At 42.5% G+C, this 280,183-nt stretch overlaps 10 protein-coding genes and 1 long non-coding RNA gene across 28 annotated transcripts; 8 read left to right on the forward strand and 3 right to left on the reverse strand.

Annotated features, from left to right (window-relative positions):
• Positions 1 to 15,333: 15,333 nt before the first annotated feature.
• LOC139534329 (NEDD4-binding protein 1-like) lies at positions 15,334 to 35,439 on the forward strand. Its single transcript, XM_071333388.1, has 9 exons — positions 15,334 to 15,528; positions 16,449 to 16,739; positions 24,185 to 24,319; positions 24,581 to 26,829; positions 27,130 to 27,260; positions 27,526 to 27,622; positions 27,924 to 28,031; positions 32,661 to 32,762; positions 33,069 to 35,439. Exons 2-9 carry the CDS (start codon positions 16,476 to 16,478, stop codon positions 33,388 to 33,390), a joined length of 3,408 nt encoding a protein of 1,135 aa, XP_071189489.1. The 5' UTR covers positions 15,334 to 15,528; positions 16,449 to 16,475; the 3' UTR covers positions 33,391 to 35,439.
• Positions 35,440 to 48,179: 12,740 nt separating this feature from the next.
• LOC139534330 (adenylate cyclase type 4-like) lies at positions 48,180 to 80,668 on the forward strand. 2 transcript variants are annotated; one of them, XM_071333390.1, is made up of 27 exons: positions 48,180 to 48,226; positions 51,345 to 52,426; positions 52,807 to 52,909; positions 53,292 to 53,489; positions 53,807 to 53,968; positions 55,617 to 55,766; positions 56,015 to 56,151; positions 56,843 to 56,954; positions 58,082 to 58,209; positions 58,593 to 58,751; positions 59,073 to 59,232; positions 60,878 to 61,054; positions 63,851 to 63,882; positions 63,977 to 64,036; positions 64,132 to 64,195; positions 65,756 to 65,853; positions 66,159 to 66,243; positions 66,356 to 66,493; positions 66,603 to 66,683; positions 67,029 to 67,204; positions 70,580 to 70,664; positions 70,875 to 71,033; positions 71,669 to 71,815; positions 78,562 to 78,669; positions 79,122 to 79,236; positions 79,526 to 79,650; positions 79,779 to 80,668. In XM_071333390.1, the coding sequence occupies exons 2-27, from the start codon at positions 51,525 to 51,527 to the stop codon at positions 79,893 to 79,895; spliced, it is 3,978 nt and encodes a 1,325-aa protein (XP_071189491.1). In that variant the 5' UTR covers positions 48,180 to 48,226; positions 51,345 to 51,524; the 3' UTR covers positions 79,896 to 80,668. The 2 variants fall into 2 exon arrangements, with proteins under 2 accessions (XP_071189491.1, XP_071189492.1); XM_071333391.1 differs by having other exon boundaries at positions 51,478 to 52,426.
• A 3,223-nt stretch (positions 80,669 to 83,891) lies between these two features.
• LOC139533321 (adenylate cyclase type 4-like) lies at positions 83,892 to 105,601 on the reverse strand. The gene is made up of 5 exons (XM_071331378.1): positions 105,584 to 105,601; positions 105,345 to 105,431; positions 90,735 to 90,794; positions 85,741 to 85,848; positions 83,892 to 85,287 (listed from the first exon to the last, which is right to left on the reverse strand). Exons 1-5 carry the CDS (start codon positions 105,599 to 105,601, stop codon positions 85,153 to 85,155), a joined length of 408 nt encoding a protein of 135 aa, XP_071187479.1. The 3' UTR covers positions 83,892 to 85,152.
• On the forward strand, positions 104,363 to 111,149 carry LOC139534331 (ER membrane protein complex subunit 4). The gene is made up of 6 exons (XM_071333392.1): positions 104,363 to 104,717; positions 105,588 to 105,700; positions 106,195 to 106,309; positions 106,474 to 106,627; positions 107,599 to 107,759; positions 110,683 to 111,149. Exons 2-6 carry the CDS (start codon positions 105,600 to 105,602, stop codon positions 110,716 to 110,718), a joined length of 567 nt encoding a protein of 188 aa, XP_071189493.1. The 5' UTR covers positions 104,363 to 104,717; positions 105,588 to 105,599; the 3' UTR covers positions 110,719 to 111,149.
• Positions 111,150 to 124,715: 13,566 nt separating this feature from the next.
• On the reverse strand, positions 124,716 to 129,653 carry LOC139534886 (uncharacterized). The gene is made up of 2 exons (XR_011667023.1): positions 129,510 to 129,653; positions 124,716 to 125,481 (listed from the first exon to the last, which is right to left on the reverse strand). It is a non-coding gene; the product is annotated as an uncharacterized lncRNA (long non-coding RNA).
• A 1,487-nt stretch (positions 129,654 to 131,140) lies between these two features.
• Positions 131,141 to 148,393, forward strand: LOC139534884 (lysophospholipid acyltransferase LPCAT4-like). Its single transcript, XM_071334411.1, has 13 exons — positions 131,141 to 131,797; positions 132,104 to 132,467; positions 133,161 to 133,273; positions 133,788 to 133,848; positions 134,155 to 134,213; positions 136,137 to 136,171; positions 136,296 to 136,350; positions 136,542 to 136,624; positions 139,837 to 139,962; positions 143,424 to 143,577; positions 145,731 to 145,823; positions 146,401 to 146,536; positions 147,640 to 148,393. Exons 1-13 carry the CDS (start codon positions 131,708 to 131,710, stop codon positions 147,855 to 147,857), a joined length of 1,587 nt encoding a protein of 528 aa, XP_071190512.1. The 5' UTR covers positions 131,141 to 131,707; the 3' UTR covers positions 147,858 to 148,393.
• A 321-nt stretch (positions 148,394 to 148,714) lies between these two features.
• LOC139534885 (H/ACA ribonucleoprotein complex subunit 3) lies at positions 148,715 to 163,926 on the forward strand. Of its 2 annotated transcripts, none has more exons than XM_071334413.1 (2): positions 148,715 to 148,878; positions 163,268 to 163,926. In XM_071334413.1, exons 1-2 carry the CDS (start codon positions 148,774 to 148,776, stop codon positions 163,406 to 163,408), a joined length of 246 nt encoding a protein of 81 aa, XP_071190514.1. In that variant the 5' UTR covers positions 148,715 to 148,773; the 3' UTR covers positions 163,409 to 163,926. The 2 variants fall into 2 exon arrangements, with proteins under 2 accessions (XP_071190514.1, XP_071190515.1); XM_071334414.1 differs by lacking the exon at positions 148,715 to 148,878 and adding an exon at positions 160,786 to 161,065.
• A 3,565-nt stretch (positions 163,927 to 167,491) lies between these two features.
• Positions 167,492 to 177,774, forward strand: LOC139534332 (TOX high mobility group box family member 4-B-like). The gene is made up of 9 exons (XM_071333393.1): positions 167,492 to 168,167; positions 170,962 to 171,030; positions 171,320 to 171,616; positions 174,223 to 174,483; positions 174,682 to 174,999; positions 175,207 to 175,287; positions 175,452 to 176,096; positions 176,271 to 176,425; positions 177,042 to 177,774. Exons 1-9 carry the CDS (start codon positions 168,069 to 168,071, stop codon positions 177,094 to 177,096), a joined length of 1,980 nt encoding a protein of 659 aa, XP_071189494.1. The 5' UTR covers positions 167,492 to 168,068; the 3' UTR covers positions 177,097 to 177,774.
• A 6,822-nt stretch (positions 177,775 to 184,596) lies between these two features.
• On the forward strand, positions 184,597 to 205,635 carry LOC139534333 (FACT complex subunit SPT16). 3 transcript variants are annotated; one of them, XM_071333394.1, is made up of 24 exons: positions 184,597 to 185,079; positions 188,863 to 188,955; positions 192,887 to 193,057; positions 193,357 to 193,509; positions 193,697 to 193,843; positions 194,179 to 194,330; positions 194,516 to 194,688; positions 194,873 to 194,963; positions 195,124 to 195,197; positions 195,357 to 195,469; positions 196,222 to 196,287; positions 196,496 to 196,594; positions 196,723 to 196,838; positions 197,252 to 197,405; positions 197,588 to 197,715; positions 197,888 to 198,150; positions 198,371 to 198,489; positions 198,641 to 198,879; positions 201,636 to 201,711; positions 202,030 to 202,199; positions 202,547 to 202,676; positions 204,042 to 204,171; positions 204,302 to 204,376; positions 204,680 to 205,635. In XM_071333394.1, exons 1-24 carry the CDS (start codon positions 185,014 to 185,016, stop codon positions 204,790 to 204,792), a joined length of 3,111 nt encoding a protein of 1,036 aa, XP_071189495.1. In that variant the 5' UTR covers positions 184,597 to 185,013; the 3' UTR covers positions 204,793 to 205,635. The 3 variants fall into 3 exon arrangements, with proteins under 3 accessions (XP_071189495.1, XP_071189496.1, XP_071189497.1); XM_071333395.1 differs by having other exon boundaries at positions 204,042 to 204,165; XM_071333396.1 differs by lacking the exon at positions 184,597 to 185,079 and adding an exon at positions 185,213 to 185,295.
• A 9,648-nt stretch (positions 205,636 to 215,283) lies between these two features.
• LOC139534334 (E3 ubiquitin/ISG15 ligase TRIM25-like) lies at positions 215,284 to 239,852 on the forward strand. Of its 11 annotated transcripts, XM_071333398.1 has the most exons (11): positions 215,401 to 215,518; positions 217,919 to 218,201; positions 223,645 to 223,842; positions 225,023 to 225,241; positions 228,155 to 228,250; positions 228,554 to 228,787; positions 230,424 to 230,446; positions 231,462 to 231,607; positions 233,189 to 233,356; positions 238,925 to 239,017; positions 239,411 to 239,852. In XM_071333398.1, exons 1-10 carry the CDS (start codon positions 215,487 to 215,489, stop codon positions 238,972 to 238,974), a joined length of 1,449 nt encoding a protein of 482 aa, XP_071189499.1. In that variant the 5' UTR covers positions 215,401 to 215,486; the 3' UTR covers positions 238,975 to 239,017; positions 239,411 to 239,852. The 11 variants fall into 11 exon arrangements, with proteins under 11 accessions (XP_071189500.1, XP_071189508.1, XP_071189506.1 ...); XM_071333399.1 differs by lacking the exons at positions 215,401 to 215,518; positions 239,411 to 239,852 and adding an exon at positions 215,284 to 215,371 and having other exon boundaries at positions 238,925 to 239,386; XM_071333407.1 differs by lacking the exons at positions 215,401 to 215,518; positions 239,411 to 239,852 and adding an exon at positions 215,290 to 215,348 and having other exon boundaries at positions 238,925 to 239,386.
• A 14,016-nt stretch (positions 239,853 to 253,868) lies between these two features.
• Positions 253,869 to 258,297, reverse strand: LOC139534336 (NACHT, LRR and PYD domains-containing protein 1 homolog). 4 transcript variants are annotated; one of them, XM_071333409.1, is made up of 9 exons: positions 258,200 to 258,297; positions 257,925 to 258,007; positions 256,310 to 256,347; positions 256,104 to 256,168; positions 255,748 to 255,968; positions 255,379 to 255,638; positions 254,877 to 255,002; positions 254,609 to 254,741; positions 253,869 to 254,338 (listed from the first exon to the last, which is right to left on the reverse strand). In XM_071333409.1, the coding sequence occupies exons 2-9, from the start codon at positions 257,944 to 257,946 to the stop codon at positions 254,046 to 254,048; spliced, it is 1,158 nt and encodes a 385-aa protein (XP_071189510.1). In that variant the 5' UTR covers positions 257,947 to 258,007; positions 258,200 to 258,297; the 3' UTR covers positions 253,869 to 254,045. The 4 variants fall into 4 exon arrangements, with proteins under 4 accessions (XP_071189510.1, XP_071189512.1, XP_071189509.1 ...); XM_071333411.1 differs by lacking the exon at positions 257,925 to 258,007 and having other exon boundaries at positions 258,200 to 258,229; XM_071333408.1 differs by lacking the exon at positions 258,200 to 258,297 and having other exon boundaries at positions 257,925 to 258,193.
• Between the last annotated feature and the right edge of the window lie 21,886 nt (positions 258,298 to 280,183).

Consider the following 280,183-nt stretch of genomic DNA (forward strand, 5'->3'; position numbering starts at 1 on the left):
ACAGCAGTACAGCTTCACACCAGTGTGTCTTTTCTCATGGGTTCATAGTGTCGATTTGTCTGTGGATCTGTAATCACTTGGAACACGCAAATGGTTTCTCTCCCGTATGTGTCCGAACATGTCTTCACAAACTCAACGGTTGACTGAACCGTTTACCACAGTTGGGGACACTGCAAGCGTACGGTTTCTCCTTGGTGTGAGTTAACTGGTGCAACTTCAGGGTGAAAAGAGAGTTGAACCTCAGCCCGCAGTCTGAGCACTCCTCCGGCTTGTTGCCCATGTGGATCTTTGTTTCTGTTCTAGGTGGTATGGTCAGAGAATTTGCTGCCACATACTTTGAGCAGGTTTACGTTTATTGTTGACGTTTAATTCATCCTAGAGGCAGAACTGAGCGATTTCCCCAGCTGGAATGTACAAATTGGCTATATTGTAAAAATGTATGAAAACAGACATTATCTTTTTGTTCTTAATTTAAGGTTAGTGTTAGGCATTAGGGTTAGCTGTACGGATAAGGTTAGGTTTAAAATCCGATTTTATGGCGTTGTGTCTGTGCCAGCTAGTGACCACTCTGCAGAGCTGTCTCCAGAACAAGATTCATTATGACAAATGTTAACCTGCATACATCGCAGCAGAAGGGTTTGGCACCCGTGTGAACCCATCGGTGAACTTTCAGATGCTGTCGAAGTCGGAAGATTTTCCCACACTCGGGAGCAGCAGTGCTGTTTCAGTCCGAAATGAAGGAGCTGGTGAACGTTTAATTCCGCAAGACTCATGAAGCCTCAGTCGCACATGGTGAGGTTGCATTGGTGAGTTGCATTGGTGAGGTTTCTGTCAACTGTGGGACCTTATATAGACAGGTGTGTGCTTTTCCAAATCATGTCCAATCAATTGAATTTACCACAGGTGTATTCCAATCAAGTTGTAGAAACATTTCAAGGATGATCAATGGAAACATAGACAAGTGAGCTGCCCAGTGACACGAGCCTACCAGACGAGCTAAACTACTTCTATGCTCGCTTCGGGGCAAATAACACTGAACATGCATGAGAGCACCAGCTGTTCTGGAAGACTGTATGATCACGCTCTCTGCAGCCAATGTGAGTAAGACCTTTAAACAGGTCAACATTCACAAGGTTTCAGGGCCAGATGGATTGCCAGGACGAGTACTGCGAGCATGCGCTAACCAATTGGCAAGTGTCTTCACTGACATTTTCAACCTTTCCCTGTCCGAGTCTGTAATACCAACATGTTTAAGCAGAACACCATAGTACCTGTGCCCAAGAACACTAAGGTAACCTACCTAAATGACTACCGACCTGTAGCACTCAAGTCTGTAGCAATGAAGTGCTTCGAAAGGCTGGTCATGGCTCACATCAACACCATTATCTCAGAAGCCCAAGACCCACTCCAATTTGCATACCGCCCCAACAGATCTACAGATGATGCAATCTCTATTGCACTCCACACTGCCCTTTCCCACCTGGACAAAAGGAGCAACTATGTGAGAATGCTATTCATTGACTACAGCTCAGCGTTCAACACCATAGTGCCCTCAAAGCTCATCACTAAGCTATGGACCCTGGGACTAAACACCTCCCTCTGCAACTGGATCCTGGACTTCCTGACGGGCTGCCCCCAGGTGGTAAGGGTAGGTAACAACACATCCACCACGCTGATCCTCAACACAGGGGCCCCTCAGGGGTGCATGCTCAGTCCCCTCCTGTACTCCCTGTTCACTCATGACTGCACGGCCAGGCATGACTCCAACACCATCATTAAGTTTGCCGATGACACAACAGTGGTAGGCCTGATCACCGACAACGACGAGACAGCCTACAGGGAGGAGGTCAGAGACCTGGCTGTGTGGTGCCAGGACAACAACCTCTCCCTCAACGTGATCAAGACAAAATAGATGATTGTGGACTACAGGAAAAAAAGGACAGAGCACGCCCCCATTCTCATCAACAGGGCTGCAATGGAGTAGGTTGAAAGCTTCAAGTTCCTTGGTGTCCACATCACCAACAAACTAACATGGTCCAAGCACACCAAGACAGTCGTGAAGAGGGCACGACAAAACCTATTCTCCCTCAGGAGACTGAAGAGAATTGGCATGGGTCCTCAGATCATCAAAAGATTCTACAGCTGCACCATCGAGAGAATCCTGACTGGTTTCAACACTGCCTGGTATGGCAACTGCTCGGCCTCCGACCGCAAGGCACTACAGGGTGTAGTGCGAACGGCCCAGTACATCACTAGGGCCAAGCTTCCTGCCATCCAGGACCTCTATACCAGGCGGTGTCAGAGGAAGGCCCTAAAAATTGTCAAAGACTCCAGCCACCCTAGTCATAGACTGTTCTCTCTGCTACCGCACGGCGAGCGGTACCGGAGCGCCAAGTCTAGGTCCAAGAGGCTTCTAAACAGCTTCTACCCCCAAGCCATAAGACTCCTGAACGCCTAATCAAATGGCTACCCAGACTATTTGTACCCCCCCCCCTCTTTTACACCGCTGCTACTCTCTGTTGTTATCATGTTATCATCATGCATAGTCACTTTATTAACTCTACCTACATGTATATATTACCTCAACTAACCAATGCAACCGCACATTGACTCTGTACCAGCACCCCCCTGTATATAGTCTCGCTATTGTTATTTTACTGCTGCTCTTAAATTACTTGTTACTTTTATTTCTTATTCTTATCCGTATTTTTTTAAACTGCATTGTTAGTTAGGGGCTCATAAGTAAGCATTTCACTGTAATGTCTACACCGGTTGTATTCGGCGCATGTGACTAATACAATTTGATTTGATTTAAAACAGGATGCCCCTGAGCTTAATTTCGAGTCTCATAGTAAAGGGTCTGAATACTTATGTAAATAAGGTATTTCAATTTTTATTTTATTTTATAAATTTGCAAAAATATCTAAAAACCTGCTTTTGCTTTGTCATTATGGGGTATTGTGTGTAGATTGATGAGTATTATTATTTTTTTAATCCAATTTAGAATAAGGCTTTCCGGTCACAACTTGCAGACTTGTTTACGTGCTGCTGTGCGTTTTGTTGCTAACCTTACTTTGCTACCTGACAACTTTACGGTTTTTACCTTTTAATTACCGTTTATATTTTTAGTTTTTCCCTCACTCAACTTTTTTTTCATTCAACTTTTTCACTCCGGATGCTTTATCTAGACATGGTTCGTCAGGACCTCCAACAGCCGAAGCTAAGTAGTAACATTAACATGATGCCTTCTAATTGCAGTCGCTGTACTCAAAATATACAGGAGAACGATCGCCTTACGGCGAGGACAGCTGTGCTGCAAAAGCCCAGCTTCAGACGCAATCGTTAGGCAAGTGTAATTTCAGTGTAGGATAGGATGAAACAGCGTCTGTTCCACCAGTAAGTACAGATAGTAGTATAAATCCCCTCGCATGGTCCCCGCAGCCGGACAACTTTCTCATGGCTTCTGGAGGGAAATGCTGTAGGAATGCTCAACCGGTGTCGCTCATTCAGCCGACAGAAACTTTCAACCGTTTCTCCCCATTAAGCAGCGAGTCGGAGTCAGAGGCCGAGCCTTCTCTGGTCTCTACTCCTCCCGTTACGGGGTCTGAGACGCCGAAGCCTCCCACCATTATCTCTGACAAATTGAAAACCCTAGTCATTGGCGACTCCATTACCCGCAGTATTAGACTTAAAACAAATCATCCAGCGATCATACACTGTTTCCTGGGGGGCAGGGCTACCGACGTTAAGGCTAATCTGAAGATGGTGCTGGCTAAAGCTAAAACTGGCAAGTGTAGAGAGTATAGGGATATTGCTATCCACGTCGGCACCAACGATGTTAGGATGAAACAGTCAGAGGTCACCAAGCGCAACATAGCTTCAGCGTGTAAATCAGCTAGAAAGATGTGTCGGCATCGAGTAATTGTCTCTGGCACCCTCCCAGTTAGGGGGAGTAATGAGCTCTACAGCAGAGTCTCACAACTCAATCGCTGGTTGAAAACAGTTTTCTGCCCCTCCCAAAAGATAGAATTTGTAGATAATTGGCCTGTTGAGGAGTGACAGACTCCATCCTAGCTGGAGGGGTGCTCTCATCTTATCTACGAACATAGACAGAGCTCTAACTCCCCTAGCTCCACAATGAAATAGGGTGCAGGCCAGGCAGCAGGCTGTTAGCAGCCTGCCAGCTTAGTGGAGTCTGCCACTAGCTCAGTCAGTGTAGTCAGCTCAGCTATCCCCATTGAGACCGTGTCTGTGCCTCGACCTAGGTTTGGCAAAACTAAACATGGCGGTGTTCGCTTTAGCAATCTCACTAGAATAAAGACCTCCTCTATTCCTGCCATTATTGAAAGAGATCGTGATACCTCACATCTCAAAATAGGGCTACTTAATGTTAGATCCCTCACTTCAAAGGCAGTTATAGTCAATGAACTAATCACTGATCATAATCTTGATGTGATTGGCCTGACTGAAACATGGCTTAAGCCTGATGAATTTACTGTGTTAAATGAGGCCTCACCTCCTGGTTACACTAGTCACCATATCCCCCCCCCATCCCGCAAAGGCGAAGGTGTTGCTAACATTTACGATAGCAAATTTCAATTTACAAAAAAAACAACAACGTTTTCGTCTTTTGAGCTTCTAGTCATGAAATCTATGCAGCCTACTCAATCACGTTTTATAGCTACTGTTTACAGGCCTCCTGGGCCATATACAGCGTTCCTCACTGAGTTTCCTGAATTCCTATCAGACCTTGTAGTCATAGCAGATAATATTCTAATCTTTGGTGATTTTAATATTCACATGGAAAAGTCCACAGTTTTGTCCAACATGTCTCCCGACCTACTCACTGCCACAGTCATACTCTGGACCTAGTTTTGTCCCATGGAATAAATGTTGTCGATCTTAATGTTTTTCCTCATAATCCTGGACTATCGGACCACCATTTTATTACGTTTGCAATCGCAACAAATAATCTGCTCAGACCCCAACCAAGGAGCATCAAAAGTCGTGCTATAAATTCTAAGACAACCCAAAGATTCCTTGATCCCCTTCCAGACTCCCTCTGCCTACCCAAGGACGTCAGAGGACAAAAATCAGTTAACCACCTAACTGAGGAACTCAATTTAACCTTGCGCAATACCATAGATGCAGTTGCACCCCTAAAAACTAAAAACATTTGTCATAAGAAACTAGCTCCCTGGTATACAGAAAATACCCAAGCTCCTAAGCAAGCTTCCAGAAAATTGGAACGGAAATGGCGCCATACCACACTGGAAGTCTTCCGACTAGCTTGGAAAGACAGTACCGTGCAGTATCAAAGAGCCCTCCCTGCTGCTCGATCATCCTATTTTTCCAACTTAATTGAGGAAAATAAGAACAATCCGAAATTTCTTTTTGATACTGTCGCAAAGCTAACTAAAAAGCAGTATTCCCGAAGAGAGGATGGCTTTCACTTCAGCAGTAATAAATTCATGAACTTCTTTGAGGAAAAGATCATGATCATTAGAAAGCAAATTACGGACTCCTCTTTAAATCTGCGAAGCTCAGTTGTGCGAAACTCCAAAGCTCAGTTGTCCTGAGTCTGCACAACTCTGCCAGGACCTAGGATCAAGGGAGACACTCAAGTGTTTTAGTACTATTTCTCTTGACACAATGATGAAAATAATCATGGTCTCTAAACCTTCAAGCTGCATACTGGACCCTATTCCAACTTAACTACTGAAAGAGCTGCTTCCTGTGCTTGGCCCTCCTATGTTGAACATAATAAATGGCTCTCTATCCACCGGATGTGTACCAAACTCACTAAAAGTGGCAGTAATAAAGCCTCTCTTGAAAAAGCCAAACCTTGACCCAGAAAATATAAAAAACTATCGGCCTATATCGAATCTCCCATTCCTCTCAAAAATTTTAGAAAAAGCTGTTGCGTAGCAACTCACTGCCTTCCTGAAGATAAACAATGTATACGAAATGCTTCAGTCTGGTTTAAGACCCCATCATAGCACTGAGACTGCACTTGTGAAGGTGGTAAATTACCTTTTAATGGCGTCAGACCGAGGCTCTGCATCTGTCCTCGTGCTCCTAGACCTTAGTGCTGCTTTTGATACCATCGATCACCACATTCTTTTGGAGAGATTGGAAACCCAAATTGGTCTACACGGACAAGTTCTGGCCTGGTTGAGATCTTATCTGTCGGAAAGATACCAGTTTGTCTCTGTGAATGGTTTGTCCTCTCACAAATCAACTGTAAATTTCGGTGTACCTCAAGGTTCCGTTTTAGGACCACTATTGTTTTCACTATATATTTTACCTCTTGGGGATGTCATTCGAAAACATAATGTTAACTTTCACTGCTATGCGGATGAAACACAGCTGTACATTTCAATGAAACATGGTGAAGCCCCAAAATTGCCCTCGCTGGAAGCCTGTGTTTCAGCCATAAGGAAGTGGATGGCTGCAAATGTTCTACTTTTAAACTCGGACAAAACAGAGATGCTTGTTCTAGGTCCCAAGAAACAAAGAGATCTTCTGTTGAATCTGACAATTAATCTTGATGGTTGTAAAGTCGTCTCAAATAAAACTGTGAAGGACCTCGGCGTTACTCTGGACCCTGATCTCTCTTTTGACGAACATATCAAGACTGTTTCAAGGACAGCTGTTTTCCATTTACGTAACATTGCAAAAATCTGAAATTTTCTGTCCATAAATTATGCAGAAAAATTTATCCATGCTTTTGTTACTTCTAGGTTAGACTACTGCAATGCTCTACTTTCCGGTTAAATAAACTTCAGTTAGTGCTAAATACGGCTGCTAGAATCCTGACTAGAACCCAAAAATTTGATCATATTACTCCAGTGCTAGCCTCCCTACACTGGCTTCCTGTTAAGGCAAGGGCTGATTTCAAGGTTTTACTGCTAACCTACAAAGCATTACATGGGCTTGCTCCTACCTATCTTTCCGATTTGGTCCTGCCATACATACCTACACGTACGCTACGGTCACAAGACGCAGGCCTCCTAATTGTCCCTAGAATTTCTAAGCAAACAGCTGGAGGCAGGGCTTTCTCTTTTAGAGCTCCATTTTTATGGAATGGTCTGCCTACCCATGTGAGAGATGCAGACTCGGTCTCAACCTTTAAGTCTTTATTGAAGACTCATCTCTTCAGTAGGTCCTATGATTGAGTGTAGTCTGGCCCAGGAGTGTGAAGGTGAATGGAAAGGCACTGGAGCAACGAACCGCCCTTGCTGTCTCTGCCTGGCCGGTTCCCCTCTCTCCACTGGGATTCTCTAACCCTATTACAGGGCCTGAGTCACTGGCTTACTGGTGCTCTTCCATGCCGTCCCTAGGAGGGGTGCGTCACTTGAGTGGGTTGAGTCACTGACGTGGTCTTCCTGTCTGGGTTGGCGCCCCCCATGGGTTGTGCCGTGGCGGAGATCTTTGTGGGCTATACTCGGCCTTGTCTCAGGATGGTAAGTTGGTGGTTGAAGTTATCCCTCTAGTGGTGTGGGGCCTGTGCTTTGGCAAAGTGGGTGGGGTTATATCCTGCCTGTTTGGCCCTATCCGGGGGTATCATCGGATGGGGCCACAGTGTCTCCTGACCCCTCCTGTCTCAGCCTCCAGTATTTATGCTGCAGTAGTTTATGTGTCGGGGGGCTAGGGTCAGTCTGTTATATCTGGAGTATTTCTCCTGTCTTATCTGGTGTCCAGTGTGAATTTAGGTATATTCTCTCTAATTCTCTCTTTCTCTCTCTCGGAGGGCCTGAGCCCTAGGACCATGCCTCAGGACTACCTGGCATGATGACTCCTTGTTGTCCCCAGTCCACCTGGCCGTGCTGCTGCTCCAGTTTCAACTGTTCTGCCTGCGGCTATGGAACCCTGACCTGTTCACTGTGATTACTATTATTTGACCATGCTGGTCATTTATGAACATTTGAACATCTTGGCCATGTTCTGTTATAATCTCCACCCGGCACAGCCAGAAGAGGACTGGCCACCCCTCATAGCCTGGTTTCTCTCTAGGTTTCTTCCTAGGTTTTGGCCTTTCTTGGGAGTTTTTCCTAGCCACCGTGCTTCTACACCTAAATTGCTTGCTGTTTGGGGTTTTAGGCTGGGTTTCTGTACAGCACTTTGATATATCATCTGATGTAAGAAGGGCTATATAAATACATTTGATTTGATTTTGATTTGGCTGTAACGTAACAAAATGTGGAAAAAGTAAAGGGTTCTGAATACTTCCGAATGCACTGTAAGCAGAATTCTATATAAATATGATGCAAGAGCCCCCCAAAACTGTGCCCCCTCATCAATTTCAACTGCCCCCTTATTCATAGCTGCGGGAAGAGCATGACTTAGCCACTGAGGATCATTTGCTTCTTTTAAAGCTGTGGATTGTTTCAAATCACAAATGTGTAGGCTTATATGTCTTGTTAGGAAGCCCGCAATTTGGGCATCGCATGTAGCTGATTGAGATGCTGCTCTCCAGAATGCACTGAGCTGTCTCCCGACAATTTTTGCGCATTCATTGTTTTATTGTGCTAGTTTGCCATTTGATTGTCTATTTTTTAGCAATTCCCAGTATCTAGTATATAGTATATAGTAAATTTACCTTTAATCCCTGTCATTTGGTAACATTAGTTTCTGTTAATACATGGATTAATTAGGCCTACAGTAATTTACTGTGACGTTTACTGTGAAGCCGGAGTGGAAACGTTGTTGAATTTAATTTAATCTATTTGGGTAATAGACATAAACAACAAAATGTACAATGTGGACCCAGAGGATAGCACTTAAAGGTATTAACAAAGTATTGATTAATTGTTTCCAAAGTGGTCCTCGATGGCAAAAGTAATACCCCATATAATGATTAAAAGGCAAAACGAAATTACAAACAGCCATAAATACATTAATTTATATTGAAATCCTTGAAACTGGCACTATTCATTGCACTTTTCCCTAACCTTAAAAAACAACCTATTCATTGCACATCATCCCTAAACTAGGAAACAATCTATTTATTGAACATCATCCCTGTCTTTCAAATAAATGCTAAATGCATGCTCTTCAACCGATCGCTGCCCGCACCTGCCCGCCCGTCCAGCATCACTACTCTGGACGGTTCTGACTTAGAATATGTGGACAACTACAAATACCTAGGTGTCTGGTTAGACTGTAAACTCTCCTTCCTTCACATTAAGCATCTCCAATACAAAATGAAATCTAGAATCGGCTTCCTATTTCGCAACAAAGCATCCTTCACTCATGCTGCCAAACATACCCTCGTAAAACTGACTATCCTACCGATCCTCGACTTCGGCGATGTCATTTACAAAATAGCCTCCAACACTCTACTCAGCAAATTGGATGCAGTCTATCACAGTGCCATCCGTTTTGTCACCAAAGCCCCATATACAACCCACCACTGCGACCTGTATGCTCTTGTTGGCTGGCCTTCGCTTCATATTCGTCGCCAAACTCACTGGCTCCAGGTCATCTATAAGTCTTTGCTAGGTAAAGCCCCGCCTTATCTCAGCTCACTGGTCACCATAGCAGCACCCACCCGTTAGCACACGCTCCAGCAGGTATATTTCACTAGTCACCCCCAAAGCCAATTCCTAATCGGGCCGCCTTTCCTTCCAGTTCTCTGCTGCCACTAGAATGAATTGCAAAAATCACTGAAGCTGGAGACTCATATCTCCCTCACTAAATTTAAGCATCAGCTGTCGGAGCAGCTCACAGATCATTGCACCTGTACATAGCCCATCTGTAAATAGCCCGTCCAACTACCTCATCCCCATATTGTTATTTTTTTTTTTGCTCCTTTGCACCTCTCTACCTGCACATTCATCTTCTGCACATCTATCACTCCAGTGTTTAATTGCTAAATTGTAATTACTTCGCCACTACGGCCTATTTATTGCCTTACCTTCCTAATCTTACCTCATTTGCACACTCTGTATATAGATTTTTTTATATTGTGTTATTGACTGTACGTTTGTTTATTCCATGTGTAATTCTGTGTTGTTGTTTGTGTCGCACTGCTTTGCTTTATCTTGGCCAGGTCGCAGTTGTAAATGAGAACTTGTTCTCAACTGGCCTACCTGGTTAAATAAAGGTGAAATAAAATAAAAATTTAGGGGCCACAAGGGGGCAACCTCCAAATGAAAACCTTTGCCTGCTATTAAAGCTATTTCTACTATTTCTTTCCTTTATCTCCAAGGGGAGACAAATGCCTGTAAAGAAAAACGTGCACCTAGTAGTACTGTTTACTCTTGGGATTTTACAAGACATAACACTATCTTTGGTATTGTAACTGTGCTGGTTATACCATATCAATGTGGTATTTCATATAACCTGGGGCACGATCATTTAAGATGTCAAACATTTGATGCACTCTGGACTCCAAAGGCAACAAGACCACCTTCCGGAACTCCTGTTCCCCTGTGGGTCCTAGGGGGGACATTTAGCATGTACTGTAACTGATAACATTATTTTGTGTGACCTGCATTCTCTTGTTCAGCTTTTTTGATAGCCCACTATAGCAGAGCAGGCATAATCACCAAGCAGAGCAGGCATAATCATAATGACACTGAAGGTTGAGACAAGCAGTTTCTTGACTTTGATGTTAAGGTATCTAGTGTTATGATATAGAAATGTCAGTTAGCAATCTTGTTTCCAGAAAGGGATTGATCTATGGACACACTAAGATAAGTTACACGTTTTTGGCTCCCGAGTGGCGCATTGGTCGAAGGCACTGTAGTCCCTGGTTCAAATCCAGACTGCATCACATCTGGCCGTGATTGGGAGTCCCACAATTGGCCCAGCGTCCTCTGGGTTTGGCTGGGGTAGGCTGTCATTGTAAATAAGAATTTGTTCTTAACTGACTTGTGTGTGACCTTTATTTAACTAGGCAAGTCCGTTAAGAATTTTATTTTATTTTACAATGATGGCCAACCAGGAAACAGCAGGTCACCTGCTTTGTTCAGGGGCAGAACGACAGATTTTTACCTTGTCAGCTCAGGGATTCAATCCAGCAACCTTTCAGTTACTGGCCCAACACTCTAACCACCACTAGGCTACCTGCCACCCCCATTCATTACAAATTTCCCTGATCTTAAAAAACAACCTAGTCATATAAAGGTTAAATAAAAAATGATAAAAATCCTACACAGTTTACCTTCATCTTGTTAGCCCTAAACAATCTAAGTTTTGTTACAAACAAAATTGATTAAGTTATTCCCACATGTAGCGACAATGTGTTCAGTCAACCAATCTCTTACATAAGGCAATTCCTTACTCAAGGTCTCCTCTAAGCCGTATCCTTCCCTGATACCAGTATCGCTGAGTCATCAGCGTAAAGCAGGAGTCTAGCATATCATTGACATATATAAGAAATAATAGAGACCCTAAAATTGATCCCTGCAGTATTCTACAGGATATTTCTTTGGGCTCTGACAGAACATCACCAACATTACAAACTTGTAATAGGCCTGATTACCAGCAATGACGAGACAGCATACAGGGAGGAGGTGAGGGACCTTGCGGAGTGGTTCCAGGAAAATAACCTCTCCCTCAACGACTGACTGGGCTGATCAAGGAACTTCAAGAAACAGCAGAGGGACCACACCCCTATCCACATCGACGGGACCGCAGTGGAGAAGGTGAAAAGCTTCAAGTTCCTCGGCGTACACATTACTGACCATCTGAAATAGTCTACCCACACAGACAGCATGGTGAAGAAGGCGCAACAGTGCCTATTCACTTCAGGATGTTGAAGAAATTAACCTTGGCCCCTAAGACCCTCACAAACTTTTACAGATGCACAATTGAGAGCATATTGTCGGGCTGTATCACTGCCTGGTACGGCAACAGCTCCACCCGCAACCACAGGGCTCTCCAGAGGTTGGTGTGGTCTGCCAACACATCACCGGGGGCACACTGCCTGCCCTCCAGCACACCTACAGCACCCGATGTCACAAGAAGGCCAAAAAGATCATCAAGGACATCAATCACCCGAGCCAAGGCCGGTTCACCCTGCTACCATCCAGAAGGCGAGCTCAGCACAGGCGCATCAAAGCTGGGACCGAGAGACTGAAAAACAGCTTCTATCTCAAGGCCACCAGACTGTTAAATAGCCATCACTAGCCGGCTACCACCCGGTTACTCAACCCAGCACCTTAGAGAATGCTGCCTATATACATAGACATGGAATCACTGGTCACTTTAAAAAATGGATCACTAGTCACTTTAATAATGTTACATACTGCTTTACTCATTTCATATGTATATACTGTATTCTATTCTACAGTTTTTTAGTCAATGCCACTCCGACATTGCACATCCTAATATTTATATATTTCTTAATTCCATTATTTTACTTTTAGATGTGTGTATTGTTGTGAATTATTAGACACTACTGCACTGTTGGAGCTAGGAACAAAAGCATTTCGTTACATTTCTGTTGGTCAGATAAGACCTAAACCAATTCACTGCTACAGTACATCATTTAGACCCATGCATTTCCGTTTCATCAGGAGAATATCATTGTCCAGTGTCAAAATCTTTTTGCAAGTCTAACATGGCCCTACTTGTATACTGTACTTCCCATTCTCACTTTCCTGCTTGATGTGGTTAAAAAGGTGGATAAGGACAGTATCAGTGGAATGAGCTGTTCTAAAACCATATTGGAGTTTTTTTTTTAAAGTTTGTGCTGAGGATTGATACAGGCCTTTAGTTTCCTACATCTGTTTTACTGCTTTTCTTGTGGACCGGATCCACCCTGGCTGTTTTGAGAACATTGGGGGAATTTACCACTACTAATACCTAGGTTAGGGGTTAGGGTTAAGGTTAGGCTTAAGTTTAGGAGTTAGGTTTAAGGTTAGGGTTAGGGGAAGGGTTAGCTAAAAGGGTTAAGGTCAGGGTTAGCTAACATGCTAAGTAGTTGCAAAGTAGTAAGTAGTTGAAAAGCCGCTAATTAGCTAAAATTGTCTGTGATGAGATTCGAACTCGCAAGCTTTGGGTTCATAGACATTTGCGTTATATGCCTACTCACCCATCCCGACCAACTACACTACTTTAATTTTAACCATACAAAACTTAACATATTATACTAATTTGGGTGTGTCGTTTACGTTTACTATGTTACATCTAGTCTATGAGAGCAGGCTGCCACTGGTCGGGGGAGAGTGTTGGAGAGATTTTTCAAATACTGTGAGGTAATATCATCAGTTTTTTTTAAACGGACTTTGTTGACTTACTGTGTGAGGTGAAGAAAAAATGACTGAGAAACTCAGCTTATTAGTGGTGGTGATTTAAGACAATAATAAATCAGACATCCAGTTAGCATATTTGTGCTCAGGATCGCGCATTCCATCAACATTACGAGTACAGAGAAACCAGACACATTGTCACGCCCTGGCCTTAGTTATCTTTGTTTTCTTTATTATTTTAGTTAGGTCAGGGTGTGACATGGGGGATGTATGTGTTTTGTATTGTCTAGGGGGTTTTGTATGTTTACGGGGCAGTGTCTAGTCTAGGTGTATGTATGTCTATGGTTGCCTAGATTGGTTCTCAATTAGAGACAGCTGTCTATCGTTGTCTCTGATTGGGAACCATATTTAGGCAAACATATTCATTAGGTAGTTCGTGGGTGATTATCTATGTGTAGTGTTTAGTGTCAGCACTATTTGTTCTATAGCTTCACGGTCGTCGTTTTATTGTTTTGTATAGTGTTCTTCATTTTTCGTCTTCAATAAAATAAGATGTATTGTTATCACGCTGTGCCTTGGTCCTCCTCTCTTCCACAATACGACGATCGTGACACACATGCTCATTGATCACATGGAGCGCTCCTTACAAAATACAATGAAAAAATTGTCAACATTAGTAAATGATGGTAAGAAATAAACCAAAACTTGTTTCCCAGAAATGTAGCAGGTTGTGAACTCCGCAAACAAGTAAAGGACATATCCAGTGCTTGACTTGAACTGAAATAGGTGCCTGTACTCATTTTGGGTGCTGGTACTGTTCATATTTATGTGAAGGAGCTCCACAATAGGTTTGAGCTAATATTCTGTAAGAGGAACAGGAACTCAAGCAGTAGAAAATTGAATGTGCCGGCACTCAGCTCTGGTGAGCTCATGCCCAAGTCAAGCACTTTGATTGAAAACTTTTACCATAGCAAAGGTATCACAAATGACTTGTTTTAGCTGGGTATGGTAACAGAGAACAAAGTTTCCAATCTGCTATGCTTAATGAGCACAAACAAAGCAACTGGGTTGGTTAATCTTCCTGCAAGATTCATAAAGTATAATGCCTGTGTCACTGCTAAAACAATAACGCATAATATTGTAAACCTTTCTAACGTTAGTCACCTAGCCACCTAGCTAGAAATTATAACATATTGTACGTTTTACAAATTTGTAACATATAATATAAATTGTAAATCGTAGCATATCATACGAAATGGGGGATGGACATCCACAAATGAATACATACCATACAAACGTAACATATCATACTAAATGGAGTGTCTCGGATTTACGTACAAAATAATAAAATGCTCTGAGGCCAGAACTGAACAATTAATTGCGAGCACTGCTCCAGATCACTTGATATCCACCACGACTGGTAGAGAGGAACAGAGAGGGAGAGAACCCCGACTTAACTCAAACGATACTGTATGTTGTACAGCAGAGCGTGTGTCTGACTCCAAACCCCCACAACTAAATAAATAAGAGCATATCATGAGGGAACCGCTTACAAAGCAGCGCTGGTAGCTCTCCACGCAGAATGGTCCTCATATATAAATATCCAATGTTTTTTTCACACCCCTACCCCTACCCCAATCCCATTATAATTTATATAAGTAATGCAACAGAGGGGTTATGGTTAATATGATGGTTTTAGGCTTGGATTCTTCAACTGACAATTACTGTCACGAAATGCTAGATTCGATTATTTGTTGCAAAGAATTACAGGGTGAAGTTAATTCTAGTTTACAGCGGAACCACCTACTTATCTATGGAAAGGGAAGTGTTCTATGTCGGGCATGACGTAAATGGAATTTCCCTTATCTCTTGATTTACTCTCTGTGTTTTGATCGTACACCCTGGTGTATCTGCGCATATTTGTTTCCTGGTGTCACCATTCACCGAGAGGTCGGGTTTAATGTGCTTGTTTTACAAGTATTCAGTAACTTTGAATGTCATATTTCTGTAAAACTGTTAGTCCTAATTCTAAAGCACCAACGATATTTAATAAATAATGAATACGCAACTTAACTTAGCTGTCGGTTTACGGTATTACCGATAATAACCAATTGAAGTCGTGCATGTGACTGGCAAGAGATAGGAGTTGAGTTGACTTTATGAATGTCGCAGATACTCTAGGAATTACGTTGTTGTGTCTATTGTTTCGTTTTTGAAGACCACACAAGTTCAGACAGAAACTCAAATGTTGCTCAATTGACACTTTATCTCGTTTTATTTTACCAACGGCTACTGTCGGTCTGGCACATCGTTTTTTGATCTTACGGTATTTATGAATTTTGTACTGTATTATTTTAAGTTCGCAGAAGGCAGCATCAAATTATTCCAATAGCCTATTAGAAATCTACATTTTGAGCCACAGTGAAAGAGAGCGACTTTGGGAGAAGGAGGAATGCGTTTAGATAATTGTTGCGTTCATAATATTATTTAAATGTAAAGTCTACATTTAACTTTGTAAATTAAATAAAACGATTGTTAGCTGTGGACGAGATTGGGTTTAGAGAATGTTTGTCAATTCCTGTTTTTATTCCTACCAAGAAGTCTCGCGAGGCAAACCTTCCAAATCTCGCTCGACCCATAGAGTTCGCCAGCTTGTTGTCCTAAAACCCGGAAATTGGTTACCTCGTTCGTTCAACCATCTCTATGATAGAAATGAACGGGGACAGAGTTTTGGAATAAACGCCGACAAGAAGGTTAACACAGGCGTAGGAGATCTTATACGTTTTGTTCTATGAAATAATAGCAGTCAGCTAACATGACCTTTGAATTATTAAGCCTTTATGTGCTTATTTTTATTACATACATTCTTCAGAATTCACAAAAAGGGACGTTAGCTGATGAAGATTATCTCCTAGAACAAAACGTATAAGATCTCCAAAGCCTGTGTTTACCACAGACCTTATTTTCAGCGTTTATCCAAAAACGCCATTCATTTTCCCCATAGACTTTGTCCAACGAGCCATGGCGGAGTTAGTGCCTACAAAAAAAACATTACTATTTATCTCTATAGATCTATGGCAGATCATTGCCTGACATGGGCACATTAAGTTATTAATATTTTATTGGAAATAGAATATGGAAATAGAATAAATTGACAGACCATTTATTTCTCTGTGTGTCTCGCTCTCTCTCTTTCCATATCCCTCTGTCTCTCTTTGTCTCTATCTCTCTCTCCCACCCTCTCAGTGAGTTCTGACACAACCCCCCATTCCCATGGCCTCTGCCCTGAGCCATCTCTCTCCAATGTCTGGAAGAGAGAGAGAAGGATGGAGTGATGGAGGAGGAGAGGACCAGGTGGAGGATGAGTTTGCATGTTCCGGCGCGCTACGCGGAGCCCTACTGTCCTTCCACCACTCCCTGGAGAGGATATTTGGGGTGTCCTTTATGATCGGGAGAGAGGAGGATGCTGTGTTGCCACATGATGGACAGATCTGGCTTAAACTAACAGGAGGAAGGAACGACGTTGTGGCTGCCAAAGTAAGAAATTACTCGTATTATTATTATTATTATTCTGAACTCTTTAGTTTTAATGTTATGTGCAATTTCATGGTAACAGAATTACGCTTTGACTCGGATTTTCACTTTAAAATGTATGCTAAACAAAAACAATTGATTTGAAAGCTTAACAAACCATACAACTCTATTCACAAGGACTACTTCGACCAATTTACACAGATATTTAAAAAACAAACATTTACTGGAAGAACCGTGCTGATACCAAAGTTTGGTAACTGAGTTACGGTCAAATCTCCCTCAGTTTTTTATGCGACCACGTTTCCCCCCCCCCCAAAAAAAAATATTGTTATTGAACTACAGTAGGTGAAGTGGATTTACATCTGGTAACGGAATTACGGTAATGGAATTACATTATGGGTCCCTGATCTGTACTATACAGAAATGCATAATTATGGATATGAATATCATTCTCTTCATGGTGATGTATCCTGAATAGGTAAACAAAGGTAGAAATATGCAATATCCTTCTTTTGCATATATGGGTATTATTCTACACATCTGGCTATTATTGTAATGAGCTCCACCCCCAAACAATACCACATTTGGTTGGTCCGGACTGGATCAAATCTGAACCAATCATAGACGTCTATGTTTCACAACTTTGTACAGCACAGTACAGCACAGTAGAGTACAGTACAATACAGTAGAGCACAGTACAGTAAAGCACAGTAAAGTAGATATGTTCAGTACAGTATATTATACTGTGCTCTACTTTAGTGTGCCCTACTGTACTGTACTGAACTCTACTTTACAGTACTGTACTTTACTCTACTATGCGTGTCTTTACTGTACTGTTCTCTACTGAGATCTACTGTACTGTGCTGTCCAAACTTGTGCAACATAGTCGTCTATGAGTGGTTCAGATTTGTTCCGGCCAGGACCAAATTTCAACTACTTTTTAACATACATTGACGTCCAGTGTTGGTCGGTGCTCAGTGGGTGAGGATGTTTGTTACAGTAAATCGAAATAGTGTAGGTGGTAGGTGTCATGGTAGGTGTCAGTAAGAGCCGGTAGAGGTGACATTAACTGGAGAGAGAGAGAAGAGAGTGAGTGAGAGGGAGAGGTTGTCAAGACAGTCACAGTCTTGCTTTGACCACCAAACGACAGAAAGAGAATAAAACTGTTATGAGCTGAACATAACAGTATGCCAGTGGAAGGGAGGACAGTAGCAAGTGACCCAACTGTGGTTTTTGACTACTATTGTAGCCAATTCAATTGCAGTAATTCTGTTACTGATTTTTTGGTAAGTCCTAACATAATTATGAGTTTTATTCACTTAATAATTCATAAACAAACGTATTATCAGTAAAAACACTATAACTATTTTGTAGTTCAACCTTTACTTGTTACTTCTGTGAACATACATTTTCCTCCCTCCACATGAGGGAGAGAAATGAGAAAATATCTTCAAGATATGTGGGTTTTTGGTAACGGAATTACAAGGAAATGTTTCTTAAACTTACAGAAGGCAAATCATTTCTCCAAAACCAAATGTAAGTGTAGATATTAGTTGGCAGGGGTCATTACTTCAACAATATTGTGTTTTGATGTATTTCTAATAGCTTTTAAGACATTTGTTGTCTAAGACTTCTTTTCCATGTTTGACCAGAAATCAAAGCCTTTGGTTATTCCACATTTTCAGTATGGAAAATGCTTGAAAAAAGTTTTTAAATAATATATAGACTCTTAGCTTTCATTTGACACCCAATTTGACATGCTCCTATGAACTTCAGATGTTGGTGCTCATGGGTCCTTTTAGATGGAAATGCCCTTATGTTAACATGTTTTACAGTTGAGATGAACCTTTTAGTCTTTTGCATTAACACTAGGTGGTAATTTCACTATATGTGTCATAAGGACCCTGGGGTTTTTCTGATCACGTGATCTGACTGGGGAAAACTCCAAACATTATATAGGACCCAAGTACCTGTCATCTGTATTTAACATGTCTCTCTGTCTCTGTCTCTCTCTGTCTCTCACCCCTCTCTCTCTGTCTCTCACGCTCTGTCTCTCACGCTCTGTCTTTCTCTCGCTCTCTCTCTCGCTCTTTCTCGCTCTCTCTCTCTCTGTGTCTCTCACTCTTTCTCTCTCTCTCAATCTTCCCCCCACCATTATCCCAACCCATCTCTCTCGCTCTATCTCTCTCGCTTTCAATTTCAATACAATTTAAGGGGCTTTATTGGCATGGGAAACATACGTTTTCATTGCCAAAGCAAGTGAAATAGATAATAAACAAAAGTGAAATATACTATATATATTTTTACAGAAAACATTACACTCACAAAAGTTCCAAAAGAATAAAGACATTACAAATGTCATATTATGTTCAAATAGTTAAAGTACAAAAGGGAAAATAAATAAACATACATATGGGTTTTATTTACAATGGTGTTTGTTCTTCACTGGTTGCCCTTTTCTTGTGGCAACAGGTCACAAATCTTGCTGCTGTGATGGCACACTGGTATTTCACCCAATAAAAATGGGAGTTTATCAAAATTGGGTTTGTTTTCGAATTCTTTGTGGGTCTGTGTAATCTGAGGGAAATGTGTCTCTAATATAGTCATACATTTGGCATGAGGTTAGGAAGTGCAGCTCAGATTCCACCTCATTTTGTGGGCAGTGTGCACATAGCCTGTCTTCTCTTGAGAGCCAGGTCTGCCTATGGCAGCCTTTCTCAATAGCAAGGCTGTGGTCACTGAGTCTGTACATAGTCAAAGCTTTCCTTAAGTTTGGGTCAGTCACAGTGGTCAGGTATTCTGCCACTGCGTACTCTCTGTTAAGGGCCAAATAGCATTCTAGTTTGCTCTGTTTTTTGGTAATTCTTTCTAATGTGTCAAGTAATTATATTTTTGTTTTCTCATGATTTGGTTCGGTCTAATTGTGTTGCTGTCCTGGGGCTCTGTGGGGTCTGTTTGTGTTTGACCAGAGCCCCAGGACCAGCTTGCTTAGGGGACTCTTCTCCTGGTTAATCTCTCTGTAGGTGATGGCTTTGTTATGGAAGGTTTGGGAATCGCTTCCTTTTAGGTGGTTGTAGAATTTAGATTAGATAAAAAAAATTGCGGGTATCGAGCTAATTCTGCTCTGCATGCATTATTTTGTGTTTTATGTTGTACACTTGTAATGTCTGCTTCCGACACACCTGTATGTCATTGTCACACACTATTTAGTTCAGTTCTATGCACCCCATCATTGTGAGCTATTGTTTGTTTTGTGACACACTTCTATTTGGGGCTCGGGTTTCCCGTAATTTAATCCTCCCGTGTATGATAGTTTTTGCCTGCCTCACTAACGACGCGTTTTGCCTATTCCCTGCCTGTACCGTAGCTTATCGGATTTCCTGTTATCAACCTATTACCTGATCTCCCGGACGACGTTACTAGCTTTTTCCCTGCCTGTACTATTGCCTATTTGGACCCCCTGGGTATGACCTTCTGCCTGCCCCTGGACCCAGCTACCTGCCTCCTCCTGTGGTCCTTTACAATAAACACCTGCTGCGTCCTGTGCTTGAAACCAGATCTCTGTCTCCCATCGTATTCATTACAACACTGAGGATATTTTAGCAGAATCCTGCACGCAGAGTCTCAATTTGGTGGTTGTCCTATTTTGTGAATTCTTGGTTGGTGAGCGGACCCCAGACCTCACAACCATAAAGGGCAATGGGTTCTTTAACTGATTCAAGTATTTTTAGCCAGATCCTAATTGCTATGTTAAATTTGATGTTCCTTTTGATGGCATAGAATGCCTTTCTTGCCTTGTCTCTCAGATCGTTCACAGTTTTTTGGAAGTTACCTGTGGCGGTGATGTTTAGGCCAAGGTATATTGTCTAGTTTTTTATGTCCTCTAGGGCAACGGCGTCTAGATGGAATGTGTATTTGTGGTCCTGGCATCTGGACCTTTTTTGGAACACCATTATTTTTGTCTTACTGAGATTTACGGTCAGGGCCCAGGTCTGACAATCTGTGCAGAAGATCTAGGTGCTGCTGTAGACCCTCCTTGGTTGGGGACAGAAGCACCAGATCATCAGCAAACATTAGACATTTGACTTCAGATTCTAGTAGGGTGAGGCTGGGTGCTGCAGACTTATCTAGTGACCTCGCCAATTCGTTGATATATATGTTGAAGAGGGTGGGGCTTAAGCTGCATCCCTGTCTCACCCCACGGCCCTGTGGAAAGAAATGTGTTTTTTACCAACTTCAATCACACGCATGTTGTTTGTGTACATGGATTTTATAATGTCATGTTGTCAATGTCTTTCCATCAATTTGTATAGCAGACCCTCATGCCAAATTGAGTAGAAAGCTTTTTTGAAATCAACAAAGCATGAGAAGCCTTTGCCTTTGTTTTGGTTTGTTTGTTTGTCAATTAGGGTGTGCTGGGTGAATATGTGGTCTGTCGTACGGTCATTTGGTAAAAAGACAATTTGACATTTTCTCAGTACTTTGTTTTCACTGAGGAAATGTACGAGTCTGCTGTTAATGATAATGCAGAGGATTTTCCCAAGGTTGCTGTTGACGCATATCCCACTGTAGTTACTGGGGTCAAATTGGTCTCCACTTTTGTGGATTGGGGTGATCAGTCCTTGGTTCCAAATATTAGGGAAGATGCCAGAGCTAAGGATGATCTTAAAGAGTTTAAGTATAGCCAATTGGAATTTGTGGTCTGTATATTTTATCATTTCATTTAGGGTACCATCAACACTACAGGCCTTTTTGGGTTGGAGGGTTTGTATTTTGTCCTGTAGTTCATTCAGTGTAAATGGAGAATCCAGTGTGTTCTGGTAGTCTTTAATAGTTGATTTTAAGACTTGTATTTGATCATGTTTGTTCTTTGATATTGGGCCAATAAGATTGGAGAAGTGGTTCATCCATACCACTCCATTTTGGATAGATAACTCTTCGTGTTGTTGTTTGTTTAGTGTTTTCCCAGAAGTGGTTAGAGTCTATGTATTTTTCAATTACCTTGAGCTGATTTCTGATGTGCTGTTCCTTCTTTTTCCGTAGTGTATTTCTGTATTTATTTTGTGATTCACCGTAGTGAAGGCATAGGCACAGGTTTTCTGGGTCTTTGTTTTTAGTTGACAGTTTCAATTTCTTTCTTATGTTTTTACATTCTTCATCAAACCATTTGTCATTATTGTTAATTTTCTTAGGTTTTCTGCTTGACATTTTTTTGATTTTATGGGGAAGCTGAGTGGTCAAATAAACTGTTTAGGTTTTCTACTGCCAAGGTTACACCTTCACTATTACAGTACAAGGTTTTGTCCAGGAAGTTGTCTAAAAGGGATTGAATTTGTTGTTGCCTAATTGTTTTTTGATAGGTTTCCACACTCCTTCCATCTATATCATTTCTTAATATTATTCAGTTCCTTTGGCTTTGATGCCTCATGATTGAGTATTGCTCTGTTCAAGTAGACTTGTGATTTTGCTGTGATCTGATAGGGGTGTCAGTGGGTTGAGAGTGTATGCTCTGAGAGACTCTGGGTTGAGGTGAGTGATAAAGTAGTCTACAGTACTACTGCCAAGCGATGAGCTATAGGTGTACCTACCGTAGGAGTCCCCTTGAACCCTACCATTGACTATGTGCAGACCCAGAGTTCAACAGAGCTGTAGGAGTTGTGACCCGTTTTTCTTGGTTATGTTGTCGTAGTTGTGCCTAGGGGGGTATATGGGGGAGGGAATGCTGTCACCTCCAGGTAGGTGTTGGTTCCCCTGTGTACTGAGGGTGTCCGGTTCCTGTCCAGTTCTGGCATTTAGGTAGCCACAGACTAGTACATGTCTCTGGGCCTGGAAATGATTGATTTCCCCCTCCAGGATGGAGAAGCTGTTTTCATTCAAGTATGGGGATTCTAGTGGGGGGATATAGGTAGCACACAGGAGGACATTTTTCTCTGATGAGATCATTTCCTTTTTAAATTTCGAGCAAAATGTTGCTGTTTTGTTGAATTTAATAGTGACTTAGGTTTGCTCTATACCAAATAAGAATACCCCCTGAGTCCCTTCCCTGTTTTACTCCTGGTTGTTTGGTGGATGGGACTACCAGCTCTCTGTAACCTAGACGGCAACCAGGATGACAGTGTCTGTATTTCTGATTTCTTTGGTGAAGTCCAGGTTCCTGGTCTTTAGGCTAAAGGCAGATGACCTCAGGCCTTGGATAGTCCATGATTAGATAGTGAAGGCTTTGTGTTCCATAAAGTGTCCAGTGTTGTTAGTCGTGTGGTTTGGCCTAGACCAGTAAGTGTGAGCAGAGCCTGCTTATTATCTGGTACATGCCATTGGCTTGAGCTTGTGTAAGAGTGGGGGTTGGGCCTGTTTACCTGCTCACGGCCTGGGCATATGTGTGACTTTCATGTTGAGGCCCTCTTTGCGAGAGTGGGGGCCATGGGGTAGGCAGGAGGGCCATAGGTCTGATCTGAAAGGGCCTATATGGGATGTGGGCATGGGGGGAGGGGGGGGGGGGGTTTGGACAACAGAGTTTAGAGACTGTGTTTGGGAAAAAGTAGATTTTCTTCTATATATTTCCTGTTTGAGTCCATAAGAAGTACAATCTGTGGCTTACGTATGTGCTCAGTGGGTGTAGGGGGGGTTTCAGTAGGGCTATGGGGGGGGGGGGGGTGCTCAGACAGGGTGGGATCCCCTGGGCTTGGGGTTCTTCATTTATCTGTCCTGCTGTGATGTCGAGGCTATGGTTAGGATCTGAGGTGGGCTGTTCTGCTCGCTTCTCTTTGGGGGAGGCTAGCTCTCTAATGGGTTGTTCCCTCTCACACGTCATCTCTCTCACCTTCTCCCTCCACCTTCTCCTCTCGTGCTCTGTTCTTCTCCTGCCGCTGGGCCTTCTTCTTCCGCTCCTGCTCTTTCTCCTGTTGAAGTTGTCACAGCACAATCCAGGGTTCTGATATGTCTCTCTCCCCCTCCAGCTCTTCGGGTCTGGTTGGGGGGGGGTTGTTGTGCTGGACTGTTGTCTGTGTTGACTGGAGTGTGTTCACTTGCTGTTCCCAGCTCCACCTGCCTCACCTCCAGCTGGGTGAATTTATCCTTCATTTTAGTGAGGGTGTAGTGCTCTGTGCTGGGAGGTTGACTTTCTGCTTGGGGTGCTCGTCTATGGGGTTGTATAATGAAGAGGTCTGACTCGCTCGGGGTGGGGGAGTCTTTCTCAAGAGAGAGCTTGTCCTGCTGCGCTCCCTCTTTGATTCGGTGTAGGTCCAGCTGAACTGTTTGGGGTTGCCCTGTACCAATACTGTTCCAGACTTAACATTGGCTTACTCAGAGTCCTTGTTGTCTAGTGTCCTGAGTTTCCACCCATCGCTAACACCCCCCCACTTGACAGAGGGTTAGTGTGTTAATATAGCACTGCGCCATGCCAGCGGATGGTCTGTGTGGAAGTTGCTTACGTTCCCTCTCTCCTCCAGTTGTTTGTTAAGGGAGTTGTGAACCAGGAGGCCCCGCAGGAGGTTCCGTATCCAGGGGTCCTTCACTGTGTCTTCTGTGGAGCACGGGGGCTGTTCATGGACTGCCTGATCAGAAACACCTCTGCTCGCATAGTGGTAAGCATACACATGCTCGCTCCCAGGCGCATACTCAAATGCAGGCACACAGACAAGTGTATTCTCACACTCACTCACTCACTCACTCACTCACTCACTCACTCACTCACTCACTCACTCACTCACTCACATGGATAGATGGATAATGAAAGAAGGAAATGCACATTAGAGGAGAGGAAGAAGGTTGTGGGTTTGAGTCTCTTTAGTCCTTGAGAGACTAAAGTTGATCTTCTCCCTTTTTTCAAATGTTCCTTCCTCCAGGTGGTTTCCCCAGGTTTCCTGCTCATCTCAGGTCTGGCAGAACCAGTGGTCAGGGCCTACTCCCTGATCACAGACCTTGTGGAGCGGTCCAAGGGCACCCAAGGACAACTCAGCGAGCCTAGTGACAGGACAGCAGGCGAGACCCTGGATTCTCGTCGGGCCTTCAAGTCCCTGGTGGAGAGATGGGATGACAGGCACACTCTGGACCTGCTAGTGCTACCGGGAGCAGTGAAGGAGACTTTACTGGATCTGGTGAGGGAATCTGGGCTGGGATCTAACACTGGTCCCGGGGGCTTGAACCCGGGTCATGGGGGTTCAAACCCAGGTCATGGGTATTTAAATCCCGGTCCAGAGCTGGGCTTGAACCTTGGTCTTGGGGGGTCTAGAGACGGAGTGGGTCTAATGGACACTGATACACAGAGACTATGGGACAGCCAATACGAATTAGAGGCACTAACACTTATGGATACCAGAATAGGGACCAGAGCTAGAGAGGCAAGGGACATACAGGAAGTGCAGGGGATTTCAATGACCAAATCAACGACCAAACCTTCCGAACATTCCTACCACAACCAAGACCCTGGTCTACGGAATATTGAACAGTTTTCTCAACAGACGTTCACTACCGCACCTGTAAAAGGTAGAGAGGGAAGCAGATATGGGACACACGGAGGGATAGGGATTGGGAACGAAGCAGCCCCCCGAGATCCCATCTTCCACTCTTTCCCCCAAAACGAAGACATTCGTGGTCGAGCCGAGGGGTCGGAGGGGGCAAAAGAGGTACAAGGGCATTCCCCACAGGAGGTAAAGGAGGAGGGACACCTGGAAGAGGAGGAGGAGATGGAGACAGAGGAGGGAGAAGAGAACATGATGTCAGTAGGGAGCAAGGAGGAGTTTGGCCTGCTTCTGAAGTTCTTCACGGCTATGGGCTATGCGGAAGACGTGGTACTGAGGGTCCTAGCCCAGACCAGACCCAGAGAAGCTTCCCAGATCCTGGACCTGGTGCAACAAGAGCAGAACCGGACCAGACTGGCCATGAACGGCCTTGTGGAGCTAGCGCATAGAGAGGTGGAGGAGAGGGGAAGAGAGGGGGAGGAGTGCGGAGGTGAAGAAGTGAGAGGAAAGAGAAGCGGTATAGATAAAAGAGTGGAGATGGAGGGAGGCGTGGGAGAAGGGGTGAGGGCTAGAGAAGAGCAAAGAGAGGAGAAGGGAAGAGGGGGGGAGAGTGCAGGATTGTCTGAAGAGGTAGACAGAGGGAGAGGTGAGGGGGGCAGGGAGAGCGATGAAGGGAACAGTAAGGGAGGAGAGGTGGGGAACGAGGAGGATTTTGTACTGGGGGTGCTGAAGAGGGCTGCGGCCAACTGTGGGTACACAGAGGAGAAGGTAACAGAAGTATACAGTACGTTACCTGAACTGTCCATACGTCAGCTACTCCTGGAGCTACAGAGAGAAGGCACCAGAGAGACAGAAGCCAAATCCCAGGACAGGGTACGTGACGAACCAAGAGAGGTGAATGAGGTTGACTCCGAGGTACGGAAAAAGAAGTGCAGAAAAGAGGAAACGGAGAAGGAGAGGGGTGAAGAGAGGAAGGCACCGGCACAAACATTCACAACTACTGAAAACCGAGGAGTAGAAAGGAAGAATGCCAAAGGTGAAAGGAAGACGGATGAGGTAGGAGGAGTGAAAGTGCCAAACCAAACCGTTGATGGCCCAGTTAGGGTTGAACCGGATCTGGCTCAGTGGAATGCTGTGATGAACCAGGTTCCGTTCCCGACCCATGGTCTCCAGAAGAACCCCACACAGACACGACAGCTGCCCGCCCAGACACACACCCCCCGTCGAGCCAGCCCCCCTTTAGTCAGAGGGCCTCCCCAGCCCACCTACCCCATCATACTACCTCCACAACCCACCAACCTTCCCTTATTTCCCCATCAACTCGTTTACCCTCTCACCCAGCCACACCAGACCACCTTAGACTCCGCCCTCACCGTGAATAACTCCTCAGCAACCAGAGTGAAGGAGAAACGGGGTTTCCTTACCCTAGCAACAGAGGTTGCAGAAAGAAAGGGTCTACCTGCCCCGGCTGTTGAAAGATGGGGTCTCCCGCCCATGGCAGCAGGGTCTTTAGTGACGGGGCAGCAGCGCTTCCTGGAAGGACTACAGACGCCCTTTGACCTCAAGCTGACTGACCAACCAGGAGACCCAGGGCTCAGGATGGTGGTCATCGACGGGAGCAATGTTGCCATGAGGTGAGAACGAGGGAATGAGAGAAGTGAGAGGACGAAAATATAAAAAATAAGATGGAAAATGTAAAAGAGCAGGCAAAATGTTGAGATTATTCATTCAATCATTAAGTTATTTAGTAAACGCTTTCACTGAAAGCAGTGTAGAAACAACAAAGTGACATACTTGTGTGGCCCTTGGATTACATGAATCCACAACTGTTTAGTTGTAATGCTATGCTCCAACTAACAGCTATTGTTTTCATGATTCAAATAACAAGTATACTACACAGCCGTGTTTAATGTTTTTATCTCACTCCTCTGTAGTCACGGTCTGGGTCATTTCTTCTCGTGTCGAGGAATCGCCCTGGCCGTGCAACACTTCTGGAACCGCGGCCATCGCAGAGTCAGCACCTTCCTGCCCCAGTGGAGGCAGAAGAGAGACTCCCGGATCAAAGGTAACACTTCCTGTCCGTCTGGAAGGCCAGACTTCACATCCATCCAGCTCTTTCATTTCACCAGTTTTGTCAAGTCACTTCAGGAAGTGAAGTTTTTTTTGTATGGATTTGGCATTAATGTATTTGTCCATGAATTAATTCCCTTCCTGAATTGACACCAAGCCTGTATAGTATTATCCCTAAGGAATTGATTCATGGTGGCAAATGTGTTTGACTGTGTATACTGTGTTGTAAATGAGCAGTTTTTGGTCTGTGTTGTTTTCAGAGCAGCACTACCTTACTGACCTCCAGAACCTGGGTCTGCTCTCCTACACCCCCTCCAGAGAGATCGAGGGGAAGAGGATAAACTCATACGATGACAGGTTGGATCCTCGCTTCTGTCATACTATAGATCTGTTGGAAACAGCTTTTAAACTATATACATGGCTTATAAACAGCTTACAATCTTTATATTAACAGCTGCTTATTAACGGCTTCTAAACTTTGCATGAATATATTTTATAAACTCCCTTAAAACTGCTTATAAACAGCTTTGTTACAGTTTAAGTTCATATATGCACATTATAAGGCTTGTTCGTGCTTAATAGGGAATATTCTCTAAATGGATGAATTGACGTCCCCATTGCACTCTTCCCTCGTCCTTCAACCCTCTCTTCTCTGCAGGTTCATGCTGCAGCTGGCCCAGGAGACGGATGGAGTGATCGTGACAAATGACAACCTTAGAGACCTGCTGGATGAGTCCCAAAAATGGAGAGACATCATCAAGGAAAGGTAGAGAAAGAAAGGAATGGAGGAGAGGAAACAGTTCAGACAATGGGCATGAAATATTTTTGGTCAATAAGTTGACTGTATATTAGCAACTGTCCAATGCAATCAGAAACATTTTCAGAAATAGATTTTGGATAGATGTGTGCCTTGCACCGGACAGCAACAATATCATTTTCATTCTCCCTTAGTGGATTTGACAACTAAAGTCAGCCTTTTGTATAAACCAACACCCTTTTGATTTGAAAGGGATATTTTGGGCTCATATCTCCATAACACCAGACCCTATTTACATCTTGTTTTAAAAATGCTGACTGTGTGCACATTTGTATTCACATATCAAGAAACGCATCTTCATGCCAGGTCTAAATGCAGATTTTCTCTGTGCAAATGCAATTAGGCCAGCCGGGACCACATTCAGTGGGCAACATCATCCAGTGCTCCGTCTAAAATAAAGCGTTATTCAAGTGTTCCACCTATTGAATGTAAAAAGAGCAAGGGGAGAGCGGACTACTGCACACAAAATTCAAAATGTGGTGTCGGCATTTAACCGCCTGTTTTACTAAAACGTGCCAACGGCGGACCGTTATTTAGGACAGGTGCGTATCATTTTTGTTTGGAGTTTTCAATTTCGTCTTCGTCATCACTATCGCACTATAACCGTCTCTCTCTCCCCTTCAGACTTTCCCCATCGAGTTTCATACATTATGTCTTTGCATTATCCGGTAAGCTATAGGCTAATTTATTTCTGATATTTTGCTTTAGGTAGGTCTTTTTGAAACAGTAGGCGTAGGCCTACAAATAGACTAGGCCTAGTCAGTGGCGATTTTAGCATGTAGATCTTGGTGGGGCAAACTCCTCCCAAAAAGTTTTGCTGCATACCAGCAAAGCATCCACACAACACTAAACAATACATTAATTGCGCTATAAACGGTGACAAAAGGTGTCCACAAACTGTTAGGGCCTACATAAATCTGTCCCAACAGCAGAGCTTTCTTTTCAGCACCATGGAGTGAATCCTTACCACCGCTACACCTGGCTATCAGCGGAGCCTTGTCTGGCAGCGAAACAGTTCATTCAGCCTCATTTACTGCCTTTAAAAAAAAAACATAGCTGATATGGCTGACTTGCTTAAACAAATGTGGTTTCTACTGACAATTCAGATGTACAAACTATGGCATAAGGGAATGATGAGCGGATAAGAGGCAATCCGTCATTTCTATTAAGACATTAATGACCGAGCTAAGACGGACTTAGTGAATATAACTATTTGTTCTCAAATATACAGTGACATAATTCAGAACATGGGCCACTCTTACAGTATTCTCCCTGTACACCAAGTCAGAACCATAGGATAAATAAAGCGGGCATATAAGCAGACAATGAAAGCTCTAACAATATTCGATGATGACATTTATCTAAAACAGGCTATAGGCTACATGTGTACCACCAAGTCAGAACAGTAGGCTACGTTATGAGGGGTAAAGGGACCAAATTATTAGGGTGAGGCACATGGGCTACTAACAGATTACTACACAACATACACTTAGTATTACTTTCTTAGCTACAGTATATGTATCTCCCTGGCATATTACATCCTTTATGCAGCAGCATACAATACATTTTTGGACTTTGTTTTGCTGTGCTCACTTGAACAGGAAGGTGGCGCGGCAGTCCTTCTTGTGGGCAAATTTTGTCATAAAACTTTGTCTTCAGTCTGGCATTCTCTGGATTTATGGTGCTTTCAAGACAACTGGGAACTCTGAAAAAAACACGGTTGAATCATGATGTAAGTGATCTTCAGGTTGGAGCTCTTTCTAGAGGCCAGAGTTCCCGACTAGGAATTCCGAGTTGGATGACCACTCAAAGGGTATAATCCGAGTTCCCAGTTGTCTTGAACTCACTGAAGTCTAAGATTTCCTAGTTCCAATTTTCCAGTTGTTTTGAATGCGGCAGAAGTCATGCTGGATTGACAGCATGACCAATATATTCAACCTTTTCTGGCCCATGGTGTTGCATGTGAATGTTTATCCTTTTAAGCTTGTAAAAGAGACCCTTAAACCCAAACACCCTCTCCACTGAATAGCAGGCTAGTGATTGCTTTGCAACTCGTGCAGTTAGCCACTGATTCCTTCCAAACCACTCATTGTTGAATTTGCGATTTCTAACTGTGTAGTGTTTATGTTCAATGGCCGATGAGCATCGATACGTTTTATCTACAATTTCTCTTCAAATGGCAAGGATTGAAAAGGATTTGCCAGTAGATTGTCAACTTGATTCATGATGATGACTGCTTGCTAGCTAAGATTCTGAAAGTATGATGTTGACATGATCAGTCCAATCAAAGCTATGGTAGATAACGTGATTTGATGTCATTTATCGTCCACTTATGTTGTAATAATTGCATTGTTTGCTCTATAACCTGTTCCACATTCTCACTCATCATAATATGCAATAAAACCTGTGCAGAATAGTCCGGAATATGTAAATAGTTTAGTCCGGAATAGGTAAATAGTTATTGCAGTGAAGATGTCAGCAAATATTGGCATGTTCATTCCGGAATAGCCTAAGATGACGCTCAAAGGGAACGATGGAAAACAGTTAACGTGAAAAAGTTGAATAGCACTCCATTGACATAATGACGTAATGTAGCTGTCACGGATTCCCCCGGTACTGCTGCTCATTCCGTGCACCAGCTCCGGAGGTCTACGTCCCCGGCCTCTAGGTGTCACTGAACTGTCATTATCAATTCCCTTGATTAGTAATTATATATATACTATATGTGCCCTCTGTTCACCATTGTCTTGTCGGTTATTGTTCCCATGTCCGTTGGTCTTGTGAGTACCTGTGCATAGTTGTTTCGACTTTCGTGCTGCGTGTATTGTGTACTCGTTATTACGGGTCTCGTCCCGTGTATTGTTGTGGACTTGTTATTATGGGTCCCGTGTATTGTTGTACACTTGTTATTACGGGTCTTGTTTACGGGTATTTATTAGAGGTTTAACCTCACTCTTTTGTTTGGGTTACATCCCTGTGTTTTTGTATATGTGTATGTTTTGGGCTTCGTCCTCGTGCCTTTTCATGGCATGTTGTATTTTTGGGTGGAGTATTCCTGCGCAACGTTGGCAGCTGGCCAACGACAGGCCTATAGCTGCCAAAGTTGTGTCGGTCAGGGCCAGTTGCAGCAGTCGAAGTTGCGGCGTGGGACGCGCCAGTTGCAGCTACCCGAAGCTGCAGCGGACAGGCCAATTGCGGCGGTGGACAGGCCAGTTACAGCGGAGCTGGACAGGTTGGTTGCAGCTGCCCGAAGTTGTCGGACGGGTCAGTTGCAGCTGCCCAAAGTTGCGGTGGCGGACAGGCCAGTTTTAAATTTTGTTTTACCTTTATTTAACTAGGCAAGTCAGTTAAGAACAAATTCTTATTTTCTATTACGGCCTAGGAAGAGTGGGTTAACGACCTTGTTCAGGGGCAGAACGACAGATTTTTACCTTGTCAGCTCGGAGATTCGATCTTGCAACCTTTCGGTTACTAGTCCAACGCTCTAACCACTAGGCTACCCTGCCGCCCCAGTTGCAGCTGCCCGAAGTTGCGGCGGCAGACGGGCCAGTTGCAGCTGCCATAGTTGTGGCAGACGGCCCAGTTGCGGCGGCGTGCGGGCCAGTTGCGGCTGCCGAAGTTGCGGCGGTGTCGGACGGGCCATTCCCGCTGTCTCCATTTAGGGTTGGTTATTCTGTCACATTGTATGAATAAAAGCTATTTTTCTCAGTTCCACGCTATGAGCTTTTTACTCAACTTTTATAAGCCATAAAATGTGTGTCCTACTCGCGCTACAACCAGCACTGCAGAAGTGTGAATGAGTAAAAGGGAAGTGTATCTATAGGCTTGTGTTGTTATTATTAGCGGCTTGGGTCTTTTAATATCGAGAAATATTTAACTTTCTCTGTTCATAGGAGTAACAACATTAATTTGTGCATTATGCAGAAATAATGCGGTGCGACTTGAGTTTCGGTATTATCTGGATGACTGTGCCGCTTTTTGGTCAGTGTTAGTGGAGGGATGTTGAGAGGCAGACCCTTTGTCTGCTGCTCTCTCCCTCCACTGAGACTGACCATCAGATGCTGGCCCAGTAAAATAGCCCAGTATAATAAAAAGCTTATTATTTAAATGTATGCTCCCTCAGCTGTGCTTCACAAGTAATACAACAATATTACCGGTGTGATCATATGGCCTACCTCAAATGTTTTTATGTTTTGGGCTTATAGCCTACTGCACAAACCTCATTGCTACAGTACTGTTTTTAATAGGTTAATGTTGCGTAGGCTTACGTTTTTTAATTAATGTTAAAAAAAATCTGAGTGGTAGATCTCACTCATTAAAGGTTGGTGACCGCTTATGTAGGCCCATAGGCTATACACTGTATATAATTGAATTGTGAGCACAAATTATCTGCATAAATGAGAGGGAAAGTTAGATCCGAACACAATGCGGCCAGAGTGCACGCATTTTATGTACAAGGTAATTGCAAGTAAATGGGAGGCCCATGTTCGGCATGTCATCCTAATCACAGCTGTTCAGAAAGGAATAATACAAGCTGTAAATTAGGTCTCAGTATCATATTGATTTTGTATTACCCAGACTCCTCCAGTACACGTTTGTAGGTGATCACTTCATGGTGCCTGATGACCCGCTGGGCCGAGAAGGACCCCATCTGGATGACTTCCTACGCTCACTGCACAGGTAACACATACACATTTCCTCTTACTCTTTGACTAGATTTCTCCCACATAAACATGTACGCATTGCTCATACTCTTTCTCTCCCTACTTCCCTTTCTTTCTCTGTCTCTCTCTGTCTCTCTCTGTCTCTCTCTCGCTCTCTGTCTCTCTCTGTCTCTCTCTCGCTCTCTCTCTGTCTCTGTCTCTCTCTGTCTCTGTCTCTCGCTCTCTCTCTGTCTCTCTCTGTCTCTGTCTCTGTCTCTCGCTCTGTCTCTCTCTCTGTCTCTCTCTCTGTCTCTCTCTCTGTCTCTCTCTCTCTCTCTCTCAGGACTCCTGTCCCAGGCAGTCACTCATTTGCGGGCATTGCCTCCACCCCCTTCCCCCAAGCTCCCAGGGCCCAGACAGAGGTCCTGAAGTCCAGCCAGGCCCGTGGCAGAGGGAAAAGGAAGGGGCAGGCTAAGGCTGGACACGGTAGCCCTGGAATGGACCTTGGCCTGGATATGGAGAGGAGTGCAGCAGAGACCTCCAGACTTAGGGAGAGCTTATCCCAGGTGTTCCCAGGACAAGACAGCATTGTTACTCTGGTGCTGCAGTGTAACCCTACAGTGACTGACATCAATTCACTGTCAGACTTTATGCTGCAGCAATAGATGGAGTGAGCAGGGGGGTGTAGACTGAGTAATGGGGGGAGGATGCTTGTTTGTGTGTGTGTGTGTGTGTGTGTTTGAGGTGTTATTCCAGAAAAATAAGACTACTATTCGAATACCAATAACTTTCACTTTCTTTCTTCCTTTCTTCCTTTCTATTCAGTCGAGTCCATCGTGTGTGTATATTGATGTATTAATGTATATTATTTAAGTGTTTGAATGATAGGTTTAGTTAAAAGACAGACAGATCTTCAAATTATGTTTCTTAATAGATTTTTTATCCAATTAATGTTGGAAACAGGATTTAAATACTGCAACACAATTTTTAAAACATATTTCTTACCCTTACATTTTTATTTTATTTATTGTAACACTTCTGGCCACTGTTGGATCTAGTGTTAGGGATGAGTAGTGTTGCTGAATTCAGTGTACAATGTTATCTATTAAACATGACATTACATCATGAAATTAATAAGTTGATGATGCTCAACTTCCAATTAATAATTTTAAACTCAGAGGTGTCGTACTTCAATAGTGTAACTTTGTTAATGTTATTGCATGAACTGTAGTTTAAAGAGTAAGACAATGATTTGTTTATTTTTATACTGTATATTCATACTATAAATGCAGTTTGAAATAGGAATAATATTATTGTAAGAAGAGTTAGAAAATGCATATAAACCATAGTAAGAATGAACAAATTGAACAATCATTAATTGGTAATATTGAAAAAAATATCATAATCAATCAAATCTCATTAATCAATCAATGAATTAACCAATTACACATGTTCTCCTTGTGGGGACTGTTACATTGAATGTAACCCACAGAATGTAAATTCAAACACACGTTTGTCATGTTAAGACAGTTGTTTACACTTAGAAATAACAAGAAAAGTAAATACATCGAATCAAAAACATGGAAGGTGTCCTGCAGGGTTTGATTCTGGGTCCTGTCCTTTTTACTGTTTACATTAACAAAATCGACTTGTCTGTAAAAAATTGTAACCTGCACTTGTATGCCTAAAGTACTGTTGTTTATGCTATCGTTGACCAAGCACGGTTGACCAAGCTCTGTCTGAACTACATTGTATTACAGAAACACTTTATTGACCTGAAATTAGTATTGAATACAGGTAAAAGTATATGTAGTTCTCTAGAGCGCATAAACATAACTCTGTGTTAAGCATATGTACTTTGGATGGTGTCAATATTGATCGTGTCCCTGCTTACAAATATCTGTATAGATGAAAAGCTATGTACTTTGGATGGTGTCAATATTGATCGTGTCCCTGCTTACAAATATCTGTATAGATGAAAAGCTGTCTTTTAAAAAGCATATTCATGAGTTAGTTAAGAAGCTGAGAATAAAAATGGGCTTCTTCTATAGAAATAGGTCCTGTCTCTCGCTAAATAGTAGAAAGCAGATTATTCAGTCAACATTCCTATAGGTCCTAGACGACGGCGACATCATCTATATGAAAGCAGCTGCTACTTCATTAAAGCCGTTAGATGCAGTTTATCATAGCTCATTGCGCTTTGTTTACGTGTGACAATTTTAATGCTCATCACTCTGCATTCTCTACCAGAAAGTTGGTTGGCCCGTTTTGATGTCACGTAGGTTGATACATTGCTATGTTTTCATTTATAAAAAGCCCTTTTACAAAAAGTCCCACTCTACCTAACATCCTTACTAAACTTTAGACATTTGAGTTACCACACCTGGTCTTAGGGATGGTTAACTCTGGAAATGCCTTGGTCTCTACTGAGTTAGGTAAATCAGCTTTTAGTTTTCATGCACCTTATTTGTGGAACGATCTTCAAGATGTTCTTAAATTTGTTGTTTTGGTGCCTCTGTGGCAATTCAGAAAGCTGATTTTAGGACCTTATTACTGATGAATGTGTTATTTTTTTATGGCCGTGTATTTTCTTTCTTTCTGCTTGCATTTTGTATTTATATTGATGTGTGTATTTTCTGTAATTTATGTAATTCAGGGCTCATCTGTAAAAGAGACCTTGGACCCCTGGATAAAATAAAGGTTAAATTAATTAATTAATGGTGAAACATTGACATTTCTTGGAATTATTGTTTGAACAATTCATAACCAACAAAATCCAAATGCAATTTGACATAATGTAGCAGTAGTAATAATATTTAACTATTGTTGGCTAGAGATTATAAAGAATCAGATTTTTTTAAATAATAGTTGGGGAAACTAAGTGGACCTGACTGACTTGCGAGCCAATATTTCATTTTCAAATTGTTTTAAATTAGGTTAGGGTTAAGGGGTTGGTTATGGTAAGGCCAGTTTTAGGTTTTGGCTAATTGGGATGTTTGTCAGAAATGTCCCAAATAGCCTCCTGTAACAATATTTACAGTTCCAACTTCATACTCGGTTCACTTTTTACTCCTTTCTTCTTGCTCTATTCTTCCTTGTCGAAGATCTTTCCATCGGGCTGCTCCTTCCATCTCAGTGTGACATCAGACATCCACTTCTTCCTCAGCTCTTTCTTCATCTGAGGAATAAAACAGCATTTTGTGTACTGACTACCGACTATGCAGCCTTTACTAACCCTTTACTGTTCGCCCCCTTATGCATTCATAAAGCTACATAACACATTATAGCATCAGCGATAGGCAGTCATAAACATGACCAAGGGCCTAAGATGCTTTGAAAGGTACTTTTAATGGTTGCTGCAGAAGACAGGCAAATCTGTAGTAAATGATAGCTGAGAGGAAGAGCAGGTGAGACTCAAGTAAGATGGCCTCCTGAACGGCAGGATCAGTCAGGTCCGTGTTCTAGTCTCACTCTTCACTGGGACTAACAGATACCGACATACTGTTGGGTTCGAAATCATTGACACCCTCGATAAAGATGAGCAACAATGATTGTATAAAATAAATAATTAAAATACAGAGCTATATTGTATGGAAATAATATTTTATACAAATACAGTTTTGTCATCTTTTTTTTCTCAAAAAGGTAGGGGTCAAAATTGACACCGCCGTTTTCAATACCTTTCAATACCTCACCTTGTGAGGATAACGACACTGAGCCTTTTTCAAAAATATTTTATGAGTTGGAGAACACATTAGGAGGGATCTTAAACCATTCCTTCATACAGAATCCTTCCAGATCCTTGATAGCCATCAGACTGCCCTCTTCAATCAAAACCACAGGTGTTTCAAATATCCTGGTACGGGTAAAGTTTGTGATGCAATTGACCTTACCAAGGGCCCCAAGACCAGTGGAAGCAAAATAGCCCCATAACATAAAAAATCCACCACCATATTTTACAGATCTGTGGAAGTGTACCAAAACATTTCTGCAGCATTGAAGGTCCCCAAGAACACAGTGGCCTCCATCATTCTTAAATGGAAGCAGTTTGGAACCACAAAGACTCTTCCTAGAGCTGGCCGCACAGCCAAACTGAGCAACTGGGGGAGAAGGGCCTTGGTCAGGGAGGTGACCAAGAACCCGACAGTCACTCTGACAGAGCTCCAGAGTTCCTCTGTGGAGGTGGGAGAACCTTCCAGAAGACAACCGTATCTGCAGCACTCCACTAATCAGGCCTTTATGGTAGAGTGGCCAGATGGAAGCCACTCCCCAGTAAAAGGCCCACTTGGAGTTTGCCAAAATGGACTCTCAGACCATGAGAAACAAGATTCTCTGGTCTGATGAAACCAAGATTGGACTCTTTGGCCTGAATGCCAAGCGTCACATCTGGAGGAAACCTGGCACCATACCTTTGGAGAAGAATGGTGGTGGCAGCATCATGCTATGGGGATGTTTTCGGTGGCAGGGACTGGGAGACTAGTCAGGATCGAGGGAAAGATGAACGGAGCAAAGTACCGAGAGATCCTTGATGAAAACCTGCTCCAGACTACTTAGGACCAAAGACTGGGGTGAAGGTTCACCTTCCAACAGGACAACGACCCTAAGCACACAGTCAAGAATGTCATTGAGTGGCCCAGCCAGAGCCCGGACTTGAACCCGATCGAACATCTCTGGAGAGACCTGAAAATAGCTGTATAGTGACACTCGCATCCAATTTGACAGAGCTTGAGAAGATCTGCAGAGAAGAATGGGAGAAACTCCCCAAATACAGGTGTGCCAAGCTTGTAGCATCATACCCAAGAAGACTCAAGGCTGTAATCTCTGCCAAAGGTGCTTAAACAAGGTACTGAGTAAAGGGTCTGAATACTTATGTAAATGTGATATTTCCGGGTGTTTTTATATACATTTACAAAATTTTCCAAAAACCTGTTTTTGCTTTGTCATTATGGGGTATTGTGTGTAGATTGATGAAGGAAAAAATTATTTAATCAATTTTAGAATAAGGATGTAACGTAACAAAATTTGGAAAAAGTCAAGGGTGTATGTGTCAAGACAGTGTTATGACCATATTGTAACAGGTAATGACAGGTCATGTCAGCTGTTATGACATATTATGACATGGTTATGACCGTGTCATAACGTGTTTTGACGCTGGGTGTCAAGCGTTATCCATTTTTGCTCATCAGATAGACCCTGTCGACACCACACACATACACACACTATAACATATAACTCACCACAGTAGCAACAGAAGGGAAGTTTCATCTCACATGTGTAGTCTTCCCATTTGCCTTACCAGACACCAACACACAGCTCCCGTAGAGATTATTGGGTTTTCCTGACCACCAGTATCTGAAAGGAAACAGTTACTCTGGTCCGACCAGCCCTTGTCTCTGAACAGGCCGATCCATGCATACAGGTAGCCTTTTGGTACCATCTTCCCTATCTTCTTGCTCTCATTCAGGTTCCTCACACTGGCCAGGTCTGTGTAGTGCTCTTTGCTGTAGCTCTGTGCCACATCCCAGGTCAGAGTTTCATTTGACAAGATGAATCTCTCAGAAATGTTGTTGTCTCTCTTGCAAATATCGAATGCTTCTTGAAATCCCAGTAATATTTCCCCCAAAATCTTTACTTGTTTTAATTGATGTTTGTGTCTTAATAACTTGATATAGTGTGTCACTTTCAGTGCATATGCATGTTAAAGTATGTGTCTGCAAACATGACGCGTTAAAGGTCCAATGCAGCCATTTTGTATCTCAATATCAAATCATTTCTGGATAACAATTAAGTACCTTTCAATGAAAATGGTCAAAAGAAATAGAAAATGCTTCTTAGCAAAGGGCAAACTGAAAATTACCTGTTATTGGCAGAGAGGTTTGGAACACTCTTTCTTATTGGTCTAATAACTAATTTACCGCATGGTGATGTCACCGTGGAAGGCCAAAACTCCATCCCAGCAAAACAGGCTGAAATTTCAGGTGGTCTTTTCAAACAGCTCTCCTGGGCTTTTCACACACAACAGTGTCTAGAATGGTGTGACAAACAAAAAACATCCAGTCAGCAGAAGTCCTGTGGGCAAAAACAGCTTGTTCATGATAGAGGCCGAAGGAGAATGGCAAGAATCCTGCAAGCTAACACGCTGGCCATAAACAGACAAATAATGGTGCAGTACAACCATCCTTGTCACGGATGGGCTATTGCAGCAGACGACCACACCCGGTTCCACTCTTATCAGCTAAAAACAAGAAGAAGTGGCTCCAGTGGGCACTCGATCACCAACACTAGACAATTGAAGAATAGAAAAACATTGCCTGGAACATGACAGCGAGTTCAGTTTACTTGAGTGGCCTGCACAGTCCTCAGACCTAAACCCAATAGAGCATCTCTTGGATGAGTTGTAACGGGCTGTTCGCAGCATGAATGTACCGCCGTCCAATCTGCAGCAACTGGATGATGCCATCGCGTCAGCCTTGACCAACATCCCTGTTGAACGTTTCGACACCTTGTAGAATGCCCCGGAGAATTCAGTCCGTTCTGGATGTAAATGGGGGGTACGAGATGGGTGTACCTAATAAATTGGCCGGTGACTATATAAAGCACAGGAAAATCACGTTTTACCTGCACTGGGCTCTTAAAAAGAGAGTCTATTTCCCGCACCCGTGCATCAATCTAAGTAACATGGGCTACGTCTAAACCCACTGCATCCACCTATATATCGGCCTTCGCATCTGCGGTGGAAGGTGGCCGAGCTATAGCAGTGTTTGAGATTCTCCCGAACAAGATGGGGGTCTCTTTTATGCTCTACAATCCCCACAAGTGTCCTAGGACTCGTCTGAAGGTAACCAGTACTGGTTTACCTACAGTATTGTGGACATTGCCACTGGATGTGCCGAGTCGCATTGGAAGATATTCCATGCAGCAGCATTACAAGTTCAAACACTAGAATGTGTGATGTTGTAGTCGTCTAACACGGGTGGGATACAGTATACAAGGAAGTGTATGGTTTTGTGACATTGAGCCGCTCACCGTTTTGACAGGTCTAACCTAGTTCCACCTCTGACACCATCTCAACAAGACCAATGCGTTTGTCAGCAATCCTGGTCTAAATGTTCTGATAGTACAAACACAGAGCTGTAAATACACCAAGGACTAACATGTTCTCAACATTGTATCAGATAGAGAAGTATTTTTCAACCTTTCAATTGTGCTTGCTGCTATGGTGCTCTCAATGCAGTGATGTAAGCAAAAAAAAACATTTTATGGGTAACTTTCAACCAGCTTACCTGAACATATAAATGTTATTAGCAAACAAATGTGAAAATACTTGTAAATGGACAATTCTGCCAGATACATTTTCTTACCTTAAAATCTAAAATACAGATGAAAAACAAAACCAGATCAGAGAGAAACAGGACCGGGGGCTGGATTCACAAAACCTTTTTAAGAAGAAATGTCTTCTTAACTGCAATTTTTTCCTTAACTATGGACTTAAGAAGAAAGTTAAGCAAAGTTGATATTCCTCAAAAAGGTTATTGGAAATGTTCTTGTGCTATTTGTTATGTTTCTCCTTAAGCAAAAAGTTAAGAATAAATTAGATTCTTGAAAATGAAGTTATTGGAAATGTTCTTAATTCCAACATAGCTAAACCCCTGTCTTAAACTCAGAGCAGTGAGAGAGAAAAGCTCATGAAAGCAATTGAACATGTTTAATTTACTCACAAACTTCACATGAAAGTTTCAGAATTGCTTATTTTAAACCCAAGAACATGTTTTAGAACAGTAATCTCAGTACGAAGTATGCTAACATGATTGCCATTGCTAGCTAGATATCTAGCTATATTGGTTGCCTAGCAACAAACATCTTAAGAAGATTCGCAAGAAGATTGTTGGGGGTTACACTGGGGGTCAGATGTGGGTCTACACCAATGCCATGATTACTGTATATATGTGATAACCTTTGTATGCTTGCAATGCGCAATGATGGAAAAGTACTGGGTAATGGAGATGTACTGCTTTAGTTCTCGGGCTGAGAACTGCCTGCACCTGCTGATAGTCATGCAGCCTCAAGGCCGAGATGTTCCGAAAGTAGCAAAGCGCCTGACACTACACAGGTGTGGTTGATGGCTTACAGTAGAGTGAGAAACCACTGTCTAGACATGTTTTTCACATCTTAGACACTTTGTATCTAATCCAATGCAACAATGTTAAGGTATGATTGACGGTCGTTTGTCCACACCAACTAAACTCAGCAAAAAAAGAAACGTCCCTTTTCAGGACCCTGTCTTTCAAAGATGGTTCGTAAAAATCCAAATAACTTCACAGATCTTCATTGTAAAGGGTTTAAACACTGTTTCCCATGCTTGAAGCGTTCAGAGCAGACACTGGACACTCTGGCCTAGGAGTATGGTTGATCCAAGCGTTCTGCTCTCCCAACTGCAGTCAAGCACCCAAGCTAACTGGCTAATGTTAGCTAGCTTACTAGCTACTTCCAGACACAAACCTCACGCTAACCATTTTACTCGCCCTAACGGAACTGGTTTGGCTGGTTTAATGTTATCCAGAGCATTGGTGACTGTAACTGCTGCTGGCAACAATATAATCATGCTTTTTTTGCCAACGTTTACTGACACAGGCCACATTCAACGGGTGTTGAGCGTTGTCAATTTGTCAGTTATTCTGCGCTCTGGCACACTCAGATGAGAGTGCTCTGAAATCGGAGTAGATAGCCACAGTGAATTTACGAACGCACCCTTAGACATAACACTGGAATTGTCTTTATTGTCATAATCAACATGATAATCAGTGGTAGCATCATCGTCATTATGATCATCATCATCCTTTGCAACATAATTAATCAAATGTCTAATATTTGATCACTTTTGTCGAGAAAACCAGCTATACTCAGTAATGGTGAAATGTTCTTACCTGATGTACTACTGTAGAGTCTTTCTGTTAATCTGAACCGATCTCTGTAGGGAAGAACTGCCTATAGTCCCTGTTCGGGAATAATGGGGTTTACAATACACCTATTAATCTCTGTGTTTATTATTGTATATATTCTGAAACCATGTCACCGAAAACATGTCACATTCTCTCTACCACTAGTTTACAATGGAGTAGAATAAATAGTGTAGAGTAGAATAGAGTAAAACATGGCAGCCATGGTCAACAAATGACTGGTCCTTCCTTAGTCAACAACAGAGCCAGTCAAATGAATAGCGACTGTTAGGGCTCTATTCAGTCTGTGTGGCTGAATCATTCCAGTTTGCACACTAGAAATCTAAAGGTAATTTCCGATTGAGCCAACATATGCAGGGTTTACCATGAATGCAGTCTTCGCTAACGTGGAACGTTGCCTTGATCCTCTTGTATATTTATGATTACAATCATAAAAACCTGCAGTAGTAGTTGTCTGCAGTAGGTCTATGTAAAAGATGGCAGCCATGGTCAACAAATGGCCAAAATAAAAATGCCAAATTTCCAAATTTTTTAAATGTCAAAAGTCACCCTTGATCCAGCAATGCATGTGGGGAGGCTATGCGTGCTGTGCGTGCTATCCATCCTGTACTTTACTGAATTATTTATATTTTTGACAACTTTTACTTTTACTTCACTACATTCCTAAGGAAAATGATGTACTTTTTACTCCGTACATTTTCCCTGACACCCAAAGTAGTTGTTACATTTTGAATGCTTAGCAGGACAAAAAATGGTCTAATCCACACTTATATCTGGTCATCCCTACTGCTTCTGATCTGGTGGACTCACTAAACACATGCTTCATTTGTAAATGATGCCCCTGGCTATCCGTAAATAAAAAACAAGAAAATGGTGCTGTCTGGTTTGCTTAATATAAGGAATTTGAAATTATTTATATTTTTACTTTTACTTTTTACTTTGATACTCAAGTATATTTTAGCAATAACATTTACTTTGATACTTAAATATATTTAAAACCAAATACTTTTAGACTTTTACTTAAGTAGGATTTTACTGGGTGACTTTCACTTTTACTTGAGTCATTTTCTATTAAGGTATCTTTACTTTTACTCAAGTATGACAATTGGGTACTTTTTCTACCACTGAACCTAAGTAATTCACTTTTACGTGATATGATATCACATTTTGTTACTTTGTATTGTTTTTTTTTAAAGCATTCGGACATGAGATGAAGGTTACAAATTGTATGAATTAATGGTAGCCTGAACACTTTAGGGTGGCTGTCAGTCAAGAGCTGTCCGTCAAGGCAAGCTCATGAATATCAGCTCCCCGCCCACTCAGCCTGTTCTTTCAGGCTTCTTGGTAGTTAGAGATGAGAGAAAGGGTACTAGGGAAATATTAAGGGTGATTCAGAGACTATTTTTACTTGGGAAATAGGATGACTCTGCGGGACCTTTAACAAGTAATATTTTTCCCCTCAAAAAGATATGGGTCAAAATTATTGGCACCACTGTTTTCAGTACCTTTCAATACCTCACATTGCAAGGATAATGACAATGAAACTTTCTCTAAAATGTTTTATGAGATTGGAGAACACATTTGGAGGGATCTTAAACCATTCCTTCATACATAATCTTTCCAGATCTTTCCAGATCCTTGATATTTCGTCAACTGCGCTTATGGACTGCCCTCTTCAATTCAAACCACAGGTTTTTAATGGGGTTCTAGTCCAGGAAACTGAGATGGACATTGCAAAACTTAGATTTTGTGGTCAATTAACAATTTTGGGGGGGACTTTGATGTGTGCTTGGGGTTATTGTCTTGCTGGAAGATCCACTTGCGGCCAAGTTTCAGCCTCCTGGCAGAGGCAACCAGGTTTTTGACTAAAATGTCCTGTTACTGGGTAAAGTTCAACATCTGTGGTTTGAAAATCTCTTTCTTAGAGCAGTTGTATTAGTATAAAAGGATACATTTTTCATAAAAGTAGCTCAGTATTTGTATTATTTATTTTATACAGTCTTTTTTTGCTAATCTTTATCAAGGGTGCCAATAATTATGGACCTGACTGTATATTCTATTCTCGTCTCCAGGTTACCTGTGTGTTTCTGCTTCATAAAAGGACTCAGGGGAGATGGTCCGACGAGAACTGCTGCCTGGTTTAACCAGACTGAATGTCTCGCTCAGTGTAGGGTTGCAAAGTTCCGAAAATTTTCCGAAAATTCCCAGGTTTTCCAGAAATTCTGTCTGGAGGATTCCAGACTTCCTGCTTATTAAAACTTCTTGTCAATAGGGGGGCGCTGTTATCACTTTGGAAAAAATCGTGCCCAAATTAAACTGCCTCGTACTCTATTCTAGATCGTACAATATGCATATTATTATTACTATTGGATAGAAAACACTCTCAAGTTTCTAAAACTGTTTGAATTATATCTGTGAGTAAAACAGAACTCATTTTGCAGCAAACTTCCATACAGGAAGTGAAAAATCTGAAAACAATGCTCTGTTCCAGGGCCTGCCTATTCAATTGCCTTATATTTATCGATATGCATACACTTCATACGCCTTCCACTAGATGTCAACAGGCAGTGGAAGGTGGAATGGGGTGTCTAGCTTGATCTGAGGCCGAACAAGAGCTTTTGGAGTGACAGGTCTGGAAATTTCTTTGTCTTCTCTGGCGCGCGAAGTATGTCGACATTGGCTTCTGAAAAGCGTTCGGTATACACGGCGGATATCTCCGGCTCTGATTTTATTTGATACATGTGATAATAACATCATAAAGTAGTTTTTTTCAACCGAGTTGTATCAGTTTATTCAACGTTTATTGGGACTTTTGGAATTATCCGTTCTTTGCGTCAAGAGAAGATGGGCATGTTCGCGCCACATGGCTAGCTAAGGTTGCTAATTCGACAGGAGAAAAGGACATTCTAAAACCAAACAACGATTTATTCTGGACCTAGGACTCCTTGTACAAGATTCTGATGGAAGCTCAGCAAAAGTAAGAACAATTTATGATGTTATTTCGTATTTCTGTGGAAAATGTTGATTCCTATTCTCTGCCGTTTTGGCGGGCGCTGTCTCGCAATAACGCAAGCTGTTTGTTATGGTAAAGTTATTTTTTTAAATCTAACACGGCGGTTGCATTAAGAACCAGTGTATCTTTCATTTGCCATACAACAAGTATTTTTATGTAAAGTTTATGATGAGTTCTTTGGTCAGATTAGGTGAGTGTCCAAAATAGCTCCGGACATTCTGGTGAATCTATGCTACATATTCACAATGTATAACCACGGTTTGCAGCTCTAAATATGCACATTTTCGAACAAAACATAAGTGTATTGTATAACCTGATGTTATAAGACTGTCATCTGATGAAGTTGGTCAAGGTTAGTGATTAATTTTATATATTTTGCTGGTTTTTGCGAATGCTATCTATGCGGTGAATAAATGCGGTTGTGTGTTTGGCTATTGTGGTAAGCTAATATAATGCTATATTGTGTTTTCGCTGTAAAACAAATATTGGCTGGATTCACAAGATGTTTATCTTTCATTTGCTGTACACCATGTATTTTTCATAAATGTTTTATGATGAGTATTTAGGTATTTCACGTTGCTCTCTGTAATTATTCTGGCTGCTTTGGTGATATTTTTGATGGTAGCTGCAATGTAAAACTATGATTTATACCTCAAATATGCACATTTTCGAACAAAACATAAATGTATTGTATAACATGTTATAAGACTGTCATCTGATGAAGTTGTTTCTTGGTTAGTGACTAATTATATCTCTATTTGGTCGGTTTTGTGATAGCTACCTATGCGGTAGAAACATGGTGAAAATATGCGGTTGAGTCTTTGGCTATTGTGGTTAGCTAATAGAAATACATATTGTGTTTTCGCTGTAAAACATTTTAAAAATCGGAAATGATGGCTGGATTCACAAGATGTTTATCTTTCATTTGCTGTATTGGACTTGTGATTTCATGATATTTATATGCTATTATTTACTTGTGGCGCTATGCTAGGCCATGCTAGTCAGCTTTTACTGATGAGGATGCTCCCGGATCCGGGATGGGTGTTAAGTAAAGGTTAACTCATGATTCAGACGTACACAACAACCAAAACAGCTTCAGCGGCTAGTACGACAACCACAACTGCAGCTCTTACTACGACAACCACAACTGCAGTTCCTACAACCACAAATGCAGCTTCTACTACGACAATAACAACTACTACAACAACCACAGCTCCTACTACAACAACCACAGCTCTTGCTACGACAACCACAACTGTAGCTCCTACTATGACAATCACAACTACTCCTCGGTGGTCCTTTGTAGCTCAGTTGGTAGAGCAGGGCAATTGTAACGCCAGGGTAGTGGGTTTGATTCCCAGGACTACCCATACGTAAACTGTATGACTGTATGTTGCTTTGGATAAAAGTGTCTGCCAAATGGCATATGTTAAAACTGCAGATCCTACTGTGACAACAACTACACAAGCAACTACTGGGCTACCAACAACTACACAACCAAGATACAGCAGACGGCGAGAGAGGACTAGAACATGGACCTGACTGATCCTGCCGTGCAGGAGGCCATCGTACAGCAGGTGAATCTCTACCTCTTTGAGAAATTAGAGCCACGTTAGTGTAATCAAGGGTACCTGCTCTGGCCATCTAGTACAGATGTGCCTGTCATCTATAATAGCATTACAAGTACCTTTACTGATGTTATGTCTTATGTAGCTGTTATAAAGGCTGTATGAATGCATGCATAAGGGGGCGAACAGTAAAGTGTTAGCCAGTGCTGGCTGCATAGTCAATAGTCAGTAAGCAAAATGCTGTTTAAGTTCCTCAGATGAAGAAAGAGCTGAGGGACAAGGGGATGTCTGATGACGTCAAACTGAGATGGAAGGAGCAGCTCGATAGAAAGATCTTGCACAAGGAAGAAAAGGAGAAAAAGAGAGAAGAAACTGATCAGAGTATAAAGGAAGAACTGTAAATACTATACTGAACAAAAATATAAACGCAACATGCAATAATTTCAAGAATGTTACAGTTCATATGAGGAAATCAGTCAATTTAAATCAATTAATTAGGCCCTAATCTATGGATTTCACATGACTGGGCAGGGGTGCAGCCATGGGTGGACCTGAGAGGGCATACCCAGCCACTTGGCAGCCAGGCCCAGCCAATCAGAATTAGTTTTTCCCCACAAAAGGGCTTTATTACAGACAGAAATACTATTGTTCCCAGCACAAGTGTAATGATCAGGATCAGGACAGAAAGAAAGATCAGAACTGGGAAGACAAAAACTAGAGCACAGGGAACACACTGGTAGGACTCGATGGTACAAGACGAACTGGCAACAGACAAACAGAAAATGCAGGTATAAATACACAAGGTAATGGGAGACACCTGGTGGGGGTTGGAGACAATCACAAGACAGGTGAAAGATCATTTTTTTAACCAGGCAGGTTAAAGTCATTTTAACCTGCCTTTTTCAGAGGTAGAACGACAGATTTTTACATTGTCAGCTCGGGGATTTGATCTTGCAACCTTTCGGTTACAAGTCCAACGCTCTCACCACCTGCCGCCCCAAAAAATCACAGTGTGAAACAATTAAATGTACATTTAAGGAGAATTCACCTGACAATACATTTGTTTCTGACATGCAAGAAAACAAGTCTCTTGGGCATAAATTCTATTCTAGACATTTTATTACGTAGTTCCTGATATCAAACAATCGAAACATCAATGGAATCCGTAGCTGTATGATATTGCATCCATGATTGAAAGCCCCACTCTGTTTTTTCAACCGTAATTTCAAGTCTAGGACAAACAAGTCTCTTTAAGCATTAGATTCTAGTCTATTCTCTCTAATCTAGTCTATTCTACTCTACTCTATTCTAGTCTATTCTACTCTAATCTAGTCTATTCTACTCTACTCTATTCTAGTCTATTCTACTCTACTCTATTCTACTCTATTCTAGTCTATTCTACTCTACTCTATTCTAGTCTATTCTAGTCTATTCTAGTCTATTCTGTACATTTCATTATATACTGAAGCTTGTGGTGATCTAGGACTGGTTTGTCAAGTTCAGGTGAGGAAAAAGAGAACCCGCCAACTATTTTTGGAACATTCCTAAAGAATAGGCAACACACACACACACACACACACACACACACACACACACACACACACACACACACACACACACACACACACACACACACACACACACACACACACACACACACACACACACACACACACACACACACACACACACACGCAGAGACTCTCGACAGACAGAGGGAGAGAAAGAGAGCGAGGTGAGGGTATCATGGTTTCTGGCTTTAATAATGTACCGATGTTGAGAAACTGCTGGCATATTTATAACAGTGGATTATTTCAAGAGATATACTTACTTTATAACTTTAGCTATACTTACTATTATTTATGGGTTCAATCTGATTGGAGAATAACCTAATTTCATCTCTTTGTGATTGCATAAGCTAGACAAGAGACCAGATAAGGATCCTCTCCATCAAGATATAGAGGTAACACTTTATTATAACTGTCATGTGTATGACTTTATACATGCAGCTGTTTTTTTTAATATCATATCACTTTTGGGTACCGTACTGTAACAGATTTCCATTCAAATGGCCAAAAATAGCTCTTTAGCTATTTCTAAAGCAATAATTTGCTTGGACTGTCTGGGAGGTGAAAACTGAAAACGAGCTTTTATTGGCAGATAGGTTTGGAACTCTCTTTGTTATTGGTCTGTTAACCAATTTACTGCTTAATGATGTCACAATGGAAAGCCGAAACTCCTCTCTTCCTTTGCCATCACTCTCTCCTCTTTCTCCCTCCTTCTCTTCCCTTCCTTTCTCCCTCCTCTCTCTCCTCTCCCTTTGCACTCCCTCTCCCCATGCCCTCTTATCCCCGCGTTCTCTCCTTCCTCTCTCACGTCTCTCCCCTTGCCCTCCCTCTCTCCCTTCCGTCTCTTTCGTTCATCTATGTTTACCTCAGTGTATTTGCATAGCTGGCGCAGGGACTTTTCATTGTAACACACATGCGCACTTGTCTGTGCACACATAAGTTGCGTCCTAAATGGTAACCTATTCCCTTTATAGTACACTAGTTTTGACCAGGGCCTATTTGGGATGCAACCATACACACACACACACACACACACACACTTATTTTCCTAAAGCCCCACTCTGCAATTTTTTGAGCAGTATATCTCATTGAATATCATTTATAAATTCCTCATGCGTTATAGCTCAATTGAATTTGAGAGTGATTACATTTCCCTAGTGTCATACCTCAGTTTTATAGCAAACCAAGAGCAGGCTGCTGTTTTGTTCTTGTTCAAATGACATATTGTGGCTTTAAATCATGGATGTGATATTATACAGCTGTGAATTCAATTGATGTTAAAATGATCATAGTTTCAGTTCAGATGTGTTGATGTATGTTGGGTTTCAAATCACTCGAACAGATAGAAAGAGAAGGAAAGAGCGAAAGGGTAGAGGAGGTGGAGGAGGAAAACAGAAAAAGGTCATAAAAAAAGGAGGATAGGAAAATGAGAGATGGACCTGTGAGCGATACAGAGAGCAACAGAGAAGAAGAAGGAGGGAGAGAGAGAAAAAGAGAGGGGGAGAGCAAGCAACAGTCAGCCAGACTAACATAAAACAACTTGAAAAACAAGGTAGGTTACTGGTTTCGACTTTAACTTTTTGTTTTGTTACTGATAGCTGTGATTTTTGTATCAAAGTAATTCAACCGTGTGTGCTATCTTCCTACACTCTTAGAAAAAAGGGTTCCGAAAGGGTTCTTCAGCTGTCCCCATAGAAGAACCTTGGAAATTGTTTCCTCTGTGAAAAGGGTTCTTCATGGAACCTTAAAGGGTTCTACCTGGAACAAAAAGGGGTTATTCAAAGGGATCTCGTATGGGGACAGCCAAAGAACCATTTTAGGTTCTAGATAGCACCTTTTTTTCTAAGAATGTAGTGTAGCCTAGTGTCACAACACTAATAACTGAGACTGGGAGATTCAGATAAACGATCTTAATTTGAGCCAGTTTGCAACAGCAGGAAAAATAATCCTGCAGAAACAGGAAATGTGAATATTTATGTGGATTATAATTAATGAGCATTTTTTGTAGGGGTTGATGTATCTTTCGTAAATTCAGGGTGATCAAATTAATAAGATCCTTCATCTGTACCCATTTGTAAACAGTTATGTAGACCTAAATATTATTTGAAATGTGGAAATGCAGTTTTATTCATTTGTGTTTGTCACGATCGTCAACGGGACTGAGAGAGGACCAAGGCGCAGCGCGTGGAAAGTACATCTTCTTTTATTTTAAAGAAGGAAAAAACAAAACAACAAACAGAACAGACGACCGTGAAGCTATACAAAAATCAGTGCTGACACAAAACACTTCGACATAGACAATTCCCCACAAACAGCTAAAGCCTATGGTTGCCTTAAATATGGCTCCCAATCAGAGACAACAATAACCAGCTGTCTCTAATTGAGACCCAATTCAGGCAACCATAGACTTTCCTAGATACCTACACTCAACCATAGACACAGCTAGACTACTATACTAAACATAAACCCAACTACTCTAATAAACCCCCTAAACCTTACAACCACCCTAGACACTACAAAAAACACATACATTCCCCATGTTACACCCTGACCTAACTAAAATAATTAAGAAAACAAAGAATACTAAGGCCAGGGCGTGACAGTGTTACATATCATTTGAAATGCAGTTGAATATAGTTTTTGTTCATTTGTTTAGAATTCTCCTCATTCACATATTGCTCTTTGAGATAGAGAGAGAGAAGGAAGACATGAATGACTGTCATGATAATTGCTAGGGGTGCGTCACTATCATGTCACAGACCAACAGGGAGGAGGACAGGGAGCGTCAGAACAGACATGGATTCAAATGCTATTTGAAATCTTTCACATACTTCAAGCATTTGCTCTAGCCTGCCTAGAGTGCAAGATGGGTGGGGTTTACAGATTTGGGACTAGTCTATTGGTCCAATACGGCTGGAAAGGTCAATCAAGCATGATTTAAAATGCTACTTGAACCCAGGTCTGCATTAGTGGAGTCATCAGTGGGTGTAGCAGGGTGGAGTTGCCCATAAACACTGATCTTGTGTCAGTTTTGCATTTCTGTACCTTATGAAAACTTCACCCCTGTCATCAGAGTGAATGAGGAAACACCTTCATCTAGCAGAACTTGTTTAACACAATAGGGAAATGACTGACTGGGAAACGTGTAATCTAACTGGCATTAAAAACCTGACTGACAGCAGTCAACCAAACAGCCTCATTTTTTACTTGATTGAAGAAGAGAAAGGCTGTGTTTAGGACAGTAGTTGTTATGTCCTGGTTTAGCATAAGGGGTTAGTCTAACATTTTAGAAAATGTAAGCTTTCCAGTACAATTCTTTATTGGAGAAGAGAAAGGATTGTATTTAGGAAAGTGGTGGTTAGCATTATGGCTTGGTTAGCATAAATAACAGGTGGTTAGCTTTAGCATATGTGGGTAGCATAAGTGGTAATAGAATTATGGTCTGGTTAGCAGTAGTGGTTAGCATGACTTAACACTTTTGGAGTTACTTTTCATCTTTATCTGTTTTGACAGTGAAACATTCCTCCATTTCCATATGGACTTACAGTCTTCCAAGGAAACGACATTGTGCTTCTAGCATGTCTTAGATCTATCCAGAGGACCTGAAGGGACTATACAGTGACTTTGTCTTTTGTTTGTCCTTCAGTCGCCTTTCCCTGACAACAAGGACATAGAGATAAGCACTAAAGTACCATGCAGGACGACCCTGAGGGATACTTGGTGATTGGGGGAAACAGAACGGGAGACATCCACAGGACTGGTAGTGGGTTTGCTGGTGGGGGAGATGGGGGAGACAGGGGAGATGGGCAAGACACAAGCATGGAGCTGAAGGATTTGACCAGCAGCACAACAGACAATGAACATCCGATTGCAGAAGAAGATGAGGGCGGTGACATCATAACGCAAAGGAAGGACATCACAGCAAAAATGAATGACATCAGGACTCAATGTGATGACTTCGGAGATGAGGTCAACGGTGATTCCGAGAGCCAATCAGCGAACAGTGAGCCTCGGGTCTACATAGAGGTGGGCGTGGCTAAGGTGGAGCTAGCCTCGGAACCACTCAAGGCCCAATCGTCTTTCCAAGAATCTCCGGAGTTCCCGTCCACTGCGAGCACTGGTAACCATGGCACTGACATTAAAACAGACACTTTGATGAATGACAGCACAAAATCCAGCAATGACTCTGATAATGATAGCGCTAAAACGACCACTGACACTTATGATAACTTAGATGATAGCGACAAAGTCAACGGTGAAGATTCTTCGGACAAAAAGAGTACTGATGCCTTTAAATTAAAAACAAACCCACACAATCACAACTCTGATCTGGCCATGATGGACTCCACAACAACCCTCTGCAGACGTAACCACGACAACTACACAACCCCCGACATCCCGTCCGACGACACTTCCACTTCCAGATCGGAAACTTCAGTCCCTCTCAACCAATCGGCCCCTGCGCCCGACATCACATGGGACGACACCCCGAACGTCAGGGAGGGGGGTGAAGGCGACGGTAGACCGCCCTCACAGAGGAGTGTAGCAGAGGGGGTGTGCTGCTGCTACAGAGCAGTACACAAGGCCTTCATAAGGTCTGTATGATTTTTACCTTTTAAAACTGTATTTTAATTATTTTAATTTATTTTGTAGGTATTTTTTACACTTTATTTTATTCAAACAGTAAAAAATCAAGGAGGGAGACGGACAAGTGGGAGAAACAGTGGACACAGGGATTGAACCCCTGTCTCCGGTGGAGAGTAGTACATGTGACTTAAGCCGTGGAATGTTACCACGACACCACGGCTCTGCACTAAACATGCATTTTAAATGTGTATTGTTTGTTGCATAATTCCAGCGTGTGCTTATTCTTCACATTTGTGGAAACCGTCAATTGTATCAAATCATTTAGCCTTCAATGCTATTGATACCAATGTTATGTTGCCTTTATTGAAATAAACCCTTCTCTCATAAGGTGCCTAGAGGAGACACCAGCCATGCTCCCTGGACTGTTGCTGGCCATGGGCTTCTGTGTGGCTATCATCATCCTTATACCAACTACCGGAAGGCTGAAAGAGGTGGGGGGGGATGTAGGGGATAGAGGGGGAGATGGAGGGGGAGATGGAAGGGTAGGGGGGAGGTAGAGGGGAAGGAGTATGGAGTATGGACTCTGGGGCTATAATCAATCTCATCCCAGCCACAAGCAGGGTGAGAGAGCTGGGGGGAAGGAGGATGTGTGGATGGTGTACCGTAGCCAGGGGTAAGAGCTAGGAGGATGGGGAGGTAAATTAAGGGTTGAGGTGCTGTTTTGGATTCTAGATATATTTATAATTGAATTAACAAACTATTAACCATTTTTTATCTCTCTCCCTTTCACACTCCCTCTCCAGAGTATCAGTGTGGTGTATGTTGCGGTGTTTAACTCCCTCTCGCTCTCGCTCTCTCTCTCCCACTCTCCAGAACATCAGTGTCCATGTAGGGGCCCTGTCCGTGGTCTGTGTGGTGCTGTGTTTGAGCACAGCCCTGCTGGTGGCCCTGCCCTGGCTGGCCGTGGTGAGGCGGTGTGGGGGAGCGCTGTCACTTTGCCTCTGGGGGGCCCTGTATGTCACAGCTATAGTCTTCACCTTCACCGGAGGGCCCGTCACCGCATGGGAACAGGTCAGACAGGAGAAGGGGCCGGGTTGAGGGAAGGGTTGGAAGGGTAGGGGGTGGGGTGAGGAGCAGGTCAAAGATAGGGATGGGGGGTGGAGAATTAATGAGGGGGGAGGAGCAGGTCAAGGCCTGTATTCACAAAGCGTCTTAGTGTGCGTGTGCTGATCTCTGATCAGGTCCTCCCTGTCCATGTGATCTTATTGATTATGATCTAAAAGGGAAAACTGATCCTAGATCAGCACTTATTCTGAGACGTGGCTAGCTGTTAGCGAGATCTTTCTTTCACTGTCTCTCTCTCTTTCCCTCCCTTCCTCCCTTTACAGGTAGCGTTCTTCCTCTTCCTGTCTCTGTGTGTGTACACGGTGCTGCCCCTGTCCCTAGCCTGGGCTCTGATGGTGGGCATAGGGACCAGTGTGTCACACATCATCATCATCAGTGTCTACGTTCCCGTCACCAGGCCTAACACACCAGACCTGGCAGTGCAGGTAAAAGAAACATAGTAGCACGCACGCACACACGCACACACACACACACACACACACACACACACACACACACACACACACACACACACACACACACACACACACACACACACACACACACACACACACACACACACACACACACACACACACACACACACACACATAGATAGATAGAAACACCCACATAGACATGGATAGACACACGTAGACATACACTACCGTTCAAAAGTTTGGGATCACTTAGAAATGTCCTTGTTTATGAAAGAAAATAACATTTTTTGACCATTAAAATAACATCAAATTGATCAGAAATACAGTGTAGACATTGTTAATGTTGTAAATGACTATTGTAGCTGGAAACGGCAGATTTTTTATGGAATATCTACATAGGAGTACAGAGGCCCATTATCAGCAACCATCACTCCTGTGTTCCAATGGCACGTTGTGTTAGCTAATCCAAGTTTATCATTTTAAAAGGCTAAACGATCATTAGAAAACCCTTTTGCAATTATGTTAGCACAGCTGAAAACTGTTGATCTGATTAAAGAAGCAATAAAACTGGCCTTCTTTAGACTAGTTGAGTATCTGGAGCATCAGTATTTGTGGGTTCAATTACAGGCTCAAAATGGCCAGAAACAAATAACTTTCTTCTGAAACTCGTCAGTCTATTCTTGTTCTGAGAAGTGAAGACTATTCCATGCGAGAAATTGCCAATGGACAAAAAATGTGCTTTTCTTTCAAAAACAAGGACATTTCCTTAGTGACCCCAAACTTTTGAACGGTAGTGTAGATAGACACACACATAAACATAGATAGACACATACATAGACATAGATAGACACACAAACACACACATAGATAGACACGCACACACACATAGATAGACACAGACACACAGACACCCTATTCACACTATTGTGCCGACGCAAATCAGATATTTTCTTTATTATATTGTCATTGTGGATTTGGTTCCGGCAACTTTAAGGGTTGTGTACCCATGAAGTCCAGCACAGTAGAACTTGGTTTGTCTCAGCTCGGTGCCGTGGTATGAAAGAAACACCCACACTTAATGTGCTGCAAATGGAAAGGTCACAGGCAAACTCTTGCAAATGAGTTGCAGAGAACGAAATAATGAGTTACAGTAAGCACACAGACACACTCACACACACATTTGCATCGTCTGATAGCATCCCTATTCAAATTCGCCAGGACACTGTGTACGCTAGCACAGTCCACAACACACTGTTTCCTATATTGTTTGTGTGTCTAAGTTCAGCTTGGTACGACATGGCGGTTCTGTCGTTTTACTGAACAATGATAAGTAAGAACCCCACCTGCTATGCTGCTGTGCCCGTTCTCCCTTTGTTTCCCCCATCCCTCTATCTCTCTCTCCTTATCCTCTCTCCCTGTCGACCTGCCCGCTCTATCTTTCTCACTCTCCCTCCCTCCATTTCCTACTCTCTCATCTACTCACCCAACCCCTCCCCCCTCTAACCCCACCCCCCCCCCCCCTTTTCCTCCCTCTCGCCACTCCCTCATTGAAAATAAGAATTTGATCTTAATTGACTTGCCTTGGTTAAATGTTTTTTTTTTTATATAAAAACGTCTCTCTCTCCCCCTCCTCCCCGCTCTCCCTCCCTGACAGCTGGTGGCCAATGCTGTGTTGTTTTTGTGTGTGAACTGTGTGGGAGTGTTTCACCTGTGGCTGACTGAGCATGCCCACAGGAAGTCCAGTAAGAAGAAAGAGAGGTTCAGCGCCATGCGCTCCCAGAGGGACATGCAGAAACACCAGCAGGTAGCTGAATCAATTCAACTTGTTCAGTTCAATTCGGTTCAGTTCAACTCGACTCAATAAGATTCTATAGTCCTATTAATCAATCCCCTCAGAGCCCATCAAAGGGTATCCTCTTCCAAGAGAGCTTTCAGTCATAGATGCCCACCTTTATGACCTGCATGCAAACAGTCCGCTACTGTAAGTCAATAGTTTGATCATTTAATCAATGAACACACAAACCCTCCTCATGCCCCTCCCCTTGACAACAGGAGCACCTCCTCCTGTCTGTGTTGCCACGATATATCGCCATGGAGCTGAAGACGGAGATCATCAAACGACTGTCGGAGAATAAAGAGAAAGGACAGAACTTTCACAGTCTGTACATCCGGCAACACAAAGATGTCAGGTGAGGAAACGTGCGCTTATACACACAACACAATGGATAACATGACTGTTAAATAGCCATCACTAGCTGGCTTCCACCCAGTTACGCAACCCTGCACCTTAGAGGCTGCTGCCCTAAATATAGACTTGGAATAAATGGCCACTTTAAGAATTGAACACTCGTCACTTTAGTAATGTTTAAATAACGTTTACATATTGCTTTACTCATCTCATATGTATATACTGTGTTCTATTCTACTGTATTTTAGTCAATGCCACTCCGACATTGCTCAATGTAATATTTATATATTTCTTAATTCCATTCTTTTACTTTTAGATGTGTGTGTATCGTTGTGAATTGTTAGATACTACTGCATTGTTGGAGCTGGGAACGCAAGCATTTCGCTACATCTGCAATAACATCTGCTAAATATGTGTTTGTGGCCAATCAAATTTGATTTGATGTGATGAATATAACCTCGTCTGAGACCTGGGCCAGGATTCATAAAGTGTCTCAGAGTCAGAATGCTGCTCTGGGAACAGTTTTGTCTTATATAATCATAATAAATAAGATTACACGGAAAGAGGGGGCCTGATCCTAGAGCCTGAGGACTTTTGTTAACTTCCAGGTTTTATCTGATAGGGCTAAAGCAGACCTAGTCCAGGGTCTATACCTGGTCACTACCATCCCTGTTGTGTCCTTCACTCTCTAGTATTCTGTATGCTGACATTGTGGGGTTTACTAAGCTGGCCAGTACCTGTTCTCCTGAGGAGCTGGTGGGAGTCCTCAATAAGCTCTTCGGCAGGTTCGATGACATTGCCAAGGTAAGAGCTTCCCTTAACCAATCAGTCAGTCACCTTTCCCCTCACCTTGCCCTGGGCTGGATGTATAGGTATAGAAATGTTTTGGCTAGCTAGAGATTCTCTCAACACAATATCTCAACTACAGGTCAATGGATCCTTATGATGTAGTGCAAATTTACTGAGGCAACTTGACTATTATTGTCTCTCGCTCTCCTCCCTCCTCTCTCCCTATACCCATCCACCCTTCTCCCCCTCTCTCTCTCTCCTCCCCCCTCTCTCCCTATACCCATCCACCCTTCTCCCCCTCTCTCTCTCTCCTCCCCCCTCTCTCCCTATACCCATCCACCCTTCTCCCCCTCTCTCTCTCTCCTCCCCCCTCTCTCCCTATACCCATCCACCCTTCTCCCCCTCTCTCTCTCTCCTCCCTCCTCTCTCCCTATACCCATCCACCATTCTCCCCCTCTCTCTCTCTCTCTCCTCCCTCCTCTCTCCCTATACCCATCCACCCTTCTCCCCCTCGCTCTCTCTCCTCCCTCCTCTCTCCCTATACCCATCCACCATTCTCCCCCTCTCTCTCTCTCCTCCCTCCTCTCTCCCTATACCCATCCACCCTTCTCCCCCCTCTCTCTCTCTCCTCCCTCCTCTCTCCCTATACCCATCCACCCTTCTCCCCCTCTCTCTCTCTCTCCGCCCTCCTCTCTCCCTATACCCATCCACCCTTCTCCCCCTCTCTCTCTCTCCTCCCCCCTCTCTCCCTATACCCATCCACCCTTCTCCCCCTCTCTCTCTCCTCCCTCCTCATACCCATCCACCCTTCTCCCCCTCTCTCTCTCTCCTCCCTCCTCTCTCCCTATACCCATCCATCCTTCTCCCCCTCTCTCTCTCTCTCCTCCCTCCTCTCTCCCTATACCCATCCACCCTTCTCCCCCTCTCTCTCTCTCCTCCCCCCTCTCTCCCTATACCCATCCACCCTTCTCCCCCTCTCTCTCTCCTCCCTCCTCTCTCCCTATACCCATCCACCCTTCTCCCCCTCTCTCTCTCCTCCCTCCTCTCTCCCTATACCCATCCACCCTTCTCCCCCTCTCTCTCTCTCCTCCCTCCTCTCTCCCTATACCCATCCATCCTTCTCCCCCCCTCTCTCTCTCCAGAAGAACGAGTGTTTGCGCATAAAGATCCTGGGTGATTGTTACTATTGTGTGTCGGGTCTGCCAGACCCCATCCCAGCCCACGCCAGGAACTGTGTTCAGATGGGACTCGACATGTGCACGGCTATCAAGTCAGTCTGCCAATCAATCAATCGATAATTCAATCACTGCTCTCCATCACCACTCATATATAGTTCTCTCCTTTATCTGTATCTAATTGTCATCCAATATGTGTCAATCAACTCCATGTGTATCACCTCTGAGAATCACTTTAGTGAATTGCTTATACAGATTGTTATAGAAAGGTATATCATTTTATGATAACATGTAAATATTTAAATTATTAATCTCAATCAAATGTGCTTATCTACTTTATTAAATTTAGACATATTTCTGACATATCACCTTATGATGCTGCCATAAATATGATTTAATGCAAAAATAGTTGAACATAATCTGTATGACATTGGTTTGAGGTCCTGTCTGATTGTAATAACCATGTCATGTCCTGTAGTAAACTACGGGAGGCTACTGGTGTGGAGATCAGTATGAGAGTGGGTGTGCACTCCGGCAACGTTCTCTGTGGCGTGATTGGTCTACAGAAGTGGCAGTACGACGTCTGGTCACATGACGTGACCCTGGCCAACCATATGGAGTCTGGGGGCATGCCAGGGTAAGGAACCAGGAAATGCATGTGCTTGTGTTATAATCGGTGTTATAAACTGTTATAAATGTGTAATAAGATGACATACATGTGTTATAAACTATTGTAAATGTGTAATAGACGTGTTATACATGTGTTATTATGTTTGTGTGTGATATCTTTACGCAAATATGGTTTCTGCAAGTGTGTGTTCAGGAGGCAGGGCACAATTTAACAGTTCATTCAGATAGAAACACCTTACGTAAAACAAATATGATTGTTTGCCATGCAGAAAAGGAATTGTGCCTGTTCTATTCATTACATTTCTACTTGCAATGTTTCCCACCCAAGGCGTGTCCACATCACAGAGGAGACACTGGGACACTTAGCTGGGGTGTACCAAATGGAGGACACTGACGGGGGAAGCCGGGATGCTCTGCTAAAGGGGAGGAAAACCTACCTGGTGATCGACCCCCATAAGGAAGACACCACCTCTAAGAGGAAGGAAAAGGTGTGTGCAATGTGCATGTTTTAGAAAGCCTGTCCTTGTATCTCTGTGTGTGTGTGTGTGTATGTCCGCGTTTAAATTCTCTTAGATGCCTGCACCTGTACAAAAATGATGTGTGTGTACATGTTTCAGCATGTGTGTGTGTGCATGCATCACTGATGTGTGTGCGTGCCTGTGTGTGTGTGTGTGTTTGTGTGTGCGTGCGTGCGTGCATACCTGACGTTTGTGTGTGTGTGTGTGTGCAGTGTGATTAAATCATTAAGACACACAAATGACTGGAGGGAGCCAGAGATCAAGCCTAACCAGAAGAAAAAATACCTGTTCCCGACTCTCTTCCACCTGTTGCTGCGGGGCTTCGCGGATTCTGCTGTTACGTTCCTAATTGGCTACACCAGGGGTCGGCAACCTTTTCCATTTGGAGTGGCAATTTATCTTACCATTTCTACCAATCTGTGTGCCAGTTATGATTTTTATATGCACATTTTCATTGAACAGTTCAATTTAATTTATAACAAAGTCTTCATATCTCAAAATCTAAATTCTGAAAGTAACTTCAATTGCCATTTCCAACTATGTAAAATAGTCTACATAAAGCCAACAAATAAAAACATTGCCACCTGCAGGTAGAAAATATCCTGATAAAAATAAATATCCTATAAATCACATTGGCTCAGCCTGGCCTGCCTGCAAGGAACTTGAAACGTTGTATCAACAACTAACTTGAAGCTCTGCTAGCAAACTTGCAACATTGTATTAAATATTCTGGGTTCTCAGAGTTTCCGCTCCAGTGAGCTCCAGAAAGACATAGCTGTAGGGTATTTGCGCAAGAGAGAAGTAATCAGCCAGGCCTATTTTATGAGGTTTCCACCGGATCAGAGCATTACATTTTTTCTCCCCATTTCACTCTATCGAAAGAGAGCTGGAAAGATTTTTTCAAATAGGCTTCATTGATGAACTATTGTCATTCTCAATGGATGTAAAAACAGACTTTGTTGACTTGCTGTTTGAGGTGAAGAAAAAATTACTTTGAGAAGTTCCACAGTGGTGGTGAGATAAGACAATCAGAAATACTATCAGATCCCCAAATGGGCACATTTATAGGCCTACATTTGTGCGCAGGCCAGGTAGCCTAGCCTATAATCAGGTGTGTGTCCTTACTCGACATTGACAGGAGGGCTACAAACAAACGACAATGAATAAATTGTCAATTCCTAAATGGATGAATTAAACAAAAACATGTTCCTCACAAGTGTAGCCTAAAGGTTGTGCAGTCCGCAAACAACGTGTCCACTCCGACAATGAGAACGGTAAAAGACTAATAATAATATACTGAATGCATTAACAGAAATTACCATAACCAAACAAACATTGTACTTTAGAAATTATGAGAATTAATGGTAAATGTACTACTGGTGATACTGGTGTGCCATCCCCGCGGCCTCCAATGGATTAGTCCATTGAGACAGGCGTGAATCAGACCGGTGCCTCATGTGCCAAAAAAAAAATATAAACTGTATATATTTTAGACTGTTTGGCTAATAACATTTCTGTCGACGAACAGCCTATCGACCAAACAATCAACCAGTGGACTAAATGGGGTCAGCCCTAGTGTGCATGCCTGCATCCCTGATGTTTGCATGTGTTCCAGACAAACATCCTGACGGTCAGTGGTCATAAGCAGCGAGCCTCAGTGAGGATGTCTCAGTACCTGCAGTCCTGGCAGACCATCTGTCCATTCTCTGACCTCAGCAACCCTGAGGCCACACCCACCCAGCTGCCAATCAACCCGACCTGCGCCAGCACGAACCAATCACAGCCATCCGCAGTGAGTAATGTACCTGTTGAACCCGCCTACCTTCTCTGTTCACTCAGACACGTATACACACACACTCAACGCTGATCCACACTCATGCCATTCACACACAATCATGCCAACATGCATGACAAACTTTCACAAACACACACCCCATATCCCATCCCACCCACTCATATTCCTAAGTAAGTAACATACCAGGGTCATAAGGCACCAAGTGGAAGTAAACTTACCTGGACTTGTCCAACAAGAAACACAAATTTTAAACGTTTACCATTGTGTGCCCTACTGAACATGACCCTGTTAGTCTCTTCTACCTTCTCCTATTACACACACATGCATGACATACTTTCACAAATACAGACACCCTAAATCTTTCTCCCACTCATTCTTATGCCTTTCATGAACATATTGCCTTAGCAATCCTAACAATGTTCACAAAATTATTTTTTCTCTCTTTTTTCTCTTCTGTCAATCTTTCAATATTGGCAGAGTTAATCTTATATATTCAGAGTGAACTCGAACATTGTGTGTGTGTGTGTGTGTGTGTTACATTTGTGTTACAATCAGAGGGGAAAAAAACTCTAGACCACCTTTACGAAACACACAGAGACACGTACAAAGCTCTCCCTCGCCCTCCATTTGGCAAATCTGACCATAACTCTATCCTCCTGATTCCTGCTTACACGAAAAAACTAAAGCAGGAAGTACCAGTTACTTGCACAATACGGAAGTGGTCAGATGATGCAGATGCTAAGCTACAGGACTGGTTTGCTAGCACACACTGGAATATGTTCCGGGATTCTTCCGATGGCATTGAGGAGTATACCACATCAGTCACTGGCTTCATCAATAAGTGCATTGATGACATCATCCCCACAGTGACCGTACGACATACCCCAACCAGAAGCCATGGATTACAGGCAACATCCGCACTGAGCTAAAGGGTAGAGCTGCCACTTTCAAGGAGCGGGACTCTAACCCGGACGCTTATAAGAAATCCCGCTATGCCCTCCGACGAACCATCAAACAGGTAAAGTGTCAATACAGGACTAAGATTGAATCACCGGCTTCGACACTCGTCAGTTGTGGCAGGGCTTGCAAACTATTACGGACTGCAAAGGAAAGCACAGCCGCGAGCTGCCCAGTGACACGTGCCTACCAGACGAGCTAAATAACTTCTATGCTCGCTTCGAGGCAAGCAACACTGAAGCATGCATGTGAGCACCAGGTGTTCCGGACGACTGTGAGATCACGCTCTCCATAGCCGATGTGAGTAAGACCTTTAAACAGGTCAACATTCACAAGGCCGCAGGGCCAGATGGATTACCAGGACGTGTACTGCGAGCATGCGCTGACCAACTGGCAAGTGTCTTCACTGACATTTTCAACCTGTCCCTGACCGAGTCTGTAATATCAACATCTTTCAAGCAGACCACCATAGTCCCTGTGCCCAAGAACACCAAAGTTACCTGCTGAAATGACTACCGACCTGTAGCACTCACGTCTGTAGCCATGAAGTGCTTTGAAAGGCTGGTTATGGCTCACGTCAACAACATTCCCAGAAACCCTAGACCCACTCCAATTTGCATAGCTCCCCAACAGATCCACAGATGACGCAATCTCTATTGCACTCCACACTGCCCTTTCCCACCTGGACAAAAGGAACACCTACGAGAGAATGCTATTCATTGACTACAGCTCAGCGTTCAACACCATAGTGCCCTCAAAGTTCATCACTAAGCAAAGGACCCTGGGGCTCCCTGTTCACCCATGACTGCATGGCCAAGCATGACCAACACTATCATTAAGTTTAACGACGACACAACAGTGGTAGGCCTCATCACCGACAACGATGAGACAGCCTATAGGGAGAAGGTCAGAGGCCTGGTAGTGTGGTGCCAAGATAACAACCTCTCCCTCGACGTGATCAATACAAAGGAGATGATCGTAGACTACAGGTAAAGGAGGACCAAGCACGCCCCCATTCTCATCGACGGGGCTGTAGTGGAGCAGGTTGAGAGCTTCAAGTTCCTTAGTGTCCACATCACCAACAAACTATCATGGTCCAAACACACAAAGATAGTCCTGAAGAGGGTACAACAACACCTTTCCCCCCTCAGGAGACTGAAAAGATTTGGTATAGGTCCTCAGATCCTCAAAAAGTTTGACAGCTGCACCATCGAGAGAATCCTGACTGGTTGCATCACCACCTGGTATGGGAACTGCTCGGTCTCCGACCACAAGGCACTAGGGAGGGTAGTGCGTACGGCCCAGTACATCACTGGGGCCAAGCTTCCTGCCATCCAGGACCTCTATACTAGGTGCTGTCAGAGGAAGGCCCTAAAAAATGTGAAAGACTCCAGCCACCCAAGTTATAGACTGTTCTCTCTGCTACCGCACGGCAAGCGGTACCGAAGCGCCAAGTCTAGGTTCAAAAGGCTTCTTAACAGCTTCTACCCCAAGCCATAAGACTCCTGAACAGCTAATCAAATGGCTACCCGGACTTCTTGCATTGACCAACCCCCCCCCCCCCCCCCCCAACCTGTGCCCCCTCACATTGACTCTGTACCGGTACCCCCTGTATATAGCCTCGCTACTGTTATTAAATTGTCTATTTTCTTATTTTTAGTGTATTTTACTTCAGTTTATTTTAGTTAATAATTTCTTAACAGTTATTTTTCTTAAAACTTCATTGTTGGTTAAAGGCTAGTAAGTAAGCATTTCACTGTAAGGTCTACACCTGTTGTATTCGGCACATGTGACAAATAATATTTGATTTGTGTGTGTGTGTGTGTTTGTTTGTAGGATAGACCACCTACTCAGACCGATTCCAGCAGGTTATTAACCAGCTTTTCTATTTTACTTTGAATTATTTTTCAATTGTTGTATAAGTGTCATTTTAAATAATTAATCAAAATAACCCCCCCTTAGTACCAGTCCGGTCCTGGACGATGGCATAAAAGGGTCGTTAGATACTATTGACGCTGCAGGGTAAGTGTTTTTCCATAGCTGTAAGATCTTTCTGTTGTTTTCTGTTATTTTCTCTACTATCTGTCTCCTCTCTTCTCCTATTCTATCTATCACAGGCGGAGAGAAAAGAAGCTGAACTGCATCACGCTGTTATTCAATGACCTAAAGCTGGAGAAACAGGTGGGAGTTTTTATGCTGCCGTTTTTCATTTGCTCTGTAATAGTTATGTTTTGTGACATGTCTGTGTGTTCGATTTGTCTTTTGAAGTGTGGTGTTAATGTCTGTGTTGTATGTTGTGATCGGTCTGGTATAACAGTACACTCCTAAAAATAAGGCTGCTTTGCAGTTCTATATAGAACCCACAAATGATTTGTTTATCCAATCGTTTGGTTATTGTATGAGGATCAATTTAGACAAAATGCTGACTGTACAATTTAGCTATCTGACAAAAATGATATTGCCAGAGCTGTTTTATCAAGCTAGCGAGCAACGAGCTAACCAAGCTAGCAACGAACTAAGCTAGCAAGTACAGTTCATAATGAACAATCTCAGTTGAAACTGGTTAAGGAGAGGTCTAATTAATTAGCTACCTAACGTTAGCCTGCTTAGCTAGAACTTTTGAAGAAGGAAAATGTTTGATTTCTACAATTTCCAAACGCTAACCAAACAAAAACATCATTACTTTTATGAGACGTGTTTGTGCATTAGTAGCACAATTTGTAACTTATTTACATTACTTGTTACTTACACTTGTATGTTGACTCCATATTGATGTTGAGGTTTTAAGTTTTGGCAGACTTTTCTTAGCGGATGTACAATCATCACGAATTGAATTATGGGGCGTTTCCAGCCCCGAAGTGAACATAATTGTACACTCGCAAACTCCATTAATAAAAACGAGGGCTGAGGGGCTTATGTTGCAAACTTCCCTTGCTTGGCTAATCATTTGGACCGACGACAAATATGGCCACGGGGATTCCCCCAAGGTCATAAAGCGAGGATAAGTGGACGAGGGTGTGTCTTTTCTGAATTTAAAACGCAGCCCATGTCTGTTCCCTCAGCCCTATGTTTCCTCAGCCCCATGTTCCCTCAGTTCTAACTTCTAAACCAGGGGTTGTCAAACCAAATGAGAGGAAGAGCCATTTTCCAACTTCATGTCGTCACCAGTGATTCAATATTTCAGTGGGTCCTAGGCCATATGAGTTGACACATTTGATCCAATCATTATATAAATGTATTGAGCAGATGCTGAGATCCATTTTTTTCTTCTTCAGGAAATGCAACGCGGGCAGCTGTAATATTGACAAAAGGTCAAGGTCATAGTGATTGAACATGTTCAGTAGGTCCCATATCCTTACATGAAATAAACAGCATTTTCTACATTATCACAATAAGCATTTGAGCCAATTTTGATTGGAATTGGTTCATTGGATCCTGAGGGAACATAGGGCTGAGGGAACATAGGGCTGAGGGAACATAGGGCTGAGAGAACATAGGGCTTCTGTCAAACTTGATTGCAGTTTCGGCAGCACTGACAGCTATATTAATGACATTTCCAAACCTATTATGACTGACTGTTGTATTAGTTCGGTGTATCTGATGTAATGCTGGTGTACCTGGTGTTGTGCCTAATTTATTAGTGGGGGTTATATCTGAGTTGTGTTTGGTATTATAGGGTTGTGTGTTGTCTGTGTAATGATATAGGCTAATGGCGTTGTCTGTTGTGTGTGTGTGTTGCAGTTTCGTCTCTCAGAGGTCAAAGGTCTACACCAGTCAGTAGGCTGCATGGCTCTCATCTTCGTGTCTCTGTTTACTGTCCAAATGCTCGTCTCCCAGAAGTGAGTATCCCGTGTGCGTGAGGTACAAAAACCTTTCAGCGCACATCATGCACACACAAAAACACAAACACATACTACTGTTTTAATGCAAATGCCAACGTCACAATGCAAACTCATGCAAATGGAGCAGAGAACGGAAGAAAAAAGGAATTTGGGTTTTGCACTTACTGTGAGCATCGACCACAAACAACATCCAGATAAAAGGAGAGAGGGGGGAAGAGGTGTAGAGGGCCTGAGGATCGAAATGGAGAGAAATTGAAAATTAATTTTATTGCTCTCGCTCTTTCTCTCATTCTCTCTCTCAGAAACTTTCACATGGCTGTGTCGTATGGTGTCACCTTCCCTGTTCTAGTGTTGCTTCTCTCTGTGGTCTGCACTGGATACCTCAAGGTAACACTAAACCTAACCCTAACGACGGCTCAACCCCAGCTGCATGTTTCTCTTGAACATTTCCACTGTTTGAGTGTTCTAACCAGGTATTTTTTTGTGTGGGTGTTTTTAGGTATGGCGCTCTAAAATCCCTCTCAGTCTACAGTGGGTGACGTCGCTGTCGCAAGGAGTGGCCACAAGGCCGGCGGCACGTTTACTGCTGGTCTGCCTTTGTCTACTCATCACCTTGCTTATGGCCATACTGAACTTTGTGAGTCAGCACACACACACATACACACAAATATAGAAATCCACGTACACGGGCACAAACTGGGACAGATACACACACACTTTGACCCCTTGTGTTTTTCACCCCCCAGTTCTTTCTACCTGGAAACGACTGTACCTCCAACTCGTACAACACATCGCAACTACAGAACCTCAACCTGTACACCGTCCCTGTAAGTACCAATCAACCAATCAATCAAACTGCATTTGCATGTAGTGTAATGGATACACTTGTCACACAGTGCATAAAACTACACTTGGGCCTATTATCGGTAATTAGTCATATAAATAAAATGTTCTCTTTCTCTTCTCTCCCATCTGTCTGTCTGTCTGTCTGTCTGTCTGTCTGTCTGTCTGTCTGTCTGTCTGTCTGTCTGTCTGTCTGTCTGTCTGTCTGTCTGTCTGTCTGTCTGTCTGTCTGTCTGTCTGTCTGTCTGTCTGTCTGTCTGTCTGTCTGTCTGTCTGTCTGTCTGTCTGTCTGTCTGTCTGTCCATATTCCCCCTCCCCTCTCCCTACAGTATTACCTGTACTGCTGCCTGCTGGCTATGCTAAGTGTAGTGGTGTTTGTGAGGACATGCATGTCCATCAAGGTGTTGCTCCTCACACTGGCTGTAGTAGTCTACCTGTCTCTCTTCCTCTACGTCTACGCACCTCGCTCAGACTGTTACATGGCCCTGCTCTACAACGATACAAAGTGAGACTAACACACACACACACACACACACGTTGCTCTACGACGATACCAAGTTAGACTGGATAATAGATAGTAACATGTACAGTTGAAGTCGGACGTTTACATACACTTAGGTTGGAGTCATTAAATGTTGTTTTTCAACCACTCCACAGATTTCTTCTTAACAAACTATAGTTTACTTCGTGCATGACACAAGTAATTTTTCCAACAATTGTTTACAGACAGATTATTTCACTTATAATTCACTGTATCACAATTCCAGTGGGTCAGAAGTTTACATACACTAAATTGACTGTGCCTTTAAACAGCTTGGAAAATTCCAGAAAATTATGTTATGGCTTCAGAAGTTTCTGATAGGCTAATTGACATCATTTGAGTGTCACGAGCGTCGTAGTGAGGAGACCAAGGCGCAGCGTGATTATAATACATCTTCCTTTTTAATAAAGACGAATACTGAACAAACTATACAAAATAACAAAAACGAACGCTATAAGAAACGAGTGCAGACATGCAACATCACATCGACAATAACCCACAAACCAAACTGGAAAATGGCAACCTAAATAGGATCCCCAATCAGAGCCAACGATAAACAGCTACATATGCCTAGACTGCCCAGCGCTGCCTGCACTGCCCGTCTGCCCAGCGCCGCCTGCACTGCCCGTCTGCCCAGCGCCGTCTGCCCAGCGCCGCCTGAGCTGCCCGTCTGCCCAGCGCCGTCTGAGCTGTCCGTCTGCCCAGCGCCGCCTGCGCTGCCCGTCTGCCCAGCGCCGTCTGAGCCGCCCGTCTGTCCTGAGCCTTCAAAGCCGCCCGTCTGTCCTGAGCCTTCAGAGCCGCCCGTCTGTCCTGAGCCTTCAGAGCCGTCCGTCAGTCAGGAGCCGCTAGAGCCGTCCGTCAGTCAGGAGCCGCTAGAGCCGTCCGTCAGTCAGGAGCCGCCAGAGCCGCCCGCCAGTCAGGAGCCGCTAGAGCCGTCCGTCAGTCAGGAGCCGCCAGAACCGCCCGCCAGACAGGAGCCGCCAGAGCCGCCCGCCAGTCAGGACCTGCCAGAGCCGCCAGCCAGCCAGGAGCTGCCAGAGCCGCCAGCCAGCCAGGAGCTGCCAGAGCCGCCAGCCAGCCAGGAGCTGCCAGAGCCGCCAGCCAGCAAGGACCTGCCAGAGCCGTCAGTCAGCCAGGAGCTGCCAGAGCTGCCTGGCACGCCGGCGATGCCGGAATTACTCCTCAGTCCGGAGCTGCCCCTCAGTCTGGAGCTGCCCCTCAGTCCGGAGCTGCCCCTCAGTCCGGAGCTGCCCCTCAGTCCAGAGCTGCCCCTCTGTCCAGAGGCGTCCATCAGTACAGTGGGGTTATTTTGGAGGGTCGCCATTCTGAGGAGGCCACGGAAGCGGGGATTAACTATAGTGGGGTGGGGGCCACATCCAGCGCCAGAGCCGCCACCATGGACAGATGCCCACCCCTCCCCTATAGGTTCAGGTTTTGCGGCCGGAGTCCGCACCTTGGGGGGGGGGGGGGGGGGGGGGGTACTGTCACGTTCCTGACCTTATTTCCTTTGTTTAGTCTTTGTTTAGTTGGTCAGGACGTGAGCTGGGTGGGTATATTCTATGTTATGTGTTTCATTAGTTTAGTGTTGTCTAATTGGCCTGATATGGTTCTCAATCAGAGGCAGGTGTTTTACGTTGTCTCTGATTGGGAACCATATTAAGGTAGGCTGTTCTCACTGTTTGTTTGTGGGTGATTGTTCCTGTTCGTGCGTTATTTGTGTTTTATATATTCTCAAGTTCAGGACTGTAGCGTCGTTGGGTTTCGTTTTGTTTATTGTTTTGTTCGTCTTTAAAAAAAATATTCAAATAAATATGGATACATACCACGCTGCGATTTGGTCCTCCTCTCCTTCAACCAACGACGAGAGTCGTTACAAAATATAAACACCATGGGACATCGCAGCCGTCATACCGCTCAGGGAGGAGACACGTTCTGTCACCTAGAGATGAACGTACTTTGGTGCGAAAAGTGCAAATGAATCCCAGAACAACAGCAAAGTACCATGTGAAGATTCTGGAGGAAACAGTAAAACAAGTCCTATATCGACATAACCTGAAAGGCCGCTCAGCAAGGAAGAAGCCACTGCTCCAAAACCGCCATAAAAAAGCCAGACTACGGTTTGCAACTGCACATGGGGACAAAGATTGTACTTTTTGGAGAAATGTCCTCTGGTCTGATGAAACAGAAATAGAACTGTTTGGCCATAATGACCATCGTTTTGTTTGGAGGAGAAAGGGGGAGCCTTGCAAGCCGAAGAACACCATCCCAACTGTGAAGCATGGGGGTGGCAGCATCATGTTGTGGGGGTGCTTTGCTGCAGGAGGGACTGGTGCACTTCACAAAATAGATGGCATCATGAGGCAGGAAAATGATGTGGATATATTGAAGCAGCATCTCAAGACATCAGTAAAGAAGTTAAAGCTTGGGCGCAAATGGGTCTTCCAAATGGACAATGACCTCAAGCATACTTCCAAAGTTGTGGCAAAATGGCTTAAGTACAACAAAGTCAAGGTATTGGAGTGGCCATCACAAAGCCCTGACCTTAATCCCATAAAACATTTGTGGGCAGAACTGAAAAAGCGTGTGTGAGCAAGGAGGCCTACAAACCTGACTCAGTTACACCAGCTCTGTCAGAAAGAATGGGCCAAAATTCACCCAACTTATTGTGGGAAGCTTGTGGAAGGCTACCTGAAATGTTTGACCCAAGTTAAACAATTTTTAGGCAATGCTACCAAATACTAATTGAGTGTATGTAAACTTCTGACCCACTGGGAATGTGATGAAAGAAATAAAAGCTGAAATAAATCATTCTCTATACTATTATTCTGACATTTCACATTCTTAAAATAAAGTGGTGATCCTAACTGACCTAAGACAGGGAATTTTAACTATTCCTAATGTCAGGAATTGTGAAAAACTGAGTTTAAATGTATTTGGCTAAGGTGTATGTAAACTTTCGACTTCAACTGTACGCTTGCACTTACACACACACTTTTAGTAACGACCTGATACACTTTGGTGTTATGGAACCTAACACAGAGAGTATCTCAAAACATTAGTCAATGAAGCCTGAGGCGGTGTTATCTCCTTGGACCTTTGTATGAGCTGCTTGAATAAATAAATGTAAAATGCTACTATCGTCTGGGATTCACATTCTGGACTCAGAAAAAAGGTACTGTATGAAACTCTCATAACCTGGGCTGAGTCAGACCAGTATATGCGTGTGTGTTTGAGTACGTTTTAAGAAAGACTGTGGCATGACAGAGAGAACAAAGGAGAGAGGGATGATTACATAGTGTCTCAAAGTGTGCGTGTGCATGTGTGTGTGTGTTCCCACAGACCTGGAGTCCTAAAGGAGCCTAAGATCATGGCTGGAGTTTGGCTGTTCGTCTTCTATTTTACATGCCTGATACTGGCACGACAGGTAAGGGGACGTGTCTGTGTTCATACGTGCGTGCTTGCTTTCAGCGTGTGTACGTGCTTTCGGCGTCCATGCCTTTCTGCTTGTATGTGTGTTTGTGTATATTTACTCTATACGTGTGTGTTTAAATTGTGTGCGCGTGTGTGTGTGTTTTCAAAGTGTGCGTGTGTTTGAGTGTGTGTATGTGTGTTTAACGATGTGTGTTTTCGTCAGGACGAGTTGGGCTGTCGCGTGGAGTTCCTACTGCAGCAGTGTTTCAGAACTGAGAGGGTTGAGATGGAGACCATGGAGAATGTTAACAAACTACTACTGAAGAATGTCCTACCTCTTCATGTAGCATCTAAATTCATGGGCAAGACCATACGCAACCAGGTAAGTCAACTTGTGTGTGTCAGTGTCAGACCTGGGTTCAAGTACTATTTGCAATCATTTGAAATACTTTAGCTGTGTTTGATTAAGCTTGCTTGTTGCAATGGAACCAATAGGAAAAAGACACTTACCTGGCACTCCAGGCAGGCTAAAGCAAGTATTTGAACGATATAAAATAGTATTTGAACCTAGGTCTGGAGAGTACAGTGGGTAGTGTGGTCAGTGAGGCAAATGTGCTCCACCACCAGCAACAATGCTGTAACTGTGTTAGGGACACATCATGCTAAAAAAAACATGTAAATGACCATGCAAATACCAAGGCCTTGGGTAGGACGAAGTGAGGCGTCATTATTGTGTGTGTGTGTGTACATGCATATAATATGTTTGTGTATGTATATAACGTGTATGTGTTGGGATATGACGTGTGTGCTTGTGAAATGTGTGTGGGTTGTGATATGACGTTATAACGTGTTTTGTGTGTGTGTGTATATAACGTGTTTGTGTTGGGATATGACGTGTGTGCTTGTGAAATGTGTGTGGGTTGTGATATGACGTTATAACGTGTTTTGTGTGTGTGTGTATATAACGTGTTTGTGTCAGTGTTGTGATATAATGTGTGTCATGCGGGTGTGTTGCAGGACCTGTACAGCCAGTCATGTGACTGTGTGTGTGTGATGTTCGCCTCGGTACCCCAGTTTAAGGAGTTCTACAGCGAGAGCAGTGTGAACCGAGATGGACTGGAGTGTTTACGTTTCCTCAATGAGATCATCTCAGACTTTGACGAGGTACAAAAATGCCACGTTATTCCCTATATCAGTGGTTCCCAAACTTTTTATAGTCCCGTACCCCTTCAAACATCCAACCTCCAGCTGCGTACCCCCTCTAGCACCAGGACAGCGCACTCTCAAATGTTGTTTTTGACATCATTGTAAGCCTGCCACACACACACACACTATACAATACATTTATTACACATAAGAATGAGTGTGAGTTTTTGTCACAACCTGGCTCGTGGGAAGTGGCAAAGAGCTCTTATAGGACCAGGGCACAAATAATAATATAATAATAATCAATAATTTTGCTCTTTATTTAGCCATCTTACATATAAAACCTTATTTGTTCAGCAAAAATTGTGAATAACTCACCACAGGTTAATGAGAAGGGTGTGCTTGAAAGGATGCACATAACTCTGCAATGTTGGGTTGTATTGGAGAGAGTCTCAGTCTTAAATCATTTTCCACACAGTGTCTGTGCCTGTATTTAGTATTCATGCTAGTGAGGGCCGAGAATCCACTCTCACATAGGTACGTGGTTGCAAAGGGCATCGGTGTCTTAACAGCACGATTTTCCAAGGCAGGATACTCTGAGCGCAGCCTTATGCAGAAATCTGGCAATGGCTTTTGATTCAATTCAATCGCTTGTTGCAATTTCGATGAGGCTCTCTTGTTCAGATATCTGTAAGTGGACTGGAGGCAGGGCATGAAAGGGATAACAAATCCAGTTGTTTGTGTCATCCAATTCGGGAAGGTAACTGCATAATTGCACACCCAGCTCACTCAGGTGCTTCGCTATATCACATTTGACATTGTCCGTAAGCTTGAGTTCATTTGCACACAAAAAATCATACAATGATGGAAAGACCTGTGTGTTGTCCTTGTTAATGCAGACAGAGAAGAGCTCCAACTTCTTAATCATAGCCTCAATTTTGTCCCGCACATTGAATATACAGTTGTTGCTCCTTTAAAAGTTGTGTCATACTGCAGCACACCTTGCGGGCTGCTGCAGCATTCTGTGGCACATTATTTAATTGTCAGCCATTTTTTCTGTTAATGCAAGTTACTGCTAGTTTGACCACCAGAGGAAATCTTTGAGAAGCATTTGATAGTCTTCTATATTGGCATTATCAGAGAATGTAAAACCTTTTTTGTAATAACATAGTATATGGCATTGATTTTAAGAAATTTGGCTTAATTAATTTGATTAATATTATGGTGTTTCTATTCCGAGAAAAACTAAAAACAAAACCCTCAGGGTTTCCGTTAAGATGGAATGGAAAATGTGGGGCTGTACAACGTGACGGTCGGGAGTACAGTACTGGGCTATTTAGCTAAAGAATCCCTGTGTCGTGCGGGCAGGGCATGTGGGTATATTCCCCGATGGGGAGGAAGGAGTAGGCTGTCCTTGTAAATAAGAATTTGTTCTTAACTGACTTGCCTAGTTAAATAAAGGTTACACCAAGAGCATAACATTTCTGCAACCTAATTTTCTAATTCTAGTCTAACCAATACCCAAACGGAGATTAAGTGAAAATAAAAATCTCATTGATTTATCAAGACCAGTCCCCATGCTTGTCTCAGAGCAGCGCGAAACGATGCTGAAATAGTTATGCTTTTGCTTCAAATCCTATTGCTTCCAACTTCAATATGCTCTTTAAATAAATAAGATCTACATCACTTTTAGCAGTACATTACTCAACACTAGTGAGACTAATTTGCCTATGGTAGGCCTACAGTATATCTAAAAATATTTATTTCAATGACGTGACACCAGTAATTACATTTAGAGGATTGGAGGATTCTAAATTAATATCTAAGGGGCATTTTCTGTTAGGATCTGTGAGAATATCTGAGAATATCTTAAGTGGATTTTATATCATTCTAAATTAATTAATAAAAGTAACGATATTTTGGAGATTTCGTTTTCATTTAACCTAGAGTGAGCGAGAAAAAGGCAATTATTGAACATGGGGTGAGACATTCTCACTAATTCGTAAATAAAGCCAGTTTGTTATTTAGAATTATTTATTTCTGGAGATACATAACTTGATTATTTAGCAGACATCACTTGCTTATATGCAGTCAACACATATATCTTAAGAATATCTTGGACTATAATTGAACAATTTCGTTTCTCCTTAACTGTGTCAGAGCAGCACAAAATGGTGCTGAAATAGACGTCCATAGCAGGAAGGCTATATATAACAATATTTTGGAGACAATTTTTTTTTTTTTTAAACGACAGTGAGCGATTGTAATCTGAATAAAGGCCCAAATAATATTTATAAAGGCCAAAATATAGCCCTGCTAATGGCCATAATGGCACTGTACAACGTGACCCTGTGTTTGAAAGAGTATTTTCCAGTAGGCAACAATTTGTTTCCCTTCATTGGCCAACTTTATTCCAATATTTCTGTAATTCAGGGATATTTATTCCCATAGTAATTCGGTCTGGATCCATAACTAAATAAACATCAGCATTTTGAAAGAGTATTTTTATCATTATTTTATTAACGAAAGCATAAAGATGCCGATGAAGAAATACAGTACTGTAAAGTATATGCTTTTCCATTTGGATAATAAATCTATAAAAAGTCTATTGTCCTGCTAATAGGAAACATTTGCATGATGGGCTACACCTGTTACAGTACTACAGTACACCTGTTACAGTACTACAGTACACCTGTTACAGTACTACAGTACACCTGTGAAAAACAAGTGTTTGAAAAACTGTTTTCAAAATGACTCCAGTTGTCCATCACTACTGTAAATAAAAACACAGCATCTTGTTTATATTCTTTATTGTAACCACAATGTCATAAATAATTTGTATTTCTACCTTTCCGACTACTTTTAGAGTTTGGGATTTACAAATGTGCGCTTTTCATTATTATTTATATTGTTTTAGTTGGAACGTGCAGACTTTTTTCTTTAAATGATTGTTTTATGTAGGATGCTACATTTTTGACCAGTTGCAATTGTAAGCAGGCCTAATAAAAAAATCCTACTTTTATTAGGCTGTTAAGCCTCATAGCCTACCTTAGCCAGTAAAGTTATTTTATATACGTCTAGGCTCCGAAGAAATAGACTCCAATTAAGCCCTCTTGTTGTTTGTAAAGAAGATTATTGTTGAAATTAATTGCTCGACTGGTGTAGGTTTTCTCCATCTGTTGGTGTGCAACACTTGCATAACAAGTTAGCTATATTTTCAGCACCAGCCACTGTTTCCCTCCTATTGATTGCGCTGTGGTTGCAGCCAGTTGTTTTTAAAATGTAACCCTTATTTGACTAGGCAAGTCAGAACAAATTCTTAATTACATTGACGGCCTACCCCGGATGACGCTGGGCCAATTGTGCACCTCCCTATGGCACTCCCAATCATGGTCGTGTGTGATACAGTCTGTATTCAAACCAGGGACTGTAGTAATGCCTCTTGCACTGAGATGCAGTGCCTTAGACCACTGCGCCACTCGGGAGCCATGACCAATATATATATACAGTATATATTTTTTTTTTCAGGAACATTAACCGTGTGTAGGTAGATACTGTATGTGTGTAGGTAGATGTGGAAAGGTAGATACAAATTATTTGTTGCAAGTTGGGGTGGGGTGGGGGGGGGGGGTTCACACCTAGCTCGGCTATTAGACAATTCTTTATTAAAGGATGAATAGTCTATTGTTCAGCTAATAGCCCATCCTAGAAACGTAGTTAGCAGAATTCACAGCCTGCTACGCTTGTGAAAAACGAATAATTTCCAATTGTTAAAGATTCCAAATGATAAAGTGATTTTAGCCATAATCCGCCCCAACCCCAATTAATACATTTGGGTACAGTCGATAGCGTGCTGGACTTCGGGCTAGAGTGTTGAGGGTTCGATACCTGCTCCCTTCTTGTTTTGTTACATTATTATGCCTGGTCTCAGAGCAAATAGCCTAGATTGTTACTCCCATCCCGTTCCTCGCCCTCTTCCATGCGCCATTCTCCGCCTGAGTGGCTTGTGGGCGTGCTGGCAGGATATAGCAGCACCTTCAGTTGTGCGTCAAGAATTCAGCATAGCAAGTTTGTATGGTCTGGTTATTCACAGGCAAATAGTAATCTGCTCTAAACCGCTCTGGTGACAAACAAACTTTGCTGCCCTGTTTTCAATCGTCCACATGGCTGGGAGAACCTCCTCAGATTAATGCCGATGAAGGGAGTTAGATATGCATAGGAAGTGTAGTGTACTGTTTTTTTCTGTATATATGAATTACAAATCAGCCTTTACTTAAATCATGTTTCTAGTCTACTGCAGAGTTACAATGTGTAATCATTGATGTCCCAGGCGCAGGAGTGGTAAACACAAGTGTATATTTGTAATACGTAGATGCAGACACAGCATCATTCAAAGAATGGAGTTTGATACACCTGGTATTGGATATGACTGGAAAAAACAACGCTAAACAGCGATTTTCGTGAATTTACTTAATAACAAAAAAATATGCACAATCGTTTGTTTCTACATTAACTAGCATATTCCTCTCAATTGTACATGTTTTGCTTGACTCATTATGACGTTATAATTACTTACATTTGCATCCACCATAATGTTTTTGTCAGACAGCTTTGCTGAAGAAAGTCATCAGCGACGGGTGGCATTACGTGAAATTTGTCATTGGACCCACTCGATTTTGATTGGTCATATAAAAACCTTGGGACCCAAATGCATAATGAGTGCTCTAACTCCCCCCTGCGGTAGTCTGGAGCAATGAAGGCGTGACGCTGGGTACCGCTAAGTCCCGCGGCGTAAGCTCGCAACTTTTAAAGGAGGAACCATTGTAGTTGCGGAGAGTCCCTGTAATCCTAGATTCAGGTCATTCAGGCCAGAAAAAACATCACCCAGATAGGCCAGTCGTGTGAGAACCTCGTCATCATGCAAGCGAACAGACAAGTGAAAATGATGGTCAGTAAAGAAAACTTCAAGCTCGTCTCTCAATTTTTTTTAAACGTGTCAATACTTTGCCCCTTGATAACCAGCGCACTTCTGTATGTTGTAAAAGCGTTACATGGTCCCTACCCATATCATTGCATAATGCAGAAAATACACGAGAGTTCAGGGGCCTTGCTTTAACAAAGTTAACCATTTTCACTGTATTGTACAAAAAGTATTTCATGCTGTCAGGCATCACCTTGGCAGCAAGAGCCTCTCGGTAGATGCTGCAGTGTACCCAAGTGGCGTCGGGAGCAACAGCTTACATGCGCGTTACCACTCCACTATGTCTCCCTGTCATGGCTTTTGCGCCATCAGTACAGATGTCAACACATCTTGACCACCAAAGTCCATTTGATGTCACAAAGTTATCCAGTACTTTAAAAATATCCTCTACTGTTGTCTTGGTTTCCAGTGGTTTGCAGAAGAGAATGTCTTCCTTAATTGACCTCCCATAAACGTAACGGACATATACCAGGAGCTGTGCTTGGCCGGTTACGTCTGTTGACTCATCCAGCTGTAACGCATAGAATTCACTGGCTTGTATGCGAAGCAGTAATTGTTTCAAAACATTTCCTGCCATGTCACTGATGCGTTGTGAAACAGTGTTGTTTGATGAAGGCATTGTCTGTATAGTTTTTTGGGCCTTTTCCCCCAGCATTGTCCCAGCCATATCTGCGGCAGCAGGAAGAATGAAGTCCTCCACAATAGTAAGGGGCCTGCCTGTCCTAGCCACTCGGTAGCTCACCATATAAGACGCTTCTAGCCCCTTCTTATTAATGGTATCTGTTGCTTTTATATATGTCTTACTACTCGAAAGTCGTCTTAATTCTCACTCCAAAAACTCCTGTGGCAATTTTTCAAATTGGCATGTTTAGTTTCTAAAAGTCTACGCAAGAGTGAAGGTTTCATCGAGTTGTGAGATAGTACTTTGGCACATATAACACACCGTGGCTGAGGAAAGGCACCACTCCCAGTATAAGTGAACCCCAAATCAATGTAGATATCATCATATTTGGGCCTCTTCGATAGTCCAATGTCCCTATCTGTTGTTCGGTGCTTTCCCGGGTAAAGGGGCAGTAGCTCTTCGGCTGCATCAGATTCACAACTGTCAGTGTCCATGCTAGCTGGGCTAGCAACACATGTATAATTACTGATGCTAGCATTGGATGTGCTCGTGGAAGCAGAACAACTTGTGTTGTCGACAGGTGCAGGTCTAATACTGCTGGTATGTATCTCTGTGGACGCGGGCCTTACTCTTTTTAACCATTTATTCATTTTCGAGCAAACGGAATGAGCAGCAGCTACGGTTGGCTAAATACAGACCGTTAGTGGAATTCCCACGAGAGAAACGATTAATGTGATTGGATGTTAATTATTTGACTAGGATGCCTGTATTTGACATTGTGTTGTTACTTCGCTGAACACTAGATGGTTTCATTTTATTTTTGGCAGTGAAATGAGGCTACTCAGGCGAGAAAAAAACATCACCCAAATGTATAGCCTTGTTGGAAAATCGAAATGGACTATTTGAAAATGTGAATAATATTTTTATTTGATGAACCGCCAACGGCATTGTGCGTACCCCTGGGGGTAGCCGCCCTATATAATGCACAAATTTTGAATTGGGGGCCATTTCAGAGCTTGGTCTGGAACTACTCAGAAGGGAAGAAGGGACAGGAATCTTTCCTCAACTGGTAATCTAACAATGAACTGACCATTAGTCTTGTCACCAAACCTTACCCTTTTTCTCTTTCTATGCCCCCCCTCTATTCTCTCTCTCTAACAGCTTCTCTCTAAGCCAAAGTTCTGTTCTGTGGAGAAGATTAAGACTATTGGCAGCACCTACATGGCAGCTGCTGGTCTGACCAATCCTGCTATAGGGGACGAGCGAAAGGTTGGTAGTAGCTTATTGTATACAGCTCTGTTCTGCCTCACTGGGTCCTGTTCAAATACTGGTAAAAACACAACCTTACTTACTTCCTTCTCTAAGGTAGTCAGGGATCTCTACATGATTGGATAAGCAAAAGAAAGGTTACTTATTATCTTATTGCTTTCCACAATCAAATATCGTCACATCAATGAAGTGAAAGCTCTTAACTCTTGGAAGTTAGGAAGGAGGAAATCCATGTCTGAAGTATTTATTCAAACACGGTCTCTAGTCTGTCTGCCTGTATGGATTCTAACTGAGTGTTCTGATTCAGTGTATTCTCATAGCCTGGTTAAACCTAGACTGAAGGCTGCATTCACCATTGATTCTTACTGAGTGTTCTCTTAGCCTGGTTAAACCAGACTGAATTCTGAGCTCACAATTGATTCTGACTGAGTGTTCTCTGTCTCCACCAACAGGACTGTGATGTGTCCTACAGCCATGTACGCAGCATGGTAGAGTTTGCCATCGCTCTGAAGAACAACTTGGAGTCCATCAACCAACACTCCTTCAACAGCTTTAAGCTACGCATCGGTGAGTCTGTCTGTATGGCCAGAGGGACAAGAAAGAATATAGACTCAATTAATCTTTCCTCAATTACGTGCATCCTCTCTCCTTGCCTGCTTCTCAAAATGTATTGGAGAAGAAGGTCAGACAGGAGGGACCTTGGACTTTCTCTTTCAATACGGTTGAGAAAGGATGCACGGAATCAACGGACGACAAAAAGAGATTGAGACTTTTACAACAAAACTCCCTTGATTTGATAACCATCTCCCCCTCCCAACTAACTTTTTCATCACTTCATCTCCTTTACTTTATATAGGGATAAACCATGGTCCAGTGATTGCGGGGGTGATCGGAGCCCACAAACCACAGTATGATATCTGGGGGAACTCTGTGAACGTGGCCAGTAGGATGGACAGCACCGGAGTACTAGACAAGATCCAGGTGAGAGAGAGATGGAGAGAGATGGAGAGGGGAGGGAGAGACAGCGAGAGTGAAGGGTTGGAGAGAGGGGAGAAACATTTTGAATGAAAGAGAGAGCGCTTGTTAAATGGTTCTGTCTCCCTCTACAGGTGACCGAGGAAACAGCGCAGGTGGTAAAGACCTTTGGCTTCAGTGTGACCAAGAGAGGAGTCATCACCGTCAAGGGCAAGGGAGAACTTACGACCTACTTCATCAACACCGACTGACCAATCATCTTCTCTGTTCTGACCTCTCCAACCAATCATCATCACTCATTTAGCCACACATCAAACTCTGACCTATCTCAATCGTCCTTATTTATTCGCATGCAGTAATGCTGTGAACGGGGACACTGCATTAGGAGGAAGGAGGTGTTGTCTTTGGATGAATATGTTAAACCAAATACAGAATGTCAAAAAAGAAATACTTGATTGGTAGGCAATTTGTGATAATTTATTACTTGTGTTTTGAATGAATCTGTCACTACTCATGAACTACTGTATCTATCTGTGTGTGATCTTTGATGACAGACAACAAAGCAAAGCCATTTAGGAATATGCTCTTACTAATGACAGTGACACAGAGTGGGTTTCAATGCAAGCAATGACAGTGAATGTTCCTTATTAGGAAATTATAGGCTACATGGAAACACAAGATTGTGTACTTTTCAATGGTTTCCTAAAAGGGATGTTATATATAATAAGAATATGTATGGGCTGTTATGTTATTTAAATGGATGAGGAAGTAGTTGACAGTAGGCTATCACTGCCAAAGGTACTGCTGCATTCACACTTTTGAATCCATCTGCCACCACTTTAATACCATGAAAATGCAATATAACTTACTGTATTTAACTTTTGGTAATGTAATTTCAGATAAATGTTTTTTATTTTGTTTTTAAAGAGATTGATATATTTTGTCTATTCTGAACGACTTTATAAGCACGCCTGGGCATACAGTATATGAATGTGCACACAAATAAACTAAGATGTGGAAGGTTGCGCAATCGCTTCTGTAAGCTACCAAATACCAAATTGCATTGATGTTTTTGTAAGCTCATGAAGATATGTGCATTTCCTTTTACTCATAATGTTTCAGGAACATGTGAAGCACTGGACATGTAGAAATATATCATATTTAAACAATTATTTAGACGTATGATAGTTTGGTGAAGCAAGATAACGTGAATTCAATATTAAACTATATTTTGAATTTTGAATTGACTTCCCAAAAATGCTAAAATAGACTTTTCAGGGCATCTCTAGACCTCAAAGAACCGATCATCACTTGCCTCTTTGGCCCGTGTACGTTTCAATATTTTGAGTCAAAACAAAAAGAGTGGAAAAACAGAAAACAGCTGAATTTGAAAATTAAACAAAATCGGAAATAGACTAGTTTTCTTATTTATTGTGCCAAAATTGGATATGGAATAACAGAAAACAAATAACAACAACATTTATTCAACGTATTATTATTTATTGTTTGTTTTGTTCCTACTCAGAAGTACACACCACCTACAGTAAGTTAAAATAAGTATTTTTATTGGCATTGGTATATTTCACCAACATCCTTTCCCGCTCATTGAAAGGCAGACAAAGGCTATGCTCTTCTGTTGCGACAATTGTCTACTCTGAATGTATACAGGTGTAGGATCTTAATTTGATCACCCTGTTGTTGCAGGGAATTTCCTACACAACAGGATAAGCACTTTAAAATGTGAGACTTTCCCTAACCAAATATTGATCAACCCTTACAAAAGTATCAAGTAATTATAATCCACACAATAATTCACATTTCCTGTTGCTGCAGGATTATTTTCCTGCTGTGAAAAAATCATCAAACTAAGATTCTACATCAGCACATACCCACTGTGGGGGTGTTGATGATCAATGATATGGAACCAGTGTAATATTACTTGGTCCCCCCCTCCTCGACACACACTCTCTCTCTTCTCTCCCTTTCTTCTCTCTCTCTCTTTCCCTTTCTTCTCTCTCTCTCTCTCTCTCTCTCTCTCTCTCGCTCGCTCGCTCGCTCGCTCTCTCTCTCTCTCTCTCTCTCTCTCTCTCTCTCTCTCTCTCTCTCTCTCTCTCTCTCTCTCTCTCTCTCTCTCTCTCTCTCTCTCTCTCTCTCTCTCTCTCTCTCTCTCTCTCTCTCTCTCTCTCTCTCTCTCTCTCTCTCTCTCTCTCTCTCTCTCTCTCTCTCTCTCTCTCTCTCTCTCTCTCTCTCTCTCTCTCTCTCTCTCTCTCTCTCTCTCTCTCTCTCTCTCTCTCTCTCTCTCTCTCTCTCTCTCTCTCTCTCTCTCTCTCTCTCTCTCTCTCTCTCTCTCTCTCTCTCTCTCTCTCTCTCTCTCTCTCTCTCTCTCTCTCTCTCTCTCTCTCTCTCTCTCTCTCTCTCTCTCTCTCTCTCTCTCTCTCTCTCTCTCTCTCTCTCTCTCTCTCTCTCTCTCTCTCTCTCTCTCTCTCTCTCTCTCTCTCTCTCTCTCTCTCTCTCTCTCTCTCTCTCTCTCTCTCTCTCTCTCTCTCTCTCTCTCTCTCTCTCTCTCATATATATACACACACAAATACCGACAGGACCATTCACACAGTTCAGCCACTCAGCCCTATCCAGTGGACATGATGCTCTCAAGGTCCTACCGCCTCCTACAACACCCTGCTGAGAAGCAATAATCCTGTCCCAATGAACCTATGTCTGCATATCTCTCTAACCCTGCTGTACCCTACTGTGCTGAGACAATATGACTCTAGCAAAGTTTTTACACCATTTTAAATGGAATGCTCAACAGTGATTATATCTATCTCTCTTAAAATGGGCTTTATTTGGGAAAGGAAAGGGAAAGGGGGGATACCTAGTCAGTTGTACAACTGAATGCATTTAACCCAACCCCTCTTAATCATTTGCATGGGATATGGGATATTTGCATGGGATATGTTAACATTGCCAAATCAAGTGGAATATACAATCACAAATTAACACTGAAAGGGTTACTTCTCCACTAGACACTGTTTTTCCAGTCTCCCTGCATAATTATTAGTGATGAGAGGTGTTTCAGACATAATTATGCACCATAGCTGTATTTTTAAAATTTTCACGCCAGGAAAGTTCAGCCAATCAGGTCATTGGTTGATTGAGCCTGCTGTCTTATAAAACAATTAATGGAGTAATGTTTTGTAGCAATTATTGTGGCCTTTGTGTTTTGCCGATTGCATGATCATGCTAGCAGCGAATAAATATGGTTGTTCCTGTCTGCCACGATATAGCAGGTCATGTAACTTGACTCATATTCCCTGGCTTTGTAAAGACTACAGGCTGACGGGAGTCCTGCTTCCTTCTTCCGACCCTCGAAGGCAGGCTTTTCAAAATGGGGGCGGTACTAGTATCTACAGGTACACGGGAGGCTATGTTACTGATGGCTATCAAATTGATTACAATGGCTGCTTCTGACGATTCCTCTTTTCAAGAAGACCTGGATGACGAAACAGGTTTTGAAGTTTTTTTTACATACAAACATATGACAAACAAGTAAGTTGTTTTGTTTTCGGTAGCTAGCTAGCAATATAGCTACGCTTTCTTTTCACACGAGAAAGTGTTGTTAAGTACAGCATAATTTTGTGATCGATCCAGCCATAATGGGGCTTGGTAGTACCACTACAACTTGAAGTTGCCTACGTGTGTTGTTCGGGTCTTTAAGCAATTCAAAAAGGGGTGTGAAAGGGCCATAACAACAATCTCCTCTTGTATCAAAGTGACTCAGAACCCTCACTGCATCTTGGGTCAGCAGCATACCACCCTGCATCCCACTGCTGGCTTTCTTCTGAAACTAAGCAGGGTTGGTCCTGGTCAGTTCCTGGATGGGAGACCAGATGCTGCTGGAACTGGTATTGGAGGGCCAGTAGGAGTTTATCTAGGGTAAAAAATATATCCCAATACCCCTGGCCAGTGATTGGGGACATTTCCCTGTGTAGTGTGCTGTCTTTTGGATGGGACTTTAAACAGGTGTCCTACACTCTCTGTGGTCACTAAAGATCCCATGGCACTTATTGTAAGAGTAGGGGTGTTAACCCCGGTGTCCTGGCTAAATTCCCAATCTGGCCCTCATACTGTCATGGTCACCTAATCCTCCCCAGCTTCCAATTGGCTCATTTATTCCCCAGGTCATTGTTCTCAGTCAACTTACCTGGTAAAATAAGGGTAACAACAACAAAACAACACACCATATGCAAGTATTCCCTTTGTAGTATTTATTATAGGCGTTAGTAGTATATTTTCCTTCCGCTGTATGCACTGAGTGTACAAAACATTATGAACACCTGCTCTTTCCATGACAAACTAACTGTCCAGGTGACTTCAGGTGAAAGCTATGATCCACATGCTCTGTCTATGACAGACTGACTGACCAGGTGACTTCAGGTGAAAGCTATGATCCCTCAGTGATGTCACTGGTTAAATCCACTTCAATCACTGTAGATGAAAGGGAGGGGACAGATTAAAGAAGGATTTTTAAGCCGGGAGACAACTGAGACATGGAACATGTATTAGTGCCATTTGGGTCATTGTGTGTAGATTGACGAGGGGGGGAAAAAACAATTGAATCATTTTTAGAATATGCTGTAACGTAACAAATTGTGGTACAAATTCAAGGTGTCTGAATACTTTCCGAATTCACTGTATATGCCGTACATTGCCAGAACTGTTCCTGCATACTGTTGTGTAAACTCACCTCGGTCTCCAGAGTAAATAAACATAGTCTTGAATACAAGCCGTCTACTTATTTGCTACAATGACAGACTAATCTACTGTTATATTGAAGCATGTTTGCTTGCCAACAAATTCAAGTTGAAATGATACATCTGCTCCCTGCATCATTTATTTTATGTACAAGAGCTTTCTATACCAAAGGGAAAGGGGAATACCTAGTCAGTTGTCCAACTGAATGTATTCAACTGAAATGTGTCTTCCGCACAATGCAGTTGTGAGCATACTAGGCATTCTATATTATGCTACACATCAGTCTAAGTGAATATGGATGTTGTGTTGGCTGAATGTTAAAGGTCGGGCTCCTGAGTGTTCTTCAGCTGGTGAACGTCGTCTTGTGTCGGGCAACGGCAGCTGGTCATGATCTTGGACATAGACTATACACTTTGGCTTTGCCAGGCCTACGCAGTCTTTTCCTCTTCAGAGTCAGGTGATGTTGAGCTTGTTCCCGGCTGAAAGCTTTCATCCAATGGGTCTACAGCAGCTATTCTCAAACGTGCAATGCCGTCGGGGGTACGCCAAATCATTTTCTTTTTTTTCTTCTTCACATTTTCAAACAGTACATTACTATTTTCCGACGGGGCTATAACATTTGGGCGATGTTTTTTCTCTCTCCTGAGTAGCCTCGTTTCACTGCCAAAAATAAAATGGTTATCAAATCAAGGGAGTTTAGTTGTAAAAGTCTCAATCTCTTTTTGTCGTGATGATCGTGATGATGATTGGTTGGAGAGGTCAGAACGATAGAACGCTACCGATGCGTAGCTTAAAGCTGTTGACGGAGTGTTGGTTGATGGACTCCAAGTTGTTCTTCAGAGCGACGGCAAACTCTACCATGCTGCGTACATGGCTGTAGGACACATCACAGTCCTGTTGGTGGAGACAGAGAACACTCAGTCAGAATCAATTGTGAGCTCAGAATTCAGTCTGGTTTAACCAGGCTAAGAGAACACTCAGTAAGAATCAATGGTGAGTGCAGCCTTCAGTCTAGGTTTAACCAGGCTATGAGAATACACTGAATCAGAACACTCAGTTAGAATCCATACAGGCAGACAGACTAGAGACCGTGTTCGAATAAATACTTCAGACATGGATTTCCTCCTTCCTAACTTCCAAGAGTTAAGAGCTTTCACTTCATTGATGTGACGATATTTGATTGTGGAAAGCAATAGGATAATAAGTAACCTTTATTTTGCTTATCCAATCATGTAGAGATCCCTGACTACCTTAGAGAGGGAAGTAAGTAAGGTTGTGTTTTTACAAGTATTTGAACAGGACCCAGTGAGGCAGAACAGAGCTTTATTTTAATAGGCCACTACCAACCTTTCGCTCGTCCCCTATAGCAGGATTGGTCAGACCAGCAGCTGCCATGTAGGTGCTGCCAATAGTCTTAATCTTCTCCACAGAACAGAACTTTGGCTTAGAGAGAAGCTGTTAGAGAGAGAGAATAGAGGGGGGGGGGGGGCATAGAAAGAGAAAAAGGGTCAAGTTTGGTGACAGACTGATGGTCAGTTCATGGTCAGATTACCAGTTGAGGAAAAACTCCTGTCCCTTCTTCCCTTCTGAGTAGTTCCAGACAAAGCTCTGAAATGGCCCCCAATTCAAAAGTAGTGCATTATATAGGGCGGCTACCCCCAGGGGTACGCACAATGCCGTTGGCGGTACATCAAATAAAAATGTTATACACATTTTCGAACAGTCCATTTCGATTTTCCAACAAAGCTATACATTTCTCTCGTGGGAATTCCACTAACGGTCTGTATGTAGCCAAACGTAGCGGCTGCTCATTCCGTTTGCTCGAAAATGAATAAATGGTTAAAAAAAAGTAAGGCCCATAGAGATACATACCAGCTCTACTGGTAGTATTGCTACTTCCAGCAGTATTACACCTGCACCTGTCGACGACACAAGTTGTTCTGCTTCCACGAGCACATCCAATGCTAGCATCAGTAATTATACATGTGTTGCTAGCCCAGCTAGCATGGACACTGACAGTTGTAAATCTGATGTAGCCGAAGAGCTACTGCCACCTTACCCGGGAAAGCACCGAACAACAGACAGGGACGTTGGATAATCGAAGAGGCCCAAATATAATGAGATCTACATTGATTTTTGGGGTTCACTTATACTAGGAGTAGTGCCTTTCCTCAGCCACAGTGTGTTATGTGCCAAAGTACTATCTCACAACTCAATGAAACCTTCACTCTTGCGCAGACTTTTAGAAACTAAACATGCCAATTTGAAAAATAAGCCACGGGAGTTTTTTGAGCGAGAATTAAGACGACTTTCGAGTAGTAAGACATATAAACTCCCCATACTATTGTGGAGGACTTCATTCTTCCTGCTGCCACGGATATGGCTGGGACAATGCTGGGGGAAAAGGCCCAAAAAACTATACAGTCAATGCCTTCATCAAACAACACTGTTTCACAACGCATCAGTGACATGGCAGGAGATGTTTTGAAACAGTTACTGCTTCGCATACAAGCCAGTGAATTCTATGCGTTACAGCTGGATGAGTCAACAGACGTGGCGGGCCTGGCACAGCTCCTGGTATATGTCTGTTACGTTTATGGGGGGTCAATTAAGGAAGACATCCTCTTCTGAAAACCACTTGAAACCAGGACAACAGGAGAGGATATTTTTGATGTACTGGATAGCTTTGTGACATCAAATGGACTTTGATGGTCAAGATGTGTTGGTATCTGTACTGATGGCGCAAAAGCCATGACAGGGAGACATAGTGGAGTGGTAACGCGCGTGCAAGCTGTTGTTCTCGACGCCACTTAGGTACACTGCAGCATCTACCGAGAGGCTCTTGCTGCCAAGGAAATGCCTTACAACTTGAAATACTTTTTGGACACTACAGTGAAAATGGTTAACTTTGTTAAAGCAAGGACCCTCAACTCTCGTGTATTTTCTGCATTATGCAATGATATGGGCAGCGACCATGTAACGCTTTTACAACATACAGAAGTGCGCTGGTTATCAAGGGGCAAAGTATTGGCATGTTTAAAAAAAATTCAGATAGGAGCTCAAAGTTTTCTTTACTGACCATCATTTTCTTGTCTGTTCACTTGCATGATGATGAGTTTCTCACACGACTGGCCTATCTGGGTGATGTTTTTTCTCACCTGAATGATCTGAATCTAGGATTACAGGGACTCTCCGCAACTATATTCAATGTGCGGACAAAATTGAGGCTATGATTAAGAAGTTGGAGCTCTTTTATGTCTGCATTAACAAGGACAATACACAGGTCTTTCCATCATTGTATGATTTTTTGCGTGCAAATGAACTCAAGCTTACGGACAATGTCAAATGTGATATAGCGATGCACCTGAGTGAGCTGGGTGCGCAATTACGCAGGTACTTTCCCGAAATGGACGACACAAACAACTGGATTCGTTATCCCTTTCATGCGCTGCCTCCAGTCCACTTACTGATATCTTAACAAGAGAGCCTCATCGAAATTGCAACAAGAGGTTCTGTGAAAATTGAATTGAATCAGAAGGCACTGCCAGATTTCTGGATAGGGCTGCGCTCAGAGTTTCTTGCCTTGGCAAATCGCGCTGTTAAGACACTGATGGCCTTTGCAACCACGTACCTATGTGAGAGTGGATTCTTGACCCTCACTAGCATGAAAACTAAATACAGGCACAGACACTGTGTGGAAAATTATTTAAGACTGAGACTCTCTCCAATACAACCCAACATTGCAGAGTTATGTGCATCCTTTCAAGCATACCCTTCTCATTAACCTGTGGTGAGTTATTCACAATTTTTCATGAACAAATAAGGTTTTATATGGAAGATGGATCAATAAAGAGCAAAATGATTGATTATTATTATATTATTATTTGTGCCCTGGTCCTATAAGAGCTTTTTGTCACTTCCCACAAGCCAGGTTGTGACAAAAACTCACACTCATTCTTATGTTTAATAAATGTATCATATAGTGTGTGTGTGGCAGGCTTACAATGATGGCAAAAAACAACATTTGAGAGTGCGCTGACCCTGGTGCTAGATGGGGTACACAGCTGGAGGTTGAATGTTTGAAGGGGTACAGGACTATAAAAAGTTTGGGAACCACTGGTCCACAGTGGTTCTCTGTATTTCTCCACAACTTTGTCCCTGACCTGTTTGGAGAGCTCCTTGGTCTTCATGGTGCCGCTTGCTTGGTGGTGCCCCTTGCTTAGTGCTCTGCACTACTAAAGCTATTGTCAAGGTAGTCATACAGTGGCTTGCGAAAGTATTCACCCCCTTGGCATTTTTCCTATTTTGTTGCCTTACAACCTGGAATTAAAATATATTTTGGGGGGGTTTGTATCATTTGATTTACACAACATGCCTACCACTTTGAAGATGCAAAATATTTTTATTGTGAAATAAACAAGAAATAAGACAAAAAAACAGAACTTGAGCGTGCATAACTATTCACCACCCCAAAGTCAATACTTTGTAGAGCCACCTTTTGCAGCAATTACAGATGCAAGTCTCTTGGGGTATGTCTCTATAAGCTTGGCACATCTAATCACTGGGATTTTTGCCCATTCTTCAAGGCAAAACTGCTCCAGCTCCTTCAAGTTGGATGGGTTCCGCTGGTGTACAGCAATCTTTAAGTCATACCACAGATTCTCAATTGGATTGAGGTCTGGGCTTTGACTAGGCCATTCCAAGACATTTAAATGTTTCCCCTTAAATCACTCAAGTGTTGCTTTAGCAGTATGCTTAGGGTCATTGTCCTGCTGGAAGGTGAACCTCCGTCCCAGTCTCAAATCTCTGGAAGACTGAAACAGGTTTCCCTCAAGAATTTCGCTATATTTAACGCCATCCATCATTCCTTTAATTCTGACAAGTTTCCCAGTCCCTGCCGATGAAAAACATCCCCACAGCATGATGCTGCCACCACCATGCTTCACTGTGGGGATGGTATTCTCAGGGTGATGAGAGGTGTTGGGTTTGTGCCAGACATAGCGTTTTCCTTGATGGTCAAAAGGCTCAATCTTAGTCTCATCTGACCAGAGTACCGTATTCCATATGTTTGGGGAGTCTCCCACATGCCTTTTGACAGACACCAAACGTGTTTGCTAATTTTTTTCTTGAAGAAATTGCTTTTTTCTGGCCACTCTTCCGTAAAGCCCAGCTCTGTGGAGTGTATGGCTTAAAGTGATCCTATGGACAGATACTCCAATCTCCACTGTGGAGCTTTTTCAGCTCCTTCAGGGTTATCTTTGATCTCTTTGTTGCCTCTCTGATTAATGCCCTCCTTGCCTGGTCCATGAGTTTTGGAGGCCGGCCCTCTCTTGACAGGTTTGTTGTGGTGCAATATTCTTTCCATTTTTTAATAATGGATTTAATGGTGCTCCGTCGGATGTTCAAAGTTTCTGATATTTTTTTATAACCCAACCCTGATCTGTATTTCTCCACAACTTTGTCCCTGACCTGTTTGGAGAGCTCCTTGGTCTTCATGGTGCCGCTTGCTTGGTGGTGCCCCTTGCTTAGTGGTTTTGCAGACTCTGGGGCCTTTCAGAACAGGTGTATTTATACTGAGATCATGTGACAGATCATGTGACACTTAGATTGCACACAGGTGGACTTTATTTAACTAATTATGTGACTTTTGAAGGAAATTGGTTGCACCAGACCTTATTTAGGGGCTTCATAGCAAAGGGGGTGAATACATATGCACGCACCACTTTTCCGTTTTCTTTTATTTTTTAGAATTTTTGAAATACGTTTTTTTTTCATTTCACTTCACCAATTTGGACTATTTTGTGTATGTCCATTACATGAAATCCAAATAAAAATCTATTTAAATTACAGGTTGTAATGCAACAAAATAGGAAAAACACCAAGGGGGGTGAATACTTTTGCAAGGCACTGTAAGCAGAAGCAGCAGGATTAGTCTGTAGGACATACAGTACACTAATAAGTGATTAGCAAACATTTTACTACTTTGAACCCATCAATACACACTCAAACAAGGTACTATATACACCCATCCCCCTTGTGTCGATGCGGACTAACCTTCACACACACACACAATACTCACCCCCAACAGACACCAGTCAGTCACCCACACCATCCCCTCCTTACTAATAACTCTGTTTTTCTCCAATTTAGGCTTCAAGTTTTGCATAAACAATCAACTAAGCCTCCATAATACAGAGAAAACTACAGTAGAAGTTGTAGCCTACTTATAAACACACCAACTATGACAACAAAACACGGATCATGTTTATGCCTAGCTCCAGTATATTTATATTTATTTTCTCATCATGGAGTCATGGAAAGATTTAGCAAAGGTGACTTACATTAGTTCCTGATGCTGAGCTTGATGTTGATGCCGCTGCAGATGTTGATGGGATCGGACTCTGTAAATAAAACACATAGGCCAGTCACGTTAGCCACTACGAAGCTAGCTAGTTAGCTGGCTAATGGTTAGATACGGTATGGTAGGCTGTAGCTAACGTAACCTAACGTAGCTAAAGATAGCTTACAAAGTTACAAATCACATTGCCAGATAGCAGCTGGCTAATTACATTGATTTGCTTTGAAATATCTAGCCAATGTATTATGAAGATAAACAAATGTAGTTCGCTAGCTAGCTAGCTAGCTAAGTTAGCTATGTTACCTCTGTCCGACATCTTATTAAGGTAACTGATTAAATGTTACCCCAGCAGCCTGTGCTTGCTTGTAGTTTGCACATCCAGGTACTGAGCACCACACTATGACAAAACGTTTTATTTTTGTACAATTTTATTTCATATTTTATAAACAATACAAAACATACAAATGGCAACATCATACAAACATCAACTACATCACACCTGCCCAAACCCACTAACACACACCCCCATCTCCAGCGCCTGCATCAATATCCGCCACATGGCCTGAAACTGCACCATTTTGTTTCTCTCTGTAGCCCACAGACTTTCAATATTTAAATAATAAATCATCAGATTTTTTTCGTTGTGTTATTGATTTCCAAGTTTTTAGTATACATTTTTTCAAGATGAGAAGAGAATCGTCCAGCCCTTTGGGTATCTCACTACACCCCCATATGTCATGTCTTGCAATATGCAGACAGATGGATTAAAAGTACGTTTACATTGTAATACTTCTGACATCCAACTTTCTAGCTCCGCCCACAACTTCCGGACTTTATAGGATTCACAGAAAGCATGGATTATTGAGTCATATTATTAGTTTAAGACATGACTCTGCTTTTGTTCTGTAGAATTGGTGAATTTTGTCACTTGTATAATTAATTCTATTCTATACATTAGTTTATACTGGATTAAGTGTACATTTTCGCTAACTGTAATTTGGTTAGTTATGCTCCAACTTTCCCTCCATCTTGTGCCAACATCAGTTCGTTTTAAGTCTTGGTTCTAACAGTTTATATTTTTTTCTAAGAGCATGTCAGTTGGATATGCTCTCTGCAAATTTTGTATATCTTCCCTATCATATGAACATCCAATTCTGACTCAGATGAGATTCCCTCATGGTTGCTCTGATGTCTTGGTAGACTCTGGAGCCGCAGGTAACTTCATGGATGGTGTCTGGGCGAAGGAGAATGGCGTTCCCTCTGGACCTCTAAGTGACCCCATGAGGGTTACTACGTTGGATGGAAGCCCTTTGGGATCTGGACTTGTCACTCGTGTCACTACCCCCTTGCGACTTTCAGTTTCCCAACACCAGGAAGTGATGAACTTTCATCTGATCTCCTGTTCCGAGTTCCCTCTCGTCCTTGGAGACCCCTGGCTTCACAGCCATAACCCTCACATCGACTGGTCTGTGGGCACTATCAAGCAGTGGGGTCCTACGTGCCAAGCCACTTGTATCTTCCCGAGTTCCCCGAGTTCTCCTCCCGAGTCTCTAGAATCCATCGACCTGTCCCGAGTTCCCGAGTGTTACCATGACCTCAAACTGGTATTTAGCAAACAGAGGGCCACCATGCTACCACCCCATAGACCTTACGATTGCCCCATCGACCTGTTTCCGGGCACCTGCCCCCCCAGGGGTCGGATCTTTTCCCTATCTCCTCCCGAACGAGCTGCTATACCTACATCAAGGACACTCTGGCAGCAGGCCTCATGCGTCCATCCACCTCGCCGGCGGGAGCAGGGTTTTTCTTTGTGGCCAAAAAAGACGGTGGATTACGTCCTTGCATCGACTACCGGGGACTCAATGCCATAACCGTTCGTAACTGCTACCCGCTACCCCTTATGGCCACAGCCTTTGACCTGCTCCAGGAAGCGGTTGTCTTCACTAAGCTTGACCTGCGGAACGCATACCATCTTGTGCGGATCAGACCCGGTGACGAGTGGAAGACCGCTTTCAACACGCCTACTGGTCACTACGAATACTTAGTGATGCCCTTCGGCCTGACCAACGCCCCAGCTGTGTTCCAAGCGCTCATAAACGATGTGCTTAGGGATATGCTTAACATCTTCATGTTCGTTTACTTGGATGACATCCTCATCTTTTCGAGCTCCCTTCAAGAACATGGCATGTCAGACTAGTACTCAAACGCCTCCTAGACAGCCATTTGTACGTTAAGCCGGAAAAATGTGAATTCCATTCCCCCCCGAGTACAATTCCTGGGATTTGTAGTGGAACCCGGTCGAGTCCAGATGGACCCCAGGAAGGTAGGGGCGGTAGCGGATTGGCCCACCCCCAAGTCCGTTAAGGAAGTTCAGCGTTTCCTGGGCTTCACTAACTTTTACCGCAAGTTCATCAAGAACTTCAGCTTGGTGGCAGCCCCTCTCTCAGCTTTAACCAAAGGTGGCAACGGAAGGTTTCTGTGGGGAAAAGAAGCTGAGACGGCTTTCCAAGGACTCATGCAGCGCATCCTCTCAGCTCCAATCCTGACACTACCGACTGCGGATGAACCTTTTGTGGTGGAGGTAGACGCATCAGAGGTTGGTGTTGGTGCTGTCCTGTCTCAGAGGGGTGAAGACAAGAAGCTTCGGTTGAGCGGTTGAACTCCAGACAAGCTCAATGGTCTCTTTTCTTCAATCGATTCCAGTTTATCCTCACCTATAGACCCGGGTCGAAGAATCTCAAACCGGACGCCTTGTCACGAGTCTACGCTCCTGCCATTCGAGAAGATACTGACATGCCTGTCCTTCCTGCCGCTAAGATCGTGGCTCCGATCTCGTGGCAAGTTGAGGATACCGTGAAACGAGCTCAAGCCATCGAACCGGGTCCTAAAGGAGGTCCTGCCAATCGGTTGTTTGTTCCCAAGGCAGCGAGGACCCAGGTCCTTCTGTAGGGGCACTCCTCTCGCCTCACCTGTCACCCGGGCGTAGGTCGCACCTTGGAGTTCATCCAGCGAAAGTTCTGGTGGCCCACCATAAAAGAAGACGTTGCCACTTTCGTCAAGGCCTGTCCCGTGTGCTGCCAGGGCAAATCTTCTCACCTCCGCCTTCAAGGACTCCTTCACCCTTTTATCTATTCCCCACCGACCCTGGTCCCATATCTCGTTGGACTTTATTACTGGCCTTCCTCCGTCCTATGGTAATACTACTATCCTAGTCATCATCGACAGGTTTTCTAAGGCGGCCAGGTTCGTCCCCTTGACTAAGTTACCTTCTGCCAAGGAAACGGCTGAGTTGGTGATTAACCATGTGTTCCGAGTCTTCGGCATTCCTCAAGATATGGTTTCCGACAGAGGTCCCCAGTTCGCCTCAAGGTTTTGGAAGGCCTTCTGCCAACTCATAGGGGCCACTGCCAGTCTATCTTCAGGGTACCACCCGGAGTCCAACGGCCAAACCGAGAGGATGAATCAAGAGCTGGAAACCACCCTCAGATGTATGGTCTCCACCAACCGTCCACATGGTCGTCCTTCATTGTCTGGGCCGAGTACGCGCACAACACCTTGCACTCCTCCTCCACTGGTATGTCCCCGCACGAGTGTCAGTTTGGCTATGCCCCTCCATTGTTCCCGGACCAGGAGGCAGAAGTCAGAGTGCCTTCAGCCTTGAGGTTCATCAGACGCTGTCGGCTTACGTGGAAGAAGACCCATCTTAATCTTCTGCGTTCCTCACAGCGGTACCAACGACAAGCCAACAGACGTCGCCGTCCCGGGCCTACCCTGCGCCTCGGCCAGAGAGTCTGGCTCTCAACTAAGAACTTACCGCTACGGGTGGAGTCTCGCAAGCTGTCCCAGAAATACATCGGTCCCTTTAAGGTTGCCAGGAGAGTGAATCCCGTTACTTATCGCCTGCACTTATCCAGAACCCTTAAGATTAATCTCACGTTTCACATTTCTTTATTAAAACCTGTTGTTTTTTCTCCCCCTATCCCGGGCAGGCAGACCTCCCCCTCCGCCCCGTGTCATCGTAGGCCAGTCGGCTTATACCGTCCATCGGATACTGGATTCCCGCCGGGTGCAGCGGTCCTGGCAGTATCTGGTGGACTGGGAAGGCTACGGTCCCGAGGAGCGCTCCTGGGTTCCTGCCAAAGACATACTGGACCCTGACCTCATTCGTCAGTTCAGGGTCCTCCAACCTGAGAAGGCTGGTAGGAACGTCAGGAGCCGTTCCTAGGGGGGGGATTCTGTCAGGATTTGGCCAGGATTGTTCAGGTTTTGGTCACTAGATGCCCCCATTGTGCTTTTTTGACCCTTTTGTTTTTTCCCTTGTTCCAGTTATTATTTGCACCTGTGCCTCATTTCCCTTGAAAGTATTTAAACCCTTAGTGTTCCTCAGTTCTTTGCTCTGTGTTTGTATGTTAGCACCCAGCCCCAGCCATGCTGTGAACATTTGTTTCTCTAGTTGGATTTTCTTGAGGTACTCTGGTTTTGTTCTTGTTTATTTTTTTGATTATTCTTTTGAGGTTTGTTTTTTCCCTGCTTTTCTTACCACTTTGTGGATTTTTCCTTGTGTCTTGGAGGATATACATTTTTTCTCTTGGAATTACTTTTGACGTGTGGATTTATATTTTTTGCCTGAAGATCTTTTCCTTTTTACTTTATTAAACCACCGTCTCTAGTACTGCTGTGTCTGCCTCATCTTCTGGGTTCTGCCGACTATTAGTGGCTCAGTTTACTAAGTGACTGTTTCTCACACCGGAGACCCGAGTTTGTAACCGGGTCCTGACAGGATCATCATCTAATTGGCATTCACATAACTCTTATAGATTTTCCACGGGGATATTGGAAATTTAATCAAAGTTTACTGGAGGACAACTTATTTTTAACTAAGACAAAATAATTTATAACTGAATTTTTCCAGTATAATATAGGTTCAGCAAATCCCCTTATTGTTTGGGATACCTTTGTTCATCAATAATAAAAAAGCAATTTCTGGCTAAAGAGACAAGACTAACAAGGGAAATCCATGAACTAATAGTACAGGTAGATAGCAATAAACGATACTACAGAGATACAAAATAAGTTAGAGGAAAAACAAAAGGAACTCGAGGAACTTATTGTACAAATGTACAGAAAGATCAGTGCGAAGGCCAAATTACAGAGGAAGAAATTGAGGCTAAAAACCCCAGGGCTTGATGGCATACCTGTAGAGGTATATCAAGTATTTTTTTATATAGTTAAAGCTCCATTGTTCGATTGTTTTAACTACTCCTATAGAAATGGTAGTCTGTCAGGTACTCAGCAGGAAGGTCTGATTTCTCTATTATTAAAACAAGACCCAGATGGCAAATATAAAGACCCAGTCTATCTAAAAAACTGGAGGCCCCTTACACTTTAATGTTGTGATGCAAAAATACTAGCAAAATGCATAGCACTCAGAATTTAAAAGGTTTTACCAGGTATTGTTCATCCTGATCAGACAGGTTTTTTACATGGACGATACATTGGAGATAATATACGACAACTACTAGAAATAATAGAACATCATGAAACATATAAGAAGCCAGGAATGGTATTTATAGCGGATTTTGAAAAGGCATTTGATAAAGTAAGACTGGATTTTATTTATAAATGCCTGGATTTTTTCAATTTCGGTAATTCTCTTATAAAATGGGTAAAGATAATGTATAGCAACCCCAGGTGTAAAATAGTAAATAACGGCTACTTCTCAGAGAGTTTTGAATTGTCGAGGAGTTAAACAAGGGTGTCCGCTGTCATATCTATTTGTTATTCGTCGCATCGAAATGCTAGCTATTAAAATCAGATCCAATAACAACATTAGAGGATTAAAAATCCAAGGCTTAAAAACAAAGGTGTCCATGTACAGTGGGGAGAACAAGTATTTGATACACTGCCGATTTTGCAGGTTTTCCTACTTACAAAGCATGTAGAGGTCTGTAATTTTTATCATAGGTACACTTCAACTGTGAGAGACGGAATTTAAAACAAAAATCCAGAAAATCACATTGTATGATTTTTAAGTAATTAATTCGCATTTTATTGCATGACATAAGTATTTGATACATCAGAAAAGCAGAACTTAATATTTGGTACAGAAACCTTTGTTTGCAATTACAGAGATCATACGTTTCCTGTAGTTCTTGACCAGGTTTGCACACACTGCAGCAGGGATTTTGGCCCACTCCTCCATACAGACCTTCTCCAGATCCTTCAGGTTTCGGGGCTGTCGCTGGGCAATACGGACTTTCAGCTCCCTCCAAAGATTTTCTATTGGGTTCAGGTCTGGAGACTGGCTAGGCCACTCCAGGACCTTGAGATGCTTCTTACGGAGCCACTCCTTAGTTGCCCTGGCTGCGTGTTTCGGGTCGTTGTCATGCTGGAAGACCCAGCCACGACCTATCTTCAATGCTCTTACTGAGGGAAGGAGGTTGTTGGCCAAGATCTCGCAATGCATGGCCCCATCCATCCTCCCCTCAATACGGTGCAGTCATCCTGTCCCCTTTGCAGAAAAGCATCCCCAAAGAATGATGTTTCCACCTCCAAGCTTCACGGTTAGGATGGTGTTCTTGGGGTTGTACTAATCCTTCTTCTTCCTCCAAACACGGCGAGTGGAGTTTAGACCAAAAAGCTCTATTTTTGTCTCATCAGTCCACATGACCTTCTCCAATTCCTCCTCTGGATCATCCAGATGGTCATTGGCAAACTTCAGACGGGCCTGGACATGCGCTGGCTTGAGCAGGGGGACCTTGCGTGCGCTGCAGGATTTTAATCCATGACGGCGTAGTGTGTTACTAATGGTTTTCTTTGAGACTGTGGTCCCAGCTCTCTTCAGGTCATTAACCAGGTCCTGCCGTGTAGTTCTGGGCTGATCCCTCACCTTCCTCATGATCATTGATGCCCCACGAGGTGAGATCTTGCATGGAGCCCCAGACCGAGGGTGATTGACCGTCATCTTGAACTTCTTCCATTTTCTAATAATTGCGCCAACAGTTGTTGCCTTCTCACCAAGCTGCTTACCTATTGTCCTGTAGCCCATCCCAGCCTTGTGCAGGTCTACAATTTTATCCCTGATGTCCTTCCACAGCTCTCTGGTCTTGGCCATTGTGGAGAGGTTGGAGTCTGTTTGATTGAGTGGGTGGACAGGTGTCTTTTATACAGGTAACGAGTTCAAACAGGTGCAGTTAATACAGGTAATGAGTGGAGAACAGGAGGGCTTCTTAAAGAAAAACTAACAGGTCTGTGAGAGCCGGAATTCTTACTGGTTGGTAGGTGATCAAATACTTATGTCATGCAATAAAATGCGAATTAATTACTTAAAAATCATACAATGTGATTTTCTGGATTTTTGTTTTAAATTCCGTCTCTCACAGTTGAAGTGTACCTATGATAAAAATTACAGACCTCTACATGCTTTGTAAGTAGGAAAACCTACAAAATCGGCAGTGTATCAAATACTTGTTCTCCCCACTGTATGCCGATGACTCAAGTTTTATATTAAGTCCGCAAGCTAGATCCCTGCAATGTCTCATTGAAGAACTTTTCTGTACTCTCTGGACTAAAACCTAATTATGATAAGTGTACAATATTACATATTGGATCCTTAAAAAATACAACTTTTACATTACCCTGCAGTTTACCTATAAAATGGGCTGATGGTGAAGTAGACATACTCAGTATTCATATCACAAAATATATAAATAAGCTCTCCACAATGAATTTCAATAGAAAGTTGTAAAAATAGACAAGATCCTGCAACCATGGAGAGGTAAATACCTGTCTATTTATGGAAAAATTGCCCTGATTAACTCCTTAGTCATATCTCAGTTTACTCACTTACTTATGGCGCTGCCTACTCCTGATTATTCGTTTTCCAAATCATATGAGCAAAAAATATTTCACTTTATCTGGGACGCTAAACCAGACAAAATTAAATGTGCCTATCTATATAATGAATATGAATTGGGTGGGTTGAGATTATTAAATATAAAAGCACTAAATCTCTCTCTAAAAGCTTCACTCATTCAAAAGTTGTATTTGAACCCTAAATGGATCTCAAGTAGATTACTAAGAAAAACGAATCCGTTGTTTAAAAATGGCCTTTTTGCCTTTGTGCAGATTGCCATGTCTCATTTTCGATTAATAAAAAATTATACTTTTTTCAAAGTATCTCTCTTTTTCAAACAAGCATTGCAGAGCTGGCTACAATTTTAATTTCATCCCCCTGAAAAGATAGAACAAATATTATGGCTAAACTCAAATGTGCTAATTGATAAAATAACTGTATTTATGGGAAATATGTTTGAAAAGGGTATTTTGTTTTGAAATTATATTGTAAATTGGAATGGTAGAGTTATGTCCTTCATGGAGGTATCAGAATTGTACGGAAAGGTCTGCTCAATCCAAGAGTACAACCAATTGATTACAGCTTTTTACTTTAAAATTGGCGGAAGAATAAAAATAGCATAAATAGGAAAGTATACCAATTTCTTTTGAGAACCAGGATGTTGACAACTGTGCAATACAGATTGCAAAATAGTTGGGAGGAGATTTTTGATGTACCGATTCCATGGTACAGGGTGTATGAGTTGATATATAAAACAACGCAAGATTCAAGACTTCGTGCTTTTCAGCAAAAATTATTATATAGAATTCTTGCCACCAACAAAATGTGGAATATTTGACGCATAAAATCATCGAAGCTCTGCAGATTTTGTTGTGAGGATACAGAATCAATAGACCATGTATTTTGGTATTGCCCTCAGGTAGACTGTTTCTGGTCTCAGGTTCAGGAATGGCTGAAAATGCATAGCATTGATCTAAAATTGACCCTATAAATAGAACTGTTAGGAGATCTGTAGAGACCGGGTCAGTCAATTACTAATATACTAATACTCTTAGTAAAAGTATTTATCTTCAACTCGCAATCTGTGGATTCTATTCGATTAGATAGATTGCAATTGTACGTTAAACATCACAGCATAGTTGAAAGATATGTGTTGAGTGGCAAGCAGAGATAGATGGGATTGGCTGAGGTAAGCTTAGTGTTGGTATGTGGAATTGGAGATAAGTGGGAGTGGAGTTGCTGTGTGGGAGATAGAATTATGGTCAAAGATAAAATAAAAAATACAAATAAAAGTCAAAATAAAACATAATAAAAAGTACATTTGAATGACACTAAGTGGCAGTGTTTTTACAACTAATACCGGTTTGCCTGAGGCTGATGCCGTGCAGGTGTTTGTACACATGCATATACACACACTCTCATTCAAATAAACACAAGAACACACATATACATGTAATAGTGCCAGACATGCACACAAACATATACAGTTGGCATTGCTGTTATGATTTTAGTTTCCTTGATGTTCTTTGTTTTTTTTTTAATTTGCATTGTTGTTTGCTGTTTTCTTCGGTCTTTTCCTTTTTTCTCTTTAGTTAATTTTCTTGGTTTTTAGTGCATTGGGGTGTTCTTGGGGATGGGGAATGGAATTAATTGTATTTTTTATTTTTCTTCCTGGGGGGGACTGTGGGAGGGGTCTCGAATGGTTGAGGGACAGCTATTGGGGAACTGTGGGGGGATCTTGGAGGGTTCGGTTTCATGTTTTTTGGCCTGGTGGTAGATCGGTCAACATGCCCTTGAGCAGGGCATTGACCCTGGATGCTTCTTTCTGTGTGTTGCTCTGAATGGGAATCTGTTGGATGATTGGTATGATGTAGTTGTTGAGCGGCTTCACTGCAAGTATATTGTATGTTTTGAATATTCAATTTAAAAAAATTATAATACAAATAAAAAATAAATAAATAAAAGCTAAGGATCACGGTCGATGTAGTGGTTTTCATCCTGCCTGAGAGAGTCAACCGGGAGCCTCCTTGTAGCCTGTCGGCCAGTGATTGGTCTGTGTCAGCACGTGGTCCGGCGTGACAACAAATGTAGTAGTCAGAATGGACCACTATTTAATTAAAAATCTCAATTTGTAGCGAACTGTAAAATAATTCACCATCAGGATCAAACTTGACCATAATAAACACATTTTAGAGGCCAAAGCCGCCATTCTGTCGATTGTAATTTACATAGGCTTTCTAAGGCAGACCAGGGCTTTTGGCACCGCTAGGTTGCTACACAGTAGTTGACCAGCAGAGCTAGTGGTTTCACGCTCCAGACCAGATACTTGGGGCCTGGTTACCGTGGTCCATGAAAACATGTGTCAAGGGCCCTCAGATCCTCAAAAAGTTATACAACTGCACCACTGAGAGCATCTTGACTTGATGCATCACCGCTTGGTATGGGAACTGCCTTAATATAACTTCTAAATGCCTCATGAGCTTAGTTCAACTTTTGTTCCCCATCAGAACCTAAAATATATGTTTGTTTTTTATCCAATGTTTGTAAACAACGTAAATGTAAACAGACACTGTATAGAATAACACATTGGTTTCATTACACTGTAAACAGTCTATGACAGCAATCCTTGCTTTGGTTTAGTTTCCCTGGCACCGTTTCCAAATGCTAATGTTTTAGCATTTGTGGCACAAATCCCATTCAAGTCATGGGACTGATATCAGCATTTTTCGCGCATGTCCAAATCATCCAGAAGTATCTCAAATTGATTATGAAGGTAAATAAAGTAATGTATAGATGATTTGAACATGATGCGCAAAAAATGCTAATATTGGTCACATTACTTGAATAGAATTTGTGCCACAAATGCTAAAATGTTAGCATGTGGAAACAGTCCCAGGGAAACCAAACCAAAACATGGATTGCTGTCACAGCTTGTCTATAGACTGACTGCTTACCGGGTAAGGATACCAATATGTAATTTTGTAATTTGGGTGAACTATCCCATTTTGATATCATGGATGGTCAGTCCTTGCATGCATAGCTCTGTCTATGAGTTTGAGAGTGGTTGCATTTCTCCAGGCCCATTCCTCAGCTTTTTACAAAAGCAGAAGCTGGGTGACAGCTTTGTTATTGCTTCAAATGCATACTGCGGATTCTAGCTTTAAGGGTAGGATTGGTGGAGGTGACGCTGATGCTAGATCCGCCTCATGGGACAATTTCACTGCTATAGCTACATACAACTCTACCCAATCGGAATTCAGTACCATTGTATTGTTACTTTTTTATTATGACTTTTTATTTTAGCCTACTTGGTAAATATTTTCTTCTTCTTGAACTGCACTGTTGGTTAAGGGCTTGTAAGTAAGCATTTCACGGTAAAGTCTACAATTGCTGTAGCGGCGCATGTGGCAAATAAAGTTTGATTTGTATAAGTCCCTTTTGCGTGACCAACTCAATCCTCTCCACCTTCTCTATCTCTGTTTGTTTGTTTCTCTCCCTCCCCCCTCTCTTCCTCCCTCCATCAGGTACACACCCACAGGAAGCGTCAGTCCCACAATTCATGTCAGATGGATGTGGCTGGGGGTCCGTGCACGGCCCACTGCATGGAACTTGTCAGCGATTGTCTCTCTTTGCTGTGACGTGCTTCGAGACCAGTCACTAGGTGAGCTTCATCAAGCACGGGCCCCGCCCTGACAACTGGCTTTTCTTTGACAGTATGACCGACAGGGAAGGTGAGAGACGTCAACTATGATATAGCAGGGGTATTGAAATTGGGAGATTGAGGGCTGCAGAGTCTACTTACCTGGTGTTCAGATCTGAATAACCCCATGATTACAGGGCAAAGGAAAGTCTGCAGTACTGCATATCTCAAAAAGTTCTTGCCCCTTGAATATCCCTGAAAGCAGAAGCATTCTATGAAAAACTAAGGCTAGACCCCGCCTCCTTAAGAGAGCCTGCCCGCCGGCCGTTTTGTGACTCCTACATGTGTCTCGACAAACATTTTTGGTTGTAATAAGGGTTTTAGATCAATGTTGTTACCTGGGAGATCCGATTGGCGTCTCAATTAAAACTGTGGATGCGTTGGATGAGATGGCGTAGATGAGAATAATGAGAGCTGGGCTTATTTTATTTTTTTGTGTTTCTATGGAACAGAAGGAGCGTGCTCTGCGCCTCAAGAATATGTCGGATTGAAATGTGTCATGTATGGATCTTCGAAGCAGGGCGCCTATCAAGAGTGTTATCTCTGGGGTGGCACTAGAAGTAAATACAAAGCAATATACAGCATTCGAAAAGTATTCAGACCCCTTCACTTTTTCCACATTTTGATATTTTATTCTAAAATGGATTAAATAAAAAAACATCCTCATCAATCTACACACAATACCCCATAATGACAAAGCGAAAACAGGTTTCTAGAATTTTTAGCAAATTTATAAAAAATTAAAAACAGATACCTTGTTTACATAAGTATTAAGACCCTTTGCTATGAGACTCAAAATTGACCTCAGGTGCATCCTGTTTCCATTGATCATCCTTGAGATGTTTCTACAACTTGATTGGAGTCCACTAAATTCAATTGATTGGACATGATTTGGAAAGGCACACACCTGTCTATGTAAGGTCCCACAGTTGACAGTGCATGTCAGAGCAAAAACCAAGCCGTGAGGTTGAAGGAATTATCCATAGAGCTCTGAGACAGGATTGTGTCGAGGAACAGATCTGAGGAAGGGTACAAAAAAATGTCTGCAGCATTGAAGGTCCCCAAGAACACAGTTGCCTCCATCATTCTTAAATGGAAGAAGTATGGAAACACCAAGACACTTCCTAGAACTGGCCGCCTGCCAAACTGAGCAATCAAGGGGAGAAGGACCTTGGTCAGGGACCTGACCAAGAACCCATGGTCACTTTGACAGAGCTCCAGAGTTCCTCTGTGGAAATGGGAGAACCTTCCAGAAGGACAACCGTCTCTGCAGCACTCCACCAATCAGGCCTTTATGGTATAGTGGCCAGACAGAAGCCACTCCCCAGTAAAAGGCATATGACAGCCTGCTTGGAGTTTGCCAAAAGGACTCTCAGACCATGAGAAACAAGATTCTCTGGTCTGATGAAACCAAGATTGAACTCTTTGGCCTGAATGCCAAGCATCATGTCTGGAGGAAACCAGGCACCGCTCATCACCTGGCCAATACCATCCCAACGGTGAAGCATGGTGGTGGCAGCATCATGCTGTGGAGATGTTTTTCAGCAGCAGGGAATGGGAGACTAGTCAGGATAGAGGGAAAGATGAACGGAGTAAAGTACAGAGAGATCCTTGATGAAAACCTGCTCAAGAGCGCTCAGGACCTCAGACTGTGGGTGTAGGTTCACCTTCCAACAGGACAATTACCCTAAGCTCACAGCAGAGACAATGGCTTCGGGACAAGTCTCTGAATGTTCTTGAGTGGCCCAACCAGAGCCCGGACTTGAACCCGATTGAACATCTCTGGAAAAACCTGAAAATAGCTGTGCAGCAACACATGTGGAAAAAGTGAAGAGGTCTGAATACTTTCCGAATACACTGTACGTGAAAAATTGGATCAAGTGGTTGGTGCACAATGACTGACCGCATGGTAGATGGAGTGCAGAAGCACACTAACATCCACTCTATTGTTTTTTTGATGAGTCTCCCTTCTCATTATGTTGGTTATCAACTGCAAAGCGCAAACAGAGAAAATCTGAGAAAATAGGCATCATTGTAAGTGCAGCTGACTCTTTTTCTGCAGAGGCATTACAAGGAATCCTGTCGATTGATGCACCTGAGCCTGTGTAGGGATGTGATTTGAATGTGACTGAACGAGTTGGATTGTTGTTTGATTTATTTTGGTTTCAATACCCCGTACAGTAGGTGGCGGAAATACACCAATAGGTATAGTCTGACATAACATTTTAAGAAGAAGTGAAGCGCGACGCCAATACTAAAACGTCACTATTGTGTGCCCGGCCATCGTATGTCGTCGATTTAAGCTGAATTAACTGCTTGTGAATAATTAGACGAATATTCACGTACAGTTGGCTAATTCTGCTCGAGAGTAACATAAAAGTAAAGTAAACACTAGTTGGAACGTCTCTAAGGTGAGGAGTGTTGTCATTTTATCTCTTAAGCCTCTTTCTCTGGCTAGATGTGTGAGCTAACACGCTAGCTAGCTGCTTCGGTTAACCTAGCAGTAGCTAACTATGCATGTTTATACGTTGTTAGCAGTAGTACCAGTTTTCATGAATGCAATACTGGACAGCATCATAATTGTGTGTCATTTAGCGTAGCGTTAGTCCATAAACCTATAGTCTAACCCTAGTGCATATGTAATACAAGTATTTGTATGACCAGCAATGATGGCCTAGCTGCTAACTTAGATAGGTAACGTTAAACTAAGAAACCTGAACATTTCACCCCCATCTTGCTTTATGTCAAGCCAATGCCTCACTTCGTAGCTAGTCAGGGGTTGTCTTGGAATAGCCTAGTTTAAGAAATACTATCCGTAACTGTCCATTCCGACGCTGTGTTTTAACGTTTAGAAACGTCAAACATCGCTTGCGAAACGTTTTTCGGGGGCACGCTACATAGCTAATTAACACAGTGGGCCTCCCCTGTCTTTCCGTAAACAACACTATCAGCCATATAACGTGTGTTAATTTAACATGTTTTATTATTATTCCTCGCAGATATGAAAGATACGCTCCTTGTGTTAACCAAAACCTTACCGTAAGCGATGCATTTAAACGTTCAGAACGATTGCCGGGGCTCTTAACAGAACACCCCCAGCCAGAAGATACTGTCGTCAATAGGCGCTGAATGGGTTAGGAATAACCTAGTCGCTGACACTAGCAAGATCTTCTATGAAGCGCAGCAAAAATAAAATATCTATGTTTTGGTCATTGTCAAATGTCACTCAGTCATGTTCCTTTCATGTTATAATATTGTGTTCTTCTTGTGGTTCAACATAGTTATACATTGCCATGGCGTCTCCAGGGGGACAGGGAGGAGGGGCAGTGTCTACAAGAGGAGCAGGAGCTAGGAGGATGAAATGGGCTCTGGAGTTGAGCTTGGGCAATGCTAGGTAAGACTGCATTTTACTGCTCACGTCTTCAGTGCTCCTGAGTGGCGCAGCGGTGTAAGGCACTGCATCTTAGTGCAAGAGGCATCACTACAGTCCCTGGTTCGAATCCAGGCTGTATCACATCCGGCCGTGATTGGGAGTCCCATATCACAGGTTTGGCTGGGATAGGCCGCCATTGTAAATAAGAATTTGTTCTTAACTGACTTGCCTAGTTAATAAAGGTTACATTTTAAATAAATAAAAAATGTCAGTGTCTGCATTTGTTTGAATCCGGCCTGCCCTTTGACACAACCTCTATCTTTCCCCACTGTCATCCTGTCTGATACACTTGATATTGTGCTGACATTTCAAATGAGTCCAGATCAACAGTTACACAGATAAACAGGCATGAAATGCTTCAAGATCCACCTTGTTATAACTAATCTATAACCTAAAGCTTCTGTTCCGACCTCTTCCCCATGGATCGCCCTCTAACTGTCCTCTTTGTCTTCCAGGGGTCGTGGAGACAGACAGAGTAACCAGGGAGATGTGATGTACCCCATTGGATACTCAGACAAACCAGTCCCAGACACCAGCATCCAGGAAACAGACAAAAACCTGGTGGAAAAGGTAGGTCACCAGAAGAGGGTGATTTCACAACATCATGATGTATTGTTCACAAAGTTTGCGTTTTCTACTTTTTCATCTTACTTTATTAATATATTGTTGTTAACTTGCTCTCCCTTCCTTACCCCATCACCCTTTCTCTCTACCTCCTCCCTCCTCTATAACAGCGTTGTTGGGACGTGGCCCTGGGCCCTCTGAAGCAGATTCCCATGAACCTGTTCATCATGTACATGTCTGGGAACACCATCTCAATCTTCCCTATCATGATGGTCTGTATGATGGCCTGGAGGCCCATCCAGGCTCTCATGTCCATGTCTGCCAGTGAGTATTTATTGTATATATATTTTTACCTTTCTTTTAGCAGGGAGTCCCATTGAGACCAATGTCTCTTTTGCAAGGGTGCCCTGCATCTCACAATATGAAAGAAATGTGTTTCAACAGGTACAGACAGTGCACCTCAATCAACATTTGTTTCCACATCAGTCAATGTATGAGTCAGTTATCAAAAGTGCACATTTTCATCCATAGTCTCTGGGCAGGTTGAACCAGATATAGGAGATCCATAATACAATACAATCGTCACTACAGCTGTACAAATACGCCAAAGAGTAGCTCTGCCAGTGCCTAGCTCTTTGAGACTACAGCAGTGTTCACCAACCTTTGTCATTGAGCTCTCCAGAACTTCCTTTTGATTTATTTTTGGACTATCTGTTTTTCCATGTATGGGGTGAGTGCCTGGACACAGCCCTTAGCCGTGGTACAATTAGCCATATATCACAGACCAACAGCTATGGGTTGTTTTGTACGACGCAACGCGGAGTGCCTGGACACAGACCTTAGCCGTGGTATGTTGGCCATATATCACAAACCCCAGAGGTGCCTTATTGCTATTAGAAACTGGTTACTAACGTAAAAATAAATGTGTTGTCATACCCGTGGTATACGGTCTGATTCACCACGGCTTTCAGCCAATCCGCATTAAGCGCTCGAACCACCCAGTTTATAGTGGCCAATCAAACGCGGCTAAGGACTGTTCTTAGGCACAACGCAAAGCGGAGTATATTGGCCATATCACAAACCCCTGAGGTGCCTTAATGCTATTATAAACTGGTTAACAACATAAGTAGAACAGTAAATAAGTATTTGTGTCATATCTGTGGTATATTGTCTGATCTACACAAAGCTGAAATAACGTTTCAGCCAATCAGCATCTGGGACCCTAACTACCCGGTTTGTATAATGTCGTTTATAAGCGTGTTATCACTGCTCACTCTTGCCCTTTCTCTCTTCAGCATTCAAGCTGTTGGAGAACTCTAACCAGCAGTGGCTCCAGGGGCTGGTCTATTCTGTAGGGAACCTGTTGGGCTCGGCATTGGCTATCTACAAGTGTCAGTCAATGGGTCTTCTCCCAACTCACTCTTCTGATTGGCTCGCTTTCATAGAACCGCCTCAGGTGATATTTTTTTCTATGCTGTTATCCGTCCAATTTCCTGTTCTCTTATGTGTTATAGGATGATTATTAACTTCTTTTTCAGGTTTGTCATGTGTAATGAATACATTACATTGCTGTTGTGATTAAAAAAATACGAAAAACAGCAAAAATCATAGTTTCTAGCAGCAATGAACAGGGTTCACAGGATGACAGAAAATACATGATCAGTTGGATAACAAAGCATGCATTATCATGTAGGAATTGTCTTTACGTGCAGTTTTTGAAAGCATTACCACTTAGAATTGAAATCTGTTGGAACACTCCACATTAGCGTTCCAAAATACTTCGATACACTCTCACAGCTGTAATACGCTGGCTGAAAGTGGCAGGACATGCCATTTTAAATTTGACCTAATAAAATATCCACTTTTCACTGCGTTCAGACCACATAAGGGGCGGCAGGTAGCCTAGTGGTTAGAGCGTTGGGCCAGTAACCGAAAGGTTGCTAGATCGAATCCCCGAGCTGACAAGGTAAAAATCTGTCATTCTGCCCCAGAACAAGGCAGTTAACCCACTGTTCCTAGGCCGTCCTTGTAAATAAGAATTTGTTCTTAACTGACTTGCCTAGTTAAATAAAGGTTAAATAAAAAATGAGGGCAACTATGTGATTATACGAATCACGAAAATCCACAATGTCCACCTTCATAATCTTACATTTGCATCAGACAAAGTCCACTTGATCAATAATTATTGCTCTAGTATCCTCTGGTGCCAATAATATATACTGCCACCAACTGGTCTGGTGACTTTATATTCAAAGATTCTAAGGACGTAAACTCAGCGTAAAGTCAGCTGCATTTATTTTCAGCAAACTTAACATGTGTAAATATTTGTATGAACATAACAAGATTCAACAACTGAGACATAAACTGAACAAGTTCCACAGACATGTGACTAACAGAAATGGAATAATGTGTCCCTGAACAAAAGGGGGGGTCAAAATCAAAAGTAACAGTCAGTATCTGGTGTGGCCACCAGCTGCATTAAGTACTGCAGCATGCCTAAGGCACGTTCACGCAGATGAGCAGGGCATCTTTCTTTTGGTGTTTTTCAGAGTCAGTAGAAAGGCCTCTTTAGTGTCCTAAGTTTTCATAACTGTGGCCTTAATTGCCTACCGTCTGTAAGCTGTTTAGTGTCTTATCGACCGTTCCACAGGTGCATGTTCATTAATTGTTTATGGTTCATTGAACAAGCATGGGAAACAGTGTTTAAACCCTTTACAATGAAGATCGTGAAGTTATTCGGATTTTTACGAATAATCTTTGAAAGACAGGGTCCTGAAAAAGGGACGTTTCTTTTTTTGCTGAGTTTATAAGGTTCACATACCAAATTTCATTGCCCCATGTACATCAGTTCAGTTCTAGTAGCCATTTGTTGCCCATGGTGGAATCATCTAACCTGCTGGCTCCTGAAGCCCCCATGAGCTCCCAAGTCTAGAAGCAGTCTAGCTAACACGTTATCTAGCTAACGTTAGCATTGTGAATTAGCATTTCGCTAGCTAGCTGAGCTGTTTTACAAGAAAATGGCTGAGATGACTCATGCTAGCTAACAAGCCCTTATTTCTTTAAGATATCAATGCCAAAATTAACATGGTTCATCATGGTAATGTCTTTGATGACCCTAAAAAGTCTAAAGTTGATAGGCCATTGTGGAGTGGATTTAAATGGACACATCAAGTCTGATTTCCTGATTTTATCAGTAACTCAGCCATCTCTTAACCAATCCCTTAGCTTTTCTCAAACAGAGATAAGAGATGTACCATGGGCCTACATGCCACATTGTGGTCTTTGGACTTATGGTTCATGACTATAATATTTTTAAGGTTTTCCAAAATGTCAAGATGGAGGAAAACACATTAAATTCTTCCGTTGCTTTGTCGTTCGTTACATGCATTAGTCTGAGACTGCCGTCATTTAAGTTGTTTCTGGTGACAAGGGGCAGGAGGGGTGTTCCACAAAACAAAGTCAGTGATTGGATTTATTTATTTTTCCCATATCAGCTTTGTTGTGAACCCCTAAATATACTCATACATACACTGAACAAAAATATAAAGCAACATGTAAAGTGTTTGTCTCATTTTTCATGAGCTGAAATAAAAGATCCCAGAAATTTTGCACGAAAAGCTTATTTTTCTAGAATTTTGTACACATTCGTTTACATCCCTGTTAGTGAGCGTTTCTCCTTTGCCATGATAATCCATCCTCCTGGCAGGTGTGGCATGTCAAAGAGCTGATTAAACAGCATGATCATTACACAGGTGCACCTGGTACAGGGGACAATAAAAGACCACTCTGAAATTTGCAGTTTTGTCCCACAACACAATGCCACAGACGTCTCAAGTTTTGAGGGAGCGTGCACTTGGAATGTCCACCAGAGCTGTTGCCTAATAATTTAATGTTAATTTCTCTACCATAAGCTGCCTCCAACGTCATTTTAGAGAATTTGGCAGTACGTCCAACCGGCCTCATAACCGCAGACCACATGCCCCATGGTGGCGGTGGGGTTATGGGCAGGCATAAACTACGAATAACGAACACCATTGCATTTTATCAATGGCATTTTGAATGCACAAAAATACAGTGATGAGATCCTGAGACCCATTTTTATTAACCAACAGTAACCAACAGTAACCAACAGATGCATGTCTGTATTCCCAGTGATGTGAAATTCATAGATTAGGGCCTAATGAATTCATTTCAATTGACTGATATCCTCATATGAACTGTAACTCAGTAAAATCAATGAAATTGTTGCATGTTGCGTTTTTGTTCAGTATACATACAACAACCCATAAGCCTAATATGCATAAAATTGTACAATGTCTGTTCCTGTTGTAATGGGTAGTACAAATATATAAACTGTGATCTTTTTCTGTTCTCTGCAGAGGATGGAGATCATGGGTGGAGGGATGGTATTGTGAAGAGGACAGAAGGCACACATACTGAAATATGCTGAACTGTTCTATTAATACATTAAATCTCTTCCAAGTCTTTTCAATTCTCTGGCTTTTAGGTTTTTGTAGAATCCTCAAGCTTTTTATGTATCTACATTTTGTTTGTCATTTGAGATTTAATTTGTCACAGGTTATAAAATGTTACAGAACACATTCAACATCTGATAATAGGAAAATGTCATGTTTGTAAAACCGTTCATCATTCTACTAAATCCACGCGGTCAACTTAAGGTGTCACCATAATATATTTTTCATTTATCTTTTTGTCAAATAAAAGGGTTAACTAGTTCATTTGTTTGTTAAATATAATGATGACAGTCATTAGAAATGTGTGGAACTAAGTTTACTGTCAAATGTGGAAATGTCGTTCTGGAATAAACACTTTTTAGGAATTTTAATTTTGCGTTTAACCTTGGACACCCTTTACAAACATTTTCCCTGTGCCGAAAACAGGGAGGGCAGGCCATAGGGTCAGACCGGCAGTGAAGGAAAGGGAAAGTTGGGCACATTGGTGAAGGCTATGGGGACACATTTGGAGAGGTACATGTAGGTTACTTTTGCATTGAATTACAAAGGCAATTCATTAGTGTCCTGGCGAAATCCGGAATGTTAGTCAGTTAACTCATGCCATCATTTTTGGAAATATTGTTTCTTATACATTTTGTACATTGTGAAGTCTTAAGTCATTTGAAAAACAACTCCCATTCTCTTGCATGTACACTTGCAAGTTGGAAGCTACAAATCGACAACTTTGTAAGTAAAATTAAGAAAACAAATGAGACGGCTGACTGAAAATACACAATTGCTGAGCAGCACTCGCTCTTGTTAAACCAACGAATGCCATTCATTTGTATTTGGTCCCCTTCTTCGAACGCCTTGCCGCACCCCCACATGACTCGCTTCTTCACTAGAAAATACAAAACCACTTCAAAATGTGGTTGAAATAGGTGGTAGTAGCCCATCCTGCACTGAATAACACAGGTAATTAAATCGCATTAGACTGCAGGTTAGACTTGCATCACCATTTGCTGTCATCAATATGTAACTGTTTAACGAGTGACAGGATGCAGTGGCGACCCGTCATTCAGGGCTCTGCCCCACCTGTTAAGATAAACACTTTTGTGTAGTTATTTGGCATTAATACGTTTCACATAGCAGTTTGCAAACAAACATGGTCTCTTTTTTTGCTTTCTTGAGTAAGGCAGTTCCAAAATGCAGGTGTTTCAGCCTAGCTCAGTGCTTACTGTGGTGGAGAGGCAGCCAGCGGTTAATTGACTCAATGTTCTGTGACTCATGGTGTACTGTCCTCCTTAATTAAGGTGTATGCAACCATAATTTGACAGCTCACATCGGTAGCCATGAAGTGCTTTGAAAGGCTGGTCATGGCTCACATCAACATCATCATCCCAGAAACCCAAGACCCACTCCAATTCGCATACCGCCCCAACAGATCCACAGATGACGCGATCTCAATCGGGGCGGCAGGTAGCCTAGTGGTTTGAGCGTTGGACTAGCAACCCGAAGGTTGCAAGATCGAATCCCCGAGCTGACAAGGTAAAAATCTGTCGTTCTGCCCCTGAACAGGGCACAAATACTGTTCCTAGGCCGTCATTGTAAATAAGAATTTGTTCTTAACTGACTTGCCTAGTTAAATAAAGGTCAAATAAAATCGCACCCCACACTGCCCTTTCCCACCTGGACAAAAGGAACAACTATGTGAGAATGCTGTTCATTGACTACAGCTCAGCGTTCAACACCATAGTATCCACAAAACTCATCACTAATCTAAAGATCCTGGGACTAAACACGTCCCTCTGCAACTGGATCCTGGACTTCCTGACAGGCCGCCCCCAGGGTAGGGAACAAAACATCTGCCACGCTGATCCTCAACACTTAGGGGTGCATGCTTAGTCCCCTCCTGTACTCCCGGTTCATCCATTACCGCGTGCCAAGCACAACTCCAACACCATCAAGTTTGCTGACGACACAACGGTGGTAGGTCGGATCACCAACAACGATAAGCCAGCCTATAGGGAGGAGGTCAGAGACCTGGCAGTGTGGTGCCAGGACAACAACCTCTCCCTCAATGTGAGAAAGACAAAGGAGATGATCATGGACTACAGGAAAAGGTGAACCGAACACGCCCCAATTAACATCAACAGGGCTGTAGTGGAGCGGGTCGAGAGTTTCAAGTTCCTTGGTGTCCACCTCACCAGCAAACTATCATCGTCCAAACACACCAATAATGTCGTAAAGAGGGCACGACAACCCCTTTCCCCCCTCAGGAGACTGAAAAGATTTGGCATGGGTCCCCAGATCCTCAAAAAGTTCTACAGCTGCACCATCAAGAGCATCCTGACCAGTTGCATCACCACCTGGTATGGCAACTGCTCGACATCCGGCCGTAAGGCGCTACAGAGGACAGTGCGTACGGCCCAGTACATCACTGGGGCCAAGCTTCCTGCCATCCAAGACCTATATACTAGGCGGTGTCAGAGGAAGGCCCAAAAAATTGTCAAAGACTCCAGTCACCCAAGTTATAGACTATTCTCTCTGCTACTGCACGGCAAGCGGTACCGGAGCTCCAAGTGTAGGTCCAAAAGGCTCCTTAACAGCTTCTACCCCCAAGCCATAAGACTTCTGAACAATTCATAAAATGGCCAACCGGACTATTTGCATTGAACTCCCCCCCCCCCCCCTTTGTTTTTACACTGCTGCTACTCGCTGTTTATTATCTATACATAGTCACTCTACCCCTACCTACAGTGGGGCAAAAAAGTATTTAGTCAGCCACCAATTGTGCAAGTTCTCCCACTTAAAAAGATGAGAGAGGCCTGTAATTTTCATCATAGGTACACTTCAACTATGACAGACAAAATGAGAAAAAAAATCCAGAAAATCACATTGTAGGATTTCTTATGAATTTATTTGCAAATTATGGTGGAAAATAAGTATTTGGTCCCCTACAAACAAGCAAGATTTCTGGCTCTCACAGACATGTAACTTCTTCTTTAAGAGGCTCCTCTGTCCTCCACTCGTTACCTGTATTAATGGCACCTGTTTGAACTTGTTATCAGTATAAAAGACACCTGTCCACAACCTCAAACAGTCACACTCCAAACTCCACTATGGCCAAGACCAAAGAGCTGTCAAAGGACACCAGAAACAAAATTGTAGCCCTGCACCAGGCTGGAAAGACTGAATCTGCAATAGGTAAGCAGCTTGGTTTGAAGAAATCAACTGTGGGAGCAATTATCAGGAAATGGAAGACATACAAGACCACTGATAATCTCCCTCGATCTGGGGCTCCACGCAAGATCTCACCCCGTGGGGTCAAAATAATTACAAGAACGGTGAGCAAAAATCCCAGAACCACACGGGGGGACCTAGTGAATGACCTGCAGAGAGCTGGGACCAAAGTAACAAAGCCTACCATCAGTAACACACTACGCCGCCAGGGACTCAAATCCTGCAGTGCCAGACGTGTCCCCCTGCTTAAGCCAGTACATGTCCAGGCCCATCTGAAGTTTGCTAGAGAGCATTTGGATGATCCAGAAGAAGATTGGGAGAATGTCATATGGTCAGATGAAACCAAAATATAACTTTTTGGTAAAAACTCAACTCGTCGTGTTTGGAGGACAAAGAATGCTGAGTTGCATCCAAAGAACACCATACCTACTGTGAAGCATGGGGGTGGAAACATTATGCTTTGGGGCTGTTTTTCTGCAAAGGGACCAGGACGACTGATCCGTGTAAAGGAAAGAATGAATGGGGCCATGTATCGTGAGATTTTGAGTGAAAACCTCCTTCCATCAGCAAGGGCATTGAAGATGAAACGTGGCTGGGTCTTTCAGCATAACAATGATCCCAAACACACCGCCCGGGCAACGAAGGAGTGGCTTCGTAAGAAGCATTTCAAGGTCCTGGAGTGGCCTAGCCAGTCTCCAGATCTCAACCCCATAGAAAATCTTTGGAGGGAGTTGAAAGTCCGTGTTGCCCAGCAACAGCCCCAAAACATCACTGCTCTAGAGGAGATCTGCATGGAGGAATTGGCCAAAATACCAGCAACAGTGTGTGAAAACCTTGTGAAGACTTACAGAAAACGTTTGACCTCTGTCATTGCCAACAAAGGGTATATAACAAAGTATTGAGAAACTTTTGTTATTGACCAAATACTTATTTTTCACCATAATTTGCAAATAAATTCATTAAAAATCCTACAATGTGATTTTCTGGATTTCTTTTTCTAATTTTGTCTGTCATAGTTGAAGTGTACCTATGATGAAAATTACAGGCCTCTCTCATCTTTTTAAGTGGGAGAACTTGCACAATTGGTGGCTGACTAAATACTTTTTCCCCCCACTGTATATGTACAAAATACCTCGACTAAGCTGTACCCCGCACATTGACTCCGTACCGGTACCCCCTGTATATAGCCTCATTATTGTTATTTTGTGTTACTTAACTTTTTTTTTTTTTACTTAATTTAGTAAATATCTTATCTCTATTTTGTTAAAATTGCTTTCTTGGTTAAGTAAGCATTCCACAGTAAGGCCCACACCTGTTGTATTCAGTGCATGTGACAAATAAAATGTTATTTGATTGTGTGAAAGACATTTTAGGACACACCTGAGGATGTTAACAACATGACCATCGAGAGAACACATCGGACAGCGACGACACTACCCCAACCTGGTGAAAATCTTACAATACACCGACAGGGAGAAGGTCTGGCTCAGAGCAAAAGCTCTTAGAAATTCTCACTGGAAAGGGGCAAAGGTGGAGTTTTTCCCTGACTTTTCCAAGGATGTTCAGGACAAGAGAAATGTGTTCACGGAGGTGACACACACACTGAATTTATACCAGACATTAGGAACACCTTCCAAATATTGAGTTGCACCCCCAATTTTGCCCTCAGAATAGCCTCCATTTGTCAGGGCATTGACTTTGCAAGGTGTCAAAAGCGCTCCACAGAGATGCTGGTCCTTGTTGACTCCAATGCTTCCCACAGATGTGTCAAGTTGCCTGGATGTCCGTTGGATGGTGGACTATTCTTGATACACACAGGAAACTGTTGAGCATAAAAAACCCAGCAGCGTTGCAGTTCTTGACACAAACCGGTGCACCTGGCACCTACTACCATACCCCGTTCAAAGGCACATAAATCTTTTGTCTTGCCCATTCACCCTCTGAATAGCACACATACACAATCCATGTCTCAAGGCTTAAAAATCCTTCCTTAACCTGCCTCCTTCCCTTCATCTATACTGATTGAAGTGGATTTAACAAGTGACATCAATTATTTTGCAAAATAATACTGGATTTAGATGATTTTCCTCTGGTACTGGGGAGGGATTATAATCAGGTCCCTGATGCATTTTAGATTAATCTAAAACTGGTCGATCCAGGCTGTATCACATCCAGCCGTGATTGGGAGTCCCATACGGCGGTGCACAATTGGCCCAGAGTTGGCCGGGGTAGGCCGTCATTGTAAATAATAATACATTTAAAAAACAGGACCTCAAACTCAAGAAGCAATTCCAACACTGTGTAAAGATGCTGGTCTTTATGATATATGGAGACTGATCAATCAAACCGCTCATGATTACACATTCTTTTCGAATAAGCATACTGTTTATTCCCGCATAGACTACTGTTTGATCTCACTCTCTCATAGATAAAGTGGGTGCTTGCAGTGTGGGCACAATAACTATGACAGATCATGCACCCATTGATCTGACGTTTGGAATAGAAGAAGAAAGAGAAACATTGAAGTGTTGGCGAATGAACACCAGCCTCTTACAGGACAAGGTGTTTTGTGAATTCCTTAAAGCAAACATTACAATATTCTTTGAAACAAACAATGACAGTGCGAAACAGATACTTGTTTGGGAGGCTTTTAAAGCTTACATACGCGAAGTAATGACACAACGATAAGATACTATAAAAAATTTGTATAAATAGAACGTTTATAAATTTGAAACGGAGCTCAAAACGCTGGAGAGGGATATTGTTTGCAATTACAGAGATCATACGTTTCCTGTAGTTCTTGACCAGGTTTGCACACACTGCAGCAGGGATTTTGGCCCACTCCTCCATACATACCTTCTCCAGATCCTTCAGGTTTCGGGGCTGTCGCTGGGCAATACGGATTTTCTATTGGGTTCAGGTCTGGAGACTGGCTAGGCCACTCCAGGACCTTGAGATGCTTCTTACGGAGCCACTCCTCCAAAGATTTTCTATTGGGTTCAGGTCTGGAGACTGGCTAGGCCACTCCAGGACCTTGAGATGCTTCTTACGGAGCCACTCCTTAGTTGCCCTGGCTGTGTGTTTCGGGTCGTTGTCATGCTGGAAGACCCAGCCACAACCCATCTTCAATGCTCTTACTGAGGGAAGGAGGTTGTTGGCCAAGATCTACGAGCGGAATACTTTATTCAGTAAAAAAGCTGAATATTCCCTGTACAGGTTGAAGCAGATGGTACGAATCAGGTGAAAAGGCAGGAAAACTGTTGGCCAGTCAATTGAAACAATTCAGCAAATAGGTGGAATCAGAAATAAGACAGGCATGCTGATTACCAATCATAAAGAAAACAATATATTTAGAGACTTCAATCAGAAACGTTATACTTCAGATGGTCCTTTAGATATGCAGAAAGCAGAGACGTTCTTTCAGAATTTGAACCTGCATAAATCTAACAGCGGAAGACAGGAATTGACAGGAATTGATTAGATTGCCCCATTACTTTGGAGGAATTGACCGAAACCATAAGACAAGCACCATTGGTAAAACTCCAGGCTTGGATGGGCTACCCAGTGATTTCGATAAAAGTTTTGAGGAGCAGCTTAGCCCAGAGATATTGAAAAATTTAACACATACGATTAACACAGGTAAGCTCCTACCTTCCATGAGTAAGACAGTAATCGCCCTAATCCTTAAAAAAGGAAAGAATCCCCATGAGTGTGGGAGCTACTGTCCAATTTCTTTGATAAATTGTGATGGAAAATCATTTACCAAACTTTTGTCTATGATGGTGAATCATATAATTAAGAAAATCATAAATTCAGACCAGGTGGAGAACTGATCTGATAATCTTAGATGCCTATTGCATGTAATCTGGAAGGCAAAAAATGTGGATACTTCAGTGGCAGCTTTATCCCTAGATGCAGAGAAATCCTTTGATAGAGTGGGTTGGGATTACCTGCATTATACTCTAAATACATTTGGATTTGGACAGGGCTTTCAGAATATTATTACACTTATGTACAACGACTCCAAATCCATAGTAGTCACTAACAGATTACGGTCATCTCCATTTAAAGTAGGGCGAGGCACAAAACAAGGTGACTGTCTCTCACCTTTCCTATTTATTATAGCACTAGAACCATTAGCCAAAGCCATTAGGCTGCATCAGTCAGTCAAAGGGGTTACTGTGGGAGGTAGATAGAATAAACTACTGCTTTATGCAGACTACATATTACTATTAACATCAGACCCCTCAACTCTCCATATCTCCTTTACTCAACCTAGTAAATTAATTTTCAGAGATATTGAGGTATAAAGTAAATTTGACCAAGTCCGAGGTAATGCCCCTATCAAAACATGACTTCCTTAACTGGAGGTATCAATGGGTCCCTAAAAACTTGAAGTGCCTGGGGATTGCTTTAAATCCTAGTCAAGAGAATGTGATTTCTGAAAACCAACTATTCAACAAAATTCAACTCCAGTTTAAGAACTGGGATAAGCTACCAATCGCATTATGGGGTAGGAAACAGTTTATAATTGTTTATATTATTCTTTATTTAACCTTTATTTAACTAGGCATATAAAGATTGGTCATAGCTCCCAAAACTGAATTACATCATCAGCATGTTACCACTATCCATACCTGTCGGTACCTTTTAAATCTAGGGACAAAATTAATACTCCCTTTATTTGGGCCGGTAAAAGGGCCAGGATGAAACTGGCGAGATTACAGGCAAAGACTGAGAAGGGAGGATTAAAGCTCCCTGACATGCAATTATGTCAAGAAGACTTTATAACTGCCCAAGTAGGCTCTCTCTTCATTGAGAACTCCAATAGGCCAATTTTGGTGGACATCGAAGAAGAACTTAATGCCCCATTTGGAGCATCAGATTATCTGAGTCAACAAAAGGTGGGATGGCAGAATCCAATAATGTCCCATTCAAAAGATATGTGGAGTGAGATTCATAAGAGAGAGAAATCTTCACCTTTCTTGAAAGCTCTGCTTTGTTATGGAACAACCATAAATTGAAAATAGGAGGACAGGGGATAAAGAACATTGGGTGTCTAAATCAAGAAAACACATTTACCTCTTTTGAAGAACTAAGGTCCAAGTATAATTTACAGGAACAAGACTTTTGGAGATACATTATCTCCAGTTTAGAGATTGTATGTTTACGGTGGGACTGAAAAACAACAAATTCCCTGTATATTCTGATGTAAATGTTAAGATAGAAATCCTCTGCAAATGACCACATACCGCAGGGCTTATATATCGCCACCTTATAGGTGGATTTAATGAAACTTGTAAGGGCCTAAAGGCTGTATGGTGAAAAAGACCTAGAGGTAACATTTGTAGAGGAGGAATGGTACAAAATAGTACAACAGATGCAGATGCAGATCCCTATGAGGGATGCTGATTCAATTTAAAGTGTTCAATGGGATTTATTGGACTCCTCTGAGGCTGAACAGAATAGGTTTGATAGAATCCAACCTATGCTGGAGATGTCAATCAAGTACAGCTGACATAGACCTCCCGAGTGGCGCAGCGGTCTTGGGCACTGCATCGCAGTGCTAGCTGCGTTACTACAGATCCTGGTTCGATACTGGGCTGTGTTGCAGCCGGCATTAGGTGACGTTAAATTGGCCAAGCATCGTCCAGGTCAGGGGAGGGTTTGTCCGGCCGAGATGTCCCTGTCCCATCGCGCTCTAGCGACTCCCGTGGCAGGCCGGGCACAAGGACGCTGACACTGGTCGCTAGGTGTACGGTGTTTCTTCCCGACACATTGGTGCGGCCGGCTTCCAACTTAAGCGTGCATTGTGTTAAGAAGCAGTGCGGCTTGACGGGGTTGTGTTTCGGAGTACGCATGGCTCTCGACCTTCGCCTCTTCCGAGTCCGTACGGGAGTTGCAGCGATGGGAAAAGACTGTAACTACCATTTGGGGAGAAAAAGGGGGTAAAAAAAACAGTAAATTATATTTTAAAAAATTCATAAACAAAATAAAAAAACATATATAAAAAAGTACAAGTGAAATTATCCATATGTTCTGCAAATGTCCAAGTTTGGGAAGCTTTTGGCATAGGGTAACGGAATAGACTGGGGAATAAATGGGTACCACAATACTTGCAAATCCTGCTATGCTATTACTGAATATCACTAAGGATATTGATAGACTGAGAAGCTCATGTTTAAACGGGCTAAAATATTTGTTTCCTTTAATATATTCTCTATTGTATATATATTCATGCCTGTCTGTCTATTGTTTAGTGTTAAATGTGATTAAATTGCATTGTTATATTGTGAAAGGAAACAATAAACTGTAATTGCAAAGAGTTAGCGGTTAAGGTTGGGGAAAAGAGGATTTTGAATGGGAATAAATGGTTTGGTCCCCACAAGGATAGTAAAACAAACGTCCATCCTCCTCAGTGAATTTCATAAAAATAGTGAAACAATATCAGTTATCCTTTTTAGATAAAACTATACTAAATATACTCACGTCGCCAAATAACTGATTAAAAAATAATGTATTAATAATAAGGTCTACAATAGCATAAAAGGTATTCTGTAGGGTAGCACCATGGTGTAGCCAGAGTCAGCTAGTTTCCGTCCTCTGTGTACATTGACTTCAGTACAAAACCTAGGAGGCTCATGGTTCTCACCCCATTCCATAGACTTACACAGTAATTATGACAACTTCCGGAGAACGTCCTCTAACCTATCAGAGCTCTTGCAGCATGAACTGACATGTTGTTGACCCAATCAAAGGATCAGAGAATATATCTAGTACTGAAAGCAAGAGAGTGCGAGAGAGAGCTAGCTAAATTTCATATTTCTTTCACTTTCACTTACTTAGCTAGCAAATGCAGCTAGCTAGTTTAGCCTATTCAAACACTGGTACTCTTCCAAGTCAAGGTAAGCTTTTATCAATTTAATGCCACCGGGGTCCACTGGTGTAACTGCTAAACTGCTTGGAGACTGTACACTGTATGTGTCACGTCTACTCCCTCTCCTCCCCTCCCCTCTGGCGTTCAATGTCGCCTGTATACTAACCACTGTTCCTGGGATCCCTCATTACACACACCTAGTATCAATCATTACACGCACCTGGTATCAATCATTACACGCACCTGTACGTCATCATAAGGCACACCTGGACTCCATTACCTTACTCATTACCTCCCATATATCTGGCACTCCCTTAGGTTCCTTCCCCAGTCAGTATTGATCCTGTGTTTATGCAAAGATGCTACTGTTATATTGTCTCGTTCCATGTTTGTTGTTTTATTAAATGTTTCAGCTGCACCTGCTTCTCGACTCACAGCGTCTTCGTTATGGAATACTGACTCAAACAATGGAAGCAGCAGGAGAACAAAATATCTCCCAGACGGTCCACAAGCAGGGATACCTTCTATGTCAACACCAGGACCAGCTCGCACAACTGGGGACGGCTATGGGAGAGGTTCTTCGCAGTGTGCAACATCTCGAACATACCCAGGAGGTGTTGCCGTCAACTAGCGGAGGATACTCTATAACCAGTCGACCCAGCGATCCAGCACAACATCCTATTCAGCAACCCGCTCAGGTCAGCGATGCCCGTTTGTCCCTACCGGATAAATATGATGGTACCCCATCTAAATGCCGTGGCTTCCTACTTCAGTGCTCGCTCTACTTTACACAGCAGAGGGAAGCCCCCATCACCGAGAGGTCCAAGGTTGCCATGGTTATTTCTCTGCTGACTAGGAGGGCTTTGGAATGGGCCACGGCCGTCTGGGAGAGAGGAAGAGCTAGATTCATATGAGGGGTTCATGTCTCTGTTCAAATGCATCTTTGATCATCCCCGGAGGGCAGAGAGGGAGGTGAGCGCTTACTCTAATTACGGCAGAATACGTGCTCTTCCACCTCATAGGGCAGGAGTGAGTATTCCATCTTCATCACTTTCTGCTAAACTCTTTTTGGTGTCCATCACACTAGTTGACTGTCCCTCATGTACTGTGTCTACAGCGTTAGTGGATTCCGGGAGCCACGGGTAACTTTATAGACCAGACCCTTATCTCCTCTCTTAACATCTCATACCCGCTCTCCTTTCCCGGTTCAAGCCCTTGATAATCGGCCACTAGGATCCGGAACCATCACCCAACCACTCATCCTCACCGCAGAGTCCATTCATCAGGAGAACATCTCCTTCTTCATCACCAGTGCACCAGGTCACAAGATCACCCTCGGCCTCCCTTGGCTTCAACGCCATAACCCCACCATCTCATAGTCGAGGATGAGAATCAGACTGGTCACCCAAATGCCGGAGGACCTGCTTCCCCATCCCCTGTGGTTCCACGTCGGTTGAGAGTCCTGTGGTTGGCCTTCAGCCCAACATCCCGGAGGTATACCAGGACTTGCGGGAGGTATTCTCCAAGACCCACGCCACCAGTCTTCCCCCTCATCGCCCCTGGGAATGTGCCATCGACCTGCTGGCAGGGTCTGTGCCTCCGCGCAGACGCATCTACCCTCTGTCGGTGGTTGAGACCCAGGCAATGGAGGATTACATCCAAGAGGCACTCCAAGGTTTCATCCGCACGTCCAATTCTCCTGCGTCGGCTGGTTTCGTCATCATGGCCAAGAAGGATGGAGGGTCATGTCCATGTATTGATTACAAAGGACTCAATGAAATTACCACAAAGTACCGTTACCCTCTCCCGTTGGTGCCGGCAGCCATCCAACAGCTCTGCGGGGCCAGGTTCCTTACCAAACTGGACCTGCGGAGTGTAAACAATCTCATCTGGGGATGAGTGGAAGACTGCGTTTAGCATGATGTCTGGTCACTGCGAGTACTTGGTGATGCCATTTGGTTGAGCCAATGCTTCGTCAGTGTTCCAGACATTCATTAACGAGGTGTTCAGGGACATGCTCAGACGCCAGGTGGTCGTGTATATCGATGACATCCTGGTCTACTCGGCTACCCTGGAGGATCACATCACTCACGTTCGAGCAGTCATGGAACGCCTCCTGGCTAACCACCAATTTCATCAGAAGACTGTCTCCTACTTAGGCTACCAAATCAGCCACAAATTGTATCCTTGTGCATATTATTCTAAGAAACTGTCCCCTGCAGAGAGGAATTACGACGTTGGCGATCAAGAGCACCTGGCTGTGAAGTTGGCATTAGAGGAGTGAAGACACTGGCTGGAGGGCGCCAAGGAACCATTCGTCACCCTCACCGACCATCAGAACCTGGAGTACATATGGACAGCGGGGAGGCTGAATCCGCGCCAAGCAAGGTGGGCCCTTTTATTCACAAGGTTCGACTTCATGCTGACCTATCGCCCAGGTTCAAAGAACACAAAGGCCGATGTCCCGTCTCTGCGATTCGGGAGAGGGTCCTGTCCAGAGTGCACCTATAATCCCTTCCTGAGACATAGCTCCAGTGGTCTGGGACGTAGATGTGGACATTCGCTAGGCTTTGGAGAGGGAGCCCGGACCCCCTTACTGTCCTCCCGAGCGCATCTATGTTCCCATGGGGATAAGGGATCGGCTGCTGACCTGGGCACAAACAGCTGTCTCTGCTGGACATCCAGGTATTTCTCACACTAATCAATCCATCTCTGAGAAGTACTGGTGGCCCACCTTGGCGCAGGACGTCACTCGCTACATCAACTCCATTTTCGTATGTGCCTAAACCAAATCCCCCTGGAACACTCCAGCAGGGAAACTCCTTTCCCTTCCTGTGCCTCAGCTTCCCTGGTCCCATCTATCCATTGACTTTGTTACTGATCTCCCCTCCTCTGACGGTTTCACCACCATTTTGGTGGTTGTGGATAGATTTTCAAAATCCTGTCCTTTAATCCATCTTTCTTGTCTCCCTACTGCTCTCCAGGTCGCTGAAGCACTATTCCAGCAGGTCTTCCGGCATTATGGTCTTCCGGAGGACATCGTCTCTGACCGTGGCCCCCAGTTCACATCATGGGTATGGAGAGCCTATATGGAGAAGCTCGGGGTCACAGTCAGCCTCACTTCCGGGTATAGGCCTCAGTCCAACGGGCAGGTGGAGAGGATAAACCAGGAGCTGGGAAGGTTCCTGAGGAGTCAGGGCTCGATTCCTTCCATGGACGATCCCTGGGGATCGTGTCTGGCTCTCTACCAGGAACCTCCCACTCCGCCTGCCCTGTAAAAAGCTGAGCCCCCAGTTTGTGGGACCGTTCAAGGTTCTCCGGAGGATCAGCGAGGTGACGTGTAGGTTACAGCTTCCCAGTGACTACCATATCTCACCTTCTTTTTATGTCTCCCTTCTCAGGCCGGTGGTTCCTGGTCCCCTAGCTGATGCTGTCCCCCACGACACCCCTCCGCCCCCCCTGGTCTGGCCTATGCCGTCAGATCTCTACTGGACTCCCAACGTCATGGGGGTCGGCTTCAGTACCTGGTGGACTGGGAGGGGTATGGCCCAGAGGAGCGGTGTTGGGTTCCAGTGGGAGACATTCTGGACCCCAACATCATCCGTGATTTCCACCTTTGCCGCTCGGACTGGCCCGCTCCTCATCCTCAGGGTCCGTCCCTCTGGTCGGCATCATCCTGAGGTTGGAGATGCGCGTCAGGGGGGGGGTTCTGTCATGTCTACTCCCGCTCCTACCCTCCGGGGTTCAACGTCGACTGTATACTAACCACCGGTCCTGGGGTCCATCATTACGCACACCTGGCATCAATCATTACACGCACCTGTACGTCATCATTCAATTCAATTCAATTCAATTTTATTTTATATAGCCCTTCGTACATCAGCTAATATCTCGAAGTGCTGTACAGACACCCAGCCTAAAACCCCAAACAGCTAGTAATGCAGGTGTAGAAGCACGGTGGCTAGGAAAAACTCCCTAGAAAGGCCAAAACCTAGGAAGAAACCTAGAGAGGAACCAGGCTATGAGGGGTGGCCAGTCCTCTTCTGGCTGTGCCGGGTGGAGATTATAACAGAACTATGCCAAGATGTTCAAAAATGTTCATAAGTGACAAGCATGGTCAAATAATAATCATGAATAATTTTCAGTTGGCTTTTCATAGCCGATCATCAAGAGTTGAAAAACAACAGGTCTGGGACAGGTGGCGGTTCCATAACCGCAGGCAGAACAGCTGAAACTGGAATAGCAGCAAGGCCAGGCGGACTGGGGACAGCAAGGAGTCACCACGGGCGGCAGTCCCGACGCATGGTCCTAGGGCCCAGGTCCTCCGAGAGAAAGAAAGAGAGAAGGAGAAAATTAGAGAGAGCCAAGATTTTCAAAATGTTCATAAATGACAAGCATGGTCAAATAATAATCAGGAATAAATCTCAGTTGGCTTTTCATAGCCGATCATTAAGAGTTGAAAACAGCAGGTCTGGGACAGGTAGGGGTTCCGTAACCGCAGGCAGAACAGTTGAAACTGGAATAGCAGCAAGGCCAGGCGGACTGGGGACAGCAAGGTGTCATCATGCCCGGTAGTCCTGACATATGGTCCTAGGGCTCAGGTTCTCAGAGAGAAAGAGAGAACGAAAGAATTAGAGAGAGCATACTTAAATTCACACAGGACACTGGATAAGACAGGAGAAGTACTCCAGGTAACCAACTGACCCTAGCCCCCCGACACATAAACTACTGCAGCATAAATACTGGAGGCTGAGACAGGAGCGGTCAGGAGACACTGTGGCCCCATCCGAAGAAACCCCCGGACAGGGCCAAACAGGAAGGATATATGAGGAACACCTGGGCTCCATTACCTCACACATTACCACCCCTATAATCGGCCACTTATTTCTATTACAGCATATTAGATGACTGTCATTCATATTCCATTCACTCATCTCAATGTAACATCGATAGATTTAGGCTACTACTTCCTTATACCCATGATGAGGTTGCTACAACCTAGCCTATGAATAAAAGTTTACAACAGGTGCACAGGTCGAGAAATTTGAGTAATCAAGGTGACAGAAAGTGACACATTCAATACCGCCTTGCACACTCTTGCCTGCATCTAGCTGATCTAGGGTGTAATCATTAGTCCAACAGTTGCAAACAAGAGTTTATATTGGACAAATTCAGGTATGTTTATTCCTGTTTTGTTCTGTTTAAGAAATGTTTTTCAACAGAATCGGCAGAATTAATACACAACTAATCACACGCAAACACAGTTCACCTTCATAGCAACCACATGCAAATAGCATGTAAACTTTGATCTTTGTATAATTCCTTTTCGCATCTACGTGCTCTCCTCCTCTCACCTTTTCCCTTCGCTTGTGAACTTCAGTGAACAACACATCGACTGTCTGTGACCAGGTGAAAAAACCTTTCCAAGCCAAACCATCTCATAACCACTAACTGCTGCACACAGCCTGTATGTGCCATTAGGTACCCCTCCATGTGTAGGCTATTGTACTGGCCTGTGGAGTACATTCTTTCATATGTGTAGTAGTTTGTTGCATCGTATTGCTTAGTTTATCATTTGTGTCAACACTTTGGAACTCTCCTTCTTATCTCTGTAATCCCACCCTACCTTCACCCATTTTCCCTATGCTGCTTCCTTTGCCTTTTCTTCTCCTGATTTGATAACATGTTTAAACGTGTTGTGATGTACTGTTTTTACTACCTTTCTGTCACCTGTGTAATGCGGTCCTGCTTATTCTGGGGTTCAGACTGAATGCAGTGGTAAATGTACTGCTTACAATTGACAGCAACATGGACCTGTTAAATTTACAAGGGTGTTGATATACAGTAGCTGCGTTTAGGCATGGCTTCCTTGTTTTGAGTCTAAGTGTTTCTCATTCTGCTGGAGTTGACCTAGTATCTTATATAAAACCTACCTTAAGCAGCCTGTATCCATTTGTAACTCACCCTAAAAAGCACAATATGCTGTTTTACATTTTGTGTTATTTTTACTGGTCTAATTCCTAAAAGGGAAAAGCAGAAGAATCTGTGCTCTCTTGGATAGTAACAATAGTTCATACGTTGCTCTTCGATGTCCAAGGTTTGTGGCATTGATGAATAAATAATTTAATGTTTACTTAAATTCAGATGTTTATATGTTATCTTGCGTATAAAAGGCATATGTATGCATTGTTTACTATTTTGATTTCTTTAAAACAATGTGATTGATGGGTGATTAGGTGTATTGTCAAATAAATATGCGTATTCATTCATCCTTATGGATACATGAGTTATGATGTTGTCAAATAAATATGCGTATTCATTCATCCTTATGGATACATGAACAATGAGTTAATCAGGCTTTCGAGTCTGCAACATAACAAGTTAGTTCTGAATTGCTTTAATAAAGCAGTGCATTCTGACACCATCAATTGAAATAGATTTCACCTTGTTCATATAATTGTCAGAAATAAGAAAAGATCTCCACCGGCTGAAGCAGAAGAGGATCTGGTAAAATAAATGTATGTTGCTAATATCTAGGTAGGTAGATAGCTGCAGTGCATTCGTAAAGTATTCAGATCCTTGACTTTTTTCACATTTTGTTAGGTTACAGCCTTAGTCTAAAATGTATTCAATTGTTTATTTTCCTCATCAATCTACACACAATACCCCATAATGACAAAGCAAAAACAGGTTTTTAGAAATAAAATAAAATACCACATTAACATAAGTATTCTGACCCCTTACTTTGTTGAAGCACCTTTGGCAGTGATTACAGCCTCGAGTCTTCTTGGGTATGATGCTATGAGCTTGGTACACCTGTATTTGGGGTGTTTCTCCCATTCTTCTCTGCAGATCCTCTCAAGCTCTGTCAGGTTGGATGGGGAGCATCGCTGCACAGCTATTTTCCTATCTCTCCAGAGATGTTCGATAAAGGTTCAAGTCCGGGCTCTGGCTGGGCCACTCAAGGCCATTCAGAGACTTGTCCCGAAGCTACTTCTGCGTTGTCTTGGCTGTGTGCTTAGAGTCGTTGTCCTGTTGGAAGATGAACCTTCACCCCAGTCTGAGGTCCTGAGCAGGTTTTCATTAAGGATCTCTCTGAACTTTGCTCCGTTCATCTTTCCCTCAATCCTGACTAGTCTCCCAGTCCCTGTCGCTGAAAAACATCCCCACAGCATGATGTTGCCACCACCATGCTTCACCGTAGGAATGGTGCCAGGTTTTCTCCAGACGTGACGCTTGGCATTCAGGCCAAAGAGTTCAATCTTGGTTTCATCAGACCAGAGAATCTTGTTTCTCATGGTCTGAGTCCTTTAGATGCCTTTTGGCAAACTCCAAGTGGGCTGCCATGTGCCTTTTACTGAGAAGTGGCTTCCGTATGACCACTCTACCATAAAAGCCTGATTGGTTGAGTGCTAGAGATGTTTATCCTTCTGGAAGGTTCTCCCATCTCCACAGAGGAACTCTGGAGCTCTGTCAAAGTGACCATCAGGTTCTTGGTCACCTCCCTGAACAAGGCCCTTCTCCCCCGATTGCTTAGTTTGGCCGGGCGGCCAGCTCAAGGAAGTCTTGGTGGTTCCAAACTTCTTCAATTTAAGAATGGTGGAGGCCACTGTGTTCTTGGGGACCTTCAATGCTGCAGACATTTTTTTGGTACACTTCCCCAGATCTGTGCCTCGACACAATCCTGTCTTGGAGCTCTAAGACAATTCCTTCGACCTCGTGGCTTGGTTTTTACTCTGACATGAACTGTCAACTGTGGGACCTTATAGACAGATGTGCGCCTTTCCAATTCATGTCCAATCAATTGAATTTACCACAGGTGGACTCCAATCAAGTTGTAGAAACTCAAGGATGGCCAATGGAAACAGGATGCACCTGAGCTCAATTTCAAGTCTCATAGCAAAGGGTCTGAATAGTTATGTAAATAAGGTATTTCTGTTTCTTATTTTTATTACATTTTCTAACATTTCAAAAAACTTGTTTTCACTTTTGTCATTATTGGGTATTGTGTGTAGATAGATTATTATTTATTTTTTAGCTAGGCAAGTCAGTTAAGAATAAATTCATATTTACAATTACGGCCTACGAACAGTGGGTTAACTGCCTTGTTTAGGGGCAGAACGACAGATTTTTACCTTGTCAGCTCAGGGATTCGATCTAGCAACCTTTCGGTTACTGGCCTAACGCTCTAACCACTAGGCTACCTGCCGCCCCATTTATGAAGAAAATTTTGAATTTAATAAATGTTATAATATGGCTGTAACGTAACAAAATGTGGAAAGGGGGAAGGGGTCTGAATACTTCTGAATGCACTGTAGCTTCTTTGCAAAAAACAAAAAACGTCTAGTATTCATGGCACATTAAAAATATCTGACTGCTACTAGTATAGAATCATGTGCAAGACACAAGACCAAATGTATAAATAAGACAACAAATATTAGTTAAATAACATATGGAACAGTAAATTTAAATATATTTTAGTTTTGGATCAAGGTAACTAGTAGCTAGCTTGCTGACAGCAAAGGTGATGATGATGCAGAAGCTTGCAAGGATGTGTAGTCTTGCATGATGTTTGCTTTGATGCTAATTAGTATTTTTGAATCTGAGCGCCAAATATAGTAATAAAAGTCACCTTGTCCGAGAGAGATTTATACTGTTATCAAAACGTCACGCCAGGGTAAGCCTACACAAAACACTTATTTGAAGTGTTTCTAAAAAATCCACAATGAATAAACTATATGCTGAAAAAAGGTTGGAACCATTTCCGTGTTTTACTGCTAGTTTTTATGGGTATTATGAGGTCATCCACTGTGGGGCTCATTTGGGCAACGATTGGAGAAACGTACTGTATAACGCCCCACACGCAGACTGTCGACCAATCGCGTTCACCTTGTCATTCTGCATCACGTTGTTGCAAATGCCGAGTTCAAAACAACTGGGAAATCTCAGATTTCCGACTTCACTGCGTTAAAGACAACTGGGAACTCTGAAAAAAACGAGCTCAGACTGGGAAAATCTTTTGAACGCTCATCCACCTCGGAACTCCAAGAATAGCCCAGAATGCATCGTGCGGCCCATTGACGTAGCATGTGCAATGTACACAATAGGCCTTAATACGTTTCCCATCTCTTCTAAAGTATCTCTGTCAACAATGCATCTCAACTCCTCCTCCACATTTACTTGATTGTTCCAGCCTGGTCTCATAGACTATACGTAATATAGTACAGTCAATCTGGGATACTCAAATTAGTATGGTATTTTCCCAGCTAGCACAGTAGATCTGGGCCGATTCCGGATGCGAGTCGGGGCACTCGGCTTAGTCAGACTCTGCCGACGTCATGTGGCCCGAGTCTGGGCCGCCTTCGTCAGTATTACTTATGGCTAGGATGCGGGGATTGAGCTCGGGCCGATTCCGGTGTGAGGTATCTGGCCCAAATGTATTACTTGGCGCTTGGCCCGATTCCCGTGTGAGTTATCTGGCCCAAATGTATTACATGTATTATAATGCGAATTGTAATGTGTAACATATCTTACGAAATGGGTGATGGACATCCACAAATTAATAAATACCATACAAAACGTAACATGTCATACCAAATTTATTGTTTAGGATTTACTACAGAATAATACGAAATGCTTAGAAATCAGGTTACATCCAAAACTCGTGTACCGTGGTACTATCTCTGCTGATCACCTCTGCCAATGAATTTATCCGTATCTAAAGGTAGTAGACAGCTGGTGACATCTTGAGACTAATATAACATAGCAGGCGCTTGACGACAATTTAAAAAAACTGTCGGGGGAGGTTTTCTGCACTGTTCAACAAATCTGATCAGTGCAGAAGAAAAACTCCCCCAATATTAAAAAAAAAATGTACATATTATCAAGCGCCTGCTACGTTAGTTTGCTCTCAAGATGTCTCCAATTGTCTACTACCTCAGAGACGTATAACGTGATTGGCAGACGTGAACAGCAGAGATACTGCCATGGTAGACCAGTTTTGATTGGTGTACAGTTTAGTACTCGGTGGCGTTTGCCTGTCTATTTAGCGAATATGAAAGTAAGTATTTTGAAAACATTTCCGAGAATTGACATTGCCAACAAACGGAAATGTTTTCAGAATAAATAGCTCCTCCCTCGACAGATCGATCATCTCGAAAACGAAAGCAGATAGCCCACCACCTTACATGATTAGATTGTGATTGAAGGAGTGGGACGGGTTTCGAGTTATTTATATATTATTTTCTCCCCCCCTCCTTTCCCACAATGGAATATTTTATTTTCAAGAGGAAGGAGAAGAAAAAGTGGGCGGGAATATAACTTTTCAGGATGTAGTCCGCCCTAAAACCCCACCGAAGAAGATCACCAATGCGAGTTGTTGTTCTTCGTTTTTACGCCATATGCATTGACACGAGCGCACCTTTCGTATAAAGTTCCTTGTATTAGAGTACAATAAATCAACGTATTGGAATTTTTAAATTCGGATTCGTATTCACATCTTCGATTTCACTTGGATCGTTTTCACTTTTGAACTTGTTTCTTTGTTTCTTTTGATCCAACCAACTGTCGCACTCCTATCCCTCGGACTGGTTTTGGCTCTCTGCATCTTGATAACGTTACATTTTGAGAGGCACTTTTATAACTTTTATATCACAACTTTTTACGCAACGCCAAATAGTTGCGGCGGAATTAAACTGTCGACGCACGGGGATATTCATCGCCATTCAGTGAAATCCTCGCACATCAAACCTCAAAGGGTTAGTTTGAAATCTGGTTGGGTCTGACCTACTTTTTACAGATATTGAGTCTGTCAAGGCTTGCCTAGTCGCCATGGAGAGGCGGGACAGTCGCCAAGCAACATCCGATTACCCTCACCCATTTATACACAAACTGAAACTGACCAGGGCTCAGAGAATACGGGTGAGTTGTCTTATTATGCTTGAGGAAATGTGGTAAGAGTTTAAGTTGAAAAGAGGACACATTTGAATGGTTTGTGTGTCTGCATGCATGTGCCTATTGTTGTTGATCAACTGTGCACGCATCTGTTTTCTGGATTCATTGTAGCATGTAGCAGCTTGTTTAGGAACTATATGATACAATCTGATACATTGTAGCCTGTGCCAGAATGTGTGCATCTGTGTGTGTGATGAATATTATACATTGCAGGCTACCTACCCTATTTAACTTACTATTCTCCATATATTAACATGTCCCTCCAATCCACAGGGCATGGTGTTGGGCACCATCCTCTTCCCCATACGAATCTTCCTGGTCGCCCTCTGCTTCCTGTTGATGTGGCCTATTGCCCGGCTGCGTTTGGCCGGCTTGTCAGAGGAGGAACGCTCCCGGCCAGTAGTGGCGGGGTGGCGTTGGTGGCTGCTACATTCCATCATCCGGTTCCTGAGCCGGGCAGCGTTTTTCTTCCTGGGGTTCTGGGTCCAGGTTAAAGGTCGTAGGGCGGGGTGTAAGGAGGCTCCCGTGCTGGCGGTGGCGCCTCACAGTAGCTTCCTGGACATGTTGGTGCTGCCGGAAACCCAGCTAGCTACAGTGGTGTCCCGATCGGAAAACCAAAAAATCCCTGTTATAGGGGGTGAGTGTGGGGGTAACTGGGAGTGGGACACATGCGCGTGTGCACACACACACACACACACACACACAGTTGACTAAGGTGGTGTCCAGATTGGAGAACCAGAGCCTGCCAGTAATAGGGGGTGGGTGTTATGCGGGATACTTGGAGTGACTGGGTCAAAGTTTACCTTTAAAAGAAACAGATCTAGTATTTGATTACTGTCCTCAAATGGTAACCTTAATCACTGGGGATAGAATACCACACTGGGGGCAACATCATTCTACTCTGTTGGGGTGAGATGGAGAATGAGAGGGGGGGTCGAGGTTGGGAAAGGAGGGAGAGATGGGGGAGGGATTGGAGAATAGGGAGCATTGAGAAATGTTGACAAACTTCTAAAACAAACTATTGCCTCATCACTTCTCTTGTTTGTGTTCTCCCGCTATCTTTTCCTGTCCTTCCCGCTTTCTTTTTCTCTTACCTTTTCCCTTCGTATTCCCTTTCCTATCTCTTCAGTAGCACAGGCCTTCAGTGGCTTTTGTGTCCTAAACAATATAATAATCATGTTATTATGGTTGTCACCCTACCCTGATGAAGCCTGTCGAAACGTTGGATATTACATTTTTGCATCTGAGCTCCTAGAGTGTGCGGCCCTCCTTTATTTTCATGTCACATTATAACAGCCTTGTGTATGGTTTCTTTTTTCTCTCCCTTTAGCCCTCCTGGCGTTTAACCAGTCAGTGATGGTAAATAGGAAGAATCCAGAGTCCAGGAAACAAGCTATTGCGCAGATCATAGAGAGGCTCACCTCCAACGGCTACTGGCCACAGGTAAGCAGTGTTCAAAGGTCATATTAGGCCAATGGAGGTAACGGGTGAAACGGAGTAGTCTTGTCCGAGACATGTAAACCCAATTGTTCAAGGATTTCCTATGGTTGATACATTGGGTTACCACATAGGCGACGTGGGCTCACATCCAACCAGTTACACACATGTAACATCACTGCATCAGTCTTGTGTCATGTAGCGCAATGACTCTTGAGTTAACGGGCACGATAGAATGATGTAAATATAGGACAATTAACATTACTGATGAATGGACGACTGTTATAGAACTGGTTTAACGCCTTCTTTCTCTGTATATACATCAATCACTGTCTCAATCTCTATCCCTCCCTCCATCTTTTTCTCTCTCTCTCCCTCTTTCTCCTCCTAATGAACCTTGCTGATGGACTGGTTTTACTAACTCCCTTGCTTTCTCACTCCCCATCTCTGTCATTGTCTCTATTCATCAATCACGGTCTTTCTCTCCCTCTCCCTCCCCACTATCCCCTCCCTCTCTCAGATGCTGATGTTCCCAGAAGGCACCACTACGAACGGCACCATTCTCATCAAGTTTAAGCGTGGTGAGAACCAGACCTTGGTTCAAATACTATTTGAAATCTTTCAAATGCTTTTAGCCTTTGCTTTAGCCTGCCTAGGGTGGCAGATTGGCGGTGTTTGCACTTTTGCTTCTATTCTAATAGTTTAAATAATTTCTAATAGTATATGAACCTGGTATTGGTGAGCACACAAAAAATATCTTGGCTAAAATCAACAAACTGTCACTTATGCTGAACCTGAAGAAATGGATGGCATGTTGTGTTACGTAGGGAGGGGAGAAAGAAAGGTGTGAGCTGACTGGTTTACTGTTCTCTCTCTCTCCCTTCGAGGTGCCTTCCTGGCTGGAGTCCCAGTCCAACCAGTTCTGCTGCACTACCCCAACAAACTGGTGAGTAGAGAGGGAAATGAAATAGAAAGTGAGTGGTGGAACGAAGCGCTGCCTCCGGGAGCATATATGGTCTGGGATGACAACACTACCACTAGACCAGCTCCAGACAGAGTAGTTAACTTGCTGATGGATTGGAATTGGGCCTGAGCGCACCCTTCCTATTAAGGACTACAGTGTGTTCTGGTCGTGGGAAAATACCATGTTGTTTGCTTTCTAATCATAGATACAGTGCCCTCCACTAATATTGGCACCCTTGGTAAATATGAGCAAAACTGTCTGTGGGGAAGAAGAAAAACATCTTTATATTCACAAAAATCAAACCTTTAATTAAAGTAAAAAATAATTGAAAGAAAAAATATATTATCATAAAATAAATACATGTTTGTTCTCAAATATATTTGTGCCACAATTATTGGCAGCCCTTCATTCAATACTTTGTGCAACCTCCTTTTGCCAAGATAACAGCTCTGAGTCTTCTCCTATAATGTGTAATGAGTTTGGGGAACACATGACAAAGGATCTGAGACAATTCCTCCATATACTGTAGTATCTCTCCAGATCCTTCAGATTCTCCAAGGTCCACGCTTGTGGACTCTCCTCTTCGGCTCATCCCACAGGTTTTCCATGTGGTTTAGGTCAGGGGACTGGGATGGCCATGGCAAAGCCTTGTTTCTGTGGTCATTGAACCATGTTTGTGTTGATTTTGAGATGTGCTTTGGATCGTTGTCCTGCTGGAAGATCCAACCAAGGCCCAGTTTAAGCTTCCTAGCAGAGGCAGTCAGGTTTTGATTTAATATCTGCTGATACATGATGTATCCTAACAAGTTGTCCAGTGCCTTTGGAAGAAAAACAGCCCCACAACATCAAAGATCCGCCACCATACTTCACAGTGGGGATGAGATACTTTTCTGCGTGGCTGTCTTTATGTCTACGCCAAATCCACCTCTGGTATTTGTTTCGAAAAAAGCTCTATTTTGGTCTCATCTGACCATAGAACCCAGTCCCATTGAAAGTTCCAGTAACATTTGGCAAAATGTAGGCGCTTGAGTTTGTTGTTTGACAGCAAAGGCTTTTTTTTATGGCAACCCTCCCAAACAACTTGTGGTGGTCGTAGTTTTGGAGACTTTCTGACCCAAGACCCAACTAACGTCTGCAATTCTCCAGCTGTGATCCTTGGAGATTTTTTGGCCACTCGAACCATCCTCCTCACTGTGCGTGGGGTCAATATAGACACACGTCCTCTTTCAGGCCGATTGTTAACATCTCCAGTTGCTTTAAATTATTGCCCTGAGAGTAGAAATGGTCATTTTCAACCGTTGAGCTTTTTTCTTATAGCCATTTTCTGGTTTGTGCAGCTCAACAACCCTTTGTCACACATCATTACTGTATTCTCGGGTCTTTCCCATAGTAATGGATGACTATGGGAACTTGGCCTGTGTGTCACCTAATATTTATACCCCAGTGAAACAGGAAAGTCATGGCTTACCACTTAAGTGTTCCTAATCACTCAAGTGAACTTAAAAATGTAAAATATGAATGGGTATATACTTCAGTTATATTTTACTCATAAGAATTTCTAGGGGTGCCAATAATTGTTTCGGATAAAAAATATTTGTCATTTATTTCACATTTTATTTTTTTCAATAATTGTACTTCAATTAAAGGTTTGATTTTTGTGAATATTTTGAATGAAAGACCAAGAGGATAAATAGCAGAGATGTTTTGCTCATATTTACCAAGGGTGCCAATATTAGTGGAGGGCACTGTTGTTAATCTTTGTGCATGTTTGAACTCCAATGGTGCAACAGCATGCCTGTACAGGGTGTGCTTTGAACTGGGTGACCTGTGCAATGATCTGAACATAATCAGGTGACGTACTGTCTGCACATGTGAGTTTAAAAGAAAACTTGCTTATTTTTCTAGGATACTGTGCGCTGGACCCACAAGGGCACAACCTGGTAAGGCATCATCTAAATTATATATATAATTTTAAATATGATAATCATTCAACTTTGTTATCTATAATATTGGAAATAAGCTATTTCTAAATGTTATTTCACTGATGGGTTTTGTTCCCTCCAGGATTGAGACACTGTGGCACACCTGCTCTCAGCTCTACACTAACGTTACCATTGAGGTATGATAGTGTTCTGTTTTCAGATTGGCTGTCAGTGTAAATGTCCTCTTCTCTTATTGGCGATATTACCTGTCGGTATTAATATCCTGTTCTGATTGCCTGTATTACCTGTCACTATAAATTATAAATCTAATGTTCTCTTATTGGCTACGGTACTTGTATTAATATCCTGTACTCTGATTTGGTTACAGTATCTGCCAGTATACACCCCCTCTCAGGAAGAGAAGGATGACCCTAACCTGTATGCAGACAACGTCCAGAAACTCATGGCCAAGTAAGTTTACACAGAATTTCTGCTTGTAATGTATGTGTATCTCATCTTTGGGCTCCGTCTTCTTGAGATGTGTGTTTGTTGTTGCTGTATGTGTGTTACTTTCTTTCATGATGCATTTTCTTCTTTGATGCACCTTTATGTCTAAACTTCTTTACAGTGAAATTATCTTGATTGGTGATCTCAACTGGTGTTGGTTAAAGCCGGTGTCTGATGATTTAAAAATGTTTTGTAATTCTATGAATCTTACCCAGTTGATTAACTCACCCACTCGCCCAAATCTTAAATGCCCAGATAAATCTACCCTGATTGATTTGATATTGACAAATGTTCCACATAAATATTCTGCGGTTGGTGTTTTTTGTAATGATTTAGGTGACCATTGTGCTGTTGTTGCTGTTAGAAATACAAAGGTTCCAAAGACAAATCCACGTTTTATTCGTAAGAGAAATTTGAAGTGTTTTAATGAGCAGGCTTTCTTTCATGATTTGTTTTATTTTGACTGGAGCAAGATTGAGCTTATCCCTGATGTGGAAACTGCCTGGATATTCTTTTATGATGGTTTTTTCCAAATAGTAAACAAACATGCCCCATTCCGCAGGTTCAGGGTTAAAGGGCGAGATAATCCATGGTTTTCTTCTGAGCTGTCTTGTATTATTCACGAACGTAATCTAGCCTGGGCTAAAGCAAGGAAATCTTGTTCTGATGCTGATTGGCTTATTTTTGGCAGTTAAGAAACAAGTGTTCTTTTCTTCTCAGGAAGGCCAAGTCTGAATATTTTATGTCTGTTACCACTGATAACCTGAATGACCCTAGAACGTTTTGGTATGCTATTAAGTCTATGTCTGGTAACAGTAATGTTAATGAATTACCGTCATGTGTTATGAAGGACTCTGTTGCTATATATGACAAAACTGAAATGCTGAATTGTTTCAATGAGCACTTTGTATCATCTGGTAGGCTGTTTGATTCAGTGTCCTCTGTCTCTGTACAACCCTGTGTGGATGAACCAGTGTCCTCTGTCTCTGTACAACCCTGTGTGGATGAACCAGTGAGAGCTGGTCAAACTTTTAGCTTTTTGCCATTCTCAGTGCAGGTGGTACATAAAGCCCTGAAATCCTTAGATCAAAGAAAGCCTGCAGGTCCTGATCTTTTGGATCCCTGCTTTTTAAATCTGGCAGCTGATTTCATAGCTGAACCACTTACATATCTGTTCAATCTAACCCTGGAATGTAATGAAATTCCAAATATCTGGAAATCAGCATTTGTCCTACCACTTTTAAAAGGGGGAGATCCAACTGTTTTAAATAATTATAGGCCAATCTCAAAGCTGTCACCCCTGGTGAAAATACTTGAAACCCTTGTAAGTGAACAGCTAAAAGAGTTTTTATTTACTAACTCTATTTTATCTATGTACCAATCGGGCTTCAGGAAGAAGCATAGCACAATTACAGCAGCCATGAAGGTTTTAAATGATATCACTGAAGCCCTTGACAAAAAACAGCACTGTCTCACTTTTTATTGATCTCTCTAAGGCTTTTGATACAGTTGATCATGCTATACTAAGGCAGAGATTGTTGAGTGTAGGTCTTTCGGAGCATGCAGTTGCATGGTTTGCTAACTATCTGTCTGATAGAACTCAGTGCATTCAATTTGATGGGCTTATGTCTGTTAAATTGTCTGTCCTGAATGGTGTGCCCCAAGGCTCTGTACTTGGTCCTCTCTTATTCACTATTTATATAAATGATTTAGACAAAATTGTCCAAAATGCACAACTTCATTTTTATGCTGATGATACTGTTATTTACTGTTGTGCCTCATCTCTTACAAAAGCTTTCCAGAACTTGCAAACTGCTTTTTATACTGTTCAACATACCTTGTCAATTGAAGCTTATCCTCAATACTGACAACTAAACTAATGGTGTTTTGTAATGCAAGAAATAGACCTCTGAACCTTTCACCTATTACTACCTGTCAGGGCAAGGAGATTGAGGTTGTAACCTCATATAAATATCTTGGAATTCTAATTGATGACGGCCTCTCTTTTAAATTGCATATTCAACAACTTACAATAAAATTGAAGCTGAAATTGGGTTTTTATTTTAGGAATAAGGCCTGTTTTTCTTTTGAAGCCAGAAGGAGGCTAGTATCAGCTACATTTATGCCTTTACTAGACTATGGGGATATTTTATATATGAATGCTTCCGCTCAGTGTTTGAGATCAATTGACACTCTTTACCATGGCACTTTGAGATTTATTTTAAACTGCAAAACCATTACGCACCACTGCACTTTGTATACCAGGGTTGGCTGGCCTTCTCTAGTCACTCGTAGGCTCAGTCACTGGTATACTTTTATTTACAAAGCCATTTTGGGTTTACTACCTTTTTATTTGGGCATTTTTATTGTTCAGAAATGTGGTGGGTACTCTCTTCGTTCGCTAGACTTTATCCTGCTAACTGTTCCAAATGTCCGAACTGAATTTGGTAAAAGGTCTTTTATGTACTCTGCGCCATCGTCTTGGAACACCTTACAAAATAATTTTAAACTGGAAGAACTTGTCCCGATTGGTGTTTTTAAATCACTGATGAGGGATTTTGAGGCTGATTCCCTGACCTGTCAATGTTTTTAATTTGCTGTTTTTGATATTGTTATACTCTTGTGAATTCAATGGTTTTTACTAGATTACTTGTAGTTTTTCATGTCTGTCTGTAATTTTTGTAATGACTTGGTGCTGCCTATCTTGGCCAGGACACTCTTGAAAAATAGATTTTAAATCTCAATGAGCCCTTCCTGGTTAAATAAAGGTTAAATAAAAAATAAAACATTTAAATAAAACATTTCTAACAGTATTGAGTTTACCTCTTTGAGCTTGTCAGGGCTCTGGGTATCACAGCTAAAGACTATGGCTGTGTACGAATACCTGTACTTGCGTTTTAAATTGTAGGCTTTTTGAGAAGAAAAGAATGAGTATGGTTTAAATGCCAGGATGTCATGCTCATTTACGCTTTTCATCTAGTAGAATTGCGCATTAGATGATGCATTCTCAGTAGGCTCAGCCTAGTATGGTGATATTTGTTGCTTACTGCGTTAGTTTTGACTAAATATGTAGTACGATTAGTAAACAATATGCAGTTTAAGTAAGTAGTAGGCACTGCTTATGTGAACGAGAGGTGTGTGTGTGGTCTAAAAGTATCATCTCCTATGTGTTTCAGGACTCTGGGTATCCCAGCTACAGACCATGTGATGGAGGGGCGTGTTCCTACCAGAATGCTAGGGGGGCTCTCCCTCCCCCTAGAACCCCCAGCCAGAGAAACCCTCTCACTGCTGCACAAAGACGGGTAAGAGACGTGTGTGTCACTGGAGGCTGGTGATGGGAGGACGGCTCATATTAATGGCTGGAATGGAGTAAATTAATTGGTATCAATCTGTTTGATTTGTTTTTATACCGTTAAGTACACTCGGTTCCAGCCATTACTATGAGCCAGTCCTCCCCAATTAAAGTGCCACCAGTCACCTGTGGTTTGTGTGCCTGTGTGGAGTCATACATATGTGCTCTATCAATTGTGTGTGTGTGTGCAGAGTCATATAACAATAACCATTTTGTATTAGAAAAGAAAATGTATAGAACTTGTTTGTTACTGTGTATAGAATGTATGAAAACTTCTGTATATGGTAACTTCCTATTTTGTTAGTTACACCTGGTGGTCACCTGTGTGGCTTACCTGTAGGAGTAGAATAAAGGGATTATGGGGAGATGCTGTTAGTGTTGAGTTGGAACAGGTGTGACGGGCCTTGGAAGATGCTACAGAAAAACAGTTTACGAATGTCTTATCACATTTTTATATTTACAAAAATATATTTAACTGTGACAACCCGTACATTGTGAGTAATACATATCTATCAACTCTCTCAAGTCATTAATGCGAATTCACGTTGGAAATGTGCCTGCAAAGCTTCTATAGAAATGGCTACTTTAGAATCTAGGAACTGAAGCCATGACAATATACACATACAAGTAACTGCCAAAATTAAGAAAACGCCAACGTAAAGGGCGTTAGGCCACCGTGAGCCAGAACAGCTTCAATTAAACTTCGCATAGAGTTCCAGACACGTGTAGAATCTATCAGAGGGTTGCGACACCATTCTTCCACGAGAAATGTCATAATTTGGTGTTTTGTTAATGGTGGTGGAAAACCCTGTCTCAGACACCACTCCAGAATCTCTCTCTCATAAGTGTTCAATTGGGTTGACATCTGGCGACTGAGACGGCATCGTTTTCATGCTCATCAAACCTTTCAGTGACTTCTTGTGCTCTGTGGATGGAGGCATAGCCATCCAATGGGGGCATAGCCATGGTAGATAAAATAATGGCCTGCCCAGCATTTTTATACATGTCCCTAAGCATGATGGGATGTTAATTAACTCAGGAACCACACCTGTGTAGAAGCACTTGCTTTCAAAATACATTGTTCCCCTCATTGACTCAGGTGTCTCATTGACTCAAATGTTGTGAGTTGCCTGTATACAGGACATTCGGAAAGTATTTTCCACATTTTTGTTACTTTACAGCTTTATTCTAAAATTGATTAAATATTTTTTTCCCTCAACACACATAATGACAAAGTGAGAACAGGTTTTGCAAATGTATTACAAAAACATATTTACATAACTATTCAGAACCTTTGCTATGAGACTTGAAATTGAGCTCAGGTGCATCCTGTTTCCATTGATCATCTTAAAGATGTTTCTAAAACTTCATTAGAGTGCACCTGTGGTAAATTCAATTAATTGGACATGATTTGGAAAGGCGCATACCTGTCAATAAAAGGTCCCACAGATGACAGTGCATGTCAGAACAAAAACCAAGCCATGAGGTCAATGTAATTGTCCGTAGAGCTCCGAGACAGGATTGTGTCGAGGCACAGATCTGGGGAAGTGTACCAAAACATTTCTGCAGCATTGAAGGTCCCCGAGAACACAGTGGCCTGGAAGAAGTTTGGAGCCACCAAGACTCTTCCTAGAGCTGGCTGCCCAGCCTAACTGAGCAATCGGGGGAGAAAGGCCTTGGTCAGGGAGGTGACCAAAAACCTGATGGTCACTCTGACAGAGTTCCTCTGTGGAGATGGGAGAACCATTCAGAAGTACAACCATCTCTGCAGCACTCCACCAATCAGGCCAGACAGCCAGAGTGGCCAGGCGGCAGCCACTCCTCAGTAAAAGGCACATGACGGCCTGCTTGGAGTTTGCCAAAAGGCACCTAAGACCATGAGAAACAAGATTCTCTGGTCTGATGAAACCAAGATTGAACTCTTTGGCATAAATGCCAAGCATTACGTCTAGAGGAAACCTGGCACCATTTCTACGGTGAAGCATGGTGGTGGCAGCATCATGCTGTGAGGATTTTTCTCAGGGGCAGGGACTGGGAGACTAATCAGGATCGAGGGAAAGATGAACAGAGCAAAGTACAGAGATGGTTAACCTTCTACCAGGACAACGACTCTAAGCACACAGCCAAGACAACGCAGGAGTGGCTTTGGGACAAACGTATCTGGAGAGACCTGAAAAATAGCTGTGCAGTGACGCACCCCATCCAACCTGACAGAGCTTGAGAAGATCTGCAGAGAAGAATGGGAGAATCTCCCCAAATACAGGTGTGCCAAGCTTGAAGCTTCATACCCAAGAAGACACAGCTGTGTGCTGTGATCGCTGCCAAAGGTGCTTCGACAAAGTACTGAGTGAAGAGTCTGAATACTTATGTAAATGTGATATTTCAGATTTTTTTTTGTGAAATTTGCAAACATTTCTAAAAACCTGTATTTGCTTTGTCATTATGGGGTGCTGTGTGTAGATTGATGAGAACAACAATTTAATAAATTTTACAGTAACACTGAACCTAAACCGGCTGCGTGCGTGCGCCATCGTACATACATTTATTTTGTCCCCCTACACCAAACGCGATCACGACACACAGGTTAAAATAGCAAAACAAACTCTGAACCAATGACATTTATCTGGGGACAGGTCGAAAAGCATTAAACATGTATGGCAATTTAGCTAGTTAGCTTGCACTTGCTAGCTAATTTGTCCTATTTAGCTAGCTTGCTGTTGCTAGCTAATTTGTCCTGGGATATAAACATCGAGTTGTTATTTTACCTGAAATGCACAAGCTCCTCTACTCCGCCAATTAATCCACACATAAAATGGCCAACCGAATCGTTTATAGTCATCTCTCCTCCTTCCAGGCTTTTTCATCTTTGAACTTATATGGTGATTGGCATCAAAACTTTCATAGTATTACCACGACTACCGGCAAAACATTTCGTCTTTCAATCACCCACGTGGGTATAACCAATGAGGAGATGGAACGTGGGTATCTGCTTCTATAAACCAATGAGGAGATGGGAGAGGCAGGACTTGCAGCGCGATCTGCGTCAGAAATAGAAAGGAGTTCTATTTTAGCCCTTGGCATCGCAGACTCTCATTGGCGCGCGCAATAATTGAAAAACATGGATTTCTAAATATATTTTGCGACGCTCGCGCACGCAACGTTTCCGGTCTGGTCAGCATGTAAGACTGTAACGTAACAAAATGTGGAAAAAGTCCAGTTGTCTGAATACTTTTTCAGAATGCACTATATGTAGGCTATTTTATCTATGGCTTTGTGTTTGATCGTAACTAGGCAGGTGCTCTCCATTCTTGTGTGCAGTGCTTCTTAAATTGTCATTTAGAAACCTCCCTTTCTCATTTCTCACCCCTTCAATCTGTTTCTCTCCTTCCATCTCCCCCTCTCCATCCTCAGTCTCAGAAAGTCAGAGGTTGAGGCGGCACTAACTCAGATGATTGACCGGTGTCAGTCAGAACAGGGTTGGAGGGCTGTTGTGGATGAGCTGGTCCCTCTTATGGGACTGACTGACAGACAGACTGCTGCTAAGATCTGTGGTCTCTATTCAAAGGTAAAGTACTCTGAGGTAAAATTGTCCTCCAGCGTCAAGCGTGTGTGTGCAGTACATCTGAGTATTTCTTGGTGTTGTGTGTACTTTGTTTCTGTGTTTGTGTAACAGTGACAACGTTTGCATGCACAAAGTATTCCGGCTACTAACTCATATTCCGCTTAAGGTCTTATTCGGGATAAGCTGTTTACATGTACCTTTTGATATCCTGTTCACGAGTATCCATGGAATCTGTGAATATACCGAATATTCCTAATTGACTTTCATATTGGTTAAATGTAATAGTACAGTGCATTAGGAAAGTATCAAATCAAACTTTATTTGTCACATGCGCCGAATACAACAAGTGTAGACTTTACCGTGAAATGCTTACTTACAACCCCTTAACCAACAGTGCAGTTCAAGAAGAAGAACATATTTACCAAGTAGACTATAATAAAAAGTAACACAATAACAAGGCTGTTGTACAGGGGGCACCGGTACCGAGTCAGTGTGCGGGGGTAGAGGTTAGTTGAGGTAATCTGTACATGTAGGTGGGGGTGTTGTGACTATGCATAGATAATAAACAGTGAGTAGCAGCAGTGTACAAAAGGAGGGGGGGGTGTCGATGTAAATTGTCCGGTGGCGATTTTATGAATTGTCCAGCAGTCTTATGGCTTTGGGGTAGAAGCTGTTGAGGAGCCTTTTGGTCCTAGACTTGGCGCTCCGGTACCACTTGCTGTTCGGTAGCAGAGAAAACAGTCTAGGGTGACTGGAGTCTCTGACAATTTTATGGGCTTTCCTCTGACACCGCCTATTATATAGGTCCTGGATGGCAAGAAGCTTGGCCCAAGTGATGTACTGGGCCGTTCGCACTACCCTCTGTAGCGCCTTACGGATGTCGAGCAGTTGCCGTACCAGGCGGTGATGCAATCGGTCAGGATGCTCTCAATGGTGCAGCTATAGAACCTTTTGAGGATCTGGGGACCCATGCCAAATCTTTTCAGTCTCCTGAGGGGGAAAAGGTTTTGTCGTGCCCTCTTCACGACTGTCTTGGTATGTTTGGACTATGATAGTTCGTTGGTGATGTGGACACCAAGGAACTTGAAACTCTCGACCCGCTCCACTACAGCCCCGTCGATGTTAATTGGGGCCTGTTCGGCCCGCCTTTTCCTGTAGTCCACAATCATCTCCTTTGTCTTGCTCACATTGAGGGAGAGGTTGTTGTCCTGGCACCACACTGCATGTTGTCGGTGATCAGGCCTACCACTGTGTCATCGGCAAACTTGATGATGGTGTTCTGGCCGTGCAGTCATGAGTGAACAGAGAGTACAGGAGGGGACTGAGCATGTACCCCTGAGGTGCCCCTCTGTTGAGGATCAGCGTGGCGGATGTGTTTTTACCTACCCTTACCACATGGGGACGGCCCGTCAGGAAGTCCAGGATTCAGTTGCAGAGGAAGGTGTTTAGTCCCAGTTGTTCTTAGCTTAGTGTTGAGCTTTGAGGCCACTGTGGTTTTGAACGCTGAGCTGTAGTCAATGAATATCATTCTCACATAGGTGTTCCTTTTGTCCAGGTGGGAAAGGGCAGTGTGGAGTGCAATAGAGATTGCATCATCTGTGGATCTGTTGGGACAGTATGCAAATTGGAGTGGGTCTAGTGTTTCTGGGATAATGGTGTTGATGTGAGCCACACCAGCCTTTCAAAGCACTTCATAGCTACAGATGTGAGTTCTACGGGTCGGTAGTTATTTAGGCAGGTTATCTTCGTGTTCTTGGGCACAGGGACTATGGTGGTCAGTTTGAAACATGTTGGTGTTACAGACCCAGTCAGGGGCAGGTTGAAAATGTCAGTGAAGACACTTGCCAGTTGGTCAGCGCATGCTCGGAGTACACGTCCTGGTAATCCGTCTGGCCCTGCGACCTTGTGAATGTTGACCTGTTTAAAGGTCTTACTCACATTTACTACGGCGAACGTGCCACACTATTCCGTCTAAGATCAACATATTCCAGGCATCTTATCCTGGTTTCACATAACCGGGATACAAGCTTTTTCGGGTTATTGTAAACAGGATTTGATGTTTTATATGCGTCAACTCAAAAACAGTGTACTTGAATATCCCAAGTAATAAAGGGATATTGGTGTGCATGTAAATGTGTGTGTGTGTTGCGTTGCAGGATGACAAGGTGGATCTCAGACAGATCTATCTAAGTGTGGCTGCTGTCTCCAGCTTTATGGACTTCAAGTCTCTCCTTCACATCGCCTTCACTGTAAGTACCTCTCCCAGTGTTTGTGTGTGTACGTGTAGAATGGATTCATAACCCCTGTGTTAATGTTTAGAGTACATGTTAAACCTGGTAGGAAGTTATGCATTTCAACCTATAAAGTGTGTGTACGTAGCCTGGGTCCCAGATCTGTTTGTGCGGTTGTCAACTCCAACATGTTTGGCAAGCGAGCAGGAGTTGGCAAGAGAGCAGAAACAGACTGGCATCCAGGTTAAGAACAGAGGAACAAACCCAGGCGGTATATACAGTATAAAGAGGGCGCTTTAACCTATAAACTGTACATATATAGTATATTTTACATGTGTTTGTATGCAGTGTATTTGTACAGTGCATTCGGAAAGTATTCAGACCCCTTCACTTTTTCCGCATTTTGTTACGTTACAGCCGTATTCTGAAATGGATTAAATACAGGGGTCTGAATACTTTTCGAATGCACTGTAAATGTATGTATGTACTGTATTTTCTAAATGGAATATTTTACAAACTGTATATTAACTTTATATACTTACATAAACTGTATATTTTTAACCCAATATAAACTCTGCTGTGTGTGTGTCTGCAGCTGTATGACAGAGAGGGTAGTGGCAGTCTGACTGCAGTGGATGTGTCTGACCTGATGGGGGCGCTAGTGGGGAGTCCTCAATACCACACAGAGGAGCTGTACTCAGAACTGTCCCGGAGAGGCGCGCCCACTGAACGCAAGACACCAATCTATATTAACATAATTTACATTTAAATGAATGAACAACATTTTTTTCATTTTTTTAAACATTTTTTTTTCTCCCCCAATTTCGTGGTATCCAATTGTTAGTAGTTACTATCTTGTCTCATCGCTACAACTCCCGTACGGGCTCGGGAGAGACGAAGGTCGAAAGCCATGCGTCCTCCGAAACACAACCCAACCTAGCCGCACTGCTTCTTAACACAGCGCGCATCCAACCCGGAAGCCAGCCGCACCAATGTGTCGGAAGAAACACCGTGCACCTGGCGATCTTGGTTAGCGTGCACTGCGCCCGGCCCGCCACAGGAGTCGCTGGTGCGCGATGAGACAAGGATATCCCTACCGGCCAAACCCGGACGACGCTAGGCCAATTGTGCATCGCCCCACGGACCTCCCGGTCGTGGCCGGCTGCGACAGAGCCTGGGCGCGAACCCAGAGTCTCTGGTGGTACAGCTAGCGCTGCGATGCAGTGCCCTAGCATGAATGAACAACTTGATTAATAAAATAAACGTATCTTTATTTTTTGGGGGACCCATCCTTTTTGTTACATGTATATTCTACACATTATTTACATGGTAGTTTTTTTTTTACACCGTAATTACATAACTATATTTTTGCTATTTGAGTCCATCTGGATAGATGGTACTTAAACACATCCGGTATACATTATATAAAGTGTTTTCAGTCAGAACTATTATAGATCATGGGTTTTTAAATTCACCCCTCAGCTACTTTCAGCCCATTCCAACTTACCTTGATTATTAGTGTTGTATTATTAAACTTGTTGTGGCTGTTGAGCAGAAACCAAGTCTGTGATCAGCTGTTTCAAAGAAGAGCGATCGTTCGACTGCCCCTAACTACTGGCTCTTTCTCAATTAATCTTTCCTCGATTCCCCCGCATCCTCTCTCCTTGCCTCCTTCTCAAAACCCATTAGAGAAGGTCTTACGGGAGGGACCGTGGACCTTCTCCAATACAGTTGAGGCGCCAAGGAGATAGGTAGCGAGAACTGAAGGAAAGACAAGTTGAGAGATGCACATCCTTGTCAACAACCCTAATGTTACATTGTTGTATCTCTACAGAGGAGCTGTTCAGAGTGCTGACCACCCATCCCACCTATCAGAAGCTGATCAGCGAGTACCTCACATCTGAGGGGGCAGAGTCTCCAACGCCATCGACTCCTCTGATCAATGGGAAGGTTGGAAACAATAATGAAGGATTGCCTAACGACAACAGATCGGCTTTGCTTTATAAAACCGCTGATAACAGCTCAGCTCTATCCCAGAAGAAGGATGACTAAGTGAAGGAACTCTGAAGCATAGTAATTGAATTCCTGACTGGGCAGTCTAATTGCTGTGGTCTGAAGGGCTATGTCCCTTCTAGAAATTATATTTATGTACTCTGAAGGCTAGTCTGTTGCTGGCTACGTCTCCAATGACACCCAATTGACTTTGATGGCAAATTCCCTTCTAGGAATTATATTTCTATGGTGCTTACACTGTTTTGAGAAATGGAGAAAACCTGCACGAAGCAGCGCCACAGTATCTACTGTAAGCCCCATAGATGTCAAAGGGAATATGTCATGACTAGTTTGTGTGAGTCTCAGATTAGTTATATATTGTTTACAATGTACATAGCTAGCTATGATTATGTCACGCAGTTCTGAGTCTGTTCATCAACAAGATGCTGTGAAAATAGTATCACAATAGTTATTTATAAATGTAATGTTTTAATAAAATTACGAGTTCTTGTATTTTGTACTGCTTGAAAGAGATGTGGTATGTGAATAATTTGTATTGTTTAAAGAACAAAATATATAAATCAAATGGAAATGACTATTCTCAAGATTTTTTATTGTATTATACATACAAATACACCTGTAGAAATCCACTTTTTAGAGCCGAGACACAATGGCCAGAGTTTACTGGAAAGTTTACATATGGTGTTGCACAACAATTTAAGTCAATAAAAGTCGTTGATTTAGTCAAAAGTATGATATATTTCGGCTAGAAGTGACAAATCCGAACTACCCACTTTGTGAAAATGTGCGTGAATGCGGTGTCTTTCTATGATATTACGTAATAATTATTTTAAGCCTACATTTCGTTTCAGGGCTGGATTTTATTTGAATGTCACCACCCACTAGCATGGCATTGTTTATTAATCACAAACTGCTGCAGTCTTCGTGACCAGATACTCAAGTGGCCGCTCTAACAATGGAAGGCTGTCAGGATGTGGCAAGATCAGGTGGGACCATTCCAGCCAATGAGAGGGCAGATACGCATGTGAACAACAAGCACAACGGTTACCACAGCCACAAAGTCAGTTCTCTAAACCGTTACCCTTCTTTCTCTGACTTGTAATATAACTAGCCTTTTCTGTCCTCTGCTTCATCCCCTTTCTCGTTTTTGGCAATTGTTGCTGTTTTCGTCAATTCCTTTCCCCTATTCTCTGCAGTTTTGCTTTTCCTCTTCTCTCATCATGGGACTTGGCTTTTCTGTCGTCTTTGCCTCGACTCGTTGTTTCACCGTCTCACTGTTTTCTTTGTCCTTGTTGAGGCTCTTTCAGTATCGCCTTCAGTTTATCAGTGTTAATATTAGGAACAGTAGTCGCCTTGGACTCACACTTTCTCTTCCTCACTGTATGTCTGTTTCCCTTCAGCTTGTTTGTTTTCTAATTTTCGTTGCTTGTCTCCTCCTTTTGACTCTGTTTCTTTTCTGTTCCGTCTTGTATTTGGTTGCTATCACTTTCTCCACCTCTTCTCCTATAACTAGCTACTTCACTTTTTTTCCTTTTTTAAATCTTTTTCCTTTACTCGCTATTTTGAATTTTCTATCCCTGCTCTTCTGTCACCTCAAACTTCAAGAATCTAGGGTTGAACACACACACACACGGTACATTTCAAATGGCGCCCTGTTTCCCGGCCACATAGTATGTTTGTGACTAAAAACGCAACCATACTGACCATCAATGAAGGTAGACCTACCAATTAGTTGTTTTTACTGATATCAAGTTTGTTTATGAATTAAGTGATTAAAATTCGTAATTCTGTTACCAAATCGAATTACTGCAATTGAATTACCAGTTTGTCCCATTCTCACTTTTCACACTAGAAAATTCCTCATATAGTACACTACTTTTGACCTGAGCCATATGGGCCTCAAGTCGAATGTAGTGCAGAATATAGGGATTCGGGAATAGGGTGCCATTTGTGATGCAGCATTACTTTTTTAACTACTAATAACATCACTGTTTTGACAAGCTATGTGTAAAGTGTGTAATCTCATTTTATTCAGAGTCACTGAAGTCATGTAAATGGGAATTTCCATGTAAAAGGACCCATGAGCACAAACGTGATGTTCATAGGAGCGTCAAATTGGATTACAAATGAAATCTAAGAGTCTATAATTTTGAGAAATTAAGGCATATACAAATTTGATTTATAGGCTTTGATTTCTTGTCAAACAGATGGAAATACGAGTCTTTGACAACATTTACCAGAAAAAGTCTTAAAGGGTATTAGAAATACAGGAAAACACAATATTGTTTAAGTAATGACCCCTGCCAACTAATATCTACACTTATATTTAGTTTTGGAGAAATTATTTGCCTTGTGCCTTGTAATTCTGTTACCAAAACCCCACATATGTATCTCCCTCATGGGGAGGGAGGATAATGAAAGTTCATAGAAGTAACAAGTAAAGGTAGACCTACCAATTAGTTGTAAACTCAGCAAAAAAAGAAATGTCCTCTCACTGTCAACTGCATTTATTTTCCGCAAACTTAGCATGTGTAAATATTTGTATGAACATAAGATTCAACAACTCAGACATAAACTGAACAAGTTCCACAGACAGAAATGGAATAATGTGTCCCTGAACAAAGGGGGGGTCAAAATCAAAAGTAACAGTCAGTAGCTGGTGTGGCCACCAGCTGCATTAAGTACTGCAGTGCATCTCCTCCTCATGGACTGCACCAGATTTGCCAGTTCTTGCTGTGAGATGTTACCCCACTCTTCCACCAAGGCAAGTTCCCAGACATTTCTGGGGGGAATGACCCTAGCCCTCACCCTTTGATCCAACAGGTCCCAGATGTGTTCAATGGGATTGAGATCTGGGCTCTTCGCTGGCCATGGCAGAACACTGACATTCCTGTCTTGCAGGAAATCACGCACAGAACGAGAAGTATGGCTGGTGTCATTGTGATGCTGGAGGGTCATGTCAGGATGAGCCTACAGGAAGGGTACCACATGAGGGAGGAGGATGTCTTCCCTGTAATGCACAGCATTGAGATTGCCTGCAATGACAACAAGCTCAGTTCAATGAGCCCCAGACCATGACGGACCCTCCACCTCCAAATCGATCCCGCTCCAGAGTACAGGCCTCGGTGTAACGCTCATTCCTTCGACAGTAAACGCGAATCTGACCATCACCCCTGATGAGACAAAACCGCGACTCGTCAGTGAAGAGCACTTTTTGCCAGTCCTGTCTGGTCCAGCGACAGTGGGTTTGTGCCCATAGGCGACGTTGTTGCCGGTGATGTCTGGTGAGGACCTGCCTTACACCAGGCCTACAAGCCCTCAGTCCAGCCTCTCACAGCCTATTGCGGACAGTCTGAGCACTGGTGGAGGGATTGTGCGTTACTGGTGTAACTCGGGCAGTTGTTGTTACCATCCTGTACCTGTCCCGCAGGTATGATGTTCGGATGTACCGATCCTGTGCAGGTGTTGTTACACGTGGTCTGCCACTGCAAGGACGATCAGTTGTCCGTCCTGTCTCCCTGTAGCGCTGTCTTAGGCGTCTCACAGTACGGACATTGCAATTTATTGCCCTGGCCACATCTGCAGTCCTCATGCCTCCTTGCAGCATGCCTAAGGCAAGTTCACGCAGATGAGTAGGGACCCTAAGCATCTTTCTTTTGGTGTTTTTCAGAGTCAGTAGAAAGGCCTCTTTAGTGTCCTAAGTTTTCATAACTGTGACCTTAATTGCCTACCGTCTGTAAGCTGTTAGTGTCTTAACAACTGTTCCACAGGTGCATGTTCATTAATTGTTTATGGTTCATTGAACAAGCATGGGAAACAGTGTTTAAACCCTTTACAATGAAGATCTGTGAAGTTATTTGGATTTTTATGAATTGTCTTTGAAAGACAGGGTCCTGATAAAGGGCCGTTTCTTTTTTTGCTGAGTTTATTTTACTGAGTTTATGAATTATTAAGTGATTAAAATGTGTAATTCTGTTACCAAATCAAATTACTGCAATTGAAATGGCTACAATGGGGAATCATAGTAGTCACAAACCACAGTTGGGTCAGACACCTGCTACTGTCTGTCCTCCCTTCTACTAGCATACTGTTATGTTCAGGTCATAACTGTTTTCTTTCTCTTTCTGTCGTCTGGGGGTCAAAGCAAGAGTGTAAAACAGTCTGGACAACCCCTCCCTCTCACTCTCTCTCCAGTTAATGACACCTCTCATGGCTCTTACAGGCGACTACCATGACACGTAACACTTACCCTCTTTCCATTTACTGTAACACGCATCCTCACCAACTGAGCACCGACCAACCGACACGGCATCCTTAGACATTGAAAAGTAGTTGAAATTTGGTCCGTTCGCCCTGGCCGGACCAAATCTGAACCAATCATAGACGTCTGTGTTTCAGAAGTTTGGACAGCACAGTAAACTAGAGAACAGTACAGTAAAGAAAAGTTGACCATAGTTCAGTACTGTACAGTCGAGTTAAGTACAGTAGAGCACACTACACTAGAGTATAGTATAATGTACTGTATCTACTTTACTGAACTACTGTACTGAACTCTACTGAGCTTTACTGTGATGTACTGTCCAAACTTGTGAAACATAGATGTCTATGATTGGTTCAGATTTGGTCTGGTCCAGACCAACCAAATGTGGTCTTGTTTGGGTGCGTAGCTCATTAGAATAATAGCCAAATATGCAAAGGAGCATATTTTATTTCTTATTATTGAGTATTAAAACGTACAATCTACTTGCAGTGAAGCCGCTCAACATTTACATTAGATTCAGTAATCTAACAGACTCCCATCCAGAGCGACCCACAGGAGCAACCAGGGTCAGCGCCCTGCTCAACGGCACGTCGACAGATCTCCCACAAGGTCAAAAAACATGTCGCTGGTTAGGGTCCCCATCAGCCACCGGCCCAAGCTCCCCCCACCTTCCCCAACAACCAACAAAATGAACAAAATAAAAAAAAAGACAAAGGAAAACAACAATACAAAAGACATCAAGGACAACAAAAATCATAACAGCAGGGCCAACTGAATATGTTTGAGTACATGTATGGCACTATTTACATGTGTGTGTGTCCGTGTATGTGCACGGTTGTGCGTTTGAATGAGTGTGTGTGTATATGCATGTGTACAAACACCTGCGCGGCATCAGCCTCAGGCAAACAGGCATTAGTTGTAACAACGTTGCCCCTCGGTGTCATTCAAACATACTTTTTGTTTTATTTTGGCCTTATTTTTTTTCTTTTATCTTTGACTGTCATTATATCCCCCGCCCGGCAACTCCACCCCCACTTGTCTCCAATTACACATCGCAACCCTCAGCTTCCCCCAGCCAATCCCACCTTTCTCTGCTGGCCACCCTCTGCTGATTTTTACGCACCATATATCTTTAAAGTATGCTGTGATGTTTAAAGGAGGATATTGAATATTTCTACTTTTGGGTACCCATTTAGGATACATGAAGAGAATGACATTCATATGCATAATAATGCATTTTTGTATGGTACAGATCAAGGACCCATAATGTAATTCCGTTACTGTAATTCTGTTACCGGATGTAAATCCACCTCACTTACTGTAGTTCAATAACCAAAAGAGATGTTTTCAAAGTTGAGGTGTCATGACAAAGCTAAAAACCCAATTCTTAATGCAGACATATTTGAATTCAGAGCAAATATTGAAGTGTTTGGAAAACATAATCACATAAACTGAGAGATTTGACAGAAATTCTGTTACCATACTTTGCATCTGAACAGTTCTTCCTGTAAATGCGTTTTTGTAAAATGTTCAGTGGGAGTTGTTTAAAATGTCTCCTTGTGCATAGAGCTGTAAGGTTTTGTTAAAGCTGGAATCCTTAATGAAACAATAACAAAGCGGTCATCCCGCCTCGGTTTTGGTAAAAAGCTGAAGGATGTGCCTGGAGAAATGTAACCACTCAAATTCATAGACAGAGCTATGGATGCAAGGACTTACCATCCATGATATCAACATTATCGTTTTAACCATGTTTTGAGGCTGTACATTGTTTGTTTACATTTACATTGTTTACAAACATTGGAGTAAAACAATATTTTTAGGTTCTGATCGGGTACGACAGTTGAACTAAGCTCATGAGGCATTTCTAAGTTATACTCTTCAAAAATCAATGGCTAAATATCATTAATTTGCAAGCCCAAAAATGGAGCGACTTAGGATTCTAACTTTAAACTTTGAAATCAATATTTTTTTTGGTCTGGGGGGAGAGCTATATCCAGAAGTGGGCAGCTTGGGATAAGGGTTGAGTGACAGATTATCTTTGAAGGGCCATTAGATATGGGTGGAGGCTGCTGAGGCTGTATGGGTGAGAGGTTTGGGACAGGGTGATGTTGAAGGCGTCGCAAGTGGGAGCCTTCAATGACTCTGTCCCTGTCCTTGAGTCAGACTGCAGAGTCACTGCACCTGGTTCTGGTCCGAAGTAAAACACCAGATATGATATAGCCGGAGAAGACAGATCGGTCTCAGTCTTGAATGTAAGGTCTGTGGCTGGGACTGGCTGTTCTAGCTGTAACAGGACTGGGTCGGATTACCCTTGTGAATGAGGTGGCACAGACTCAAATCCATGATAATCTAAGTGAGGGAGAGGAGCACTAGCCTGTATCTGGACTTGGTTAGACTCTTCGTTTATCTGAATCAGAGGTGGATCTGATACAGACACGGGATTGATCTGACAGTATCTGTGCTAGGTCGGCGTCTGCCTCCCTTGTATCTGACATCATTCTAATGCAGCCTCTGGGGTTTCATACCGTATATCCAACATACTGTAACTTTGAAGTTTTTATTTAGTGGGATTTGAGTCAGTGAACATCTCAATCTCTCCCTGCAATAGTACTATTAGAACTAGCCTAGCTGCATAAAAAAAACAACTATGTAAGCTATGTAATAAAGCCAACTTTGGTTGGAGACTGGAAAATATGGTGTATTTTTAGCCAGAACGGAACATTTGGACAACTTGAATAGGCTAAAAATAGACTACCATGGCTCCTTCTGTCACTGACGATGATCCAACGTTCTGAGGACAAAAAAAAAACATTCTAACAAGAGAACATTACATGTGATTTAATGATTGACTGAAATAATATTATCCTATGAAAACTCTTTCAAGTATGAGAACTGCAAATTAAACTCAATTTAGGAGATTGTGACAGCCGGTTAAACGGCATCCCTTGACAAGGCAAGAACAAGATGTATGTCAGGAGAAGTGCAGTATTATTGGTATTTTGGACAAAACTACATACATTTTTAAAAAGGCACACGTAGCCCACATATCAATGCATACATACAAATATCTAGGTCAAATAGGGGAGAGGCGTTGTGCCGCGAGGTATTGCTTCATCTGAATTTTTGAAACCAGGTTTGCTGTTTATTTGAGCAATATGAGATGGAAGTTCCATGCAGTAAGAGCTCTATAAAATACTGTACGTTTTCTTGAATTTGTTCTGGATTTGGGGACTATGAAAAGACCCCTGGTGGCATAAGTGTGTGTCAGAGCTGTGTGTAAGTTGACTATGCAAACAATTTGGGATTTTCAACACAATGTTTCTCTTGAAAAGAAGTGATGCAGTCAGTCTACCCTCTGTAAGGAAACTTATACATGGAATACGGAGGAGGAATGGAGGGAAAAAGAGAGGCAGAGGAGGTCTAAGAGAGAGAGAGAGGAAGGAAGAGGGTGAGCTTGAGTTGGTTAAAAATGGTGGGAAAAGGGGAGATGGTTTGTTAAAGAAGAATGGTAGAAAGTGTAAGCGGAGTGAGTTGAAGACAGGAAAGGAATTGGAAGTGAATGAGGGCGAAGTATTGGAGGTCAAATTGTATTTGTCACATTTACATTTAAGTCATTTAGCAGACGCTCTTATCCAGAGCGACTTACAAGTTGGTGCATTCACCTTATGATGTCCAGTGGAACAACCACTTTACAATAGTGCATCTAACTCTAAGGGGGGGGGGGGGGGATGGGGGAAGGATTACTTTATCCTATCCTAGGTATTCCTTAAAGAGGTGGGGTTTCAGGTGTCTCCGGAAGGTGGTGATTGATTCCGCTGACCTGGCGTCGTGGGGGAGTTTGTTCCACCATTGGGGTGCCAGAGCAGCGAACAGTTTTGACTGGGCTGAGCGGGAGCTGTACTTCCTCAGAGGTAGGGAGGCGAGCAGGCCAGAGGTGGATGAACGCAGTGCCCTTGTTTGGGTGTAGGGCCTGATCAGAGCCTGAAGGTACGGAGGTGCCGTTCCCCTCACAGCTCCGTAGGCAAGCACCATGGTCTTGTAGCGGATGCGAGCTTCAACTGGAAGCCAGTGGAGAGAGCGGAGGAGCGGGGTGACGTGAGAGAACTTGGGAAGGTTGAACACCAGACGGGCTGCGGCGTTCTGGATGAGTTGTAGGGGTTTAATCGCACAGGCAGGGAGCCCAGCCAACAGCGAGTTGCAGTAATCCAGACGGGAGATGACAAGTGCCTGGATTAGGACCTGCGCCGCTTCCTGTGTGAGGCAGGGTCGTACTCTGCGAATGTTGTAGAGCATGAACCTACAAGAACGGGTCACCGCCTTGATGTTGGTTGAGAACGACAGGGTGTTGTCCAGGATCACGCCAAGGTTCTTAGCGCTCTGGGAGGAGGACACAATGGAGTTGTCAACCGTGATGGCAAGATCATGGAACGGGCAGTCCTTCCCCGGGAGGAAGAGCAGCTCCGTCTTGCCGAGGTTCAGCTTGAGGTGGTGATCCGTCATCCACACTGATATGTCTGCCAGACATGCAGAGATGCGATTCGCCACCTGGTTATCAGAAGGGGGAAAGGAGAAGATTAATTGTGTGTCGTCTGCATAGCAATGATAGGAGAGACCATGTGAGGATATGACAGAGCCAAGTGACTTGGTGTATAGCGAGAATAGGAGAGGGCCTAGAACAGAGCCCTGGGGGACACCAGTGGTGAGAGCACGTGGTGCGGAGACAGATTCTCGCCACGCCACCTGGTAGGAGCGACCTGTCAGGTAGGACGCAATCCAAGCGTGGGCCGCGCCGGAGATGCCCAACTCGGAGAGGGTGGAGAGGAGGATCTGATGGTTCACAGTATCAAAGGCAGCCGATAGGTCTAGAAGGATGAGCATGCACCAAATACAACCTTACAGTGAAATGCTTACTTACAAGCCCTTAACCAACAATGCAGTAAAAAAAAAAGTGTTAAGGAAAAAATAGATGAGGAAAAATAAAAGTAACTAAAAATTAAAGAGCAGCAGTAAAATAACAGTATCGAGGCTATATACAGGGGGTACCGGTACAGAGTCAATGTGCGGGGACACCGGTTAGTCAAGGTAATTGAGGTAATATGTAAATGTGGGTACAGTTAAAGTGACTGCATAGATAATAAACAGAGAGTAGCAGCAGCGTAAAAGAGGGAGAGGGGCAATGCAAATAGTCTGATAAGCTATTTGATTAGCTGTTCAGGAGTCTTATGGTTTTGGGGTAGAAGCTGTTAAGAAGCATTTTGGACCTAGACTTGGCACTCCGGTACCGCTTGCTGTGCGGTAGCAGAGAGAACAGTCTATGACTAGGGGGGCTGGAGTCTTTGACATTTTTTAGGGCCTTTCTCTTACACTGCCTGGTTTAGAGGTCCTGGATGGCAGGAAGCTTGGCCCCAGTGATGTACTGGGCCGTACGCACTACCCTCTGTAGTGCCTTGCAGTCGGCGGCCAAGCAGTTGCCATACCAGGCAGTGATGCAACTAGTCAGGATGCTCTTGATGGTGCAGCTGTAGATCTTTTTGAGGATCTGAGGACCCATGCCAAATCTTTTTAGGCTTTGTCGTGCCCTCTTCACGACTGTCTTGGTGTGTTTGGACCATGATAGTTTGTTGGTGATGTGGACACCAAGGAACTTGAAGCTTTCAACCTGCTCCACTACGTTGATGAGAATGGGGTCGTGTTCTGTCTTCCTTTTCCTGTTGTCCACAATCGTCTCCTTTGTCTTGATCACGTTGAGGGAGAGGTTGTTGTCCTGGCACCTCACGGCCAGGTCTCTGACCTCCTCCCTATAGGCTGTCTCATCGTTGTCGGTGATCAGGCCTACCACGGTGGGGTTGGAGTTGTGCCTGGCCATGCAGTCATGAGTGAACAGGGAGTACAGGAGGGGACTGAGCACACACCCCTGAGGGGCCCCCATGTTGAGGATCAGCGTGGCGGATGTTTTGTTACCTACCCTTACCACCTGGGGGCGGACTGTCAGGAAGTCCAGGATCCAGTTGCAGAAGGAGGTGTTTAGTCCCAAGGTCCTTAGCTTAATGATGAGCTTTGAGGGCACTATGGTGTTGAACGCTAAGCTGTAGTCAATGAATAGCATTCTCACATAGGTGTTCCTTTTGTCCAGGTGGGAAAGGGCACTGTGGAGTGCAATAAAGATTGCATCCTCTGTGGATCTGTTGGGGCGGTATGCAAATTGGAGTGGGTCTAGGGTTTCTGGGATAATGGTGTTGATGTTGATGTGAGCCAAGACCGGCCTTTCAAAGCACTTGGCTATACATGGCTACAGACATGAGTGCTACGGGTCGGTAGTCATTTAGGCAGGTTTCCTTAGTGTTCTTGGGCATAGGGACTATGGTGGTCTGCTTGAAACATGATTGTATTACAGACTCAGTCAGGGACAGGTTGAAAATGTCGGTGAAGACACTTGCCAGTTGGTCAGCGCATGCTTGGAGTACACGTCCTGGTAATCCGTCTGGCCCTGCGGCCTTGTGAATGTTGACCTGTTTAAAGGTCTTACTCACATTGGCTACGGAGACCGTGATCACACAGTCGTCCGGAACAGCGGATGCTCTCATGCATGTTTCAGTGTTACTTGCCTCGAAGCGAGCATAGAGGTAATTTAGCTCGTGTCACTGGGCAGCTTGCGGCTGTACTTCCCTTTGTTGTCAGTAATAGTTTGCAAGCCCTGCCACATTTGACGAGCGTTGTAGCCGGTGTAGTATGATTCAATATTAGTCCTGTATTTACGCTTTGCCTGTTTGATGGTTCGTTGGAGGGCATAGCGGTATTTCTTATAATCTTCCTGCTCTTTGAAAGCGGCAGCTCTACTCTTTAGCTCAGTGCAAATGTTGCCTGTAATCCATGGCTTCTGGTAGCGGAATGTAAGTACGGTCACTGTGGGGATGACATCATCAATGCACTTATTGATGAAGCCAGTGACTGATGTGATGTACTCCTCAATGCCCTTGGAAGAATCCCGGAACATATTCCAATCTGTGCTAACAAAACAGTCCTGTAGCTTAGCATCTGCTTCATCTGACCACTCTTTTATTGACCAAGTCACTGGTATTTCCTGCTTTAGTTTTTGCTTGTAAGCAGGAATCAGGAGGATAGATTTATGGTCAGATTTGCCAAATGGAGGGCTTTGTACGGTTCTCTGTGTGTGGAGTAAAGGTGGTCTTGAGTTTTTTTTTTCTACATTTAATGTGCTGATAGAAATGAGGTAAAAGGGATTTAAGTTTCCCTGCATTTAAGTCCCCGGCCACTAGGAGCGCCGCCTCTTAATGAGCCTTTTCCTGGTCGCTTATGGCCGTATACAGCTCATTGAGTGCGGTCCTAGTGCCAGCATCGGTTTGTGGTGGTAAATAGCCAGCTATGAAGAATATAGATGAAAACTCTCTTGGTAAATAGTGTGGTCTACAGACCGCCACCCCTTGTCTTACCAGAGGCAGCTGTTCTATCCTGACGAAAAAGTGTAAAAACCGCCAGCTGTATGTTATTAATTTCGTTGTTCAGCCACGACTCAGTGAAACATAAGATATTACAGTTTTTAATGTCCCGTTGGTTGGATATACGTGCTCGTAGTTCGTCTATTTTATGATGCAATTATTGTATGTTGGCCAATAGGACCGATGGTAAAGGCATATTACCCACTCGCCGTCGGATCCTTACAAGGGACCCAGATCTATGTCCCCGATATGTCTCCGTCTCTTTCTCCTGCGAATGACGGGTATGAGGGCCTTGTCGGGCGTCTGAAGTAAATCCTTTGCGTCCGACTCGTTTAAGAAAACATTTTCTTCCATTACGGGGTGAGTAATCGGTGTCCTGATATCTAGAAGCTCTTTTCGGTCATATGAGACGGTGGCAGAAGCATTATGTACAAAATAAGTTACAAATAACACGAGAAAACAGACACAATGGCACAATTGGTTATGAGACCGTAAACGGCAGCCGTCTCCTCCGGCGCCATTATTTTAGAGGTGTGGTGTAGTTCTTGGAGCCCGGGGCTTGTACGGAGGGTCAGGATCAAGATGAGTCTGTGACAGTAGGAGTGAAGTTTTGGAAAAAGTGGACCCTTGCTTTTTTGTTGATCCATTTGTGGTTTCAGGGTGGGTGAAAACAGAGTTGGGTGCTGTGGAATCGGTGAGGGTAACCAGAAGTGGTCTTGTGATAATTGTTCGTGTTTCTGCTGGTTAGAGTAGTGCAGAAGTCATATGCTGAGGCAGTGAAGAAAATAGAGAAAGATGGGTCAAGGTGGAGGGATCCTGAGAGGAGTGGTATGAGTAGGGATAAACCAACAAGTGATATGTTTCAGTAAGATTGGATTTTTGGCATTTATAGCAATGGTTATCAACTGTACTGCAAGGATCCGTAAGTGGCAGAAAATAGAGGTTGTGGTGGTAGCTGCAGAGAGGTATTTGGGTGTCTCGAGACTTGACATCAGATGAGTTACATTTTTTGTTATTTTTTTACCTATCTATTTTTTACTTGACACCTATTTTCCTTAAAACTGTGCTGTTGGTTAAGGGCTTGTAAGTAAGCATTTCACTGTAAAGTCTAAACCTGTTGTATTCGGCGCATGTGACAAAGTATGGTATTGTTTTTATTATTATAAATAAAGTGGTGTTAGATGGTAGGGTATTTGTTGTATTTTTTTTTCAAGCAAAGGAGTTATACTCCAGTCTAGTAGGTGGCGGTAATGCAACATTTATTGGATGCCAACTAAACCTCATCCAATAAGAAAAAAAAATATTAGGTTTGTGCAAGAGGCACTTTTTTTCCCTCACGTATATCCGCTTTCAACACTCGGAGGAAAAATAGCACGTGGAGCGCTGAACGCAACAATTAGAGGCACATTTTCTGTAAAATAAAAGTTAACAAGTCCACTTATTTATAACTTACAAAGCACAAGTTATTCGACACGATGTTTCTGCAGTTCTACTTGAACGAGAATGGGGAGAGAGTTTACACTCTGAAGGTAGGTTTAGCTAGCTAACAACTAATTAACTAGCAAGCAAACCCGTTAACAATATTCAATGATGTGGTAACGTTATAGAATCGTGTCCACTCTATGCACATAAATATTACGTCTGTCTTCTGCGTTGTAAGAAAAGTTTAGCGGAGTGCGTTAATGCATTGTGTTTTTTAGGGAGGTAGGCTAGTTGTGTATCGAAAATAACGCTACCACAATATATCTTAGGGCTTCACCCTAAGAAAAAACGTTCCATTTAACAAAGCCATGTATTTACTATATAGAAACTCTACTTGACATATGTGAAATGTGTCCCTCGCTATCAAATAAACGTCTGAATCCAACTTTTGTCAGAAAAGCACCATATTCATGTCGAGTTAAACAGCGGGCTGCCATTAGACCATGCACTTCACGTGACAAATCCTACCATGAAATCTACCACCGTCAACACAGCAGGAATATGGTGCGGTTCGGACAGAAGTTGGATTCAGCTGTTTATTTGATAGCGAAGCACACATTTCACTGTACGTCTGGTAGAGAGTTGCAAGATATTATATATATATGCCCTTTTTTGCCTGGAAACTTTTTGGGAGTGAAGCTGGCTATATTGTGGTATGGGTTATTTGTAGAGGGAGTCCAACCAATACAAAGACTCCCGATGTTGTCTCCAACGCTAAGCGGTAGGCAGTCAAGTAGGGCGACAGGTGAACCACTATCCGGGTTAGAGACCACTAACGCTCAGATTCAATCTCCTATTCACCAGCTCTGCAAGCATTGTCAAAATACGTTCGTTGATCATATGGAGTTTTGCTGAGAAACTATGCTCATGTACTCATGTTAAGGCCAATATGTACTGCCCAAAACATATACAAGCAACCCAAAAAAAATCCTATTCAGCATCTCCTACAAGCCACGCACAGGTCGAAAACAGCTCCGGTACATACTGGCCGTAACAGGAGTAAATTTAAGCTAGTATTTGGTGACAAGCAAACATATTTTGAAATTAACGTTACAACGCTTTGCAGAGCTGGTGAATGGGAGTTTCAATCGGAGTTTTCTGGGCATTAGAGGTCTCTAATGCACAGATTAGCCTAGCGTTAAGACCATTGGGCCCATAGAAATATAATTCATTCTATTTCTCTGGTTGGGCAAGTAACTAAAAGGTCACTAGTTCAAATCCCAGAGGTGGTAAGGTGAAAAATGTGTTTCTGTGCCCTTGAGTAAGGCACTTAACCCCTAAGTGCTCCAGGGTCGCCATTGATAATGTCAGACGCTGGCTGTGAACTGAACCAGTACCTGGGCATGAGGAGACTGACGCCCAGTACCCTTAAATTCAAAGTCCCATTAACTAGCTCTGCAAATGTTTTAATGTCCACATATGTTCGGGCTTTAACCAAAATATGGAGTTCCGCAGAGCCGCTATCGTCATTACTGCGGTTACGCAGGGTATGTACTTTCAAAACATGTCTCAATAAAATCAATGATACTTTCAGGATACAGTACTGTAGCTGGATCAGCTGACTTGTGTGTGGTAGTAATGAGTGATTTTATTGCCAGTGCCGAAGGTAGATAATTTGCATCCGCACTTGGCCATAAACAATACATTTTTATTTAGACCATTTTTGGAAGCACATACCATGCGTAACTGCAGTAATTATGATAGTTGCTGTGCGAAGCTCCATATTTTGGTGAGTGCCGAACATATTTTGACGTTATATGTTTACGGAGCTGGTTAATGGGACTTTGAATTGAAGGATCCTGTGCATCAGAGGAGATCTCGTCTCCTCAAGCACAGGTACTGGTTCAGCTGTGAACCCACTCTCCGAAAGGTCTCTGAGTTGGGATATGCAAAAAACACGTTAATACAAACTTGTACATGTGTGAAATAGGACAAATATAAACACCCACCTAATTATTACTTGTATATGGTGTTATTCTTATTGTAGCTAGTTCCTGATTGTAACTGTGTTCTTAGGTCCTGCTTAGATGGCATCTCTAAACATCAACAAATGATGCAATTCATAACCTTCTCAGAGGTGGTCCACCTATTCAAACTTTACATCAAAAAAAAAATCTGGCCCTACAGCTTCTGTAGAAAATGGGCCTGTCCAACCCTGTAACGTTGTGACAAGCTATACTCGGCTACTTGTTCATGCTATCTCTTTTCTTGTCATACGTTTCTCCTCTCGTCACCCTGTGACCAAACAGAAGGTGGATCTATTGGGCCAGCCCACCAGCTCTGCCCATCCCGCCCGCTTCTCGCCCGACGACAAGTTCTCCCGGCACCGGGTAACCCTGAAGAAACGCTTCGGCCTCCTCCTCACCCAGCAGCCCAGACCAGTTCTGTGATTGAAGCATGGATGACAACTATTGTGCCTGATTCACCCTCCAGGTCCGACCCGAACCGTAGATCTACTGCGTTGGCTTGGATATTTTCTTTGTACGTTGTCCTTTCTAGCATGTTTACAGCTAAACAGTACAGCTCAGCATGGCCCTAAAGTGTGATTCAGGCTTTGATTTATCATCAATTGATTTAAGAGGCTCGCTGCACAATTGTTTGAGACGTATGGGCCCAGAGGATGTATGTCTAGGGGCTAGCCTGAGAAATCTGCTTATGAAAATCTCAGGCTGGCTCCTATATAGGCTATTTGCCCTGCCAGAATGTAATTTTTAAATTGAGTTTTTATTTCTGTGTATACAGAACACATCATTTTGGACATGAAGTGCTTTATGTGATTCTCCTAATCCATATGAATGTGGTTTCAGAGCTGACAAAATCAACTGTTCAATTAACATGTGTACTAGTGTCAATATTTTTCTGAAAATATTTGTTTTGGAGATGGAGAATAAATTAAATGTGAGAACTACTCTTGTACGTGTACTGAAATGTAGTTGGATAAATGTATAGGACAGAGAGGTGCCATGGGGCTGTGAGGTTGCTTAGACAGAGTTTTGTAGATATTGAATATATTTTTACCATATTTTTCAATCAACTTTTTGTTAGCTAATTACGTTTTGATTGTGTATATATTATAATCTCCAGCAGATCCGCTTGCTTACAGCTGCACTAGGGTCGGACAGGCTTCCTGTGTAGATTAAGACACCTCGGAGCTGGTGCCAGACTCAGAATTGTACCTCAATCCTAGGGTGAGAAACGCATTGTACTCCTAATTGTTCCATCATCCCAACTGTTACACAGAAAAGATTGAACGACTGCTATTAATTAAACTAGCAGTTGTTCAATCTTCTCGTTGTAAAATGTGGGATAATTAGGATTACAATGCATTTCTCAGCCCTGGATTGAGGCATGTTTTCCCGAGACATATCTCACGCCGGCTCCATTGTGTCTTAAAGGCACGGCATGGTCAATCCAACCGTCAGCGTTTGCTGCAGCATTTCCGGTGATACAGCCTCTGTGGAAGTCAGGGCGTTCATACTTCTTGCGCTTCGGAGAGCTGTTGTAAAATAAGAGAGTTTGTGTTTATACAGGACTTCCCGCCCCCACCTGTAGCCAACCAATCATGTTAATGCGGAGCTCTACAGAGACCTCCACATTGTTACCAGATTTGGGATTACACCCTTCATACGGAGCCACGGACCACATTTTCGGATCAAGCACGAATTGGCTTTTAATCTACACAGGAAGCCTATCTGACCCTAGTGCAGCTGTAAGTAAGCAGGTCAGATCTGCTAGCTAGTATTTACAGTGCATTCGGAAAGTATCAGACCCCTTTTTCCACATTTTGTTACGTCACATCTTTATTCAAACATTTCTTAAATTGTTTTTTCCCCCCTAATTACACACAATACTGATGACAAAGCAAAAACAGGTTTTTAGAAGAAAGAAAAAAATACCTTATTACATAAGTATTCAGACCCTTTGCTATGAGGCTCGAAATTGAGCTCAGGTGCATCCTGTTTCTATTGATCATCCTTGAGCCACCTGTGATTCAATTGATTTGACATGATTTGGATGTGCAAGGCACACATCTGTCTATATAAGGTCCCACAGTTGACAGTGCACATCAGAGCAAAAACCAAGCCATGAGGTCAAAAGAATTGTCCAAAAACACAGTGGCTTCATTCTTAATTGGATGAAGTTGGGAACCACCAAGACACTTCCTAGAGCTGGCCAAACTGAGCAATCGGGGGAGAAGGGCCTTGGTCAGGGAGGTGACCGAGAACCCAATGGTCACTGACCGAATTCCTCTATGGAGATGGGAGAACCTTCCAGTAGGACAACCATCTCTGCAGCATTCCACCAATCAGGCCTTTAGGGTAGAGTGGTCAGACAGAAGCCTTTCCTCAGTAAAGGGCACATTATAGCCTACTTGGAGTTTGCCAAAAGGCACCTAAAGACACTCAGATCATGAGAAACAAGATTCTCTGGTCTGATGAAACCAAGATTGAACTCTGGTGTGAATGCCAAGTGTCACATCTGGAAGGAACCTGGCACCATCACAACGGTGAGGCATGGTGGTGCAGCATCATGCCGTGGGGATGTTTTTCAGTGGCAGGGACTGGAAGCCTAGTCAGGATCGAGGGAAAGATGAACGGCCAAGTACAGAGAGATCCTTGATGATAACCTGCTCCAGCGCACACCGGACCTCAAACTGGGGTGACGGTTCACCTTCCAACAGGACAGCACACAGCCAAGACAATGCAGTACTGACTTAGGGACAAGTCTCTGAATGTCCTTGAGTGGCCCAGCCAGCCCGATCGAACATATCTGGAGAGACCTGAAAATAGCTGTGCAGTAACACTCCCCATCCAACCTGACAGAGTTTGAGAGGATCTGCAGAGAAAAATGGGAGAAACTCCCCAAATACAGGTAGCTAAACTTGTAGTGTCATACCCAAGAACACTTGAGGCTGTAATTGCTGCCAAAGGTGCTTCAACAAAGTACTGCTTAAAGTCTGAATAATTATGTAAATGTTATATTTTTGAATAGTGCAGGATGTAGGTAATTGGGTGCAATTTCTATCACATTGTCTCCTGCTTTTGTCTCTGTCTTGGGCCTGTGTGCATGATACCTGCCTCTTGCAATGCTTGTGAACTCATGAAAATAGGAGAGGTGAAAGTGGGACCTGGTCAAAAGTAGTACACTAATAAAGGGAATGGGGTGCCATTTGGGACACCAAAGGTATTTTATTCTGCTAAATGCTTGTCTTTGATCTTAATGTATTGACTTTATTGTGCAGGGATAGATTCTACAGTGTGATATTGTTTTTCCTCCAATATTTTGCTTGTACATAAACAACGTCCCAATTTGTATCTTTTCATTACATTAATATGAAAATGTGAGGTAAACAAATGTTTTAAGTTGTGATGACTTATCGTTTTCTGTGTATTCTGACATAATGGTATAGGAAAGGATACAGTAGAAATTGAGTTATATTTATTCAAGAACATTCAAATGATTGTTAAACTGTAGTTCACAAAAAATTGCTTTTCCACTTGGCTAACTCATTTGTAACTCGAGCTCGCGGAACTTCAACTTGTTTGTCGCTCTGTGGAAATGATGTCACTTCCTCTTCTCGAGACAATCACGGAAGCCGGTGAAATGTAAATTTTTTGGTGGAAAATAATCACGGACGAAATTCAGAAAAGTGGGACAGAGCAGATTTCGGGGTAATAATGGACGTAAGAAGCGTAGAAAGTTTCGTAGTGGGGAATCAGGCGTGGTCGGCATTTTCAAACGTGTACAGATTGGATCGCACAAGTGTCCACAATCTTTGGTTTTCCAACACACAATGAACACTTCACGCTCAGCCCAACATCAATTCAGATTTAACGTTAGCTAGCGAGCATAGCTTACAATTTCCTAGTTTGTCACTAGAGCTGCAGTTAGCTTCTGATTCTTTAAAAGTCCTTGAAGCCTTAGATGAACTAGTTAGTGAGCTTCACGTGGCCTTGTTTCAAAAGCTGAGAATGCTTGCTAGTAAAACCAAGATCTCAACACAGGAAAAGGGCGGTCACGATCCCTTTCGTACCATATTCCGGGTGTTCAAATAAAACTGCGACAATGGCTATTTACCTAAATTAATGTTGACAATTGGCTTAACCAAATATTTGAAAGTGAGTTAGTGGTCTGGGATATTCTGTCTCCAGAGAATAAACGGTTACATTTATTTCATTTGGTTTACTAGGCCATTGGGATGAACCATTTGTGAAAAATGGGGGCCTGGGGGGAGAGAAATCTGTGCGATTTGTTGTTTACTCAAGTTGTTTACTTATCTCAATTAGCGATTGGTTGTATACTGACTTGAGCCAGCCATATGAGTATCTACACAAGAACGTTGATTGTTACATGTTGACAAATCTTTGAATTTAAGCAACTGTGAAAGCATTTGTCCGAAATCCCAGACACCCTCTATTCCCAACCATTCCCCACACTGGAACCCGACCCATGGTGATTGATTCCAATCCAAATCCACAGTTCGGGATCCATTGAGCAGCCTTGTTCGAGCGCAGAGCAGAGCAGCTTTGAGAAAGAACTAGACGAGCTCAATTCTGAAATGACTCAAGACACATCAAAATACGGTTATTTGCGGGACTCCATATAACTTGTACTATTACCCATCTGTTAACATGAGTTTGTCTGTTTTTTTTTCGGGTGTAGTGGCTGTAGAATTTTAACCAGACATACCACTAGCACATGATTCGGTACCACACAGCCTTGCGTCAGCTAGGATAGCCACGCTAATTAGTAAAGAGACAGGTTATTTTTGGTGTGAGTGAGAGCGCTGGCGTGCACTACAATAGTTATTTGGCCATATGAGCATGGCTAACAACTGCTTCGTTTCATACCATCAAGTCGCTAAATCCTGCATATTTCATGACAGAAATCTGAATTCGTTGTGTGTAGCCTCGAGTCTTGATTTCTTTTTTGGTTATACATTTTGTGGTACTAAAACAAAGTCAGTGGTACAGACGTTTTAGATTATAGATTTATTCAGCATATCAACCAATTGCATTGATTTAATGTCATACGAGGCGCCATTAGATAATGGACCTGCATTTTTATTCCGATCTAACGGATGGGACTGGGCCACACGGAGATCCAGAATTCCTGGACCCTGGGTCTTTCAATGGATATGACGATAAGGTGACTGACAGCGAGATTGATTTGACAAGCGACCTGTGTGTCTGTCTGTGTGTTGTGCTCTATGGAAAACTCACTGACTCTCACATGCACTCAGAATCCTGGACAATAACTATTTTACAACAGCATATAAGGGCTTGGTTGAATATGTAATATATATCCAGTACATGTGTGTGGGGAGGTGATGTGAGCTCAGCTGTTATTGGGATTTTCCTTTTCAATGTTTTGATGAATGGTAAAGTTTGTGTGAACATTATATCTAGGTGTTGGTTATTATGGTCTGATGAGGTGCTGATGAGGTCATCCCAATTATTATTATTTTTCAACTTTATTTAACTAGACAAGTAAGTATTTGTATTTATTATGGATCACCATCAGGTTCTGCCAAGGCAGCAGCTACTCTTCCTGGGGTCCAGCAAATTTAAGGCAGTTTATACAATTTAAAAAACATTACAATACATTCAGACTGTGTGCCATCGGGCCCCTACTCTACCACTACAACATATATACAGTACAAAATCCGTGTGTATAGTGCGTATGCTATCGTGTGTGTGTGTGTGTATGCGCCTATGTTTGTGTTGCTTCACAGTCCCTGCTGTTCCATAAGGTGTTTTTTCAAATCTGTTTATTAAATCAAAATGTTCTGCTAGCATATGTTACTTGATGTGGTATAGAGTTCCATGTAGTCATGGCTCTATTTAGTACTGTGCGCCTTCCATCGTCTGCATGGGTGTCCGAGCTGTGTGCCAGTAATTCAAACAGACAGCTCGACATGTCAATACATCTCATAAATACAAGCAGTAATGAAGTCAATTTCTCCTCCACTTTGAGCCAGAAGAGATTGACATGCATATTATTAATATTAGCTCTCTGTGTACATCCAATGGCCAGCCGTGCTGCCCAGTTCTGAACCAATTGCAATTTTCCTAAGTCCTTTTTTTGTGGCACCTGACCACACGACTGAACAGTAGTCCAGGTGCGACAAAACTAGGACCTGTAGGACCTGCCTTGTTGACAGTGCTGTCAAGAAGGTAGAGCAGTGCCTTATCATAGACATACTTCTTCCCATCTTAGCTACTGTATCAATATGTTTTGACCATGACAGTTTACAATCCAGGGTAACTCCAAGCAGTTTAGTCACCTCAACTTGCTCAATTTCCACATTATTTATTTGACGTTTAGGGTTTAGTGAATGATTTGTCCCAAATACAATGATTTTAGTTTTATAAATATTTAGGACTAACTTATTCCTTGCCACCCACTCTAAAACTAACTGCAACTCTTTGGTAAGTGTTGCAGTAATTTCAGTCGCTGTAGTAGCTGACATGTATATTGTTGAGTCATCCGCATACATAGACACTCTGGCTTTCCTCAAGGCCAGTGGCAATTCATTAGTAAAGAATGAAAAAAGTAATGGGCCAAGACAACTGCCTTGGGGAATTTCTGATTCTACCTGGATTATGTTGGAGAGGCTTCCATTTAAGAACACCCTCTGTGTTCTGCTAAACAGGTAACTCTTTATCCACAATATAGCAGGGGGTGTAAAGCCATAACACATACGTTTTGCCAGCAGCAGACTATGATTGATTAATGTCAAAGGCCGCACTGAAGTCTAACAAAACAGCCCCCACAATCTTTTTATCATCAATTTCTCTCAGCCAATCATCAGTTATTTGTGTAAGTGCTGTGCGTGTTGAATGTCCTTCTCTATAAGCATGCTGAAAGTCTGTTGTCAATTTGTTTACTGTAAAATAGCATTGTATCTGGTCAAACAATTTTTTCCAAAAGTTTATTACGGGTTGGTAATAGGCTGATTGGTCGGCTATTTGAGCCAGTAAAGGGGGCTTTACTATTCTTAGGTAGCGGAATGACTTTTGCTTCCCTCCAAGCCTGAGGGCACACACTTTCTAGTAGGCTTAAATTGAAGATGTGGCAAATAGGAGCGGCAATATCATCCACTATTATCCTCAGTCATTTTCCATCCAAGTTGTCAGACCCCAGTGGCTTGTCATTGTTGATAAACAACAATAATTTCCCCACCTCTTCCTCACTAACTTTACGGAATTTAAAATTACAATGCTTGTTCTGTCATAATTCGGTCCGTTTTCGATGTGTAGTGTCAGCATTTGTTGCTGGTATGTTATGCCTAAATTTGCTAATCTTGCCAAGGAAAAAATCATTAAAGTAGTTGGCAATATCAGTTGGTTTTGTGATGAATGAGCCATCTGATTCAATGAATGATGGAGCTGAGTTTGCCTTTTTCCCCAGAATTTCATTTAAGGTGCTCCAAAGCTTTTTACTATCAATTGTTATTTCATTTATCTTGGTTTCGTGGTGTAGTATCTTCTTCTTTTTATTCAGTTTAGTCACATGATTTCTCAATTTGCAATAAGTTTGCCAATTGGTTGTGCAGCCAGACTTATTTGCCATTCCTTTTGCCTCATCCCTCTCAACCATACAATTTTTCAATTCCTCATCAATCCACGGGGATTTAGCACTTTTTAGCCATTTTCTTAATGGGTGCATACTTATTAGCAACTGGAGTAAGCAATTTCATAAATGTTTCAAGTGCAGTGTCTGTTTGCTCCTCATTACACACCACGGACCAACAAATATTATTTACATCAATAACATAGGAATCACTACAAAACTTCTTGTATGACCTCTTATACACTATGTTAGGCCCAGCCGTTGGAACTTTGGTTTTCCTAGACATGGCTACTATGTTGTGATCACTACATCTGATGGATCTGGATACTGCTTTCAAGCTCATTTCTGCAGCATTTGTGTGTTTCAGTTCCCGGAAGGCAGTGATAACTACCTGACCATCAGCGGGGCGGGCCATCCGTTCCTCTCATCCTCTGAGGTAGCTACTCATTCCTTCCTTCCACTTCTCTCGCTTCTAAACTCTCATTCACTATCTTTTTCTCTCCACTATCCTGTCTCTCTCTCTCTCTCTCTCTTTACAACACACACAATCTGCAGTTACTCACATCACACCCAATATAGCAGGGGAGGAAGTCTCAATCAATAATAATAATAACCTTTGCTCTTCCCACCCTCTTTCCCCTCTTCTCTCTCTTCTCCTCTTCCTCTTTTCTCCATACCCCCTTTCCTTCTTACCATCTCTTCTCCCTCTCGCTCTTCCCCAATAGACGTTCCACACCCCCAGTCTGGGAGATGAGGAGTTCGAGATCCCCCCCATCTCCCTGGATCCAGACCAGGCGCTCATCGCGTCCGATGTGGTGGCCCACTTCGGAGAGCTGTCGGATGGAGAGCGAGGTGGCTTGTCCACCCCCGGGAACGTTGTGGTCGGGGGAGACAACCCGTCCTTCGCCTCCACCTTTGTGAATCCCCACCAGGGGTCTCAGGGACTGGACCACCACCTGAGTCTGGGGGTCATCAGTCAGCCCGGTGGAGGAGGAGCTATTCTGGGGTCTGCTCTGGGCATGGTGAGGACTGCAAGGGTTGAGGATGCTTTCAAAATGGCACCCTATTCTCTATGTAGTGCACTGCTTTTGAAACGGGCCTGCATATGAATCTGGTCAAATGTAGTACACTATATACAGTACCAGTCAAACGTTTGGACACACCTACTCATTCCAGGGTTTTTCTTTATTTTTACTATTTTCTACATTGTAGAATAATAGTGAAGATATCTTCACCTGGAATGCTTTTCCAACAGTCTTGAAGGAGTTCCCACATATGCGAAGCACTTGGCTGCTTTTCCTTCACTCAATTGGGTTGAGGTCAGGTGATATTAGAGGCCAGGTCATCTGATCCAGCCCTCCACTCCTTGGTCAAATATCCCTTACACAACTCTAATGAACTTATCCTCTGCAGCAGAGGTAACTCCTTTCCTGTGGCGGTCCTCATGAGAGCCAGTTTCATCATAGCGTTTGATGGTTTTTGCGACTGCGGTTAAAGAAACGTTCAAAGTTCTTGAAATGTTCTGTAGTGACTGACCATATCTTCAAGTAATGGACTGTTGCTTCTCTTTGTTTATTTTAGCTGTTTTGCCATAATATGGACTCGGTCTTTTACCAAATAGGGCTATCTTCTGTATACCACCCCTACCTTGTCACAACACAGCTGATTGGCTCAAAGGAAAGACATTTCACAAATGAACTTTTAACAAGGCACACCTGTTAATTGAAATGCATTCCAGGTGACTACCTAATGAAGCTGTTTTAGAGAATGTCAAGAGTGTGCGAAGGTGTCATCAAGGCAAAGGGTGGCTACTTTGAAAAATATCAAATATATTTTGATTTGTTTAAAACTTTTTTTGTTTACTAGATGATTCCATATGTGTTATTTCATAGTTTTGATGTCTTCACTATTATTCTACAATGTAGAAAATAGTAAAAATAAAGAAAAACCCTGGAATGAGTAGGTGTGTCCAAACATTTGACTGGTACTCTAGGTAATAGCCTATTAGGGTGCCATTTCCGACACAATTAGTTCTTGACAGAAATATGAAATTATATGAATTGGGCCCTTTTCACACCACAGTCCATTATTTGATAACAAGATGGTTGCTGCCTGTAATCAGGCCCGGTCCTGGCCCTTCTGCCGCCCTAGACGAGACAATATTTTGGGGTTCATTTTCAGTTCTGAATAAAAGTTGAAAATATGTCTTGAGTAGGACCGGACCGGACCAAATCTGAACCAAACATAGACATCTATGTTTGGGCCAAATCAAGGCCGGTCCAGACCGAACCAAATCTCAATTTAACATAGACGTCTATGATTGGTTCAGATTAGATCCAGTCCATAGATGTTGAAATCAAGTCCGGATGACACCAAATCAATACAAAAAAAAGACGTCCGGACAGGACCAAAAAAAAAAAGTCCAAAAGACGTCCTCGTTGGTCGGTGCTTACTGGGGTGTAGTGGAGGCTGGTGGGACGAGCTATAGGAAGACGGGCTCATTGTAATGGCTGGACTGGAATAAATGGAACGGTATCAAACATATGGAAACCAGATGTTTGACTCCTTTCCTTCTATTCCATTCCAGCTATTACAATGGGCCTGATCCTCCTATACCTCCTCCCACCAGCCTCCAATGCTGGGGTGTAGCCTACAGTGTCAGCCCACAATGACATTTTATGAATGCTCATCCATGTGGTAGACCTACCATTTGTAAAATAGGCAGTTGCATTGGCTTTATTAGTCCTGATTCCTGTTACTAATCATTTTGGCTGTTTTAAGCTCTGAATATCAGCTACCCAACTTTATCAGGAGTTATCCTGAGCCTATTTGCAATGAGAATCAATGTGTTTACATAGCGGGAAATGCAGAAGCATTTTATTTTTCACTATGATCATCTTGTAAAAACAATTATGGATACAAACTTGAAACCACTGATTATCATGACAATTTAGCCCGCGGTGTGAAACTCCTCGACAGCAGTTGTGAATAGCCTGATTTTTCCATTCCATATTATCCATTTTACTTTGAGCTGTCCTGTTTTAAAGAATATGATGTTTGTTAACATGCCATATTCACATCGAAGCACATTTTTGATTTGATTGGGTGCCATTTAGGTTAGGCTATTTGATCGGAGAAGCGTGCATGATGTTGAAAGTGTCTCTTGACATACATTTTACCTGTAGGCTACAGCAAAGGCCATATACTCTTTCTACCATAGGCTAAATTATTTATGTTAGATGATTTTTTTGAAGTAATGTTGGTGGAGCGCCGCAGCGGTGTGTCTCGCCAACAGCACACTGGAGAGGCGCATTCGGCATGGACGAGCAAAATATTTTGCGCCCCTGCTTTTGACAAAGTGGGCTCTGCTTATCACAGGAGGGCATCAGCGCTCACCTAAATAATCCATATGCCACTAGGTGAGAGGAATTGTAGTTCTTTTTGTGCAAAATTATGTGAGGTTTTATGTGTTGTTGATGGTGTGTCTTGGTCAGTTTAGCTCGGAAAATGCCGCCCTCTTCAATCTGCTGCTGTCGACGGTCGCCTAATCCTGCCTAATGGGCGGGCCCCTGCCTGTAATACATTGTCTTTGGCTTTTTCTATGTATGAATCCTGCCTCATTTTCCAGGATCTGGGCCACCCCGTTGGCTCCCAGTTCAGCAGCTCCTCCCCCATGACCATAGACGCCCCGCTGAGTGACATGGACCACGGCCTGTTGGGCCACAACCAGCTGACCACCATCGACCAATCGGAGCTCAGCGCCCAGCTGGGGCTCAGCCTAGGGGGCGGGGCCATCCTGGCGAGGTCGCAGTCACCTGACCAACCACTGTCGGCCGCTGCTTCGCCGGCCGGCTCGCTACAGGACGACGACATGGACGACTTCAGACAGGTCAGTCCTATTGGTCGGTCTGTCTACTAGTCAGTCTGTCTGTTTATTGGTTCGTCTGTCTGCCTCAGTCTCTTCATTGATTACAGTCACACACAAATTTGTATTCAAACTTCACTTTATATGAAACTGATATCCTTGTTTTTGCTATTCCTCCCTTTCTCCCATCCCACCCCTCCTCCTTCCATTCTAACTCAGCAGAGTGTGTTGGTGGAGTCCCCTATCTCTCTCGGCGTCATCTCCCTAGAGCCCCCAGTCTCCGACTCCCCTATTCCTTCCTTCGCTCCGTCCTCCAGCACCCCTCCTACTCTCGTCCGGAGAGGGGCAGCGGCCGGAGGAGGGAAGAAAGGGAAGAAAAGGAAAGAATCTAACGAGCCCCAGAAGCCTGTGTCGGCCTACGCTCTGTTCTTCAGGGACACACAGGCAGCCATTAAGGGCCAGAACCCCAGCGCCACCTTCGGAGAGGTGTCCAAGATAGTGGCCTCCATGTGGGATAGCCTGGGGGAGGAGCAGAAGCAGGTACACACACACACACACACACACACACACACACACACACACACACACACACACACACACACACATTCACATGTGCAAACACGCATGTTCACAATCACATTCACTACACAAGGACATGTAAAGCACACTCACTACACAAGCACACGCAGATATGAATAATGTAATGGTATCGGGTTCATGATATCCCTGTATGTGTATTCCTCTCAGGTGTACAAGAGGAAGACGGAAGCAGCTAAGAAGGAGTATCTCAAGGCTCTGGCAGCCTACAGAGATAATCAGCTTTCTCAGGTGAGGCAAGACGAGTATTCCTAGAGAGCACTTCAGTTATGTGTGTGAGTAGGTTTATTATGATGGCCACCCTTTGTCAGTGTGTAAACTACATCTCCTCTTTTCCCTCTCAACTCCTCTCTCTTGTAACCCCTCTACCTTTCTCCTCCTCTTCTCTCTCCCAGCCAAACATTGAGGTTCTGGACACTTCCCCGTCGCCTCCCTCTCCTCCTCCCGTCGCCCCACTCCCCGCCCCTGCTCCCCGTTCCACCCGTTCCTCCGTCCCCCACCTCGCCCCTGAAGAGAACACCATCACCAACATCTGCACCTCCAACATCATCCTAGCAGGTGGAGACCTCCCTCAGGTCACCACCCGCTCCCGTACAGGGGCGCACAAACCCCCCACTCCTACGCCCGCCCTGGCCCCAAGCCCCCCCACCGTTACTAAAATCATCATCAAGCAACAGACGTCGCCATCAGGGGTAATGGTGGTGTCAAGTAGTACGGTATTGTCTACTCGGCAGCCGCCACCACTCCAACAGATGCAGAACACCCCTCCTCCGCCCCGTCTCCAGCAGATGGTACATGCCCAGGCCCCACCGCCACTGCAGGCCAAACCAAGAGGCGGGGGTGCCATGGCACCACCCCCTCTGCAGATCAAGATCGTCCCTCCCGCCTCAGATTTGGACTCTCCTGTTATCGGCACGGCGGCAGGGGGGTTAGCCGCGTTGGGGGGGGCCACTCTGACCTCGGGGGAGGTGGTACAGTCCGCTGCCTTAGTAACAGCCTGTTCGATGGAAGCCGAGGACGGGGCTGAAGGAGAGGATGGGGTAAGAGAAGTATAGAATAGAAAAACTTTAGCATATATTTTCATAATTTTCTCTGAAAACTCAGGGCCCTGGTCATCTAATGATTGGTATCCTTCACACTACTGTATATCAACCACTGTCTTTCTCTCTCCTCTACCTCTCTCTCCCTCCGGTCTTTCACCTCTCCCTTCCCAGATGCAGGTGGAGTTGAATGTGTCTCCGGGGCCAGATGTGACCCAGACCTGCAGCCCTAACCTGTGTGTCCGAGCCGGCTGCACCAACCCAGCTGTAGAGAACAAGGACTGGGACAGGGAATACTGCAGCAACGAGTGTGTGGCCACACACTGCAGGTACAGACAGATACATGGCTGGACATAGGCTACGTTTAGACAGGCAGCCCAATTCTGTGCTTTTTTCACTTTTTTTCACTTTTGATCAATCAGATAAGTGCTGAAAAAAATCTGATGTGAAAATATCTGATGATTGGTCAAAATACCAATTTGTGGAAAAAATATCAGAATTGGGCTGCCTGTCTAAATGCAGCCATACAGACACGTATACAGAACACACTGACATTACCACCTGAAACACTTAGGAGTCAAGATGTTCTTCCCAAAGAATGGTCTCGAGGCGAAAGAACCGCACACCTGCGGTTGAGGTGCTGGCTAGCGGAGTAGAACACTTGGAAAAGAAAAGGAGAGCCGCACACTCTAGGAGCTCCGATGCAATAGATTTATAACCTAATAACCAACGTTTCGACAGCTCAGATCCAGACTCATTGTGGAGAAGAAACGAATGTCCGTGGGTGTGGCGTAGCGTTTGGCAGTAGCAGTTTGGGTAGCCAGGAAAGAAAATGTCGACAAAGCAACATTTCTGCTCTAATTGTGATTTTATTTATTATTGATTAGTTGATCGATTTTTTTTTTTTTTTTGATTTTTTTCTTCTCCAATTTATTGTCTTTATAGGGATGTGTTCATGGCCTGGTGTGCGATCCGAGGGCAGGACTCCACTGTCACGTAAGGAATGGACAGAAGAGAGGAGTGATAGATGGACAAAGACTTCAAAGAGGAGTGAGAGGAGAGAAGAGTGATATATATGGACATGATAGGGATTAGCCAGGACTAAAGAGAAAGGAGAGGGGAGTGAAGAATGGAGAAGAGAAGAGAGGGACTTGGCTTTTTTCCACAACCAGACTTTGTCCTCATAGAATAATCAAGCAGAAGACCAATACTCCTGTGCTGATACATTATGAAGTTTAAATAATATCATTTTATATGAAATGTTTTTAAGGTGATATGTAATATAACGCTACAGGCGCCACTGGTATGTCTCTTGCATTTCATAGCTCGTGCCATAGAGTTGGACAAAGGGCACATATTTGCAAATGGTGCTGTCCATGCAAAAATAGACTGTGTTAATCTATCCAACTCTACGGCTAATGACGTTTTTTCTCCTGACCATGGTATCAGTGTTGTCGTATCCAAGTGATTTCAAGGTATGTACAGTGCATTCGGAAAGTATTCAGACCCCTTGACTTTTTCCACATTTTGCTACGTTACAGCCTTATTCTGAAATGGATTAAATGAAGAAAAAAAAAATCATCAATTTCCACACAATACCCCATAATGACGAAGCAAAAACAGTTTAAAAAAAAACATTTTTGCAAATGTATGAAAAATAAACAACAGAAATACCTTATTTACACAAGTATTCAGACCCTTTGCTATGAGACTCGAAATTGTTTCCACTGATCATCCTTAAGATCTTTATACTGATTAGACACGATTTGAAAAGGCACACACCTGTCTATATAAGGTCCCACAGTTGACAGTGCATGTCAGAGCAAAAACCAAGCCATGAGTAGGGCTGTTGCGGTGACCATATTACTGCCACACCGGCAGTCACGAGTCATGAAGGCAGTCAAATTCCACATGACCGTTTAGTCACGGTAATTAAGCTTCTCTAAGCTCTGATGCTGCTGCTGGTCATTGGTAGCCTACCAAACATGCTACCTGCCTGGTACTCAGCAATCTATTGTCCCTCTAATCACTCTGACATCAATGCAAATGTATTCTAAAATCGAATCAAACTTCATGAGAGCCCATCAGCTCATGTTGCGCAACATTTCTATAGACTATGCAATTGTGGGAGAAAACAGAGTGATGGTCACTAACAAAAAGAGGAGGATCCCATCAGCTTTCTAAAGGCTAGGCCTACTATATTTAGTCATTTCTCAACTTTCCTAATGTTAAGCACATTGCTTATATTTACAACAGGAGTATAGCCTACCTGGCTGGCATGAAAATAAACCACTGGGAAAAGCGTCCTCCATTCGCTATTTAAGTGCATAGATGACTTATTTTTTCCCACTGCCCTGTTTCGATACAGGTGCATGATAATGGTCCATTCTAAATCAAAACAAATGTCACACATATATTATTTAGTATATGTAAAGACAAAATTAAATCAAGAATAGTCTGATAGGTGACAATATTAGCCTGTCACTTGTGAATGATGCATAAGCATAAGAAACAATGCCTTTTTTTTGCGACTTGTTCGAATCATAGTCGCACACCTCATGTAGCCTAGGCCATAGGCCTCTTTTTTAATAAGATTTGTATCACTAAAGTGGCCAAATAACTTCTTAAAATGAAGCACATTAATCTGCTTTACAAGGGGTGTAGAGCCTAACTGGCATATACACTGCTCAAAAAAATAAAGGGAACACTTAAACAACACAATGTAACTCCAAGTCAATCACACTTCTATGAAATCAAACTGTCCACTTAGGAAGCAACACTGATTGACAATAAATTTCACATGCTGTTGTGCAAATGGAATAGACAAAAGGTGGAAATTATAGGCAATTAGCAAGACACCCCCAAAAAAGGAGTGATTCTGCAGGTGGTGACCACAGACCACTTCTCAGTTCCTATGCTTCCTGGCTGATGTTTTGGTCACTTTTGAATGCTGGCGGTGCTCTCACTCTAGTGGTAGCATGAGACGGAGTCTACAACCCACACAAGTGGCTCAGGTAGTGCAGTTCATCCAGGATGGCACATCAATGCGAGCTGTGGCAAAAAGGTTTGCTGTGTCTGTCAGCGTAGTGTCCAGAGCATGGAGGCGCTACCAGGAGACAGGCCAGTACATCAGGAGACGTGGAGGAGGCCGTAGGGGGGCAACAACCCAGCAGCAGGACCGCTACCTCCGCCTTTGTGCAAGGAGGTGCACTGCCAGAGCCCTGCAAAATGACCTCCAGCAGGCCACAAATGTGCATGTGTCAGCATATGGTCTCACAAGGGGTCTGAGGATCTCATCTCGGTACCTAATGGCAGTCAGGCTACCTCTGGAGAACACATGGAGGGCTGTGCGGCCCCACAAAGAAATGCCACCCCACACCATGACTGACCCACCGCCAAACCGGTCATGCTGGAGGATGTTGCAGGCAGCAGAACGTTCTCCACGGCGTCTCCAGACTCTGTCACGTCTGTCACATGTGCTCATGTGCTCAGTGTGAACCTGCTTTCATCTGTGAAGAGCACAGGGCGCCAGTGGCGAATTTGCCAATCTTGGTGTTCTCTGGTAAATGCCAAACGTCCTGCACGGTGCTGGGCTGTAAGCACAACCCCCACCTGTGGATGTCGGGCCCTCATACCACCCTCATGGAGTCTGTTTCTGACCGTTTGAGCAGACACATGCACATTTGTGGCCTGCTGGAGGTCATTTTGCAGGGCTCTGGCAGTGCACCTCCTTGCACAAAGGCGGAGGTAGCGGTCCTGCTGCTGGGTTGTTGCCCTCCTATGGCCTCCTCCACGTCTCCTGATGTACTGGCCTGTCTCCTGGTAGCGCCTCCATGCTCTGGACACTACACTGACAGACACAGCAAACCTTTTTGCCACAGCTTGCATTGATGTGCCATCCTGGATGAACTGCACTACCTGAGCCACTTGTGTGGGTTGTAGACTCCGTCTCATGCTACCACTAGAGTGAGAGCACCGCCAGCATTCAAAAGTGACCAAAACATCAGCCAGGAAGCATAGGAACTGAGAAGTTGTCTGTGGTCACCACCTGCAGAATCACTCCTTTTTTGGGGGTGTCTTGCTAATTGCCTATAATTTCCACCTTTTGTCTATTCCATTTGCACAACAGCATGTGAAATTTATTGTCAATCAGTGTTGCTTCCTAATTGGACAGTTTGATTTCACAGAAGTGTGATTGACTTGGAGTTACATTGTGTTGTATAAGTGTTCCCTTTATTTTTTTGAGCAGTGTATAAGCAGCATGTGAGTTTCAAGTTTGGGGAAGATCATTTTCACCATAAAAATGCACCTTTATAATAAAAGCATTACATGCATAATTGTCTTTGCGGTCACTTTTGATAATGGTGTTTTCCTCTAATTGAACATTTGCGCTTATAGCCTACTACTATGTCCACATTGCTGCGCTTATAATGTGAAGAAATAGCCTAATAGTTTATCAACATTTTAAGCTAAACATTCTGATCTGTTGCGTCAGTCATATTGCATTAAAAAGGTTTTTTTGATGCTAGTGGCTGTATTAATTTGGGCTCTATAGCATCCCACAACTGTCCCAGACTGTTTGGAATATTTATTTATCGCACAGAATAGAATAGGTTGACTTTTGTACTACGGGGGATAGTAGCTTGACATAGACTAGTGCTTTTGCTGTTCGTTAGGCCTTCTCATCTTGTTGGCTGACAAAGTAAATGTGGACAGTTTTTACAATATCTTCAATATGTACCTCGGAATTGGATAAGAACTTGCGCAGCTGCGTCCTCGATATGTCTGTCTTCACTTGTAGCCTGTGAGAAAGACGCGATCACGTGACAGATTGCGCAGCACACTCAGGGAGAAGGGCACAACGCAGCACTCCGGGCCGCAAAAGGCATGGATTTTTTTTAGGATGCATTACAGCCACAAGGGGATGCCACCGTGAAATTCGAGGCATTATCAAGTGCTTGTTAAATTGTGAATGATACTATTGGAGTGTGTACAGCCTGCACAAAAAATAAAGCAGAGCTCATGCCATTCAAGCAACTTTTTTCAAATCACCATTAGTCTCATCATGCAGCCTTACAAAGTTTGTAGAACAACTAAAGTTACATTGATAACTCTAAATTAAGCATATAGGAGTACCTATTTCTTTGTTAACCGCTCAACACAGAATAGCCGCATGTGCTCACTCCCTCAAATCGAGAGAATATTTATATTTATTCTGCTTTGTTCAATTGTATTCTTCATACTATAAAATAATGCCACGGAATTATAAGCAAATCTTGTCTGCTGAATGAAGTAGTGTAGCCCACAGCCATTTGACATAGCCACATCAGGACCTAACACAAGGACAACTCAGAGTATGCTATTCTTTTCTTCTGAAATAGACTACATTTTCTTCTTATCATGCTTCTTTAGACCTGTCTAAAATAAATAATGGATTTATTGTGAAGGTGTAGGCTATATTACATGGATTTATTCAACTTTTTAAAATGGCTTGTGGGCTGTGTGTGGAAACCAAGAGATGCTAAATGTGCTTATGTTAATTAACGGTCAATTACCGTGAGCCTGACAGTTATTTGCTTGACAATCACTGGCTGACAAAATTTCATGAACACCACAGCCCTAGCCATAAGGTCGGAAGAATTATTCGTAGAGCTCTGAGATAGGATTGTGTTGAGGCACAGATCTGGGGAATGGTACCAAAAAATGTCTGCAGCATTGAAGGTCCCCAAGAACACAGTGGCCTCCATCATTCTTAAATGGAAGAAGTTTGGAACCACAAAGACACTTCCTAGAGCTGGCTGCCCGGCCAAACTGAGCAATCGGGGGAGAAGGGCCTTGGTCAGGGAGGTGACCAAGAACCCGATGGTCAGTGACAGAGATCCAGAATTCCTCTGTGGAGATGGGAGAACCTTCCAGAAGGACAACCATCTCTGCAGCACTCCAGCAATCAGGCCTTTATGGTAGAGTGGCCAGACGGAAGCCACTCCTCAGTAAAAGGCATATGACAGCCTGCTTGGAGTTTGCCAAAAGGCACCTAAGGACTTTCAGACCATGAGAAACAAGATTCTCTGGTCTGATGAAACCAAGATTGAACTCTTTGGCCTGAATGCCAAGCGTCACGTCTGGAGGAAACCTGGCATCATCCCTACGGTGAAGCATGGTGGTGGCAGCATCATGCTGTGGAGATGTTTTTCAGCGGTAGGGACTGGGAGACTAGTCAGGATCGAGGGAAAGATAAACGGAGCAAAGTACAGAGAGATCCGCAATAAAAACCTGCTCGCTCAGGGCCTCAGACTGGGGGGGCGAAGGTTCACTGTTGAACAGGACAACGACTCTAAACACACAGCCAAGACAACGCAGGAGTGGCTTCGGGGCAAGTCTCTGAATGTCATTGAGTGGCCCAGCCAGAGCCCGGACTTGAACCCGATCGAACATCTCTGGACAGACCTGAAATTAGCTGTGCAGCAACGCTCCCCGTCCAACCTGACAGAGCTCGAGAGGCTCTGCAGAGAAGAATGGGAGAAACTCTCCAAATACAGGTGTGCCAAGCTTGTAGCATCATACCCAAGAATAATCAAGGCTGTAATCGCTGCCAAAGGTGCTTCAACAAAGTACTGAGTAAAGGGTTTGAATACCTTTGCAAATTTGATATTTCTGTTTTTTATTTTTAATAAATTTGCAAAAATGTCGAAACCTAATTTTGCTTTCTCATTATCAGGTATTGTGTGTAGATTGATGGGGGAGGGGAACAATTGAATACATTTTAGAAGAAGGCTGTAACGTAACAAAATGTGGAAAACGTCAAGGGGTCTGAATACTTTTCGAATGCACTGTAAATCATGCATTGTGATTTGATAGCCCTGCCTGCAACTTAAAATCAGTGTCACCCTCAGCCCTAGTAGGAATTTCCTCTCGGTCTAATGGTTAAGACAGTTGGTTTCCGGAGCAGGGGACCGGGTTTGACTTAAAATAAACCTCTGGGCTGTGTTCAGGAGTGTGCAACATTATGAACGTTGCAGATAGCAATGCTATGTATTGAACTGACATGATTCCTTTCTCTAGTACCTGACAAAAGCATGTCTGTACTACATATATTTCATATAATATATTTCTATCTGTCGGTTGTTCTATACTGAAAATGATTCCCGTTGAATGGGAAGGCTTCTCTCCTTTAAAGTATGCATATTAGGAACATTCAGGTTTACAGTTTGTTTTTGAAAAACCGTTATGTGGTGAAATAAGATTTGGAAAAATTTATTTGAAAGAAAATACATAAAATCATTTAAACAATGCACACAGTAACACTTAACCAGTTTGTACTTTTATTTCAGTAGGGGAAAGGATTTTCTTTTGTTGATTTCGCAACCTCATAATTTTTTTCCTGTTTAATCTCAATCTGGGCCCATATTCATAAAGCGTCTCTAAGTAGGGGTGCTGATCTAGGATCATGTCCCCTGCTGACATATGTAATCTTATTCATTTTTTATCTAAAAGACAACTGTTCCTAGATCAGCACTTCTACTCTGAGATGCTTTATGAAAATGGCAGTGACGTGTAAATAAGCAATATCAGTCTTTTACCCATAGAGATAATATAATTATTTCATTAAATCGTAATTCTGTACAATAGTAATTATTTTTTATATGGTTTCACCACGTGCATCAATAGATTTGCTTGGCATTGGATTAGTGAAAGAGAAATGATGGGTTCTGATTTCTAATCTCTTACCAGTTGTCATCGTCAGTATATTATGGGTGCAGAACAAAAATTGCACAAACATGTTCATAAATAATAAAAAAAAAGCAAAAACAAATGAATGAAAAGGTTGTTCTCCTAATGGTGATTAAAATGTTTTATGGAAAAATTTAATGTTTTATGTATCAGAACGTAATATTTTTGGTTTGAATTTTGGTTTATATCCCTAAAATGTAAAAAATAATCTAATCTATTAAAGATTATGATTTTATCACCATGATAAATAACTATTTGCAAGAGCCTTCCATGCACATCTCATTCCAACCGTAAGAAGATGTTTTAAATGTTTGTGCAATGAAACGTTTGTTTCCAGCGTGACGTGTTTAGGAATTTCGAATTCTGGAGGTGGCGGGAAAATATACAGTAGTGGGGGGGCGCATGGTCTCTGGCACAATCCGACTGGAGGTGGGAATTCAGATGTAGTTCTGGAGGCGCTGTCGAGTAATGTAAAACAATGAAATGATACACTGTAACAATCTAACAATATACATGAAATGCCCCAAATTGAAAACCCCATCCAACTATTTAATACACCGATATTATTTTTTATACATCGAATAAAGATAGAAATCCAGGCGGTCCAGAGGAAAACGGGAGCAAACCAAGAATGCGTGTGTGTCATATAAACTAGTGCACCATTATATAATAAACATGTCGCATTATTTTATCCAAATAATGTGCTTGCGAGATATAGGCTGAGTATTGGAATTGACCTATCTGACACGTAAAGTGCTCGACAGACTGCAAGAAGAGGGAGGGAGAGAGAAGGAGGAGAAAACGGAGAAGGTGGGGGGTATTAATTATAATCGAGTCGTTTATGCGTGGCACCAGTGTGGATAACAAACAGCTAGATGTTATGCAATTATTCATCTCAAGAAAAATTATGAATTTGACATTTTTACTTAAAATATCGATTTTTAACAAAACGTGTATCTAATGTAAACATTTGTTGGCGATTTTTTTAATTGAGCAACATAGCCATAGAGGCACATCTTGGGAAGAATTGAACGTAACCATCGTCCATACATCGAGGAGGAAGGAAGAGTGTCTTTTGATAGAGAGGTTTCAAGGCGTGGAAAGTGCGTGAAACAGCAAACACTCATCCGGCCTGTGCTACTCTGAGAAGCCAGGAGCTGAAGTTTGAAGGTGCAGAAGACTCGCTATGGCGGTAAACTTGGACAAGGAAGCGTACTACCGCCGAATCAAGCGCTTATATGGCAATTGGAAGGTAAACGGCACGTTTGAAACGATAATTTTTTTTGTATAGGTGTGGGTAAAACTCGTAAAATCATCCTCCAGCCTAGATGCTGATACTGGCTGATAGCCGCGTTTTTGAAGTGCGTGGTTGACTTTGTTTTCGGCATGAGTGAGTGCCATGGTGGTGTTGCACAGAAGCGCAAAAAGCCCCCAACAATGAGCGGAAGGCCTCACTTTGATGATATAGGTAGACTTACATGCATGAAACACTATTGTGGATTTAATACATTCAGGAGATCTTAAACATCCTAAAAATGATATCTACAACATTGCCACTTATTCTGCATTGTATATTATTCACCAAGTCAGGCAGTTATCTATTAATTAGCGTAGCTAGCTAGCTAGCCAGCCAGTCAGTTCCCAGTATCTGGCACTGTGTGTGGCACAACCACTTTAGCTCGTTGCCAGTCTAGCCAGCGTTAGCTAGCTAGCAAATTTTGAATTAATATTCTGGGTTGCACATCTAAAATTGGCACCAAAATACAATGCCAAAGTACCATGGGCTTTTTTGACTGGTTATCTTCACTAACTAGTTGCTTCTTGTTCACATGGCTAACTAGCATCAGTAAACATGCTAGCTAGCTAGCCAGACAGCAACTATCCAGGGCGGGCCTTAGGGTGCATGGCCCGCCCTACCGTAGCTCCTTGCCCGCCCTACCGTAGCTCCTTGCCCATCCAAATAAAATATATTTCTTTGACTGAGACACTCCCTGAAAGAAAGACACATCAATCCCAGATAAAGCATCTGAGAAGGCAGGGCAAAACCGTTTTGGAGATGTCTGGTATATCAAAAAATAATAAATCTCATTCAGCAGCTGTTACCTGATTTTTAAGTATAATACCCCATTGGAAATTAATGTTGAAAGCCCCATTTTATATTCCTAATACCAAATATGCAGAAACAGTTTGATATATTAAAAACGTAAATATAAACTACAGTTCAAAAGTTTGGGGTCACTTAAAAATGTCCTTGTTTTTGAAAGAAAAACACTTTTTTTTGTCCATGAAAATAACATAAAATTGATCAAAAATACAGTGTAGACATTGTTAATGTTGTAAATGACTGTTGTAGCTGGAAAAAAATGGAATATCTACATAGGCGTACAGAGGCCCATAATCAGCAACCTTCACTCCTGCGTTCCAATGGCACGTTGTGTTATACGTTGTGTTATCTAATCCAAGTTTATTCTTTTAAAAGGCTAATTGATAATTAGAAAAACCTTTTGCAATTATGTTAGCACAGCTGAAAACTGTTCTGATTAAAGAAGCAATAAACCTTGCCTTCAAATAGACTAGTTGAGTATCTGGAGCATCAGCATTTGTGGGTTCGATTACAGGCTCAAAATGGCCAGAAACAAAGAACTTTCTTCAGAAACTTGTCAGTCTATTCTTGTTCTGAGAAATGAAGGCTATTCCATGTGAGAAATTGCCAAGAAACTGAAGGTCTCGTACAACGCTGTATACTACGCCCTTCACAGAACAGCGCAAACTGGCTCTAACCAGAATAGAAAGAGTGGGAGGCCCCGGTGCACCACTGAGCAAGAGGACAAGTACATTAGAGTGTCTAGTTTGAGAAACAGACGCCTCAAGTCCTCAACTGGCAGTTTCATTAAATAGTACCCGCAAAACACCAGTCTCAACGTCAACAGTGAAGAGGCGACTCCGGGATGCTGGCCTTCTAGGCAGAGTTGCAACGAAAAAGCCATATCTCAGACTGGCCAATCAAAAATAAAATATTAAAAGGGGCAAAAGAACAGACACTGGACAGAGGAACTCTCGATATCACGCTGAAATAGAACAAGGTGTTGTAGAAGGCTTATATCTATATTTTGTAATGGCGGATGTTGATTTCAGGAGGCTGGCATCACAGAAAAGGGAACAAACCACTTTTTCTGTTAACTTCAATGAATCACGACCCGCCATAGGATATCAACAGAGACAACAGTTGGCTTCTATTTAAGTGATAGTTTGACTGGTGTGTGGCCAGAAGTGGAGGCTGCTGAGAGGAGAATGGCTCATAATAATGGCCTCAGAGCCATGTGTTTTGATGTATTTGATACCATTCCACCTATTCCGCTTGAGCCATTACCATGAGCCCGTCCTCCCCAATTAAGGGGCCACCAACCTCCTGTGGTGGCCTGCGACTTTTTAGAGAGACCGCCCGAATGATCAGTGCCATTTGAGGTAAAAAGAATGTGTAATAACCCCCATAATTCGAAGTGGTCAAAACGTCATCTTGTGTAATGTAGTAACACGTACTGTCGACATGGAAAGTAGCATAATATAAATGAATTACATATGGCAAAAAAACAATTATTTTCTTTTTATTTATTTAATAATAATAAATGTCCCCCTTTTTCTCCCCAATTCTGTGATAGCCAATTGGTAGTTACAATCTTGTCCTATCGCTGCAACTCCCGTACGGACTCAGGAGAGGCAAAGGTCAAGAGCCGTGCGTCCTCAAACAAGACCCCGTCAAGCTGCACTGCTCCTTGAGACAGTGCTCGTTTAACCCGGAAGCCAGCCGCACCAATGTGTCGGAAGAAACACCGTATACCTGTCGACTGTCAGCGTGCATTGTGCCCGGCCCGCCACAGGAGTCCCTAGAGCGCGATGGGACAAGGACGACCAAACCCGGACGACGCTGGGCCAATTGTGCGCCACCTCATGGTTCTCCCGGTCGCGGCCGGCTGCAACACAGCCTGGGATTGAACCAGGGTCTGTAGTGACGCAGCTAGTACTGTGATGCAGTGCCTTAGATCACTAGGGAGGCCCATGGCGAAATAATTATCTTGATTTTGGATGATAGTAAACATTTCTCACTAGTTTAACCATTTTAGAGATGCTCTTATGCACAATTTTAACCAGGGGCTCTAGAAAGAGCTCCCATAGTGACTGTGCAGCAGCCCATTCATTCGACTTCCCTAATCTGAGCGAGCGAAACAGCGGCCCTCTGTCTCAATGTGTAGCCTGATGCTGTGTGGACAAAAAGAGTGACATGTCGTACTCTTTTTGACCAGACAGCATCAGATACATGGGCTATTTATAGTAAAACAGAGGGGCGTGTTTCGCTCCCTTGGATGCTTTCTCCGGTGAGATAGTTTCAGCCACTTCGGATGCTGGAATTATTTTTGACGAACGTGCGAAGGTAACCTGCTTTTTAAAGTGATTTGTTTGACAATCAGGTGAAAACGTCATGACTAGTTGTGTTCATGCCATATTAAAACATAATACATTTTTACAGTTAAACTATGTCTTTACTATAAAACCCATTTAAAAAATGTGAATGCCCATCCAACTGATTCGTTCTGGTGCCGGCCCTATAACTATCAAACATCAACATGTTCAAGCTAGCGCAATAGCTAGCTTTTTTTTTTATCGCGCCACGGCATTGATTTGTTACGTGCACAGTGCACTTTTATTATTTTTGGGGCATGCAATGATTAAGCTCAACCCCTGCATTTGAAGCTAGCTAGCAACTTGCTCTCTAGCAACATTGAGATACTACTGTATCTATAGCAATAGATGGCTATAAACTTCAGTTTGTTCTTAACTGGTTAGCTAGCTAGGTTGTAGCTTGCTAGCAATTTTTCCGTACTTAACACCTGCACTCAAAAAGAACAACCAGCAACTTGTCATCCAAAACTCACAACTGTGGCTAGCTGTACCTTTTTGCTCATTGGTTAACTTAGAACTATGTAAAACATTCCTGTATTAATAATCAATGATGTATTTTGTTATTTTTCTCTATCAGAAAGGAGAAGATGAGTTTGGCAAAGTGGATGCCATGGTGGTCTCTGTTGGTGTGGACGAGGAGATTGTATACGCCAAATCCACTGCCCTGCAGGTAAAACTCATGAACCTTACCCCTATCCTGGAGTTATTCCTAACTGTGTGAGCTGATCAGGGAAAACTCTGGACCCCAATTGTAGGCTGTAGCTGGGGCCTGGAGTCATTTGGGTCCGGTCAGGAAAATATGGCTCCTTGACAACTTGTTGCATAGTCTGACTTTAAATCGTGTGTGCGTGCGCGCGCATGTGTGTTATGACTTGTCTAATGACGAAACATAGCTAGTTTACACTCAAGCATAAGGCTGGGTGATATATATATATAACTTGATTAATTCTACTTGATCTTTTTCTGCAATACTTTTGTTTTAATGAGCGTTTGAGCTCTTGTCGTCTTCTTGGTCTCGTCTCCTTCGCTCCTTGTGTGCTTTTTGCACATTCCCATTTACACCAGATATCTGTATATAACGATGAGATGCTCACGTCTCTGCCCTAACAATTGGAGTCGTTGTCCCGACGGCGGCAAGGCAGGCAACAAGCTTAGATCCAAAATAAACCCATTAATGCGTAGGGCTTATTTTTGACAGATTTTGGCAAGCGTGAAACCTCTCACTTCGGCTCTTCCTCTCTGTTTACACACACATACACACCAAGCCCCTCCCCCTGGCACTCACAACAACAAAGATGGAGAGATCACTTCTTCCTCTCTGACAAGCGGTTTCAACTCACTATTTACATTTGAGATTTAGTCCAACAGAATGGGTCATATTATGGACACCGAAACACATTGAGACATCATTTGACTGTAATGGAGAAGTTAACCTTTATAATGATACCCTTTGTCTCAACTCATCAAATTGCGCGCAGAGCCGACACCACGAAAATGGGAGTATCACTGAACATTGATTCTGGAAAATGTATGCTCAGTTTGTGGCATTGCGGTACCACGTACGGCTAGCAGCATTTTAGCCAAAGACTGTTATACTAGCTGTCAAGTCTGTGTTTTATAAATGTGCAATAACTATTAAAAACAATTTATAGAAGGAATTGTCAACTCATTCTAAAAAATAAAGCAGGCCATTTGATTTCAGTATCTGAACGAGGCTTGGGTGGAATCCAGATTCTCATACCTTCATACAAACTTTGTGCCATACAGGGATGTACTGTAATAACGGCACTGAACACAATGGGTGTTGTTTTTTTGGTCTTTTTCCCCCAACCCCTGCTGAGCCTTTATAATCCGAAGGGTAGCAATGCTTACGTGTAAAATCCCATAGAGAATGCTAACTAAATGCTAACGATGTGTACATGCGCCAAATACAACGAGTGTAGACATTACCGTGAAATGCTTACTTACAAGCCTTTAACCAACAGTGCAGTTCAAGAAGAAGAACATATTTACCTATATTATTATTTATATTTATATTTATTATATTTATATATATTTATTTATTTAAATAAAAAGTAATAATAGAAGTAACACAATAAGAATAACAATAACGAGGCTTTATACAGGGGGCACCGGTACCGAGTCAGTGTGCGGGGGTACAGGCTAGTTGAGGTAATCTGTACATGTAGGTGGGGGCGAAGTGACTATGCATAGGTAACAAACAAACGCGAGTGTATAAAAGGGAGGGGAGGGGGGGTCAATGTAAATTGTCAGGTGGCGATTTTATGAATTGTTGAGCAGTCTTATGGCTTGGGGGTAGAAGCTGTTGAGGAGCCTTTTGGTCCCAGACTTGGCACTCCGGTACCACTTGTCGTGCGGTAGTAGAGAAAACAGTCTATAACTGTGGTGACTGGAGTCCCTGACAATTTTATGGGCTTTCCTCTGACACCGCCTATTATATAGGTCCTGGATGGCAGGAAGCTTGGCCCAAGTGATGTATTGGGCCGTTCGCACTACCCTCTGTAGTGCCTTATGGTCAGATGCTGAGCAGTTGCCATACCAGGCGAAGATGCAACCGGTCAGGATGCTCTCGATGGTGCAGCTGTAGAACCTTTTGAGGATCTGGGGACCAATGCCAAATCTTTTCAGTCTCCTGAGGGGGAATAGGTTTTGTCGTGCCCTCTTCACAACTGTCTTGGTATGTCTGGACCATGATAGTTCGTTGGTGATGTGGACACCAAGGAACTTGAAACTCTCGACTAGAGGTCGACTGATTAATCGGAATGGATTAATCGGATTATTTTTATAAATGTTTAAAGAAAAAACTTTTTTTTGTATGTCCTGCGTTGCATATAATCTGACTGAGTATACAAGTATCTAAGTATCTGACTGAGCGGTGGTAGGCAGAAGCAGGCGCGTAAACATTCATTCAAACAGCACTTTCGTGCGTTTTGCCAGCAGCTCTTCGTTGTGCGCCAAGCATTGCGCTGTTTATGACTTCAAGCCTATCAACTCCCGAGATGAGGCTGGTGTAACCGAAGTGAAATGGCTAGCTAGTTAGCGCGCGCTAATACCGTTTCAAACGTCACTCGCTCTGAGCCTTCTAGTAATTGTTCCCCTTGCTCTGCATGGGTAACGCTGCTTCGATGGTGGCTGTTGTCGTTGTGTTGCTGGTTCGAGCCCAGGGAGGAGCGAGGAGAGGGACGGAAGCTATACTGTTACACTTGCAATACTAAAGTGCCTATAAGAACATCCAATAGTCAAAGGTTAATGAAATACAAATGGTATAGAGAGAAATAGTCCTATAATTCCTATAATAACTACAACCTAAAACTTCTTACCTGGGAATATTGAAGACTCATGTTAAAAGGAACCACCAGCTTTCATATGTTCTCATGTTCTGAGCAAGGAACTGAAACGTTAGCTTTCTTACATAGCACATATTGCACTTTTACTTTCTTCTCCAACACTTTTGTTTTTGCATTATTTAAACCAAATTGAACATGTTTCATTATTTACTTGAGGCTAAATTGATTTTATTGATGTATTATATTAAGTTAAAATAAGTGTTCATTCAGTATTGTTGAAATTGTCATTATTACAACAACAAACAAAAAATCGTCCGATTAATCGGTATCGGCTTTTTTGGTCCTCCAATAATCGGTATCGGCGTTGAAAAATCATAATCGGTCGACCTCTACTCTCGACCCGCTCCACTACAGCCCCGTCGATGTTAATGGGGGCCTGTTCGGCCCGCCTTTTCCTGTAGTCCACGATCAGCTCCTTTGTCTTGCTCACATTGAGGGAGAGGTTGTTGCATTTCACCTGTCTCTGACCTAAAGTATTTGCAGGACAGACATCCCAGCTCAAAGTTATACAAGTAAATAAAAAAAGCACAGTTTGCTGCACACACACAAAACAAATATTAGACAGCAAGGATCTTGATCCAGTAGGGGATTCTCTCCTGATACCAAACAAAGCTTGATTTTGGAAGAAGCTAAGCACTTAGTTAGATAATTCATGTTGGCTATCAATCCAAATGCACAAATGCGGAGCATTTCGCACATTTTAGACTTAACTTAATAGTTCTAGGGTATCTAGCTGGCAAACATTTATTTGTGAATTTCAAACTGTAACTAGATCATCTGGCGCGTGCTACACAACATCGGGGATTCGAACCAGCAACCTTTCGGTTACTGGCCCAACGGTCTTAACCACTAGGCTACCTGTTTGAAAGCTGTGTTCATTGTCTAAAATGCCTGCTACAAGAAGTTAAGTCATTATTAGTGAATGTCATGGTTCTGGTAAAATTTTTACAAAAAGTGGGTCTTATGGTTGTGGAAGGCTTATATTTAGCCTAGGTAGAATTTTTGCAAGCCCTGAATTCATTAGGTTATTCCTGACTGTTTGAGATGCAGTGTATTTGACCTTTAATTGTACGACAAAGCTTATTTCGAGAGAACATTAAACCATAAGTTTGAAAAAAAATCTATATATGATTTTTAGGCCATATCGCCCAGCCCTACTCCAGCATAAGCAATCGTTTCAGAGAATAACATGTATGCTCTTCTCCTCCTCTCTTCCCTTCCTCTTTTCTGAAGACATGGCTGTTTGGCTATGAGCTAACTGACACCATCATGGTGTTCTGTGAGTCTAAGATCATCTTCCTGGCCAGCAAGAAGAAGGTGGAGTTTCTTAAACAGGTGGCTGTCACCAAGGGCAACGAGAACGCCAATGGGGTTCCACCAATCACACTGCTCGTCAGGGAAAAGGTAAGCACCGCTTGGTAGACTCGGCATGGTCTATCACTGATTGGCTGTCAGTGTTGATGCATCTTTCCCCGACATGCCTGTCCTTTGTAATATGTGACACATCAAGTCCGTGTGGTTGTTCTAAGTCTCATAGCCATTTGTAATTGCTACGTTGTGTGAGAGAGAGCCCTTGTCAGCTCATGTTTGTGAGCGCTTGTGTTTTTGTGTGAGAGGAAAGCCTGTGTGTGTGTGCTCACATGAATGTATTCAAGCTTGTTGGTATAACACTCAAACACCTCTGTCTCTCTCCCGCCCCTCAGAACGAAAGCAACAAGGCTAACTTTGAGAAGATGATGGAGGCGATCAGGGCCAGTAAGGAGGGCAAGACTGTAGGTGTGTTCAGCAAGGACAAGTTCCCCGGAGAGTACATGAAGAGCTGGAATGACATGATCACTGCTGAGGGCCTGGAGAAGGTGAGAGAAAGGAGGGAGGGAGGGAGGATAGAGGGAAGGGGGGATGATGGTGTGTGTTAGCAGGCCGAAAATCCGACCCGTGGATATGTCTGTGATGTGCTTGTATGCATGTAATGCACAAGTAGCTACTCATTGGTTTGTGGATCCTCATATAGTTTAACCCCTTCCTCCCCCTCTTTTTTCCCAGGTGGACATCAGTGCGGTAGTGGCCTACACCATGGCCGTGAAGGAGGATGGGGAGCTGGCTTTGATGAAGAAAGCTGCAGCCGTCACCAGCGAGGTCTACTCTAAGTTCTTCAAGGAGAGGGTCATGGAGATCGTAGACGCGGATGAGGTAAGGAAGGGCACGAGAGAAGATCTAGGTCCTGTTTGAGTACTTTTAAAATCCTTCCTTTCTTCTTTCCTTTCTCCCTACCTTCCTTTCTCCCTTGGAGTAATCACTGGCCCAACACCAGCTTTCACCAATCGAGTCATGTCAGATCAGTGCTATCTTTCAAATTAGGAAGAAAGGATGCATTTTCAAAGTATTGGAACCGGGCTAGACTGGCCTGAAAGAACATCATACAGCAAACATAGATGTAAGCTTAACAGTTTACGTCCAAATTGTTTTGAATCCATTCTATTCCTTTCCTTTCTTAACAGTGTGTCCCCATCTGTCTGCCCTAACAGAAGGTGCGCCACAGTAAGCTGGCTGAGTCTGTGGAGAAGGCCATCGAGGAGAAGAAGTACCTCGGGGGAGCAGACCCCTCGACAGTGGAGATGTGTTACCCCCCTATTATACAGAGCGGGGGCAACTACAGCCTCAAGTTCAGCGTCGTCAGGTAATAGGTCAATCGGCAATTTGCCGCTTAACTGACTTGTGACTGCAAAGTCGTCAATCTTTCATTTTATCCCCTTTTCCTGACCAGAAAGACACAAGGACCTGTATCAAATAGTACATAACCTGTCACAGCAGACTTTGTCTAAAACAGTATGACCTCTTATCTGTTCTAACTCCCTATGACAGTGACAAGAACCACATGCACTTCGGGGCTATCACGTGTGCCATGGGCATCCGCTACAAGTCCTACTGCTCCAACCTGGTCCGGACCCTAATGGTGGACCCCCCACAGGAGATGCAGGACAACTACAGCTTCCTGCTACAGGTGGAGGAGGAGCTGCTCAAAGAGCTCAAACATGGTGGGTGAAGGGTGGAGGGAGAGTGTGTGTGTGATGGGGGAGATGCAAGGACATCCGCTTGGAGCTGCTCAAACACCTCGAGAGGAGAGAGGGCTGTAGATGAGAGGGAGTGTGTTTGCGGGATAGGGTACACGTGGTTGCCGTAACCTAACCTTTTCTTTATTCTTACCTTTGTTCTTTCTAGGTGTGAAAATCTGTGACGCGTACAGTGCCGTGCTGAACTACGTTAAGAAGGAGAAACCAGACCTGGCGGCCAAACTCACCAAGAACCTCGGGTAGGACGCGCCGCGACACGCACCCGTTCGTTCTCGCATGCGCGCACACTCTTTCACTCCCTTGTCTCTCTTTGTCTCTCACACACGTTCTTAACTTCTGACACAGGCTCCCCATGTGCCCATATGTTTATTGTGCGGCCCCTCTCTCTCCCTGTTGTAGATTTGCCATGGGGATAGAGTTCAGAGAGGGCTCCCTGGTCCTGAACAGCAAGAACCAGTACAAACTGAAGAAAGGTGAGAAATCAAGTCACTGTACTGTCTTACTGAGTAGGAGTAGGTTACTTTGTAGGCATGGTAGTGTGTCTCAGAGAGAGGCAATTTTAAGTGGTGTGTGTGTGTGTGTGTAGAGCGGACGCTTTCATAACTGTGTGCGTTACGTGTGTGTGTTTTTAGGTATGGTACTGAGCATCAGCCTGGGTTTCGCTGACCTGGTGAATAAGGAGGGGAAGAAGGAGGAGCAGAAGAAATACGCCCTGTTCATAGGAGATTCTGTACAGATCAACGAGGTAGAAGAGAGAGAGGGGGGTGGATGGGGGGGAGCAGATGAAATACGCCCTGTTCATAGGAGATTCTGTACAGATCAACGAGGTAGAAGAGAGAGAGTGGGGTGGATGGGGGGGAGCAGATGAAATACGCCCTGTTCATAGGAGATTCTGTACAGATCAACGAGGTAGAAGAGAGAGAGTGGGGTGGATGGGGGGGAGCAGATGAAATACACCCTGTTCATAGGAGACTGAAGCTCAACGAGGAAGGAGAGGGGATAAGGGTGGGTGGGTGGGTGGCGGAATGAGAGGGAAAAGGAGCAGACATATGCCCTGTTCATAGGACTCTGTACAACTCAACAAAGTAGGGGTCACACACACGTTTGTAAGGACTATTTGTGGACCAACAATTGATTCCCATTCAAAATCCTATTTTCCTTAACTCCTAACCCCAACCCCTAAACCTAACCCCAATTCTAACCCTAACCTCTAATCTTAAAATAGCCGTTTTTGTGAGGACCGGCAACATATCCTCACTTGTTATAATTTTCCTTGGTTTACTATTCTTGTGAGGACCTCTGGTATTCAGAAGTATAGTGGAACCGGTACACACACACACACTTTTGTTTAATTTTTACAAAGTCTTTACAGAGTCAAACGTGTAGTTCTGTTAATATAATTTTTTATATCTGATATAAGCACATTTACAGTAGTAAAAAAAAAAACACTCCAAACATTCAGCGTGTGTGCCTTTAAAATGTCTGCGTATCTTGTAGGATGATCCAGCCACAGTTCTCACACCGGTCAAGAAGAAGTTAAAGAACGTTGGAATTTTCCTAAAGGTACGAAAGATGACCACCGTCTCTCTCTGATTCTTGTTTCACTCTGTCCCTCTCCAACCCTGAAAGATGCACATCTATTTCATATATTAGAATGTTTCTTTTAGGGCTCTTTGCCCTCTTAAACTGTTGCGTTGACATGTTATGTTACTCATTGTTTGATAAAGGAAAATAAAAAGTGTATCTATAAAACACTGTTTGTTCTCTTCAGAACGATGAGGAAGAGGATGAGGAGGAAGATGCAGACGATGCAGAGGAGCTACTGGGGAAGGGAGCGCGTGGACAAGCTTTACTTCAGGACAGGACTAGGGTGTGTGTGTGTTTGTCTGTGTTCTTGAGAGAAATTCACTGTACTTAAACCATCTCAGGTTTGTGTGTATGAGATAAAGGCTGTTTGATTGGTCAGACTGTGAGGAACACTGTTATTTGATTGGTCAGAACGAGATGACGGCGGAGGAGAAGAGGCGGGCTCACCAGAAGGAGCTGGCAAATCAGGTGAACGAGGAGGCCAAGCGACGTCTGACGGAACAGAAAGGAGAGCAACAGGTGCAGAAGTGAGTGAACAAGGGGAAAGTGGAGTGGAGGTGATGGAATGATGTTTGGAAGGAGGGAGCTGGGAGGATGCTGGTTAGAGTTAATAAAGGAGTGGAATGGAGGGATGAGGAGAGGTGGTAGAATGTGTGTAATTGGGGAGAGATTGAAAAATGGGGATGGGAATTATGTTATGGGGATTTATGGTGTTTTGTTTGTCTAAATGGCTTATGGTAGAACATTTGTATTTGAGTTTTCTGAACAATGTCTGTGTGCTTCAGACTGTCTAAAAGCATTTTAAATTAATGATTTATATTAAATTATTAATTATTTCACTTTCTCTGTTTTTATGTAAATGCACTTTCCAAAAATGTGTGGTGGTCCCAAATGAATTGAATGATTAAATTAAGTATTTCCCTGTGTCTTTATCCTCTAGGTCCAGAAAGTCCAATGTCTCCTACAAGAACGGCTCTCAGATGCCTCGAGAGAAAGACATTCGAGATATGAAGATCTTCATCGATAAGAAATACGAGACTGTCGTCATGCCTGTCTTCGGCATCGCCACCCCTTTCCATATCGCTACCATCAAGGTACCTGACACACACTCTAATATTGTGCACTCACTCGTTCACTCACAAAATGCACATTTGGATTTCTGTGACCTCTTTTCACACACAATTCGACCGAATTTGAGACACCACCTATCTGAGGAAAAACTTGGCATTTCTGTGTCCATCTCTCCACGTTTGTGTGTCTGTCTGTTTGTGTGTAGAACATCAGTTCGTCGGTGGAAGGAGACTGGACCTACTTGAGGATAAACTTCTACGTTCCCGGCAGCTCTCTGGGACGCAACGAGGGCAACATTTTCCCCAACCCTGACGCCACCTTCGTCAAAGAAATGTAAGGAGGAAATTAAACATATGTGTGCGCACCCATTTACTGTAGTAGGTTTCACTGTTGTCAAATATAAAGCAGGTGGTTGGGTAGACCCTGTGTGTACATATGTGTATTTGATGTATTCATCTTTGTGTCCAACTGCTGCTATGTCTAACCGTTTCCCCCCCCCCCGCAGTACGTACCGGGCGTCGAACCTCAAGGCGCCAGGCGACCCAACGGTCCCGTCCACCAACCTCCAGAATGCCTTCCGCATCATCAAGGAGGTGCAGAAGCGCTACAAGACCCGGGAGGCTGAGGAGAAGGAGAAGGAGGGCATCGTCAAGCAGGACTCGCTGGTAATCAACCTGAACCGCTCCAACCCCAAACTCAAAGACCTCTACATCAGGCCCAACATCGCCCAGAAGAGGATGCAGGGGTCGCTGGAGGCCCATACCAATGGTGAGGAAAGGAGCAGAGTTCAAATTACAATGTAATTGTGAGTCCCTCCAAGAGACTTTGAGCAAGAGTTTATGTATAATTGGAACTCTGGGATCGAGGGAGTGGAGGAGAGTAGTAAGGGAAAGTTTTTTTTCCCCAGATCAGATTGTTGCTGTAAAAGACTACAAGAATGTATTATCTATCAATGCACCTGGTTAATAACGTGTGTATGTCTGTCCAGGTTTCCGCTTCACGTCCGTCCGTGGGGACAAAGTGGACATCCTCTACAACAACATCAAACACTCCCTCTTCCAGCCCTGTGACGGAGAGATGATCATCGTGTTGCACTTCCACCTCAAGGTACCTAGCTGTGTTTGTGTGTTGTGATAAACTTAGGCTTAGTTCATGTCTGATCCTGTAAAAGCCGGTGGCACTTGGAGGGGTCTTGATTTTGGCGTGTGTGTGTGTATTTGTGCGTCCATTTTGACTTATCCCCCTCGTCCACCTTCAGAACGCCATCATGTTTGGTAAGAAGCGTCACACGGATGTACAGTTCTACACAGAGGTGGGTGAGATCACCACAGACCTGGGCAAGCACCAGCACATGCACGACCGCGACGACCTGTACGCCGAGCAGATGGAGAGGGAGATGAGACACAAGCTTAAGTCTGCCTTCAAGAACTTCATCGAGAAGGTGGAGACCCTTACCAAGGAGGAGCTCGAGTTCGAAGTGCCCTTCCGGGACCTCGGGTAAGAGTGTAGAGAGATGACATCGCTGCTTGGAAATAACTCCTTTTTGCATGGACAAAGTGCCATTGAGGACTTCCACCATTTTAAAGTAGTGAACTGGGTGCGACTTCCTATTGGGGTCAGCCAATCAATTATACTTGTGAGCAAACATTCCATAAACTGCAGGAGGCAATAAATCGCCAACCTTGGCTTTATACCTTTTAAAACACACTCCAGGTGGCAGTATGCACCCTTTCGGTTTGTTTACCAGCGCATATAGGAGTAGAAGAAGAAAATGACTACTTCAAAATGGATATAGCCTCGATGGCACTGCCCATGTCCTCAGACGCCATAAATGGACAGATACAAAGATCTGCCGTCTAAGTGTATGGGTAAGAGAGGGATTGAGTAAATGTACTTCAAATGTATGCACACATGACTAAGTCGCTTTGGATAAAAGTGTCTGCTAAATGGCATTTATTATTATAATTATGGAGGGGGGATGGGAGGGAGAGTTGAGGGATATTGGCAGGGTAGGGCACTTTGAGTAGGGGTGTATGTGCTACATCCATATAACTTGTATATGCCCCATCAGAACCTAAAATATAAGCTTGTTTTACTCCAGTGTTTGTAAACAAACTGTATAGCCTCAGAACATGTTTAAAACTATAAATTTGATATCTTGGATGGATCTTGGATGGTGCATCTTTAGCTCTGTTTATGAATTTGACAGTGGTTACGCTACATGTCTGCCTGCCGGCCCCACAGGCTTGCCTGGGCAAGAACCAATGAAAACAGGCAGCTGTAGGCGCAATGGATTCTGGTCATTGTCGTTAATTACCAAGTTTTTTGCACTTAACTATGATTAGTAGTAGTATTCGCATGTGCTGTAGTAGTAATAATATTCATATGTGCTGTAGTAGTAGTATTCATATTAGAGGTCGACCGATTAATCGGAATGGCCGATTTAATTAGGGCCGATTTCAAGTTTTCATAACAATCGGAAATCGGTAATTTTGGACGCCGATTTTGCAGTTTAAAAAAGTCAGTTAAGAACAAGTCAGCTAGTCAGTTAAGAACAAATTCTTATTTTCAATGACGGCCTAGGAACGGCGGGTTAACTGCCTTGTTCAGGGGTAGAAAGACAGATTTTTACCTTGTCAGCTCAGGGATTCAATCTTGCAACCTTACGGTTAACGAGTCCAACGCTCTAACCACCTGCCTCACGAGGAGCACGCCTGTTACGCGAATGCAGTAAGAAGCCAAGGTAAGTTGCTAGCTAGCATTAAACTTATCTTATAAAAAAGAATCAATCAATCATAATCACTAGTTATAACTACACATGGTTGATGATATTACTAGTTTATCTAGCGTGTCCTGCGTTGCATATAATCGATGCGGTGCGCATTCGCGAAAAAGGACTGTCGTTGCTCCAACGTGTACCTAACCATAAACATCAATGCCTTTCTTAAAATCAATACACAGAAGTATATATTTTTAAACCTGCATATTTAGCTAATAGAAATCCAGGTTAGCAGGCAATATTACCAGGTGAAATTGTGTCACTTCTCTTGCGTTCATTACACGCAGAGTCAGGGTATATGCAACCGTTTGGGCCGCCTGGCTCATTGCGAACTAATTTGCCAGAATTTTACGTAATTATGACATAACATTGAAGGTTGTGCAATGTAACAGGAATATTTAGACTTATGGATGCCATTGAACGGTTCCGTATTTCACTGAAAGAATAAACGTTTTGTTTTTGAGATGATAGTTTCCGGATTTGACCATATTAATGACCTAAGGCTCGTATTTCTGTGTGTTATTATGTTATAATTAAGTCTATGATTTGATAGAGCAGTCTGACTGAGCAATGGTAGGCACCAGCAGGCTCGTAAGCATTCATTCAAACAGCACTTTCGTGCGTTTTGCCAGCAGCTCTTCGCAATGCCTCAAGCATTGCGCTGTTTATGACTTCAAGCCTATCAACTCCCGAGAGGGATGGAAGCTATACTGTTACACTAGCAATATACAAATGGTATAGAGGGAAATAGTCCTATAATTCCTATAATAACTACAACCTAAAACTTCTTACCTGGGAATATTGAAGACTCGATGTTAAAAGGAACCACCAGCTTTCATATGTTCTCATGTTCTGAGCAAGGAACTGAAACGTTAGCTTTCTTACATAGCACATATTGCACTTTTACTTTCTTCTCCAACACTTTGTTTTTGCATTATTTAAACCAAATTGAACATGTTTATTTGAGGCTAAATTGATTGTATTGATGTATTATATTAAGTTAAAATAAGTGTTCATTCAGTATTGTTGTAATTGTCATTATTACAATACATTTTAAGAAATTGGCCTATTTAATCGGTATCGGCTTTTTTTGGTCCTCCAATAATCGGTATCGGCGTTGAAAAATCATAATCGGTCAACCTCTAATTCATATGTCCTGTAGAGAAACGGGGCGTTGAGCTCAGAAAACAACCAAACTAAATGGAATTCAAATACTTGAACTGATGTTGGTAAATTTCTAATTTTGGTTAATAGCTCAGGTCTGGTGTTTACATTTCTCCAGGCCCATCCCCTCAGCTTGTTACTAAAACAGAGGAGGATGTCCGCTTTGTAATTGTTTCAATTGAGGATTCTAGCTTTAGGGGTGGGAAGCACGGAGTTGGGTGTTCAAGTAATAAACTGTATAAAACGGTGTTAAAGTTCGAAGAATATCAGACTTGTTGAGGACATTTACTGAATGGTTGTGTGTGTTCAGGTTCCAGGGTGCCCCCTACAGGAGTACCTGCCTGCTGCAGCCCACATCCAGCTCCCTGTGTAACACTACTGAGTGGGTGAGTGCCTTCTACTACTACTACTACTACTACTACTACTACTACTACTACTACTACTACTACAGCACATATGAATACTACTACTAATACTACAGCACATATGAATACTTCACCTTCACTGATATTGTCAGCAATACTGCTTACATTCTCCACCATGTGTTTTAAACAAAGCTAGGCGTTAAGGCAGATCTTTTACTACAGATCAAATCCTCAGTAGGTTAAAGTTGAGGCTAAAAGGGACATTCAGCAGTATATGTGTTCTTCTCTTTTCCTCCTGTTTTCTTCCTTTCCTCCTGTTTTCTTCCTTTCCATCTCCAGCCTCCGTTCGTGGTGACTCTGGATGAGGTGGAGCTGGTTCATTTTGAGCGTGTTCAGTTCCACCTGAAGAACTTTGACGTGGTCATCGTCTACAAGGACTACAGCAAGAAGGTCACCATGATCAACGCAGTGCCCGTCAACTCACTGGACCCCATCAAGGAGTGGCTCAAGTAAGTCAATTGGTTCCGTGTGGCTGTTGGTAGTGTGGCACTCACAATGCTAGAGCCGTGGGTTTAATTCCCACTTGGGTTACCAATACGAATAATGTAAGCACATCGGTAAGACGCTCTGCTAAACGTCATATATCAATAAATCTCTTTATGGCCATATTTTAATGGTTTAGTCTTGTCCCTTTTAACGGCGAATGAATTTTGGGGAGTTTCTCGGGAAAGGAATTAGATTTTCAATTGATATGTGTTTTAGCAGAGTTTTACCAAGTGTTACGCCTAAAAAGAATAACTACTTTAAAAACCTGTCTCTCTCTGCCCCCCCCCCTCTCGTGCTGTCTTCCCTCCAGTTCCTGTGATATCAAGTACACAGAGGGGGTCCAGTCTCTGAACTGGACTAAGATCATGAAGACTATAGTGGACGATCCAGAGGGCTTCTTTGAACAGGGGGGCTGGTCCTTTTTAGACCCGGAGAGTGAGGTGAGGGGAGTGTGAGCGAGCGAGCCAATGTTAATTTTGGCAGCTATTTTCGATTTAGTCTTAGTCTCAAAGTAGTCACTTCACCCCTACCTACATTTACAAATTACCTCAACTAACGTGTACCTCCGCACACTGACTCGGTACCGGTACCCCCTGTATATAGCCTCGTTTTTGTTACTTTTTATTTTTTACTTTATTTGATTTGGTAAATATTTTCTTAGCTCTTCTTGAACTGCGCTGTTGGTTAAGGGCTTTTTAAGTAAGCATTTCACGGTATGATCTACACTTGTTGTATTCGGCGCATGTGACATAAAATTTGATTTGTGAAAAAAAAAAAATATATATAATAATTATTTTGGTCTTAAGTCACATTTTAGTAATTTCTTCCATCGTTAGTTTTGGTGATGAGGTGACACAAACTCTGGACAATTGTGGTCTAGTTTTGGTCACATTTTAGTCAGTGCATATTTTCCATTAAATAATTAATATTGACCTCTTACTTGCATCATGTGTACTTTCAAATAGCCTTGTCCAACTAGGCCTACCATTGCCTCGTATACCTTAGCTGGAAAAATTGTAACAAATGCCAGCCATATTTAACCATATAGGATATAAAGCCTACAGGTTAAATCAAGGCTAAATTGTTTTTCTCCCCATCATAACTGTCGGAGGGGGGTAAACAGTGATTTCCTTGAAAGGGGAGAATATGAGCTTTCCAACAATGCCAGAAGTAATACTGTACTTTATTCAGCAGTTTTTCCAATCGGGGAAAAAAGCAACCGCAACACACATTAATAACAACAGCGCACATGGAAAAATAGAGCTTTTGATGTGATCAGAGCAAAAATGTCCTAAAAATACTTTTAAAGACATGTTTTCTAATTGTTCCTTACAATTGCGCACCAGTTCAAAAAGAGTCCGAGAGTGATTTGAAGCGACCGGGAGCTGTGAGTGTGGGAGAGCCAGGTCAACTCTCAATCAGCCCGCTCAACAGAAAGACATTATCGGCCAATGAGAGGATTGCATTATATATTCTGCAAAGGGATGCATGCTTATGATTGGACAAAATAGATGAAAAGGAGCTTCATGTCAAATTGAATGTCCATTAGTCTCACATTGAATTCTCGTTACATTTTTGTCAACTAAAATGAAAAGTAATTTGTTTTTTTTATCCAGGGCATCTCATCTTGTTATCGTCATTAGTTTTCATCAGGAAAAATAGGTTGTTGACAAGTATTTTCGTTATTGTTGACGAAATTAACACTGGTGTGAGTGGAGCGTGTGTGTGATTTGAGCTATTATTGCAAGACAGAAAACATGCAGTGTTGTGTTAAAATGAAGATGCTTGACATCTGTCTCTTTCAGGGGGAGGGAGCGGAGGATGACTCTGAGTCAGGGGAAGATGAGACATTCAACCCCTCGGCAGACGAGAGCGAGGCAGAGGAGGAAGACAGCGATGAAGACTATGACTCAGAGAGCGAGGACTCTGGTAATGGTAACGAATCATGTTGAGTTACGCACACATTTACTGACACACATGCACACACATCACTTGCGTTGACTCACTGTCTGACACGCATACAAACACATACAGAGACTTAGTACTGTGTGTGTGTATATTTCAGACTACAGTGCATCGCTGGGCAGTGAAGAGGAGAGTGGTAAAGACTGGGACGAGTTGGAAGAGGAGGCCAGGAAAGGTGAGTCTACTTTACTACATGCCCATTTTAATGTAAGCGGTCCCCCAAGGAGAGAATCATAGCTTACCATTCCTGAAGCAAGAGGTACTATTGCTTGCTGGTTCCTGGTATAGAAAAGCCTGAGGAATACTGGAAAATAATACTTTGTTATCCAATGTGAATTGGAAATTCTTGATTCAACGACCCATGACACTTTTGACCTTTTATATGTTGTTGACACACTTCACATAATGAAAAGGGGCTGTGAAATCGGTTGCAAATTGTTTGGTATTGACAAGTCTCCCTCTTCCTCCTCTCCCTCAGCGGACAAAGAGTCTCACTATGAGGACGCGGAGGAGACCTCGACGGCCAATAGGAAGAGAAAGGGCCGCTCGTCAGCCCCGCCCCCCAGCAGCAAGAAGAAACGGCGCCACTGAACGATTACACCACCAGACACGTACACACACACACACTGCCAAAACATTGTCAATTCGATCACCCTCTCCTCCCATTCATCTTCGCTCTGTCACTCCTCTTCATCTTTCTTTCAAACAAAAATACATACACACACATAAAAACACACACTATACAATGTGTATATAGAGGTAGCACCCCCATGCGTTTGTATTAGGCATTGAGTGTCTTGATTAAAATGGGCATATCGTACCTGGCAACCGACAAACTCCATCCATCTTTTTTATTTTGTTCTATTCCTTCATTCCTCCTTCCTTTCCTTTGGCAACTCTAACTCCCCTGTTTTCAGGGGCCAGGTATATATGTGTGTTGAAAGTTTTTTTTATTGCAAACCATTGGTTTTCTGGTAAATTGTTTCTGAACTAATAGATCTAGTAAGCAGTGACGATGATATACAGTATCTTCTGTCAAGCGTTTTATAAGACTTTGTGAAAACTAAGAATACTCCCTTTCCTTTCCTCCTTCCCCATCGCTCTGTCACAATCCATCTATTCCCTTGCTCTTTATCTTCTTGGACGCAGTTTATTTGTTGAAAGATTTATGTTCATTTTTGGAGGGCAGATATCAATATTCAGTTTTCCAATTCCTTTTTTTAATGGGGGTTTGTACAGACAGACACACACAGACACACTCACAAACCCCACACTGTCGCTTTCCCTCCCTCTCTCTTCTTCCCTCCTTTCCTACCCGCTCTCCTTTCCTACCCCCTATCCTTTCTCTTTTTGTTCATCCTGGATAGGTAGACTGTTGTATTGTTAATTTAAAAAATCCAGATTCTTTGTTTGGGTAATAAAATGAAAAAGGAACTATTTTTGTCAATTTCGTTAATTAAAATGTCACTATCAATGCTACCTATTAATTACTATGAAATTGATAAACCATTTATTGTGCTACATGGTTCATTTCCAAGTTGGCTGGCTGTATTCTCTGCCACCTAACCAAACAAGTTAGTACTACAACAATTACAATTGACAGGTGATATGAGGAAAACAAATAAAGTGACCAAAAAATTCAAATCTAAAGTGTGTAAAAGAAAGGCAACTTCCTTAATCTTTAGTTAACCCGTCCTTAGTAAACCCGTAGTTAATCGTCGTCGTCCCCTTTGGGACATCAGGCCACAATAAGCTTCACAGGCAAGGGGGAGGGGTAGATAACCAGTTAGGTATGACTGCGGTTACTTATTTGCGGAATTTCACCTGTCCTTGACCTCACTGGGGATGAGCATTTACATTTTACATTTATGTCATTTAGCTGATGCTCTTATCCAGCGCGACTTAGTGCATTCATCTTAATATGGTTAGGGGAGACGACCACATTTCTTTGTCCTAGTAAGTACATTTGTCCTCAAAGTAGTTATCAGCAAAGTCTGCTAGTAGAAAAAGTTAAGTGCGAGTGTTGGTGGGATTCTTTTTTTTTAGCACTCATTGTAACTATATATATACAAAAGTATGTGGACACTCCTTCAAATTATGGGATTCGGCTATTTCAGTCACACCCGTTACTGACCGGTGTATAAAATTGAGCACACAGGCATGCAATCTCCATAGACATACATTGGCAGTAGAATGGACTTACTGAACAGCTCAGTGACTTTCAACGTGGCACCGTCATAGGATGCCTACCTTTCCAACAAGTCAGTTCACCAAATTTCTGCCCTGCTAGAGCTGCCCCGGTAAACTGTAAGTGCTGTTATTGTGAAGTGGAAACGTCTAGGAGCAACAACTGCTCAGCCGTGAAGTGGTAGGCTACACAAGCTCACAGAACGGGACTGCTGAAGCGCGTAGCAATGTCCTGTCCTCTGTTGCAACACTCACTACAGAGTTCCAAACCACCTCTGGAAGCAACATCAGCACAAGAACTGTTCGTTGGGAGCTTCATGAAATGGGTTTCCATGGTTGAGCAGCCGCACACAAGCCTAAGATCAGTATTCGCAATGCCAAGCATCGGTGTAAAGCTCACCGCCATTGGACTTTGGAGCAGTGGAAACGCGTTCTCTGGAGTGATGAATCATGCTTCACCATCTGGCAGTCCGATGGACAAATCCGGATTTGGCGGATGCCAGGAGAACTCTACCTGCCCCAATAGTGCCAACTGTAAAGTTTGGTGGAGGAGGAATAATGTCCTGGGGCTGTTTTTCATGGTTCAGGCTAGGCCCCTTAATTGCAGTAAATGGAAATCGTAACGCTACAGGATACAATGACATTCTAGACGATTCTGTTTTTTCAACTTTGTGGCAACAGTTTGGGGATCGCTCATCTTTCCCTCGATTCTGACTAGTTTCCCAGTCCCTGCCGCTGAAAAACATCCCCACAGCATGATGCTACCGCCACCGTAGGGATCGTGCCAGGTTTCCTGGAGAAGTGACGCTTGGCATTCAGGCCAAAGAGTTCAATCTTGGTTTCATCAGACCCAGAGAATCTTGTTTTTCATGGTGTGAAAGTTTAAGTGCCTTTTGGAAAACTCCAAGCAGGCTGTCATGTGGCCTTGTTTTTTTTTTCTCTGTCAGCTGTGGGACCTTTATATAGACAGGTGTGTGCATTTCCAAATCATGTCTAATCAATTGAATTTACCACAATTTACCACGATTGGAGTCCACCTATGTTCTAGAAACATCTCAAGGATGGTCAATGGAAACGGGATGCATTTGAGCTCAATTTTGATTCTCATAGCATAGGGTCTGAATACTTATGTAAGGTATCTGCTTTATTTATACATTTTGTAAACATTTCTAAAACCTGTTTTCGCTTTGTCATTATGGGGTATTGTGTGTAGATTGAGGAGGAAAATGTCATCCATTTTAGAATAAGGCTGTAACGTAACAATGTGGAAAAAGGAAAGGGTCTGAATACTTTCCGAATGCCCTGTGTAGTACTACTAGAGTTCTTTATCAATTATACCCTGCGTTTCTGTATTCTACTACATCTTTCCGGTTCAACTTCTTTGTGTGTTATGATGGTGAGGTATAGCGTCCTGTATTTCAGACCTGGGTTCAAATACTATTAGTACACACTGTACATGTTCATTTTAAAATGCAATGTATAGCCACATACTGTATGCAGTGCCTTTAGAAAGTATTCACACCCCTTTACTTTTTACACATTTTGTTGTGTTAGAGCCTGAATTTTAAAATGGATTAAATTTAGACGTCACTGGCCTACACACAAGACCCCATTTTAATGTTGAAGTGGAATTAACGATGAAATGCTGAAATGTCTTGAGCAATGAAGTATTCAACCCCTTTTTATGGCAAGCCTAATGTTCAGGAGCAAGTACAAGTAACATACGTTGCATGGACTCACACTGTGGAATAAGTCATGCAAAAATCATGTTAAATACTCTATCTCATCTCTGTACCCCACACATACAATTATCTGTAAGGTCCCTCAGTCGAGTAGTGAATTTAAAGCACAGATTCAACCACAAAGACCAGGGAGGTTTTCTAATGCTTCGCAAAAAAGTGCACCTATTGGTAGATGGGTAAAAATGAAAATGCAGACATTGAATATCCCTTTGAGCATGGTGAAGTTAATTAGACTTTGGTTGGTGTATCAATCCACCCAGTCACTACAAAGATGCAGGCGTCCTTCCTAACTCAGTTGCCAAAGAAGGAAATCGCTCAGGGATTTCACCATGGTGACTTTAAAACAGTTAGTTTAATGGCTGTGGTTAGGAGAGAACTGAGGATGGATCAACAACATTGTAGTTACTCCACAGAACTAACGATGACCGAGTGGTAAGAAGAAAGCCTGTACAGAGTAAGAATATTCCAAAACATGCATCCTGTTTGCAACAAGGCACAAAAGTAATATTGCAAAAGAATGTGGCAAAGCAATTACTTTTTGTTCTAAGGCAAATCCAATACAACACATTACTGAGTACCACTCTATATGTTCAAGCATAGTGGTGGTTATGGGTGTGCTTGTAATCGTTAAGGACTGGGGAGTTTTTCAGGATAAAAAAGAAACAGAATGGAGCTAAGCACAGGCAAAATCCTACAGGAAAACCTGGTTCAGTCTGCTTTCCACCAGACACTGGGAGATGAATTCACCTTTCAGCAGGACAATAACCTAAAACACAAAAAGCCAAATATACACCGGAGTTACTTACCAAGAAGACCGTGAATGTTCATGAGTGGCCGAGTTACAGTTTTGACTTACAGTACCAGTCAAACGCTTGTACACACCTACTCATTCCAGGGTTTTTCTTTATTTTTACTATTTTCTACATTGTAGAATAATAGTGAAGACAACTATGAAATAACACATATGGAATCATGTAGTTCCCACATGCTGAGTACTCGTTGGCTGCTTTTCCTTCACTCTGTGATCAAACTCATTCCAAACCATCTCAATTGGGTTGAGGTCATGTGATTATGGAGGCCAGGTCATTTGATGCAGCACCACCACTCTCCTCCTTGGTCAAATAGCCCTTACACAGCCAGGGGGTGTGTTTTGGGTCATTGTCCTGTTGAAAAACAAATGATAGTCCCAAGCGCAAACTGGATGGGATGACGTATCGCTGCAGAATGCTGTGGTAGCCATTCTGGTTAAGTGTGCCTTGAATTCTAAATACATCACAGACAGTATCACCAGCAAAGCACCATCACAACACCACCTCCATGCTTCACAGTGGGAACCACACATGCGGAGATCATTCGTTCACCTACTCTGTCTCCCAAAGACACGGTGGTTGGAACCAAAAATCTAATTTGGACTCGTCAGACCAAAGGACAGATTTCTACCGGTTTAATGTCCATTGCTTGTGTTTCTTGGCCCAAGCAAGTCTCTTCTTCTTATTGGTGTCCTTTAGTAGTGGTTTCTTTCCCTCAATTCGACCATGATGGCCTGATTCACACAGTCTCCTCTGAACAGTTGATGTTGAGATGTGTCTGTTACTTGAACTCTGAAGCATTTATTTGGGCTGCAATTTCTGAGGCTGGTAACTCTAATGAACTTATCCTCTGCAGCAGAAGTAACTCTGGGTCTTCAATTCCTGTGGCGGTCCTCATGAGAGCCAGTTTCATCATAGCGGCTGATGGTTTTTGCGACTGCACTTGAAGAAACTTTAAGACATGAAGGTCAGTCAATGCGGAACATTAAGAACTTTGAAAGTAATGATTGACTGTCAATTCTCTTTGCTTATTTGAGCTGTTCTTGCCATATGGACCAAATAGGGCTATCTTCTGTATACCACCCCTACCTTGTCACAACACAACCGATTGCTTCAAAATGCATTAAGGAAAGAAATTACTACATGATTCCAAATGTTATTTCATAGTTTTGATGTCTTCACTATTATTACACAATGTAAAAAATAGTAAACAAAGAAAAACCTTGGAATGAGTAGGTGTCCAAACTTTTGACTCATACTGTAATTCCTTATGTTTTTATTTTAGTTAGTTTTGGAGTCAAACACAAAAGTGTTACCCTTGCTATTCAGTGCATATCAAGTTAACAAGCCTACTTGTTGTCTTTGGTTTATTTTATATAACATTTCAACCTTGCTTGAATTGTCTATTCCAAATATGGCATTATTCCACTATTTGTATCCGTTTGCAGCAGTTTTAATGGCGTACTTTTATTTTGAAGGTGAACCGCTAATCGCTATTTTGGCTAGCTTCACATAGATGAAGTTTGGACTACTACAGCCTGGGGGTCACTGGGTGTGCTCGAGCACAAACGAAGCCGACTGTAGACGGAAGTCGGCGAGTGAAGTAGGGGGAGGTGCATCTGCGACAGCAAGAAAGTTGTAGCCTTGTAGCCTAGTGGTTGTTTAAAGTTAAGCGATATCATTCACACAAAGTAATGAGACTAGGTGAATAAGTACGCCTCCATTATAATGGCCTTCATTCTAGCACAGCATCCAGCCTAGCTGACGCAATGCTGTTCAATTGTCTTTTTTTCTCATTTTTTTGCCATCCTACAAGGGTAAACTCCAATACTTTTTGAACGGATTATGACAGACATGATGCTTGGAACACTGGTCAAAATATGCGTTTTTGATTGGACACTGTCGTATGGTAAAATTGGCCTCATGTATAGGCCCTTGAACAAATACATCTGACCAAAAACATCCAAAATCCATCAGATTAACAGTTTTTAATGAAGCCAGCAACGCAAATAAATCTCAGTGACAGTATAAAGGTATTATTGCATGTTGACTAACCAGTCGCAGTGAAATTAGATTAAATCTAATAATTATCAGTTCCATTCAAGGTACATTAATAGATTGGCTTGATAGCGGCATTAATGGGTTGGCTAGCAAAGAAAATTTGACATCATTCACTTTTGGGAAAACTGGTCCAGCCACTTAGTAGCTGGCTATTGTTAGTTGAAATAATGCAAAATTATTTACTAATATGAAAGTGTAATTGTAAACTATAAGTATATAAATAGAGCTGTCGCCGACTAAAAAAATAGGATGGGCCGAAATTTTTAAACGTGTATTTTTTCATATAGACACCCTATGTGTTTTAATAAAATCAACTACAGGCATTGAGCTTGTCTGATGCTTAAAGCTTACAGGTTGATGCCGCACGAGGGCGCCAGAGATCTAAATAACCAGAAGAAAAACTACCTGACCCCACTATACTCATCCCGCTTCTGTTGGTTTTCGCAGATTCTGCGATTACTCTCCTGAAGTTGCCGGTAATAGGCTACACGAGGAGTCGGCAACCTTTTCATGTTGAATGCCAATGTATCTTACAATTTCTACCGACCTGCGTGGCTGTTATGGTTTTCATAGGCACATTTTCGTGAAACAGTTTCATTTAATTTATAACGTCTTCATATCTCAAAATCATTGTCATGTGGTTAATCAAAATGATATCCAAATCTAAATGAAAATGATACTTTTTAAGTTTGTAACTTCTATTGCCATTGCAAACTAGGTTAAAAAAAATTGCCTACATAAAGACAACAAATAAAAAAATTCAGCCTGCAGATAGAAAATATCCTGATAAAAATAAATATCACATTGGTTACACATGGCCTGTCTGCAACGAACTTGAAACATTGTATCAACTATTAAATTGGGTCCAGCCGGAAGCTTGCTCTAGCGAACTTGCAACATTGTATAAAATATTCTGGACCCTCAGTTTCCCCATCAGTGAGCTCGGGACAGACACTATTTGCGCAAGGGATAAGAAGTAGTGATTGACTTGGGCAGGAGCTCACGGTAGCTGAGTACCAGCACTTCCAATTTTCTGCTGCTTGAGCTCCTGTTCCTCTTATAGAATATTAGCTCAAAAGTATTGTGAAGCTCCTGAACCTAAATATAAACAGTACCAGCACCCAAAATTAGTACCGGAACCTATTGAGACCCAATCACTGGCCACTTTAATAAATGGATCACTAGTCACTTTAAACAATGCCATTTTAATAATGTTTACATATCTTACATTACTCTTATCATATGTATATACTGTATATTATACCAACTATTGCACCTTGCCTATGCCGCTCGGCCATCGCTCATCCATATATTTATATGTACATATTCTCATTCACCCCTTTTAGATTTGTGTGTATTAGGTAGTTGTTGGGAAATTGATAGATTACTTGTTAGATATTACTGTACTGTCGGAACTAGAAGCACAAGCATTTCGCTACACTCGCATTAACATCTGCTAAACATGTGTATGTGACCAATACAATTTGATTTTCATTTTTTGTAATTATCCCTAATCTAAAAAAAGAGTTTTTTCGGGTGCCAGCACACATCTTTCTCATTTGTCAGCCATGTGCAAGGTTCTACGTGGTCTAAATAACTCAACTGGCTAGTTTGACTGTCTGTAGAGAGAAGGGCGGGCTGTACGCTGATCTAGCTGCTCTGATTAGATGGAGTGAAGCTGTATTTCTCCGTCCACTCGCTTCATAATTTCACATGATCACTTTTCCTGCATGTTTTTGGTCTGATCATTTAGATTACTGCTGCCTGCTATATGATAAAACACATGTTAAGGACATTTGCTATCAATGTGCATAATATGACATTTGTCTGCCTGCTACAAATTGAAGATAAACCCATAAATACACACCACAGGAGGATGGTGGCACCTTAATTGGGGAGGACTGGCACGTTGTAATGGCTGGAGCAGAATAGTTGGAAAGGTATCAACAACATCAAACTACATGGTTTCCATGTGTTTGATGCCATTCAATTTGCTCCATTCCAGCCATTATTATGAGCCGTCCTCCCCTCAGCAGCCACCACACACGCCCCTCTGCGCGCTGCTCCTAATCTGCATTTTTTCCCCCGTGCAAACGTGCAAGGAGGTATTTTGCCAAAATATATTTATGCATATTAAAAAACATATTTTTTTTCTGATCACGAGTGTCATCCGATCTGACAATCAACTGTCAATTTACGGATACGATTACGAATACGGCCATGTGTAACGTCTTTCGTCCGAAGGCATGGACCAAAACGCAGCGTGGTAAGTGTTCATGATTCCTTATTACTCAAAAACACTCAAACAAAATAACAAAGTGAAAAAACGAAACAGTTCTGTCAGGTGCAGACACTAAACAGAAAATAACTACCCACAAACACAGGTGGGAAAAAGGCTACCTAAGTATGATTCCCAATCAAAGACAACGATAGACAGCTGCCTCTGATTTGGAACCACACTCGGCCAAAAACAAAGAAATAGACCACATAGAATGCCCACCCTAATCACACCCTGGCCTAACCAAAATAGAGAATAAAAACCTCTCTATGGCCAGATGGTGACACCATGTCAGCACACCCCTACTATCTATCTCTGAGTCGACTGCAGTCAAAACTTCAGGACCTTTGAGGACATGATTTTTGTCAAATTCATGCAGTTGACATGTTGGCGCAAGTTGGACAATGTTCATCCCCATAATGTAACACACTTTGAAAGTTGGTCACTGACTTGACAAAAGTGGTTTGCTGGTGTCCCTCTACAGCGGGGTCATCAGTAGTTAATAACACAGCCACAAACCTCCCTATTTCAAATCAAATCAAAGTTTACTTGTCACGTGCGCCGAATACAACAGGTGTAGTAGACCTTACAGGGAAATGCTTACTTACAGGCTCTAACCAATAGTGCAAAAAAGGTATTAGGTGAACAATAGGTAAGTAAAGAAATAAAACAACAGTAAAAAGACAGGCTATATACAGTAGCGAGGCTATAAAAGTAGCGAGGCTACATACAGACACCGGTTAGTCTGGCTGATTGAGGTAGTATGTACATACATGTAGATATGGTTAAAGTGACTATGCATATATGATGAACAGAGAGTAGCAGTAGCGTAAAAGAGGGGGTGGCGGGACACAATGCAGATAGCCCGGTTGGCCAATGTGCGGGAGCACTGGTTGGTCGGCCCAATTGAGGTAGTATGTACATGAATGTATAGTTAAAGTGACTATGCATATATGATAAACAGAGAGTAGCAGCAGCGTAAAAGAGGGGTAGGGGGCACACAATGCAAATAGTCCGGGTAGCCATTTGATTACCTGTTCTTATGGCTTGGTCTTATGGCTTGGGGGTAAAAACTGTTGAGAAGCCTTTTTGTCCTAGACTTGGCACTCCGGTACCGCTTGCCATGCGGTAGTAGAGAGAACAGTCTATGACTGGGGTGGCTGAGGTCTTTGACAATTTTTAGGGCCTTCCTCTGACACCGCCTGGTGTAGAGGTCCTGGATGGCAGGCAGCTTAGCCCCAGTGATGTACTGGGCCGTACGCACTACCCCTTGCGGTCAGAGGCCGAGCAATTGCCGTACCAGGCAGTGATGCACTTTATTTTCATACAATCTGATTTTAAACGTAACCACAATGTTAACCTTATGACTAACTCTAACCTGAAATGGAGACAACAATTTTAACGATATAGTAATTTTTTACTTTGTGGCTGGAAAAAGTTCCACGAGCGCTTTTTGGACTCCATCGTTTGACGTGTACTGACGCCTTGTTTGGCTCACTCCACACACATTTATGGTGACAAACAGAGTAAGGTCTCTGTTAAGATTATCCATACCCGTGTAATAGCTTGATTTCTAAATGTATACCTGTTGTTAACCAGTGAACTAGAAACGGAATCCATTGAACACTTATTTTGTAGTTTGCATAATCAGGTGTTCTGGACTGATTTGAAGCTATATCTTGGCAACAAAAATGCATACAACCATTTAAATATGCAAGTTTGACATATTATTTTACGAAACTGATTCGACATTAATCTCTATTTTATTAGGAACATTTTTCATACACAAATCAAAATGTATGAAGAAATGGTCCCTTTTAAAATATTTAACTGATTTGGAAAATAATTTAGAATCATTCAAATGTATGCAAAACAAAATGTCACTACCTGTCTGGATTTGATGTGGATTTTTCTTTATGTAATCCCTCTGTCTGTTCCGTATTGTGTGTTACTGTTTAATAATAATACAAAATAATATAAAGAGTTCAACGCGCGCATTCTATTCACGTGACCCTATTAGCTTGCCCGCAGCGTCACGAGGTCACGAGAGTGTTCACTTTCGGTTCCCTGGTAAGAATGGTCGAAGAACAATTGTAAGTGCCTGAATCGTGTTCATTGGAGATTCCGGTATGGCAAGGAATGAGAGAGGCTAATTAAGAATTTGTGAAATACGGTGTCCTCTGTTATAGACGTACGGTATGTGCGGCAATGTTTGTATTGTCAACGCCTAGCGCCACAAGGTGCGTTTGCGCTGCTATTATGCCACCTATGATAGCTAGCTAATTGATTAACTTTAGCTAGATAGCTAACGTTAGCGCTCGAAACTACAATATTCCATGTAGGTCAGCGTATTCTATTTATAATATAAATAGATTTGAACTCAACTGCTTTTGTTTTGAGCCATTGCACTTGCATACAAGACGTAGCTAGATGTCTCCAGTATCGTTGACGTTGAAAGAGTTGGCTAGCTACAGTGCATCTAAAGAAAGGGAGATGTCATGTACAGTGCATTCGGAAAGTATTCAGACCCCTTTACTTACTCCACATTTTGTTATGTTACAGCCTTATTCTAGAAAATCGGGTTCCCCCCTCAATCTACACACAATACACAATAATGACAAAGCAAAAAAAGGTTGAGACATTTTAGCAAATTTATTAAAAATAAAACACTGAAATATTATTTACATAAGAATTCAGACCCTTTACTACCCAGTACTTTGTTGAAGCACCTTTGGCAGCGATTACATCCTTGAGTCTTCTTGGGTGTGATGCTACAAGCTTGGCATACCAGTATTTGGGGAGTTTCTCCCATTCTTTTCAGATTCTCTTAAGCGCTGTCAGGTTGGATGGGGAGCGTCGCTACAAAGCTATTTTCAGGTCTCTCCAGAGATGTTAGATAAAGGTTCAAGTCCGGGCTCTGGCTGGGCCACTCAAGGACATTCAGAGACTTGTCCCAAATCCACTCCTGCGTTGTCTTGGCTGTGTGCTTAGGATTGTTTTCTGTTGGAAGGTGAACCTGTCTGAGGTCTTGAGTGCTCTGGAGCAGAATTTAATCAAGAATCCCTCTGTACTTTGCTCCGTTCATCATTTCCTCGATCCTGACTAGTCTCCCAGTCCATGCCGATGGATAAACATCCCCACAGCATGATGGTGCCACCACCATGCTTCACTGTTGGGAGGGTGCCAGGTTTCCTCCAGACGTGACGCTTGGCATTAAGGCCTAATATTTCAATCTTGGTTTCATCAGACCAGATAATCTTGTTTCTCATGGTCTGAGTCCTTTAGATGCCTTTTGGCAAACTCCAAGCGGGCTGTCATGTGCCTTTTACTGAGGAGTGGCTTCCGTCTGGCCACTTTACCATAAAGGCCTGATTGGTGGAGTGGTGCAGAGATGGTTGACCTTCTGAAAGGTTCTCCCGTCTCCACAAAGGAACTCTGGAGCGTTGTCAGAGTGACCATCAGGTTCTCGGTCACCTCCCTGACCAAGGCCCTTCTTCCCCGATTGCTCAGTTTGGCCGCGATGCCAGCTCTAGGAAGAGTCTTGGTGTTTACAAACTTCTTCAATTTAAGAATGATGGAGGCAACTGTGTTCTTGGGGACCTTAAATTCAGTTTACCACAGGTGGACTCCAATCAAGTTGTAGAAACATCTCAAGGATGATCAATGGAAACAGGATGCACCTGAGCTCAATTTTGAGTCTCATAGCAAAGGGTCGAAATACTTATGTAAATAAGGTATTTATATTTTTTATAAATCAGCAAACATTTCTAAAAACCTGTTTTTGGCTTGGTCATTATGGGGTGTGTAGATAGATGAGGGGAAATGATTTAAAACATTTTAGAATAAGGCTGTAACGTAATATTGTGTAAAAGTCAAGGGTCTGAATACTTAAAGGATGCACTGTATGTAATGGTGAGTTATTTATTTTGTCATGCAATATTTGAAAATACAAATTTTCACTAGTCGATGGGCTAGTTGTGCTCATTTTCTACTGTTCTAGTTCTTTCTGAAAAGTAGCCACAGGCTAGGGGGCTAGCTTAATTTCCATCCCTGTTCGTTACGTCTTGCAATGAAACCGTTTACTGTTCATGACAAACAGAAGCAAACTGAACGAAACCTGGAGGGACCAACATTCATTTGTCCAATAGTAACTGGTTTTCCAAGGGAAAATGTTTTCTGTTTGGAGTAAACGGTTTCAGTTGCAAAACGTTTTGCAACATTATCAACCTAATGAATACACCCCAGCAGATATTCAACTACGACCACAAATTACCTTTTCAACTTTAGGTTTGTCAGCAAGTTCAGAGCTGGGTGACTCATCTCTTACACTTTTCATCCAACATCAACAGTGTTTATTGGAAATGAGAAGTTATAAGTTTAAATCTTGTTCTGTTTTAAATTGCCAAATGTGTTACTGCTTATCTGATCACCTCGGAATACTCCAATAACCATGTTTTATATTAGAGGGATATAAACTCCTATCAATGTTTAATTTTATGATATCGCTTAACATCTTACTAAATTATTTTATGTTTCTACTACTCTACAGCTACTGTGACCAAACCACACATACCTTGGCTTTTCCCCCTCTCAAATAAGCTCAGCTCTGTTCCTTTCCCCCTTTTCTTCCCATCTATAAGCTTCCTCCCCTTTTCCCTTCCCATCATGGCTACCTCCATGGATCAGTCCACTGTTCTAGAAGATGAGCTCACCTGTCCCGTGTGCTTGGACCTGTTCCGGGACCCCCACCTGCTGCCTTGCGGCCACAACTTCTGCCTCCTCTGCGTCCGTCGCCTCAAACGCCAGGCAGAGCGAGGTCGCTTCCGTTGCCCAGAGTGTCGCGAGAGCCACCGCTGCTCCGCGGCCTCGCAGAAGAACTTCAAGCTGGCCAACATCGCCGACGACTACCGCCTCCGGGGACAGGTATGTGTGGTCTGGGGCCATATTCACAAAGCGTCTGAGTAGTAGTGCTGATCTAGGATCAGTTTTACCTTTTCAACCCTGGATCAGCACACCTACTCTGAGACGCTTGATACGTATGGCGCTTGGTCACAGAAGTTGTGGTAAAAGCAGAAAAGTAAAGTTGATCAGTTTATAGTAGGATTGTCAAAGTTAATGCGTGATGTTTATCGGCGTAATTCTTTTTGACGTCGTTAATTGCGTCTCTATTTGTTCAACCCTCGAAACCTTTTAAGTGCACGTGTTTCTGCATTGACCCTTTTAACCCGTAAGAGTCTAAGCCGGGGGGGGGTTCTACTAAGCTATATGGAATTGTTTTAAGCTCGTCTTACCAAGGATCATTTTGATTTTTGAATTTTAAGACCCCTTGAAATAAATAAAAAAAATACATCTAATTATTTGATAAAAATATATTTTTGGCCTTACTGCTATTAGCTCATACAAACCTATTGAATAACAGCTTCACCACATGGAACCAGGGGCGCAACTTTTGTTTTAGAAGAGGGGGGACATAACCTGGCAGGGGGTCTGAATTACTTTTGCTCCCCTAAAATGGGGGGACGATGTACAAAAAGTGCTGTAATTTTTAAACGATTCACCCGATATGGATGAAAATACCCTCACATTAAAGCTGACAGTACGTACTTTGACTTCATAGTCATTGTTTGTTTTCAAATCCAAACTTGGTGTATTGAGCTGAAAAATATATGACTTCCCAATAATTATGGAGGGCACTGTAATTCAGATCACAGGCCTAATAGTACTGTAGTGCTCTTTTTACTTGCACACAATATAGCTGGATCACAAGGGCCAGTACTGAGCCGCCCAGCAGCTAGGGATTGGCTAAATAGGTATCTCCCCTGACGTGGGCATGTTTTCATTAGACTCCTTTTGTCGTACAGTATTCCATATAAGGCATCCAGAACTTACGAAAGTTGCACAGTATACCCTTAATCTTTTATTAATAAATCAAATCTAGTGATGCATCACATTTCTTCCATCTATTGTGACATTGCGCGAGGATAACCAACCTTCCAATTAATGCCAATGCAATTCTTAGCCGCTATAAATGCTAGTGTTGTGTCGTTGACTATCATTAAATGTGAAGACAGTATATTATCAAATCAATTCTGTGTAATTTAATTATGCGATTTTAAACTAATCATGTAACTTTAATTAACTAGGAAGTCGGGGCACCACGGGAAAATGTTTGGTCTTTATTTCCCAAATTAACTCTTCCGATATTTTCATATCTTATCGACTACAGTCAATTTTCTCATTTAGAAGGCTAACATCACATTACATCTTTTCACAAATAGTTTCATATTTATTCATTCATTTTATACAACATTGAGGTAGAAAACTAATAACTGAGGAATGTACACTTCCAGAGATACCGTTATCTTGTCCTACTGCCTTTCCTGATGTCACAAAATAAAACAACTTCGACAGGATTGTTCTTTAAATAGCCACAGAACATTCCCACATTCTCAAAAATATATATATTGTTTAGACTCAACGTCAACAGTGAAGAGGCGACTCCTAAATGCTGGCCTTTTAGGCAGAGTTGCAAAGAAAAACCCATATCTCTGTCCAGTGTCTGTGTTCTTTTGCCCATCTTAATCTTTTCTTTTTATTGGCCAGTCTGAGATGTGGCTTTTTCTTTGCATCTCTGCCTAGAAGGCCAGCATCCCAGAGTCGCCTCTTCACTGTTGACGTTGAGACTGGTGTTTTGCTGGTGCTTTTTAATGAAGCTGCCAGTTGAGGACTTGTGAGGCGTCTGTTTCTCAAACTAGACACTTTAATGTACTTGTCCTCTTGCTCAGTGGTGCACCGGGGCCTCCCACTCCTCTTTCTACTCTGGTTAGAGCCAGTTAGCGCTGTTCTGTGAAGGACATAGTACACAGCGTTGTACAGTCTTCAGTTTCTTGGCAATTTCTTGCATGAAATAGCCTTCATTTCTCAGAACAAGAATAGACTGACGAGTTTCAGAAGAAAATTATTTGTTTCTGGCCATTTTGAGCCACAAATGCTGATGCTCCAGATACTGAACTAGTCTAAAGAAGGCCAGTTTTATTGCTTCTTTAATCAGATCAACAGTTTTCAGCTGTGCTAACATAATTGCAAAAGGGTTTTCTATTGATCAATTAGCCTTTTAAAATTATAAACTTGGATTAGCTAACACAGCATGCCATTGGAACACAGTGGTGATGGTTGCTGATAATGGGCCTCTGTATGTCCGCTTATGTAGATATTCCATAAAAGTTCTGCTGTTTCCAGCTACAATAGTAATTTACAACATTAACAATGTCTACACTGTATTTCTGATCAATTTGATATTTTAATAGACCAAAAATGTGCTTTTCTTTCAAAAACAAAGACATTTCTAAGTGACCCCAAACTTTTTTTATTATTATTTATTTATTTATACAGTGGGGAGAACAAGTATTTGATACACTGACGATTTTGCAAGTTTTCCTACTTACAAAGCATGTAGAGGTCTGTAATTTTTATCATAGGTACACTTCAACTGTGAGAGACGGAATCTAAAACAAAAATCCAGAAAATCACATTGTATGATTTTTAAGTAAATAATTTGCATTTTATTGCATGACATAAGTATTTGATACATCAGAAAAGCAGAACTTAATATTTGGTACAGAAACCTTTGTGTGCAATTACAGAGATCATACGTTTCCTGTAGTTCTTGACCAGGTTTGCACACACTGCAGCAGGGATTTTGGCCCACTCCTCCATACAGACCTTCTCCAGATCCTTCAGGTTTCGGGGCTGTCGCTGGGCAATACGGACTTTCAGCTCCCTCCAAAGATTTTCTATTGGGTTCAGGTCTGGAGACTGGCTAGGCCACTCCAGGACCTTGAGATGCTTCTTACGGAGCCACTCCTTAGTTGCCCTGGCTGTGTGTTTCGGGTCGTTGTCATGCTGGAAGAACCAGCCACGACCCATCTTCAATGCTCTTACTGAGGGAAGGAGGTTGTTGGCCAAGATCTCGCGATACATGGCCCCATCCATCCTCCCCTCAATACGGTGCAGTCGTCCTGTCCCCTTTGCAGAAAAGCATCCCCAAAGAATGATGTTTCCACCTCCATGCTTCACGGTTGGGATGGTGTTCTTGGGGTTGTACTCATCCTTCTTCTTCCTCCAAACACGGCGAGTGGAGTTTAGACCAAAAAGCTCTATTTTTGTCTCATCAGACCACATGACCTTCTCCCATTCCTCCTCTGGATCATCCAGATGGTCATTGGCAAACTTCAGACGGGCCTGGACATGCGCTGGCTTGAGCAGGGGGACCTGGCGTGCGCTGCAGGATTTTAATCCATGACGGCATGGTGTGTTACTAATGGTTTTCTTTGAGACTGTGGTCCCAGCTCTCTTCAGGTCATTGACCAGGTCCTGCCGTGTAGTTCTGGGCTGATCCCTCACCTTCCTCATGATCATTGATGCCCTACGAGGTGAGATCTTGCATGGAGTCCCAGACCGAGGGTGATTGACCGTCATCTTGAACTTCTTCAATTTTCTAATAATTGCGCCAACAGTTGTTGCCTTCTCACCAAGCTGCTTGCCTATTGTCCTGTAGCCCATCCCAGCCTTGTGCAGGTCTACAATTGTATCCCTGATGTCCTTACACAGCTCTCTGGTCTTGGCCATTGTGGAGAGGTTGGAGTCTGTTTGATTGAGTGTGTGGACAGGTGTCTTTTATACAGGTAACGAGTTCAAACAGGTGCAGTTAATACAGGTAATGAGTGAAGAACAGGAGGGCTTCTTAAAGAAAAACTAACAGGTCTGTGAGAGCCGGAATTCTTACTGGTTGGTAGGTGATCAAATACTTATGTCATGCAATAAAATGCAAATTAATTACTTAAAAATCATACAATGTGATTTTCTGGATTTTTGTTTTAGATTCCGTCTCTCACAGTTGAAGTGTACCTATGATAAAAATTACAGACCTCTACATGCTTTGTAAGTAGGAAAACCTGCAAAATCGGCAGTGTATCAAATACTTGTTCTCCCCACTGTATGTAATTTTTTTCTACATGTATTTAACCCCTTATTTTTGTCAGTCTCCATATATACTTACATGTATTTCTTTCAACTGGTACCGGGGGACCTTCAAACTAGTTTTGTGAGGCCTGTGGGTGTCCTAGAGCAAAACAACCGACAAATACGTGTTTGTGAGAGACTCGCCTTTCCACAGAGGGTTAGTGTGTAGCCCAGACTGTTCGGATGCTACAGACACAAGTTGGCAGATCGTCTGTACTTACTTCAGACAAGTCCCAAGATGGTTGTGGGGGTCGTAAAGCAAAATGGAGAACACAAACGTGATCGTGAGGATGACAAACACTGCTCTAGCTCTGTCACCTTTCACTGCATTGAACTTAGGGGGTTAAGCGCAGAACAAAACACAGCTACAGTCAATGCTTGCGCCTTCAGCTACATCGCTGAAGACCGTGTGCCTCTAGGCCAAATCGTAAAAGTTATGGCTAATATTACTGGAGCTATGTTTTCTTTCTGCTGCGGATTTGTGCTCATGTCGCGGGTCATTTTAAATGCCCCTTCAAGTCGCTAAACAAGCAACTTCAGGGTCGTTTAGCTAGTAATGTTACTTAGCTAGCCAACCGGATAACTTGACCTTGCTGTGCACATTTGGGTGGCACAGGAAGGACTGAAATGGAATAGGCTACTCAAAGAGATGCTTCAAAGGTAGGCTGCATATGCAACAGTGGGGTGTGTGTGTATGTGAGAGGATGTGTGTGAGCGGGTTATCTGAACAGTGCAGATAGTTAGTGTGTTCATAACATTGTTGGACAAGTTTAAAAGCTCTTTATATCCATAGAGCCAGTTATTTTTTCCAATAGTCACACTCATTTAGAAGGCCTGAAGCATTAACAGTACTTAAAGGCGTGGGTGTGCGAGAGAGAGAGTGTGTGTATGTGCTGTGCGCGAATTACACTTCAATAACATTAATGAGAGGGAGTAGGCCTACTTAAACACTGGGACCATTCATTAATAAGCTGTATGTTACAGTGTCTTTGTCTGTGGTGAAAAATGCTATTAAAACGTTCTGATGTAGATCATTTTGTGTTTCTGTCCCTTACAATCAAAACATAATATGCCTGTAATTCAATGCACTGTGTTTGAAATGGAAAAGGGTTTATTTAGGGCCAAATTTGAGCAAATTCTAAAATGTTGATTAATCGTGATTACCTAATGCCATTCATTTGATATATTTTTGCTATTTTATATGTCACTGTGATGATGACCTTAGTTTCAGGATAATTAATCTCTACAATAGCCTACTCTACTGATTCATAGCATATAGGTCTACCACAAAACACAGCGTACTCTATTCCTTGTCCTTTCTCTGTGCTGTCACTATGATGTCCAGGCAGCGTTGTCAAGACCACAACAACCAGATGGTGGCCGCCCGGCAACAGCCAAGACCCTTGTGTCCGTGCCCTGTGACTACTGCCGTCCAGGGGACATTAGCGAGGCGGGGAAAGGGGAACCTGGAGCTCCCGGGGCTGGAGGAGAGGTGGTGTTAGCGGTGAAGACGTGTCTGAAATGCGAGGTGTCCATGTGTCAGGTAAAGATCTAGGAGGCCCATACATGGAATTTTGCTATTTAGCACCCATAATTCCAAATATGTTAATGTGTGGCACCCTTGGTAAAGCACTGTGGAGCAGATATATTCCAACATTATTCTGCTATCTAAATCTTAAGTTTTTGCGCAGCACCAGTATTCTCAACACATTGGGTGTGTTCGAGCACTAAGGCTAACTAAGCTGAATGTAGACACAAGTTGGCGAGTGAAGTCTGTGGAGGTGCATCTGCGACAACCGAAAGTCGGACGCTAGTGGTTTTTCAACAGCAAGGCTCATATCAACATGGCAGTGTCATCAGAGCTGCGATTCATTGGTGAAAAAGTACCCAATTGTCATACTTGAGTAAAATAATAGATACCTTAATAGAAAGTTACTCAAGTAAAAGTGAGTCACCCAGTAAAATACTACTTAGTAAAAGTCTAAACGTTTTTGGTTCTAAATATACTTGAGTATCAAAAGTAATAATAATTTCAAATTCCTTATATAAAGCAAAACAGACAGCACCGTTGTCTTATTTTAATTTTATTTACCGATAGCCAGGGGCACACTAATACTCTGACATAATTTACAAAATATGCGTTTGTGTTTATTGAATCCCCCAGATCAGAGGCAGTAGGGATGAGCAGGGATATTCTCTTGATAGGTGTGTGAATTTGACCATTTTCCTGTCCTGCTAAGCATTCAAAATGTAACGAGCACTTTTAGGTCTCGGGAAATGTATTGAGTAAAAAGTACATTATTTTCTTTAGGAATGTAGTGAAGTAAAAGTTGTCAAATATAAATAGTAAAGTACAGATACCCCAAAAAATGACTTAAGTAGTACTTTAAAGTATTTTTACTTAAGTACTTTACACTGCTGCGATTGTTAATAAAAGTTTTTCTTTATAAATGTCACTTTTCTATACCCCCATATCACACACACAAACTTAAAACATAGACTGTGTACAATTGAATTGGTTAGAGAGGTCTCAAGTATCAATTTCATTTGTGACCTCTAGCTTTAGAATTACGGAAAAGTTGGTTCCTGTTTCAGTCATGTCTTTGGCCACGTTTGCGTTGGTCATACAAAACTCCCCTAATGATTGATTGACAAATAGTGCCTCCCAAATATATATTTATTTTCAAACATTACTTTTTTTCTTAATTTTGTCCATGTGTCAGGAGCATGTGAAGCCCCACTTGGAGCTCCCTGCATTTAGGGAGCACCCCCTGACCGAGCCCCTGGGAGACCTGAGGAAGAGGAAGTGTCCCGAACATGATGAGATGTACCGCTACTACTGCATGGACGACAGGGTGTGTGTCTGTAATGCCTGTACCATAGAAGGGGGCCACGCCGGACACACCATCAAGACCCTGAAGAACACCATGAAGGGTCTGAAGGTAAAGGCTCTAGAGTTGGAACCTAAATTACAATGATTGTAGGAAGAAGGGTAGCGTTAAGAGGTCTCTGTTGGTTGGTCTACTAGTCAGGAGGGTGATGTACATGCCTAAATGTAGCACTCCAAAAACCAAAGAACACCATGAAAGATCTGAAGGTAAAAGCAGACCTGCCAAAATGCACTCATTTTGCGTACCAACTACGCAATTCTCTGTCCATGTACGCAGGTACGAGATCCGAGTTAAAAGTACACAGAAATTAATAAGGCCTGATTTTGGTTTTTACATTTTTTATTAAAAAAAAAAAAAAATAGATTCACTGAGTAAATCTAACATCCCGATTCTCGAGCTGCAACACACAGACATGTACGGAGTTTGTGTCAACGGACATGGAGATTAATACATCATTATTCGACGTAGCTACCCCGTGTCTGCCCATCCTTTTGTTTGTTGTGATGCTGAGTTTGCCGACTGTCAGCTGTATGTAAACACGTGGACAAATCACTTTTCGACGCCGTGTGTTGTGGAAAGCTAAACACTAAATTATTTCAAGCTAACGTTAGCGAACATAAGATGGACATTCAGTGGGCCAGCAGTTCACTCGCATTTGCTAGTGAAAGAAAGTGTGATATACATTTAATTCTGCGTCCCATTAGTTGTATTTTGCACGTAACATTAGTTGTATTTTCCACGTAACATTACGAGGATCATGCATCCTGATAGACTGTAACTGTAATTATGATCCACGTCACAAAAAGCATTACAAAAGTATAATCAAAAATAAATATAAACATCTTGGCATTAAATGGAGTCGGGAGTTTAGAAGACTGCTCGATGAAGAATGCATGAGTGTCCGCTATTAGCTATAGAGGCAATGCTTCTAAAATGCCTTTGCACTAGATTTGAGTTTTTATCAATTTCGAAAATCTGAAATGATGTTAGCGCAGCAAAGAAATCCAATAGGCACCTTTTAGATAGGCTGAAACACCGGACTCTTCTAGCGAACAGCGTTCAGATTCCCTTTGCAGTAGCCTACTTAAACTCTGTGTAGCCAGTTTGCGGTCTGTCGATGCAATCATTTCTTTTTGTTTTTATGTTTTCAAAATGATTTTGCTTTTAGTGTTAATTAGGAACCGTGTCTATAAAGCCAATACTTGTGAGCTGGCCCTAGTGATTTGCCCTGTTTGAGAGGTGAGAAGCGTTCCTCTACTATAGAGACTAAACTTGGGGGCCAAGGCAAGCTGGATCTGAAGACCTTCTATGCAGATGTCAGAAACTTATTTTCCTCTGCAGTAGACTACATGTTGCTGAAATTTCCATTTGGAGATGTGCTCCTCCAGCATGCTGTGGTCGCTGACATTGCCAACAGGCAGACTGCTAAGTTCTCATCCCTCAACTTTTTCATGGCATGCTTTCCATGCATTATTCCTGAGGGAGCCTCTGTTGATCAGGCAACAACCTTTTGAGCAGAGTCTGGTTAACATGCGCACAGATCAGGCCTGGAGAGAAATCGGCACAATGGAAAAAAAGGGGGGGGGGAAGCCTGGTCTACTCCCACCTTTCGGATGTGATGCTGGGGATATTGGTTATATTCCACTGCAATGCAGACTGCGAACAAATATTCAGTCTCGTTTCCAATAAAAAAAAACAGTATAGAGCCTCCCTCAGTACAGACATGCTGAGTGCGCTCGTTACCAAGAAGGTTTCAATGATTGTCAGAGGAACTGTTTGCCACAGAGAAGTCTACCCTGATGCCCTGCTGCATAAAGCTACATCTGCTAGCTACCAGGCAAATCTGTTAAGGAAATTATTTCCTGAACATTTGAAGGTCTCCAGAAGATTTGTTCTCACCCACTGTTTCCTATCATAGCGTTTTTATTATGAATAACATGTTTATTTGATACTGATGATCTGCTTCAAACATTTGTTGTTCTTATCATATCAGAGTTTTTAAATTAAAAGGGTATCATGGATAAGACGTTTTGTACCTAAACAAATAACTTTGTTAACAAAATAAGAAAACTCCAAGAATAAAGACCCTTTGTGTTCTTTCTAATTATATCTTGTAAGTGACTTTTACCATATGTGTAAATGGAATAACGTCAAGAAAGTATTCCAACCTTTTATAGACTTGATTTGGCACAATTCTGTAATTGCGATCATACTCACAAACAGCATGAGCGTGCGGGGGAAAGAGAACCCCAATTCGGCACATGCTATGTTTGCGAGTTGAATTTCCAATTTGCCACGCGCTTCTGGTACTCTAAAAAGTTGAACAGGGTTGGCAGGTCTGTAAAAGCTCTGCTAGAACACACTCACAAGCAAGAAGAATATACCCCCTATTACTTTCAATCAAACAAAAGGTAAACACACACACTCAACAGTGAACCACACATACCCACACACAGATACAAAGACCACACCTCTGTGCTCTAGACTAGGCTGCCACAGAATGGCTATTGAGTCTAGAACGCAGGTGAATATCATTGTATTGTTGTCACTAGTCTGACATGGTTGAGTGAATGAGACAATGGGCGAGTCCCAAATGGCACCCTATTCCCTATAGTGGGAAGAAAGCTATCCCATAGGGCTCTAAACTATAAAGTAGCGTGTCATTTAGGACTCATCAAAACTTGTGATCTCACTGTTTGAAGGACTTGTTCAACCCATTTCCAGAAGTGACTTGTCTGAACCAATGAGAGAAAGGGAGACATTTCCAGTTCAGTTCACCATTTACCCTCACTATAGTCTTGTTGTCATAGTGAATGTAGGTAACACTGGTTCTCCCCCTGTCTCTATCTCTCTTCCCCCTAACTCTCTCTCACCCCCCCTCTTCCCCTTAACACACACTCTCTCCTCTCTCTTCTCCCCCCAAACTCCCCCTCGGTTTCTCCCCCTCTCTCTCTGGTCCCTCAGGGCATTCTGGAGACCCAGCTACAGAAGGTGGACAGGAAGTTGAGCAAAGCAGAAAAAACTCTCCAGGAGCAGAAAGTGGAGGAACAAATTAACAAGGTGAGAGTGCTGATCCAGGATATGTTTTGTCTTGTAGACTGAATGAATATGATTATATGGACGGGGGGGACCTGATCCTAGATCGGCACTCCTATTCTGAGACACTTTCTGAGTACCGACCTGAACTCTTAACATAATGTAAGATGTCATGTATTTGTTTGTTCACAGAGTTGTATATTTTCATGCATTTTACTTTAGTGGCAGATGAAGAGAAACTTTGGACACTGATTAGTTGGTTTTCTCTGGTTAAACACACGCACACCCCTGCCCCCATCTCTCAACCCTCTCCCTCTCTCTGTGCAGAAGTTCCTGGAGGACTCGGACCAGCGGATCATGGCGGTGGGGGAGGTGTTACAGGTCCACCTGGAGGGCTTCCTCACAGTCTTAAGGGACTGTACCCGCTCACAAGAGAGCGAGTGTGGCCCCAACATCCAGCGGAACATAGCCAAGGTGGCCCAGGACCACGCTCGTCTGCAGGATGTCCACAGCAGAATCCAGAACCTCGCCCAGGAGAACGACCCCTTTCGCTTCCTAGAGGTCAGTGTGTGGTTTTTCATTTGATTGTTTTCATTTAACAAAATGTTTTTAAATAATAATATATTCAGCCATACAATGGATATACAGTTGCGGCCAAATATGTTGGCACCTTTACACTTTTCTTAAATAATTCCCTATTTCTTCTAAAATAAGTTGAAATTTCAAACAGTTTTGGTCACCACACGTTGTTGGATTTTCAACATTGCAGAACCAATTTTATTTTTGTTAACTTTATTTTCTAAATTAAAATGGTAAACTTAAGACAAAATTGTCACCCCGGAGCTAGTACTTTGGCCAAGATAACTGCAGATACATGCTTCTTGTAGCCATCAATGAGCTTACTGTACCTTCCTACTGGCAATTTGGCCCACTTTTTAGCAGCAAACATGCTCTAATTCTTCAATGTTGCCCTCCACCAACTGCTGTTTTCAGATCTTGCCACATTTTGGGTGTGATTCAGATCTGGACTCTTCGCTGGCCAGCATCTCTCGAACCATTCCTGGGTGCTTTTTGATGTGTGTTAGGGGTTGTTGTCCTACTGAAAGACTCACAATCTTCAAAGAAGACCCCATTTTTGAACACTGGGTTGAACATTGGACTCCAAAACACCTGGTAATTTGCTGATTTCAAGATGCTTTGAGCATGTTCAAGGCCCCCAGTACCAGAGGCAGCAAAGCAACTTCCACAGCATTATCAAGCCTCCTCGTTTTAGATTGTAGTGCGAGTGTTCTTTTCATCGAATTGATCCGATTTGTTGAATGTGCGCCAATCCGGCATCCTACTATCCCCCATGGTCTGCGTTCCATTGACCTCTTTACCACATCTATTCAAAGAAAAGAACACCCTCCCCACAATCAAACATTGGGGACGTTCGATAATGCTGTGGGATTGCTTTGCTGCTTCTGGCACTGGAGGCCTTGAATGTGTGCAAGACATTATGAAATCAACAGATTATCAAGGGGCTTTGGAGTGCAATGTTCAACCCAGACTCCAAAAACTGTGTCTGTTGCAGGTTGTGGATTTTTCAGTAGGACGACAAACTCAAACACACATCAAAGGTTCAAGAAGCAGTTCTGGAGTGGTCAGCAATGAGTCTAGATCGGAATCGTATCCAAAACCTATGGCGAGAGCTGAAAACAGGAGTTAGTGGAAACATTGAAGAATTGGAGCAGTTTGTTGCTGAGAGTGGGCCAAATTACCAGTAAAAAGGTGCAGCAAGCTCATATAGCTACATTAAGCATTTGTTGGCAGTTATCTTGGCCAAAGTCTGTGCAACCAAGTACTAACTCAGGGGTGCCAATAATTTTGTCCATGCCATTAGTCTTTATTTTCTAAATTAAAATTGTCCAATGACGGGGGTGTGGAGATCAATTTTGTTTTTCAACTTATTTGAGAAATAGGAAATTATTAATGAAAATTTCAAGGGTTCCAATATATTTGGACGCAACTGTACATGAACAGGTGGATATGCATTTCAAATCATCAAGGATAGTACATAAGTGGTTGATGCTGTTCACTGACCAGAACAAAAAGTCACATGGTCAGGAAAATCTCCTGCTGTCCCTAAATAGTTCATTTTTCGTTCTGTTTTCTGGAACTAATAAATGTTAATCTTTTTCTCTGATTTGCTGTTTAGGCATACAAATCATCAAGCAAAAAGTAAGTTATTGTTGTAGGTTACAGTCCTTTCAGAAAGTATTCCACCCCTTGACTTTTTCAATATTTTGTTGTTACAGCCTGAATTTAAAATGTATTCTGTCACTGGCCTACACACAATACCCCATAATGTTAAGGTGGAATTATGTTTAGACATTTTTACAAATTAATGAAAATCTTAAATGTCTTGTGTCAATAGGTATCCAACCTCTTATGGCAAGCCTAAATAGGTTCAGGAGTAAGCATCTGCTTAACAAGTCACATAATAAAGTGCATTCAGAAAGTAAGTGAAAAGGAGTGAAGCTAAGCACAGGCAAAATCCTAGTGGGAAAACCTGGTTGTCTGCTTTCCACCAGACACTGGGAGATTAATTCACCTTTCAGCAGGACAATAACCTAAAACTCAAAGCCAAATATACACTGGAGTTGCTTACCAAGAAGACAGTGAATGTTCTCGAGAGGCCAAGTTACAGTTTTGACTTAAATCTAATTGAAAATCTATAGCAAGACCTGAAAATGGTTGTCTAGCAATGATCAACAACCAATTTGACAGAGCTTGAAGAATTCTGAAAAGAATAATGGGCAAATGTTACACAATCCAGATGTGGAAAGCTCTTAGGCTTACCCATAAAGACTCGCATCTGTAATCGCTGCCAAAGGTGCTTTACAAAGTATTGACTCAGGGGTGTTAATACTTATGTAAATTACATATTTCTGTATTTCATTTAATATGTTTTCTAGAAACAGGTTTTCACTTTGTCATTATTGGGTTTAGTGTGTAGATGGGTGAGAAATGTATTTAATCAACTTTATATTCAGGCTGTAACACAACTAAAGATGGACTAGGTCGAGGGGTATAAATACTTTCTGAAGGCACTGTATACCGGAAATGTGTCTGTCTGTATGGGGTGTAATATTATATGTTTTGTGTGTGTCCTGTCTATGGGTGAAATGCCATTTGCAGTGCGTCTCTCATCCTGTCTATGGGTGATGTGCAATTTGCAATGCGTGTGTCCCAGTTTCTGCAGGCAGTTGAAGAAGCCCCTCTTCTACCCAGAGTATGTTGGTGTGGACACTGAAGGCCTGGCCGAGGCCCTGGAGGTTAAGCAGGATGACTTCCTCACTAATGTACGCTCCTGCATCTCTCATTTCATCGACGATATATGTGAGTAACAGACGTGTTTGCGTGCATGAGTGAGTGAGGGGAAAGAAAGAGGTGTGTGTGTGCGCGCGCGTGAGATAAAGGAACCAGGGTGTTGGAAGTTTAGAATAATTTGAATACATTTTGAATTTGTGGTCATGCACTAGTGTTGTCACGATACCAACATTTTACTAACGATATGATACCAGGCCAAGTATTATGATACCGAATAGTATCTCGATACCACGGGGGAACAATTCAGTGTTCTAGCGTACTGTTCGCCCCGTCCCCCAGACAATTGTTCCTGTTTTCTGAATGTTATGCGCATGTGCTACACAAAAAACCTGTCACTGATATCCACACTTTCACTCAATGCAACACATATGGATTTTTTGTTGTATTTTTCCCCCAATTTTGTTATATCCAATTGGTAGTTAGTCTTGTCCCATCGCTGGAACTCCCGTACAGACTCGGAAGAGGCGAAGGTCGAGAGCCATGCGTCCTCAGAAACACGACCTGCCAAACCGCACTGCTTCTTGACACACTGCTCGCTGCACCAATGTGTCGGAGGAAACACCGCACACCTGGCGACCGTGTCAGGTGTAGCCAAGATACACAGCTTTCCGCAGACACCCTGCTTTTGCAGGTAGGGGCTACCATTCTAATACCAGACTGCATTGAATAAAATAAATCTAATAGGTTCCCCAAATATGTTTTTAGTTAGCTAGGTAACATGACTGAACAACATTGTTTGTTATCAAACCAATAATTAGCAGTCTGGGATTAGTTTAAAATGGCCCGTGACATGGTTTGTGAAATAATATATAAATCGTGCAGGAAGAAAGAAAATGCTCCTTTTTTTGCCGTTTGAGCTAGAGCAAGCAGTTTCCTTTGCTGTAAATCTGAAAGCCTGTCGCGAAGCTGTTTTTCCTCTCTGGCACTGCTGCTTGACAGCGAACTTGCAAAGCCTATACTCAGACTGGCCTGTGCTCTTGGTTATACCAGAGATGAAATTATATACAATGTATCAACTTTGCATTGATTTGCGTGCTGCTCCAATGTACAAATGTCACAACAGAAGACTGATCATGGACTCCATTCCCGCCCGTCAAAAATGTAACTAAACAGCAGACTTTATAAACATTTTATAACAGGCGCCAGTGGGTTCTTTAGATTGGTAGGGCTGAAAAAGTTGGTATTATCATATGAAACGGTACTAAGGTATTTAAAAATGTTGGTATCATGGCATTTTGGTACTGTGATACCAGTATACTGTGCAACACTCTCTCACACTCACACACACACACACATTTGTTTCCCAGTGACGACAAATCGACAAAGTATTGTTCTCCTCTTAAAGCTAGAATCTGTATTTGGTGAAACTGCCAAATCCGTTTGGGATATTACAACAAAGAAGTTACTTGAAACAACAACATTTTTTGCGATTGAACAGCAGAATATGTATGGCGAAATTTAATTAACAACGCTGCCGGACGCTGCTCTTCCGTTTCATCAACAAAATATAAACAAAAGGCATTGGGGGTGAACAGTGGCTCTGCTTCACCAAATGCAGATTCTAGTTTTAAAGGTTTTGTCTTCTACCAGGTCCTTCAGTCAGGGAAGACCCGGACACCGGAGGAGAGGAGGAGGAAGAGGAGGATGAAGATGACGACGACGACGAGGAGGATGGCAGTGATGGAGATGAACAAGAGGAGGAGATGAGTGAGGAAGAGGAGGGTATACACGACCACGAGTCAGCAGACGAACTCTACGGTGAGGAAGATGAAGAGGAGATTTATTCGAACTGATGAAATGACTGGGGTGAATCGTCAAATCCATTCTTTCATTTAAGTCAAACTTTCTCTCATGGCCTCCCACTGACATCAATATTTGACTATGTAAAAAAAAATTGCTTTGAATTTAGGATTTTCCCAACCATTTTGGGAAACCTTTCAAATATTATACATTCTACATCTACACATCAATGTTTCGAAGGGGAGATGTTTATGGGTGCATGGCACCAAATTTCCTATATAGTGCACTACTTTTGACCAGGCTTTGGTCAAAAGTTGTACACTATTTAGGCCAGGGCTATTCAACTATATTCGTACAGATGTAAAAAAAAAGTTCATTGCAGGGGGGGGCAGACATTTTCCACATGCGTTTATTCTAAGGAAGAACTGTTTAAAAAAGAAAAGCACACACCAATAAAGTACTTTTCTTAAATTGTTGCTAAAATGAATTAGGAAAGAAGTGGATGTCGCTCAACCAATGTGATTAGAGGTGCAACCCATAAATGTAATCATTGAAAAGGAAAAGGCGCAATGATCGCTCACCATTAAAAGCTTCTTAAAAGAAATTAGGTCATTTTAAAATCTGAAAACGAAGTATCTCAAAAACTAACACAAAGATATGTCAAGTCAGGTAATGCCAAATTCCAGTCTGAAGGAAGTATGCTTTGAATTTATTTCCCTCAGTCATTTGGTGCGTTTTTTTTGGTGCGTTTTTTTGTCACACTTCTAGCAAGTCCTCGTGGGCATCAGAAGGCACGTACGTGTGCTTAGCTTTCAGAAATGGGGTCAAAAAGTATTTGTTCCCTTAAACTGTTAAAATGCTAGAGCCAAATTCATATAAAGAAAGAAGAATCCAAATGTCACATAGGTGCTAGAAACCATAGTGCTTGTCATTTTGGCACTGAATGTCGGATTTACACAATTGATCAAAGGGCCAGTCTAAATAAATAAACGGGCCAGATCTGGCCCGCAAGCCACCAGTTGAATAGCCCTGATTTAGGCAGTAGGGTACCATTTGGGATGAAGACTATATTTTTGTAGTTCAAGATTATACTGTTATAGCTAAACACTGGGTTTCTAATTCTAACCTCAAACTGTTTTATTTTTTGACCAAAGCACTTGTTCCTAACCTGACTGGTGTGCCAGATGGGTGGGGTTTGCAGTTTTAGATATATTCTATTGGTTCCATTAAACTAGGCAAACTCAATCAAGTACAGTATTTGAAATTATTTTAAATGGTTTTTAGACCCAGGTCTGGGGCCATAGTCATAAAACACCTCAGTGTAGGAGTTTTGCCTTTTTAGATCATAATTAATAAGTTAATATTGACAGGGGGAACCTGTTCCTAGATCTGAAATCCTACTCTGAGATGCTTTATGAATACAGGACCTGGTCTAGTATATAGTGCATTCCGGTAAGTATTCAGAGACCCCTCGACTTTATCCATATTTTTGTTACATTACAGCCTTATTCTAAAATGTGTTAAATTAGTTTTTTCCCCCCTCCATTAATTTACACAAAATACCCCATAATTATAAAGCATTTTAGCAAATGTATACAAAAAAAACTGAAATCACATTTACTTACAGTGGGGAGAACAAGTATTTGATACACTGCCGATTTTGCAGGTTTTCCTACTTACAAAGCATGTAGAGGTCTGTAATTTTTTATCATAGGTACACTTCAACTATGAGAGACGGAATCTAAAATAAAAATCCAGAAAATCACATTGTATGATTTTTAAGTAAATAATTTGCATTTTATTGCATGACATAAGTATTTGATACATCAGAAAAGCAGAACTTAATATTTGGTACAGAAACCTTTGTTTGCAATTACAGAGATCATACGTTTCCTGTAGTTCTTGACTAGGTTTGCACACACTGCAGCAGGGATTTTGGCCCACTCCTCCTTACAGATCTTCTCCAGATCCTTCAGGTTTCGGGGCTGTCGCTGGGCAATACGGACTTTCAGCTCCCTCCAAAGATTTTCTATTGGGTTCAGGTCTGGAGACTGGCTAGGCCACTCCAGGACCTTGAGATGCTTCTTACGGAGCCACTCCTTAGTTGCCATGGCTGTGTGCTTCGTGTCGTTGTCATGCTGGAAGACCCAGCCACGACCCATCTTCAATGCTCTTACTGAGGGAAGGAGGTTGTTGGCCAAGATCTCGCGATACATGGCCCCATCCATCCTCCCCTCAATACGGTGCAGTCGTCCTGTCCCCTTTGCAGAAAAGCATCCCCAAAGAATGATGTTTCCACCTCCATGCTTCACGGTTGGGATGGTGTTCTTGGGGTTGTACTCATACTTCTTCTTCCTCCAAACACGGCGAGTGGAGTTAGACCAAAAAGCTCTATTTTTGTCTCATCAGACCACATGACCTTCTCCCATTCCTCCTCTGGATCATCCAGATGGTCATTGGCAAACTTCAGACAGGCCTGGACATGCACTGGCTTAAGCAGGGGGACCTTGCGTGCGCTGCAGGATTTTAATCCATGACGGCGTAGTGTGTTACTAATGGTTTTCTTTGAGACTGTGGTCCCAGCTCTCTTCAGGTCATTGACCAGGTCCTGCCGTGTAGTTCTGGGCTGATCCCTCTTCTTCCTCATGATCATTGATGCCCCACGAGGTGAAATCTTGCATGGAGCCCCAGACTGAGGGTGATTGACCGTCATCTTGAACTTCTTCCATTTTCTAATAATTGCGCCAACAGTTGTTTCCTTCTCACCAAGCTGCTTGCCTATTGTCCTGTAGCCCATCCCAGCCTTGTGCAGGTCTACAATTTTATCCCTGATGTCCTTACACAGCTCTCTGGTCTTGGCCATTGTGGAGGTTGGAATCTGTTTGATTGAGTGTGTGGACAGGTGTCTTTTATACAGGTAACGAGTTCAAACAGGTGCAGTTAATACAGGTAATGAGTGGAGAACAGGAGGGCTTCTTAAAGAAAAACTAACAGGTCTGTGAGAGCCGGAATTCTTACTGGTTGGTAGGTGATCAAATACTTATGTCATGCAATAAAATGCAAATAAATTATTTAAAAATCATACAATGTGATTTTCTGGATTTTTGTTTTAGATTCCGTCTCTCACAGTTGAAGTGTACCTATGATAAAAATTACAGACCTCTACATGCTTTGTAAGTAGGAAAACCTGCAAAATCGGCAGTGTATCAAATACTTGTTCTCCCCACTGTATGTATTCAGACCCTTAACTCGGTACTTTGTTGAAGCACCTATGGCAGCTATTACAGCCTCGAGTCTGCTTGGGTATTACGTTACAAGCTTGGCACACCTGTATTTGGGGAGTTTTTCCCAATTGTCTCTGCAAGGCCTCTCAAGCTCTGTCGTGTTGGATGGGGAGCGTCTCTCTATAGATGTTTGATCGGGTTCAAGTCCGAGCTCTGGCTGGGCCACTCAAGGACATTGAGACTTGTCCCGAAGCCACTCCTGCGTTGTCTTGGCTGTGTGCTTAGGGTCGTTGTCCTGTTGGAAGGTGAACCTTCGCCCCAGTCTGAGGTCCTGAGCGCTCTGGAGCAGGTTTTCATCAGGGATCTCTCTATACTTTGTTCCGTTCATCTTTCCTTCGATCCTGACTAATCTCCCAGTCCCTGCCGATGGAAAAACATCCCCACAGCATGATGCCGCCACCACCATGCTTCACCATAGGGAGGGTGCCAGGTTTCCTCCAGATGTGATGCTTGGCATTCAGGCCAAAGAGTTCAATCTTTGGTTTCATCAGACCAGATATTTTTTTCTCAGGGTCTGAGAGTCTTTTAGTGTCTTTTGGCAAACTCCAAGCGGACTGTTATGTGCGTTTTACTGAGGAGTGGCTTCCGTCTGGCCACTCTACCATAAAGGCCTGATTGGTGGAGTGGTGCAGAGATGGTTTTCCTTCTGGAAGGTTCTCCCATCTCCACAGAGGAACGCTGAAGCTCTGTCAGAGTGACCATCGGGTTCTTGGTCACCTCCCTGACCAAGGTCCTTCTCCCCCGATGTTATGAAAATTTCATTATCAATGTTCATAAACTTAAATTAATCTACTCAGTCTGCAACCCAGAATTTGTAAGGTTCTGGTTTAAATGAAACAGACAGAGTCCCCAGCTTACAATAGTCAAAATGTTTATTCACGAGAGCACTCAAGTCCATTATACAAAGACATCCATTTTATACTTGCTCCCTACTTACGCACATACTTCCACACAAACAGTAGGTATCCTACGCACATACATACACACGAACAGTAAGTGAGTTGTATCCTTCTCCAGAGTTCTCACCACTGTGTATCACTACCCAGCCGACAGTTCCATTCCCCCGAGATTAGGGAAACCTTGAGAAGTACTCCCTGTCCTATCATAAGTTTCTCAGAGTTCTAGCTAGGTCAGGTCAAACACAGTTTAATTGTTCTCGGTATTTTCTTAGGCACACACATACACACACATTTCTCTCCCACCCAGGTCTCCTCTGAACCTAGTTGGACTTATGTTTAACACTTTAATTATTCCTTATACATGCTACATAAACTATAATCCCTAATGGTTAAGTTTCAGAGTGGAATTATTTAATCATTATCTTTAAACATATAAATTCCTTTATCACCCGATTGCTCAGTTTGGCCGGGCGGCCAGCTCTTGGAAGGGTCTTGGTGGTTACAAACGTCTTCCATTTAAGAATAATGAAGGCCACTGTGTTCCAATTCCTTCGACCTCATGGTTTGGTTTTTGTTGACATGCACTGTCAACTGTGGCACCTTATATTGACAGGTGTGTGGCTTTCCAAATCATGTCCAATCAGTTGAATTTAGGTGGACTCCAATCAAGTTGTAGAAACATCTCAAGGATGATCAATGGAAACAGGATGCACCTGAGCTCAATTTCGAGTCTAATAGCAAAGGGTCTGAATACTTATGTAAATAAGGTAGTCCTGTTTTTTATGTTTATTACAGTTGTATTAAAAATATATAATTTAATACATTTTAGAATAAGGCTGTAATGTAACAAAATGTGGAAAAAGTCAAGGGGTCTGAATACAGTGAAAGCTACATTTTATTTTGTATTCTCTGGTTGAACGTATGGTGCATTGTTATACTGTGTTTATTATTTGAGTGCACTGGATCATTAATATTACATAATATATATATAATTAAAAGGTATTGCACTGACCTGCAGATATGAATTTCAAACCACAATAGTTCACAACTAATTTAGTGCATCTAGGTATCCTTGAGTCCAATATTTATAACCATAGGGGTTAGCAAGATGGCAAAAACAGATCTGGAACCAGGCTAGCATTTAGGTGTTTGTGTAACCAGACACGTGAGTGCATGTCTTGACTGAATTCTGACTTATGTGAATTTATACCAAAGATGGATTATAGAAAGAAACCAAAGGAGACTTGACAGACGAGTGGATGTGTAAAGCATGGGTGTGTTCTTCAAAAGCTGTTCGCAATTTGTCAAATAAGTTGAGAATGTTTATCAATCTGTTTAATAATGCACAGTATAATGCAGTATATGTTTGTAATCATTTGCACACCCACGGTCCTATTCATTAGGCACCAAACAGAAGAAAACTGGGAAGGATGGACCAGAACTTGTCCAATAAGAAGCCCTCGTTCTCCTTTCCCGTTGCAAAAAGTTTTGAAATGGTGCGTACTAATGAATACGACCCATGTTTCATGACTTGCAGTTCGGAGAAACATTTGCAGGTCTACTTCTAATGACTGTAGCAATCGATAACTTGTGCTATTTTAGACATGTTTTGTATGGCTATCTATTTGCACAGTTCTGCAAATAACATGGTGGTACATCATGGCTTTTGTGTCTTGCATGGGATCTGTTTTTTCTTCACATTGTTACGAAAGTTGACAGTGAATGTTTGTAAATATCATTTGACAAAATAGTATATTTTTCAGGGATTTTCATACGGGTGATTTTGAGCAAATTAGTTGTCGTTCTATCCAGCCAATCAATTCTGCATGAATGTTATAAAAATAAATAAATGCATTGTGCTGTTATTACATTTCATTGGCTTCTTTCAGACCACCAATGGAGACAATCCCGCAGGTGAAAAAGCCGGATGTGGAGGTCCTGGGCTGGCGAGGTTACACATGGTCTGTGGTTATGGGGCCATTTGGACATTTGAATTCCAAATTCTCTAAAATGATGTTGGAGAAGGCTTATGGTAGAGAACTTAACGTTCAATTAATTATCTGCCAACAGCTCTGGTGGACATTCCTGCAGTCAGCATGCCAATTGCACGCTCCCTCAAAACTTGAGACATCTGTTGTATTGTGTTGTGTGACAAAACTGCACATTTTAGTTTCCTTTTATTGTCCGCAGCACAAGGTGCACCTGTGTAATGATCATGCTGTTTATTCAGCTTCTTGGTATGCCACAGCTGTCAGGTGGATGGGTTATCTTGGCAAAGGATAAATGCTCACTAACAGGGATGTAAACTTTAAAATAAGCTTTTTGTGCGTATGGAAAACTTCTGAGATCTTTTATTTCAGCTCATGAAACATGGGACCAGCACTTTACATGTTTATATTTTTGTTCAGTATAGAATGACTATAGCCTATAGGTAAAACATTTTATGAGTTTGACTAAGATATATGCAGCTAGGTTACTTGCTACATGAAATTGCTTATCATGTAGCAGTTACAGTAACTTATACTTGGACGTTTTGGGAACGTCAACTGTAAAACGCTTCTTGGTGAGAGTGTGCGCATAGATAAATACTACCTGACCAAAGGTATGTGGACACCTGCTCAAACATCTCATCCCAAAATCATGGGCATTAATATGGGGTTGGTCCATGATGTTGGAACATTGCTGCTGGGACTTGCTTCCATTCAGCCACAAGCATTAGTGATGTTGGGCGATTAGGCGTGGCTCTCAGTCGGCGTTCCAATTCATCCCAAACGTGTTTGATGGGGTTGAGGTCAGCCACAGACCATTATTCCTCCACCAAACTTTACAGTTGGCACTGCATTGGGGCAGGTAGCGTTCTCCTGGCATCTGCCAAACCCAGATTGAGGGGCGTTCTACAAGTCTCCAAATCCGGAGGTGAATATCACGTAGTGTGAAATTTCAGTCGCTGATTAATAACATTTGCCCTTGTACTTCAAGATTGAAAAATATAATAACATAATGTCATGGACCGAGCTAGCCATTAACGTCCCTTAATGCTCAAAGACAGATTCAATGGCATAGCGTATTCGATTGAATGATTAGCTAATAAATAATGAATAATAAGCATGTGCTTTTACCTGAGACTACTAATGAAAATATAACAACTTCAAATACCGAGCTAGTAACGTTAAGTAGTCTAGGTTAACTTCTTGTCAATAGGGGGCGCTGTTTTCACTTTGGAAAAAATCGCGCCCAATTTAAACGGCCTCGTACTCTATTCTAGATCATACAATATGCATATTATTATTACTATTGGATAGAAAACACCCAAGTTTCTAAAACTGTTTGAATTATATCTGTGAGTAAAACAGAACTCATTTTGCCGCAAACTTCCATAAAGGAAGTGAAAAATCTGAAAACGAGGCTCTGTTTCAGGGCCTGCCTATTCAATTGCCTTATATTTATCGATATGCATGCACTTCATACGCCTTCCACTAGATGTCAACAGGCAGTGGAAGGTGGAATGGGGTGTCTAGCTTGATCTGAGGTCGAACAAGAGCTTTTGGAGTGACAGGTCAGCCATTTTGTCAGTTTTCCAAGGCGCGCGAAGGAGCTCCACATTGTCTTCTGAAAAGCGGTCGGTATACACGGCGAATATCTCCGGCTCTGATTTTATTTGATACATTTGATAATAACATCATAAAGTAGGTTTTTTCAACCGAGTTTTATCAGTTTATTCAACGTTTATTGGGACTTTTGGAGTTTTCCGTTCTTTGCGCCAAGAGAGGATGGGAATGTTAGTAACCTTGGCTAGCATTGTGGCGCGAATTCGACAGAAGAAATGGACATTCTAAAACCAAACAACGATTTATTCTGGACCAAGGATTCCTTGTACAACATTCTGATGGAAGCTCAGCAAAAGTAAGAAAAAATGTATGATGTTATTTTGTATTTCTGTGTAAAATATTGACTCCTATTCTACGCCGTGTTGGTGAGTGCTGTCTCACAATAACGCAAGCTGTATGTTATAGTGAAGTTATTTTTTAAAATCTAACACAGCGGTTGTATTAAGAACCAGTGTATCTTTCATTTGCCATACCACAAGTATTTTTATGTAAAGTTTATGATGAGTTCTTTGGTCAGATTAGGTGAGTGTCCAGAATATCTCCGGACATTCTGGGAAAATGTTGCTACATATTCACAATGTATAACCACGATTGCAGTGCTAAATATGCACATTTTCGAACAAAACATAAGTGTATTGTATAACATGATGTTATAAGACTGTCATCTGATGAAGTTGTCCAAAGGTTAGTGATTAATTTGATATCTTTTGCTGGTTTTTGCGAAAGCTACCTTTGCGGTGAATAAATGCGTTTGTGTGTTTGGCTATTGTGGTAAGCTAATATAATTCTACATTGTGTTTTCGCTGTAAAACAATTAAAAAATTGGAAATATTGGCTGGATTCACAAGATGTTTATCTTTCATTTGCTGTATTGGACTTGTGATTTCATGAAAATTATATTATATGATATCCCTGTCCCATTAGGCTAGGCTATGCTAGTCAGCTTTTTGATGAGGAGGATCCCGGATCCGGGATGGATATTAAGTAAAGGTTAACTTAACTGAACTTTAATTGAGGGAATTCAGCAGAGTTCTCTGAGACATTTACAACTGAAACAATTGAAACTCTGAAAATAAATACATGGGAAAATGTTACCAAACATGATAATAATAGGCCTGCATTCCGGTAGGCAGCTAACTGTAAAATTACACTTTCCATCCTTACCTCGGAAGGTCACTGTCTCTTCGCTGATTGCCTGTGAGTGAGACAACGCTAGCTAGCCAATTGGAGCGTAGTAGAACGCATAGTTTTGGCTTAACTGCATTGGGAAAAAGACGCACCTTGTCTTACATGCTGACCACACTGCTCGCGTTGCAAAATAAATGTACACATACACGTTATTCAATCATTGTACCCACACTGCTCGCACGCGCCAACGAGCGTCTGCGTTGCCAGGCACTAAAATAGAAGTTGCTTCTATTTGTGATGCCGAACGCGATGTAAGTCCTGCCTCTCCCATCTCCTCATTGGCTTTTAGAAGCATATGCCATCTCCTCATTGGTTATACCCACGTGGGTGATTGAAAGATGAACTGAGGACGGTTGGTCGGTTGTGGTAAAACACCTTATTATGAAAGTTAGATGCCAATCGCCATATAAAGTCCAAAGAAGAAAAAGCCTTGGACGAGAGATGACTAGAAACTATTTGGTTGACCGAGGGTATGTTTGGCGGCGTGAGTGAAGGAGGCTTTGTTGCGAAATAGGAAGCCGATTCTAGATGTCATTTTGGATTGTAGATGTTTAATATGAGTCTGGAAGGAGAGTTTACAGTCTAGCCAGACCTAGTGTCGTGTCTTTGGCTATGCCGGATTAAGTGATATGATATGCTATTCTCTAAAATCCTTTCTCCGTAATAAATATTACTTGATTGAGCTAATCATGTAAATGTAATTAACTAGAAAGTCGGGCACCACGAAATAATATTTATAGAGCTGTTATCTTCCCGAATAAACTCTTAATGACCTAGTAATATTTTACATCAATAGCAGTCAATATTAATCGTCACCTTAATTCAGTCACATCTGAAAGTTGTAAATTCTTGGTTATCTTCACGAACCCTGGCTAACAAGTTGAATCAGCAATACAAAATTGGGTTTAATTATTTATTTACTAAATACCTAACTAATCACACAGAATTACATATACACAGAATGAATCATACCTTGATTACAAATTACGTCATAAAGGAAAACGTCCCTAGCGGACGGAACAGATATGACAGCTGGTTACACAAAAGAAAAGGGGGCTGGGTTTGAGTGAAAGAGCGGGAGGACTTGAGGAACAAAGGGAGAAGCCATGCTATCGTAAATACAGTATCTTATGCATTCTAAATTACCACCCATTTGGAAAAGGAAAATGCAATAAATATTTACTCTGAGCTGCGCTTCTGTAAGTTGGTGGTAGATGGAAAGCCGTGTTGCCCAACCGAGTCCTTTGTCCTTTGAAGAATGTCTCTGGTGGTAAATTGGATACGTTGTAGTAACGTCGATGTGTGGTAGACGGGATACTCTGTCTGTTCTTTCCTAGCCCACGTTTGCAGCTGCTGCTAACTCAACGGCTAGGAGGTATCACTTCTGTAGTGAATACCATTCGCAACCAAAGCTCACGCTGAGGTAGGCTTAGTTCTGTAGATTACATGTTAGTCCTTTTAACGCAGAGGCTGCAGACCTCACGTACTTGGAACAGGAGGTTATATTTTCGTCAAGGCTTTATATAGTGGAGCGAGAAGGGTGTGTTTGAAAAGTTTTATAACCCATGTCTCTTCACAGGGGCGGGCCACTGATTGAGCAGAGCCCTAACCTTATGAAAACCCAAATCTCTCATTTTGAAGCTAAAATTACATTTCATCTCTTCACCAATAATTTATATTCAAACATTTAAATTGAACAACAATTCCATGTGACTCCGATAACTACAATGTGCAGACTTTCCACTGTAGAGTTTGTCATCCTATCATTGATGAGAATGTCTCAGATGACAACCGAACTGACATCATATTCATTAAGTACCACCGCATATGTTCAATTGGTCGGATTACCAGAATATAGTTAATTTTCCCCCACCTTCTGATGTTCCCAGAATCTCTATGTTAACCAAAGGATTTTCAAATGTCACATCAGTAGGGTAGAGAGAGGAAAAAGGGGGGGAGAGGTATTTATGACTGTCATAAACCTTCAGCCATTTTTCCAGCCAAAGAGAGGAGTCACAAAAAGCACAAAGAGATAAAATTCATCACTACCCTTTGATGATCTTCATCAGATGACACTCATAGGACTATATATTACACAATACATATGTCTTGTTCGATTAAGTTCATATTTATATCCAAAAACCTCTGTTTACATTGGCGCCATGTTCAGAAATGCCTCCAAAATATCCGGAGAAATTGCAGAGCCACGTCAAATAACAGAAATACTCATCATAAACTTTGATGAAAGATACATGTTTTACATAGAATTAAAGATACACTTGTTCTTAATGCAACCGCTGTGTCAGATTTCAAAAAGATTTACGGCAAAACACAATATTCAATAATCTGAAAACAGCGTTCAGCCACACAAACAAGCCATACAGTTACCCGCCCAAATTGTGCAGTCAACAAAACTCATAAAAAGCATTATAAATCTTCACTTACCTTTGCTGATCTTCGTCGGAATGCACTCCCAGGACTCCCACTTCCACAAGAAATGTTCGTTTTGTTCGGTAATGTCCATCATTTATGTCCAAATAGCTATTTTTGTTGCGTGTTTGGTATACAAATCTAACATCAGGGAAGCGCGTTCACTAAAACCTGACGAAATGTCCAAAAGTTCCGTAACAGTCCGTAGAAACATGTCAAACGATGTATTGAATCAATCTTTAGAATGTTTTTAACATAAATCTTGAATAACCTTCCAACCGGCAAATTACATTGACTTCAGATGAGCGATGGAACGGAGCTCCCTCTCATGTGAACGCGCATGGTCAAAGAATGGTCACCTCATGGCAGACCTGACTAATTCTCCTCTCATCCGGCCCCCCTTCACAGTAGAGTCATCAGACAAAGTTCTACAGACTGTTGACATCTAGTGGAAGCCGTAGGCAGTGAAAACTCATCCATATCTCGCTGTGATTTCAATGGGAGCTTGGTTGAAAATCTACCAGCCTCAGAATTTCCACTTCCTGTTTGGATTTTTTCTCAGGTTTTTGCCTGCCATATGAGTTCTGTTATACTCACAGACATAATTCAAACAGTTTTAGAAACTTCAGTGTTTTCTATCCAATACTAATAATAATATGCATATATTAGCAACTATGACTGAAGAGCAGGCCGTTTACTTTGGGCACCTCTGTGCACCTTTCATCCAAGCTACTCAATACTGCCCCTGCAGCCATAAGAAGTTAATGCTTTTCGACCTGTCCCCAAATTAATATAATTGGTTCTGAGTTTGTTTTGATATTTCAACCTGCGTGTCGTGATCACATTTGGTGTGGGGGGACAAAATCAATTTGCGTATGCACAGTGTTAGTGTGGGGAGAGCCCTAAAAGAATGTTGCGTTGATGGTGCGCCAGGCTGCCTACACAGTTGCCGTGTGAGTATGGAACCAGGCAAATAAGACCTGTGCAATGCTGTACACCTTCTTTTTTTTTGTCAGAGAGCCTAAACGCCCTAACCTGAGGTATTCAAGTTTGAAGGTCTGAATGTCTGACGAATATTGAAACTCAAACCAACTGTACCACGGTGTGAATCGGCCCTGAAGAGCCACACAATTATTATACCTTTATTTCAACAAGGAACACAGACTGTGTTTACACATACAGTTTAGGTACTATACATGTTTACACATACAGTTTAGGTACAACGATTAAGAAACTACACAAGATAAACAACACAAAAAATACAGCAGCAGATTGTTACATTTACAAATAGGTTATTCCCCTAACAGCACAAGAACTTGCATTACCCAAAGCAGTTAAAGCAATACAAAAATAAAATCCAATAAATGTTTAAAATGTGCAAGGGGAACAAGAGTCTCAAGTTTCAGTTTAGTCTGCAGGCTATTCCATAGGCAAGGAGCGTAACAGGAAAAGGCAGCCATACCCAACTCTGTGGAAATCGCATGGGCCTCAAGTGTAATCCATGTTGAGACAGGTTTTAGGAATTCTAATTTTGATGAGTGATGATAAATAAGAAGGTAGTTTATTCAGAAGTGCTTTATAGACAAACACAAGAGCATGTTCTTCTCATCTCATGGACAGCGAAGTCCAACCCACATTTTGATATAAAACACAGTGGTGAGTTCTGTAGCTAGCACCCGTAATAAACCTAAGTGCACAATGATAAGTAGCATCTAGCGATTTAAGTGTGGATGCCGTAGCATGCATTTAGATAATATCCCCATAATCTATAAACAGACATAAAAGTAGCTTGCACAATTTGTCTTCTATTTGTAGAGGACAAACATGTCCTGTTTCTATAGAGGAAGCCTAGCTCGATTTTTAGCCGTTTACAAAGTTTGTCAACATGCATTTTAAAAGACAGTTTATCATCCAACCATATCCCTAAGTATTTATATGCAGAGACCTGATTAATTGGAGTGCCATCTAAGCTCGTAAGTGCATATGTATATTCAACCAACTTTTTGAACCTATTAAAAATCATAAAATGTGTTTTCTTTGCATTTAAACCAAGTTTCAGCTATTACAAGGGTCTTTTATACATCTTAAAATCTGTCTCCAATTGTGATAATGCTTGGTCAGCCGTTGAAGCGACAGAGTACATAACAGTGTCATCAGCATATAAATTAATTTTACACTTATCTCATCACCGATATTGTTTATGTAGAGAGTGAACAGTAATGGACTAAGTATAGAACCTTGTGGGACCCCTTTAACCAACTCCAATGGCTCCGACTGGATGCCGTCGACTCTAACAGGCTAGGCTGACTTCTATCCTTTTAGATAGTCATGAAACCAACGACAGGCATCCGATCCCAGTCCTATTAACGACAGCTTACCCGAAAGTATTGCATGGTCTACAGTGTCAAAAGCTTTAGACAAATCTATGAACAAGGCGGCACAGTACTTTCTATTGTCTAGGGCATTAGTAATACAATGCTGCACCCTGCGCTGGCGCCAGTTCTACATTGTGACTTTTTCTCAGCAACAACCTCCAGGGCTTTTTAATAAAATAAAAAAAAGTATTACAAAAAACACAAGGAATGGTTAAAGTATTAGAACATGAAGGACAAACAATACAGCATCAAGACACTATCAAACATCAAATCAAAGTTTTTGTCACATGCGCCGAATACAACAGGTGTAGGTAGACCAGTGAAATGCTTACTTACAGGCTCGAACCAATGGTGCGGGTAAAAAAAGGTGTGTGTGTGTAGGTAAGTAAAGAAATAAAACAACAGTAAAAAGAGTAGCAAGGCTATATACAGAAACCTGTTAGTCAGGCTTATTGAGGTAGTATGTACATGTAGGTATTGTTAAAGTGACTATGCATATATGATGAACAGAGAGTAGCAGAAGTGTAAAAAGAGGGGTTGGCGGGTGGTGGGACACAATGCAGATAGCCCAGTTAGCCAATGTGCAGGAGCACTGGTTGGTCGGGCCAATTTAGGTAGTATGTACATGAATGCATAGTTAAAGTGACTATGCATATAAGATAAACAGAGTAGCAGCAGCGTAAAAGAGGAGTTGGGGGGGGCACACAATGCAAATAGTCTGGGTAACCATTTGGTTACCTGTTCAGGAGTCTTATGGCTTGGGGGTAAAAACTGTTGAGAAGCATTTTTGTCCTAGACTTGGCACTCCGGTACCACTTGCCATGCGGTAGTAGAGAGAACAGTCTGTGGCTGGGGTCTTTGACAATTTTTAGGGTCTTCCTCTGAAACCGCCTGGTGTAGAGGTCCTGGATGGCAGGCAGCTTTGCCCCAGTGATGTACTGGGCCCTACGCACTACCCTCTGAAGTGCCTTGCGGTCGGAGGCCGAGCAATTGGCGTACCAGGCAGTGATGCAACCGGTCAGGATGCTCTCGATGTTGCAGCTGTAGAACCTTTTGAGGATCTCAGGACCCATGCCAAATCTTTTTAGTTTCCTGAGGGGGAATAGGCTTTGTCGTGCCCTCTTCACAACTGTCTTGGTGTGTTTGGACCAATCTAGTTTGTTGTTGATGTGGACACCAAGGAATTTGAAGCTCTCAACCTGCTCCACTACAGCCCCGTCGAAGAGAATGGGGACTTGCTCGGTGCTCCTTTTCCTGTAGTCCACAATCATCTCCTTAGTCTTGGTTACGTTGAGGGATAGGTTGTTATTCTGGCACCACCCGGCCAGGTCTCTGACCTCCTCCCTATAGGCTGTCTCGTCGTTGATCAGGCCTACCACTGTTGTGTCGTCAGCAAACTTGATGGTGTTGGAGTCGTGCCTGGCCATGCAGTCGTGGGTGAACAGGGAGTACAGGAGGGGATTGAGCACGCACCCCTGGGGAGCTCCAGTGTTGAGGATCAGCATGGCAGATGTGTTGCTACCTACCCTCACCACCTGGGGGTGGCCTGTCAGGAAGTCCAGGATCCAGTTGCAGAGGGAGGTGTTTAGTCTCAGGTTCCTTAGCTTGGTGATGAGCTTTGAGGGTACTATGGTGTTGAACGCTGAGCTGTAGTCAATGGACAGCATTCTCATATAGGTGTTCCTTTTGTCCAGGTGGGAAAGGGCAGTGTGGAGTGCAATAGAGATTGCATCATCTGTGGATCTGTTTGGGCGGTATGCAAATTGGAGTGGGTCTAGGGTTTCTGGGATAATGGTGTTGATGTGAGCCATTACCAGCCTTTCAAAGCACTTCATGGCTACGGACGTGAGTGCTACGGGTCTGTAGTCATTTAGGCAGGTTGCCTTTTGTGTTCTTAGGCACAGGGACTATGGTGTCTGCTTGAAGCATGTTGGTATTACAGACTCAATCAGGGACATGTTGAAAATGTCAGTGAAGACACCTGCCAGTTGGTCAGCACATGCCCGGAGCACACGTCCTGGTAATCCGTCTGGCCTTGTTGACCTGTTTATAGGTCTTACGTCGTCTACGGAGTGCGTGATCACACAGTCGTCCGGAACAGCTGATGCTCTCATGCATGCCTCAGTGTTGCTTGCTTCGAAGCGAGCATAGAAGTGATTTAGCTCGTCTGGTAGGCTCGTGTCACTGGGCAGCTCGCGGCTGTGCTTCCCTTTGTAGTCTGTAATAGTTTGCAAGCCCTGCCACATCCGACGAGCGTCGGAGCCGGTGTAGTATGATTCAATCTTAGCCCTGTATTGACGCTTTGCCTGTTTGATGTATCAGTCTTTCCGCAACAAAGCCATCCTTATGTGTGAGGGTACGTGTGCATGATAGTGAAATAAAATGTCATAGTTTCCTTTTTCATGATCACAATCTTGTGAAGCCCGAACCCTCCAAAATCCCCCCACAGTTCCCCAATAGCTGTCCCTCAACCATTCGCTTTTTTTTGCCAATCGACTCATTCACAGGACGCCTGCTATATTCCACTTTATCAAGCGGTAGCCGTGCTACTGCCTTTATGGTGGCCGTTTTCCTCACAGCTCACCCGACCTGCGACACAAAAGCTGCCAGTCGAAAGCAAGACGCTTTTTCGTAGCTGTTAAGTAGATTCCCAAATGCCTAATAAAAACAAGTCATTACGAAATTGTGTAGTAATGCAAATAGGAAATGTCTATTCACCAGAAGACATGTCCCAAAACTCTGCTCATCCAGTGGCGGTTCTAGCTTGTATGACTCCCTGGGCGAACCCCCCCTTCAGCCCCCCCCACCCCCCAAAAAAGCACCATTCTGCACTAACTGTAATTTTTATTCAGACATTTGGAACAACAAAAATAATCATAACATTTAAAACTATATAAATATTAAAACATACAAATGTGTTGATTTGGCACTTGAGCAACAATACATGACCCATCCCCCAACACTGTCAACCAAGAGTCAAGACTAAACCAATTCACCTTGGGTGTGCAGACTGGTTTTATATTATCCTTAACGATTTTGCACAAACCAGAAAAAAATGCAACAATATGTCTGTGAAACTATATATTCACAGTATTATGAATGAATTGTGGTTTATTTGGTAGTGTGACTGATTTTACTAATTGCATTAGTACTGTACAAAGTTAGATGTGCGCTGTTTGATAGATTCCCCCGCTTCCCCTACATCGGGCTTCCAGTGGGGAGACCTGAGGTCAACCTACCCCCACCCCCATCTCATACTTTTGAGTGGGAGACCTTCCCAATCTGCCCAGCTCATAAACTAGAATCAGGGCGCCCACTCTGACAAGGTTAATTGACCCACAGTCCCACACCGTGACATATCTTTGATGTGATGTGCAGATGAGTGATAGAAAACCGATCGCGCAAATGTCACCATTCCAACTTTTTTTGTGCGGCTGCCCATGTTGCCTATACCTAAATTCGCCACTGTGCTCATGTAACAGTATAACTTTAAACCGTCCCCTCGCCCCGACCCGGGCGCGAACCAGGGACCCTCTGCACACATCAACAACAGTCACCCACGAAGCGTCGTTACCCATCGCTCCACAAAAGCCGCGGCCCTTGCAGAGCAAGGGGCAACACTACTTCTAGGTTTCAGAGCATGTGACGTCACTGATTGAAACGCTATTAGCGCGTACCCGCTAACTAGCTAGCCATTTCACATCTGTTACACTCACCCCCCTTTCAACCTCCTCCTTTTCCGCAGCAACCAGTGATCCGGGTCAACAGCATCAATGTAACAGTATAACTTTAAACCGTCCCCTCGCCCCGACCCGGGCGCGAACCAGGGACCCTCTGCACACATCAACAACAGTCACCCACGAAGCGTCGTTACCCATCGCTCCACAAAAGCCGCGGCTCTTGCAGAGCAAGGGGCAACACTACTTCTAGGTTTCAGAGCATGTGACGTAACTGATTGAAACGCTATTAGCGCATACCCGCTAACTAGCTAGCCATTTCACATCCGTTACACTCATCACTACTCAAATGACAAAATCATCAGTACTGACTTACCACTCATGTAAATTAGTGAAACAATGTATTGAGTAGAACTTGTAAGGTAGTGATGAATAAGCATTTCACTACACCCACAATAACATCTGCTAAATGTTTGTGACTAATAAATTTAGATTTTAATAGTATTTCTTTCATGAGGTTGTGGCGATATACTGCCATCTGGTGGCGACTAGAAACAATTCCATAATTATTACATCGTTTTTAAAAAATTTAACCTTTATTTAACTAGGCAAGTCAGTTAAGAACAAATTCTTATTTACAAGGACGGCCTAGGAACAGTGGGTTAACTGCCTTGTTCTGGGGCAGAATGACAGATTTTTACCTTGTCAGCTCGGGGATTCGATCTAGCAACCTTTCTGTTACTGGCCCAACGCTCTAACAACTAGGCTTTCTGCCGCCCCATGATGGTCTGTGAAAATAAATATTATTGCTTGACAAAGTACTTAAGTACTTTAGTTTGACACTCTCTGTATGCAAGTTTAAATCAAATAATTACTATGAACTTAAAGTGCAGACTGTCCGCTTTAATTTTAGGGTATTTTCATCCATATTGGGTGAATTGTTTAGAAATTACAGCATTTTTTTGTACATAGTCCCCCATTTTAGGGGAGCAAAAGTATTGGGACAAATTCACAAGTTAAGTATTTGGTCCCACATTCATAGCACACAATGAGTACATCAAGCTGGTGACTACAAATTTGTTAGATGCATTTGCTGTCTGTTTTGGTTGTTTCTCAGATTATTTTGTGGCCAGTACAAATTAATGGTAAATAATGTATTGTGTCATTTAAGTCACCTTTATTGTAAATAAGAATAGAATGTTTCTAAACACTTCTAGATTAATGTGGATGCTACCATGATTACGGAAAGTCCTGAATAATAATGAGTGAGAAAGTTAAGACACACATATCATACCCCCCTCTCACCATTACAACAACGGGGGAGGTCAGCATTTTTTGGGAGGGTATGATATTTGTGCGTTTTGACTTCCTCACACATCATTATTCATGATTATTATTAGAAGTGTTTAAATACAACTAGAATGTATCTACAATAACAGTAACCCCAAAAGGGTCATATTACATTGTGTAGAAATGCAGGAAATTATCTTTAGATGCCCCCCCCCACCCCCATGTACCCCCTACTTCTAAAACCAAAGTTGTGCCCCTGTATATTTACAGTTGAAGTCAGAAGTTTACATACACCGTAGCCAAATACAATTCCTGACATTGAATCTGAGTAAAAATTCCATGTTTTAGGTCATTTAGGATCACCACTTTATTTTAGGAATGTGAAATGTCAGAATAATAGTAGATTTATTTCAGCTTTTATTTATTTCATCACATTCCCAGTGGGTCAAAAGTTTACATACACTCAATTAGTATTTGGTAGCATTGCCTTTTAATTGTTTAACTTGGGTCAAACGTTTCGGGTAGCCTTCCACAATAAGTTGGGTGAATTTTGGTCCATTCCTCCATACAGAGCTGGTGTAACTGAGTCAGGTTTGTAGGCCTCCTTGCTCGCACACGCTTTTTCAGTTCTGCCTACACATTTTCGATAGGATTGAGGTCAGGGTGTTGTGATGGCCACTCCAATACCTTGACTTTGTTGTCCTTAAGCCATTTTGCCACAACTTTGGAAGTATGCTTGGGGTCATTGTCCATTTGGAAGACCCATTTGAGACCAATCTTTAACTTCCTGACTGATGTCTTGAGATGTTGCTTCAATATATCCACATAATTTTCGTTCCTCATGATGCCATCTATTTTGTGAAGTGCACCAGTCCCTCCTGCAGCAAAGCACCCCCACAACATGATGCTGCCACCCCCGTGCTTCACGGTTGGGATGGTGTTCTTCGGCTTGCAAGCATCTCCCTTTTTCCTCCAAACATAATGATGGTCATTATGGCAAAACAGTTCTATTTTTGTTTCATCAGACCAGAGTACATTTCTCCAAAAAGTACGATCTTTGTCCCCATGTGCAGTTGCAAATCGTAGTCTGGCTTTTCTATGGCGGTTTTGGAGCAGTGGCTTCTTCCTTGCTGAGCGGCCTTTCAGGTTATGTTGATATAGGACTCGTTTTACTGTGGATATAGATACTTTTGTACCTGTTTCCTCCAGCATCTATACAAGGTCCTTTGCTGTTGTTCTGGGATTGATTTGCCCTTTTCGCACCAAAGTACGTTCATCTTTAGGAGACAGAACGCATCTCCTTCCTGAGCAGTATGACGGCTGCGTGGTCCCATGGTGTTTATACTTGCGTACTATTTTTTGTACAGATAAACGTGCTACCTTCAGGCGCTTGGAAATTAATCACAAGGATGAACCAGATTTGTGGAGGTCTACAATTTTTTTTCTGAGGTTTTGGCTGATTTCTTTTGATTTTCCAATGATGTCAAGCAAAGAGGCACTGAGTTTGAAGGTAGGCCTTGAAATAGATCCACAGGTACACCTCCAATTGACGTCAATTAGCCTATCAGAAGCTTCTAAAGCCATGACATTTTGGGAATTTTGCAAGCTGTTTAAAGGCAGTCAATTTAGTGTATGTAAACTTCTGACCCACTGGAATTGTGATACAGTGAAATATTCTGTCTGTAAACAATTGTTGGAAAAATGACTTGTGTCATGCACAAAGTAGATGTCCTAACCGACTTGCCAAAACTATAGTTTGTTAACAAGAAATTTGTGGAGTGGTTGAAAAACGAGTTTTAATGACTCCAACTGTACATGTGTAAATAAAAGTAATGATAAAAAAATAATGATACGATGCACCTTTTATAAAGAAATAAAACAAAGCGCAACTGACATCATTCATGCCATTTCCCCTAAAATAAACTTAAAATGTTCCCCTTTCACCAACCTAGCTCATCATTCCCGCTTCAGGTGATTGATTAGGTATGGCTCCAGCTCTGTCAGGATCTCTAAGAACCGATCTTTGCAATCGGAGCCACATCCTTTTAAGGGCCCATCAAAGAGCTCCCTCATCTTTTTCTGGTTATTTCTTTCAGCTATCATGTCACTGTAGCCATCAGCAGTGATGACTCCACTCTTCAGGAGTCTGTCCAAGATGGGATCGACCTGGCTCACTCTGTCAATCAGGGCTGTCTGGTGGAGGTCCACAAAGTGCTGGTCTGAGGTCAAGATGGGACCCCTGTATTCAGCTATAAAGGAAACTGATACAATTAGTTTGCCTTTACTTATGACCCTTAAACACATTTCTAGGACGGGATTCAATCAATGGCGCAGTATTGGCAAGTGCATTACAGTTTACTTTTAAATGTAGTTTACGATTGAGCCGATATCAGCAGTGTTTACCATGAATGTAAAGGAATGTGCATTGTCTGTAGTGCAGCGTGCAACTCGCCTGAGGAATCCCGGCTTTAAACAATATTTGACATTTATGGTTACTAAGACAATGGATCTTTTCTGACCTTCTTGTATTTCGTGGTTCCATATGGTTTGTTTACGACTTTTACAGCTTAGGTTCAGACTGAAGTCAGAATCTGCGTCTCTTATGAACACCTCAAAGAAGTTTGGTGGGTCAACATGTGCGAGCTCCAATCTCTGAGACAATAGATAGATAGTGTTAGACTAACAGACATTGAAATTAGTAATTCTTCTTGGGGGGGGGGGGGGGGTGTTCTGGGAATGTGCAATGTTTTGGATTTCATTAATGTTCTATACAAGTTCAAACCGTACACGAGGGTTAACATCAGAAGGACAGGATGTTGTGAGGTAGAAATCACTAGTCAACCATTGGGACTTCTCTGGTCTTGGTTTTAGGATCCTTGTGGATCCATGACACTTCTCCTGTTTCTCCACTACCTGTAGAACAAGCAAACATATCCATCACTGTGTATTGCACTGTATACTTCCAATTACCATTTGTTCTCAACATTGTTTGACAAGAAAAAGGAAAAACTATAACATGGGTGCTAAGTGTCATAAAAAATCCAAGTCCAGGCACATGTGTGGGTTTGAAAGTTGATAAACCTTTAAATGTGTGGGCTAAGTCATTAAAATACACCATGTCTTGGCTAACGCTTTGATCAGGGTGCCTGATTGTTTTACGTTTGTCTGATCTGGAGTGTTTAGATTTTTTTAAAGTCAATGGAAATTGTTGCTGAGGACCATCCTGGTTGAATAAATACCGTATATGGAAGTAACAATGAGGAAGAGGAACAGAGTTAGCCTTTATAACCTGTGTTAGTGCAGGATCACATGGCATCAGATAAGCATGTAGCGTGAGGTGTGCTGTCCTGGCTCGGTAGATCTGCAAGTCACAGTGCACGGAACACCCTAATGCCTGCAGGATAACACCTCTCAGAGAGAAAGATGGATGGAGAATCTTGACGTGGAAGCGGGTGACCTTATCCACTTGTTCTATGGACACACCACGGTCTTCTACATGAAGAACTCTCACTTTCTGCTTTATAGAGGGATCATAACGATCTCCAACCCCTAAAATGGACAGAAACCAGAACATTTACATTATCAGTTTGAATAAAATGTATTGAGAATTCCCAGGTAAATAAAACAATGTCTTGTCCAGTATAGCTGATATCCTTACGTGCACCAAAACAGAGAAAATGTGGCAGATGGACTTCTTTCAGTTTTCCTTCAATGATTTTGATGTCCAGTAAGGGGCCTCCTTGCCTGTACCCCATGCTTTGTAGCACTGCCCTGTGAGGATCCCAAGAGCTGAAGTGGTACAGAAGTGTGACTTTGCGCTCACATACCCAGCGCAGCCCTGATATTCTGCACTCATAACGTCCTGCGATAGATTCAAGTCTGGAAGAAGGGAATGCAAATTAGGTAACCAAAATATTAAATAAACTGAATTACTGAATCATCTGTTGATCAGGATTTGTTTGTGACAGGTGCTAATTATTGAGGTAGAGGGGAAAGTAAGTCCAAGGTGTTTACCTGTAGATTGAAATCTCATTTTCTGTAGACACTAACGGCTCAAGCGCAATCCAAATTTCTGCGGTCTGTTCAGGATTGAGCCAACCAAATATGGTAAAACCTTCAGATTAATCTTTCAAAAATATTTGGCAATTTTTGTAACAGTTATGAGCCTTGTGTAAAATAAGTAGATTCTTCATAATAATATCAACATTTTGTCCTCTCACCTTAAGATGGCTGCAACTCAAGCATTCCATCAGAGTATCTGAAGTCAAGTCACATAATAAATAATAAGTAAAGGAATTAAATAACCAGACAATGTATGTATCTATCAAGTAAGAGAGCGGTTCTAGGAATGAACCCATCCATGAATAATGAATAAACCATAAAAATCGACCATCCAGATACTTTAAGTACATTATCATTTGATTAGCTGTATTATCATCAAGGACCTCAGCCACTCGAGCCACGGCCTGTTCTCGCCTTCTGGATGGTAGCGGGGTGGTCAGTACAGGTGCATCAAAGCTGAAACGGGGGGACTGCCATCTTAAGCTGATAAAACAACTTCTATCTCAAAGCCATCAGACTTTCAAACAGTCCCCACTAGCCGGCCTCCACCCAGTACAGCACCCTGCCCTGAACTTTAGTCGCTGTCACTAGCCAGCTACCACCCCGTTACTCAACCTTGCACCTTAGAGGCTGTTGCCCTATATACAGTGCATTTGGAAAGTATTCAGACCCCTTGACGTTTTCCACATTTTGTTTTGTTACAGCCTTATTCTAATCAATCTACACACGATACCCCATAATGACAAAGCGAAAACAGGTTTTTAAAATGGAAGTAAATTTATACAAAATAAACAGAAATACCTTATTTACATATGTATTCAGGGGCGGGAATATTTCCTGCCGCAGCCATAGTCCGAGCATGTATCATTTAGACCACTTCTGACACCATGTTTCATGTAGTTTTATTGAAGAAGCCAACAGTGCATTCGCCAGCGTGTATCAACTTCCATATCCCGCACGCAATGGTATCCGGTCTATAACCTAACAGTTAAGCACCATACCAGCAGGTGGTCTATAACCTAACAGTTAAGCACCATACCAGCAGGTGGCATCCAATCCTTACACATAACAGTTTCCACTTCACAGTAACAGGACTTACAGTTGACCGGGGCAGCTCTAGCAGGGCAGAAATTTGACAAACTGACTTGTTGGAAAGGTGGCATCCTATGACGGTACAAAGTTGAAAGTCACTGAGCTCTTCAGCAAAGCCATTCTACTGCCAATGTTTGTCTATGGAGATTGCATTGCTGTGTGCTTGATTTTATACACCGGTCAGCAACGAGTGTGGCTGAAATAGCCGAATCCACTAATTTAGATGACATTGCTCATCTAAATATTTCTTTCTTTCTTAATTCAAACATGTATATGTGACCAATAAAATGTTATTTGATTTATCTTCACATTGCTTTAGACACACTTACTTCTGGGAAGTCAATCACCTTTGTGGAAATTAATGTTTATACTAAGTTCTTTACTTGCTTTAATAGTACATCAAATGTACTTTATAAAAGCCCTTTTTACATCAGCATAAAGTGCTTTACAGATTGGGTAGCCTATCTGAAACTCCAAAGAGCAAGCAATGCTGGTGCGGAAGCAAGTTAATTGGCTACAAAAAACTCCCTTCAAGGCAGGAACCTAGGAAGAAAGCAAGGCTCTTCTCTCTGTGCCTGGTGTATTTATTTATGCCCACACTTTTTAAGCACATACAGTCACCCTACAATGAAATAGCAAGAGTAGGCCTACCGCACAGAAGGGTATCGGCATAACACTCACCTTGTTGTTTTAACGTGGCCATTTTCTGTCAGATACAGTTTACATGGATAATGACGTCAGCTGCCTGCTTCTGTCTGGTTCAACTGTAATTCACAACAGGACGTCGAGTGCTAGTTTACTTTCTCCAAATGCAGTCTTATTTTGACCTCTCAACCTGTGTTATTTTCTCCCTGTAACATCCACTAAATGTATGTACAATAACAAATAACCCTCTCTCAGAAAAAGAAGAGAATGAAAAATAGAAGACTCTTTCCTGGAAGTGAGAAAGTACGTACCTAGTGAGAAGGCTGGAACGCCCTATCGATGTGAACTGAGCCACAATAGCGATTAGCCACACTAGTGGAATCAACTGTTGGCCTTCAAGATAAAAGTTCCCGCATTGAAACTAATGCAAACCAATACAAATAGTGGAATCACGTCATTTGGACTAGATAATGCTACATATGGTTGGAATGTTGTTATATCAATTCAACAAAAGACAATAATGATCTAATTTGACCCAAAAAAAGCTACATCGCACTGTGGATGTATTAAGACTTCAGAATTTCATTGGGGGCATACTTATATGCACCCGACAGCCTTACCTATGGATTGTGCACCCATGAAATGGTGTATCATCCTACTCAGTGACACTCACACAGAGGCATCCTGCCCATAGGGTGCATGCCTCTGGTGCAGCTTGTATTTGCCTCTGGTGCAGCTTGCATTCAGAGGTCCCATGTAGAGCTCCCTCATCTGGTCCTGTCTGGGGCTTTCGGCCAGCACTGTAGCCCTCGACAGTGACAGCTCTCTTCGCCAGAAGTTTCTCCAAGATGGGCTTGGCACACTCTCTGGATCAGGGCCACAAAGTGCCAGTCTGAAGTAAAAATGGGACAATGCACAAGCCTAACTACTTTTTCATGTGATGAAATCTTAGTCACAAATTCAATAATTGTATTAACTAAACATATATACACTCCCGGACAGTTTATTAGGTACACCACCCCATTCTCAAAAATGGATAGCTCCTACAAGACAGTGAGTCACGTGGCTATGACTTGCTATATAAAGCAGGGCGACAAGCATCGATGCATTCAGTTACTGTTCGATTGAATGTTAGAGTCGGCAAAACAAGTGACCTAAGCGACTTTGAGCGTGGTATGATCGTCGGTGCCAGGCGCGCCAGATCCAACATGAAACAGCTGCCTTCCTGGGCTTTACACACATGACAGTGTCTATGGTTTATTTAGAATGGTGTGACACACAAAAAATATCCAGTCAGTGGCAGTCCTGTGGGCGAAAACAACTCGTTGATGAGAGAGGTCGAAGGAGAATGGCAAGAATCGTGCAAGCAAACAGGCGAGCCACAAACAGACAAATAATGGCGCAGTACAACAGTGGTGTGCAGAACGGCATCTCAGAACGCACAACTCGCCGATCCTTGTCACGGATGGACTATTGCAGCAGACGACCCCACCGGGTTCCACTCCTATCAGCTAAAAACAAGAAGAAGCAGCTCCAGTGGGCACTCGATCACCAACACTGGACAATTGAGAAGTGGAAAAAATATTGCCTGGAACATGACAGCAAGTTCAGTTTACTTGAGTGCCCTCTGCAGTCCCCAGACCTCAATCTATTAGATAATCTTTGGGATGAGATGGAACGAGCTGTTCACAGCATGAATATACCGCCGTTCCAATTTGCAGCAACTGCGTGATGCCATAGCGTCAGCATGGACCAACACCCCTGTGGAACGTTTCCGACACCTTGTAGAAAGCCCTGAAGAATTCAGGCTGTTCTCGAGGTAAACAGTGGGTCCAACCCGGTACTAGATGGTTGCACCTAATAAACTGGCCACGGAATGCATGTCTAAGTTGTGCTGCTAAAGTTTGGATGCAGGATAACTATAACAACAATATGAACTATGCTAATTTAGTTTATGATATTCTAAGCTCAACATAACCCTTACGGAAAAACCACATGATTTCACATGTGGAAAAATCCCATGATTTCACATGTAACATTTCCACATGTTTTGCATATGTGAAATCATGTGAAACCATGTGTTTATGGAACACTTCACATGTGATGTGGACTTTAAAATGTGCAATCATGTGTTTTTGGAACTCTTCACGTGATGATATTTCACATGAAGTTTCACAAGTGGAGTCATGTAAAACCATGTGTTTTTAGAACACTTCACATGTGATGATAGTGCTGAAGGCCCTATTTTGCTAAGTGCAGAGATGTATTATAGGTAATTAATGTTTAGGTGAATGCTACACATTTCGTGGCGCAGCAGAAAGATCAGCGTACCTCAAATCCAGAGGTTGTGCAGTTCAATTCGTATGAGGGGTTCATGGCTCTGTTCAGAGGTATCTTCGATCATCCACCGGAGGGCAGAGGGGGATGAGCGCTTATTCCAACTATGTCAGGATGACCAGCATCGCTGACCTGGGTGGACTGCTGAGTGGACTGGTGTGCTGGGTCACTGGATTGATTGGTGGCAGAGTATCCTCCACTAGATGAAAACAATTCCTCTCGGGCATGTTCGAGATGTTGAAGACTGCGAAGAACCTCTTCCACAGCCCTCCCCAGTTGCGCCAGCTGGTCGTGGTGTTGACGAAGTAGGTATCCCTGTTCATCAACCATCTGGGAGATGTCCTGATTACCTGCTGCTTCCATTTGTTGAGGCAGTATTCTGTAACATATACGCTGGGAGTCAGTGTTCTGTAACGCATACGCTGGGAGTCAGAAAGCAAGTGGTGAGTTTAATTCTAAACGGACCATAGAACAATACAAGAACTACGAGTAGCGTATAGGCATGAAACACATAGTCAATACTGCCTGGGGTATGGAACAAAGGAAGTGACAGATATAGGGGAGGAAATCAGTGAAGTGATGGAGTCCAGGTGTGTCTCATGATGAGACACAGGTGCGCGTAATGATGGGTGCCAGGTGCGCGTAACGATGGTTGCCAGGGCCGGTGGTTAGTAAACCGTTGACGTCGGGGAGGAGCGGGAATAGACGTGACAGTGGCAGGCTGGTTAACACTGGGATAAACTGATTAAAGTTAACGGTAGAACCAACACAATAACTTGCTTATGGAAGCACTTATAGACATTTTGTTTTTATTCCAGGGTCGTTGCTCAATCACCTAGGTTGATTTACACCTAGGCCTATATCATTAGGTTCAAGAATATAAAAGGTAGTGTAAATAGCTTATGTAGAAACATATAATATACCTCTAAGCGAGAGGTAAAGGAATAAAGGAATACCTAAGTTTAACCACCTTTTATATTCTTGAACCTAATGATATAGGCCTAGGTGTAAATCAACCTAGGTGATTGAGCAACGACCCTGGAATAAAAACAAAATGTGTGTGGGTGGAGACAGGGTTGGTTTTACAGATTTACTCTCTCTGGATTGTCAGTACTGCATGTATTCTTTGCTATTGTGCCATCGCTGTGTCAGAGTTGATTTTAAGTTAAACTTAGGTATTCCTATATGGGTAGTCTGTTGACTAAGACACATTTTTACTGGCAGTCATTAGCGGCTGTTAAAATCTATGTTCCTTTATCCTTCCTTTTTTGTCGGAATAAAACAGAATATAATGAGGACTACATGAAATATGTCTTAAATGTAATGGACATAAAGATCTAGTCTTGCGATATATATAGGTAGTTTTCAAACAATTGTATCCAATGAACTGAGCAGGCTGGGCTGATATGCTTATAGCCTTGCTAGGACTTTCTAAATATGAGCATGCATTTATAAGATTGTGGTGTTATTATTTCTATTAATATGATCTATTATTGTTATTTTTTTCTTCTGTTTTCCATGTTATTTGGTTAGTTCTCTTAAAAAGCACCCTCATAGATATGCAATAGATTTACGGGGATTTGAATGTGGCAGATGGCAGTATTGAATTGTGTAATCATGGGACTGCCCATATTTCCAGTCCATTTAAAAAACAGGAGGCCTCTTAGGAGGAGGCCAGTGTTGTGATGCAAAAATCCTGGCAAAATGCATAGCACATAGAATCAAAAAGGTTTTAGCAGATATTGTTAATCCTGATCAGACAGGTTTTCTACATGTATGATATATTGGAGATAATATACGACAATTACTTGAAACAATTGAACATTATGAAACATCAAAGATACCAGGCCTGGTCTTCATAGCAGATTTTGAAAAGGCGTTTGATAAAGTAGGACTAGAATTTATCTATAAATGCCTGGATTACTATAATTTCGGTGAATCTCTTATACAATGGGTTAAAGTTATGTACATCAACCCCATATGTAAATATTAAATATTGGTTACTTCTCAGAAAGTAGTGAGCTTTTAAGAGGAGTTAAACAAGGCTGTCCGTTGTCTCCATTTCTATTTATTATGGCCATTGAAATGCTAGCTATTAACATTAGATCCAACAAAAACATCAACAGGTTAGAAATCCAAGTGTGAAAACAAGTGTCAATGTATGCTAATGACTCAAGTTTTTTCTTAAGTCTGCAATCTGGATCCTTGCACAGTCTCATTGAAGATCTTGATCACTTTTCTAGCCTCTGGACTAAAACCTAATAATGACAAGTGTACCATATTACGTATCGGATCGTTAAAAGACAGTGTTTATAGTACCTTGTAGTTGACCAATAAAATGGGTAAATTAGACATACTTGGTATTCACATTAAAAAAATATATAAATGAACTTACCACAATCAATTTCAATGGAAAGTTTGCAAAAAGTACTGTAGATACGATTCTACAACCATGGAGAGGTAAATACTTGTCTATTTATGGGAAAATCACATTGATTAACTCTTTGGTCCTATCACAGTTTACTTACTAATGGCACTACCTACTCCAGACAACTCATTTTTTAAATCACATGAGCTAAATTTGATTTGTAATACTAAGCCAGACAAAATTAAAAGTGCCTATTTATATAATGAATATGAGTTTGGGGGGCTAAAATTATTATATATTAAAGCTTTAAACCTCTCACTAAAAGCTTCACTCATACATAAGTTATACTTAAACCCAAAATGGTTATCCAGTAGATTAGTAAAAAAGCCTCACCCTTTGTTCAAAAGGGCCTTTTTGCCTTTATACAGATCCTTTATAAAATGGCCTTTTCGCCTTTATTACTTCTCATTTCCAACTAATTGAAAATAGTTTTTTTAAGCATCACCCTTTCTTAACAAGTAATACAAAGGTGGTTACAATTTCAGTTTTATCCTCCAGAAAAGATAGAACAAATATAACAAATGTTATGGTTAAACTCAAATATATGTATGGGAATGTCTGCTCAATCCAAACTTATGTCTGCTCAATCCAAACTTACAACCAACTGATAGCAGCATTACCACAAAAATGGAGGAGGCAAGTGGAAAAGGGTGAAGGTAGAGAACTTGTTTGCCTGACATATATTAAAGATACAAATTGGCTGAAAGGATTTGGCATAAATAGAAAAATCTATCAGTTTCATTTGAGGACAAAAATGTTAGCAAGCTGCGCCATACAGGTTGCAAAATAAATGGGAAGAGATTTTCGATGTACCGAATCCATGGCACATGGTTTATGACTGGTACAAAATACAACACTTGATTCAACACCTCGAGTTATTCAATTAAAATTTTTATACAAAATTCTTGCTACCAACAGAATGCTATATATATGGGGCATACAACAAGCTCAGCTCTGTAGATTTTGCTGCGAAGAGACAGACTTAGGCCTATTTTTCAATACTTATATAGGCTACTGTATCAATCAATAATTTATTTGTTCTTTTCATCACACAGCATAGGAGTCATTCATGATTTGAAATGCAATCAAGCATTTTAGTTTTAAAATAAAATAACAAAGCAATAATTTATTAATTGGCGTAAACAATACATAGGCCTAAACTGTTCCATTTCGGAAATTGCATTCATGAATGAATGCGACTATAAACAGGATGTGCTCTTAGGCCTACCGCTCGATGGTTGTTAAACAAGCCTGCTAAACTAAGCCTACTAATGATAATTACCTATTACCCATTATTATAATGATGATCATAATGATCATAATAATAATAGTAATAATAAAAATAGGAAGGAGATCAAGGAAAAAGGAGGGTTTCTATTATTATAAAAAATATGTAAACACTAAATAAATATGTAAACAACACTAAATTAATTATAAATAATAGCAGAGCGGCTTGTCCAACGAATTTGTGAAATTTCACAAAAACAGACGAATTTGTGAAATTGTTTATCCGACATGTTGTCGTTGCCTGAGGCTTGGTGCTCACGGAACCAAAAGTCTATTAAACAAACACTCAAACATGCAACAGAAGCAGGATCTGTCTTATTTCTGTAGACATATATGGATGATTTATACAGCCAGGCAGATTTAACAGTTAAATTGGGGTTTCCTCTCTCCTCGCTTTTCTTTTACAATTAAGGCAAGGGCTGTTTTCTTGTCTCCTAAATCCACTGCTGCCTCTGCCGCATTGTTCTCAACACCAATATGCTGGTTAACTTTGCTATTATGCATATAGCAACATGGTCTAGGAAAAGGCGCCAATTCAACAGTGCACTGATGTGTTTCAGAACCGCGGACAGCGACCACTATCCAATGCGGGAGAAATAGCAATTGTTATAAAATAATATTATTTGTATTTGTGTTTGCACCATTATCAGTAGCAAATGTCTTGGTGTGTTTTCACACTATATCCCTTTCAGCCAATTTTTTGTGAACTCAGTGCAGTTCGCTTTATTTTTTGTGCAGTGTGAACACTCCAAAAGAACTCAGACCCCTCAAAAGAGCCCCAGAAGCGAACCGAACTGAGACTATTTCGAGAGGTGGTCTGAGTTCGCTTCGCTTGAATTCCGCAGTCCGGTTACCTTTTTTAGGTGCAATGTGAAAGCAAAGCTCCCCAGGTTCACTTGTCATTATTCCCGCACCACACATTAGACTACTGCAACACTATTTCCCCTCCCATAAACCCTCACATTGGTGCCACAAAAGAGAGAAGATTATGATGTTCAGGTTCGCGGGAAAAAATGTGTACTGTTTTTGGATCTCGAATAGCGACTGTCAAGGATGCACAGAAAGGGTACAAAATCTATTCTAGGTCTTAAAAGGGCAGTAGCATACCTAGGGCTTACAAGTTTAAATTTCAGAATGATTTATTCTGCAGTTATTCAATTGCAATGTAGATAGTAGTGTCTTCTGATTACAATTATTATGTCTCATATTTTAATTAAATGCAATCCAAAAGGTAAGCAGGTATATCTAAGCAGGCTGTGTAAGCAGGCTGTCCGATAACACATTCTGATTGAATGGCTTGTTCTGCACTTTGTAAAAACCCAGAATGCATGTTGCAAAAAGATCTTGGTTCCTTTCTAAACATGGCAATGTGAATTCAAAGAGGACTCGGTCCACAAAATAGGTGAAGTGAACTTGCAAAAGAGTCCTCATTCAAATGCAAGAGCAGTGTGAATACAAAGAGAAACTGAGTTATTTAGCTTTTTTATATACCCCAGTTCACTTACTTGAGGACTGAGATTGGTTATTTTAAAGAGGACTGTATGTGAAATCACCCGTAGACTGATGGACTGTACCATCCCCATGGCCTCCACAATGGATCAGTCCTCTCAGACAGGCACGAATCAGACAAGTGTCTTGTACATCATGATTTTTACTTACTGTCCACTAGTTATGTGGGTTATTGTAAAATTCACTAACTTAATGTTGCTGACCCATCGCACTCACTGACCTGATGATCTGGTAGGAAAGTGTATCGCTTTTTGGCATCATATGCACTTTTGTCAGCATTTAACAAGGCTGCAGAACTCACAGGTCAGTTTACTCAGCACCGTTGGCAGCAATTACAGCCTTGAGTCTTCTTGGGTATGACGCTACAAGCAAGGCACACCTGTATTTGGGGAGTTTCTCCAAATCTGCTCTGCATATCCTCTCAAGGTCTGTCAGGTTGGATGAGGAGCGTTGCTGCACCGCTACTTTCAGGTTTCTCCAGAGATGTTTGATCGGGTTCAAGTCCATTTCTGGCACTCAAGAAAGCCTCTCCTGCGTTGACTTGGCTGTGTGCTTAGGGTTGTTATCGTGTTGGAAGATGAACCTTTGCCCCAGTTTTAGGTAGTGAGAGCTCTGGAGCAGGTTTCCATCAATGATCTCTCTTTACTATGCTCCGTTCATCTTTGCCTCGATCCTGACTAGTCTCCCAGTCTCTGCCGCTGAAAAACATCCCCACAGCATGATGGCTGCCACCACCATGCTTCACCATAGGGATGGTGCCAGGTTTCCTCCAGACATGACGCTTGGCATTCAGGCCAAAGAGTTCAATCTTGGTTTTATCAGACCAGAGAATCTTGTTTCTCATGGTCTAAGAGTCTTTAGGTGCCTTTTGGCAAACTCCAAGTGGGCTGTCATGTGCCTTTTACTGAGAAGTGGCTTCCGTCTGGCCACTCTACCATGAAGGCCTGATTGGTAGAGTGCTGCTGAGATGGTTGTCCTTGTGGAAGGTTCTCCCATCTCAACAGAGGAAATCTAGAGCTCTGTCAGTGTGACCATCGGGTTCTTGGTCACCTCCCTGACCAAGGCCCTTCTCCCCCGATTACTCAGTTTGGCTGGGCGGCCAGCTCTAGGAAGAGTCTTGGTGGTTCCAAACTTCTTCAATTTAAGAGTGATGGAGGCAACTGTGTTCTTGGGTACCTTCAATGCTGCAGAAATGTTTTGTTACCGTTCCCCAGATCTGTGCCTCAACACAATCCTGTATCGGTGCTATACGGACAATTCCTTCGACCTTATGGCTTAGTTTTTGCTCTGACATGCACTGTCAACTGTGGGACCTTATATAGACAGGTGTGTGCCTTTCCAAATCATATACAATCAATTGAATTTACCACAAGTGGACTCCAATCAAGTTGAATAACCATCTCAAGGGTGATCAACGGAAACAGGATGAACTTCAGCTCAATTTCGAGTCTCATAGCAAAGGGTCTGAATACTTATGTAAATAAGGTAGCCCTGTTTTTTATGTTTAATAGAGTTGTAAAAATTTCTAAACTTGTTTTTGCTTCGTCATTATGGGGTATTGTGTGTAGATTGCTGAGGATATTTATTTATTTTATCCATTTTAGAACAAGGCTGTCATGTCACAAAATGTGGAATAAGTCAAGGGGTCTGAATACTTTCCGAAGGCACTGTAAAGGCCAATTATTTAATTGTACGACTGCATTCTGTCCTCTATCAACACTTTTTAAAACTTTTGGTGCCAGCGAGAATGACATAAGAAAGTAGTCAAGACAACTAGCTTAATTGAGCCTCCGCCATATAATCTTTGGATGGTGTATCAGTACACCCAGTCACTACAAAGACATAGTTGTCCTTCCTAATTCAGTTGCCGGAGAGAAACTGCTCAGGAATTTCACCATGAAAGTTTAATGGCTGTGATAGGAGAAAACTTAGGATGGATCAACAACATTGTAGTTACTCCACAATAATAACCTAAATGACAGAGTGAAAAGAAGGAAGCCTGTACATAATAGAAATATTCCAAAACATGCATCATGTTTGCAATAAGGTGCTAAAGTAAAACTGCAAAAAATGTGGCAAAGAAATGAACTTCATGTCCTGAATACAAACCGTTATGTTTTGGGTAAATCCAACACATCACTGAGTACCACTCTTCATATTTTCTGCAGCTGTGTATCCCAGCTGTAATTCATAACAGGAAGTCAAATGCAAGTCTTCATTCTCTTTCTCCAAATGGGTCTTTCTATAAATAATGGGGCCAATGTGTGACATTGGGATACAAATAAAAAAAAAGGGTTGAAAGAAAAATGTAAATGTTTTTTTATGCAGTTCCACATGTGTACTTAGAGGAATATATGCAAGTTGGCCCATAACTCTACTTACAACAATATAGGCCTAGTACTATACATCCTTTATACACAGTTGATACAGTGACTTCCTGGCAATAGCACCGCAGAAACCTGCCCACATCCTGGTTCACTCTCTCCACCTGCCCATTACTCTCGGGTGAAACCCTGAAGTAAGGCTGATCGAGACCCCCAGACGTTCCATGAACGCCTTCCAGACCCTAGACGTGAACGGGTGACCCCGATCAGACACTATATCCTCAAGCACCCCGTAGTGCTGGAAGACGTGTGTAAACAAGGCCTCCGCAGTCTGTAGGGCCGTAGGGAAACCGAGCAGAGGGAGGAGACGACAGGACTTAGAGAAACAATCCACAACGACCAGGATCGCGGTGTTACCCTGTGAGAGTGGAAGATCAGTAAGAAAATCTACCAACAGGTGCGACCAAGGCCGCTGTGGAACGGGTAAGGGGTGTAGCTTACCTCTGGGCAGGTGCCTAGGAGCCTTACACTGGGCGCACACCGAGCAGGAGGAAACATATACCCTCACGTCCTTAGCCAAGGTAGGCCACCAGTACCTCCCGCCCAAACAGCGCACTATCCGACCGATCCCAGGATGACCAGAGGAGGGTGACGTGTAGGCCCAATAGATCAACCGGTCACGGACAGCAGACGGGACGTACAGACGCCCAGCGGGACACTGGACGGGAGCGGGCTCTGCACGTAACGCCTGCTCAATGTCCGTGTCCAGCTCCCACACTACCGGTGCCACCAGGCAGGAGGCGGGGTGTATGGGAGTGGGATCCATGGGCTGCTCGTCTGTGTCATACAGCCGGGACAATGCGTCTGCCTTCGCGTTCTGGGAGCCTGGTCTGTAAGAAAGGGTAAACACAAAACGGGTGAAAAACATGGCCCACCTTGCCTGGCGAGGGTTCAGTCTCCTCGCTGCCCGGATGCACTCCAGATTGCGGTGGTCAGTCCTGATGAGAAAAGGGTGTCTAGCCCCCTCAAGCAAATGTCTCCACACCTTCAAGGCCTTGACGGCAGCCAACAACTCCCCCACGTCATAGTTTGGCTCTGCGGGCTGAGCCTCTTCGAAAGAAGGCACAGGGACGGAGCTTCGGTGGCGTACCCGGGCGCTGAGAGAGCACAGCTTCTATCCCAGCCTCGGACGCGTCCGATACCCTAGGAAGGAAACGGATTCGGAGACATATGTTTCCATAGCCTCCGTCTCCGCCTGTGAGAGGGGATACACGTGACTCCTGGGAAGTGCAGCGTCTACCAGGAGATCTATCGCACAATCGCCCGTCGATGAGGTGGTAATTGAGTCGCCTTATTTTTGGAGAAGGCGAGAGCCAAATCGACATATTCAGGGGGAATGCGCACGGTGGAGATCTGGTCTGGACTCTCCACCATAGTAGCACCAACGGAAACACCTAAACACCTACGTGAGCACTCTCGTGACCACCCCGTGAGAGCCCTCTGTGGCCAAGAAACAGTGGGGTTATGACAAGCTAACCAGGGTAGGCCCAGCACCACGGGAAACGCAGGAGAGTCAATAAGGAAGAGACTAATTCTCTCCGTATGACCCCCCTGCGTCACCATGCCCAAAGGAGCGGTGACCTCCCTAATCAACCCTGACCCTAATGGTCGACTATCTAAGGCGTGAACGGGGAAAGGTACATCCACGGGAACGATGGGGATCCCTAAACTATGGGCTAAAGCTCTGTCAATAAAATTCCCATCTGTGCCTGAATCGCTGAGTGCCTTATGCTGGGAATGTGGGGAAAACTCAGGGAAAATGACAAACACAAACATCTGTGCAACAGAGGACTCTGGGTGAGAATGGTGCCGGCTCACCTGGGTTGACGCCAGAGCGCCCTGCCTGCTGCCTCGATCACCAGAGGAACCAACCCGACACCGACCGGCAGTGTGACCTCTGCGGCCACAGATGGTGCACGAGCGGGAACCCCCTCCGGTCTCCCTGTGTACCGCCCCTCCCAGCTCCATGGGTATCGGAGAGGGGGTGTGGGAGGATGGAACCACCGGACCCCGATCAGGACGTCCGCGGGTAGCCAGCAGGTTGTCCAGCCGGATGGACAAGTCCACCAGCTGGTCGAACGTGAAGGTGGTGTCTCTGCAGGCCAACTCCCGACGGACGTCCTAGCGCAGACTGCAGCGGTAATGGTCAATCAGGGCCCCGCCGCTCCATCCCGCGCCGGCAGCCAGGGTCCTAAACTCTAGGGCGAACTCCTGGGTGCTCCTCGTCTCCTTCCTCAGATGGAAGAGGCGCTCACCCGCCGCTCTACCCTCGGGCGGGTGGTCAAAGACTGCCCGGAAACGGCAGGTGAACTACTCAAACTGGTCCAACGCCGCATCTCCCCCTCTCCACACGGCGTTGGCCCATTCCAGGGCTTTCCCGGTGAGGCACGAGACGAGGGCGGACACCCTCTCATGGCCCGATGGAGCCGGGTGGACGGTGGCCAGGTATAGCTCCAGTTGAAGCAGGAACCCCTGGCAGTTCGCAGCCTCTCCGTCGTACTCCTGGGGCAGGGAGAGACGAATCCCACTGGAACCAGGTGGAAAAGGGGCGCTCAGAGAAGACCCCGATTGTGCTGGTGGAGGCGCTGAAATAACTCCGTCTCTCCCAGCGGTCCATAGTCCGGACAACGAGGTCCATGGCGGTGCCAAGATGGTGAAGCATTGCTGCGTGCTCTCGGACGCGCTCCTCCACCCCTATAACCGGGGTACCTGCTCCTGCTGACTCCATAAAAGGTTGGTGATTCTGTAAGGGTGCGTGCTGGTGGCAGGGAAGTCAGGCGCAGGAGATCGAACTTGGTATAAAACGGAGCAGTTTAAAAACCTGTTTGGGATAGGGGGCAGCATTTTCACGTTCGGATGAAAAGCGTGCCCAGAGTAAACTTCCTGCTACTCTGGCCCAGAAGCTAATATATGCATATTATTAGTAGTATTGGATAGAAAACACTCTGAAGTTTCTAAAACTGTTTGAATAATGTCTGTGAGTATAACATAACTCATATGGCAGGCGAAAACTTGAGAGAAATCCAACCAGGAAGTGGAAGATCTGAGGTTTGTAGTTTTTCAAGTGATTGCCTATACAGTGTCTATGGGGTCATGTTGCACTTCCTAAGGCTTCCACTAGATGTCAACAGTCTTTAGAACGTTGTTTGATGATTCTACTGTGAAGGGGGAGAGAATAAGAGCTGTTTGAATCAGGGGTCTGGCTGAAAGCCTTTAGTTTAGTCACGCGCGCAGCCGTGAGCGCGAGCTCTGTTCCTTTTCATTTCTAAAGACAAAGGAATTGTCCGATTGGAATATTATTGAAGATGTATGATAAAAACATCCTAAAGATTGATTATATACATCGTTTGATATGTTTCTACGAACTGTAATGGAAAGTTTTTTGACTTTTCGTCTGGACTTAGTGCCTGCGCCTTGTACATTTTGGATTACTGGACTAAACGCGCGAACAAAAAGGAGGTCTTTGGACATAAATAGGAACTTTATCAAACAAAATGAACATGTATTGTCTAACATGGAGACCTGGAAGTGCCATCAGATGAAGATCATCAAAGGTAAGTGATTAATTTTAACGCTATTTCTGTCTTTTGTGACACCTCTCCTTCTTTGGAAAATGGCTGTATGGTTTTCTGTGGCTAGGCGCTGACCTAACATAATTGCATGGTGTGCTTTCACCGTAAAACTTTTTTGAAATCTGACACAGCGGTTGCATTGAGGAGAAGTTTATCTTTAATCGTATGTTAACACTTGTATCTTAGATCAATGTTTATGATGAGTATTTCTGTAATTTGATGTGGCTCTCTGCACATTCACCGGATGTTTGTTTGAGACGATGCATTTCTGAACATAACGCACCAATTTCAAATGAGGTTTTTGGACATAAAGATGAACTTTATCGAACAAAACACACATTTATTGTCTAACATGGAGTCCTGGGAGTGCCATCCGGTGAAGATCATCAAAGGTTAGTGATTAATTTTAACGCTATTTCTGTCTTTTGTGACACCTCTCCTTCTTTGGAATATGGCTGTATGGTTTTCTGTGGCTAGGCGCTGACCTAACATAATCGCAAGGTGTGCTTTCGCCATTAAGCCTTTTTGAAATCAGACACTGTGGCTGGATTAACAAGAAGCGTATCTTTAAAATGGTGTATAATACTTGTATGTTTGAGGAATTTTAATTATGAGATTTCTGTTGTTTTGAATTTGGCGCCCTGCAATTTCACTGGCTGTTGGCAAGGTGGGACGCTAGCGTCTCACTTGTACCAGAGAGGTTAATAAGTGCTCAAAAACTCCGAAAACCAAAATATACAAAATAATACAAGTGGGTCAAAACCCGTTGCACACCAGAATATATCTTGCACATAGCTTACAAAACAAACAATCAACGACAAGGACAATGAGGCTGAACAGAGGGTTAAATACACAACATATAATAAATGGGTTTGGAAACAGGTGTGATACAAGACAAGACAAAACCAAAGGAAAATGAAAAGAGGATCAGCGATGGCTAGAAGGTCGGCGACTTCGACCACCGAACGCCGCCTGAACAAGGAGCGGAAGTCGTGACAGTAAATTGCTCTGGATAAGAGTGTCTGCTAAATGACTAAAATGTAATAATTTATATTTATGTAGTACATACAGGGCTAAATATAGAACCCCCCCAAAAAACAGCATGCAAAAAGGGTCAAAAACGTTACCACTTAACACTTTAAGAATAATAATAATTTTGGGGGGCCTTGCAAATGCATTGATTTTCTAATTATTATTATATTATGAAATATGTGAGAATAATGTGGACTTGTCTGACTAAATAAATTGGTTGCATTCATGACAATTTTTATGTAGCCTATGTGTCTGACGCAGGCACACATAATAAAGACATGAAAAGCGGTAGCGTTAACCACACCATCTCTGTTTTTATAACGAGAAAGCGAACAAAAAACAGGTTCCTTTTGTAATGGAAGGATTTGTATGGAAAGCCAAGTTGAAGCCAGCATTAGATGTTGTTTTCCTCATAATAACCGCACGTGGTTTTACTGCAACACCCGTCAATTGAAGCGGCGGGAAACAAACGAGAAAGTGGCGACGTCTCTCACAAAAATCACGTAAAATTGCTGGTTGATAATATCTGGTTGAAAGTATTCATCTGTATTGAATGCTTGAAAATCTAGCCAATTGACTCGGAAAGAAAAGATCACTCAAGACAAATCAGTAGGTTAGCAAATATATTTTAATATATAATATAATATTTATAATAATTTTAGCACAATGACAAAATGGCATAATTTCAGTTTAGTCTCATGTAAATCAGGACAAAAGCCACATCTGTAGGTCGGTATTTATTTTTAATACATATTGTAATACCTTATATTTTATTTATTTATTTGTTGCTGTCATTGCAAAATAAACCCTTTTTTTTCTTGGTCCTGTAAAATAAGAATTCTAATACAATCTAACAGCATATAGCCTATGGCATCCAGTGGGAGATATGATAACAATGCAAGGTGTTGATGTAGTTGTAATAGGTTGCTTTCCAGGCCGAGTACATTGCAGGCATTGAATTGCATCAACCAATGGTTCTGTGCTACGTCATCGAGTGGTTAGTTAATTGTTAAACACCTATCTGCTATCTAGTCAGCTTGGAATGCGGCCATCCTCTTTACCACATGGTGAGAACAGAGCTTCAAGACAAGCCACTCCTTCAGATTGATGCAACATCCTGTCATTTTGGTAAGATTGAGACCATTTCACTGGCTAATCAGAGGAAACCTGACCTTTGACCTGCATTTATCAAACGTTTTGTTACCACGGAGATGCTGTGGTTCCGTTATGCTTATGAGCACTACAGTATGCAAGGTACCGCAGGTTGACAAATAATTTTGAACTTACTCACTAAGAACATAGTGGCCTATTGTGTTGTGGCTCAGTGAAGTCAGTCTCAGTCTGCGATGTCATATTTAAACAGGATCATAAATACAACACTTTCCAACACCCAGATATGATATGCAGTGATCCATTAAGAAATATCTTCTTTTACTTGTCTTCACTTTTGAGGGTCAAAATGATGAATAGGGGAAAATTATCATGATCATATATTTAGATAGGCTACTTCTTGCCTGCATTACACCGGAAATCTAAAGTTCCTTCATGTTAAAATCAAACGGTTAGATGCCTATATCTAGGCTACATCCTAATTACCTATCCTTCCACCCAAAGTGTGCACTTGTACACTTCCCTTTGCTGATTTGAAAGGAAATAGCTGTTATGGTGGAAACTCCCTCTAGCTAGCCCATACCTAGCTACATACAATGCATTTACGTATGTGTGGGAAGTAGTGACAAGTGTACACTTCAGAAGAAAGGAGATATTATTAGGACATAGACCCTAGTCTATCCTAACCAAGCACAGGAATGTCATGACTCGTGACCTTACGATGATGACCTCTACTCACGTTGACGGGACTACACCACTGCAGTTACGATGATTAACACTGACCAGTGCCATATATTTAGAGTTTGGCCAACCGTTAGAACGCATAGTGCTTTCAAGTATTCCATTTATCCATTCATGATGAGTGTTTGGATTGTAATTGTAATTCTAGATGTTCAGTTAGATATAGCATTGTTTAAAATGTCAGAAATTCAATGAACTCAATATTGCCAATGTAATAATGGGGAGCTAACATGGCTGCCATATGGAATATAAGTGCATTATAGCAACACAATGTCCAAACTCTCTAAATATATGGCCCCGAGACCGACCTGAGGGGAGTTCAACAATGTTAGAATACCTAGTAATAATCTGTTGAACAATAAACATTCAAAACTGTTACAGTGAAGCCGCAAATAGCAATTTTTTAAAGTTTAGACCCAAAACAGACTCTTATTATGTTTGCTGCACACTACCTTTTTAGACTGTTAGCTAGCTAATGTTAGCAAACGTTTGCAGCTAACACAAACCAAATGGAACGTGTTAGCTTCTGTGAGCAAACATTCGCATACGGTTCGCCTTGTTGAACTCCCCTCTCGCAGAGCACCTCAAAACACGGCACAACAAATGTTGCTAGCTAGTCTCTACTGCAAAAACACACACTTAAAATGGCTTCTTACAGGCGCCAAAAACGGCCTTCAACTTCCGTCTAAAATAAAGAGGCTCCGTCCCGATATCCACACTAGCATACATACTACTGCATTCTAAATAGTACGCCAGTGTGGATTTCGGAACGTAGCCTCTGAGAGATTGTTCAGTACACATACTGTACATTTTTTTTTATTCTGTCATGTTAACAGCACATACAAGCATCAGGATTTGTCAAGTCTCCCATCCGCCTCCCTAGCAGTTTTGCAACTAAACTATAAAGTTGGCACTTTTACTATATGGTGTGAAAGCTTGCTTCTTGTGCATATTAATGTAAATTTTTATTTGAAAATTGTCACGTCACATTTTGCTATTTAATCCTAGAAGGTTGAATAGTCATGCTTTAAAAATGCATGGTCACAATTTAAATAGATTTTTGCTCTTTCACTCTTTTTGTCACGCAATGAACGTGAAAAATATATGTTTGTCAATGTTGTTTCTGCTTTACAAATATCTCCCAACTTCAGACATTCAAAATCCCCAACCTCACTAACTTCTTGCCAAGCACACAAAACTCCACATAGAAATACTCAACACAACCTCTCTAGCCTACTATACAGCATCATGTGTGACTCCTGAAACATTCAACACCTTAAAGGATAAGTTTGTCATTTTACTACTTAATGTTGGATGGTTCCCTACCCTGAACGTAGTCTATGAGCCAGGATAAACTGTAATGGATAAGGAACCATCAAACATTAAGTTGTAAAATAATGAACTTATTCTTTAAGACCTTTGTAATTTATAGTTCACCAGCCACTTCAAATCCAACTCAGGCCCCAAATTCAATCTACATTAGATAAAGGAAATCACAATGCAGGTTCACATACTATGTTAACACTGTTGGAATTGTGAGCGGCTAACCGGTTGAAACCTGTTAAAACCGATAAACCTAGCAAGTTGTTAGTCTCAGGGAAATGATTTGATTTGCAATTAGTTTAATTTGGGCCTGGGTTTTCATCTACAGCTACACTGCACTGACTCCAAATTCATCCCTCCTCTACCTCTCTATCCATGGGCTCACAACCGCAAATCAACACTTTCTTCTACAGCTAGAAAAAAAAAAGAAAAGAAAAAGAACAGAAATGGAACGAACTCTTCTGAGTGAGACTTTTCTACCCAGCGGCCTGCCTTCAGATAGTTACATTTCACGGCACAACAAACAAAAGCATCTCTATCAAAAACAATGACAATAATCCAATAAAAACAACCACAATGAAAAACAACAACAATGACGTGAAGAGATAATCACAATGGATATCCGGTTGCAATTTAGCAACTGTCTGGATAATAGTTTGTGTATTTTGCGTGTGTGTTGTAAAATACATCCGATGATAAGAAGACAAATTAAATACAATAATAGAATACAATCTGTTTTTTTAAGGAAGGATGGGTATATCTCCTAACTTAATAAAAACAACGCAACCCCTAAATCCATATTTAAAGATAAAAACATGGATAGAGATAGAGATTAAAATCTAAATTGAAGTGTGGTCTCTGTAATATCAATCCTTACTTAATATCAGATAAGTGACACGTTTTTACCCCATTTAGTGAACATATCAGAATATTTAAAAAATACAAAAACAAACAATATATTGGCATAAAATAAATTAATCCATTACGAAACCAACATATTGATATAAATTCATCAGATATATGTACAACCTAATCAGAAAAAAATTGAAAAGTAAACATAGGAAAATTAACTACTGTAAAATCCCTTCAATCATAACTTAAGTGTATTGAATGTAAACGAAGGGATAAAGGGAAAAGTCAAACTCCTGTAGTTTGAATAGGTTGAATTTGAATTGTAGTTTGATGAGCTCTCTGTAACGGTTAGCTTTGTCGTACGTCTTAAAATGATCATTATAATTTTAGGTCTATGTATGTCTTGGTTATATTGTTAGCCTATATGACAAATATATATATATATATATATATATATATGTTTATTTTTTATTTATATTTTATTATTTTTTTAATACACATTTTTTGCAGCATTCTTTTGTAACTTGATATGTAATTGGTACACGGAATTCCAAATTGACATCATTTGTGAGTGATATGTTGTTATTATTTGTGCCAATGGCCACATAAAAAGCAAAGCGATGTCATACACGTGATTTCTAACCAATAAGAAAGATATAAAATCCACACCGAGCGCCATGGGTTGGACCCTATTGAGAGATTTTACCATAGATATAGAACACTTGATAGATAGGCTGATTCATGGAGGGGGGGGGGGGGGGGGGGGTCTGAGGAAGACAAAGGGTAAAAGAGGGGGAAGAGCGAAAAAGGGGTTTTCATTCCACCTTTTCACAGGAATGAAAAGGGGTTTGCATTCTTAGTAACGAATATGGCAACTTCCTCCTCGTTTGAATTATTTTTCTGGGTGTGAGCTGAAATATAGAAATATGTATATACAGTAGCTACAACCAAACAAACATGGATAACCAAATACATATGCGTTTAGATATGAGAAGAATTTGAATGTTGTAAAGTGAAGGTTGATCCTTATTGGTATCGGGCCAGTGATTTGTGTTATTATTTAGTTAATCGGTGTATTATGAGTGTTTGTGTGTGTAAGGTTTATCCATTTCTCTACTGATATCCTACCACACAATTGCTAACATGACACAGTCCATGACCTATAATGGAATTCTGACTTGAAAAAATTGTCACTTGTTCACAGACACCGAGATTCACAATTCCCTACATGCTGTAAGCATGAAAAAACACGCAAAACAAAAACAAGACAAAAACAAACAAGAAAACACCTCCCTTGCGATCCTCATAAGAATCTACACCAAAAAATGTATATATAAAAAAAAAAGTCCCCCCCCCAAAGTTTTACAGTAAGGACAATTCCTATGTTTATCTCCAGAACTCTGTAAGTGGTTAGTGCGATAGTAGGCCTAAGAGGATCTACAATGGTCGTCTGACACAAACTCCCCAGCAAGACGAGCACCTACCTACCTACCCTGTCGACCAGCACCCACAGATCATAGCGGTTAAGTACAACTGAGTGCCGTTGCCTGCAATACTGTACTCCTTCTCCCTAGCAACAGATCCAGGATCAGGTTAACCTAACCCTGATTATAACCATACCTTAATGCTGCCCCTAGCAACATATCTAGGATCAAATAACACATTTCAGCACAGGGTTTGTTCGCAGCAGCCACCGCTTCACTATAAAGGGGTGCTGGCTTTGAAAGGGTGACTTGCTTGGCTGTCTACCTTAATACAAATGGTCTGAACATATTTACAATACTCTTTTTGACTTAGTTCGGTATGCATAAAGAGTCTTTGACTTGGAGTGCTGATCTAGGATCAGTTTTGCCTTTTCGATCATAACGTTATCCAATTATATAAACACAGGGGGGACCTGATCTTAGATCAGGGCTCCTTTTCTGAGACGCTTTGTGAATACAGGCCCTGGTCTACATAATGAGGATAATACATGTGGAGGTGTATATAACAAATAAAGTTAAATGCATAGGATACAAATCAGTTCCAACACTACGATAAACAGCGAGCAATACAAAAACAGATCACAAAATCTGCGATCGAAATAAAAGGCTTGGTCATTGGCACTGGGGGTAGGGAAAGAGGGGGGAAGATGGAATGGGGGGAGAGGTGAGGGTAGGGGTTATAGGAGAGAAAAGGTGTTTGTTTTGTTCAGAGAAAGTGGTGGCCATTGTGCTGTGACTATACACACAGACCTTTCTATAATTGTAAGTCTTTCTGAGCTCTTAGGACATCAGAAAAGGTTTCATTAGGGTCAGGAAACCTTGGGAGCCTCACACACAGGTGATCACTGTCCCTGCCTAGACCCTTTAGTTTAGCAGACATCTACACGGACCACTGGCGAAGTGCTCAGCAAACTTACAATATTGTCCCCTTCTTTACGAGTGAGACTGAATTTGATGTGTGCGGCAGTGGAGGTTGCTGAGGGGAGGACGGCTCATGATAATGTCTGGAATGGAGTATAAATGGAGTCAACGTGTTTGATGCCATTCCATTCGCTCCGTTCCAGCCATTATTATGAGCCGTCCTCCCCTCAGCAGTCTCCACTGGTGTGCGGGTGCAACCACACTTGCACACATACATTTTCACATTAGTTGTCACATACACCAATTCTGCTAAGGCTTCTTCGTAGGGATGAAACACAGTGTAATATACGTAAATGAGTAATTATTTCATTTGAATCAACAGTCTTGTTTTTTTTTTATTGATGTACAATGGCTGAGACAGCTCAAAATGCGTTAGGGATTAGGGATGAGATTATTCAGAGTGTCGTTGACTGTTGTGTGTTTATTGATGACTCATGCAGTACTTGGGCGTTTCACAAACGAGATTATGAACAATTGACGTATATCACTGATTTATATATTGTACTTTGTTTTCATGATATTGAGCCTGTTTTTTTCTTTCTACCATTTTGTTCTTTCCTTACATTTCCTTTCAGAAGCAGTAGTCTTCCCTGCTCTATGATTGGTCAGTTGTTTTACGTACTGAAAAACTATTCGGCTGGAATTCAAGTGGCATTGTCTGAGCAGAAAGACAAATGTTTATATATTTTGAAGATGGGACGATAAACCGAAAATTACCCACACCGACATTGCCTTCCTCTTACCGAAGCATTTTACTTACGCCGGTAATTTTCTGTGATTTTGCTACACAACGTTCATGTAGATTGTTCTAAAAAACATTATTGTGTCAAATGTAATAGCCTATACATTATATTGATTCCTACTTACAGTATTTGCCTGTCCCTGTTTCGTTGTCGGCTGCTGACTCTCACGCCATCTCCCCACTGTTTGCGCACAGAGGAGGAAATGCATTCTGAGAAGCACAAGCATATGACTGTTGCTCAAAAGGCTATTGCGAGAAAAACAAGCAACCACTGTTATTTTAGTTACAGAGAGGAGAGTCACAGCTTTCTGTGAGTATATCATGTACCTCTTAATATTGAGTTCGCGGCCCTACTTTACAACCGGAGTAGGCTGTAGTTAGTATGGTTTTGATGCACCTGCGTAGCGGAGCCGAGTGCGCCACTTGCAGTGAAAAGGCCTATAGCAAGTAGCCTAGTCTAGAACATTAGCCTGCATTTACTGATTAATCGATTAGCCTCCATGGCTAAATGTTTTGAGTTCCCACTTCCTCAGGTGGTGAATAATAGCTTATACGCTAATATGCACAAAGATG

Source organism: Salvelinus alpinus, chromosome 11 (assembly GCF_045679555.1).
Source record: "Salvelinus alpinus chromosome 11, SLU_Salpinus.1, whole genome shotgun sequence".
NCBI lineage: Eukaryota > Metazoa > Chordata > Actinopteri > Salmoniformes > Salmonidae > Salvelinus > Salvelinus alpinus.

Bases quoted from the DNA above. Each gene is read 5' to 3' on its own strand.
- LOC139534329 (XM_071333388.1), top strand. From the start codon at position 16,476: ATGGCCTCTGCCCTGAGCCATCTCTCTCCAATGTCTGGAAGAGAGAGA. The intron at 24,320-24,580 runs GTAAGCATACAC...TCCTTCCTCCAG, and splicing joins ACACCTCTGCTCGCATAGTG to GTGGTTTCCCCAGGTTTCCT. The intron at 26,830-27,129 runs GTGAGAACGAGG...ACTCCTCTGTAG, and splicing joins GGGAGCAATGTTGCCATGAG to TCACGGTCTGGGTCATTTCT.
- LOC139534330 (XM_071333390.1), top strand. From the start codon at position 51,525: ATGCAGGACGACCCTGAGGGATACTTGGTGATTGGGGGAAACAGAACG. The intron at 66,244-66,355 runs GTAACACTAAAC...GGGTGTTTTTAG, and splicing joins TCTGCACTGGATACCTCAAG to GTATGGCGCTCTAAAATCCC. The intron at 79,651-79,778 runs GTGAGAGAGAGA...CTCCCTCTACAG, and splicing joins GAGTACTAGACAAGATCCAG to GTGACCGAGGAAACAGCGCA.
- LOC139534331 (XM_071333392.1), top strand. From the start codon at position 105,600: ATGGCGTCTCCAGGGGGACAGGGAGGAGGGGCAGTGTCTACAAGAGGA. The intron at 105,701-106,194 runs GTAAGACTGCAT...TTTGTCTTCCAG, and splicing joins TTGAGCTTGGGCAATGCTAG to GGGTCGTGGAGACAGACAGA. The intron at 106,310-106,473 runs GTAGGTCACCAG...CCTCTATAACAG, and splicing joins ACAAAAACCTGGTGGAAAAG to CGTTGTTGGGACGTGGCCCT.
- LOC139533321 (XM_071331378.1), bottom strand. The intron at 90,795-105,344 runs GTAAGGTTTTGG...TTTTATTTACAG, and splicing joins GTTTAAATGCATCGCTTACG to AGTCCGATCCCATCAACATC. The intron at 85,288-85,740 runs GTTGGTAGTGGC...CTCCACCAACAG, and splicing joins CTATAGGGGACGAGCGAAAG to GACTGTGATGTGTCCTACAG.
- LOC139534884 (XM_071334411.1), top strand. From the start codon at position 131,708: ATGGAGAGGCGGGACAGTCGCCAAGCAACATCCGATTACCCTCACCCA. The intron at 134,214-136,136 runs GTGAGTAGAGAG...TTATTTTTCTAG, and splicing joins TGCACTACCCCAACAAACTG to GATACTGTGCGCTGGACCCA. The intron at 139,963-143,423 runs GTAAGAGACGTG...CTCCATCCTCAG, and splicing joins TCACTGCTGCACAAAGACGG to TCTCAGAAAGTCAGAGGTTG.
- LOC139534885 (XM_071334413.1), top strand. From the start codon at position 148,774: ATGGAAGGCTGTCAGGATGTGGCAAGATCAGGTGGGACCATTCCAGCC. The intron at 148,879-163,267 runs GTCAGTTCTCTA...GTGACCAAACAG, and splicing joins ACGGTTACCACAGCCACAAA to AAGGTGGATCTATTGGGCCA.
- LOC139534332 (XM_071333393.1), top strand. From the start codon at position 168,069: ATGGACCTGCATTTTTATTCCGATCTAACGGATGGGACTGGGCCACAC. The intron at 168,168-170,961 runs GTGACTGACAGC...TGTGTGTTTCAG, and splicing joins TCAATGGATATGACGATAAG to TTCCCGGAAGGCAGTGATAA. The intron at 171,617-174,222 runs GTGAGGACTGCA...CTCATTTTCCAG, and splicing joins TGGGGTCTGCTCTGGGCATG to GATCTGGGCCACCCCGTTGG.
- LOC139534333 (XM_071333394.1), top strand. From the start codon at position 185,014: ATGGCGGTAAACTTGGACAAGGAAGCGTACTACCGCCGAATCAAGCGC. The intron at 196,595-196,722 runs GTGTGTGTGTGT...TTGATTGGTCAG, and splicing joins TACTTCAGGACAGGACTAGG to AACGAGATGACGGCGGAGGA. The intron at 198,490-198,640 runs GTACCTAGCTGT...GTCCACCTTCAG, and splicing joins TGTTGCACTTCCACCTCAAG to AACGCCATCATGTTTGGTAA.
- LOC139534334 (XM_071333398.1), top strand. From the start codon at position 215,487: ATGTTTGTATTGTCAACGCCTAGCGCCACAAG. The intron at 218,202-223,644 runs GTATGTGTGGTC...TATGATGTCCAG, and splicing joins ACTACCGCCTCCGGGGACAG to GCAGCGTTGTCAAGACCACA. The intron at 225,242-228,154 runs GTAAAGGCTCTA...CTGGTCCCTCAG, and splicing joins ACACCATGAAGGGTCTGAAG to GGCATTCTGGAGACCCAGCT.
- LOC139534336 (XM_071333409.1), bottom strand. From the start codon at position 257,946: ATGGCCACGTTAAAACAACAAG. The intron at 256,348-257,924 runs GTGAGTGTTATG...ACTTGACTTCAG, and splicing joins GGCCACGTTAAAACAACAAG to ATACTCTGATGGAATGCTTG. The intron at 254,339-254,608 runs GTCAGAAAAGAT...TTTCCTTTATAG, and splicing joins GAACCACGAAATACAAGAAG to CTGAATACAGGGGTCCCATC.